At 38.6% G+C, this 248,391-nt stretch overlaps 9 protein-coding genes across 12 annotated transcripts; 4 read left to right on the top strand and 5 right to left on the bottom strand.

The window, feature by feature from the left end:
• Positions 1-4,408: 4,408 nt before the first annotated feature.
• On the top strand, positions 4,409-17,115 carry LOC114649268 (crystal protein-like). The gene is made up of 8 exons (XM_051924819.1): positions 4,409-4,739; positions 5,395-5,599; positions 9,927-10,060; positions 10,172-10,299; positions 10,429-10,547; positions 13,255-13,395; positions 15,488-15,657; positions 15,767-17,115. Exons 1-8 carry the CDS (start codon positions 4,452-4,454, stop codon positions 16,286-16,288), a joined length of 1,707 nt encoding a protein of 568 aa, XP_051780779.1. The 5' UTR covers positions 4,409-4,451; the 3' UTR covers positions 16,289-17,115.
• Positions 17,116-20,367: 3,252 nt separating this feature from the next.
• hdhd3 (haloacid dehalogenase-like hydrolase domain containing 3) lies at positions 20,368-31,240 on the bottom strand. 3 transcript variants are annotated; one of them, XM_028796637.2, is made up of 2 exons: positions 31,117-31,220; positions 20,368-21,205 (listed from the first exon to the last, which is right to left on the bottom strand). In XM_028796637.2, exons 1-2 carry the CDS (start codon positions 31,138-31,140, stop codon positions 20,477-20,479), a joined length of 753 nt encoding a protein of 250 aa, XP_028652470.1. In that variant the 5' UTR covers positions 31,141-31,220; the 3' UTR covers positions 20,368-20,476. The 3 variants fall into 3 exon arrangements, 2 of the variants coding, with proteins under 2 accessions (XP_028652470.1, XP_028652471.1); XM_028796638.2 differs by lacking the exon at positions 31,117-31,220 and adding an exon at positions 27,833-27,898; XR_007934453.1 differs by lacking the exon at positions 20,368-21,205 and adding an exon at positions 30,868-30,934 and having other exon boundaries at positions 31,117-31,240.
• tomm6 (translocase of outer mitochondrial membrane 6 homolog (yeast)) lies at positions 29,548-35,436 on the top strand. The gene is made up of 3 exons (XM_028796641.2): positions 29,548-29,748; positions 30,182-30,306; positions 35,331-35,436. The coding sequence occupies exons 1-2, from the start codon at positions 29,651-29,653 to the stop codon at positions 30,276-30,278; spliced, it is 195 nt and encodes a 64-aa protein (XP_028652474.1). The 5' UTR covers positions 29,548-29,650; the 3' UTR covers positions 30,279-30,306; positions 35,331-35,436.
• Positions 35,437-36,191: 755 nt separating this feature from the next.
• On the bottom strand, positions 36,192-122,393 carry usp49 (ubiquitin specific peptidase 49). 2 transcript variants are annotated; one of them, XM_028796635.2, is made up of 7 exons: positions 120,696-122,393; positions 65,399-65,486; positions 57,584-59,045; positions 57,224-57,431; positions 56,942-57,050; positions 47,005-47,210; positions 36,192-45,450 (listed from the first exon to the last, which is right to left on the bottom strand). In XM_028796635.2, the coding sequence occupies exons 3-7, from the start codon at positions 58,982-58,984 to the stop codon at positions 45,332-45,334; spliced, it is 2,043 nt and encodes a 680-aa protein (XP_028652468.1). In that variant the 5' UTR covers positions 58,985-59,045; positions 65,399-65,486; positions 120,696-122,393; the 3' UTR covers positions 36,192-45,331. The 2 variants fall into 2 exon arrangements, with proteins under 2 accessions (XP_028652468.1, XP_028652469.1); XM_028796636.2 differs by lacking the exon at positions 120,696-122,393 and adding an exon at positions 81,659-81,696.
• A 484-nt stretch (positions 122,394-122,877) lies between these two features.
• On the bottom strand, positions 122,878-136,161 carry med20 (mediator complex subunit 20). Its single transcript, XM_051924844.1, has 4 exons — positions 136,076-136,161; positions 135,514-135,668; positions 126,533-126,786; positions 122,878-123,782 (listed from the first exon to the last, which is right to left on the bottom strand). The coding sequence occupies exons 1-4, from the start codon at positions 136,087-136,089 to the stop codon at positions 123,567-123,569; spliced, it is 639 nt and encodes a 212-aa protein (XP_051780804.1). The 5' UTR covers positions 136,090-136,161; the 3' UTR covers positions 122,878-123,566.
• A 204-nt stretch (positions 136,162-136,365) lies between these two features.
• bysl (bystin-like) lies at positions 136,366-154,228 on the top strand. The gene is made up of 7 exons (XM_028796632.2): positions 136,366-136,780; positions 145,531-145,678; positions 146,098-146,236; positions 149,569-149,702; positions 150,027-150,187; positions 152,191-152,293; positions 153,627-154,228. Exons 1-7 carry the CDS (start codon positions 136,513-136,515, stop codon positions 153,976-153,978), a joined length of 1,305 nt encoding a protein of 434 aa, XP_028652465.2. The 5' UTR covers positions 136,366-136,512; the 3' UTR covers positions 153,979-154,228.
• A 6,210-nt stretch (positions 154,229-160,438) lies between these two features.
• On the bottom strand, positions 160,439-176,918 carry ccnd3 (cyclin D3). Its single transcript, XM_028796630.2, has 5 exons — positions 176,556-176,918; positions 165,222-165,437; positions 161,158-161,320; positions 160,894-161,036; positions 160,439-160,758 (listed from the first exon to the last, which is right to left on the bottom strand). Exons 1-5 carry the CDS (start codon positions 176,790-176,792, stop codon positions 160,582-160,584), a joined length of 936 nt encoding a protein of 311 aa, XP_028652463.2. The 5' UTR covers positions 176,793-176,918; the 3' UTR covers positions 160,439-160,581.
• A 17,476-nt stretch (positions 176,919-194,394) lies between these two features.
• On the top strand, positions 194,395-214,173 carry taf8 (TAF8 RNA polymerase II, TATA box binding protein (TBP)-associated factor). The gene is made up of 8 exons (XM_028796631.2): positions 194,395-194,473; positions 200,765-200,924; positions 206,911-207,009; positions 207,478-207,540; positions 207,811-207,935; positions 212,783-212,930; positions 213,028-213,170; positions 213,529-214,173. Exons 1-8 carry the CDS (start codon positions 194,426-194,428, stop codon positions 213,667-213,669), a joined length of 927 nt encoding a protein of 308 aa, XP_028652464.1. The 5' UTR covers positions 194,395-194,425; the 3' UTR covers positions 213,670-214,173.
• A 16,564-nt stretch (positions 214,174-230,737) lies between these two features.
• Positions 230,738-248,173, bottom strand: LOC114649633 (protein pitchfork-like). Its single transcript, XM_028799097.2, has 6 exons — positions 247,794-248,173; positions 238,240-238,382; positions 236,089-236,187; positions 232,535-232,668; positions 231,816-231,933; positions 230,738-231,221 (listed from the first exon to the last, which is right to left on the bottom strand). The coding sequence occupies exons 1-6, from the start codon at positions 248,026-248,028 to the stop codon at positions 231,153-231,155; spliced, it is 798 nt and encodes a 265-aa protein (XP_028654930.2). The 5' UTR covers positions 248,029-248,173; the 3' UTR covers positions 230,738-231,152.
• Between the last annotated feature and the right edge of the window lie 218 nt (positions 248,174-248,391).

Below are 248,391 nucleotides of genomic sequence, written 5' to 3'. Positions count from 1 at the left end.
TACTGTAGCTTCAATAGCAGCAGATTTTTACCATCAGCCCCAAGAGTTAATGGCCATGAATGAGCTGTGTTCCCCATGCTTTTCCATCAGCATCTATAATAAAGATGATTTATTTCTAATAGCAATCAATTCATTTTCTAAGCATTGTTTTTTTTTTTTGTAGTAGAAGTAAAGAATGACTCAAGAGAAATTACTTTATTACTAGAAGCAGTCTTTCACAGGGCACACTTAAACATACATTGGACCAATTTGGAGTTAATAATACGTCGACTTAATAATATGTCCTTGTACTGTGGAAGAAAAGCAGACTCCTCAAAAGCCTTTAAAATGAACATACTTAGAAAATGCAAACTTGATACAGAAGGTACTCAAATCAGGTGATGGTACCAAGATCCATCTGACTGCTGTTTCCTATTATTATACAGAAATGGAGTGCTTGGTTTTAAGGTAAATAGAAGTTATTAGACCTGCACTGACTTTTTCATGTTCTACTTTAAAAATTCAGACAGACTAATGAGTTTACCAAACTGAGTAATAGTTATATACATCATCTGACAATAAATATTTAACAAAATGTGACATGTCATTGTACTGTGATAAGCGTCTTCACTCACTAAATTTGTAATCTTTAATCATGTCACTAATATTACAAAAGAAAGTGCGCTTTTATATATCAAGCAAAGCAATAACCAGTGTATTTGTACTTTAGAAAAAGCTGGAGACTGTAATAAAAAATCAATTTACTGTTATGAATTTCATTTTTGAAGAAAAAGTCTATTATTTGCCCAAATTAGCATGTATAGAGTCTCAAATAATTACTACTATATGAGATCACAATTGTCATCTCAACTGTTGCTTGTTTGAGCACTTAGTTATAAGATTTCATAATTTAAAAAGTCTGCAAAGTTTAACTGCAACATTTTTTTTTAACTTTAGCAAAATTAATTTGCTACTTTACAATTTTTATCCAGCCCAGTGAAGGACTGCTTCTAGTAATAAAGTCATTGCTCTTGAGTTATGCTTTACTTCTATTATGCTAAAAACAAAACCATGATTAAAACATAAATTTATAGAAGAAATGAAGGATATTAGAAATACATACTCTGTATTATATGACCAGAGGTTAAAAGTAGCACTATTGCATGATAAGATTTCAAGCAAGTCAACTATGCACCTAATAACAGAAAATAAGCAAAACTCAATACTCTCAGCTTTTTATAGTGGAAAAAAATCACAACCCAGTTATACATGAGAATAACAAAAAAATAAAACTTATATTAGAAAAATACACTGTGGTAAAATCTGTAACATGGCAGCTAATATGAGGTTTAATCTTGTGGTTTCTTTTATTAAATTAACCCTCTTTCACTGATTGTGTACATAGTGGTTTACTTAGTACACAATTCTACTTGAATTTCCCCCTGGGATTAATAAAGTATCTATCTATCTATCTATCTATCTATCTATCTATCTATCTATCTATCTATCTATCTATCTATCTATCTATCTATCTATCTATCTATCTATCTATCTATCTATCTATCTATCTATCTATCTACTTTTTTCATCACTCCAGTTTAAAATTGCACACAATGCCCACCATTACCCCAACCTTAGATAATACAGGACACAGTTCAAAATCTTTTTTTTCTACCTGTCTACAGCAATGTCAAATTTTTGGAAGGAAAGTCCAAACTGGCACAATCGGAGGTAAGGCATCAAGTAAACTTCAATTCAAATTCAAACAATCACTGACACCAAGTTGATACACAATCACTTGGTATACACATCAGCTAGGCAAAATCCACAAACACTGAAACAATAGGTGACTAGAAACTAAAGCAGTGAAATAGCAACACTGTAAGCAAGGTGCTACCATGACATTCATACATGTCACATTATAGTCCATCAATGCTCTTTTCAAAATTTCAGCAGCTTGTGGCATTGTAAGCTTCTTTACTGATTAAACTTCATTACAATACAGTGTAATACTGAACTATATACATGGAACAAATAAAATGATTGCACATCATGTAGAAACAACAATGTATTCCTAAATGACAGCAGGAAGAAGTTAGACCTGGGTTCCTGGGTTGATGAGTTTAGGGTGATCAGTAATTAAGGACTTTCAGAAATTTTTCCATTCAACTAGTTGCAAAATGTGTGCCATTTGTATATAGTAATTTCGAATACATCAAATCCATAGGGCAAGATTAAATTTAAATTTCTTTTAATATATGTATTCATCTACCCATCATTTTTCTTAATCCACTCATTGTAATACTGTACTGATTGTAGGAAGCCGAAGCCTATAGTCCATGAGATAGCAGTCCATTGGGCATACTTGTTCACACCCATTACTCATTTTAGAGATATCTATTAACCTACCACTTTGGCGTCTGAGGAATTCAAAACACTTGGAGATACAGTAACTTATACAAATGCCAAGAGAATATATAAACTTAACATTGAAGTTGCCAGGCTGGGAATCCAAACCCAGGTCTCTGTAAATTGTAAAGCAGAAGTGTTAATCACCACATCACTTTCATGATTTGTCACATTTTTATTTTTTTGAAATGGTTCCTGAGTCTCTAAAAATGATATGTACATCATTTGGGGAGTTTCTGAGACCCATGAATCCAAAGGTCACATTTATATTTAGTTTTAATGTGTTTTTACTTATGTTCATAATTTTTTTTATTGTCCCGTAGCACCATCTTGCATTTTTATGGGTACTGCCATTACAGGACTTTTTTGTTGATGGTTGCAATACCATTGTCATTTTAAGTATGTTGCCATAGATAGGTACTTTGAGTATTGACTCAATAAAAAGAGTTTGTAGCAAAGGCTCAATTGACAATAGGAAAAAGACCTAGGTGGAGAGAGACAAGACAGTAGGGAGGTGAGAAGAGGAATGTTTGAATGTATTTATACTTGTAAGTGAATAAGCTATTCTAATAGGTAAAGTGGGGCACAACATCTAAGCACTTTGGCCCAGAACAATTCTTTTAATTTGCTCCTGTGCACTTTACACGTTTTTCTTCTATATTTTATTCTATTAGTATCCCTCTATGAGATTGCACCTTTTGTACAAGATTTACACATCATTATATAGACCAGAATAATTCACACAGAAGTAAAATGAAAATGTATACACAAAACAAAACCTATCATTTCTTGCTATTCTTTTTTCTAACTGTGATATTAACAATGCTTGCCTTAAAATCAAGTATTAATGGCAAGCAAGGATAGATTATTCATACATGAGCTGACTAGATAGGTGATTGGCATCACTAGGACATTAACTTTACTTTTTATTACATTTATACCTGCCAATATCATTTTCAGTAATGGTTACTTTACAAAGCATGTTGCTAGAACATTATATGATTCAACATATACTCCTATCAAAGGATATGATGAAAACAAGCAGAGGTGAACAAAAACAAGTTTTTACTTAAATGAGAACATGGTAAAAGTTATCAGATTCTTACAGTGAACTACTTCCTGCCTTACTCTGTTAACAGCTTCTGCCTGCTTCAATTATGATCCTGCTTTCTCTTGTAGTTATTATGCACAACATACTGCAAAGGTTTGATGCCCATGTAATACCTGAGGCTAGACTGGTAGTCTTGGTTGAATATTATCAAGAGCTGGGCCTCTCCAGGGTTGTTCCCTACTTTGCACCCGATGCTGCCAGGATGAGGTCCAGCCTCCACAACCGCATACTTGAATAAAGAGGATCAGAAAGTGGATGGATGAATGGAGTTTAAATTGAATCATGCTTTAATAAATAAATTTGAGTCAAATGTTTCATGGATGTATTATATGTCATTTTCTATTAAACTTTCCAAACCTATCACCAGAACTAATGAACAGTATCCAGGCAGACTAATCAATGCTGAACTCTTTTGGAGGCCAACAATGTCTTAACTTGCCCAGATCGCTGATACCAGATTTCATTCATGCTAATATCCAGGACTTGTTGCAGACTTTAGTAGGCTGCTACTTTCACAAAAAGTACACTTTAGCAGGATTTGCAAGATGGAGAGTATTTGTTAAAAAAAGATTATGTGAAAAAACAAAGCTATTATAATCATTGTAACTTTTATTTTTTATTTAATATCAGGCCTTGCAGAAAAGCAACAACTGCATCCAACACCTCGTCCCAGTCCAAAATTAAATCTTTAAATCCTGTCCTAGATATTTCTTTAATTTATGCAGAGTATGTGCAGACAATATTAAACTCTTTGGTAAATCATGCTAAATTTTCTGCATTTCTTCACATAAACCTCTTAAAGTGTGCCTAATGACCTAATTTTCGTACTGAAATTCCCCAGCCCCATAAATTCCTGTGAGTATTTAACTTTCTTATCCTAATCAAGTACAAAAGAAATTCTGGTATTTTCTGGAGGGATTCAGAAACTTGAAGTACATCACTAAGTGTGGAAATGTCCCTTTCTTTGCGGTTTGTGCTGATCCTTGCTGCCTGTGAATTGGGTGTCAGTCAGACTGTTGATTCCCTTCTGGTCCAAACTCCACTAGGTTTGATCAAAGGAGTTCGAACATCCCACTCTCAGAGTTTTTGGGGAATTCCCTATGCAGATGCTCCCACTGGTTGGCGTCGTTGGAAGCCACCTCAAGATCTGTCTCCCTGGCATGGAATATATGATGGAACATTTCCTCGGCCAGGGTGCCCACAGCTCTGTAAGCAGTTGGTATTTGCATGTCCTAAACAGGTAAGCAGAAGTTGAAGATGTGTGACAGGGAATCAAGGTATTAGAATAAGGGTAACATCTAATGAGTGGGAAGCTTTTTCGTAAAGGAAATTTGAATTTATGGAACTTTCAGGAGAATTTCTTTAAAGAACAAAAATGTTTAAAACAGTGTCAGCAGGCCATAAGTTTGCTTTTTTAATTACACTTTAATTCATTTTATAAGAGCTTTCAGCCTCAGCCACTCAGTCCCTTGTCAGAGTGTTTGGGTTATCCCTATATATTCCTATAACAGGCATTTTAAGGTTCCTCAAACCAGGCAAGCTGAGACAGAGTTGGGTTAAATGCTTAGTGGCAGGTGGAAGAAACCTGAGTCAAGAGAAAGAAAAGAAGATGAGTAAGAAGTGTTTGGTGAAATCACTAGTGTCAGTAGATCATTAACAATTATACAATATATATATAAATATATATTCATACTGTATAAAAAAAATCTATATACAGTATATATATATATATATATATATATATATATAAAGGCAAATTTGTAGCAGTCATTAAGCAGACCGGGATTAGCATCAAAGACTCTGGACAACAGTTCTAACCACTGTTCTACAGTCTTTTATTACTACCTGTTTTTTTGTAAATTCTTCAATACTGATAACATATTATCTTTTTGTAGATAAGTGAAGACTGCCTCTACTTGAATGTTTTTGTTCCATTGACTGCAAGTCTCACTCCTGCACCCAAATACTCTTCTCTGCCTGTCATGGTGTGGATTCATGGGGGTAACTTCCGTGATGGTACTGGCTCAGCACTACTATATGATGGATGCTTCCTTGCAAACTCCACAAATACTGTTGTAGTGACCATCAACTATCGCCTGGGTAGGTCCCGGAGGGTTAAATGAGGCATATGCTATGTTAAAAAAAAAAAAAAAGTGAAACAAGAGTTAAGAATGGGCAGCATGTTGACACAGTTATTACAGCTCATGGTACATGGTTCCAGCAACCTTTATTTAAAATCCTGTCATTGTTTGTGTGTAGTTTGCACATTTCCTCCATGTCTTGTTGAGAATTGTGGTTTTCCCCTCAACTTCTGAAATGGTGCAAATATTATATTAATTTGTGAACCTAAACATGGGTAAGAGTGGGTATGTGAGAATAATCCCTGTGATGGACTGGCATCTTGTACAGACTCACTCCACACCTTGCTCACAATGCTATTGGGATAGGCACTGGTGCCATCAGTCCTGAATTGGATTAAATGTGTTTGACAATATTATGTTATGTTATTGTATGTTATGTGATGTTATGTTACTAGGCTTAGGAAGTCAACAGTGAAGTGTTAACAATGATATGGCTTGCAGGGATCAGAGTGCTTGTTTATTACAACTTACTAAATATGCATACATTTGTGTATATGTGAAATTTGAATTGTTGTATTTTTATGTATGTGCTTCACTGGCCTCATTAGTTAATGTACAGTAGTTGCTGATGCTGTAAACTACAGTAGGTAGCCATTGGCTGAGTAAGAGTGCCTGTGTTCAAATTAATATGATTGTTTATTTAAAATGAACACACGCACCCCACCTTGGTATTATTTCTGGAATCAGTAATATCCTTTTCAAGTCCTGCAGTTATCCAATCAGGTTACCTTAGGTGTTCCAGTGTACCTAGGCCAATATTTCATGGTGATTTACTGTTTATGCTGCATACCCTTCATTAAAGACAGCAGACTCTTATATGTTACACATCAAAACCCTCTGCTGCTACTGACAGATTGGGGTAAAATGCCAATATGCCCATTACCCCCTTTCAGCTTTTTTTTGCTGTGTCTTATTTCACTACTGCACTTGAAAGACATCCTTTAAATAAATATGTTAACTCATGTGCCCAACCAAGAGGTGTTTAGTTACACTGGCACATATATATACACACTAAATTATATATAATATGTGTGTGTGCGAATATAGTCACACCCAAAGAATAACATGTCTTTTCTTGGTCCTGACTACAGGAATACACTAGGTAAGCTACTGACAGTATCACAACAGTTTTCCGTTTCTGGCTACAGCCTTGGTAATTTTGACTAACCAGAAACACTACAAAGCTTCCTAGTCCTGACTTTACTCCCACCTCTTCTGGTCATGTTGCAGTATAAAACTCAAGCTGTAGAGCCACACAGTTAGTTGTGACCAGTCAAAGAGTGATATGCATCTGACAAAATCATACCACAATTAAACAAGGTTTGCTGTGACACCCCAATTATTTCTGATGCCTTATCTTGTCTTCAGTACTACCTGAGAGTGATTTATGGCAGATAAATGATTAAGGGACCTGGAAATAACCATGGTTAAACAAACAAACAAAAAGTCATTAAAGTGTGAGATCAAAAAAGCTAAAATGACTAAGTTAAATCTCTGTAAAAAGTCTAAAGCAAGAGAATCAAAAAACAGAAACAGAATAGAAAGCATGCTGAAGAGTTTTGATAGTATGTATTCACAATTTTAAGAACGCACACAACCTTAACATTTGACTTGTTGTTTTGGTGACATCACACGCTGTCCACCTTCACATAGAAAGGTGCAACAACCATAAACAAATGGACCTCAAAATGACAACACCTATAAAAGCAAATATAAATAAGTAAAACAATAAAATGGCCCACCCATAGATGTAAAAATAATTTATAATTTTTTAAACAAAAACAAACTTGAAAATAAGAAATAAAAATTGATTATATGATCCCAAGAAACCCAATGGGCAATAAAGCACATAAAATGGACCTTCAACAAGCTCAGAAAAAAATTCAAAGCAAAAGCAGATCATGACACTCCATTAGCAACCTGGCACTATCATCCCATCACAGAAGGGATGCATACTGTAAGTGACCTAAGAGGCTGAACTATGAAGTCCATGGCCTGAATAGATACCATCATTTCTATCTGCAACTGTTAACCTTGTTATCTCTAATGTTGTATTAGATCAATAAATAGGTAGAATATTACGCTATAAGTGCATTTTAATTTAGCAGATGCAAGTAAGAATTTCACTGTACCCTGTACATGTGTCAATAATGGCCTGAAAAACCATCTGTATGTTGCCATTTTCAGGTCTCTCAAAACATATTATTTGTGGCTTAAGTCTGGACTTTTGCTGAACCAGTCAAGGACAGCAAGAGACTTGTCCCAAAGCCACCAGCCACATATACCTATGCCCCAGTCTGAGGTTGCATGTACTTTGGAGCAGGTTGTTTTCAAGGACCTCTCTGTATTTGATGGCATTCATCCTTCCTTCAATCCTGATCAGTCTCTGTGTCACTGCCACTGAGAACCATCCCTGTAGCATATTGCTGCTACCACCACACTTAACCATAGGGATGGTATAGGTATTAGGCAGGTGATACACAGTGCCTGGACATTATCAGATATAGTGCTTGGAGTTCTGCCTAAATAGTTCAATTTTCATTTCATTAGACCAGAAAAACTTTCTTTTTGTGCTCTCAGAGTCTTTAAGATGCTATCTGACAAACTCCAAGCAAGCTGTCACATGCGTTTTACTTGATGGAGTGCCACTGAGATGGTCATTCTTCCCACAGGTTCTTCTATTTCAGAAGAGGACTTCTGAAGCTCTGTTATAGTGAAAATTGATTTCTTGGTCAGCTCCCTGAACAAGAAAATTCTTCATCAGCCAACTATAGGAAGAGTTCTAGTGTTTACAATCTGCTTCCATCCATCCATTATCCAACCCACTATATCCTAACTACAGGGTCACGGGGGTCTGCTTTGGAGACAATCCCAGCCAACACAGGGCGCAAGGTAGGAAACAAACCCCAGGGAGGGCGCCAGCCCACCACAGACAAACTTCTTCCATTTCTCAATTATTGAGACCATTGTGCTTCTGGAAACACTCAAAACTTTAAAAATAGTTTTGTACCCTTCAGAGAGTTCCTTGAACTTAATAGCTTGATTTTTCTCCTAGCATGCAGTGTGAGTTGTGGGACACAACTCAACACAACGTTGTCCAGGCAATTCAGTTTGCCACAAGCAGACCCCAATGAAGTTCTAGACACATCTCAAGGATTATTAAATCAAACTTGATGCAATTGATGACAATTTGGAGTTCCACAGCAAAGGGTCTGACTGTATATATAAATGAGAGATTTCAGTTTTTGATTTTTATTAAACTTGCATATCTTTTTAACACATGTTATCACTTTGTCATTATGGGTTGAGTGTAGACTGATGGGCAAAAACGGCAAAATTAACAATTTAAAAGATCTACAGCACAATAAAATGTGCAGAAAATGAAGGGGAATGAATACTATCTGAATACTATATATTAAAAACATAAAGTCATATACTTGCTGTATATTAAAGCCAAATCCTTAATCTTACTATAATAACAAGGCAACTTTAATATTCATCATGGATTAGCAGAGTACAAAGAAAGTATGGGACTTTTAAAAAAATTCATGGTAAACTGTAATTATTTAAGAGGTGAAAGAATGGTCTTTGGCTTGCATTACCCATACTTTATTGCAGCCTTGGGGTATAACATATGATCCCCATTCCCCAAATGGAGAATTACGTCACTGGCAGTTATCAGACTTAGAATAATAACTTTTGTTATGTTTTTTTGCCCAATCATGTGTCTCCAGCTTTCTGAGACCTGTTGTTTTATAACTCAGAGTGTATATCTTATTGACCTATACCATAATATCCATCCATCCATTTTCCAACCTGCTGAATCTGAACACAGGGTCACGGGGGTCTTCTGGAGCCAATGCCAGCCAACACAGGGCACAAGGCAGGAACCAATCCCGGGCAGGGTGCCAACCCACCGCAGGACACACACAAACACACTAACCCACACACCAAGCACACACTAGGGACAATGTAGAATCACCAATCCACCTAACCTGCATGTCTTTGGAGTGTGGGAGGAAACCGGAGTGCCCGGAGGAAACCCACGCAGACACGGGGAGAACATGCAAACTCCACGTAGGGAGGACCCGGGAAGCGAACCCAGGTCCCCAGGTCTCCCAACTGCGAGGCAGCAGTGCTACCCACTGCGCCACCGTGCCGCCCATACCATAATATATTAATATAATTATTAATGTACACAAAATTTCAGTATGCATTATTAATATATTTGTTATTATTATGCAATACTGTATAATTTTTCAAAAATACAAGATGGTCTCTTTCAGGGGCACTTGGTTTTCTTGTGACTGGTATGAACTCAAGTAAGGATATTTCTGGAAACCTTGGCTTCCTGGACCAACAGAAGGCACTGACCTGGGTGCAAATGAACATTGCTAGCTTTGGTGGAGATCCCAGAAAGGTATGATTCAGCTGACATCTCAACCCTGATGGCACTTATAATCTGCTTACAAAGCAAAAGACATGAGCTGCAGATGGTAAGGCACACCTTGTCTTTCTCCTTTATTTCTAGGTCACTCTCTTTGGCCAGAGTGCTGGAGCACAGTCTGTGGGTCTTCATCTGACTGTTAGAAGCAGTGAAAGCCTCTTCAAGCAAGCAATCATACACAGTCTGCCCTTCTCTCTGCCACTTAAAACCAAGTAAGAATTACTCTTTCATCTTGTTTTGTTAAAAAGAAACAATCCCCAAGGATGCAGTACTAAACAGGGCATGAAACTACAGAAGCATGTTTCCTGTGGTCTGACTGTTTTACTTTATTCTGCATGCAGGAAGCAAGCTACTGTCATTGGGATACGATTTCTAAAAATTGCCGGATGCCTGTTTGAGGATATGAAGTGCATGTCGTCGCTGACAACTGAAAAGATTCTTGATGCCCAGATAAAAGCAGGTTGGTCTGAGCACTTTGAATATCTGACATATGAGAAGCAAATTGAAAGGGCATCTTTTCAAGCTCTTGCTCTTATTGCAAGGTTGCAGGTTAACTTGTAACTTACTTATAACAATGTAACTTTTCATTTTTCTTTTTCTTAAATACTGAAAAGCACCTTTAGTTAGAATTGGTTTGATTAATTATTTGGCATACAAAGAAAATAAATGTTTTTGTTCTAATGAATAAAGGTAACAATAAACCATCCATCTATTTATTCATTTTTGAATCTAATTAGTTGAATTTAGGGTTACAAGGACTCGAGTCTGTCCTGGCAGAATCAGGAAAATGAAGAAACTAGTGATGCTCCAATAAGATTTTTCAGATTAAAGATTGTTATTGTCACATACACTGCAAAAGCATAGTGAAACTGTTTTGCTAGAGTTGTGGTGCTGTATAAATAAATACTATAAGGGCCAATCTAAGAAAGTTAATAAAAGTGTTTTCTTAATTTTTATAAAACATCAGTTTCTTATATCTGCCTAGAATATGGCATAGCCTTTTACCCCATGTAAGTTAAAATGAACTTTCTTGGCTATATCTGTAGAACAGAGTGTTAATTAACCCAGTGAGTAAATAACCCTATTGCTAGCATGGAATGTTAGATATAACTGCAAATAGAACAGGAAATGGCATACAAATTTCTGACCATGTTTAATGAGTCTAATGTATTAACCTGCCTAATGTGCCTCAAGCATGACTGTATGACCAATCTTAAGAATGAAACAAGATATATCAGCCTTAAATAGAACTTTACTTTAATACCATTTTTTATTTGTTTTTGTGTGAACTGTTTTGAACACTCATCACACTGGTGTTTGAATCATCCTGTGAAGCAAACTAAAGGCCTCGGAACTTTGGCAAATTTAGAAAAACGCAGCTACAAATACAGTAAATAAAAGAGAGTAGCAGAAGATAATTAAACGAATAAATAAATGAAATCAGTGAATACGATAAGAGTTAAAAAAAAATAACAAGAACAGCACAATTACATATAAACCAGCAGATGGGTACAGTACACAGCAGGTAGGTTCAGGCTACTGAGAGTTTAGTGAGCTTTTGGCCTGGGGAAAAAGCTGTCCCTGAAGTGGTTGGAGCAAGTAGTGAGGGTCCAATAGCATTCTGCAGATTGCAAAAGTGAAAACAGACGATGAGCTAGATAGCTGTCATTAGAGATGACGGATTCAGCTCTCTTCTAACATCTGCCCGAATGATTTTAGAAGCTGTATGGACAGTCCTTTAAAGGAGTTTGCGACCCTGGCAAGTCAGGTTACCAAACTGGACCATGATGCATTCATTCAAGATTATTTCAATAGTGCAGTGGTAAAGGTTAACTAATTTCTTGTTACTAAAATTGGCTGGTTACAATTTTGCTTCTTTATCCTGTTAAAAGTTCCTATGCAACCAGACATGTAGAAACCTTATTTTCTATATTAAAGTGTTTTTTCTAATTAAACTGCAGACCACAGTTTTATCTGTTCATTTTTATTAACAAAATTAAATGATATAGGATTATAGTTTAGTGACCATAAGAAAACAGTAAAATAAATAGAAATCCTCTTAAAATACAAACTTTAAGTAATAAAACATGTACACAAAACATTTAGCTATTATGCATATGGCATAAGAGAAAACAATATGTTTGTCATAAAGTTCATAAGATGTTTATCAAGAAGACACAAAGTTAACATGTTTAACAGGTTTATACATAAAATAGACACATTTGGCTGTTAATCTAACAAGCCAATTGTTTACTAAGCAATGAAGGCAAATTCTTCTTAATCTGCTGTTTTTTTTTAATTTAAAATGTGAGCTGCTATTCTAAACACAAGCTCACTCAGCATCCACACTCAGATAAGGAGTTTCCATTTTACTTAAAGGATACAAAGAAAAGGTCTTAACTCATTAAAGCAGATTCTTTTTTAATTTCCTCCAAGATGCCCCTCTCTTTTCTTCAACTTCAGTATGGCAACATATATTTCTGTCTCCATGCACACAACTCCTCCTCCAATGTATTTTTCTCAGTTAACTTTTACACTTTCTTTAATATAAAAGACAATATTCCAGTCTTCTCTCTCTTATAACTTCTGTCTGGCTGCAAAATTACACAGACTTCTTCAGGTACTGCAACACTTTAATTAAAGGAACACAACAACTAAAATACCATAAAGCTTAGAAAATCACTTTTTGAAATAGGACACTTTACTAATCACTGATTGAGTCATTTGGAGTGACAATCAGCTGATTTAGATCAGTGGCCAATTGGAGCATCACTAGTAGGAATCAGTTGTGGCTGTTGTGGCTGTTGTGCCAGTCTATCACAGGGCACTCTCAACCACACGCACTCTTTTATATGGTGATAATTTAGAGTCACCACTTCTTCTAATATAAACCATTTTTGGATATTAAAGGAAAAATGGAAAATTAGAGAACCCTCAGAAAAGCTATCACCAACAAAGAGAGAATGGTCAAACACTATACCAACACTGACTAGGCGAGGATTTCAGCTCAGTGTCTCAGGACCATGAAGCAACAGTGTTGTACCAGTCAGACTGACAATAATATCTTTAAATTATCCAGGATAATAACCTCTATTAAAGATCCCCAAAGATTTTTAAAAGGTTGGCTGTTTTGCTGCTCATGTTTTTCTCTATGTAAATTTTCCTAGATAAAGAAATCCACACTCCATTAAGTATGCTAGAAACCTTTCAGCCATGGGGACCAGTTATCGATGGAGAAGTTATCGAAGAGCAGACATTTAATGCCTTTGCAAAGGGCATGTGGCAGAAGCACAAACCTGTCATGGCTGGTAGGTCAAAACTTCAGATACTGGTTTGTGAATGTAAAGTCTCCATCTCTGCTCTGTGATGTAACAAGGCAATCTTCATATTGCACTGGTGACCAAGTGTATCTGTCTGTCCACTCTCTTTAGTTGAATCAAGCATCTTAATGCAAATTGGCTTACATGTTCTATAACATTTTGTCAGATCGGGATTACATTTACACAGAGTACCAAACAAAGCAATGGAACTATCCAGAGTTGTACTTTAAAAAAAATTAATCCATCTGTTACAGAAAATTTGGTAATCTGGTCTAAAACAGTAGAATTTGTATTGTCTATTTTTCATTAAAATTAATACAGAAATGATGTGCCATATGAAACACAGTAGAAGAATGGACTATGTTAAAGCCATTTGGACAATAACTGAAGTAGGGATGCCAATAAGATTCATTAAAAATGAACCTGACAAAAGATGAAAGATGTACTGCAGATTTAAATGGAAGAAGTTCTTAAAAGATATTTATTATTAAGTAAATGAGGAGAAGCTAAAAGGGGTCTTATAAAAGTGCATTTGCAGAGGGTTAAGTCACTTTCATAGGGTTCATGTGGAACAAACTAGAATAAGGGTATTAGGAGGAAGTGAAAAAAGGAGCTTGCAAGGATTAGACAAAGAGCAGGTCAAGCAGTCTAGACAAGGAGTGGAATCATTTCAAGGGTCAAGTGGAATGTATTTAAAGAGACAATACAAGATGAATATAGACTGGAAAAGATAAATATAATCTAGTGTGGTGTAAATAAAATATATACACTGGATGAAAGGTACTTGGAATGAGATAGATAAACAGATAGATACTGTGCAGCTTTTTTTCATAATGGCGTCAGTTTCGTATTCATTCTCTTAAGCTCAAGCACCTTCAAGCAATATGAGCCATGCTCTGAGCTTGTCACAAGCCAACTTTGGGTCAGACGGTTTGTCGGTAGTTTGGAACCAAAGATAAAGTGTGAAGTAGAAGAAATTGTCACAGCAGTGACGGCTGATGTCAAAATATAAATGGTCAATTTTATTCAACAACGGGTCAGTTAAAAAAGGAACATTTCTTAAAGTGATGAATAGTTACATTGTAAAATAGGTGTACAGTATTCAAAAATGTGGCTCAATTCACAAGTGGGCAAGTACCACCCACTGCGTCGCTCTCAAAAATAACGATAAATAAAGGGAAACTTTCCAATGCACAAGGGCTATTACCCAGCTATACAACATAAACAGTAAAATTATATCGCATAATAAAAAGGAAAAATAATGGCTTATTTTGGCCCATTATCCAGTTAGTAAAGCTGGTCCACAAATTAATCAGAAGCCAACCCTGTTTAATAGAAGTCTCAGCTCTTTAGCCCCTTTTTTTTTTTTGCAGCTGATCGCTGAGCCACCACACTCACGCCTTATCGTGCATGACAGAAGCTACGCTGGAAACGGCTTGGGCGCACAGAGATTGCCTAGGAGTTTCCCTGCACAGTAAATCAAACTCTGCAATTTAAAAATCGTTTTTACCGACAAGGATGCACAAGTGCATAACGGCAAGAGCTGCTCCGCGTTTCTTTAAACAAAACAAATAAGCAATTCCGACTGTAAGTAGGTTTTTTGCCCTCGGCATCACAAGCCTGCCTTCTGTCGGCTTGTTGATTTGATGGGCCTTTCTTGAAGTGATGTTACTTGCCCAGCACACCACAGTGTAGAAAATCACGCTGTTCATCACAGAGTTGCAGAACACGTAAAAGATAGAGTACTCATTTTAAAGGAAAAAAAGTCTGCTCTGCTCTCTCTTATTTAGTTCCTTTGTGTTATTAGACCAGTTAAGCTTGTCACTGATGTGGACCTCCAAGTACTTGTAGCAGTGCATCTCCTCCTCAACCAGTCAAGTTTACAAGTTGTGACAAAAGAAAACTTAAAACAGATAAACACAAATCATGGCCATGCTGCCCATATTATTGTCTATGCAATTGGTCCATATATTCCAAAATAGGTAGTGTTAGTGGTGAGCAGTGTTTAAGAGGAGGTGCTCGTATAGGAAAGCATATTAAATATTTACGCTAACACAATATTATATTGTGTCTTTTTCAGGCATTACATCTGAAGAAGCTAACCTGTTTGTATATGAACTGCTGTCAGAGCCACTTTCTAGAGGATTGTATGTTGCTTACCTTTTAGCTGCTTTCAACATTCACACTCCATTGGTTCTACTTCGTTACCCACCTCAGAAAGGTCAGGACCAGCGCCTTCTCCTTTCACAGGTATGAAGGGTTCTCGCAGATATATAAAAATGTCTTTTGCATCACCAAAATCCAGAAATGGACAGTGTGCTCCAACTCTTCTTTTTCTGGTTAATTTTCTGTCTCACAGGTAGTCTCAGACTATGCACTTACTTGCCCAAATCGTCGAGCCATGAGGGACATGGCTGAATCTGGAGCCTCTTCCTGGCTTTACATTTTTAGCCAAGTGGCATCTATAGCAAGTGCCTGGGGAAATAAGACCTACTGCTACCAACATGCCTGCCATGGCTCAGACATGCCTTTCCTTTGGAATACTTGCAGCCTGATAAATCTTACTTTCACTTCTGAGGAGAGGACACTAGCAGACAGCATGGCCTGTTTCTGGGGTAATTTTGCACATTATGGCCAGCCCAATCCACAATCCAGCAATATTGTAATTAAACGTCCTGCATCATCAAGGGGAGATCTATCCCATTCTACAAATTACAGCAACAAACTACCTGTTTGCTCAAAGCTAAACCAATCAGTCTATTGGCCACAATACTCATTGCAAAATGCATGGCTTTTTATGAACCTCACAGTCAACTTAAATGTAACAAAGGAATTCCGTAAGAAATTTTGCACCTTCTGGGATGCTTTTGTGCCATACTGAATCCCAAATGTTAGAGCATTTGTAAAAGTTTCATCTTTTTCATAGCAAATAAGATTTAGATATATACATGGTAGCATAGTCTTCTTTAAATTTCTTTTTACTGTTATTACATGCCATTATCAATTCAGAAAGTGTTTAGACCCATTTACTTTTCCACATTTTGCTCTGTTACAGCCTTGTGATAAAAATGATTTAATTATTTTAATTTCAAATGTACCTGATAATTTTTACAAATTTCATATTAAAAAAAAAATGTGCATCCCACTGTAAGACTACATGCCTACCAATGCACTGGTGTCCTGCCCAGGGTTCTCTGCTTCTTGCAATCAATGCTGCAGATTCTTCAGTACCCTGGAAGGATTAAGACTAGTACTGGTGGAAGAGTAGTCTACACCGGCATACTGTAGCTGACTTCAAAATGGATTAATTAAATTTGTGGCACTACCAAAGTGTACTTGTGCTTTTTATTGTTTTCAGCATCACCTGTTCCAAGAAGGCGACACCTGTACAATCAGATCATATTTGCAGTTATGCCACTGCACAGGCATCATTTTTCATGATCATGCAGAAGGAAGGCGTTAAACCACAGTTTTCCATGTAAATTGCCAGTGTGGATACAATAATGCACTGTGCTTGCCAAAATGCAGTAGGTGTAGTCTTTTTTCATTGTGAGTAATAAAATGGCAGATAATGGCGTACCATTCCTGGCCTGTGAAATAGTAGAGACTGTGTATTGTAATCCCATGCAACAATTTGAAGTACTGTACATGATAATAAAGGATGTCAGGTTAAAAGCACTTATAGGATCAACAACATTTGCATATATAAGTCTATCAGTCTATAAGTCTATATAAGTTTCTTGAAGTTAATTATGTGTGCCATTAACTCAGAAGACCCACAGACTTTAACATGATGTATTAGGCACTAATACACAGAGAACATATTGGGCAATCAAAAGTTATGCATGCCTGTGTAAAGTACTGAACTTGAACTGGAAAACTTGCAGTTGAAATCCTTACCTTAGACATACTGTGTGACCCTGATCTAATCGCTAAACTTATCTGTGCTACATGTGTAAAATATATGTGGTACTCTCCATAATGTTTAGAACAAAGACACATTTTCCTTGGATGTGCTCCTCTGTACATAATGGCTTCTTTGACTTTCATTGGCACAGCTCTTGGGCCTCATGTATAATGCCATACATAGAATTCACACTAAAACATGGCTTACAAACAAAAACAAAATGTTCTTACGCACAAAAAAATTCAGATGTATAAAACTGCATAAGCAAATTTCCACTCACTTCCCTTTTATAAATCCTGTGGACGAAAAAGGCACACTGAAAAGCAGGCAGATAATAGCTTCTAAATTCTTCTGTTTATTATTTTTGGAGTCACAGTAAGTAGAGATTCAAAAGAGTATAACTTATTGCCGCAAAGCTCAATTGAACCCTGATCAAAAGCCAGGAGGGGTTTTTTATACTTCAGCATCTCATGATTAATAAGACAGAAAGAACATCCTTATCAAAACAGTAAAGTTAAACAATATGTCTGTTGAGCTAAGCATTATCTGTGTTTTGGAAGCTAAGCACAGGAGAGACGCCTTTGCATAAGCTACATGTACAGTTCTGCAGCCTTGTGACCTTGTCCCTGAAACATTCACTCTGAGAAAGGGAAAACAAGAAACAGCTTACATTTTATTCATGTGGACACTATTTCTCCTGAACCCTGGAATAACATATTTTTGTTAGTTCATAAGCCAAAGCGTCTCTCACTGGCAAGTTGGAAAAATAGTTATTATAAAAATTCTAATTTACTAAACACACAAAATACATGGTGCTGAGGAGAACATTCTTCTTCTACAATCCCAACCAACGTCAATTTTAACACACATGCATGCGCCTACAGCCTTACCCTGACTCCTCCCATAATTTCACATATTTGAATATGAAAATCAATATAAATGGCCTTTTCCATTCAGTGTTTTGCTAAAAGACAATAGCAAAAGCACATGTAAAAAAAAAAAATAAGAATTTCACCGAATGTGAAGTGGAGGTCCTACTCAGTGAAGTGAAGGCAAGGAAAAACATACAATTTGGTGGCTTAGGCATGGGTATGACTGAGCAAGTGGTCAGATGTCAAAGACGATGTGAAAGGGTGAGTGTCTGAGTGTCATAAGCAAGTGTATTAGGACCACAGAGAGAAAAAAAAGGGACAAAGTAAGAAAAAGGTCTATGTCAAGATTAAAGTCAAAATGTCAACTTTAATCTTGAGATTTCCACTTTAATCTCCTAGTTTATTTTGTCGTTAAAGAAGAGCGTTGTAAACTTGATCTTTAAAACCGATGTTTAATTTGCTAGGGTTTCTCAAATCCCATCACAACTATAGTAGCACGTTAAGTTCTTCATATTCCATGTGTTCCCTGACCCAGTCTTTAATCACTTTAATGCTTTAATGCTTCTTAAATGGGCTTTCCACCGACAGGAGTGCGCAGGCAGTGCGCCACACAGAATACATTACATTCATGATATTAAAGCTCTCTGGAAATTTTAGAATACTAACATGTATACTAAGAATACGAAGATGTACAACTACAGACTCCAAGCGTGGAAGCAAGCCTAGGTATCTTATGGCTTCACTAATGAAACACACTTCTGATGCCAATTGTCCAAAAACATGCTGACCTGAAATGGGGGAACCATGTACAGAACGTATTGTTATTTCTACATGGTATTACCAAAATATATGCAAATACTCTTAAAGGAAAGTCTGCAATTTGCAATTTAATCACATCTGAATTGTTTTATTTATAATTTTAAACTGGAGGACAGAAGGGTAAATCAAGGAAAACGTACCTTTGTCCCAAACACTATGGAGAGTACTGTATACAGTATCTATAAAAAGTGAGAGTTGAACAGAAAATGAATGCAGCAAAGTACAGGGAAATCCTGGAGAGAAACCTGCAACTTGGGAAAAGATGTGTTCTTCAGCAACACAATCTCAAGCATAACTCCAAAGCGACACAGGAATGACTTAAAAACAATGTTAATGCCCTGGAAAGGCCAAAACAGAATCTACTGTATATCTCAATCTAATTGAGAATTTGTGGCTGGACTTGATAAAGACTATTCACTCATAATTCCCATGCAACTTGTCAGAGTTTGAGAAGTTTTGCAAAGAAGAAGGGGGAGAAATGGCAGTGTGCAGATGTGCAAAACTGATAGAGAGAGAGACCTGTACACACAGACTCAAGGCTGTCAAAACATGCATCTGCTAAACACTGAATACTTACTTTTTGTAATTAATTTAGACCACTTTGCAAAGATCTGTTTTTACTTTGAAGTTAAAGAGTCTTTTTCTGTTGATCAACCCTCAAGCCAAATTTCCCCCCGGGGACAAACAGTTCTATCTGATCTAAAAAGTCAAATTAAATCCACTATGACTGAAAGTTGTATAACAAATGAATGTGAAAACTTTCAAGGAGTGAAAGCTTTTTATAGGAACTATAGTTCACCAGTAAATCAAACACATTTACGAAGGACTGTAATTCCAAATGACTTGTGGACCCCAGATAATCCTCCAATATCCAGTAATTTGGATAGTGAAATTGGTTGAGCCTGATATAAATGAAAGTGCACCAGGTAAAGAATGAAAATAGATAGATAAAGGTTTTTATTCAGACAGAATTTTTTAAATTTCAGTTTCAAATGATTTTTTTTTCAACTTGATAAAACCAACTACTAAGGAGATGAGAATACAAAAAGCAACACTGATGCACAAAGACTCTTCCATTTCTGATCTCAATGTGGCTGCTGGTAAAACATTTCCAGTTGTGAAATTCCACTGCATTTTGAAAAACTAGATAGAGGGAAAGTACTGAATTTACAAAGATGGCATTTAATAGATAGATGGATCTATGTGGAAAAATGTTTGGTCTAATGTATGGCGACACTAGTATTGGATGGTGCAGAACCAAGCAGACTTCAGTTGTCCTGCTGTAGATGAATGAGAATAATATAAAAAATAAACATGAAATCAAAGAGAAGAATAGGGAGAACAAATTGTATGTACACCTGATTGTTCTTTGTCTTATATTTTAATATGTTTCTAAGTATTACACTTCTGCTGTAAGAATTACACGGGGGTCAAGGTGCCTGCTATGGAGCTCAATGCCCAGAGTCCACTCTCACACCTGCAGACGAGCAACAAGTTGATCCAAAGAGGTGAGAATGTGCTCTTGTGGCACGTTCTCATCAGGACTCCTTTCTTGACCAGACCTGTTTAACAGTAGGCTCTGCATGCCCACCTCACGAGCTGCCTTGTAATCATTCCAGTAGTGATCTCCTATGTGACTTACAAGTCCAGGCTGTGGAGTCCCAGTATGAGCGAGTGCCACTTGGAAGATCCTTTTATCTGGCTTAGCTGCCCCAGCACTTTCAGAAGTGACCACAAATTTGAAGAACCTCCGCAGCCCACAGTTCACCAGTATTTGTTCTAAACGACAGTCAAAGTTGGAGAGCACTCCCATGGGCAGTCCCATGCGGCTGCATTCAGAAAGAGCCAGCTCCACATCGGAGAACACTTCCCAGTTACGGGCCCCACAGAAGCCCAAATAAAGCCTGTCTGCTAAGGGGCCCAAGGTTTTCTCCTCGTGCACATCACACTGATTAAAAGTTTCACGTACCATTTGCTCCCACCATTTCCTTGAAGACAGTCCTTGAGCAAGCCCATAGTTTGGAAAGAGTGCATTTTGCTTTTTGTAGGCAACCCGGAAAGCGGCATCTACAACTTTGGGGTCCAACCGGATTCCAAAGAGGCGAGCCTCACTGCAGTATTGCTCGCCAACAGTGTGGCGCACTCGAATCAAAGTGTCCTTGACGTCCCAGGTCAGCCATTTTAGGAGCATTTCGCCAATCTAAATAGAGAGACAGAGAGGGAATAAAACAGCATGTTAAAGCAGTTTAATATATGTTTATAGAGCAATCCACAACAGTTTGGAGAAGACTTGTGTTGGCCATTACTGTGAGTACACTTATGGGAATTAAAAATAAAGAGAGTGCAAAAGGCAATGGAGGAGAAGGAAGAGTCAGGCCTCCAGAGAAATAAGTTAGATTTTCAAAAGATAATACCACTTAAGAAAAGCTGTGCTTTAAATCTGTTCATCCATGACATAAATCTTATCTTATGGTGGTCTCACACCATTTTCACCATGTTTTTGACTCCATATTACAACAGATGTCACTTCTATTATTATTAGAAGTTGAAGTAATGGCAGTCAATTTACTAAGTAAAAAAGAAAGATCAGCCAGATAGAGCTAGGAAAAGAGTAAGAGGTAGTAATTAACCTGTCAACGAGTTTGTTGTAACTTTCATTAACATTACATACAGTCATATGAAAAAGTCTGGAAACCCCTCTCAGCCTGCATAATAATCAACTCTACTTTCAACACAAAAGATATCAGTGGTATGTCTTTCATTTCCTAGGAACCTCCGAGTCCTGGGGTGTTTTCCGAACAAAGATTTTTAGTGATGCAGTATTTAGTTGTATGAAATTAAATCAAATGTGAAAAACTGGCTGTGCAAAAATTTGGGTTCCCTTGTAATTTTGCTGATTTGAATGCCTGTCACTGCTCAATGCTGATTACTTGCAACACCAAATTGGCTGGATTAGCTCATTAAGCCTTGAACTTCATAGACAGGTGTGTCCAATCATGAGATATAAAGGTATTTAAGGTGGTCAATTAGAAGTTGTGCTTCCCTTTGACTCTCCTCTGAAGAGTGACAGCATGGGATCCTCAAAACAACTCTCAAAAGATCTGAAAACAAAGATTGTTCAGTATCATGGTTTAGGGGAAGGCTACAGAAAAGCTATCTCAGAGGTTTAAACTGTCAGTTTCAACTGTAAGAATGGAATCAGGAAATGGAAGGCCACAGGCACAGTTGCTGTTAAACCCAGCAGGTCTGGCAGGCCAAGAAAAATACAGGAGCGGCATATGAGCAGGATTGTGAGAATGGTTACAGACAACCCACAGATCACCTCCAAAGACCTGCAAGAACATCTTGCTGCAGATGGTGTATCTGTACATCGTTCTACAATTCAGCGCAATTTTCACAAAGAACATCTGTATGGCAGGGTGATGAGAAAGAAGCCCTTTCTGCACTCATGCCACAAACAGAGTCGCTGGTTGTATGCAAATACTCATTTAGACAAGCCAGATTCATTTTGGAACAAAATGCTTTGGACTGATGAGACAAAAATTGAGTTATTTGGTCATAACAAAAAGTGCTTTGCATGGCGGAAGAAGAACACTGCATTCCAACAGAAACACCTGCTACCTACTGTCAAATTTGGGGGAGGTTCCATTATGCTGTGGGGCTGTGTGGCTAGTTCAGGGACTGAGGCCCTTGTTAAAATCGAGGGTCGGATGAATTCAACCCAGTATCAACAAATTCTTCAGGATAATGTTCAAGAATCAGTCACAAAGTTGAAGTTACGCAGAGGTTGGATATTCCAACAAGACAATGACCCAAAACACAGTTCAAAATCTACAAAAGCATTCATGCAGAGGGAGAAGTACAATGTTCTAGAATGGCCGTCACAGTCCCCTGACTTGAATATCATCGAAAATCTATAGGATGATTTGAAGCAGGCTGTCCATGCTTGGTAGCCATCAAATTTAACTGAACTGGAGAGATTTTGTATGGAAGAATGGTCAACAATACCTGCATCCAGAATCCAGACACTCATCAAAGGCTATAGGAGCCGTCTAGAGGCAAAAGGAGGCTCAACTAAGTATTGATGTACTGTAATATCTCTGTTGGGGTGCCCACATTTATGCACCTGTCTAATTTTGTTATGATGCATGTTGCATATTTTCCGTTAATCCACTAAACTTAATGTCCCTGCTGAAATACTACTGTTTCCATAAGGCATGTCATATATTAAAAGGAAGTTGCTACTTTGAAAGCTCAGCCAATGATAAAAAAAAATCCAAAGCATTAAGAAGTAAGAATTAACTTTTTCATATGACCGTACAATATCATTATATTTTACTACTAATGCTCACCTTGGAATGGGCACATAGGGAATGACACCCCTGACTAGACATTGTGACTGACTTTTGTATGCATTAGAACACCTCTGTTTTTCTTCAAATTTAATCAGCTGAAATGCAATGGATCACCTAAAATGGTGAAAAGGTAAGCAGTAAACTGCCCAAAGTTTAAATTTAAAGTTTAAGTTAACAAAAATGAAAAAAAAAAAGAATTATCAGAATATTACAAATGGGCCGTCTTCAGGGCACAACTAATAGGTTACAATCTACAAATGTTCTACAGAAGTTAAAGTAAATGAAGCCTTACAAGTTGAAGCAAACAATTTGCACAGGTGTCCCTACTTCTATTGATTACTTAAAAACCCTCAGTCTGTCTTAAAGCAGATTTGGAATAGACTGTGTTACTACTCCCTCTGGGGTACTACTTGGACAATATCCATCCACTATGCAACCCGCTATATCCTAACACAGGGTTATGGGGGTCTGCTGGAGCCAATCCCAGCCAACACAGGGCACAAGGCAGGAACAAATCCCAGGCAGGGCGCCAACCCACTGCAGTACTTGGACAATATTCCAGAAATAATAGCTTGAAAATGACAATTAACAAATGAAGTGAGACAGAGCTCTATTACCCTACATGTAAGCTTTTCATTTAGAAAAATTGCAAAAAAAAATGGAGGTGTCAGTGAGTACAGTAGTGTCAAGGTGCAAGTGGAAACTGGAAGAAAATCTGAAAAATCTAATCTAAGAAAATCAAGTCTCAGTGTTTACTGTGAAGAGGACACTTTGTGCTGTGGGCGAGTGGCAGTAAGAAAGCCATTCCTTACAGGACAAAATAGGGCCTTGAAATACCCGCTGTGGACTACTGCAGACTGGACAGAGTCTCCTCTTCACAGTAGACACTGAGACTTGCTTTTTTTGACCACTGTTAAGTTGTGCTTGAAGCTGTTGTGCTGTGAGGTGCCTATCATGTAAGCTGGCGACCCTCCGAAACTTGTCTTCTGAATGGGTTTGTTACTTTGAGTCTGCCAGATCTCTTCCTATCGGGTTTCTGTATGAGACAGAAATATCAAAAATGGATATGGGAAAGGGCAGCAAATGAAAATTTGCCAAATGATCTTACAGGTCAAGAGGGTAAGCAGTGCAACCTATTTTACCAGCAAATAAACTTAAAAAAATGTTTAACGTGCCCATATGGACACTGACCATTGTACTGGAGAGTGGTTGACATGTTGCATGTTGTTTAGCACATGCAAGTAAGAATTTCATTGTGCTCTGTACAAGTGACAGCAATCACCCAAATAACCTATGAAGGATGTTCTCAGACTGAAACTGGTATAAATATGCTTGATGTGAATGTATGGAGGTTGGTAAAGTATTGAAAGTAGTAAATGAAATAGTTTTATTTTGGAAAACAGTTTAGGTATTGACTTAGATTTTTAAGAGAAAAGGGAAAATCTCAGAGAACATCAATGGATTAGAATGAACTAAAGGTATTAAAGACGTGATATGGAAATTGTGATCTAATGGGGTGTATAACAAGAACAAGAAGATGACATTGTTTACTGTCAAAAGTGTTTTAGACGGCCATAGACAATACTCAGTTCTTTGAAGAAAGAGCCAGCAAGTAGATCAGAATGAGAAAAGAAATCTAGTCTATATATATATACAGTATATATCCATCCATCCATTTTCCAACGCGCTGAATCCGAACACAGGGTCACGGGGGTCTGCCGGAGCCAATCCCGGCCAACACAGGGCACAAGGCAGGAACCAATACCGGGCAGGGTGCCAACCCACCGCAGGACACACACAAACACACCCACACACCAAGCACACACACTAGGGCCAATGCACCTAACCTGCATATCTTTGGACTGTGGGAGGAAACCCACACAGACATGGGGAGAACATGCAAACTCCACGCAGGGAGGACCCAGGAAGCGAACCCAGGTCTCCTTACTGTGAGGCAGCAGCGCTACCCACTGCGCCACCATGCTGCCCATACAGTATATATATATATATATATATATATATATACATATAATCTTAAACATAAAAGGGCAAAGGTGACATTTTTAATGTCACGTTTTTTGTTACGCTTTAAATCGGGCTTATTTTAAAACCTACATATATATGTTTGGCATCATTCTTTTCAAAATTTATCGAACTTTAATGTGATGTTGTTAGATTTTCAGATTCTTGTTCCGTTTTTAAATTATAAACTAAAAAATATCAAGAACTCACGTCTTGCAAGACGGTACTTTGTGCCAAGAGATTTAACCACTCCCGGGGCCGGAAATAAAAGACAAAGAGTAGGACAGCTGCTGTACAGGCTTTTAAATGTTCGAAGCACAGCACGAGATGCAGATCATGCGGCACGGCAGCAGCAGCAAGCCAGCAGCTGATTGAGCAAAGGGGAGGTAAAAAAAAAACTATTTGTTTCCCATTGTATCACCGTTTAAGAGGGGGTTTCGGAGGAGCGACCACATCTCCTTGGGGTGCATTCACAACGCGAACGGCAGAAACGCAAAGTGGCTGGCGAGCAGGGGGGAGCCCCCTAGTGATAAAATAAAAAGAAAACTTCCAAGAAGAAAAAAGGGGCCCTTTTATTTACTGATACAATTTCCAGATGGAAATCATGTTTAAGGTACACAGAAGGAAGAGGACAATTAGAATAGAGAAGTATCCTTTTTAAATGTAATAGAGGGTACAATTATAATGACAGTGTTTTATAAGGGACAACAACAAGATGGAGAAGTTAATCTCCAGGGAGAAAAACTTGAAAGGGTGGAAAAGTTCAAGTATCTCAGATTAACAATAACAGGATGGAGAGCTAGAAATAAACCATAGAATGCACTCAAGTTGAAAAAGGTAATGGAAGTGTTATATGACCAAAGAATTAGTTCAAGAATGAAGGAGTGTATAAAACAGAGGTCAGAGCAGCATTTTTGTATGGACCAACACAGAAGACAGTTAAAAAGGTGCATGAAAGGAAACTGAATGCAACAGAAATGAGGATGTGGAGATGGATGTGTGGAGTAACAAAGCTTGATAAGACCAGGAATGCCGACTTAGAGCTGGGGAAATCTCAAATAAAATACAGGAGAGAAGGTTAAAGTCGTATGAGTAGGTTGTGAGAAGAGAGGTTAAACAGTGTGGGGTGAAGAATCGTGGACATGGCGGAGAATAGGAAGACCAAAGAGAAAGTGGGATGGACCCTGTGATGGGGATCTAAGGGAGAAAAGGGAGTCAGGTGAGGAAGTGTACAACACAAGGTGGTCCAGATCTAATTATGCAACTGTTCGACTGACACCCGTCTCCCATTTTGGAATGCAGGGCAGGTGCTGCCATCTATCGGCAACAAAAAGAATTTTAAGTGAAATCTCTATGAGCAGGGCAGGTGCTGTGAATTCTCTATGTACTAAACTTAAGTTATAGCATAATGAAAATTGCATAATTAGATCTGGACCACCCTATAGACAAGAATGGAGGAGGCTGGACTAATATAGTGACCATACATGAATGTGAGAAAAGCATAATTACAATTAAGATTAGGAAAAAAACAAAACGTGCGATTATCAAACCACTAATTCTGCAATAAAAACATTCTCAAACCTACTAAATCAAGCTGGGGGAATCTATCAGCACAGGCTCAAGTCAGGTAACAGCCCTGAACAGGATGCCAGTCCATGGCTGGACGCATAAATTACATACAGTACACCACACTCTTGGTAGAAAGTCAAACCGAACATCTTTGAGAGAAATAGAAGGAAAAGCCGTGCAGACACCCGAAGAGCATACAAAATCCACTTTGACCATAACAGCTGGCACAAGTGCCTGGCGCTACATGTCGGAGGCAACACTACTCAGACATCGGGCTGCTCTGCTTAAGAAACAGGTACACAGTAAATGTATTTTTATATTGACTAGGTGTTTTTACTCATATTATATGAACTTCTTTCCAGCTTTAGTATATGTAAAACAATGAACAAATTAATGTGGCGATAAGCCCCTGATCAGAATGACAGTATGAATGTGTGGTGCCGGCCCGTGTAACTCATTTAATTTCAATAACCCTGGACATAACGAGAATTTCAGTGTTCTTTCAGCAGTGTTTCTGGCCGGACCGTAAAACGCAACACACTTGATGTCGAACTGCACAGTCTTGTGTCACTCGTTTACAGGCGGACGTGATTAATTGCAGCTCCGAGTTCTTCACCACCGATATCGTCTTCGGAGAGTCGAGCTGTGCGTTACGTTTCCACGTTACCTTGAACTGGAGAGGCGATCAATGGTGACGATATTGTTCGTGGAAATGTGTGACGTTGGTCTTGACAACAGTAGACCCTGGAAGCGAAGTGCCTCTGTTTTTTTTTAAATGACTAATTTTTTTTTACAGGCCATCTATTTGTATGTTTACAGCGCGATAATAGCTGTCAGTTGCCATCGGGGTAAATTTGGTCTCATTATAAGCTGCCGCTTACCTGGCGCCAATGAACATGACACTGTGACGAAGGCGGGACGAAAAAAAAAAATCTCGTCCTGAGTCACGTGACAGGGATGACGACACGGATTGCTTTAACCCGCTAGACGGGCTCAGTTAGTTTATTTACCAGGCCAGCTTTAGTTGAGCGGGTTCACATCCATTTAGGATCTTTTGGAAGTTGTGCGTGAAAAAATGGCTTGGGTATGACTCCTTGGTTATTTTTTTTCTTGAAATTATGCGCAACTGCGTAAAGAATAAAAATGTCTCAAGTGCATTTCAAAGGCACTATGAAACTACGCTTTTTGTCTCCAACCTAATGATAGTGAAATGTACCCACAACCTCCTTCATTTAAAATTTAAAACCTGGTAATTTAATAAACCAATGACATGCCAGTCACAGCTACTGATACCCAGTGATTAATACAATTGGACATTGCAGTTATAGCTGATTAATCAGTCAGTCTGAAAAAGAAAAGCACAAGTGGGAGTCGAAGACAGGAATGCAACTGTGGGGTAGCTGCAGTAGAGAAAGAGCTTCACTGCTGTTGGACCAAGTGTTCTAAACATGGAGGAAAAATATTTTTGAAAATAAAAAAACAACAACAATGTATTAGAATGTATGGATAAAACAATTGATCGTTTCTGTTCTTTGTGATGATACATAGGTGATTGTCCATAATCCTGGCCAGGGGGTTTTCTTGCTTTGAGTCAATAAGCACACAGTGTTGATGAACGGACAGAGGACGCCTGTGCGGAACAACCTGCTGTAGTCGCTGGATTGATCTTCTCTGAATAGAATAGAATGCCTTTTATTGTCACTATACACATGTACAATGAGATTAAAAGCAGCTCCTCCAGTGCAAACATATATGTAAAACACAACAAATAAAAAACAAATGGTGCAAAAAGTTACAAAAAAAAAGTTCTGCGACGCTATACACATAAGGAAAGAATAAATAACAATTGCACTATTGGGTTATTGCACATTATTTAAATATTGGAAAGAATAAATAACTATTTATTTATTATTTACTATTGGGTTATTATGTCCTGCGGTGGGTTGGCACCCTGCCCGGGATTGGTTCCTGCCTTGTGCCCTGTGTTGGCTGGGATTGGCTCCAGCAGACCCCCGTGACCCTGTGTTCGGATTCAGCGGGTTGGAAAATGGATGGATGGATGGATTGGGTTATTACACATTATTTAAATATTGCACAATAATAATGATCATGTGCACTGAGTAGTGGATGTTGGACCCTGAAAGTAATGATATTGTACAGTATACAGATATTGCACAATTATTATCAATACCACTTAGATATTGGATACTGCACAGTTGATGAATAGAAGGAAGTCCAGGGATTAGGGGGTTAGACTGTGTAGTCAGTGCATGTGTGAGTTTAGAATGGTTATGGCTTTTGGGAAAAAAACCGTTGTTGAGTCTGTTTGTCCTTGTTGTGATGCACCTGTAGCGCCTCCCTGAGGGCAGCAGGTCAAACAGATCAGAGCCAGGGTGGGAGCTGTCCTTGATGATGCTTCACTTTAAGGATGTCACTTAATTTACATATGGTCCACTTGATAAAAATACAATTAGCAGTACCAAAAAGCGATGGTGTTTCAGTATAGAGAAGGTATCTGGAATAAGGCTTGTTCACCATTTAAAATAAATGAACGAATTAATTAATAACACTAGTTTCTGTCCGGAACTATTGAGTTGAGCGTGCGTAATTCACACGGACATATTACTCGATACACAGCCGCCGCACGTTTCTCTGACCTGATCGTCGGTGTTGCCTGTGGTGTCGTTGTCGCTTAAACTATGGGGATTGAGGGAAAGACGCCGAACCGTCCCTCTGGTGTGCTGGAATGGATTTCCACAGTCTACCATTTCGCCACAGACAGAAATGACTTCAGACGGTAAAAAAAGTCAACGTTTGTGATCGTAATTCGAGCAGGAACTGAACGCGTTAGCGGCGTTCGTTCGAGAGCGTTCATTCAGTCAAGGCTATAAGACCCGGAGTTGCACTCTGCTTATTAGTTTTCATATGTAAAAATAATATAATAGTTTTAAGGGAGGCAGGGTGGTCAGTTTTGCTATTTGTGAATACTTTGAGATTACATCGACTCTTGACTGGGCTCTGATTAGCCGCCGCTGGTAGTGGTTTATTTCATTAGGAGAGCAACTGTACCATTTTCTGGGGCGTGATATTTTAATTTGAACCTTTTATATGCATTGAAGTCTGTGCACATTTGAAAGCGCATCAAGAGTCTCCACTTGAAGTGCTGCATTAACGTTATTATATGAGGGTAATACTTCTATTTTGTTTCTTTGTATTCACCCATTTTATAGAAACCTGCTCGTAAATGTGGGTCTTTTTGCTGCTGGTGTATGGGCAGCGAGGAACTTATCGGACTTCGACTTGACGACACCGCAGCCTATTTCATAGCAAGTGCAAGCTCAAGAGAGGACGGTTGGTAAGTTGGACTAGTGGTGAAAATCATTTTATTAAGAGCTGTTCTATGTAGTACATCTGCCATTTACGCTGTCACCAGGTATGTTGCATATTAGCAGGGGATGCTGGAAGAAATGTATACCAGAGTGCCCAAAGAAAATACTGAACATACACTGCTTAATCTTTGTGTTTTTGATAAAAATGTTTTTTTTTTAAATTAAGATGCCATTAAATAGGATTTTAAAGTATAGCCAAGAGATCGCTAATATTGCAAATGGCTATTACAGCTTTAAATGACTGATAATTTATTATTCACATGACTGCAAAGCTCCATTTTTAGCAGCCATTACTCCAGTGTCCAGATGGTAAATTCCCTTAGCTTATGCTCAATCATGTGTAAATATTAATTGGTTATTAGAGAAACCACTGTAATTATGTTAGTACAGCTGAAACCAGTTAGTCTGTTCAGTAAATAAAGCACATTAACTGTCTTTCTTTGGGGTGCAAGGAACCGATATTCCTGAAGTTCAATTCTGTCTTTAAAAATCCCCAAAATGAAGAAATACACAAATCTATTGTTGTCTAGCAAAGTAAAGGTTACTTACATGCAACAGATCGCCAGTTTAGTTTTCATACAAAGGTGTCCATTACTATCGTGAGAAAAGACAAACAACAGAAGTTAACCAGGAAAGAGAAAGTAGGAGAAGGCCCAGATGGACAGCTGCATAAGAGGATAATGACATCAGATAGTGTGTAGTTTGAGAAACAACACCTTACAAGTCCTTCTTTCTTAAAGGAATATTCTACCCAAATGTTTTTAAATGTTACTTACTTTGGCTTTCACATTGTTAGCCATTGTCCAGAATTGGTCATCGCTGGGTCCCGTTCAGTTTGAATTTTTATGTCCTTTATCTGCAAAATCATGAAATTAAATATTCTTCTTGATCACCACTATAAAAATACATGGGATAAGTAACATATATTAAAAATATTTTTGAACCGAGTATTCCTTTAAATACACACCAAATACCAGTGTCATCTGCAACAGTGAAATGATGATTCCAGGATGGTGGCATTAGAGGTAGAATTTTGAAGAAAGGCCTTATCTGAAAGACAGGACAGAAGTGTGGAATCATCCAGAAATCCACTGCTTTAAAGTTTGTGTTCTTTTGATCATTTTAGCCTAATTCTTTCCAGTGTTGCAGATGACACAGGTATTTAGCCCATGGAAAAATAATTTACTTGTTCTGCTGAAAAGAATACCAGGTTTCCACTAAGCTAACACAATTACAAAGATTTCTCTGTAAACCACTTGGAATTTAAACAGGCCTAATTAAGAATGAGCTTAAGATAATTTACAATTAGGACACTGGAGTAATGGCTGCTGAAAATGGGGTTTTGCAGTCATATGTGAATAATATGTTTTTAAAAAATCAGTCTTATTTCAAGCAGCAACAAGCAGTTGCAGTATAGTAATAACTTAGCTATATTTTAAAATCAGTTTAATGTTGCCTTGAAATAAAAAAAAATAAATCTGTCAAAAAGCGATTCCAAACTTTTGAACACTAGTGTTAAGTACATGAAAACCGATATGGTAGACAGACTGGAAAAATAGATCAACTGAAGATCTCCAAGATTCTCTGATTCAAATCGGGCAGTTCCAACAAGTATATATTGTGTGTGTGAGTGTATTATTTATATATATATATATATATATATATATATATATATATATATATATATATATATATAATATACGCACACACACTGCACTTAAGTTACCCTTTGTTAACAACAACTGGATAAGTTTGGTCAAAATTATTTACTACATTGACTTTTTGAAACAAAGAAATATTTTAGGTTTCTTCCATGACATTCTTGCTATGGAAGCATGCACTCTTACAAAAGACTTGTCATTTTGCCAGAACGCTTGTTATTGTAGAGTGGCTGAGTTGCTTCTCCAAAAGTGGATGAGGTCAAATTGTTCTTTTTACTTTTGCTGGTCAAATCCAGAAACTTGAGGAATTTCATGTTTTCATCAACTGGGTTATTTAAAAGTAGTAGCAGAACTTTACTTTTAATGTATAAGCTGTTCTACAGGATTATGGAAACAGCCAGTAACGTAACTTGAAAGTGCAGTTTAATTTAAAGTCTATTTTAGGCTATGTGGATAAACCTAAACTTCTCTGACCCTGCTGCAGGATCTGCACTGGCAATCGGAAGGTTGCTGGTTCGAATCCCGTAAATGCCAGTAGGGACTCTGCTCTGTTGGGCCCTTGAGCAAGGCCCTTAACCTGCAATTGCTGAGCGCTTCGAGTAGTGAGAAAAGCGCTATATAAATGCAAAGAATTATTAAGAAGCAAGTGAAATAGCAGGCTTTAATTATTCTGCTTATTGGAATATATGAATTGTGGTACACAGAAGGTAAAATATTTAGATTTTGTTGTAAACTGTAACCTTTCAGTTTCAATTTGGTTTGATCTTCCAGAAAAGGTGTGTTACTCTGTATAATGCAAAGTACTTTCACTGATTGGTGTGTTTTAGTGGTATTTGGGGTTCAGAAGACAAGGTAGAATATGCTGATGGTTACTTCACTTTCCCCAAAACACTAGTTTTGTGTAGTACTCTTAAATTGAATTCCCTAAAAGCTGCACTAATAGCAGGCTTACAAAAAATCCTGTCAATGATTTGGTTTGCTTTACCCCAACAGATTTTTTTCTTCTTGGTAACAAATTGCACAGTCTTTGTGTAGTTTGCACGTTTTGGCCAAAATTCACATGGTTTTCACTTTATAATCCACTCTTTCTAACTCTTAGAACTTGAAGGTTAGGCTGGCCATGACCTTTGATGAACTGGCACTCTGTCCACTGCAGAGAGCAACACATTCAAGGCATCACCTCGCCTGTTCTAACAGGAGTTCCCAATTCATGTTTGCATACAAGACTGTGGGTTGCTTTTTATATGTCACTCCAGCACTGGAGACAAGTGCTAGAATTTAGTGGAAAGGTGATGAAAAGGTTCATGTGCATGTTAAAATGTTATTAGCTTTAAGTTTTGTACCGTGTGATAGCAAGCTTTGAAAAGCTTGTGGATAACTTGCCCTCCAGAGTTCGATGTGTCCAAGTGAATGGCTGCCTGTGACGGTTTACATTGATTCTGTATATGAGTAGGTGTTGCTTTTGGGCATTTTTTGTAAGGGGTTGCATATCATATTGCACATTACGGTTACCCTTTTTCATGTTTTCTGTTTGTCCTCATTAAGTTCTGCCAATTTATTTCACTTTTGTTTTTTATTTCCAGGTAATTGTCAGTGGTAACATCTCAATTAACAAGAGGCTCCTGTATCATTATTGAAAGTATACAGTAGTTAGATGTGTATCATATACTGTATGTAATAGAAAAATTACTAAAGACAGTGGGGGAGTTTGCCCTAAATGTTTAAAGGATGAAGTTTGGTATTTTTCAAGTTGATGATATTTCTTCACCAACATGATATATATGCATTTGACATACAAAACTATGCTCCAAAGTCCAGCATTTTCTATAAATTAAAAAATAAAATCTTTGAGTGTACTGGCGATTTACATTGGAACAAACGGCATGGTCAAAACTGGAAAACAAGCTTCAAAACTTGCAGAATATGTCCATCTTTCAAGTGAAGACAGTTGTCGAGTATTGGTCTGTGTCTTACACATACATTTTAAAACAGCTTATACGTGTAATTTTTGAACAAAAACACACCAGTGTTGTAGGATTCAGCTATTTTACAAGAAAAGCAGCTATGCACACTCCCTCAGTGTTTGGCGTCTTCAGTAGTTAACCCATCAATCTCAAAAGATAAAATCACAAATTTGCCATGCCAGGTGGTTGGTTTTGTTTTGATTTATTTAACATATTTTATGTCAAAACTCACACAAGCAAAAACTTACCTTGAGAAAAATGGTACCAGGAGTATGTGATAAAATGATTATTTCCAGATCCTTGTTGTTGTCACAAACTGTAAAAACATGTTTTCCTTTATTGAAACTCCAAAAACATATTCAGTAAGTTTTAGGCTTTTATTTTCCAATTGAGTTTTGTGCCCCACTGTAAAGTGCAAGTGCTGGGAATATATCTTTTAATTTCTAGAGAACACTGAACTTTGGAACACAGTTTGGCAAATGAATATATACTATGTTTGTAAAGAAATAACCAACAATAAATTATGGAACTTGTTGGCTCCTCAGTGGTGGAACGAACTTCCTCTTGCTGTACGAACAGCGGAGACCCTCACTGTCTTCAAACGTCGTCTGAAGACCCACTTCTTTAAACAGCACTTGGGGGACTAAAGTCCCCATACTTTTTTCTACCCTTTTCTCAAAAAAAAAAAAAAAAAATTGTACTAACTTCTTATTTTCTTCTAGCATGGTTTTGTGTACAACTTGGTCAGCGGTAACTTGTTTAATGACAGTAGATTTAATCCTAGCCTTAAAGCCTGAAGAACAGTCGTAGACTACTAAGCACTGTTGTAAGTCGCTCTGGATAAGAGCGTCTGCTAAATGATGTAAATGTAAATTAGCACATTTGTCACTGTGGTGTAGTATTAATAGCAAATAGTAGAGCCAACATATCTCCAAGTCCAACATTCCTTTAAACAGTAAGAATTTGCTCCTAAGAAACTAAACATAGTGTAGTGGTGCAGGAGCAGCATGTGAATGCCATGATCTGAGCAAATTGTTGTGCGTAACCTTTACAGTTTGCACAAATCTTGTCAGTCAAGTGATTTGTTCCACTGTCTAAAATGAAAGCCTTTTCAAAAGAACTTCATTTTAGCAAATTAAAAAAACTGCACTAAACCCTGTTTTATAGTGAGATTGCACTAACTTCTACCCACAGGTATAAAAAAATGTTTTAAAATAATTTTTTTTTTTTTTTTAATTGTTCCAGAATACTTGTTAGCTTATACGAGTATTATATTGATGTAGTTATGTATTTTAGAAATGTAGTATTGAGTAAGGCATCAGACTACTTAAAAAGAGTAATTCACCTTAGCGGTTTCTTTTCTAGGTGTCTTCTAATGCAGAGAGGAGTACCTGGATGAAACAGAAGCTCAAAATGTAACTGTTCTGCTTATTTAATGTTGCAATTCAAAAATAAACAAGTGAACACTTTTGCTGAGCTGAAATTGTGTTTTGGACAAATTACAGTATTCCCCACACCTAAACGTGCCAGCTATGCCTACTCCACTGCTCTGTAAGTTTTGGACTTGGATGTCACTGTGCTGACTGAGTGAAATGGGGAAGATGGCTTTGGGGGGTCAGCTTATTTTGATTCAAATTCTCATTTTTCACGTTTCATGAAACTCTATAAATCATTTTCACTTTATCATTGCATGGGCAAAGTAATAGCCCTGAGTACTTTTTGAGAAATTATTCAAATGTTTAATAAAATAAAAAAAAAAAAAAACATTTGCTCAGCATTGCTAAAGTGGTTTGGTTCAAAATTAATATAAAAATGCTGAGAACTGGTTTGTCAAAAGACCATCCCAATCATACTAAACAAGGAACCCACACAGCAGGAGATTGATTTACAGGTCCAGGCTATTGCTTGATTAGCATTGTGGCTGTCAAAGCTGCGATCTTCCACGGCCAAGCTTATTTATCCTTGTTTAATTATGCGGTGTACCATGTGCTTCTTAGAGTCTCAGAAATGTGTGGACTGGTACAGGTGCTCTAGATGAAATGTTCAGACTCTCCAAAAAAAGAAAAGACGATTTGGTTTTTCCTTTTACTGCGCCAGTCATCTCAGAGGAGTGTTGTGTTTCTCATGATTTAAAATTCCACGATGACAAAAGAGTTGGGGGGGAAAATACTGATCTGAAGATGGAAAGCTTGAGAAAACCTAGTTTAAAAACAAACAGCAAAATTTAAGAAACACATCTTTATGTAAAACAAATGTGTTCAGTATATTACAAAACTTCCAGAGTAGATTTTTAACTTGCTGGTAAAAGACATTCTGTATTCATGTACAGATATTTTTTGGGGGAAAAAAAAGAAAATTACAACATTAACACACCTGTCAAAAGACTCAAAAAAACAGGATGTATTGATAATGGATTGGTCCATTTGTAACTTCACGCTTCCTCTAGTGAAATATAGTTAACAAGGCACCAAATGGAAGCCGTCAGCCAGCCGGCCGGCCACCCACCCAGCTGTGACACAGATAGACAAGGCAAACCCATCCAGATACAGTGCTTTGGTCCATACCACAGATACAGTTTAAAAATGTCTTAGACCAGGAGCCATCTCTGCAGTCTCCCCCGCTCATTTATAAGTCGGCATGAGACTTGTTCTACCAACAATACCAAGTATGTTTAGCAGTTTCTGTGACTTTAGGTTTGCTGTCTTAGGAAGATTGTAGAAAGCAGTTTAGAAAGATCTTCCTGTGTTTGTTGAACATTTTGATAAAGTCCAGACATGGCCACTTTAAGCAGCTAAATGGCAACACTGGACAGTAGAGTGAGGGCAACACTGCAACAGTACATGAGTAAGAAAGAAAAGTAAATGCCCAGTGACCCAGCATTCAAGTATTTTAAGAGTCTTGAAATAAATATAAACGAACAATGAGAAAAAAAGGCTGTGTTCCAAGCACCCACTTCAGCCATTCATACATTATACATTGTTTCTGCCTTGGCCTGAATCTTCTTGTGCAATGTGAAGAATTGAGCTAGATCAGACTTGTGTCCTCTTGTCATAACTTGCACACACAGTTTAGGATGTCAAATGAATTGTGCTTTGTTTTGTGCTATTGTTGAAGTACACATTTCAACATCCTTGTCTACACCCACCTATTTATATATATATATATATATATATATATATATATATATATATAAAATTTTACACACATACAGTGTATATATATACTTTCTGCAAGACAAAGCAGAATGATAAAATGCAGTGTAGTTGGAAAAATCGAACACCAAGACAGATGACAAACCCGTAATCCCCATTTGTTATTCTAGTCCTATGCTTTACCTTCTTTGTGTAGGAAAGACGGGAATTATAGCCTTATGAATAATGGCAGTTCTGCAGTGGTTTACCATGTTCCAAATACTAAGAAATGAAATATTTTTTGTAGAGAATATTTACAATCACATTTTAGTTCTATCACTTGCTGGTTTCTTCTGACTATTGAAGGCCTAAACTAAAATGTATTGAGTATATATGCGAGGCAGTGCAAGTAGGCCAGTTGTCTAGAGGAACTTCACAAGACGGTTATTAACTGGTGACAGTATCTGCATTTGTGTAACAGCCTGGATATGTAGGGCTGGTGCAGGTTTTTGCTTTAACCAGTCTCCACTTTATAAACCAGTTCATAATGTTAAAGAAACCAACTATTTGCTTCTGTGCTATGTCAGCTCTTGCTCATCTTACATTGTCGGGTATTTCTGATATTGCAGATTTTCTTTTTCTGAGGTGGCCATTAAGGTAGGGATACTCAGTCTTGATCCTGAAAGCTCACATTGTTTGACAATTTTTATTCCAGTCAAGATTCTCTCCCATGAGAAGCCAATTAGTACTGCTAATGCAAAAATAGTTTTGGCTTAATTTTAGTTCAAATAAGATCCACAATCCTTTATTGCTTCTTCAATTCTTAAAACTGATGCTTTCATATTTTGAATTGCTTTTTGTTTGCTTAACCTGTTACCAAACATCTTAAGGCCATGGTAAATAACACAACTTTTCAGACAGAGACTTCATTTGCATATAGTTAGCAAATTGGAGTCAGTTGGCGGTGCCCTCCCCTGAAGCCAGTCATGTACTGTAACATGCCCAGCAACTTAAAATTAAACAGGTGGGATTGTGTCTTTAGTCACAGAGGTGGCCTCTGAGAGCTTGGGAGCTGAAAAAACAATGAAATAAAAAGCACAGAATGCAGAAACGAGGAATGTATTTTAAAACTCACAAACAGGAGAGAAGTTTGTCTGTCTGAGGTGTCGTTTTACATACTACGACACAATGGAAAAGGAATAAGGGGCAGACAGTGTGGCTAAACTCAGATGTTCCTGTTAACACTTTGGACAGCACCGGCTCCACCACGCAACATGTTGTTGACTGTTCCCAAAAAAAAAAAAAGGTGAGCATGACTGGGCTGGAAGGTCCGCACTCAGTCAGTGAAGTAGACATGCCCAGCAATTTTATGTCATTTAAGCCAACATGTTCTGGTGATGACATACGCCACAACTAGAAGTCACATTTTGTGACACTGGCTTTACTAGATAAGTAGGTCCCTTTTGTACCTTTGTATTCATTTTGAAATTTTCATTAAAACACTTGCAAAAAAAAGTGAAGGAGCAGGAAAGAGGTACTGATCTGCTTTGGTCCATGATACATCTTAATGATATCCCTTAGAAAAGCAAAATCAACATCATCAGAGAGAATAGTGCAGAAATGAGGCACAGAATTAAACAACTTGTTTACAAAAGTCTTAATTTCCCCTTTGGAACAAATAAATTACAGTACAGTATATCTAACCAACAATAGGAACGGTCTTCTAAAGTGCAGATTCCATGTAGCAAAGACCTAAAAGCACTGTGGTCATCCAGGACTGAAAATGGTATAGGTCAATGAGCTGCCAGTTTTTGTTTTTTTTAATGGAATATGTACAATTTATGTGGCGTAAAAAAAGAAGACGTTAAAATTATCACAAATATTGCCCCAGTATGGGCTTTAGAGGCCTTTTCAATAGGATGTATTGTGAGATCAAACAAAGCTTGTATTAACTGGCTTTGCTATAACATTTTGTGAATATATACAGTATATATCTGTATGTATGCAACAGTTTTATTTATCTACTTTGTTTTCGCCATACAAAATTAGCTGCCATGATTATTTAAAGTGTAATATCATGTACTTGCCTTTCATATTTAAAAAATATTGCTGCAGCACTGCATGGTTTAAGACTTTCCCTTCTTTTTCACGTTTTTGGAAGAACGTTCTCTTATGCCTGAATGTTTAGTTGGCTTAAAATTAAACTTTTATGGTAAAAGGAATGAGTTACTGTAAACCTGGTTAAGAGTTAACTACGTCACCGAATCCAGGGGATTGCTTAAGCAATCAAAAGATTGGGAAGGAGCAAATACAGTGCATATAAGAAGAAGTAGTATTCACCTCTTTGGAAGTTTTCACATTGTATTGTGACACAACACTGCAGTCACAGTGGATTTAATTTGACATTTTTACACCGATCAACAGAAAAAGACTACTTAATGTCAAAGTGAAAACAAATCTCTGAAAAGCAGCCAATTATTTAGAAATATTAAACACAAATAATTGATTGTATAAGTGTTAATAGGACACACCTAAATAATCACTGGTGCAACCAGCTAGTTTTAGAAGTCATAGAAATAGTTCAATAAGAGGCCACCTGTCTGGGATTTCAATTGATTTTAGTCTATGTGCCCCTAGAAGACAAAAACGAGACTCCAAACAACATCATGAAAAAGTGATTTAAAGTGCAGGGGAGGGGACAGAGACAAAATGTCCATGTCACTGAATGTCTAGTTAAATTGGTCCTTAGGAAATGGAAAGAGTATTGCACAGCTGTAAATCTGCCTTGAGCAGACCATTCACAAAAACTTCAGTGATCATACAAGAAGATGAAGATTAGTAAGGAGGCCACCAAGAGACCTATGAGAACTCTGAAGGAGTTACAAGATACAGTGGCTAAGATTGGAGCATGGCAAAGAGAAAGCTACGGTGAAGGAGGAAAAAAAAAACATGCACAACATCTCAGCAAGAGTTTGTGAGAAGGCACACAAAAAACTCTGAAGTCAGCTCACTACGGTCTGATAGAGCAGACTCTGATGGCCAAAAAGCTCAGAGTCTGGCTAGCCCTGCAAGGCTCGTGAAAGAAAAATAAATGCAGCAAAACACTGGGAAATCCTGAAGGAAAACATGACACAGTCTGCAAGAAACCTGCTTATTGGACGGTCCATTTTCCATCAAGACAAGAACCCCAAACAAAGCCAAAACTACACAGGAATGTCTTAAAAACAACAACGACAATATAATGGAATGGCCAATTCAAAGTCCAGATCCAACAATAACAACAGATCTAAGAGGATGAGAACAGATAAATGGCCTCTGTCTGCATTTACCCGCAAGTCATTTACTACTTTAACGAGTGCAGTTTCTGTGCTGTGATTTGTTCTAAAACCTGACTGAAATTTATCAAGAATAGCATGTTTATTGAGGTGCTCATTTAACTGCATAATGACTGCCTTCTCTAGAATTTTACTTAAGAAAGGCAGGTTAGAGATGGGTCTATAATTTTCAAGAGCAGAGGGGTCGAGATTATTTTTCTTAAGTAGGGGTTTAACTACCGCAGTCTTAAGACAGTCTGGGAAGACCCCCGTATCTAATGACGAATTTACTATGTCAAGAACATTATCACTAAGCACACCCGATACTTCTTTGAAAAAATTTGTTGGTATTGGGTCAAGGGCACAGGTGAATGGTTTCATTTGAGAAATTATTTTATGTAAATCAGGTAAATCTATCCTAGTGAAAGACTCTAATTTATTTATTATGGAGTACTGGGGTTTCGGAGGATCCTTAGTGTTGGGGAGATATACTATGTTATTTCTAATATCATTAATTTTTTGATTGAAAAATACAGCGATAGCCTCACAGGTTTTACTGGAAGTACTTAGGAGGCATTCCTTTGAGTTACCTGGGTTTAACAGATGATCAATTGTCGAAAATAAGACTCTGGGATTACTAGCATTGTTATTTATAATCTTAGAGAAATAGCAGCGCCTCTCAAGACGGACTGTGTTATTGTATTCTGTTATTTTAACTTTTAATATCTCATAGTCAATAGTTAGTTTAGTCTTCCTCCATTTACGCTCAGCTCTATGGCATGTTCTCTTTAAATCAGACACTCTTTGGGTCTTCCATGGTATAACAATGCTAGAAGATTTTTTAACTGTCTTTTCAGGTGCAACTAAGTCAACAGCAGCCCTCACTTTAGTATTAAATCTTTCCACCTTACTATTTACATTCTCCTCGCTATTATAGTTGGCACTATAAACGGACTGATTGGTTAGAATGTAAGTTTTAAAGTTGCTGATGAGTCAAAGAAGCGTTTTTTAACAATATGCTTCTCATGAGTGTTTTCTATCATTATTTCTATATTAAAAAGTAGAAGAAAATGGTCTGAAAGACCCGTATCAATGACCTGCTTTATATCAACTTTTAGTCCTTTAGTAATTACTAAGTCTAACGTATGACCTGCTTTATGTGTAGGCTGATTAACGATCCACATCCAGCTGAGGTTTTGTCTCTGGACTTGACAGACTGTTCACTCACAATCCTCATGCCACCTGACAAAGCTTGAGCAATTTTGCAAAGACAAATAGGGAAAAACAGCAGTGTCCAGATATGCAAATCTGGTAGAGACCAGAGGTCACAAACTCAGGACTGTCATGACTGCCAATGGTGCATCTACTAAATACTGACTACTACTACTGAATGCAGTCAATTATTTTGCTTTTTACATTTGCAATTCATTTAAATCACTTTGTAAAGATCAATTTTCACTTTGACATTAAAGATTCCTTTTTTGTTGCTCAGCATCAAAAAAGCCAAATTAAATACACTGAGATTCAGTGTCGTCTACCTTGATAAAAGGATAAATGTCTGTATCTGTGTATTCATCTGGTTGCTATGTCTTTGTCATTCCAACAGATGGAGCATCACAAACATTTGTAGTAATGCATTTTATTACTAAAAATGTTTGTGATGTGCCACCTGTTGGCAGGACAAAAGCAATGCTTTATATTGCTACATGCATTACTAAATGTTTTCTAATAGATGGTGCAATGCCAACGTGAATGCTGAATACCCTGGTTTGTATATCAATTACTTAGATCTCAATCTATTTTAAACTGGTAGCGCACATAGTGTAACAATAAAATGTGAAAACGTTCATGGGGTTGTATACTTTATAGACACTGTTTGAGCCCCCAAATCTGTATCTATGCAAGAAAAAACAAATCTTGCATTCTGTGTGTTTTTGACGATTGCTAGACATTTAATAACAGATACAAGTATCGGGTCAACATTAACAGGCCAAAATGTAAAAGCCGTGTCATACTTGGGTGACGGACACATGTCCCAAATGTGTCAAGAGAGAATTCTGTGATTTTTAATTTACCAAATAAACTTCTATAGATGTTGACATATTCCCTCTATTAAATTTGGTTACTCCTGGGTAATATTTTTATACACCGCATCACTTATTTGGTCTCAATATTTAATTTGCTTGTACTCTTTGCCTACAATTCGAGCACAGAGCAACGGACTTCACTCTACAAACAGTTTAGTTTTGGGGCGACTGGGTGTCGCTTGTGGCTTTAATATATTTCAATTGTCTTGGAAATTACAGTATCTGGATTTTATTCTACTTAAGCACTGGGCAGCAACAACATGCTTCACTGAATGAATCCCCCTTCTAGTAACTTAAATGCCTTAATGCTGCAAGGGCAACATTCCATCCAAGTTAAGGCCATGTCAGTGCCTTTTCCACTGTGTTTCCGTCGCAGACATCATTTACATAATCATAAGGAGTTGGAGCTAGTTGTGGAGTCTGACTTACCCAGTGACTCAGTCAAACTAGTCTGCAACTTGCCCCATCAAAATTAAATAAGTCATAGGAGCAAACTCTGTGTGCAGGACAACTAACAAACAGCCAATGAGTGCTCACCTGGTAGTAAAATGCATATAATGCAGCAATAAATAAGAAGGAATGTGGGTGATTGGGAGCTGACAAACAGGAGACTAAACTGTTTTAGGTACCACAACAGAACCGAAGTGGGGTGGTGGTGTTGGGATCCCGGATTGCAGATTCTCTCGCCATACCTGTAAACCCTTTGACTCTGTCAGAGAGCATATTATTGCCCCAGTGGGCTGGGCAAGCATGCAATTCTTTGGAAGTGTAAAACTGCTGGAAAATTCTCATGCACTCATGTAATTTGACATCCCTCACAACATACTCCGGTGACGAGATCAGCAACTCTGGCATACCCTCCAACTAGAAGTCATGTAATGCAACATTAGCTTTAGTTTAACTTGCTGGGTTAAGGGCACTAACTTAAATGCATGTGCCATTACAATCTCAGTAAGCCAACAATTCCCTAATCAGAGATCCCTTCCCTGCAGTAGTAGTGAGAAAGACACTTCAGTGCAGCCTCACTCATGTCTGAAGCACTGCTGAGACAGCAGAAATGCTGATTATAGCGAAGTTTGTTTTTAATGTTCAAGTTTTAAAACCAGTTATTTCTCTTCAAGTACATGAGTTATTAAGAGTTCACCTAATGCAGTCATGTTAGATGTAGGCCACTCACGACCTTGAATAGGAGTTATCAGGTTTGATAATGTCCACTTTAAAAGTTCAGCCACTCATATGTTATTCATGCCAAAGGTAATGCTCGTATTTTATTTGGGAAAACAAAGGTTTATGGCAGACTTGCGTTATTAATCTTGTGCCTTCATCGAGAGGACATAAAGTGCAATACGAGCACTCTGTTCTTAGATAGACAGGAATGTTGCTAACGGTCTACTAATAACAGCAAGGTGGTGGGGAGAAATATCTTTTGGTAATCTTTATTGGCAGATAATCCATTTAGCAACAGAATTACTATCTGCCTGCACCCATAACTCTCCTGTCATGCTCCAGATACTTGGGTGTGCAGCCTGGATTGGGAATATGTGGGTTTGGGAAATGGATGGATGGATGGAGTATATATCTTAAGATGCATCATTCTGTCTTGTAATTTTGAACCTCTTTATCCTTTGGGTGAAAGATTATTTTCTCAGTCTACATTCATATGCTATTTGTTCAGTGTTTCCATGTGTACTGATTAGAAAACACTCGGGTTCTAAACTATTTTGAGGACTTCACAAGGCATACATTCAGCCAATAAAACAAGTAAATTCCACTGACTGAGCGCATGTCAGTTCAGATTGAAACAGGCCAGCAGAGCTCTTGCCCTGAGCGGTCTTGTGCAGCAGTATTTCACAATATGCCAATGCATTTCCTATTCGCAACACAGTTATTCCCAGAGACATATTTAAAATAAAAATATAGAGAGTGAAAAAACACTGGCAAAGCCCCCAAATCGCATCAGTCCTACAAATACAATCTACATAAAAATGGCTCAAAAGTCTTTAGCAATGGCACCATTAAGAAGGTATTACTGACCTTTATTTCCTACTCTTAACATAATTCTTTATTATAGGCCACAAACACATTCTGTGGGAGTTCCTAAACCAAAACTGCATACTTTAAAGCAGGGATGGTCCCACCCCTACCCCTGTATGTTGGCTCTCTGCAAACGAGGTTAAGCGAGGAAGCACCTAAGTAAATGCACGGCTCAATCAATACTCATCAGATTTTTGTAAGGGTTCATCCAATAGGATTAAATACATTTGCTATTCTTTGAGAACAAAAGCCATCCCATAAACGAGGCCTCCCCTCCCCTCAGTAGTGAGTAAGGAGGATTTAAAAGTTTTAACACAATACGGTGAATTCGGTTCTGCCAGTAGGCAGCCAGCCAATTCAATACTGATTTTCGATTAGGGGAGTGGGAGAAGACTGACCAGCAAAGCCAGCCATATTTCAAGTGTTATCTTGGTCTGGGTTCACCTCTCAAGATGAAGAATAATGAAAAATCCAAATCTGTTGCTAAGCTTCCTCCACTCTCTCAAGCAGCTTCGTATGTCTGCTACACAAGTCTCTTCTCAATCTAGTGCACCATATCAGGCTCCCACCTCCTTCCTTAGCGTCACTCCGCCTTCAGTGTAGTTCTTCTTCTCCAGGCCACCTGTGCCTGTGTTTCCATTCCTTTTTGTCCACTTCCCTCATTTTCCCCCCTCCCATGAAAACCTGTTGCATGACATGTCCAATTCACATACTGTGGTTAGCCATTTTGAGGTGCATGGTAAGAGGAGTTCCTGTTGCAGTGCTGTCACAGCCCTGAGTTTTATGAGTTGGTTCTCAGCTCAAGCTACGCTGGTTTGTGTGCATCGCTGAGTGTAGAAGAGAATGTAAGCCTGAGTGTTGCACACTTCTTCCACGCTGCACACGCTCATCTTGGAGTCATTACAATGGACCCAGAAACCTGATTAAAAGACAAAAACAAACAAAAAAAAAACAAATCAAAAACAGAGAGATTAATACTCTAAAGACAATTTCATATCTGGTGTTTCATTGGATAAACACACAAAAGGGGTATATGAATTTTGCTATGTTGTGAAATAATTTCCAGTTCTCTACATTAGTTTCTTTTTAAAACTTAACAAACCTTTATTTATTGCATTTCTGAAATACACCTGCATAATGCCTCAGTGTAACTGTCAAGTCATAGGTTTTTTTCATCCATACATCCATTATCCAACCCGCTATATCCTAACTATAGGGTCACGGGGGTCTGCTGGAGCCAATCCCAGCCAACATGGGGTGCAAGGCAGGAAACAAACCCCAGGCAGGGCGCCATCCCACCGCAGGGCACACACACCCACACACTAGGGACGATTTAGGATCTGCAATGCACCTAACCTGCATGTCTTTGGACTGTGGGAACAAACCAGAGCACCCGGAGAAAACCCACGCAGACACAGGGAGAACATGCAAACTCCACGCAGGGAGGACTCGGGAAGCGAAATAGGTTTTCTTTCTTTTAAAAGTTTTATTCATTTTTAGTCATACTGGTATGTGTTCAGACCGCAGTGTGTGGTATATATATATATATATATATGTATATATATATATATATATATATATGTGTTTATCAATTTATGTATGTATTTATGTCTTTTTTATTTCAAGAGCTTCTGTAAAAATCCAAATTTGCCCTTGGGGACAAATAATAATTCTTTCTTTAATTCTTTACATTTATATAGTGCTTTTCTTACTACTCAAAGCGCTCTCCACACAGGGAGGACCCGGGAAGCAAACCCACAATCTCCTTACTGCAAAGCCCTGTGCCACCTGTGAGGATATGCTAACTATACTAACTTACTAACCACACAACAATGGTGATTACAATGCTGGCACTCACTCAGCAGCCAAAAACACTGGAGCTGGGGTTACCAAATACAATGATCTGATGGCTACCATGAAGCCCATGATGCTGGTCAACAAGGCTAGAAACAGCGACCCATTGTTCAGCACTGTATATGTAGTGCCTATAAAAACTATTCATCCCACTGGAAGTTTCACATTTTTTTTTGTTATACAATGAAATAGAGAGGATTAAAATTAAGCTTTTTGACATTGTTTATTAGAAAAATTAATCCTCCTTAATCTGTGCAAGGTGATCTAAATTAATTACAAATCTAAAACACAAAAGAATTGATCACTCTTCAGGTTAGGTTTACTTCTTAAACACAAAATGTGTCTTGCAGCTAAGACACTAGGCTGTAAATCACACTTCAATCCTTACCTCAAACTGCATAGCTTTAAACAAGTTTAACCTGACATTGCCTCGATTCAATTAATAAAAGAGTTGATTTTTTTTTTTTTTTTTTTTTTTTACAAAGCCCACTTTATTTTAATCTGACTAAATCCAGACAACTACATTAACCTACCATTTCTTTCAAAATATTTGAACTTATAGCAAAACTTGAACAATGCACTTCTTTGCACAAACCACTTGACCCACTGCTTTACTTACCCCCCTCAGTGTTGTAGCAGTACGCAGTGTAGTGTCCTGAGCCAAAACCCTTGCCGTGATGCATGACAACAGCAGATAGGTCGTAGGTAAAACTCTCCTTGTGGATTGAGGAGAGCGAGTCCCTGCAGCAGTAAGGCTCCATGTTCAAAACCTGGTCAAAATTCACATGTACACCAATTTTCTCTCTGTGATTACGACCAGACCACCTAAGAGCAAAACCACAATAAATCAGGTAAAAATTATAAAAAGATGTTAAAGTAAGAAAAAAGACCTGTTGCAGAATGCCATATTTCATTCTTATTCTGCTAAGGTTAATCTCTGAAAATTTTAAGCCAATCTAGCTCTCACAAAGCACACGCACATAGAACCAATACAAACACATCATTTACACTAGTGCTGGGCGGTATGACCAAAATTCTATATCACAGTATTTTTGTAAATTATCCCGGTTTCACAATATTCAACGGTATTTTTTTCCCCATGCATGAGTGGATGTTAACCACATTTTCCACTGCAATTACTGCAGTAGACAGCGGAATAGGTTATTCTTAGCCAGTCATGAGAATTGTACATTGTACAGAAAAACATTTTAATGTGCGCACAAGTATTAATACAGGTTTTCATGGCCCCATAATGTGATAGTTTTCAAGGGGGTGGCACTAATGAAGAGAAGGAATCACATTGCATGACAGTTGCAGTCAAAATATAGAACCTTTTTATTGAACAAATTTTGCAAACAACTTAAAGTATAATTTGGACAACATACAGTGCATCTGGAAAGTATTCACAGCGCATCACTTTTTCCACATTTTCTTATGTTACAGCCTTATTCCAAAATGGATTAAATTAATTTTTTTCCTCAGAATTCTACACACAACACCCCATAATGACAACGTGAAAAAAGTTTACTGGAGATTTTTGCAAATTTATTAAAAATAAAAAAATTGAGAAAGCACATGTACATAAGTATTCACAGCCTTTGCCATGAAGCTCAAAATTGAGCTCAGGTGCATCCTGTTTCCCCTGATCATCCTTGAGATGTTTCTGCAGCTTCATTGGAGTCCACCTGTGGTAAATTCAGTTGAATGGACAGGATTTGGAAAGGCACACACCTGTCTATATAAGGTCCCACAGTTGACAGTTCATTTCAGAGCACAAACCAAGCATGAAGTCAAAGGAATTGTCTGTAGACCTCCAAGACAGGATTGTCTCGAGGCACAAATCTGGGGAAGGTTACAGAAAAATTTCTGCTGCTTTGAAGGTCCCAATGAGCACAGTGGCCTCCATCATCCGTAAGTGGAAGAAGTTCGAAACCACCAGGATTCTTCCTAGAGCTGGCCGGCCATCTAAACTGAGTGATCGGGGAGAAGGGCCTTAGTCAGGGAGGTGACCAAGAACCCGATGGTCACTCTCTCAGAGCTCCAGAGCTCCTCTGTGGAGAGAGGAGAACCTTCCAGAAGGACAACCATCTCTGCAGCAATCCACCAATCAGGCCTGTATGGTAGAATGGCCAGACGGAAGCCACTCCTTAGTAAAAGGCACATGGCAGCCCGCCTGGAGTTTGCCAAAAGGCACCTGAAGGACTCCCAGACCATGAGAAAGAAAATTCTCTGGTCTGATGAGACAAAGATTGAACTCTTTGGTGTGAATGCCAGGCGTCACGTTTGGAGGAAACCAGGCACCGCTCATCACCAGGCCAATGCCATCCCTACAGTGAAGCATGGTGGTGGCAGCATCAGGCTGTGGGGATGTTTTTCAGCAGCAGGAACTGGGAGACTAGTCAGGATAAAGGGAAAGATGATTGCAGCAATGTACAGAGACATCCTGGATAAAAACCTGCTCCAGAGCGCTCTTGACCTCAGACTGGGGCGACGGTTCATCTTTCAGCAGGACAACGACCCTAAGCACACAGCCAAGATATCAAAGGAGTGGCTTCAGGACAACTCTGTGAATGTCCTTTAGTGGCCCAGCCAGAGCCTGATTGAACATCTCTGGAGAGATCTTAAAATGGCTGTGCACCGACACATCCCATCCAACCTGATGGAGCTTGAGAGGTGCTGCAAAGAGGAATGGGCAAAACTGGCCAAGCTTGTGGCGTCATTTTCAAAAAGACTTGAGGCTGTAATTGCTGCCAAAGGTGCATCGACAAAGTATTGAGCAAAGGCTGTGAATACTTATGTACATGTGATTTCTCAGTTTATTTTTAATAAATTTGCAAAAACCTCAAGTAAACTTTTTTCACATTGTCATTATGGGGTGTTGTGTGTAGAATTCTGAGGAAAAAAATAAATTTAATACATTTTGGAATTAGGCTGTAACATAACAAAATGTGGAAAAAGTGATGCGCTGTGAATACTTTCCAGATGCACTGTATTTTCAACCATCCAAAGAGGCATTTAGACTTAGTAAAATATCCAGTGGTGCTTGTCAAAAGTTGTATTGCATTGAACATGTCTTAGAAAAGGAATAAATAGTGAATATTTTTTGTAAGCCAACTACACTTTCTGTTAATGTCGATCCTCTGCTTGCTTTTTTTGTCGTAGACAGTACCTCTAGCAAACGCGTCTACAAGTGACGTCTGACTCAAGTGTCCTCTAGCTTTTTCAGTTTTACCTGAGGACATGGAGGGTGCCAATCTTAGTTCCATACATTCATGGTACTCCAAAGCATGTTTGTGGCTAAGGTGGTGCAGCAAATTGCTTGTGTTGCTGCCTTCGGCGACAACTTTAGCTCAACAGCATTTGCAGTAAATAGTTGTTTGGTCCACATCTGACCTTTTAAAACCAAAGTATCTCCAGACAACAGACACGGATCCTTTTTTCGGCAAAAGTTCTTCTGTGTCATCGTGTTCAACTTTATCGTCTGCTACAGCTTCAGTTTCAGAATGTTCTCTGTCCATTTTCACCGCTCAATACCACCACTAACATATGTACTCCGTTGCATGCATGTTTAGTGGTGTGGCAGTGAAAAAGGTCCCCTTAAACAGTTTCCCGCTGTGCCACGTTTCAAACATTGTTTAGGCTATTTAAACCGATGTTGCGGTATAAGATAAATCCATATCATAACAAAAACAAAATACGGTTTTCAGTATGAACTGGTATACCTCCCAGCACTAATTTACACCCAGAGTAACACTGTATTTCTGGTAAACTATAGTGTACACTTTTTTACTCAAACCAAGTTTCTAATCAATAATACCATTTATGCACTGATTGGGACTTAAACGATCGGGTTAAAATCTGAAACGACGACTTAAAAAGAAACATAGAGTAGTTTTTCACGATCATATTATGCATTAATTTGTTCCAGGAAATTGTATTCTTTAAATAAATTTAAAAAAATAAATACTGCGCCTGTTCTTGTACATTAAAATAGGGTCAATGGGGAACTGGTTCAAACATATAAAAGTCAAGACTCAGTGATAAATGTTAAAGCCAGGATTTATAAGGCATGCTTCTATAATTTTAGCTTACTTCTATAATTATACATATAAAGAGTAACTACTTCCCCACTTAAGTTATTAATATAGAAACACAAATGGATTAGTGATAAAAATAAAATAGACAGTCAACTCTGACACCCAAACCAAAGCAACAGTGCAAATAAAATACTGTATATGTAAATACTCCAAGTTCACATTCATAATCTGTGCAGCAAACCACAATAAATATGATACAATGCCCGAGATAGTATAAGTATAATGTCAGTTGCAATTTAGCAGATAATTTCTACTACAAGTAGGGAAGAGCAATATATTGAATTCTCAATTTGATATTTATAAAAAAATTCAATATGCAAAAGCCCATTTCAAATTGTCCAATTTGTATTTATGATTTTTTGACAACTTCTGCAGTTTCTAAATATAGCTGTGACGATTCCACCCATGTTACCTGATGGTGCTGATAAGCATGAGGAAAACAAATGGAGAAAAAAGATCAGAAGAGGAAGAGTTTAGAACAAGTAGTGTTAACTCTGCGGTTTGGAAATGGTTTGGTTTTACCTGGGATGAGAGTGCAAGAAGTACAACGAATAAATATAAAATAATTTATTACATATGGTAAGGCCCTCTATGGATGTGCGGTGCCTATAACATACCCTCTCACAAAGCAGGTCTCTGTCAAGCAAAGTTGAATAAAATGTTTTCTGTTTCATTGCTTATGTACTGTATGAGCAGATAAGCTGAAAAAATGAGATAATGGCTACAGTGACTTACCGCACTGCGAAACATACTTTCACTTGCTTTGGTTCTGGTAAGATCTCTTAATGTTATTGTAAGTTGGAGGAAGTCGAATAAACAACCATACTAGTTTGTTAGAATTTAGTAATAGGACAATGAATGAAGTAAAATGTGTTCTTTTATAATGGCAGGTTGTAATAGCAAGATGTTAGTTCAGTGTTTATTGGGCATAAAAGCAAAATTAATGTTGTCCTGGGTAGTTGCTTCATTCAAGAAAGAAAAAAAAAAATTTTCTAATTTCTCTAATTTTCCATATTATTGTGAGAAAATGTATCATGTCTTGGTCTGTGTGTGGAAAACAAACATATATGCATTTGTCTTACTAAATACTAAAAATGGCATCAGTTTACTTGTAAGTCCATATCGCTCAGATACAACAATAAATCACCATCACCATCTGTGAAACATCATACCACCGGATGTTTATGAAGTGACCTGTACAGTTATAAAGCCTAATATAATTATAACCAATAATTATTTTATCTATTCATCCATTCTCAAAGGGCAGAGTTGCATGTTTAATTACTTATATGGCTGACGCATTTATACAAGGTAACATACAACATTTCAGATACAATCAGTTACATTTCATTTGTTTTTCAAACTGGAGCATAAGCAGATGAAGAGGTTTGCTCCAGAGGTAAGTCCAAAGCCTTAACCACTATGCTACACTGTGGAAGAAACACTTCTGCATTCCCTAGGTTATTTCCACAACTATGTAACCCAGGTACTCTGCAGCACACCAGCAAACTCAATTATATTGTACAGATCCTATTCATATCAATATGGAAGAGCACAGTGCATATTAAAAAAGTGACAAGCTGCATATTTTTTTGCACACAGACACGGTACAATGCACCATTGTGCTTATTACATTTAAGACTAAAGCCAGAGGAAGCACTGCTTTACACAAAGAGCTGTGGGAGAAACAAACTGCTGAGACAGAGATTTGAAGCAGAAACCTTGACAACATTTAAAAAGTATCTGGACAACATATTGGGACAACTTACCTATTCGCTAGCCAAAGAAGGTTGATAGACTGAATGGTCTCCTCTTGCTTGTGACATTTATGTTCTTATATTTCAACAAGAAAATTTACAGCACAGGCAGCCTGCCCCTTGGTATTCCCTAGCAACTGCTTTTTATCATATCCTGCAGATTTTGACATAGCAAACGCATGCTCTAAGCAATATGGTGGAATGTATCCAATATAATTTCTGTCTTCAACACATCTTTAATATTTCAAATGCCATCACAGATGGTAAAGTGGGCATCACAACATACATCACACAGCCCAACAAACTGTTTGCATGTAACAGGAAATTATTCCAGTCCTCCCTACCCATTTGGTGACCAATGTTTAAACAAAGTGATAACCCAGCCACCGGGGATGCACAAACCAGCGTGTTTCCTCATGCCGGTCCCAAGCCCAGATAAATGGGGATGGTTACGTAATGAAGGGCATCCGGTGTAAAATATGCAGACAACAATACAAATTTCCATACCGGATCGGTCGAGCCCCGGGTTAACAACGACCGCCGAAATTGGGCTACTGTTGGCCGAAGAAGAAGGAGAAGAAGAGGGGGGGATGGTGTGTCTGGAGGCAGGAGGAGAGGAGGAAGGTAAAGAGAGTGGAACTGAGGGTAGGAACTTTGGCACTATGACTGGTAAGGGGAGAGAGTTAGCAGATATGATGGAGAGTACGAAGGTTGATATATTGTGCATGCAAGAGACTAAATGGAAGGGGAGTAAGGCCAGGGGGATCGGAGGTGGATTCAAATTGTTCTATCATAGTGTGGATAGGAGGAGAAATGGGGTAGGGGTTATTCTGAAGGAACAGTATGTCAAGAGTGTTTTGGAGGTGAAAAGAGTGTCAGGCAGAGTAATGATTATGAAGCTGGAAATTGGAGGTGTGATGATGAATGTTGTTAGTGCATATGCACAAGTTGGGTGTGCAATGGGTGAGAAAGAAGATTTTTGGAGTGAGTTGGATGAAGTGATGAACAGTGTACCCAAGGGACAGAAAGTGGTGATTGGAGTGGATATCAATGGGCATGTTGGTGAAGGGAACAGTGGAGATGAGGAGGTGATTGGTAGGTATGGTGTCAAGGAGAGGAATGAAGAAGGTCAGAGGATAGTGGATTTTGCCAAAAGGATGGACATGGCTGTGGTGAATACGTATTTTAAGAAGAGGGAGGAACATAGGGTTACGTACAAGAGTGGAGGAAGATGCACACAGGTAGATTACATCCTATGTAGAAGAGTTGATCTGAAGACTGCAAAGTGGTGGCAGGGGAAAGTGTAGTTAAGCAGCATAGGATGGTGGTCTGTAGGATGACGGAGATCAAGAAGAGGAAGAGAGTGAGGGCAGAGCCAAGGATCAAACGGTGGAAGTTGAAAAAGGAAGACTGCAAGGTTGAGTTTAGGGAGGAGGTGAGACAGGCACTGGGTGTCAGTGAAGAGTTACCAGACAGCTGGGAAACTACAGCAGATGTAGTAAGGGTGACAGCAAGAAGGGTGCTTGGCGTGACATCTGGAAAGAGGAAGGAGGAAAAGGAAACCTGGTGGTGGAATTAGGAAATACAGGAGAGTATACAGAGGAAGAGGATGGCAAAGAAGCAGTGGGATAGTCAGAGAGATGCAGAAAGTAGAGAAGAGTACAAGGAGATAAGGTGCAAGGTGAAGAGAGAGGTGGCAAAGGCTAAAGAAAAGGCGTATGATGAGTTGAATGAGAGGTTGGACAGTAAGGAGGGAGAAAAGGACCTGTACTGATTGGCTAGACAGAGGGACGAGCTGGGAAAGATGTGCAGCAGGTTAGGGTGATAAAGGATAAAGATGGAAACATACAAACGAGGAGAGTGTGTTGAGCAGATGGAAAGAGTACTTTGAGAAGCTGATGAATGAAGAGAACAAGAGAGAAAAGAAGTTGGATGATGTGGAGATAGTGAATCAGGAAGTGCAACGTATTAGCAAGGAGGAAGGAAGGACAGCTATGAAGAGGATAAAAAATGGAAAGGCCATTGGTCCAGATGACATACCTATGGAAGCATGGAGGTGTTTAGGAGAGATGGCAATGGAGTTTTTAAACCAGATTGTTTAATGGAATCTTGGAAAGTGAGAGGATGCCTGAGGAGTGGAGAAGAAGTGTACTGGTGCCGATATTTAAGAATAAGGGGGATGTGCAGGACTGCAGTAACTACAGAGGAATAAAATTGATAAGCCACAGCATGAAGTTATGGGAAAGAGTAGTGGAAGTTAGGTTAAGAAGGGAGGTGATGATTAGTGAGCAGCAGTATGGTTTCATGCCAAGAAAGAGCACCACAGATGCAATGTTTGCTCTAAGGGTGTTGATGGAGAAGTTTAGAGGAGGCCAGAAGGAGTTGCATTGTGTCTCTGTGGACCTGGAGAAAGCATATGACAGGGTACCTCGAGAGGAGCTGTGGTATTGTATGAGGAAGTCAGAAGTGGCAGAGAAGTATGTAAGGGCTCATTTATACTTCACACTCAGAACGTGTACGCACCCGGATCATGGCTGCCACGCGTTTCCAGCATTCATTTGATGCGTCCTCTGAGCAGGTCCTCAGAAATTAACACGTAGCGTGTGCGAGTTGCAGTACCAGCAAAAAGTCAGGGGGCGCAGTGTGCTAAAAGTTGGAATGTGACGTCAGAGTCTCTGTTTACAATCTACATGTGACAGAAAGCCGCTTTGCGGACCCTACAAGATCGGTGTGTGCGCTTTGATGTTTGATGAATGGTTCGAAGTGGTGAAATAAAATGCCGACATACAGATGCATTCGTAGTGCTTTTATATTCAAGCGTTGCATATTCCCGATCGTTATGACACGATACATTTTAAAAGTCTCACATACCATCTTCTGTGCCGTCTTTTTTTCTAGGGCTTCCTCCGGTACTGACAGCAGTGGCAAACAGCAATAGATCGCCACACTGAGCACATTAAATGTAGGATATTCCAACTTTCTGCACATTTAGAATCCTCAGATTTATACTTGATATCACTTTCATGATGAAATGCATTGAAGTATGTATGTTATATTTTACAGATAAATCGGTAATTTCGTTTAAATAATGAATACTGTTAATTACACACAAGGGGGTGACATGGTGGTGGAGCGTTAGCGCTGCTGTCTTGCAGGGAGTCACGTCGCTGATATTCCCTGCCTGGAGTTTACATGTTTTCCTGCTGGGTTTCCACAGTGTGCTCCGGTTTCCTTCCAAAGATATGCAGATTTGGTTACACTAAAATGACGCCAGCGTGTATGTGTGTGCTTGTATTCACCTTGCAATGAGCGGATGCCTCGTCCAGGGATTGTTTCAGCCTCGTGCCCAATGCTAGCTGAAATGGAGAAATCCCTGGACTGATGGATTTAATCATTAAACATCCTTTTCAGAGATATTGCGGTAAGGTGTCATCAGAATTTAAATGGTGTTCCAGGCAATTCACAACACAGTGAAGCCAAACCTGTTCTCACCATGATAATATCTTGCATTGCCACCTGGTGGATTCCTCCAGATTTACGTAAAGTACGTGCGCAAGTATAAACAGTACAACGCTTGCGTGGCAGGAGCGTCTGCAGCAGCATGCGTCGTGTGAAGTATAAATCCGGCCTAAGAGTTGTATGAGGGAAGTGTGACAGTGGTGAGGTCTGCGGTAGGAGTGACGGATGCATTCAACGTGGAGGTCATCAGGGATCACCTCTGAGCCCTTTCTTATTTGCAATGGTATTGGGACAGGTTGACAAATGAGATTAGATAGGAGTCCCCGTGGACTATGATGTTTGCTGATGACATTGTGATCTGTAGCGATAGTAGGGAGCAGGTTGTGGAGACCCTGGAGAGGTGGAGATATGCTCTAGAGAGGAGAGGAATGAAGGTCACTAGGAACAAGACAGAATACAGGTGTGTAAATGAGAGGGAGGTCAGTGGAATGGTGAGGATGCAGGGAGTAGAGTTGGCAATGGTGGATGAGTTTAAATATTAGGGATCAACAGTACAGAGTAATGGGGATTGTGGAAGAGAGGTGAAAATGAGAGTGCAGGCAGGGTGGAATGGGTGGAGAAGAGTGTCAGGAGTAATTTGTGACAGACAGGTATCAGCAAGTGTGAAAGGGAAGGTCTACAGGACGGTAGTGAGACCAGCTATGTTATATGGGTTGGAGATGGTGGCACTGACCACAAAGCGGGAGATAGAGCTGGAGGTAGCAGAGTTAAAGATGCTAAGATTTGCACTGGGTGCGACAAGGATGGATAGGAGTAGAAATGAGTACATTAGAGGGTCAGCTCAAGTTGGACGGTTGGGAGACAAAGTCAGAGAGGCGAGATTGCGTTGGTTTGGACATGTGCAGAGGAGAGATGCTGGGTATATTGGGAGAAGGATGCTAAGGATAGAGCTGACAGGGAAGAGGACAACAGGAAGGCCTAAGCGAAGGTTTATGCATGTGGTGAGAGAGGATATGCAGGTGATGGGTGTAACAGAACAGAACAAGATGCAGAGGACAGAAAGATATGGAAGAAGATGATCCGTTGTGGCAACCCCTAACGGGAGCAGCCGAAAGAAGAAGAAGTTTAAACAAAGTGATAAGAATAAGCATGAAGAATTAGCGCATGAAAACACACAAACCTGTATGAGTAATTCATAAGTATCCTATGGTGAAGTAAATTGTGTAATGTTAATAATACTGACCTGAATCTTTTGAGGTGAAGCCGCAAGACCTGAGGTAGTCTAAAGATCAGTAACTGTTTGCATGCTTCTGTAAGAACCAAAGGCTTTGGGGATGACTTTCTCCTTTTACCTATTTGGAAGTGATATTTAAAAAAAAAAAATAACCAGGTTACCTAAATTGTTCCTAGTTCATGTCAAAGCGTGAATTTAAAGGATTTAAAGAGATTCTGACTGCACAGAGCCACTCAGGCCACACAACCAGAATCCTCTTAAAACTACTTTTAAACACATAACACTACTGACTGTTGCAACGATCACAAGCATAGATTCTTCCTTCAAGGGCTTCAGTTTCAGTAAATTTTGCCAGCATCTCTGTCAGTGTGCAGTCATCGTGAAAGGTCATGGCAGAAGCACCTTTCTCGACACAGTGGTAGCGCTCTGGGAACTCAAGAGAAAGGTCCCAAAATGGTTCCACTGTGTTTGACTTGTAGTTGCAAGTCACACAGGTCACCTAGATAAGAAAATTAAAAGAAAATTACAACACAGGTAATTCAATGCAATCTCATTTCAATTGCCAATGCAAGTCTAATTTGTATTCTGTCTCAAGAAAAAACATTGCTATCTAGCTTACCCTTTATACCAACATTATTTTAATTTACTCACCTGGCTGAGCAGCTGCCCATGGAAAATGGTGTTGACAACTTTCAAGACTTGCTTGGTGAGTTTCCTCTGTGAGAAAGGAATAACAATCTTGCGCTTTGTTCCCTCAGATTCCAGCTCCTGCTGCACCTTGTCCAGTAGTTCACACAGAAACTCCTGAGCATCCTGCTGGTCATAGCCACGGAAGGATGGAATGAGATTCCATACAGAATGCAACATGGCAAAGGGAGACACTAAAGCCCAGCGGCCTGACCACATCACTCGAAACAGTGTGTGCAGCTCATGGCAGAGAGACATCTGCCGGGATGAGCGCAGCTCCTTTGGCTGCACCAACTCAGCAGCATTTATTTTTGGGTGCAGGCCCTGTTTGCTGCCCGTGAGGCTGGCTAGTCTTTCGTGTCGACCTGACCCCCCATTGGAGTTAGAGGTACCATTCAATATTTTCCCGGAGACACGAGACTTGCTTATTCCAGAGGTCTTGGCGAGAAGTTCTTCCGTCTCACTGAGATCTAGTGTGAGGAAGCACTCCCGAAACTTCTGCAAGTGACTTAGCACTTGCAAGATTGAGTTCATGTAACATGTGTTTCCCAGGTTCCTAAGCCCTGTAACTCCAGGAGTTATTTGCCGTTTCGGTGTGGAATAATATTGTCTCAGCTTACTGGCATTTCCCAGTGACCTACGAGACACTGAGCTTACCAATAGGGGAGTTCGATTTGCAGGTTCCCGAAACTTAGAGGGAATAATGATAGGTGCTCTTGGTGCTTGGGTAAGGAGGCGGGCACTTTTCCTTGGAGGTGAACTTGCCAGTTCCTCTAACAGTCGTCGCTTAACCTCCTGCCTTCGCTGACGCATCTCTTCTTTCTTCTTCTCAATCTCTTTCTTTCTTTGCTCTTCCTCAAATCTTTGTCTTCCCCTTGAGCTTTTCAGGAACCAGGCCCTCATTGCCTTACTAAGTAGAGCCTGACGTCGATGCCACAATGCTGTCTGCATAGCAGCCTGTCCGCCTGTCTCCTTTTGTTGATGAGAGGAGTTATCAATGGAGGCCAAAGAACGGAGGCTGCGACGAACTGGCTGAGATGGATCGCATTCTTTGCTACACACAGTACTAAGTGCTCCCCGTAGAAGTTTCAAGTCTCCTTCAGCATTGTCATTCAGTACATAGTCATCACAAAGATAGCAAAACACATTGAGTTCATGCACTTCCATGGCCAGTGGGTGCCGCGATTCTTGAAAATGTTTAAGAGCATGCTCCTCTATGTAATGCCCACATGCCACATGGGAACACTTCAGACAAGCCCACACAGACTCTGTGGTTTGGCAGTCTATGCAGTGCCACTTCTGTGGGTTTAGAATAGAGTGGTCCTGGGCTAGACGCAAGCGTCCCACGTGTTTACACCGATCCATTACTCAGCAAAGACATGCGCTCAATCAGGAATGTGACCATCTCCCAGTATAAAAGTTCATCCTGTAAAGAAAGAAAAAAAAAAGAAAGAGAGGGATCAGAGTGCCTTAAAATTGTTTACTTATGATTACATCAAATGTTTATTTTTATTAGAAAGCATGTGAAATCTAAAATTTTATTTTAAATAGTATTGCACTAACAGGTTCAAGGCAAAAAAATGAGAATATCTACCAATATGAAGTGTATAATGTCAAGTTAAATAACGGGCATAGTTATCAAGAAGGAACTAACACAAGGTCCGAGTACCTAAAATTGTAGATCTATTCATCATCAGAACAAATCTTGACAAAAAAAGGCCATTCAGCCCAATAAAGCTCATCAAACAATGCATGTCCTGGCCTCTCCCAGAATCTAAAAATTCTGTATTTGCCTGTTCATACATGTTTATATATACACATACGTGTTATACACTACATACATATATAAACATATTGTGACCAAATATCTTGCCTGGTTTGCCCAGAGAGACTTAACAATACAGCACGGGACTCCTCACGAATGACTTTTGATAATTCAGCTACTATGATGTAACATAAACATTTGCAACATTTGTATGGAGGTTTAAGCCTAACGTAAAGCCTACCCTTACTCTCCTACTGAGGCTTCTACGGACTCTAAAGCCAGGCTGTCACTGGGGAACACTTTCTGTTGTGAAGGACCAGTGCAAAGTTTGCTGCTTGAACTTATCATTTCCAACTCTGAATTTGAAATAAAGTGAAACTAAAAACATATGGGTTAAAAAAAAAAAAAAGAAAAAGTATTTTAGTGCCACAGAATCCACTCGAGCAATAATATACTTCTTTTTCCCTTTCACTCCCACACACAGAGCAAATAAATAATCTTTAGAACTCCGATACTTACTTAAATAGCTATTTAACCCAACACTCCATGATACCGGTCTACAACACCTACATTTAACACTCAACAAATTTGTGTAACTAACCAAAACTTGCTTGAGTAATTTCATTAAAAATAATAATAATACAGCTCTCAAAACATTTAGATTTATGGTTCCAACTCTTCAGAACTACTTCCTGATCTGTCTGTTTCTTGGACAATTCTCTCTGCCTGTTTAATTGCTGTGCCTAAAAGCTACATTTGCCACAATCTTTTCCTATTGGCTCTTCTAATAACTACCATTAGAAATGTATGCTAATTTTAAATTCAGCCAGTGAAAATGTTATACTAAATGTATTACTACAGTAAGCATCTTTTTCAAAATGTATCACTTACTACAGTTTTTATTTTTAATGCAACTGTTTTTGACCTCTAAATCAAATTTAAATGACATGTAAACCTCTGTTTCTGTCAGTGCTGCATTTATTGTTTGTACGAGTATGACAGTCCAAGTTAGCTCCATACTCCCTGGTGGCTTCAGGGAGCCTCTTCAACCTGAAACCATCAATACTTATAGACGCAAGACACAATCTAATGGATTTTTCAATGCTTTACAGATACTGTACCACAAATAGATACTCTCAGTGCAGAGGAATTGGATAAACCAGACACTCTCGGAATTACTAGATGCTACACTTCATACTTCAGAGTGGGAAAGCAGCAGGCCCTGCCGAATTTTACAAAAAAAATTTAATTAAGTTAGCTCCCCTTTTATTAGCAACATTTACAGAAGCCGAGACAATAAAAGTTTAACTCAAACTTTTTTTCAAGTATTAATTACCGTCTTTCCTAAAACAACCAAGGACTTATTATAATGTGCATCATACAGACCAATCTCAATTCTGACTAATGATGTTAAGATACTTTTCAAAGTTCTAGCTAGAAGGATTGAGAAAGTGCTTCCTTCAGTAATATCACGGGAGCAAACCAGATTTATTAAAGGCAGACACTTAGCTTCCAATCTTTGATGGCTGTTTAATGTAATATATTCACCCATAAAGTCTAACACCCCCAAGATCTTATTATCTCTGGATGCAGAAAAAGCTTTCGATATGGTTGAATGGGACTATCTTTTCACTAAATTGCACAAATTTGGGTTTGGCCCGAACATTTATGCATGGATCAAACTACTGTATACCAGTCCAGAAGCTTTAGTTTTTATTAACAACACTAGCGATTTGGCGCGCGCTACGCTGCGCGTTGGATGACCACAGTTGAAGGACTCCCTGTTTAAACGCGCCTGGCAGTCGTGAACTGGGTCCTTCATCGCACCGCATTTGATTTTTGCATGGGAAACAAAATTTCAAAACAAAACCCATGATTCACGAAGTGTGGGACGCAGACTAATCAGAATCGTATACATTGTGTAAATGGTTGTAAGGAAGAGGAGTGGAGACGCGTCATTGCGGTAATGTCTGTGAGTGGTGAGTGTCAGTTTGTTGCGAGCGAGAACGGCGAGAGCGTTCACTCGGAGTTTCTTGGGAGACTGTACGTTTCTGTATATTATGGTTGTTTTGCAATCGTAAGGACCTCTCGTCGGGTGTCTCATTGGCACGCTTTTGCCTCTTTCTTTCGCGATCACGGCGTAATCTGTCTTCTCTCTCTGTAGGGGTTTCAGTTGCCTTTCGTTGTGCGGCAGAGACGCGTCGTTGAGCTAATCTGTGTGAATGCTGAGTGTCCGTTTCTTGCGAGCGACTGGCACGCCTTTGCCTCTTTGCTTCGTGATCACTCTGTAATGTGTCCTCTCTCGCAGGAGCAGGTTCAGTTGCCTTTCGTTTCGGCATTGTTCGATAAGGTCTCCTCTGTACAAGTGCACATGGGTAGCTGAAGACGGAAAGGCATAGTGGGCTGGAAGGGAGAAAATAGAAAATCGCGGCTTCAAACACACGAAGTGGTGACCAGGGGAACCATCCGACTCAGACGCGGGGCTCGAAATACTCAAGTGCACATGTAGCAAAGTGTAAATGTTATTTATAATTTTATTTATTTTTTTGTTATGAACTTCCCCAAAAGACTTGATCCCTGTAAATAGTTAATAGTATATCAACAATATAATCTGTTGTAGTACGGGCGTTAATTAGTGTCACACCTCATAACCTGCATACACCACGTTTTTGGCTGTAACGCCAAAAGCGGTGGACGCTGTAAGGGTAGGTTGTGGTTTCTGTTTCTTTTGTGATTTTTTTCATTTCATTTACTTTGTGTTAATAATTTATATCGATTTCATTTATTATTTAATAGGCAGAGGGGAGAAGACGTTAATGTGACACTCTGTGTATTTTCTTTACTTTTGTTTTGAAAAAGTATGCTATATATATATATATATATATATATTTTTTTTTTCTTTAATTTTCACTTGTTGAGAATATATAATTAGGATTTTTTTTGTATAAAGTCTATGTGTATTGTAAATAGTTCTCTTTGGAAAATTGGATTCATTTTTTTTTGTAAATAGTTTTTATATGTACTGTAATGTGTTTGTATAAATAAAAACGCGAGAAGCGCGGTGGACGCTGTAGGGGCAGAGGGGAGAAGACGTTAATGTGAGGCTCTGTCTATGTCTTTACTTTTCTTTTGAAAAGATTTTTGGGAACAGGAAAAATAAAAGCAAAGGGGAAAGAACGGAGGGGGGTAAGCAGGAATTCTGAGAGGGGAAGGACTGGGGCTTTTCTACGGGGTGGCTATACAGCCAAAAGGAACCCAGACCCGGACACGGACACCGCGCTGGGCTTTTATTATACAGATTATTTCAGACTACTTCAAACTAGAACGTGGTACTAGACAAGGATGCCCCCTGTCACCACTAATATTTGCAATCACCATTGAGCCATTGGCTATTTACTTTCAAAATGCTTCTGAGATGAAGGAGATTATCAGTGAGATTTTCTGTTCAAGTCCTTCTCTATATATAGATGATATGGTACTATATATATCAGATCCACAAAATACTGTGCCTGTAGTCCTAATAGCACTAGCAGAATTTCAAAAGATATCTGGATTCAAAATTAATTTGAATAAAAGTGTGCTTTTCCCAGTGAAATGTATAGTACAAAACATTAGATTGGACACCCTCCCTTTTATCATCTCACATAACTTTAAATACCTAGGGGTAAACATCACAAGTAAATATAAAGCTCTTTTTCAACAAAATGTTGCTGTCTGCATGGAAAAACTTAAACAAGATGTGCACAGATGGTCTACTTTCCACCTCAGTTTACCAGGGAGAATCAACACTGTCAAGATGAACATCCTTCTTAAGTTTCTCTTTCAAAGCATTCCCTTATACATTAACAAATCATTTTTTAAGAAAATAGATTCAATAATAACCTCAATAATTTGAAATTCAAACCTCCATGCATCCATAGGGCGACCATACAACAACCTAAAGCAGAAGGTGGCATGGCTCTACCTAACTTTCAATTTTATTATTGGGCAGCAAATATACAAGCTATAAAAAACCTGGACATTGCCACAAACAGAAGAACACACAAAGGCTTGGTCTGCAATAGAAATAAAATCCTGCAGTACTTCTTTATATTCCTTGCTTTGTGCCCCAGTAAATAAAAGTTATCAATATACTAACAACCCAATTGTCCTTCATTCACTCAAAAGATGGACCCAATGTTGGAAACACTTCAAGATAGAGAAGCTTTTATCTGTGGCACCTCTACACGATAACCACCTTTTTCAACCCCCTCAAACTTACAGTTTTTAATGTCTGGGAAATGTATGGGATTAAATTCCTTGGATATTTGTACACAGATAATGTCTTTGAACCCTACGAACAATTACACTCCAAATTTTGCTTCCCATCAACACACTTTTTCCACTATCTCCAAATCAGAAACTTTTCTAAACAAAATCTGCCCAACTTACCTCATCTCCCACCTATTTCTATTCCAGAAGAAATACTGATCACTCTTGAGAACTCAGACAGCATCTCTATAACATCTAAAACCATTTTAATTTTCCTTCCTTTCAAAGATCCCAGAGCACAGTGTGAAAAGAATCTCTTACTCAACATTTCAGAAAAGGAGGGGAAGGCAGCCAACCATGCACAGAATTCACTCTACCTCCATATGCGCAAAGCATACAATTATTCAACTTAAAATCTTTTATCAAGCACATCCACCCTGTTTAAAACTGTCCAAAACATTTTCAGTGCAAGATCCATCCTGCGAATATTGTAATCAAGCTCCAGCCTTGTTGAGCCACATGTTTTGGCATGCACCAAATTAACACCATTCTGAACCAAAACTTTTTAATGCATATCAGACTTGGCGTCACAATCACTCTTATTACATTAACAGCTGTGTCTGGTGTACTCCCAGATGGGCTTAAAGTGGAGAAAGACAAAGAAACTGCAATTGCCTTTATTATACTACTAGCACATAGACTTATTTTGCTCAACTGGAAGAATCCTATCCCACCTCTTTTAAGTCAGTGGGTAACTGATGTTAAATACTATTTGAAACTGGGAAAAGAAAAAATCAAACTCTCACTTAGTCGATCTGTTCAAAACGTTTTTAAAACCTGGCAGGATCTAATCAATAACATTTTAGAATAAGTTTTAATATTGGGGAATAGGACAGTTCATAATGTATTGTAGTCTTGTTTACTCAGTAAAGCTATTGATGGCATTTGATAAAGTCTAATATTTTACTGTAATATATATATATATATACATACAGTATATATATATATATATACATACAGTATATATATATATATATATATATATATATATATATATATATATATATATATATATCGGTTTTTACCACAAAAGTTAGAATTTTAGACACAGAAATCTTGTTCTTTAATAGAATGTAAGTTGGACTACATTCATATGCTATTAGAGAGATGGGACAGAAGGAACGTCCTATTGGGAAGTAGCATATGTGTACTACCAAGCGGTAGGTACAGCTCATAGAATTTTGAAAGAAACTCTTCACCTGATCTGGTTGCATTATAATGCAACTCAAACCACTACTTTCATTTCATTATATAAAATAGGTGGATTTTTTTACCTTCTTTACAAATTCTGAGCAATTCTTTTTTTGTAAAAAGAATTCTGCTTTTTTGTAAAAATCTGAGCAGCAAGCAGAAGGTGTAGCATCACAAATGTTAATTTAGAAAGCTCCCACAGCATGTAAACACAGTAGTTTGGTGACCACACTTGATTATTCTTATTATTGTTGTGTAGCAGATACACCTGACATATGGTTAATTTGTATGTTCATGTGAAAGAATTGATACATCAAATCCTAGCTTGGCTGATGGTGATTAAAAGATCTAATACTAAATTATCATACACTGGGTTATTTAAAGACAGTAAATCCTATTGCAAATCGTAGCTTTCAACAGGAATAGCAAGGTACAAGTATGGTACAGGTAAAGTGACACTACAAAACCTACTTTAAATACAGATTCCATAGACTTCTTCCTCCTGCACTTACCTAGTACTCACTAAGGATGTGGACTGGAATATTAACATCTCAGACATATTGATGTGCAGGTTTGTTCATGCTTCACAGGCAATTCAGTCTGGAAGATGAAAATAAGAAATTATGATCATTGAAGGGAAAATAGACAAAAACTACAGATTACAGCAGTGCATTCAAGTATACAGTTAGGAAAAGTAGAGATGCCAATCTAGATGGAAAATACACGTGTCTGTTCAAGGATATGGACCATCTAAAACATATCAAAGATATATCTGAACTTCTAGACTAACCACTCCATAATTTAGTTGAAGATTATGCATACGAATAAATGAACAAAGATAACCTTCTTTTATAAGGCCTCAGGGGGATCATTCATTTAAACATATTTTTATTCCACACTAAGTCAACAGAATAAGGAAAACACAAAAGGTGTGTGCTTTACTTTAAAGTAAGAAGAAACATTAACAAGTTTTAAAACAAGGAAGCACAACAGCTCTTATGAATTTACTGGAGATTTAGCTTAGAGCAGCACATATAATCATGACATGGATAGGTTTAAACAGCTAACTCTCAAACATTTGACACCATACACGTTGGTTATGTTGACCACAGGAATTTAGATAATGCCATTTCTAAAGAGAAGCAAATCTGCTTGCAGCTCCTCTATTCACAGTCACCGGAAAACCTTTCTATTCTTCTTTCGGCTGCTCCCATTAGGGGTTACTACAGTGGATCATCTTGTTCCATATCTTTCTGTGCTCTGCATCTTGCTCTGTCACCCCCATCACCTGTATGTCCTCTCTCACCACATCCATAAACATCCTCTTAGGCCATCCTCTTTTCCTCTTACCTGGCAGCTCTATCTTTAATATCCTTCTCCCAATATACTCAGCATCTCTCCTCTGCATGTCCAAACCAGTGCAATCTCGCCTCTCTGACTTTGTCCCCCAACCGTCCAACCTGAGCTGACCCTCTAATGCAGTGTTTCCCAACCTCGGTCCTGGGGGCACACTGTGGCTCCAGGTTTTTGTTTTAACCAGCTTCTGTTTTTAATTGGACTCCTGGGCTAATTAAGTGATGTGTTATTTTCCAAGTTCTGTGTTTTGTTAAAATGTACCAAGCAGTTATATGTGAGTAATGTATTTTTTTTTCTTTTTAACAATATTTTCATCTTGATTTTCATTCTACTTTTCTAGGTGTTCTAATTGTTTAATTAATCCATTATTTACTAATAAATGGGTCTGATGCTAAAGTACTTGCAGCCTTTGATTATTCAGTGTTGTTTGCCAGCGTGTCTGCTCTGCTCATTTTTAATTGTCATTAATAAGATACAATGAAGGGGAAAAACTGCACAGAGTAAGGACAAAATATAATGAAATCAACAAAAGAGAGTTAAGCATTTAAATCTATGGCAAAAGCAGAAATATTTCTAAATGTCTTATAAATGTAAAAATCATACTGCTGTGCTTTTTTGAATATAGAATAAAAGAAAATAATACCAGCTAATTAAATGAGATCAGTGCTATCAGGTGTTGTCACTGATTAGGAATCTGGTTGGAACAAAAACCTGCAGCCACACTGTGCCCCCAGGACCGAGTTTCGGAAACACTGGTTTAATGTCCTCATTTCTAATCCTATTCATCCTCAACACACCCAGTGCAAATCTTAGCATCTTTAACTCTGCCACCTCCAGCTTTCTGGTCAGAAACAGAAAAAATAAATTCAACTGTTGAAGCCCAATTCTACAGGCATTATTTATACAAGGACCTAACACTTCTATTACGGACTTTTTGCAACCTTTTTTTTTTTTTTTTTTTTTAAAAAGACCACATTTTTTGCACTTTACACATTTTTGAAATAAAAATACTTGTGCTTATTTCTAAAATTTTACTTAGCAAAATCTAGATTCCCCATTATTCTGCTAAACAGGTTATTAGCTTTAAAAAGAATACATAGTTTATTGTTTCACAACAGAACTTTTTAAAATTGTCTTAGTGTATGATATTAAGTTTTTCCATCACTGAGTAATTTCTTTTGTGTGGATGTATGACCAATATCCAAATATGTGTGAAAAAATGTTTTTTAATCTGCACTTTTTTTAAACCTACCCTTTTTTTCCATTTGCAAGTTTTTTGGGGGGGGGGGGGTAAAACTGACTTATGTTAAACAATGATATTAAAGAATCATAAACCAAACTGTAATGAAAAAAAAAAGGACTTGGAAGTTTAAGAAATATATATATATATAAATAAATAAATTACATGCTAGAGAAGTATTGTATTCCTAGAAAAATGTGTGATTTATACAACTGATGCAGAGATTATTTTACCTGCCAAAAAACAGGTGCAAATATCGCTTCCACAATTTAATTTTTCTTTTTCTGAGTACTTCTGATGACCACCATAATGGAATTCTTTTTATACAAAGAAACGAAAATCTTGCAAGGTAGCATTCCAGTGGAATATTGTGTATACAGAAATTGAGCTGTTCATTGTTCACTTCATTAGATCATTTAAAAATTATTGAAACATTTACAGAATTGGGGAAACATGCCAACTTATCAATAACTGAGCAAGTAAAAAATTGTGACATCACAGCTGTCTGAAGTAGAAAGAGTAAGAATCACTATTCCAAAAGAAACCAGCAGATGGTGCCATAGAGTAAAAAATGTGCATTTTCAAAATGTCAAGACATTTTACAAAACACAACTACTTTTTTGGGAAATTATTTGATCATTTTGTCTTTTTCAATAAATAAGTCCTGAAACACACAACAAAGATTCTACAGTCTGAAAAAAAAATTTTCAAGCCAGTTAAATAGCTAAATGTAAATGCCTTCAACAACATAATATGCATATATATCCTAAGGAAGAGGAGGACTATCAGCAGTCGCCAACTCCAGTCCTGGAGGACCAACGTGGCTGCAGGTTTTCATTCTAACCCTTTTCTTAATGAGTGCCCTTTTTTGCTGCTAGTTAACTTCTTCTGAACTAATTTTAATTGACTTGCTCTTGAAGACTCAGATCCCTTAATTGTTTCTTTTTCCTTATTTAGCAGCCAAAAAATAATGATACAAAATGAGCCAAAACAACTGGTGTCCATCATACAATATATGAAAATAAAGAAAGATGAAGGTCTCAGGAATGTTGATCTGCTCAGGTCCTCAAAACATTTTATCATTGCTCTTAGAAAGAGAAAAGCAACAATTTTGGAAATGTCTGTTAATGCACCACGAAAGCTGCAAAAAGCCTTGGAATTGAAGAACGGGTTTAATTAACAACAAGAATCGACATCTCATTAAGCAGCTGGTTGGGGTGAAAGTGGTTGGAGTTTGAGGCCCTAACTTAGTTGGTCTTTTGTTGTCTCACTCACTTTACATTTCATTTCTGTTTGGGTGCCATTTAAGGAAAGAAATGAAGCAATTCAGAGGAACGATGAAGAAATTCAGGGGAAGAAATCTTAAGAAAGCAATTCAATTAAAGTGAATTCACAAGAATTTAATTAGCAGCACAAACAGGGCACTCATTAAAAAAAGGGTTAGAATGAAAACCTGCAGCCACTGTGGTCCTCCAGGACTGGAGTTGGCGACCCCCCAGACTATATGATAAACTAAACAGTAAATGAAGCAAATCTATAACTGATTCACTGCCTTAGCTATGCAACTGAAAAAAACATTTCAATTCAGAATTACATTTCACTGGGAAGTAAGAATCTGATAAATGAAGAGCCAGAAAGTAAAACATTGAGCTAAATACTAGCTAAAGTGAAGCTATCAACAAGCAGTAATAATGACATACCAGGAACACACAATGACAGCTTGAATTTAGACACACATAAAAAATAAAGCACTGTTTAACAACTTCTTAAAACAATGAAAATTTATTGATTACCTTTAAATAAAATGTATAAAAAAAAAGAAGAAAAAATCTTTGGAAAGACTTTATGCAGTCTGGTTCCTGGCCGTTAAGTGGCAGACATACTGGAATGTCTGAAGAAATGCACTCCAGAGGAGACTATCGGTCCTGGCATATGACAGTTATTTGATTTAGTGATATTTACTGAGTCCCATTGCTTCTCTGTTTATGTTGTGGAATAAAACTATGTAACTAAAAAAATATCCTGCACATCACTTGTGAACATTTACTGCATATAAGTCATTGTCCCAGTTTTTCAGCCAGCATAATCTTAGGACCAACACTCCATCCACTCTTAAGTGGAATTGTGCTCTCACACTCAATGCTTCTTTATTGTTGTTAGAATTTCCTGTTTGAGACAGCACATGAAATAATGGAGGCGGCTACTGAATAGGTTAGAGGTCGCACATAAGGTGGACAATGTATGAACAGTCCTGATAAATTTGACACAAAAAAAATCTTAAGTTTAACAAGAGTCAGAAGAAAGCAAAATATGAGGAAGCAAAGTTAGTGGAAACTGAAGAACTGACAGTTACAGAAAAACAAAATAATGACAATGACCAACTGGGAAAATCCTGGGTTGCTACTGGAATTATGGCCAACAGGGGGCGCTTACGCTGTGGTCTGAATGTGGATCCCAATGCCCTGCTGCTGTAACGGGTACACAGTGCTATAAAAATAGCACCATCCTTTGGATGAGATTTAAAACTGAAGTACTGAATCTCTGTGGTCCTTAAAGATCCCTGGGCATGCGTTGTAATGATTAGGCTATATCCTGATGTCCTGGCTAAACTGCCCACTCTGGCCTGGTCATTTTTGCCCCCTAACCATCCCCGGTTTCTAATTGGCTAAAACTATCTCTCACCCCTTAACCACCGAACAGCTAATGTGTGGCGAGTGTACTGGCAAAAAATGGCTTCCTTTGTATCATCCAGGTGAATGCTGCACATTAGTAGTGGTTGAAGTGGCTCCTTACTCTCAAAATAAAGCACTTTGAGTAGTGAAAAAAACTCTATATAAATGTAAAGAATTATTATTATTATTATTTAAAACAACAGAAATGAAGGTGAATGGAGGAAAAAACAAAAAAAACAACAAAAAAAAAGCAAAAGGAATTCAAAAACAATTGTAACATTATTAGAATGCACATTTTACATCCTGAGGGATTATTTACTGTTGCTGGGGACCTTAACATGGCAAACTTCAGGAATGTTCACCCTAAATATCACCAGCATGTCACCTACCACACAAGGGGTGCTAATACCAAGAATCACTACTATACTTCAATAAAAGATGTTCATTACCAGGTACTGTGCACTGCCACGGATTACTTTTCAATACTCCTACTGTCAGCTTATAAACAGGGATTGAAACATGAAAAGCCAACAAAAAAGTACTTCAGTCCTCAACTAAAGAAGTTGAAGAAAAACAGCAGTACTACTTTGATTGCGTAAGCTGGGGCCTGTTTAGAGACTCCTCATCCAGATATGGCCGAGTATGCAGTGTACGGGGATCCATCAATAAACTTGTTCTTTGCTATGTACCTACAAAAACAAATCGTGTATTTTCTAATAAGAAATCATTGATCACCAGAAATATACTGAAAGCACATACAGTAATACATTTTGAAACAACGATTTGTAAACATACAAGAAATGCAGATACAACATCAAAAACACCATCAAAGTGGCTAAATATCAGTATGAAGGTAAGCAAAAGACTAAGTATAGCAGCTGACCAATGGCAGGGGCTAAAGATGCCTCTTGGGAATTACAGTATATTGATGAACTTTCCTGGGATTATTTACCCAGTTTTGTTCACACATGTGAACATTAACTAGTAAATTCTTCAGGCTGCCTAAATACAACATATAGGCCCTTTCGTACTTTCAATTTAGGAAATGTTCAGAGAAAAGTCAAGCAAAATAACACCCTTTATTGGCTAACTAAAAAGATTCCAATATGCAAGCTTTGGCCTCGAAAGCTTGCATATTGTAATCTTTTTAGTTAGCCAATAGAAGGTGTCATTTTGCTTGACTTCTCACTACATCCAAAATGGCTAACACAGTACAACACCCTAGTACTACAGAAATGTTCAGAGAAATTCACTGGGATTTGCTTGTTCATAAATACCAGGGCAACCCAGCAGTTTTATCAGTCAACAGGAAAGTCACATCCCAAGAAAGGAAACAGGAATCTTAAGTTCAGTGGGTGTTTGCATATCACTGGCACGTATCTTGTTTCTTAAAAAAAAGAAAAAAAAAATACACATGAATGGTAATGCTCAAGTGCCTCATATATTTATTTTCTTATGTTGCACTATACAACAAAATGCCTTTGAAATATAAAAACAGAAAGAACGTAAAAGTGAAAAACAAGCAGGCAAAATACAAAGCCTTCAATGAACAATGCACCCTGTAGGCACCATAGCACAGACTGAAATTCTTGTAGTAGAATCTTCCTCGTATGTTAAGAACATGATCACATATAATGCGATACAAAGTGGTTTATGCAGTACATAGAATGCCACGTGTTACAGTGTACTAACATAAATACAGGGTGTAACCTCCTGAGGCTACAACACAGGCCTGCATTCTAGTTTGCAAATGATCATACAAATGTCCTCCTGTGGAATATCAGTCCATGCCTTTTCGACCTGGGGTGTAGGAGACATGCTACTCAATATGCACTTGATCAGGGAGTGGTCTGTGATGAAGAGCCTTCTAGAACACTGTTGAATTGCTTGGGCACAATGGCGATGTACATTACACTGCACAACAATTTTTTTTGAAAAGTCTTTGCTGATCATGACAGTATGCACAAATATACTTTTGGTTTTATTGCATCACGTAGGAACTCTGAGAAACAGACATTTATATGTTTACTGACAATAACATATTTAGTTGCATTTATGTTTCGCATAAGCTAATTAAATTCAACAGAATTAAAAGCGTTTTGCTCTCAGTGTCTGGTGCACCACGTTGCAGTGTCCAACAGCAGTCAGCAAGCATTGATGGATTCCAGTTGCCCTGGTATCGTTTGTCCATCGTAGCAATGTCCTGGTGAAACCTTTCACCGTGTTCGTCACTGACAGCAGAGAGATTTGCGGGGAAGAAATCCAAGTGTGAGTGGAGGAAATGAACCTTGAGTGACATGTTGCACTTCATTGTCTTGTATGCTTTGAGAAGTTTGTCTACCAGCTGAATATAGTTTGGGGCTCTGTAATTGCCCAGAAAATTGTCAACAACGTCTTTGAAGGCTTTCCAGGCAATTTTTTCCGGCCCAACTAACAGACCTTCAAACCGCTTGTCACTCATAACATATCTGATCTGGGGGCCAACAAAAATGCCCTCTTTGATCTTGGCGTCAGTTATTCTTGGGAACATCTGTCTTAAATAACGAAAACCTTTGCCTTCCTTGTTCAGTGCTTTCATGAAATTCTTCATGAGTCCCAGTTTTATGTGAAGAGGAGGCAAAAATATCTTTGCCGGGTTGACAAGTGATTCATGTGCCACACTTTTCTGTCCTGGAACAAACTTGTTACAGAGTGGCCAGTTCTGTCGAGAACAGTGCAACTCTTTGGCACGGCTGTCCCATTCACAGATGAAACAACAGTACTTTGTATAGCCAAGCTGCAGTCCTAGTAACAGAGCAACGACTTTAAGATCTCCACAGATATTCCAGTTGTACCTGCTATACTGGATGTGCTTCAGCAACAGTTCCATATTCTCAAAAGTTTCTTTCATATGTGCTGCATAGCCAACAGGTACTGAAGGATAAACATTGCCATTGTGTAGCAGGACAGCTTTCAGGTTTAACATTGACGAATCAATGAAGAGACACCACTCTTCCGGGTTGTGATCACAACCCAAGGCCGAGAACAATCCTTCAATGTCACAACAGAAACAGAGACTGTCAACTTTTGCAAAAAATTTGGTTATATCAGGATGTCGGCCTCGAAACACAGAAATTTTCGTACCTGGTGACAACAAACACCATTCCTGCAGTCTTGAACCCAGCAGCTCAGCTTTTGCTTTTGACAGACCCAAATCTCTGACCAAATCGTTCAATTTGGACTGTTATCAGATGTGGATCGCCTGATGAGCACGGTTCAAAATCCGGGTCAATGTCACCGTCAGTACCCTGCATTGCAGTTTCTTCATCTGGTTCGTCTAAGGTCCAATCCTCTGGTGGTTTCAGAATTGGAAGACTGTCGTCATGTGGCACGGGTCTCATTGCTGAAGGCAGATTAGAATATTCAATTGACTTCTTGTTTTTGGTAGAGAAACCAGACATTAGTCAAACAGAAGTAACAGTTTGTCACATGGTCTTTCTGTTCTCGCCATATCATCGGAACAGCAAACTGCATCGTCTTTCGAGTGCCTCTGAGCCAGGCTCTCAGACTGACAGCACATGTCGCACAGCAAATGTGAGGTGCCCATTCCTTGTCTTGATCACCAATTTTGCAGCCGAAATACAGATGATAAGCTTTCTTCACAAGAGCAGTCACCCATCGTCTCTGTGGCGCAAGTGTATATTCGCCACAGATATAGCAGAATGTATCGTGGCTGTTACGACATTGACAAGACTTATTGCTCAACACCAAAACGTCTATAGCATCAAGCTTGCTTACTGTTATATTGCTATAGATACTATACTTTACTATACTGATACTATACATACACAGTCACTATCTATATTAACCAAATGAGCAGGATCGGTGTATGCAAGCCACTCTTATAGCATGCTGAGACAGCGTCAAGCTCGTTCAGACCTGCCCAGGATGTCAACTTCCACAGAACAGCTTCCAACCTGGCCTGATTCCATGCCTGGACATGCTCAGGCTGCGCAAACCGTTGTTGATAAGTCACTTACGGGAGCGAAAATGTTTGGATACAAGTATAAGAAAAAATCATGACAAAACTGAAGATTTCTCTGAAATGGTATGTGATGGGTAAATTTTGATGGGATATTCAAATCTAAAAGAAATAACCAACAGTGTTCACAAAGCAAAATTTTTGTTGTGCAGTGATTATTCTACTGGAAAAATATCTTCCATTTCACATAGGAAAAGTATCAGGACCAGCTGGATTATGTCCTCCCCTCAAACTCCAAATACAAATGAGCACTATAGTGAAGAGCATCTCACATCATGATGTCCAGCCTGTGTACTGTATTTCACAGGTGTACACATGATAGATGTAGCTATTCACCAGGTCTCCATTGGACTCAATAATTACTGCATCACGAAGGAATACAGAATACCATTCTTCCCTTCAAAATCAGCCCATTCAAGAACCACCACAGGCTAAGTAGCGATGATGATAAGTGAGTGGCAGTCATTCCAGGGAAAGTTTGTGGCTGCACTCCTCTTCAAAACTATGATTACATATTGTCTGGAGTGGATACTTCTGTGACATTAGCATGGCATTAGTTCCAGTATAGGCAGCTATGGCTGTTGCATCTGTCTCAACCTCCTTTCTGATGCCACAGTCCTGACATACATCTGAACAGGCTGTTACTGGGCTGAATTTGTGACAAATGAATGAGAGAGGGAGGCTGGTCTACAATAAGACAATCGGACTCAATGTCGCTATTTGAAAATAATTCAAATTTTATTTAAAAAAAGGCTAAAGCAAACATTTGATTGTCAAACAACAGTCTGTTTTTTACCTGCGGCAATTTTGGCATTGTGTTACTTCAGACGCACTATGCAAAGCTGCAGTATTTTACTGATCTGCTTTTGTGCCTCACTTCCACAATAAGCCTTATCATAATTTTAAATGGTTAGCTTGTTATCTTCATTAGTAAAAATGTACAGTCAGACCCCTTTATATAAGTTTTTTTTTTTTTTTTGCATTTCCATTCCCACTGCTCTGCACTTTGATCTACAAGTGTGCTAGAGCAGATTTTTTAAAAACTTCTACAGTGTCCTAAAATAGTTTCTTGGCACCTGATTCTGTAAAATTCACTCTTAAACTTGAAATCCCTGTTTAATGATAAGAACTTATATACCAAATGAAAAATAACTGTCATAATTCTGATTTTCCTTTTATTATTCTGCTTTAAAACAACTTTCATGAGCATCATCAGCAAACATGTGATGTCCCACAATTAGTCTGTCCTGTGTTGCTGCTGGCTTAACTCATTATGACTAAAACAATATTCAGGCCACCTTTACTAAAGTATTGCTGCATCTCTATTGAAGAAAAAAAGTAGACCCACACTTGAAACTGTGACAATCTTGCTTTTCCAGGTGAGTCTAGAGAGACCAACTAACATTTTATTATGAATGCCCCGATATAAATTATACCCTGCCACCGCTCATTGAACACCTCCAAAACACTAAAACAAGTCCGCAATCAACCTGTCTCACTCTTATCTCCTCTTTTACTGTGCTCACTATTCTCACCTTATTGCTGTCTTACTAACTAACCAGTATTCCTCCTGATCCTAAGCTGCTCTAGCTGTGCCTGTTTGGCACCGAGACATGTTACAATACATTTGCACCACAGGACTCCAGCGTTTTACAAGTGTGACTCAAGCAAAAGTGCAGATGCCTAAGAAAAAAAAAAGTTAAATTGTTAATAATTATGTAGTGAAATACAGTACTAGCACACGTAACTTGTTTCAGATTTCAGTTGCATTTTTGTGTCTGCTTTTATGGCTCACTGTCCCAAAAAGGACCTTTGCACCCAACTGTCAAGTACTAGAGTGGAGGAGAAAAAAAAAAAAAAAAAGAGAGAGAGAGAGAGGTGCAGATACTTGGGATTTTGATGGCTCTTATATTTAAATGACAGTTGCAAGGATTTTTTTCCCTGTTAGTGTTAATTCTTGCTGTAGTCACTACTGCAGCCATTATCATAATAATAAAATGTTAAAAAAGCATGTACAAACATATATATTCATGTCCAGAATTGATAACCGAAGTTTGAATATATTCAAATATGGACTTATTTTTTATTTGAATATTTGAACCTTATTTTTTGGCTAATTTGACAGCCTTAGTCTACATACTAGGGTTCTATTTTAATTTCCAAAAGTGTTTTCCAAGAAGTTACTTATTTAACAGTATTTTAGTAAAAAAATACATGTGCTTGGGGATGTTGTGAGCATACATGCACACATGTGGATGACTTCACATGTGAATTATGCAATGTGAGATTTATTCATGATATTGTTTGCTGTTGTCCAACATTACTCACTATAGACTTGTATTGTATTAGAAACTTTTTTTTTTTTTTTTTAATCTCTTATCTGTATGAAAACATGATAAAAAATGTCTTACCTATCAACTACAAACTACATAGGCAAGGAACATATAACAAAAATAAAAGTAAATAAATAAATTTTAAAAAAATTTTTGGGTGGAGTATTCCTTTAAAATAGAAAAGAAAGAAAAAAAAGATAAAAGGGCAGGACTTTAGTGGTCTCTGTCACAGCTTTATTTAACAAATCAATAGATTCAAGCACAGGCAGCAAAGAGGTTTGGACAAAACTGGAGGGACGTTAATAATGGTAGTTTGTCTGCCTATTTACTGAAAGCCTTCCCTTAAAATCTGTATCCTCATCTCAACTTTGGCCAGTTTGACCGTTTCAGCCCATACTGAACTGCATCCAGCAGGTTTCTCACTCTTCTTTTTCTAGTCTGTTTTTTTGTGACATTCTGTAATAATAACTAAACAAGTTATATGATAAAAGTTATTACATATGTTTTCCATCAGATGTGCTGCCAAAAATATACATTATATATGTAATGTCACACACGCACAGATGGGATGATGGGCTTAATTAAGAGAATGGTAAGTTGGAACTGGGGTGGATGATAAGCACTAATGCCTCTGCAGACCCTTAGAAGAAAAGTCCTCATGACATCCTCACTCCAGCCTCCAGTACTGACCTCACTTCCGTTTCCTACCCTAAAAGCACACCCCTTCCTGTCATCCCTCTATAAAGCCGACATTCTGCCTATACAGTTCAGGTGTAGACTCAGTCTATTGATACTACTCGTGGTGTTTTTTATTCTTGCATTATCATTCAAGTATATGGGGTGGCTACCTCAAACCTTTTTCTTGGTTTTGTCCCTTTCTTAAAATATGTTTTCAAAATCCATTGATAAGAAATATTCCAAAAAAATACAAATGTAAAGAGCTACTCATATAATGCTACAATAAAAATCTAAAAGTTTTCTTGAATCAAAGATCCCTCATATAAACATGCCACCTATTGTATATAAATGTACATTAAAAACAAAGACCTTTGTGTCAGATTTATCACAAAAATCTCTCATTATTCCAAGACAGCTTGCTTAATGTTTTAATTAATTTGTGTACACAATTTGTTGAGTTGTTCTACATTCAAACTAAATACAAAAAGACTGGTTAGTCTACCTTTTCTATTAAGACATTTAAAAAAAAATGATGGCCAGGAATATAAATTCACATTCTAACATAAAAACAGCAGGAAACAAGGTGCCTTTCTTAATCTCATACATTAAAACAGCAGTCCCTGGCATGGTTGAATGGTTTAACCTATAGAAAAAAAAAAAACACATTGCATTCAATAGAACTTCAAATTAAAAGACTCAAAAAATAAAAAAGGACAAAAATGGGTAGAAATTCCAAGGATCTCACTAACACCACAACAGCTCAAGATAAAAGATGTGATCAAATAAATATAAGCATTTTTTCCTGTATAGCTACAGTTGGCAAGTATTCAAATATGTGACTGTGTCTAATAGAAGATGTCGAAGTAAAAATATAAATAAAAATAAAAAAGACAGCTAAAGACAGCTAAAATATTAACATAAAAGAACACTAGCTATATCTTTTTCTTAATTTTCACACAACTGAAAATGAAAAAAAAGTATATGTAAAAATTACTAATAAAATACTAGAGTATGGCAATAGGCATATAATTTATGATTTTGTTCATACTGTTTTAGCACAGTCAAATTATACAAAAACTTGCTGTGCTACCAGTCTAAGATGGAGTGAGACCTAAGTAATCAGTATACACCTCAGCAAATTCATCATTAACATTTGCAGTGCACCACCTATTGGAAAGAATTTTGTAATGCATGTAGTAAGAAAATGTACTTGATTTTTCATTCCAACAGACGGCGCATCATAAACATTAGCACTTTCATGAATCCCATATCAAATGATATATAACACTGACATAGTCCCAGGCACACAGATACACAGACACTTGTTCTTTTATTAGTTTAGATTAGGGTTTGAATACTCATTAAAAATAATACTTAGGTTAAATGTTCTATGCTCAAATACATCTAAGTGCTAATTAATACATGGAAATATGCACATAACGTTCCTTCATATGTTTCATTATTATTTATATTTTTGCTTGCGGTGCATCTGCAAAGCATGCAACACTTATGACTCATGCACTTATGACTCAGCCTTCAATCAGAAAATATAGCCTACATAAAAAGTGGAATTTCTATGCATGGAAAGTCAAAAAGAAGAGTGGAACCAGGATACTTCAAATGTCTGTAATACTTATATGAAACCCATACAAAATTGCTCATGATTACTTACACATTCATGCACTTGTTACTTTAGTCCCCAACATCCTTCCCCCTCCTCCATTCCTTCACTCTGCTATTTTCTGTTTTGCTCCAAAACACAAAGTCAGTGCCCTTCTATATTCTACAGTATACATAGTAAGTCAAAGTATACTGAATCTGTTACTGACAAATTGAGCTACTGAATGTACTACATGTTGCACTGTAATGAACTTAAGTACTTCCTTTACATTACACTTCCATTAACAGCAACTTTTTTTATTTAGTAGCAAAATTAACAGTAACGATTTAAAACAAATCGTACGAATCATAGGTTATAGTGAAAAACGCAGCTTGGCAAAGGTAGATCAAGTGTACAGAGCAGTCCAGTTTGGCAAAGGCATAGGTCAAGTGCTAGAGCAGGGTCCAGTGATCAAAGAATAATGTACAGTATTACACAATATGGGATTCTTTCCCCCTTTATAGATTCAGCAAAACCATATGTAACCTTAATACTTCCTTTTTACGTTTGTTTTAAGGAATTACAGGAAGCCCCACATATTCATGGTGAATACATTCCATGTATTGCTGCTGTGTGTTAAGGCTTGTCAGCATTTTTATTCTATTGTGCATGGTCGTAAATAGGCACAAGCAGGCTGTGGGTCCGGATAGCAAGGTTTTATGGTATTAAGAAAGAAAAAAAAAAAAAGTTATATTTATGGTGAAGCCGTGAGCGTGAATGACGTTTATACTGTGAATGCTATAGCGTGACTAACCGTGAGAGCAGGGCTGGCTGGGTACCTAGAGCAGGTGTAGAGAAAGACAGTGGACAACGGGGTCACTCATGCTGAGTTTGGTTTAAAAGTGGGTGCTTGGTTAATTTTATTCATTTTTAGATTGTTTCAATTTATCATTTTAAAACAGCAGATAGCTCAAACTATGAATAGAGAATTCATGGTTGAGTGGGGGACACTGTATATATTAAACCAATAGCCTCCAAAATACATTCGTTTGTTGAGGTATTTCTCCTGACACTGAAAGTGCTCTTTAAAATGGCTACTTTAAAGTAGTTGCAATAATAAAAGAAAAAAAAAATTAAAATGTCAGTTATTTTCCATTATGTTTAATGAGGAAGAAACACTGCTCTGGTTTGATATGATAAATGCTTAACAGGTTTAATACAAAATTATGGCAAAACCAGGGATCTCAGGTTTAAGAGTGAAAAGGAACAGGATCAGGAGCAAAACAATACTTTTACAGTGCTGGAGAAATGTTTAAAATCTGTTTTGGTACACCTGTAAACCAAAAAGCAGAGCAGTGTGGTAGAAAAAAAATATGTCCATTTTATACATGACAATGCAAAGTAACAATTAAAAATTATAAAAACTGTGATAATGCAAGTGATGTACAAAACACACATGACATACAGAGATATTGCAACATAATGCTGTTCTTAGTGCGAGGTTAAATAAAGGACCATTCATTCACAATCAAATGTCAGTGTGAATAACACTTTCAAATAAGAAACTACTAGTATAGATTCAAATTCTAATCAAATGGTGATGTTAGACAGTCCTATACCACTACTTGATATCCGACAGGAAAAGAAAAAGACAAAAGAATTGAGTGAACTTATCCAAGTAAAAATGCAAACTGCAGCAGTGCAAAACCAGAATAGGGCAAAATTGAGAAACTGCAAAAATTATACAAAAGAAGATATGCAAGATAAAAAGAAAAATGATAACTTAAATTGACTATTGTATATTCCTGTAAACCTTACAGATGTTAGGGCCGTATGTCATACACTGTGATCTCAGGATGTTAGCATCTTTAAATTGCAGAAAATGAATAAAACCAGCATAAGAATCAGCAAATTTTGATGTAGGGCACACAGACTATGGAATGATCCACCCACATAATGTATATCAGGGAAACCACATTTGTCTCAACGTTTAAATGAAGGCTGAAGACCATTTATTTTAGCGTAGTGTATATCCTGTGTTGTTTTATATTGCTCTCAAATTTCTTCACAACTATATAAAATAGAACTTTTTCTTTCTATTCTTGACATCAATTCTGCCAATTGGTCAACATGTGCTCTAATACAGTATATGATGAACATGTACTTGGACATCTTCAAATCAAACTGATTTTTTTTTGTTTTTTTTTCAGAATCTGGTGGAGTTGGAACTGCTGACATTTGGAATTCAGTCCACATTTGTATGGGTTCACAAGTGGAAACTGAGTAGAACAGATCATAACCTTGTCAGGTCATTTCTGAATTCAATTATCAAATGTTACCTATTAATATTTTATTCACTGTCTTGTAGGATGCAATACTTCCAAAACATCCAGACACCGCCTTAGCCCCCACCCCCCAGTTTAATCTGATTATTTTGATTCTTATTCATAATAATTTGTCAGATTAGATATCTGCTAGAGGTACTATTACTCTGTCGTCTATATAAAAATTGTATTGTCCTTTGAAAGCAGGCTTACACTATTTTTGGATACTGATTAAATGCCTCAGAATCAGATTGTTTGTCTTTACTGTATAACCTGATGCACGTCCAACATAAGTAAGACTGAAAGCTTTGAGCTATTAATGCTGCATAACTCAGCACACACTGCAACATTACAGGCCTTTAATTTAACTTTCTTCATATTTTATTCCAGCCAAATTATCATTTTCTAAGCTTGTTTAATGGAAGCATGAAAGCAAAACAACACTGACTCTTTGAGACATTTACAGTAACTTTTGAGGAGAAAATTTGTCTCCGATTTGGTCATTTACACTACAGTCACAGCATTTCTATTTTTTTAGCATAGTATACGTTTATAAACAGCTATGGCTGTTTGTGATTAGTTGCAACACACACACACACGCACACACACACTAGGGGGGCCAAGCCCCCGGCGCCTTTGGCCCCAACCCCTAGTTGCAGCTAGAATATTAGTAAAATCTGTAAATGTACAAAAGAAAAATTATTATTTATTGGAGTCAAAATCACGAAATTCTATAAATATGTGAAAGAAAAATTAATTAATATTATTTAACGGTAGTGCTGGGCGGTATACCGGTTCATACCGAAAACTGTTTTTTATTTTTGTTATGATATGGATTTTTCTTATACCGCAACACCAGTTTAAATAGCCTAAACAACGTTCAGAACGTGGCGCAGCGGGAAACTGTTCAAGGGGGGACCTTTTATACTGCTACACCGCTAAACACATACAACGGAGTACATGCATTAGTGGAGGTGTTGCGCGGGGGCTCTTTTTCACTGCTACACCACTAAATAGGCATGCAACGGAGTACATGTGATAGTGTAGGTATTGCACGGTGAAAATGGATAGAGAACATTCCGAAACTGAAGAGGACGATAAAGTTGAACATGATGACACAGAAGAACTTTTGCCGAAAAAAAGGAGTCACATCCGTTGCCTGGAGATCCACCGATCCGCCTGTCGATCTCACGCTCCATTCTTCCCTCACTCGTGAACAAGACCCCGAGATACTTGAACTCCTCCACTTGGGGCAGGATCTCGCTACCAACCCTGAGAGGGCACTCCACCCTTTTCCGGCTGAGGACCATGGTCTCGGATTTGGAGGTGCTGATTCTCATCCCAGCCGCTTCACACTCGGCTGCGAACCGATCCAGAGAGAGCTGAAGATCACGGCCTGATGAAGCAAACAGAACAACATCATCTGCAAAAAGCAGTGACTCAATCCTGAGCCCACCAAACCGGACCCCCTCAACGCCCTGGCTGCACCTAGAAATTCTGTCCATAAAAGTTATGAACAGAATAGGTGACAAAGGGCAGCCCTGGCAGAGTCCAACTCTCACTGGAAACGGGTTCGACTTACTGCCGGCAATGCGGACCAAGCTCTGGCACCGATCGTACAGGGACTGAACAGCCCTTATCAGGGGGGCCGGTACCCCATACTCTCGGAGTACCCCCCACAGGATTCCCCGAGGGACACGGTCGAATGCCTTTTCCAAGCCCACAAAACACATGTAGACTGGTTGGGCAAACTCCCATGCACCCTCCAGGACCCTGCTAAGGGTATAGAGCTGGTCCACTGTTCCGCGACCAGGACGAAAACCACACTGTTCCTCCTGAATCCGAGGCTCGACTATCTGATGGACCCTCCTCTCCAGGACCCCTGAATAGACTTTTCCAGGGAGGCTGAGGAGTGTGATCCCTCTGTAGTTGGAACACACCCTCCGATCCCCCTTCTTAAAGAGGGGGACCACCACCCCGGTCTGCCAATCCAGAGGCACTGTCCCTGATGTCCATGCGATGTTGCAGAGGCGTGTCAGCCAAGACAGTCCTACAACATCCAGAGCCTTGAGGAACTCCGGGTGTATCTCATCCACCCCTGGGGCCCTGCCACCAAGGAGTTTTTTGACCACCTCGGTGACCTCAGTCCCAGAGATGGGGGAGCCCACCTCTGAGTCCCCAGGCTCTGCTTCCTCATTGGAAGGCATGTTAATGGGATTGAGGAGGTCTTCGAAGTACTCCCCCCCACCGACCCACAACGTCCCGAGTCGAGGTCAGCAGCGCACCATCCCCACCATATACAGTGTTGACACTGCACTGCTTCCCCTTCCTGAGACGCCGGATGGTGGACCAGAATCTCCTCGAAGCCGTCCAAAAGTTAAAATTAAATAGTATAAATAAAAATAAATAATAAACAACACAAATATCCCTTTACGTGCAATTAACCATAATTAGTGTAACTATCAAAGTAGTGCTGTCTTAAAACTCAGAGTGCAAAACAATGAACAAAATTTTCTTAAGCATGGAAAAAGAGCTAAGACCTACGTAATGAGGTAATGACCTATACAGAACAGCCTAAGATATGGTCATGTTCTTTTTTAAGAATATAAGCACGTCTACATTTTTTCACAAGAAATTCGGCATTGACAATGTCGCAGGTATCCAGTGTGTCAATGTTTCGGGCATTTTGTCTTATTTCTGGGCTGGTGAGCGCTGCTGCTATAGCAGCCTGCTGCTCCAGGTAACGAACCAGCATATCCAATGATGAATTCCATTGCGTGGTGACATCCATTATTAATTTGTGCGGTGGCAGTTGTAGCAGCTTCTGCTTAGACGTCAATACTGCAGCAGCTGTCGGACTCCGGTGAAAAAAAGCAGTTACACGTCTCACCCGCCTGAGCAAACGAGCGACACGCGCAACACCGAGGCCAGCCTGTGTAGCGAGATTTATTGTGTGCGCGAAGCATTTGATGTGCGGCTCAAATCCTGCCTCGCACACAGCCACATCCATATTACGCGCATTGTCTGTTACAATAGCGATGCAATGGTTTGGCTTTTTAAGACCCCACTGTGTGACAGCTTCTTGTAAAACTTCAGCGACGTTTGCCCCTGTGTGTGATTCAAAAAGTGGGCGCATCTTCAGTACAAAATGTACCATTTCCCAATTACTGTTGATAATGTGGGCTGTAATTGTGATATAGCTCTGTGTACACCTAGAAGTCCAACCGTCAGTAGTTATGGCGATGGTTTCTGCCTCTTTCAGAGCCTGTACAACGTTTACCTTGCACTCCCTGTAGAGGGTTGGGACCACCGTGCGAGTAAAATGTGCGCGTGACGGGATGGCATACTTTGGTTCCAGTGTGTGGATGAGTCGCCGAAATCCCAGATTTTCCACCACAGAAAATGGTCTCATATCGGCTGCAATGAAAATGCCGATGTCTCTTGTTATTGCCGTGGCTCTTGCATGGGATGGTGGAAGTTTAGCTGCAAAGGCATTTGTTATGGTTGTTTGCCCTTTCATGCGAACTGAATTGCTTTCCGTTTTCTTCACAGGCGCAGCTTTTAGTAACGAGCTGTGGTTGTTTTCTAAATGCTTTTGCATAGTGCTTGTGTTAGCAGAGGTGTACGGTATTAATTTCTTACAGTGTTTGCAAATTGTCTTTGTCTTGTCTGTCATTTTTTTGCCGTTTCCTATTTCCACAAGGAATCCAAAATGTTGCCACACCAACGATTTAAATGTCGCGTGCGCATTTTCTATCCTTACTTCTCCCTCACACTCCATCATGCCAATAACGCAAGGATATCGTCACGTTCTCGCGAGACCAGACGCATCTCACAAGACAAATCTGATCTCGCGAGATCTCGTACCACGAGATCTCATCACACTACTACAAATGACTCATTTAAATAACAGGAAAAATCACGTGAAAACTAAAGTGGTATGAAATGGGTCATCGTAACTCGACCTTCAGCTAACTAAGTCACCTAAATACAAACATTAGTGTTATGAATAGATTTTTTTTTTTTTTTTAATAGTTTGTTCCTGTGAAAGTTAGTTTACGACTTTCTAAGAACATCACATTAAAGTTCGATACATTCTGAAAAGAATGATACCAAACATATATATTTAGGCTTTAAAATAAGCCCGATTTAAAGCATAACAAAAAATGTCACATAAAATCGTTGCACAAAATCGTTGCACTTTTAGGCTTAGGATTTTATAATTTTATTAATTTTAGCACTTTTAAAAACCAGTCATATTAAAAAAAATCCTAGAAATATATTTGTATATTTCAATGCACAAATGTTTTGGTGTTTTTTTGTGTTTATTTTTATGTGCTGGATTGTGTAATTTTGTATATTAAATTAACCCTCAGAAGTCTGTAAATATTTCACTGAAAACTATCAAGCTTTTTATCCATCAAATGGACAGTGTGTGGCACAGCGGTTAAGCCTTTGGACTTCAAACTTGGGGTTCTGGGCTCAAATTCCACTACTGACAGTGTGTGACCATGTGCAAGTCACTCCTACCATGTTAACTGCACTGTAACCAGTGATGAGATATCACTCTTGATTTAATTATTTTCAAAGAAATCGCATGTTATGCTACACTTCATTTTGCATGGCTCTGATCTGTTAATATACCTGTAAAGTACAACTAATTTATCAAATCATGGCCCTTTTTAAATTCAATTTCTGGGGTCACATTCTACCTCTTTTTGACCAGAAGCACTGATTAGTAGCCACAGTACTTAGTAAGGATATGACCTGAAATCTTTGTTGTTTTCACACATATTTGGGGAAATTCCTGTAATTAGCACCCTGATTCTAAACAAAGACCGTCTATGAATTTGATGTCGCTTTAGCCTTATCCACAGACATTGTAATGACTGCAGAATTTGCAAGAAGAGTAAACTACAGACTGACCAACGCATTTTGGCCTGTCTGTTTCCAAATGACCACAGACATCAAGGGGATATATCTCTGCAAAAGGATTTGAATTTTATTTCCCTCTCCATCAGCTGACCTTAGTTTAACCTCTTTGGCATGAACACAGAGCCTCTCTAGGGTTCAGAATTCTGTGTAAAAAAAAGTTAAGCCCAAATGGCTTTCTGGTAAGGCTGTTAGGATCCAATGTACAGCATTAAGCTTGAAAAACACATGTGGCAGTATCCTCTTGCTATCTAGTGGATAACATAATATTATGCTGCAAAAATATTATGAATATAAACTACTTCAGTACAATGGTGTCCTCACAATCCAAAGGCAATTGGAAACTGGAAGAAACTCTGATAGAAAGAGATCTGGCAGACTCAAAGTCACAACCCAATCAGAAGACAAGTTTCTGACGGCCAACAGCTTGAGGGAAGGCGCCTCACAGCACAACAGCTTCAAGCGCAGCTTAATAGTGGTTGAAAAAAGCAATTATCTGTTTCTACTGTGAAGAGGATAATTTGCACTGCAGGTTTGACAAGGTAAGGGCAGTAAGAAAGACATTCTTTAAAGGACAAAATAGAAAATAACGGTTGTAGACTACTACAAACTGGAAAAAGTCTTATGGACCGATGAATCAAAATTTGAAATCCTAAGTTCATCGCACATGGTGTCTGTACGCCATTGAGTGGGTTAAAGGATGGTTCATCAGTATGTGACACCAACTGTCAAACATGGAGGAGGAAGTGTGATGGTAAGTAATCAACAGAAGTAGGGGCACCGGTACAACCTGTTTGCTTGAACTTGCAAGGCTTAATTTACTTTAAATTTCTGCATAACATCTGCAGGTTGTAACCTATTAGTTGTTCCCTGAAGTATGCCAATTTCAAATATTCTGAAATTAACTTTTTTTCAGTTTTTGCTAATCTAAACTTTAAATTTAAACCCATGGCAGTTTACACAGTTTCATGATTTTAGGTAATTCATAACATTTTATCAGTTGAAATGCAAAGAAAAACTGAGGCAATGTTAAACTTTTAACCAGTAGTGTATTTCTATGCATTTTGTCACTTTGTAGTAACTCATTAATATTCATGAATGTGGCAGAGCCTTCACTAACAACACACAAAGGCGTGGAAATGAAAAGCTGTAAAACAACAAACAAAAACTGGATCATTAGTTGAATGAAGCAGCAGTGATGACAATTAGATGTTGACACGGACCGAACCACCACGATATGCCTGGTGACTCCAGTTGTGTAATGTTGCAATGGATTGCAGTAGCTATGAGGCAAAATGGTTGTGATCAAATGGAAGGAGAAGAAAGATGTTAGCCCCCTGAGCTCAGTTCACAATGCAGCAACTGTCACTAAGCTTTGCACTGTGCTGGCCTACAATAACACAAGGAGCAAGTCGATTATACAGATGAATCACTGAACTTCTACCCTCTCATGCACAAGCAACAGAAGAAACATAACAAAAGTGTGCAAAGAAATATGCTTCTGCTGTCCCAACTGAGATGTCGGACTGTGTGTTGGGGACCATTTTAAAATGTATCACATGAAAGATGTACTAAATCTACATTAGTACAATAGTGGACACAAAAGACATGCCTCTCCTACTGTATTTATGTTGATGTTTTGGTATTTACATGTTTCCGTCACCAAAAGTTTATTTTTGTAAAATAAAATAAATAAATAAATGCAACTTTTTTGCAAAATTTTTATGGTCATAAAACATTGCACTAAGGAGGTTAATAGTCACATGTTATAAAATTAAGTTTTAATAATCTACTTTAAAAAAGAAAGAAATAAAAATAACACCACAATTTAAATGAACTGCACAGTGGCATAATAATTAGCCCTGCTGTCTTACAGCATCAGAAGATGATTTAAAGCCCAGACCAGTCTTTAGAGTTTGTAAATTATCGAGGTAGAATTTCTTCTACTTCCCAATGAAGTGCATGTTAGAAAGAGTGTGAACTTTAAATTATCCCAGTTTGAGCAATGAAGGGTGTGTGTAAGAATATGCCATGCAATAAATTTATTCACAGTCCTCCACTGCACTCAGTGCTGCCAGAATAAATATTTTTTGGTATTATATTTTATATTAAGAACAGCCAAACTGAACTGGTTATACTGGTTTCATTTTGGGTATTATTCAAGTTTGTTTAAAACAGTTAATAGAACTGATTCAAATTCAGTCTCTCCAAACTCTAGTAGCATAAGTCTGTATCACTAGGGTGGCAAAAGATTAACTGGTTAAATTCCAGATAAGGGCATACAAATCAAAAAGATTAGACCTTTAAGACCCAAAGCAAATCCACTGAGGCTCAAAATAAAATTATCATTGCAGATTCTTTCAGTCAAAATATTTGAACTCTATGCAGCATAAAAATTCATTACAAACACAATGCCTCCTTTGGGAACTTATCAAATAACTTTAAATCTACTGCGGACAATGGAGTCACCAAGCAGATATTGTATTTTGGCACTCATTTTAGTTTTCAATAATCCAAGGCGGAGAAGGAACTACATATCAGTGTGCACAAAATAAAAAAAAAAAAGGTAAACAGATCATTAGATCTTGCTTTTCACAGAGATTACACAGATATATAGATTATAATAGCAATGTGCATTAACTCACATGCTGATTACTCAATAAATAATAATACATTTTATTTATATAGCTCCTTTCCCATGCTTAAGGTGCTTCAGAGTCTTGGAAAAAACAGCAGGGTATATGTAACATTGGATACAAATGTTTTCCCTGAATAGAACAATGAAACAGATTACAAAGCATTAAATAGAATAAAGAACAATAGACCAGAGTAAAATACTAAATTCAATACTAAAAGAAAAACCTAACAAATAACCTAATTTGTGATACAACATACACACAAATTATCCAGAGCACCTGGACAGAGAGATAAACTGAAAGAAATGGCAGAATGTTAAGTTAAGTTAAAAGCCTTCCTAAATAGATGAGTTTTAAGTTGTTTTTTAAAAGAATGAATGGAGTCAGTTGATCTAATTAATTTCGGGATGTCATTCCAAAGTCTGGGTGCTATGGAGCTGAAGGCCATGTCACCCATAGAGTGCAGGTTAGTGTGAGGCACAACAAGATTACCAGAATGAGAGGACCTTAGTAGGCGAACAGGGGCATAGTGATTTAGATGGTCACTGATGTAGTCCGGTGCAAGGCCATTTAAAGCTTTGTAGGTTATTAATAGAATTTATTTTCAATCCTGTAAGACACAGGGAGCCAATGAAGGCGAAGCAGGATGGGTGTGATGTGCTCACTGTTGCTGGTTCGAGTAAGGACTCTTTCAGCAGAGTTTTGAATCAACTGGAGCTGTGATAGAAGATTAGAAGGGGCACCTGCCAGCAGCGAGTTACAATAATCGATGCGGGATGTGATAAAAGCATGGACAAGTTTCTCAGCATTGGCTGTTGCCAAGACTAACAAACTCTTGCCGATCAGTCAGATACGACTTGAACCACTGGAGGGCAGTGCCAGAGATATCCAGCATGTTCTCCATTCTGATCAGTAGAATGTCATGTCTGACAGTGTCAAATGCTGCACTGAGGTCTAATAGAATTAACTAGGGGGCTTCGCTCGCCAACCCCTGGTGTTGGGAAATGACAAAGAGCGTGATGTATGAATGAGATATAGAATAGTGTGAAGGTGTAGATGATGCAAATAGAAAGCAAACAATAAAGTGTGTGGCATAGTGTAAAGGTTTATTGGAGAATTTCTTTGTACACGCCGTTTAAGTGTAAAAGGTAATTCAAGGTCAGAACTTGTAAGGTCAATGAAGATGGTCATTGTCGTGATCAGAGTCAAGTTTGTCAGAGCTTAGAAAGAGTTGTGTCTCTCCAGGAAGTAATGCAATGACTTGGGTATTTATGTTTTCCACATTAATATTTTTTGGACATAATATAGTGCGTTGTGTTAAAAGGGGCATTTGGTCTAATGAGATTGCTTCTCTGTAACTAAGTCGTCGCAGATAAAGGCTTGAGGAATTGTAATAATATCTGGGTGAAGTCTATCTGTATTGGTGAGTGTACCATCTCCCAGTTGTAATAACCAATTGTTATGATCTGGATGTGGACATCGCATGTTTTGTACTAACTGTATCTTTTGAAAGCAATGCCAATTGTCTGCGTATTTTAAGGTGCACTGAACAATAGCTGAGCGCATGGCATGTGGAACGATAGCTAAGCACTGTCTAAAATCTCCTTATAATAAAAGTACCTTTCCTCCAAAGGGAATATTATTATTCATCAACGTTTGTAGAAGTTTATGAATGGTGTTGAGTAAGTGACTGGATGACATTGTACATTCATCAATAATTAACAGTTTTGCAAGACGGATGTCACGTGCAGTGCTACTGTTTCTGTTCATAGTGGATAGCGATTTGTAGGATCTAATGCAGTTCATAAAGTTTTTACTTTCAGGTACATCGTTAGTTAGAAGGTTCTGTGGATATTCAGGATATGAATGTAAAGGAGGCAGTCTAATTTGACCCATTTGAGAACAACGTGTAAATTCATTACTTGTATTGCTAGTTGTTTCTTCAGGGAAGTTAAGTGAATGACAATGATTGCAAATGACATTCATTAATCCCAATGAATTTTCCTGAATAGTGGACTCATTACTGAACGCGTTGTCAGCTAACGCAAGCGTTTAGCAGGTGTCTGTCGTTGATGTCCGTGACGTGTATGTTTTGCTTGTGCCGTTTGAGAGGCGCGTCGTTGTATGTCCAGTATTTGGGACGTGTTGTTTTGGAGCTGTAATCGATTTGCCTGTGCTGTGTGAGAAGCCTGTTGTAGTTTACGGCGTGCATTGTTTGTATTGAGCCTTGCCCGTTTTTGTATGTCGGTCAGTTGAGCTTTCTCTTTTTGGAGCCTTGCCTGCTTGTTTTCCGGCATTTGAGATGCGCGGTGTAGACGTCTGCGTTTATGTATTTTGTCCCCTCGCTGCCGTTTCTGTATGTCTGAGACGGGAGGTGTTTCGTTTTGAAGCCGTGCCTGTTTCGATGCAGCACTGTGAGACGCGCCCTGCATGCGTCTACGTTCAGTGTGTCTGTCCATTTGGGTTCGTTTCTGTAACTGTGTTAGTTGAGCTTTGCGTTTTTGGAGCCGAGACATTTTTTCTTCTAGAAATATGGATAAGTAATAAGGAGGATCGCATTCACTGTTAATATGGAGCCTTTTCTGCGGTTGAACGGTTAATAGTGCCTCATTGTAATGAGATCCACCTATGCTGCATAGTGTGAATTGTGTTTGGTCCCGTTATCCAAGCGGTATCGTTTTGTACCCGTGATCGTGAATTCATAACTTGTTTGTTCTTGAGCGTGAGAAATATGGATAAGTAATAAGGAGGATCGCACTCACTGTTAATATGGAGCCTTTTCTGCGGTTGAACGGTTAATAGTGCCTCATTGTAATGAGATCTACCTATGCTGCATAGTGTGAACGTGTTGAGATGACGTATGTTTAATACGGATGGTTCATTTAGAAATGGGGCTTTGTGTGTCATTTGTTATTTATGTTACTGTGGTCATGGGTCTGAATCGTCGTTTTTGTGTACGTTTCGTGTGCTATGTCCGTAGTCTGTCCCGTTTCGTGTCCAATGGGCTTTGTGTGGTGCTCGCGGCTTCTTTTTTTTGTGTGCTAGGGGATTGTTGAATCCTCCTCTTTGTGTGTGTCCCGTTTCGTGTGCAATGGGTTTCGTGCTCCTTTTTTCTGTGGTCTGACTCCTTTTTTCTGTGCGCGACGCCTCATTTTTTATTTTACGTTGCATTCCATCCGGTTCCCGTTGCTTGCGGGGTTGGGATTTGTGGGGCGCCTGCGCAGTACGTCTTTTGCGTCCACGGCCCATTGCCGGATACCCCTGCGTCCATCCGGTTTAGCATTCTCGGTTAGTAATGTGGATATGCTGGTATGTCCAGAGTCTGCTGTCATAAGCAAATCATTGGTTACCCGAAGAAGAGCAGTTTCACAGCTGTGCTGCACCCTGGAACCAGACTGGAAGGGTTCCATCAAATTACTAGAGGTTAAGTAATTGGTGAGCAGTTCAATTTCCATTCAATGACTTATCACAATACACTGGTTCAATATAATGAAATTAATTTTTGCAAGCCCCACTGGAGTAGAAACAAACTTGGGATGACATTATGATACACGGTAGAACAAAAGACTGTAGACTACAAAAATTAAATACAAAACATATGTTTAATAATAAATATAATTAAATCACCATAAATATAAATATGCAAAGGTCTACTAAAAATCAAGATTAAGCACCTTTGTTTTGCAGATGATGACAGACAGATTGTTATTTTCCAATTACGGAGTAAAGAGTTTTATCTCTCATCATTGTGGATAATCAAACTCATCAGTGTTGTATCAACAACAAAACCTAACAGAGTTCTGGTCATACTTCTACAGCACAATTGCGAATGAATACAAAGAAGAGCAGTGTGTTCAGGTTAAGAGTTGTATGTGTTCTCTGTTGCTTGTATATGTTGTTGCTTTCTGGACATCAGTCTGTGAGTGGCACCATGGAATGAAAACTTCCACACTTCATCACTCTTAAGTTGTGATGAGAATGTGCACAACCAAATGGAAGGTGATGGTGCTCTTCCGGGTAAATGATGAGAAGCTGACCCAAGAGTTCAAGTTCCTTTGGGTCTTGTTCATGAGTGCGGTAGAGGCGATTGTGTGATAAACCAAAGAATCAGTGTATTGGAACATTTTTTTTTTTTTTTTTAAAACCATTGCTCAAAAACTTGGTCGTGAAACAGGAGCTAAAACCTTATTTATGAGTTATTTATCTCTTTTGATCTGGTACATACTAGGATTCTTCCTTTTATTTTTATAAATACCGAAAAATACCATAAAAAAACAATTTTGTTACTGATAAAACTGTTATTGGACTTTTAATATCTTTTTCCAAATGGGGAAGTGCTGTGTTTCTAATTGGACTGTGCCTTTAAAGTAACTTGCGAAATTTAAAATCTGCAAATATCTAATCAGCAGTTAATAACCACTTCTTCTCTATTTCTTCACAGTGCTGTATACAGTTGTGGCATTTGGTGCCTTTGTCACCTTTACCAAATTAGTCTTAATAATAATAATAATACATTTTATTTATATAGCGCCTTTCCCATGCTCAAGGCACTGTCAAAACTTGATTATACCTCTATTAAGGAAACAAGCAAGTGCCGCACCATAGCGAAGGAAGCCCCGGAGGGATGGGTGTCTAGCTGGTGTAAGTTGAACAGATTTTTCTCTGGTAGATATAAAGGACCAAAAAGCTTTTCCAGATTTATATTCTCTCCAAGTCCATTGTCAATGAGAATTTTTGCTTTCCTTTTAATATGCTGCAAACTTGAAACATATACCTGTATCTTAATATTTTTTAGACTAATGAACTTTCTTTTAGCAAAAATGAAATTTTCTACATACCACTGTTCAAAGAAACCAATACAAAATATATAGATATTTTATTACTGCATATTTTAAAAAGATATTCAGCTTTAGGTATGTAAATGCTGCATAGTTTTATGTTTTAATCTTGTTATGTCTGTAAATCTTTAAGCACCTGTGTCAGCACTTTGGAAAGAGTGATACACAAGAATAAAAAACACCCATACTGATTTTGGACAGCACATCGTTTAGCACTAATGCCTTGTAGATCCAGGAACTTGAGATTAGAGTATTCCCCAGTCACTCTGTATTTGAAATTGACATCTGTGCCACATGTCTACATTGTTTATCTTTAGGTACCATGGTTTCTAAACATGTATCAGAAATGCATTGTGAAGTGATTGCGAACTGTAAGCTCACAACATGTATAACTGAAAATGTTTGAGGTTTTACTCTTTTTTTCCCCCAGAGGCTGCTTGTATAGGATTCCAGAAACCCTCAAACTCTTAAATAAGGTGCATGTATGGATAAATGAATTGCTTAACACCCATTCTTTTTTTAAACTGAATAGTACAATTGTCATGCTTACCCTTTGTGGTTTGCACACTGAAGAGTTCAAATCAGCAGACTGTAAAATATATAATTGAGTGTTTATAATGCCATATCAGTCACATAATCTAGTAGGTTTAACACACCAAAACACTTATTACAAATAAGTAAATACTCAATCCCAGTATTACTTTAATCTCTTCATTAGAGCCACACTATCATTTCCTTGCCATCAGTGCATATTTGCAGTCTTTAGTAAGGTGACCGATGCATGTGTCGCAGCCATTGTGCTCCTTGTGAAAGCTCTGTTGCTAAGCAGATTTGAATTTAGCTCCTCCCTGTTATTGGCTATTCAGCTCTGTTGTATGGGGTGAACAGAAAGCAAAGTAGTGCTAAGGGGAGACACAGCCAATTGTGAAGGTCTGTGCTTCCCTCCATCACTCCCTTTCTCTCCTTCTCTTTGCAGCTGTGCATACTTCCCCCCCTTATAAATCCTCCCTCTACTACAAATTAACAGCAGCTGGTTACTGGGGATGCCGATTGGTGGATAGGTCAGAATCAAAGAGAACAAGCACCATGGCAACATTCTGATGGACTGATTTTGCATAAAACGGTTAATTATGTGGCATCATTAGCATCTGGAATTCAGCATCCCAGCTATGATGTGCATTAACCTTTCAAATGCTGCCAGAGGAAGGGTGGGGTTTAAGTGGAAATCAGAACATACATGTTCCCTCATATAATATGTCACACACACACACAGCTGAAATGCTAAGAATTTACTTCCTTGCACAATGAGGAATGAAGCACATTTCAACTCTGATCTATTCACTTCAGAAAACCTAGTTTTGATAGATTAGATGGTATTACATATAAATATATTACTGGAAGCTGAAAATGTTGATTATGTACTGTATTTTATATAATTTTTCAAAAACGTTTCATTTTTTTTACTCTCTGATAATGGTCTCACTTTGAGTGTTTCAATGATCATTTTCATTACCGACAGAAATGCCTTAAAATTTCACCACCTAACCCAAAAGGCCTCAAACCACAAGATCATAACCAGGACTATATCAACTTACAGGTGCTAAACCCCATTCAACAAAATTCAGTATGCAACACTTTACAAAGTTCTTTTACTCAGGCTGCAAAATGTTGCAACTGGCAGCAATGAAACTGCTGCTCAACCATGTATTTGCTGCATAAAAATTGAGAGAATATAAGCCTGAAAGGAAATAAGATGGCAACAACAAGTGTGTTATAGATTGTAATTGATATAAAAAAATAAATAAATAAAAAACAGGGACATATTCCTGTTACAGCAGGAATAATAAGTATGTCAGTAGCTTGTAGAAAAAAAAATGCGCTAGTAACAAAGACTATCATTGGTCTGCACTGTAAAACTTTTAGAGATTAAAGGAGTGAGAAACTGGGGTGATGAAACTTTCCATAGTAGCTGAAAACCACTATACAGTAGTCTATAAAAGCTGCCTGTACACACCAGATAATAAATATATATGCTCCTTATGTTTATGACCACTTCTTTACGTTATCAATCCACAAGCTCCAGGAACATTCTTTGACCATCAAAAAACAAATTTTATCAGTACCTTTTGTTTATTGCTTTTAAAATAAAGAATTATGCATTAGGACATTCACTTTATTTTACCAGATAACTGTCTTTCATCACGGCACACTTGTTGACCACTTTACACCAGTAAATGACAAAAACTATTGAATCATGTTAAAGGTCCAAAGCTGACAATCTCTCACCACCATCATAACCAATTAGGCATGTTTCTGCCCTACCAATAAAACCAATGTCTGACCAAGTAAACACAAAGTATCTTTCAAAAGAAGGCAAACATTCCTCTTTCATAAATCAATTCAAAGTATGTGATACTTTGTCTTCTAAACTATTATATTGATTTTAAAATCTTTTACTTTGTGAACAACGATTCTGAGATATCCATGATTCCCAATTTTGTTTCAGAAGAAGTCCATCATTAATAATAAGCACTGGGTGAAACAAGGTGAGTTAATTCTACCTAACAACATTTATAACATTACTTTTATTATGAAAAATTGTGCATTTTTGACCACGTAAGGGAATGTGAAACAGGGCAATTTGGCATAGCAACTGTAATCAGTATTGGTAAATCCACATAATAGCCGCTAAACTGAGAATGGCTCTAAAATGGTTCTGGATGTGAAAGCAGGAACAAGGATGCATTGTTTTGAAAATTGCTATAAGGCCACAACTGATTTAGGGCTGTCAAATTAATCAAATTATTCAGATTTGAATATTTATTTAAAAATATTGGTTTTTATTCACTCAAATATTTTGAGATGCAAGTCAAAAATGAGGACTGCTACTTGTACTTGCTCATGTATACAAGGTGTGACAATTTAATTCCTAAACCTCTAGAAAAAATGTGCATCTGCACACTATCTGCACATTCTTTTGTGGCAGTCAAAAATCACAAGGGGCTATTTACAAGTCAGATGAACAAGGTGGATGATCCAATTTGGTAACAGATTTCTTAACTAGTAAGTCGCCAACACTGAGTGCATCAATGCTTGGGGCACTGTCATGATGGATGATCCAATTTTGGTGTCATCTTTCACATCATTTTGCCCCTCCTTAAGTCTCTTATGCCACTTGGACACTTTTTCATAGTATCCTTACCATACCCCACTTTCAACAGCTCTAACGTTGCAGTGGCACTTTGTAGAATATGCAATGCTACACGGTCATTCCAGGAAGAAATGATCATACCTCATTTTTAAAAGATATACTTATTTATATTTATATAATATAAAAATTATGATGAGGTGTGTACTGGCAGCCTTTTCTTTTGCCTGTAGAGCCTCCGTAAAAGATAGTGTTTAAGATTTAAGTACTGCTCATTAAAAATATGAAAACTGTAGCATTCAATTAAAAGTACTGCACTTCTTTATAAATTTAAATCTCAGATTCTTCATAGGCTCAAAGTGATGCAATCAAAGAAAAGGCAGAGAAGAACACACTTAGTGCTTTCTCCTTTCACTAGTAATGTAAGCAAGAAATGTAGGCAAAAAACTTGATTGCTCAAACATGTTAAAAATATTTATTAATTTTCGTTGTCCAACATGCATTTCTTTGTGATGTCACTGGCTAGAAGGCATAATACTAATGTCTCATAGATAGATAGATAGATAGATAGATAGATAGATAGATAGATAGATAGATAGATAGATACTTTATTAATCCCAAGGGGAAATTCACATACTTCAGCAGCAGCATACTGATACAATATTAAAGATTGATAATAATGAAGGTAAAAAACAGACAATAACTTTGTATGATGTTAATGTTTACCCCCCCGGGTGGAATTGAAGAGTCGCATAGTTTGGGGGAGGAACGATCTCCTCAGTCTGTCAGTGAAGCAGGACATTGACAGCAGTCAGTCGCTGAAGCTGCTCTTCTGTCTGGAGATGACACTGTTTAGTGGATGTAGTGGATTCTCCATAATTGATAGGAGCCTGCTTAGCACCCGTCGCTCTGCCACAGATGTCAAACTGTCTAGCTCTATGCCAACAATAGAGCCTGCCTTCCTCACCAGTTTGTCCAGGCGTGAGGCGTCTTTCTTCTTAATGCTGCCTCCCCAACACACCACCGCAATATATAAAACCATTATATATAGAAGTAGTCTGAGAATATTTATATGATAAATAATTGAAAGAGCGGCATGGTGGCGCAGTGGTAGCGCTGCTGCCTCGCAGTTAGGAGATCCGGGCTTGCTTCCCGGGTCCACCCTGCGTGGAGTTTGCATGTTCTCCCCGTGTCTGCGTGGGTTTCCTCCCACAGTCCAAAGACATGCAGGTTAGGTGGATTGGAGATTCTAAATTGGCCTTGGTGTGTGGGTGTGTTTGTGTGTGTCCTGCGGTGGGTTGGCACCCTGCCCGGGTTTGGTTCCCTGCCTTGTGCCCTGTGTTGGCTGGGATTGGCTCCAGCAAACCCCCGTGACCCTGTGTTCGGATTCAGCGGGTTGGAAAATGGATGGATGGGTGGATAATTGAAAGAACCGAATATACTATATGTATTGCAATCGTCATTTACTGATTGAGCAGACACCTTTATCAAAAGTAACAAAAAAAAAAACACCACAACTTAGAACCCTCCTGATAAACACTTTGACGTAAACATAGACCAATAATTTTCCATATTTGTTGCTGAGAAAGAAAGTCAGCTGTTTGATTGTTGTAATAGAAAATTTAATAGCTCTAGCATACAATAGCTAGAGCTATAGTCAGACATCTCAAGTTTAAGAGTAAACAAGATTGGGGAAAAAGCATAGACAAATACCTCCCTTAAATCCTAAAAGTATTAAAAAACAATTGAAATAAATCAGCCCCATAAAGCACCTGTAGTTGCTAGAACTATAGATTCAGGTTGGGGGTTGGGGGGAGTGGTGGTTTCAAGAAGCAGAAGGTTTTCACTAAAACTGATAGAAGCCAACCAATTTAACATTAAAAAAAGCCAATTCTGAAAGTAATGTTCAAAAATGAGTATAGACTTTCTGGAGCTGAAATATCATATGGTAAAGTACAACCATGCAACTGCCAGGTTTTGCCTTTGAACTTTGAATAAAGTTTCCATTGTTTCTAATTACAGCATATTCTAATAATGAAATCCCCATGATACAGCCCTAAGCTGGTTAAGTGTAATTAAACATGGAAGGAAAGGTTTATTGTGTCTTAATGGAATGTCAGATCTGTAGGTGATCAGTTTTAAATATATCTTGCAGTCTTAGTCTATTTCCCCAACCACAAACTGAATGTTAACAAGTTGCTAGTATGAAAGACTATGATTGTTTTTACATTCCAAAAGTCAATGGAGATCCATAAACCATTACGGAATTTAACCTAATTGGTATCTTTGAGACAATAGTGGTTACTACAATTTATAGCTTAAACTGCAAACATTAAATGAATCTTAAAAATCCAGTCATTTCTTGCCACTAAATGAAACAAAAACTTGATCCCATCAGTCTAAACTCTTCTACCACAACGGTATGCCTCCACCCATGCATTGATGCCAAAACACCAATGCAAACAGGACTCATAATCCAGTAGTCATATTTAGCTAGCAAACAATGATAAAAAGAACTCTTACTCACTAGACTGTGCATATTTCCAGAGGAGATTTATATTCTTGTGACTACTGGGCATCATCAGACATGTCACTCTACTTACTAAATACTCCACACATCAGTGCAAACACTTTGTAATGCATGTCTCTTAAATATGCAAACAAACACATTTCAGCAGATAAAATTAAGGATTGCATTAGATTGCAATATTTAGAAAAAAAAGTAAAAAAATGTATGAATAGGAAAATTAGAGCAATTTAAATCCAAATATTCTGATCAGAAAAAAGTTAAGTCCACATCTTTAATTAAGGTTTCACTTTAGTCCAATTCAAATCCACGCAGACAAAACTACAGTTTATAAAAATGAAAGCACACAGTTCAGTCAGAGAGGATGAAAACTGCACTCAAGGACGGCTTAGAATATCTGTAGACAACATGGCCATGCACCACTTGTGATAAAAAAAACAGTGATCTATAAGTAGCATTTGGTGATATGTTGCAAAGTAATAGCAGCAATATTTGGTTATTACAGAATATAACAGGTCATCAGTCATTAGGTAAATAATGCACTTGCTAATGAAAGGTGCACAGTGCACTGTGGTGGTGGCTAGATTGATTTTTGCACAATTGTTATTTTTTCCTTATTTTTTATTTTTAGTATTGCACACTGCTACAATGGTAGCAATGTCAATCAGCATCTTGCGATAATGCCTGTATTAATACCAGGAAAAAAAATGCAACAACAAAGAATGGCAAAAGTTTTACATGAGGAAGACTGAAAACATAAACATTGTAGTAGTCCTATAAAAATAATCAGACATCCAATAAAAGTCAATTTAAAATATAAAGAACTTTAAAATAAGCACAATACATATGATATGGAGTTTAAACAGTGTTTTTTTACTGCTTTAGCAAAATTAGAACATGTTGAAATATGCCATCACATTCATTAATTGATTCATTCATTCATTAATTAATTGCAGAATGGAGGCCCTGTCCATCTATTGAGATTGCAGGACCAGATTTCTGTTAGAAAAACATAAAACGTGGACTACAGCTATACAAGTAAGAATGCACCAATCTACTCTCCATCAGTCGGAACTTTATAATTAGGTAATCAGAATTAAGAAATTACAGATGTGAGTCCGGTGTGTGTACAACACTGAAAGTCACAATTTTGCTGAATGAAAACAAGGCAAGTAGATTTTCATTATCTGGTATGTTAAAAGACATATTTGCTATCCTAATAGCAACAATGAAAAAGTTCTTATTGCGGAATAAAGTGAAGATGTTTAGATTAGCCAACACATGTAAGAGCATATCAGCCTCCTGAACAAATCATTAATATACACGCAAACACAATACAACACAAGAAGCAAAACTACAAAAAAAGAAACCGCTGAGACATATGTATATGCAGGATCTGAATTTGACTTGTGACAACAGGGAGATTTTCTCCAATGTAGCAGCAAATTAGGGGATTTCAGTGGAGGGTTTATATAAAGTTACATGAGCATCATTGACTACTTGATTTATCTTACCATGTGCACATACTGAATATATTCATTGGTATTTTTTTTCAATAAGTGAAAATAAAAAATACTGCTAAAAATCAACACAAAAATGAATTTCTAATATTAAAATAGTGCCACATGAATTAGTGAAGAACAAGATTATCTAGGATATTTTCATTTACATAAATTCTTAAAAGCTACTTTCATAACAGACTTTTAAAATCAGATTTGATAGCTGGCCACTTTGTCAGGTTTGTGACATTAGTTATTTTGAAATCCATGTTTCCATCATTAAATGTAGAAGACATCAGATGGTTAGAAACACTCAAAAAGAGAAATTCCCTCTCTCACTCTTTTTCAATGCAGCAGTTCCATCTTTCAGGCTACCCTTATGGAAATCAAACCTGTCAATTGAAGATTAATCCTGTTAATAACTCTTCTACACAGGCCTTTTTTTTTTGTTTTTTTCAAGGATGCACATACAATTGGTCAGACATTGTTATTGCTTTTGTCTGTGCATATTGAGTTGTATTGATCTTAACAGCCATAATTACTCATAACTGGAGACTGCATTTCGTTTGCTCCTGGGCCATTAAAAATTAGCAGTATGTGCTTTCACTACATTTGTCAAACTTTAGCTGTTATGCTAATGAACATTATTTTGGCTTCAAAAATCAAACTAGCAACACAAATTTAGTGTTGCTGATATGTTTTCAGCAATGAAGTATAAAGTTTTAGCAGCCCCACTAACTGCATATTTCTGAAATTATGTGCTTCTGGTAACACATTACATGTCACACCATTAGAGAGAATTGTCTTGCGGTTCAATTATGAGCTGAGCTACATGAATATCTGGCTAATGTGGAAATTTTGCAGAACTAAATAAATTGTATTTTAAAATTAACATATGGAGCAGTTTGTTACCATAGTAGCCTTGTCACTTGTTTTGATCCTTGCCTCATTTTTTTTCTTTCTACAAAAGGTAGCTTACATAGTCTGCATTGCGTTTCTTCTCATTTCCCTTACATATCCCAATGACATGCAGGTTAGATTACCTGAATATCTCACATGAGCATGCATGAATGGATGTGTGTGTGTATGTGTGTGTGTGTGTGTGCATGGCACCGCTGTCCAAGGTTGGACCCTGACCTTTGTCAACATGAACCTACGACAGGCACCTGCTCAACACGATTGTTAACTGTATAAGGCAGTCAGAAAATTGATGAGAAGTTGGAAAGAAAACTAGGCATGTTCATGAAATTAAGATGATAAATGTGCATTTATTCTTTCTAGCTTTTCTAACTCCTTCATTCAAATGCATGGCAATTTTAAATGACTACAACTCTTTGCTGAACTGTCATATCATTACACATTCAAAGCACCTACAAATAGTGTTTTTTTTTACTTCTTAACTAATTGCACAATAATATACAATGGAATAACAACAGTTTTTTTTTTTGCCTTGATAGGGCAATGGGATTTTTACACTGTATTTCAAATTAAGTAAAGTTATGCAGGATTTTAAAATAAAAGGTGCAATTCCTACAATCCTGGGTTGAATCCAGGGTTTGGCGAGGTATCTACCAAGGTTGTAAATGAATCAGAACAAAAAAAGTGCAGAGATGCACCAATCTGGATTTTTATTGCCAATTCCGATTTCCATTACGCCTTGAACAGGATTTGTCCTGCAACAAAATTTTGTTAACCACATTTTTAACATGACATTGTTTTTGTTTAACAAAATACAACAGCTAACAATATATTAAATAAATAACAACTGCCTAATGAGGACACAACTGAGGAAATCATTAAAGTAACGGTCACTTTTTCCAGATAAAAACCCCACATACTTAAAAAATGAAGACTAAATAAAACACCAAAAAACATTAGAAATAAAATAACACAAATGGATAAATTAGAAAAAATGATAAAACATAATATGCAAGTGTTTGGACGTCCCAGTTGGCTGTGCTGGTTTAATTATAAGGAAGTGGAAGTTTTATTAAGCCACCCAGAGCTCTGTATAACAGTGTCTGTATGGGAGGGTAGTACAAAAGAAGCCACTACTCAAAAAACAATTTCAGGCACCTCAGTACTTTGCCAAAACCATGAGACTAGCCCAGATGTGATACTGGAAAAGGTTCTGGGGTCAGATGAGACAGGAAATAGCTTTTTGGCCAAGGTGCAAGAGATGTGTAGGGTATGAAGAAAGAAGTAAAAAGTATGGTGGTTAGCAAGGACTAGGCATCTGGGTAAAACAGAAGGAAGACTGGATGATGGAAAATAAAAGAAAATACTGCAAGGGAACCTGTTTGTTAGGATATTAAAACTTGGACAAAAGTTAATCTTTCAACAGGTCAATGATCCCTAACACAAGGTCAAAGTAACCTTCCAGTGGCTCAAGGTCATAAAGGTAAACATCCTACAATAGCCCAGACAAAACTCTGATCTATCAAAATATCGTTGCACAAAAGTCACCATCTAATCTGAACAACTTGAAGCACACTGTCGAGGAGAACTGGCTAAAATCACTTTCCAAAAAATTACCAAAAGTTGGTTCCACAAAATATTACAGTGTGGGGATGGCATTTTTATTAGGTTATTTTGTTAACTAATATAAAATTCACATTAAAAACATTTTATTTGAAATCACTGAAATATTGAATGATCACAGAAAACAAAGTTTCAGTTTAGGGAATAGGGATGTCACAATGGCAGAATTTCTGTAATCAATGCCAATACCAGTGTAATCTCATAATACTTTCTGCCTACTCTATACCACAGCAAAAACAGAAATCCTGGTCATTTTAGTAAGAGTATATCCATTATTAAAGTGAACAATATTGTGCATTTGTCTGTAATGCAATATAAAATATACAAAAAATAACAGCAGCATTAAAATTGTGGTTACCTGACTATCTCATTTAAAACTAGTAAACTAGTATTGACATTCATAAATATCAAAATACAATGTAGGGCCTAAATTCAGATTATGATAGATGCATGGATTCCCCCAGTGTAACAACAAGTAAGGATGAGTTAGTGAATTCCAAGGAAATTCAGGATATTTTAATTTAAACAAACCTTTTAAAGCTGTTTTTGTAAAAACATGCTTTTAAAATGTGGTGTATCAGAGAATAATTCTTGTAACATTTGCTATTGTAAGATTTATTTTTGCAACAATATCTGGTTAAAAACCTATTAAAAAAAGAATAATATTTAATGAATGGGTAAAAATAATTGAATTTTCAAATGTTATAAATGTTCATATATGCCCTTCCTTTTTTTACATTTGTTCCAATTGTAAGGCTTCCCTTTAGAAATCAAATGCATCACTTTTCCACTAATCCATTATTTCAAAACTATTCTCTAGGTGTCGTACATAAATTATATTGTTATTGCTTATCTCTGTGTACAAATCTGGAGTTAGAAAATTAACTCAATGACTTTGCTTGTATTCAATTAGTCCTGACTGAGAAACTGCATCTCATTCAAAGTATCATTCTAATATACAATATATGTGCTTTTTCACAAAAGTTGTCACATTTTAGGGATTATACTCGTGAAAATTAGTTTGCCTTCAAAAACCAAAAGAATGGAAAAATTTACCATTTACAGATTACAGATTTACATATTCAGCCATGAAGTATGCTGCTTTGGCAGTCCTGCTAACTGTGTGTATTTCTCTGTGATTAGGCATTACTACAGTACATGTACTAATAGTGAGTTGTACCTTGTCTTTCAATGCATTGAAACACTGAATTTCATTTTGGTATTAACAAATGGAACAGCTCATTTTATCACCAGTGTAAATAAGCCAAATAGCCAGCCTGTGGATTCCTCCCATATTCCATGGTCCTGTATACACAATTCTGGATGCACGTGGAGTTTCCCCTGCGATTCTGAATTCTATATGACAGTAAGAAAAAGGATGGATGCCTAGATCCACATCTGTAGATGTGCACATCACAATCTGAAATTAAATACAAAGCCTCTGTTCCTTTATCGAGAAATGCGGTTAATCGTGCAATCATTTAATCGCCTTTTAGAGATTCATGACGTCATAAATTAAACGATTACATATTTTCAAGCACATCACTGTCCTCTGAACGCATATGCAAATCTATTTCTGAAATAACTACATAATGAGGTGAATGTGGCAATAATGAAAACCTGTGTGTGTGTGTTAGAATTGCTGCAGTTAGTTCAAGCTCAAGGCAAGGGAATTTCAGTGCTCATTTCCAGACATGACTGCATTTTTTTTTCTTTTCAACACATGTTAATACAGTGCTGTAGTATCACCACTTTGAGCTATTTTAATACGTAATTTTTACTTGTGTTTTTCTTACATATGCTTATGCCTTTTAAAGTAGTTTCCAGTCAGGCCTGAGTACAGTACCAACTTTCACTTGTTATTGCCAATACTGGAGAAAAAAGGTACTGCCGATACGTTTTCAGAATTATCTAATTATTATAAATTATCAAATTATCAGTTCTTTTGACATCCCTAGTAGGGATTGCTACCCAGTAAAAAAAAAGATGATTGGTTAAGAGTCTGGCTGCTGTTGCAAGGCACAGAATATAAACACACCTTTGAGGTCAAGTTACATATCCAGTCCCACGCTATTCTTCCAGCTTGACTAGTCTAGTTATTATAGACTATCCTTCTCCAAAGTTATTAATCTGATGCATAATTTTGCTTATCTATATGTCTACAATGTCAGATGTTGGTCATACTGGAGCCTAATGATATAGGCAAAAAGGATACATATTAACAATAACATTTTAAAAATAGTACCTTATAGTGTAAATATGGCACTACTGTACTGTCTGTTAAGCAATTCAGCAAGTTGGAGTCCAATCTATGGCTTGTTTAAATGCCCTAGAATTTCTGAATGGCATGAATACCTTATTTATTTTATTTCAAACATTAGCAGAGGCTGTGTTAACAGTTTTGTCATTTTCAGTAAATTGTACGTAACCTGCAAGTTCACATAGTGATTCAAATGTAATCTAGAAACGGCAAGTAAATCAAAACCAAAGCATTTGCCAAATTCAAATTCTCTCTTCCACCAAACAGATGCTACAATGAAGCCAAGGAATTAACCTTTTTATGTAGTTGTTTTTTCAATATAACTACCAAAAAACACATCATAAACCATTCCGTTAATTATTAAAAAGAAAAAAACAACACAACACAAGTACACGTGTTTCTGTTCTGAGTATAATCCAGAATGTGAAGCAGAAACTGACTGGGATACAAGAAAAAATTGCCAAAATTAAAAGAGGATTTTTAAATTGCAGTTTCCTAAACCCTAAATCTATCATTATGTAGTTTAGTGTCTCCCCTAGCGCACATTCACTAGAAATGTCTGACTAAACTTCCAAAATTACTATTCAAATAAGAAGGCAATGGCTTGGATGTGAATGTGATTTCTTGTAAACCCTTGACTAGAACTTAATTCATTAAAAGGTAGACTTTGTCAATATGATAAATTCTCAAAGACAATAAACCAGTCAGAATCAACCCTAGAGAGTGGATGTTAGTGCAATTATGCCAGTAAGTGATCAGAATCTTAACACATTCATTCATGAACAAACCAAACAAATAATACATTATGTTAAAAATGTAATGTTGAATGTATGAGTTGTACTAAAACAATATTTTACCAACTGGAAGCAAGTTATGAAAATATTTGCTGTAATATTTGCAGCAACTTTTGAAAGAAATAGCAATATCACCTATAATTTTATTATATACGGTGGTTTAAGAAAAGGAACGGAAAACGGTGAGAAAGGAATTCAGAAATCAAGAAGAAATAAATACTTCTTGAAAGACGCAGTTGTGAATAGGTGTTTTGGTGGAGACGACAGATAATGAGTCGAAAGATCTAACCCTAGAAAAAGCCACGTACAACTGACCGTGGCTGAAGACTGGTTGTTGTAGATTAACGCAAATCTTTGCAAACGTTTGTCCTTGGGACTTGTTGATAGTCATGGAGAAGGCGAGTCTGAGTGGGAATTGTGTGCGTTTAAATTTAAAAGGGAGATTGGTGTCGGAAGGAAGGAGAGAGATTCTGGGAATGAAGATTGTTTCAGAATTTTGGATAGCGATTAGTTTGCACTCAATAATAACCCACTGATAGGAACAGGCAGTAGCCAGATCCCGGAATAGAGATGACGTTGTACAAAAACCTGTGGACAGAGAAGATACTGTTGTTCATTTTATAACAAAGGCTTAGGAAACAACCGTCACAGTATAACGAAAATACGAAGGAGCGAAACCAATGCCTATGGTCAACAGAGTACCTTTCTGTAGCAGGCTACGGAAAAGACTCCCAGGAACACACATGACTGAAGTGAAAGGTCACACGGTCAGGCTAGATATAGGGTGGTGACGTGACACCAATGGGGTCATGAGAGAGGAGCGGGGAACGCAGTAGTCCAAAGGAGGAATAGGAATCGAGAAAAGCGGCGTGAGGGTGTATGGGAGGCCTCAGACAACGTGGAGAAGGGTTTGGAAGAGCAGGAATAGGAATCGAGAAATGCCGTGTCGGCTGCATGTGGGCGGGGCTGGTTTTGAAGTGGAGCCGCAGGCAGCGTGGGGAAGGGCTTGGAAGAGGATGAATAGCAAATAGAGAAATGCCATGTCGGCTGCGTGTGGGCGGGACTGCTTTTGAACAGGAAGCAGGACGAACCAGAAGAGAAATATTTATAAGAGATATGGTAAACGAAAATGTTACGTAATATATGCGTACAAAAAACATTTTTATATTTTCTTGTAGGAGATTGATAAATTCTGTGCTGTCTGCCATCTAATGGTTAATAGACAAAGAACATTTATTGGTATTGAGGAACAAAATGTGCATTAAATGCTTGTTTAAGATCAAGTTTTTTACTTAGAGAAATGTATGAAGTAAGTTTAAGAATGTACTGAGAAAAGCAGCACATTAAAGATGTCTTTTCAAACTGCACACACCTCATATGGGAACATATACATACTGTAGCTCTAAGATTATCTAATCCACATTTGAATATATTAAAACAAATACATATTTTTAATATAAAATATTTATCTCTCACTCATGTGCTTTTATTAGACTAAGTTTTTTTGCCTACACTTAAGAATAGCTCTATTATTAGTAATACAATTTCTTGTACTTATTTTTATGCAGATTTGCAGCAGAATGTATGATTTTACTGAAGGATTCTTGGGATAAAGGTAATCTGCTGATTTATAACCTATCACTTACTGATCATTGCAGTAATACATTTAATACATTCATTTATTTAATTTGAGAAAGCAGTGCCCGTTTATATAATCATGGTTGGCATCATGTGTTCTAACTCCTAGCAGTACCCTGAAAGAGTCAACTATGTGTAATCTGCCTGTCCAATCAAGGGCAATTTGAGAAAAATTTCCACCACCCAATGTGTATGAGGTGTTTTGTGCCCACTTTCTCTTTGACTATATCAGGTTCTGTAAGCAGATAATCTGAAATTTCACCTCACATCAAGTATTAAAATTCAACTGCTCCTTACAGCAGAAGTCTAAAGAGCCATGAGCGAAAGACTATTTCCTCTAATTGAAGGGAAAAGTTCTGCAAAGTGTGTGTTTTAAACTTGTGAAGAGGCATTTCCAACTTTTTATATTATGTGAAGCAAAGACAAAGTTATAATAATCTACATATACTGTAAGTTCTGTCAATACTGGTTGGTCAGAACACACTTTAAAATAACTCAGAACTAAAAGTATCTACAATTTATATTTTTATTTACAGTAAGTGCACTATAAGTAAAAAGTTTTGTTTATCCTCCACCTCAGTGAAAGGAGTCCTGTCACCTACATTACTGTAATAAAATTACAACTTAATTAAGTCTTTCAAAACCCTTTCATATAGTCCCACAGTGAATAAGAAATTCTAAAACTAGAAGCTGTTGGCCTAAGAGGTAACCTAACAAAACTGGATCTCAATTTGGTTAACTGATGGGAAACAGAGTATAAATAATAGGAGAATGTTCCACGTGGAGTGAGGTCATCAGTAGGGTCCCTCAGGAGTCTGTCCTGGGTCTGTTACTTTTTATGGTTCACTTTAATGACAGGCGGCACGGTGGCGCAGTGGGTAGCGCTGCTGCCTCGCAGTTGGGAGACCTGGGGACCCGGGTTCGCTTCCCGGGTCCTCCCTGCGTGGAGTTTGCATGTTCTCCCCGTGTCTGCGTGGGTTTCCTCCGGGCGCTCCGGTTTCCTCCCACAGTCCAAAGACATGCAGGTTAGGTGGATTGGCGATTCTAAATTGGCCCTAGTGTGTGCTTGGTGTGTGGGTGTGTTTGTGTGTGACCTGCGGTGGGTTGGCACCCTGCCCAGGATTGTTTCCTGCCTTGTGCCCTGTGTTGGCTGGGATTGGCTCCAGCAGACCCCCGTGACCCTGTGTTCGGATTCAGCGGGTTGGACAATGGATGGATGGATGGATGGACTTTAATGACACCGATTTCTGTATAGTTAGTGGACTTAGAAGTTTGCAGATGATAATAAAATCGGAGCAATGGCAAACACAGAGGAGGTGGCAAAAACAATTCAGGAAGACTTAGACAAGCTTCACAACTGGGTGAACACTTGGAAAATTAAGTTAATTGTAGAAAAGTGCAAAATGCTTTTGTGGGAATCTGGAACAAACTAACGAGACATGTAGTTGAAGCAGAAACCTTGACAACATTTAAAAAGTATCTGGATGATTAGACAGCTTAGCTATAAGTTAAACAAACAAGCCTGAGGATTGAATCCTCTCCTCTCATTCAACAAATTTCTTATGTGCAGAGTTCTTATGGTGCCAAATTAATATTTCTTTAAAATACTTAGTATAATACAATACACACATAATACAATCCTGCATATGACAAACATTGGATTAAGCAGGTGTAAAAATGTACAAGACTAAAAAATCCACTTGCTTCATGAATTACACACTGCACTATTGCTGTAACAAAACAGAAATGACATGCTAAAATTCAGTTACTTTGCCCAAACTGAACGCATTTAAGGACAAGAAAGTGTGTTCATATTTGCTTTACCATTGTTAACAGGCAGTTTGACAGGTTCAGTTACTATAAAATAACTATAGCAAATTTTATGATATGTCATGGTTTGAAAAAACAATCACTTACTGTTTACTTTAACTGTCAGCTTTAATTATTGGAAAAAGGCAAGTCCATCCATCCATCCATTTTCCAACCCGCTGAATCCGAACACAGGGTCACGGGGGTCTGCTGGAGCCAATCCCAGCCAACACAGGGCACAAGGCAGGAACCAATCCTGGGCAGGGTGCCAACCCACCGCAGGACACACACAAACACACCCACACACCAAGCACACACTAGGGCCAATTTAGAATCGCCACAATTCATCTAAATGTGATTAACAATGAGAAGATTTAGAATGTATATGGAATGTTTCATCAGCCAGGTAACAGATAAAAATGTCAGAACAGAAACAGTTTTGAATGAAGAAATTAATTATCCATGGTAATATGATCAGCAGCTGAGCCATCAAAAGAGAGCCACTAGGTCAAACGGGCTGCTAAAACTCATGTAAATTGCTTATGTATTCTTTCCTAAATAATGAAGTGACTTTAATCAAGTGAAGTTTAATTTTAGACACCTTCCACTGTCTTACTGTTTATATGGAAAACATTAGTGCAATCCTGCAAACTACTGTTAGTAAACTTAAACATATTTAACATGTCCTTGCTTGAAACTATAATTTACAAATGTAACCACAAAGCAAACTCTTCATGTGCTTCAAATGATGCTAATTTAAGTCACAAGGACTAATAGTATGAAGGCTTTATAAGATACTATGTTAAAAGTCTAAAAATCAAGAGGTAGCAAAAGTCAATTTGTAGATATTTTTTAAAATAAATTCCTTCGATTAGCTTTCTCATATGATAAAGCACACATCCATTCTTAACCACAAAATTTTGTGTTTAATTCGTTAAAACTATTTTATATTAGGCTATCACCTTATTATTATGTAAATGTGTGCAAGTTACATTAAAAACTGGGATAGGCACCCCAAAAACCTTTGCTAGGCTAAGCAGATCAGAATCAATGAATGAATACATTTTACTAAGCTATACTGTGCAAAATTTTAAAAACATCAGACCTGTTGTTACTTTTAATAGAAAGACAGACTACTATATAAACAAATTGTCACCAGTGAAATGATCAATGCAATTAGAACACAATAAATTACTAAATTTTACGGTTTGGGATATTCCTCTCTCTGACACAACAAAAAATAAACATAAGTTTAGTAATAAGTAAATGTAATGTAATAATATTTTACAATGCAACGAGACACTACCTGTGGTTCACATAAAATAGTCTTATGCAACAAGATAATGACAAAAGACAGGGACTCACATACTGTACAAGAATTAAAAAATGGACAACAAACAAGTCCTCAAGTAAATTACAAACACAAAGCTTATAAAATAATTTTACACAACTCGTAGCATGACAAAAGTGGAAATCAACTTAGTATTTTACTAAGCTAATTAGGAATCGAAGAGAAGATTGGCAAAATCCAAAAATATTGTTTCTCTTGTCTTTGCCAAAAATAAAAAAAATATATCTGGCATTATAATTTTCAAATAAATATACAGACACATACAACAGCAACACACTTTGTGCCAGAATTCAGAAATTTTTTGTACTACATATTACAGCAATAGTAAAGACATTGCCTTTTCTCACACTGCCGATAACATCCAACCATGAAACCCAAAACCTTGCTTTTTCCAAAGTCATTTTAGTAAATATGAATTTAAACTCTCCATTTTAATTTTCATATTAATATGTTACATAATACTCACATTAATATATAAATAGTTCTGTGCCTAGTAAACATAGACTGTATAACTGACAATTTGAATTGAGTATTCACCTAACCAAAGGCAAACTCTTATTCAACACAACCTTCCTTAGATCACAGTTGGATGTGCATTCTATGGAACGTTTGAATTTTCTCTTCGTTTTTGTATGGATTTAAGTCCAACTCTAAATTGCCCACATGCAGTACAGTAAATATCCCTTGCAATAGGAAGGCATCCAGTCTGCAAAGGTTCCTGTTATCCATATTTTGCTCTAGCTCATAATGACACTGTTCTAGAAAAAAGCAGGCTCTTTCAAATGTATGAATTGACAGACTATTACAAATTTTTAAAATGTGCTGCAATTATTTGTGTTTAACCATTTATACAGCACAACTCTAAAAAAATAAAAATTAGGTTAAATATACAATATAAAAAAATAAAAATTAGGTTAAATATACAATATTATTCAACATTTCATAAATGTGAAAAAAGTGGAAACCATTGAGCAACACCATAAAAATACCAGCATCTCAAATAATACAGAAATTAGTGCAGGGCTATAGACATTCTAGTCTTTAAACTCCAGTTTCTCTTGTGCTTGTCCAATTTAAACATATCGTGGAATACCACTTTTAAAAATACAGCATTCGTACCCAAAAAATCAAATTATCCGCAAACCCAGTTTCAAATTGTGCATCAATTATACATCACCCCCTCGAAGCATTCTGTTATGAGCCTTTCTCCAGATAGTTTTTATACATCATGGATCTCCAAAGTTCCTGAATCTATGAAATTCCTCCTTTTATAAACTTTTGCTTCTTGAATTATTAAGACTTTAGAGTTAATGGCATATCAGAACAAATATTCAGTCTGGTCCTCTACCATATCTCATATCAGGAATAAAATGACCTCATAGCATCACCTAGATACCTAGATCACAATATGGCTACACTCACATGGTTTTTGGAAGGGATGGGATTAGGTGGTTTTGGGTTTTCTTTGGTTAGGGTATTACTATAGTGACTGAAAATTGTTGATGTAACTTTGCATGTTCTGCTTTTTCATCTTTATAATAAAAATTGAAAAGGAAGACAAAAAATGGTAAATAAGGCTGAGTTACTATAAGCATTACCAAAACAACTTTGCTGAATGAAGTATTCTTAAGAGAGGCTATTGCATTGAAGTAATTAAGCCTAAATAGGTTGTACGGCCTTACCAAAATACATTCCCTAATCACCACTGCATGATCAATGTCATGATGCAGTGCTTAGTCTACATCCATTTAAAGCTAATCCCCAGACAGATGATGAAATCCGCTTACAGCTCTGTCAAATCTCACCAAACAGCCATGCAAACCACAGGACACCAAATGCCAAAAACATCTTCATCGAGACATTCAGATGAAAACAACCCAACAAAAATCAGTAAGTAAAGGCAAATGGCTCAAAAGGGGTTTAGTTAACATAAAACTCAAGTGCAGTGAACTTTATATAGCTGATTACAAATGCTTATGCACCTCTTTTTAAGTTCTATTCTCAGCTATATCTATGAGAAAATTTAAATATAGGAGCGGCACGGTGGCGGAGTGGGTAGTGATGCTGCCTCACAGTTAGGAGACCCAGGTTCACTTCCCAGGTCCTCCCTGCGTGGACTTTGCATGTTCTCCCCGCGTCTGTGTGGGTTTCCTCCGGGTACTCCGGTTTCCTCCCACAGTCCACAGACATGCAGGTTAGGTGCATTGGCAATTCTAAATTGTCCCTAGTGCTTGGTGTGTGTGTGTGTGTGTGTGTATGTGCACCCTGTGGTGGGCTGGCACCCTGCCTGGGGTTGGTTTGTTTCCTGCCTTGCGCCCTGTGTTGGCTGGGAATGGCTCCAGCAGACAACCCAACAAACCAACCCCTAACCCCCCCCCCCCCCCCGTGACCCTGTAGCTAGGATATAGTGGGTTGGATAATGGATGAATTTAAATATATATACACATCTGAAGGGAGCAGAATCAAAATAAGACACATCTGTGCATCATTTTAAATACATGATTACTATTTATTTGCTGAATTTACCCGATTGATATTACAACAGACAATGTTGCATGTGTATTTGTTTTTTTTCCCTCAGCCTTCAAACTTGATTCGCCCATTAACCATTACAATGAGCTACACTAAGACGTGTCCAAGACTTGAATTGTCTAACCTTTGAAACATCTTAGCCACCAGGTGCTTCTCTAAACAGTTATAAATTAAGATACCGTTTACACACACAGGCGAAGAATGTTATAGAATATCTCAATGTTTAAAGAGTAGAAATCCCGGTTTCAAAAATATTAATAAAAGTAGAAAATGATGGAAATTTCCATTCTGGAAGACCCAGAAAAATCTAATGCAACTGCTTGTAAACTGGACAAATGCAAATAAGAAGCCTTATATAACTTTAAAGAACCAGCAAAAGCATTTATTCAGCAGTGGTGTAAAACACTCCAGTGGTCCACAGTCCAGTGTTGCTTACAAAATAATACTATACAATTAAAAGACAGTGCCTGAATTATGCAAAAACAGAAAATTGAGAAAATAAAAATTGAACGGTTTTGCCTCAACCACTAAAGATACATTAAGTGAAAAACAGGTAAAGCATTTAAAGAAAATAACACCATACCAACTGCTACTCATGAGAGTGGTTCTACTAAATGATGCTTTGTGACTGGCTTTCTGTGGCACAGGAAATGCTATGCAGATGGAAGGAATTACAAATTCAACCAAGTATCAACAAATCCTAGAAGCAAATACCCCAGAGTAAAAAAATAAAGAAAGATGAAGAGACACCCAGACAAAGACTCAAAATATACCTCACAATCAACAATGAAGTACTTAACAGAAATAAAAGAAAGGTTCTGGAATTGCCTTCACAGCCCCTAGGCTGTAATGTAACTGAAGATCTGTGGGTAGCTCTCAAACATGCAGTGTGTCAAGAAGACCTACGAATATTTCTGAGTTAAAAAAGTGTTTAGCTAGTAAAGGAAAGAAAAAAAATCCTAAGGCAATAATAGAAAAGACTTGTCTGGCTACAAGCTGCTAAAATTTCTGCCAAAGATGGTGTTACCAAGTGCACCAATCTTAGACTGACATGGTGCCCCAACTTCTGTACATATATCACATACACCTTTTTTCCAATCTATTAAATGCAGACAAATAGTAAACATGTAAACAAAAAATGTGCAGAAATATGTAGTGCTTAATTCAGAAGCCTGCAGAGATTGTGTTAACATTTTTTACTAAAAAATTCAAGGAAAATCATACAACTTGATCACGGTACCAAAACTAAAATGCACAAATGTGAATCAAAGTAAGACATGTTAAAACTACAACACACAGTGAGAACATTTAACTGTTATGTGTATGAAGAAGATGACCCAGGAAATCTTTTGGGGAATTTAAACGGAAAATGTATTGTTTTTGTTTGTTCATTCAAAAGTGTCTCACCTTTCACTCAATGTACACATTTGCAAAGGGGAAAAAAAACACACAGGCACAATGGTACAATTCCCTTTCGATCACATACACCAAAAAAAAAAATAAATTTTTTTTTGCTTACATTGATCCTTAGCATCAGAGTAGTTTTGTACCTGCACTTCCCAATGAACTGTTTCAAAGATTTCAAAACAGTTAAAACACAAATACAAATTCTTCCATAACTGCTAAAACAAGCAAGACAGACCCAGATTTTGTCCATTTTAAATTAAAAAAAAAAAAAAAAACTTGATCTACAGTTATAAACTCATGCACACATTATAAACATACAGATATAGATATATACACACATACAGTATATATTTTATATATATATAAGCACACACACAAACTGAATAACCAAAACTCTTAACACAACTAATACTTTTGCACGAGGCCGCAATCCATTTTCTTAAGATTGCAGCTTTCCACCGATCTAATGGCATTCCTTTTCAAGGATTCCACACTGGAATAAACTTGTTAAACTACACTGAGAAAGCATTTTTGAAGACCATCATGTGGCATATATCAAGGAGTTCAGTAACAAAGGGCATGCCACAGCAGGTCCAAGATCAACCAGACATTCATTGTTGCAATGAAAATAAAAACATACCCACAGACCACCAGTAAGGCCAAGCCCCCAGAATAGTTCATTTAATAAGAAACAACTTTGAAAACAGTTGATTCAACCAGATCCGGCCAACATTATTTACATGGGCACCCTCTTATTGATAAGCTATACTACAACCAATTGGAGTAAACAGGTTATGGAAAGAACAAAGTGAAGGTTCCACTAAAGAAGCATAAGGCAGAATTTCAAAGAGTTCATCGAAAAGTTAAAAATGCCACTACTGAACCTCATTAAAATTAGTGCCATACCTAAGTAGTACTACAATATACAGTATACTGTATTTGATAAAAATACAGTCCATTAGAACAAAATACTATACAGCCCTGAAGAACCAATGTTTAATTAAAACCCAGGCAGGTCTGGATTCAGAATTCCTAACAAGGTTTCCTGTATGCTATCATCTTCACTTGAAGCCTAGAACAACTAAGATATATCCCCATCATACACTGACACCTGAATAGAAAAAAACAGAACACATACAAAAATGAATGCACCCCGGAAATAGAGTTATGGAATTTATTGACTACAGTCAAATCCTTTCAATGTCAGCTTCTATTATTACAATTTTTAAATAGCCAAACACCAAAGCTAATTTTTCACAAAATTTCAAAGTGGAGCTAAATTTAGGGTAAGCAAAGTTCATTCATTGCAAGCAATTACCGCTTCCCAAATTTGCTTATATATCTATGACTGCCAAATTTTTGCGCCAGCCACCATTTGTTAATCTGGGTCCAATTACTGCCTTTAGTTGAACTCAAGTGAAAATTGTGTTATTTCTATATTTGATATGACCATACCGAAGGATAATTCTGTATTTTTAAAGGTACTTTAGAAAAATGTTCAGTTAACATTAACAGATTTGTTTGCTTAAAGTTCCTTTTGAAAGATTTCTCTTTTCTATTTCAAAATGTCTAGTATTAAAGCAGCTGTTTGATAATGAACATAAATGTGTGAAAAGAAGCAAATTAACAGTTCCCATTTAGGACACATTGCCAATTTGGCCTGGCACCTGCTGTCTGTTAATTGTCAATTTTAAAGGAACCTATTCAGAAGATATTAAAGAACATAATGTTAAGAAGTGAAGATTTTAAATGAAAAAAGTATGAAGGGTGCCCTGTACGCTAAAACTAGAACACCTGTACACCGATTTAACAAGCAGTGTGGGAGTAGTGGCTAATGAATACAACACTAAACCATAATGCTGACAGGGTTCAATTCCCACCTTTAACTCACTGTGTTAAGCTGAGCAAGTCACTTAATGTGTCTATGCTCCAACTGTGAAAAAAACAGTGGAACTATGTACGTGTCTTCTTAAGTTTGTTGGGATGGTGCACTACAGAGAAGTGCTACATAAAATAAGAGTGGTTTTTTGTACATATTCAGAGCAGCAAAGCAAAAACAGCATTCTAAGTTTCCTACAAAAGTGAATTGTACATTTGGAAGGAAAAAAATGATGTCATCAAATAAATTACTACATTAAATGCCAAAACCAGCTACAATTAATTGATTGTTTGGAACAAAAAACTAACAATCACTTAATCTCCAACACTACAGAGTACCATGATAGTATAAACATGCTCTGGAGGTACTAAAATAATATTCAGTTATACATTAACTACCCTTGTTTAAATAAAAAGTAAGCAACAAGAGAAAGGACAACTAAAATAAAATCAACTTATAAAATGCTTGGGACCAATTTTAGTTAGATATGGGAAATGTTGAATCAGAAAATGTAAACTGAAGTCTTCAGAAACTTAAGCAACAGTTCCAAAGCAACACAGGACAGCATGTGACATGTCACATGATATCTAACCAAGACCTTGGTTTGGGGCCAAGAATTCATATGTGGACAGCTTCTCAAAGGTTTTCCATATGTCTTTGCCTGCCAGTCCCTGTAGCTACAAGGTCTGTTTCACCAAGGGGGTTCATGAAGAAACTGAAAAAAATATCAAACAAAATTTGGGAATCGAATGGGTGGAATATGGTCCGTCATATAGCCTGCCCTAAACCACCCCCTACCAGAGTACTTTAATCCCCCCTGCCTTGCTCTTATAAAATTTATAGGACAGCAAAACCTCATATATTTGCACAAGGGCAGACTTCAACAGAACAGAGCTTTTCATGGTTTTTTTTTTTTTTTCTGCCTCAGAATTGTCAGTTTATTTTAATGAATGACAAAGAGATGCTTTTCCCTTTATTCCTTTATTACAAAGACTACAAAAGATTTAAATGACTACACTAAAACACACATCTTGATGCTTAAAAGAAAGCAGCTCCAACAGGGGGTGCTTTTCACGAGTCAAGACAAACTACCTCTAATTGCCAGCCTGAGAAGAAAAACACCACTGGTATGTCTTTTTACATTTGAAAAATGGGAGGTACAAAAGAAATTGCATTTTTAGCAAAATAGGCTTTTGCTTCTCTTAGAAATTACAGCCATAACTGGATTTTTTCTTTATACGGCAAAAGCCTGTGAGAGTATAATAAGTGGTCATCAGAATTCTTTAACTGATGGAAAATGTGCACTATAGATCAAAAAAAAAAAAAAAAGGATTACAGAATCGGATTGAATTCCTCATTATTACAAAGTACATTTTTGATCTCTGCACAAATTGTATATCAAAGCTACTTTACAGGAAACCTACTCATTCTGTTTGATACAGCAAAACATGCATGAAAATTCATACAAACTTATGGTAAAACAATACATCCACTGTTTACCATTTCACATCCTAGACAGAAAACTTCTTTAACTGAGATACACAGGATAGTCTGCACAAATAAGGCAAACTAGATCAAGTTCACTGGTGTTGTTATCACTCTGTCTCTCCAAAAAAAAAAAAAACAAACTACTGAAGTCCTAAATAGTTACAGGATTTTAGTAATTCAAAATCATTAACAAATTTGTTATCTCTAGAATAAAGTAAGACATATACTGATTTCTACGAAGCAAACAATGTGGGCCAGCAACTAAAGCACTGGACTATAAAAACCACAAAGTTCCCACTTGAATCCTGACTAATGATTCACTGTCTGTGACTGAGCAAATCACTTAATGTGCCTGTGCTTCAACATTGAAAAAATATACAGCTTGAAAACAATTACACTACTTTTTTGCAAAGCACCATGAAAAGGAATTTACTATAGAAAAGTGTGCTGTTGTTTAATTACAATTACAATTGCTGTTTTGTTAATATAATGTACTTATCCTAAAAATGCTGACCAATACTTAATCAAAAAGAGACTTAAACGTATGCATATTAAACAGACAAATATAGGCAGAAATGTATAAAACATATTGTAGTTTCTTTGTTTTGCTGTCATTGGACATACTCCTGCTGCCAATCTGGAATCAGCTTTAAATGTGTACTACTGCATTCTTATTTTCTTTGCAAAGCAACTTTAACAGAAAATTAGAAAGTGATTGTTAAAAGGGATTGATTGTAAAGAGCAGTCTGTAAAAAGGAATGAAATGTACACTTCATAGCATTTTCACGCTCTTTTCAATGAAATACCTATATCAAACACTGTTTAAACAGATGCAATTAATAGCAGTACTGTTTTCTTTTCTACATCTCAAGAATATGCTCACCACAAGATTTTTCTAAGAAGAAAAAAAAAAAAATCACACACACACACACACAGTGTTTTAATGTATTTATAACTCACCACAAGTTACTATACCATGTATACTGACAAATAAGTGTTACATTTTCAAAAACTAATCATTAAGCAAGTTATCACTCTATACACTATACCTGTTTAATGTGAAAAGACTGGACAGCACATCAGCTTCATAGCTGACCAAATTTCTTTTATTGTCCATTGGGATTTTTTGATAATCAGGTTTGGCTAAAAATTCTGTTTTCAAAATACAAATCAAAGAACACGTGGGCTTCCAGCTAAAGTTTCTTTTAAATAAAACTTCAACGTGTGGCATAATGCATCATCACTAGCGAAGATAGTTATTCTGTAGTGTGAATATTTGAAAATAAAGAAGGTGGGTAACGACAAAACACTTTATAGTACATATGATGCTCTTTGCAGAAAAATATAAACTTTGATTGTCTTAATCATTGTGCTTCTACATAGCATTTGCATAGGCTATGCAAAGCTGTGCCTTATGCCACGCTATGATCAAGAAATACTGCTTCGTGGACTGCTCCAATATTATTTTCAGAACAAAACGGAAAGTTAAGACTTACATGTCCCAACTTTAAAATGGAAATTTACTTTAGTAAAATGATACTCTGATTTTTCCACCCTGAAATAAAAAGTCTGACAATCCACCAACGGACAAAGCACTCCTAAGCCGCTCTTCACCCTTACCCACAGCCAGCGATACGTGGGGAGGGGGTTGCACACTGGACTTGATGGTAAGCCGACTTGCATTCGGATATATAGGCAAACTTTAGCATAAACGGAGGAAGGCTCAATTCTTCACGTGAGAATGTTGCCTCTGCAACCGGGTAACCACGGACACAAACAACAGATGGCCAAAGGCAACATATGAACTGTACTTGCAGGAGTACAGTCTTTCTTAGATAGCTCAGTTACTAGTCTAAGTATAAACAAAGGGGAAACCAAAACACAACTTCTTACACCAAAAAACGGAAACCTTATAGCAGATTCTAATTTAAACAAACACACATGCTCACTCCCGGTAGCAGCAAAAGGTCAGGAAGGGCTGAAGTTCAGCAATTAAGTAACATACATTTAAGTTCAGTGATAGATACTGAGGAATCAATGTTTTACCACACATAGTGAATATTACGGTAATCCAGTACTGTCTCTGTACTCAAAAAATGTAATGACTTTCGGGATAAAATAATTTCATGAGTAAAGGTCCTGAGTGACATGACTACCATTTAAACCGAGGTGTCTTTCATTGCGGCGCAAAATATGACTTGCTACTCAGTTTCAACACGGGCCGCTCTAATTCAGAGACGTGGTTCCCCTTTCTCGTTGGGGCCCCTCCTTCAATTCCCCTTTCCCCATGCTGTTTCCCCGCTTACCTGCAGAACAAAGAGTGTGACTGAAGGAAACTCCGCGAGAACCGCCAGCGTAACTTTAATCCAACAGCCGGCCGAAGAAGGAACAGAATAGCAGACAGTCGCTGAGATTTAAAAGCGCCAAATTGAGCGCACACTCAATCCACAGGGTCGGTTATTCTTCTGGATAAACTTTGTAAAATACACCATAGATAGTAGATTGCAAAAAAATAAAAAATCTCTTGACTCTTGAAAAACGGTGGGGGCGAAAAACAAAAACATGCACAAAAACCGCCACAAACTTTTACTGGCTGTAAACTCGTGTTATAAAGGCAAGCGCGATTCGGTGTCTTGCGTTTCCCCTTAATCTTGATGGCCGCGACAGTTTGTACAATAGGCACTTTTGCTTAATTTTTAAAAGGAAAAAAGCGTGTTTTTTATCTCAAGGCTTTTATTTACCGCCATCATCAGCACGCGAAAGCTGTCACCGACCGCGAGACAACCGAACCGCAAAGATCCCTCCTCCGCGCGACGCTCTGATTGGTCCCGAGGTCAGCCGGTGTTGACCAGATTGGCCTGTCTATTGGTGAAGCTGTCCGTCACTTTAGCATCCCTGAAAGCTGGAGAAGTGATGGAGATTCTCGCATCTGCCTGCGCGCCGGTTCGCCGAGCAGCACCCCCTATATTGGGGGGCAGCTACGCTAACCACGTATCCTTGCGTCCAGACACCACCTTCATAACAGAGGAAGAAAATTCACCAATATCTGCGCAATGCGCCTATCACACTAACTAGTTCAGCTACGCTATTTACGTAGCGTAAAAGAACAAGTTAGGTTGGATCGAAAGGGTAAATAAGGTACTCGCCAGACAAAGACATCTTAAAGACACAGTACTGATTTTTTATACTAGGGACTCACATCCTATCAGCATAACGATTTACTGTTCTACTGCCATCCCATTACAATCCCAATCCAAAATCCATCAATCTTCCTGCATGGGATTGGAGAAGAAATTCAGCACATAACTCTAAAAAGGAACATGAAAAACGAGGATACTTCTTCACAACTACAAAGGGTGAAACGTTCTTTTTTATGTATTGCTAACATTTAAAACACTGACAGCATATTTTGGGGGAACTGGTCGAAGCGTTTTCATCTAGAAAAAAATCTTAATTAGCAATGAGAACTACTCGTTAATTTTTGCTTTACTTATAACTGGTGGAGTTATATACATCACAAAGTTTTCACTAAGGTTCTTGTTAACATTGATGGTCTGATTACGATTCAGGGCTCGTCTCAGTCTTGTCCACAGTCGCAACAGTGAGAGGCTCTGGGTCACCTTGGCCCTCTGATGTAAAATTAGGGTTCAGGAAATAGATAGCTGTATACATTTTGTTTAAACAGCATCTTTGTCACCTGTCATGCAATGTTTTGGTAAGTTTGAAGAGGGAGTTAGGAGTTAAAGAATTAAAAAATCGAGTGAAACTTAAAGAAAATCTAAAACAGATTGATAAAGCTAAAAGAAAGAATGCATTTTCAGTAAAATTCCAGAGAGCAAGCATAACTGATTTTACATGATCACCTGATTAAGTAAGTTTAGTTAGACAACTTGCCAACCAGTTATAAAAATGATTGAAATTAAATATACAACACAAATGTGATTCTTAATAAAGAACAAACATGGATGTAATAATAAATGTTCTGCATTTAGAAACTGTCCGGATATGAATTCACTATAGTAGATATCAAGAGCAGTAAGCTATGGGGTAAAAAAAGGAAAAGGTACACTAGCTTGAATAATGCTTTTAAGTATTAAACAGATATATATTACTTAATACAGTTTTTTATTATCAATAAACTGAAAGTGTGCAGAAACCGGTGATCTACACCTCTACAACACTATTGTTTTTCCTATATATTTTACTACCAGTCTTTAATGAAAGATGACAAATTCTAAAAAGTCAGTATATTGTTTTGTGCAGTATATTTTCCCCAAGAAATATATTCAAAAAATGCACCTTCTACTAGCTTTAGTAAGCAGTGTTTTAGGTTTTTTTTTTATTTTTTTTTTATAAATCTTACTTAATATTTCTACTCTTTACATTAATTTCAGTATTTCCACACTAATCAAAAATATATTTGTAATAAGCATGATTGATGGATGGTGTGAATTCAAATCAACTTGATTACATATGTGCAGACCTACATTTAAAATACTAGGCTAAAGAATATTTTATTTAAAATCTTTGCAAGTTCGCTATATTCTGTCGTACAAATATAAGTATAAAATCATACACTTTAGTTGCATGAATGTAAAATCTCTCACTCCATATTCATAATCAAAACATCACACACTAGGATTGAATGCTGCTTCTATTAGTTGTATGTTTTAAAGGCTAAAAATTACAAATAAAAAAGCTTAGGTTAGTCCCAAATATTAAATTCACATTGTAAATCAATCCTCTACCTGCCCATTGTTTTATGACTTGGCAGAACTATTCAGAGAACATCGGTGTTTTCATGATAATTAAAATTTTCATGCCACTAATTTGCAGAGACTGTACTTGGCAACTTATCTCATCATTTATAAAGGTAACAAAATATAATGTAACTTGCAAAAAATATGTACAAATGGTGCAGTACAGATTTAACAGTAATGTCTCCTTACACAGGACACAAACACCAGCAAATGTCCAGAACACTGTAACGATACTGTGCAGCTGCAGATAGGTTTTACTATCATATTTTTCCATGTTTTCCCATTTGTAGCTTAACAAACAAACAGTTGAAATGTTTTATTTCAATATCAGTAACCAAAATGCCTCCTTTGAGCTCCATCCTAAAGTTTTCTTCAGGAAGTAAAATGAATAAATGAAGACAGATCAAGAGAGATAGTTCAACGCATCCCAGTGCTTGGTGTGGCCTGTTGTTTGCGAACTTTGTTAAACAGCTCCAAATATTGCACCATAGTGTCAGATGGAGAATAGATTCCATCAGGCTTAACCCCAAAAACAGCAGGTGCACCTGGGACATGGGAACTCAGAAAGCTTTGCATAAACTCCATCATAAGGTTCCAGCTGTCATTAGCCACAATGCAGGGGCAGTATTCAACCTGTAAACAAAATAAAAGGGCAATTAATGAAGGATATTAGTTATTTTTAGCCATTAGTCTAGGGTAATCATCTTCAATGACTACTTATCACAAGCATTGCCTCATAGTTATCACCTGTAAAAGCAGCAGTAATTGGCCTAAATATTAGTCTATTGTGGTTTCCAAGCCAAGCAGAATTCCAGCTGTGTTAAAAAATTAATCAAACTTTCTTATTTCATCCTTAATTGCAGTTGACAGAGTGGACGACAACTTAATGAAAGCACTTAGGTTACATATTTGAATAGCACAGGAACAACTGGAAAACAGCCTTCAATTCTTAGTACATTTATGGATGATGTAATTATTGTAGTTAAGTCCAGTCCTGTTCTTGGTCAAATTCCACAGATGTAAGTAATAGGAAATGTCTATTTACGTATGCGAGAAATCTTTATATAAAATAAAGACGGTTTTACAAGTATTCTGAAATAAGGAATGAGAAGAGACCATTTTTTAATAAGAGTTACTAACCAGATAATGTATTTTCAGTGTACAAATATAATCTTACTACAGCAAATGTCAGATACAGGACAAACTGACTGGCAGACACCTTTGATTTAGAAAATCTTATAATAAAAATAAATAAAGTAAGAACTGTTGCAAAGTATCCTGAATAATGTCATTGTTTACCAAGGCATATGGCACATAAAACATATATTATCTCTCTATTATATTAAAAAAGTCTTCCGTCGTGTCTGCATTATTCTGTCTTGACCACCCCCCTCCACACCACTCGCCCAATCATTACTCCTACTGCGTACATCCTTTCTCCATACCACCCCATGACACTCTGTGTTGAAGGGCGAGTTACCACTGAGTCAATTACAATAGCAAAGCAGAAAAGCAAATTATCTATTCAAGAATATTGAATTTTATATGGCAATAGAAAAAGAGCAGCAAGAGCTGATAATGAACATCAAAAAAAAAGGAACAAGAAAGAGCAGCATATAATAAAAGTCAAGAACAAAGAGAATTGGTCAGTAAATGAAAAAGAGAAAAATATCCCAAACAACATGTGAATAGAAATGCAAAAAGCAACGTTTATAGAATGCAAGTTAGAGGATAAACTAATTCATAATATTGCTTTTGATGGTGTTAATGTAATTAAATTTTTTATTTACTTATTACATTTTACTTTACTTGCACTTTTACTTTTTACTATGTTTCATTATTCATTGGTATTTAAAATAGACAGTTGTAGTAAAATACTCAAATAACTGATTTTCTATTTATAACTTAGGACCAAACCATCTTCCTCACATGCCCAGCATACTTTTCCATATACCATCTCTTTAAATACAATCGCTTTCTCTAACGGAGGAGCACCCTGACGTCCTTCAAGTAGCTTAGCCACAAGACAGAGAGCGCCCAGAACGTGTCCCCAGAGGTTGGCAAGCAAAGTGAGCATGGGGCGCAGACCCCTAGTTAAGGATTGATTAAGGATTATATTTCAATCAGCAATAGCAATATACAAACACATTTTACCATATACTATTAATCTATGAAGATTATTATATAGGCCCAAATTCTATAAAATCCTTCTCATTTGTTGTCCATCTACCAAAAATTAAAATTCAGACTGTAACTTAAGGGATGCTTAACATTGGAGAGCAAGTACTTACTTGCTTGTGAAAAAGCTATTACATCATAATAAGCACAACTGAACACACAGACAAAAAGTAAACAAAAAAACAGTATTTGAGTTAAATAAGTGTTTTCTTTGGCCTCTCTTAAAATGCAAAATTAAAACAATTTGCTTTGGAACACTGCTGCATAATTTTATCTGTCTTTAAGACTCCTTCACAAAACACAATTGTATCCCTTAAGGAAGTGATTTTTCAGGTCTGCTCATCAGATACAGATGAATGTTGGGTGTTCCCCTGTGTTTTCTGTCTTCAACTTGCCTACCTTCTTCATAATTTTATTTAATGAAAGCTTGCACATCAATTCTTGAAAATCTGTTTGATATGTTATTTCTTTCTAATTACAGCATCACTGATACAAAATTGTCATTTTATGTCTGTCAAAGTGGGTTAGCAAAAAAAAAAAAAAAAAAAAAAAAAACTCTCCCAGGGGCACCTCTGTATTTATGGTTGTCATGCAATGCACCCATTAATTTGTTACTCTGCACTGTACCTGTTCAGTACAACATTAATCTGAATCAAATATACGATATACTTTTGTTTTACTAGTAAAAAATCAAATACTGCTCAGATGCCTGCTGTGGGCTGGCGCCCTGCCCGGGGTTTGTTTCCTGCTTTGCACCCTGTGTTGGCTGGGATTAGCTCCAGCAGACCCCCGTGCCCTGTAGTTAGGATATAACAGGTTGGATAATGGATGGATGGATGCCCAGATGAGTAGCTTTAAAAACGATTTTCTTGGGCAGTTTAAGACTAAGACACTGTATAAAAATAATTTTCCATCCTTGTCAAGTATACAGTAATGTTTAAACATTCTATCCATCCATCCATTTTCCAACCCACTGAATCCGAACACAGGGTCACGGGGGTCTGCTGGAGCCAATCCCAGCCAACACAGGGCACAAGGCAGGAACCAATCCCGGGCAGGGTGCCAACCCACCGCAGGTTTAAACATTCTAACTGAATCCAATTAAAACTATAAACATTCTAACGGAAAAAAGTTTTTACAAAAGGTCTTGAAAGGAAGGCAAGGATGTTTCAAGAATATTAATCAAAATAATCAGTTCAATTTACCTCCACAGAAATGCCACGGGCACTGGATCCCATTGTGATTGTTCCCAATTTCACCAAAAAGTCACAGTACTGATAGCGTGCTCCTCTGCTCTCCACTTTGTTGCCTTTGGCATTCTGAAAATAACTCTTTAACTTGACCATGAGCACATCAAAGTTGGGATCAGCTACCAAGCAGGGGCCATTTTCAAAAAGTGCAAAGCAGCTGAGTGGTGCCTCCGAATTGTGCATTACATATAGGAACTTTTGACTCTGACCTATGGAAAGAAAAATCATTCTCACAAAATATGCTTTGTTTTCAAAATAACCTGAATATAAACATACCTTTAATTAGTAACATAAGGAGGCATGTAATCATACAAACACTACATATGTGTGAATATACATTTTCAAAGCTGTGAAACCACCCGACTTATTTTAACAAGAATGATCCACCATTGTATTATCACTATTACATGAGCACAGCAGTAGAGAAATTAATTTTAACATAACTACTTTTTTTTACCAGCTTCTAATTAATGCGTTTTAGACTGCAGCATATCATATATGGAAAAATAAAAAAAAAGACTGCGATTTGTTTTAAAATAATTTTAATTTGACATTGTAGTTTCTCAACGAGAGTAAAATATTTCTTTTCAGACGTAATTTCCAGAGGAAGCAATTTTAGAAACTAGCATTTTCGTGATGCTACACCCTCTTACCAAATTTCATACATCTTTATTAAGATAGTGCAGAGAGTGTAAAGATTGATAACTTGGACTGACAACAGTATGATGGAAAAAGATGATGTGATGAGGGTGAAGAAAAAGAAAAAGTTATATTCTGTGTACAGGAATGAAGACATAATGAAAAGAATGATTCAAGAGAAATTGCTGTGTACACAACAACTTATTTATAAAGTAAATAGATCAATAACATTTGAAGCTGGAGGTAGCAAGATTAAGATTGTCTTATATTAATAAAGCATGGTAATTGCTAGAGAAAGGTAATAGTATGAAAATATTTTAGTCAGAGGCATTTGAAAGAAAAAAAAAGAATGCAAGGTATGTGGATGGCCATAGGAGCTCTTGAATACAGATTGTGTTCAACATAGAAGAAAAAAAAAAATGTTTCAATTAATATTCTACCTCATATTATACAGAAGTTAAATGTTCTATTGTAGTTTTCAGACACCCACTACAACCTTTATTGTCACAAATGTCTAAACAGAGTGACAGAGGTTGATGTACATTAAAAGATAAGTGAATTAAGTGCCAAAAAAAAAGTGTGGTTCTGATACTTAGGGCAATGAATGAAAACTGTGGAATAGAGAAAGAGTGGGTGAAGAAGTACTCTGTGATAATGGACACAAACCAATAAAGATGTTGAAAGAAAAAGAAGCAGGTGACATCAGAAGAACATATCTATACGGTTTACACATTTGTAATTAGAGATCCACAAAGGGAGAAAATGAGTCACTTTTGATGTTGTGTCATTATATACCACAATCCCAACTCATCTGGCCACAAAGACTTTACTGATAAAACTACACAACGATCCCAATATAATGGCACAAACGAAGCTGACCACTAAGGACATAATGCATCTAATATCACTTTGCCAAAAAATACACTTCCATTTTAATGGAAAATACTACAGACAGAAAGAAAGCATGTCAATGGCGTCTCCATTATCAGGACTCGTGGCGTGGCTTTAACTCAGTTCAAATTTAATCTCTGGATATGCTACATCGATGACACATTCATTATATTAAAACACTAAATATTTGAGTCAATTCTACAGCCACATCAACTCAGTATTCCCTGCAATCCAATTCACAATGGAAAAAGAAATGAATGGACACATCAATTTCCTTCACATTTCCATTGAAAGAGGTAACCACGTTGTTTTAATTACGAGTGTTTATCACAAGGAATGTTATGCAGATAAAATACTACACTTTTCCAGCAACCACCCTTCACCGCATAAATGAAGTTGTGTTAGGACTTGGACATATAACAAGAATGAAAGATGTTATCATTTTCATCTGTTCACATCAAACGGCTACCCCAAGACATTTATTAAACAATGCCTATATAGGAGATGCCCCAGACATCAGCAAACAGTCGACTCTAACTTGGTTCCAAACCGCACTTACCACACCCTCCCTTATCATTGTAGTGTGTTACAAAGTACAGCACACGTCCTGTCCAGATCTGGGATCAAGATAACGCACAAACCGGCAAATACTTTAAGGACTGTCCCTTTTCAATGCCAAAAGCAAAATTATCGATCACAGAGACAAGAAATGCAGTTTACAGCATTCATGCCCAGGGTGATATGCAAGACAAATGTCTAAAACACTTGCAACACGTATACAGGAACATTGCAATGTTGTCAAAAGGAAGGACCCAGGTCTCTGACATACACACATACAAGTTCCACTGGACACATGTTTAACTGGGACACTGTGAAAGTAAAATTCAGGGCCAATGCTAAGATTGCAAGAGAGCAGGCTGAATCATGACTCTCTAATGAAAACAGCATTAACAGACACTTGGACTTGAACCCAGCATATGCAGCCTTAAAAAGAAGAACATCCAAATATTAAAAAACTTTATGACCAACACCTTCTGAACCCCTTCTTATTAAACCCCCACCCCCACTTTCTATATATTGCCTTTGATTCCTGTATGTCTAATCATTCTCCTCAGATGAGAACTCCTGGTAGGTTGTCAAAAGCTTAGTAATAAAAAACTATAACTCATTTTCTCCCTTTGTAGATCTCTAGCTACAAACATGCATACACACACATATATACACAGTCATATGAAAAAATGTGGGAACCCCTCTCAGCCTGCATAATAATTTACTGTACTTTCAACAAAAAAGATAACAGTGGTATGTCTTTCATTTCCTAGGAACATCCGAGTCCTGGGGTGTTTTCCTAACAAAGATTTTTAGTGAAGCAGTATTTAGTTGTATGAAATTTAATCAAATGTGAAAAACTGGCTGTGCAAAAATTTGGGTACCCTTGTAATTTTGCTGATTTGAATGCATGTAACTGCTCAATACTGATTACTTGTAACACCAAATTGGTTGGATTAGCTCGTTAAGCTTTGAACTTCATTGACAGGTGTGTCCAATCATGAGAAAAGGTATTTCATGTTGTCAATTGCAAGTTGTGCTTCCCTTTGACTTTCCTGTGAAGAGTGACAGCATGGGAATCCTCAAAGCAACTCTCAAAAGATCTGAAAACAAAGATTGATGTTCAGTATCATGGTTTAGAGGAAGGCTACAAAAAGCTATCTCAGAGGTTTAAACTGTCAGTTTCAACTGTAAGGAATGTAATCAGGAAATGGAAGGCCACAGGCACAGTTGCTGTTAAACCCAGAGCTGGCAGGCCAAGGAAAATACAGGAGCGGCATATGCGCAGGATTGTGAGAATGGTTACAGACAACCCACAGATCACCTCCAAAGACCTGCAAGAACATCTTGCAGCAGATGGTGTATCTGTACATCGTTCTACAATTCAGCACAATTTGCACAAAGAACATTTGTATGGCAGAGTGATGAGAAAGAAGCCCTTTCTGCACTCACGCCACAAACAGAGTCGCTTGTTGTATGCAAATGATCATTTAGACAAGCCAGATTTATTTTGGATCAAAGTGCTTTGGACTGATGAGACAAAAATTGAGTTATTTGGTCATAACAAAAAGCGCTCTGCATGGCAGAACACCGCATTCCAAAAAAATACCTGCTACCTACTGTCAAATTTGGTGGACGTTCCATCATGCTGTGAGGCAGTGGGACTAGTTCAGGGACTGGGGCCCTTGTTAAAGTCGAAGGTCAGATGAATTCAACCCAATATCAACAAATATTTCAGGATAATGTTCAAGCATCAGCCACAAAGTTGCAGTTACGCAGGAGTTGGATATTCCAACAAGACAATGACCCAAAACACAGTTCGAAATCTACAAAGGCATTCATGCAGATGGAGAAGTACAATGTTCTGGAATAGCCATCACAGACCCCTGACTTGAAAATTATCAAAAATCTATGGGATGATTTGAAGCAGGATGTCCATGCTCGGCAGCCATCAAATTTAACTGAACTGGAGAGATTTTGTATGAAAGCATGGTCAAAAATACCTCCATCCAGACACTCATCAAAGGCTATAGGAGGCATCTAGAGGCTGTTATATTTGCAAAAGGAGGCTCAACTAAGTATTGATGTAATATCTCTGTTGGGGTGCCCAAATTTATGCACCTGTCTAATTTTGTTATGATGCATATTGCATATTTTCTGTTAATCCAATAAACTTAATGTCACGGCTGAAATACCACTGTTTCCATAAGGCATGTCATGTATTAAAAGGAAGTTGCTACTTTGAAAGCTCAGCCAATGATAAACAAAAATCCAAAGAATTAAGAGGGGTTCCCAAACTTTTTCATATGACTGTATATTATATTATATAGATATAGATAAATAGAAGAGAAGGTCTGTAATACGGTTTGCATATTTGCGGCTGGAGATCCACAAAGGGAGAAAATGAATCATGTATCATAAAGTAGTTTTTATTCCTGAGCTTTCAGCCCCTACCAGGGGCCTTCATCAGAGGATAATGCTAAGACTTACAAGAATCAAAGGCAATATATAACAAAAATTATTCAGTGGAAGGGGGGGGGGGGGGGGGGGGGGGGGGGGGGGGGGGGGGGGGGGGGGGGGGGGGTTATTGGTTGTAAAGATTTTATTTATTATGAACATGTTCTTCTTAAGTTTGCATACGCTGGATTTATGTCCAAATGTCTGTTGATGGCGTTCTCATTTGATAGCCAAGATTCGGCCTGCTCTCTGGCACTTTTGGTACTGGCCTTGAATCTTACTTGTACATTGTCCCAGTTAAATGTATGTCCTGTTGATTTGGTATGCGTGTAGATCACAAACCACAAACTGACCACAAACAATCTGCGCAGGGTCCTTTTTAATGCTAAAAACAAGAAATCGACAGCAGAAACACAAAATGCAGTTTATAGCATTCCATGCAGTACTTGCCCAGTGGTATACATAGGACAAATATCAAAAAGAATCGTAACACGAATACATGAACTTCGCAACGCCGTCAGAAAAAAGGACTCACGATCACTGATTTACACGCATACCAAATCAACAGGACATATATATATATATACACATATACACACACACACATTTTAATGAATGTTCTAATATACTTTATGTACATTACCAAAAATAAAATTTTGCATTCTGCACCAATTGGCAATTCACAATTGATCTTAAAACATACATTAACAGTTTACTGTTATCTTTGTCAGTGGTTCTCAAGCTCAGTCCTGGGACCCCCCTGTGGCTGCAGATTTTTCTTCCAAACAATTATGCCTTTAATTGAACTCTCTCCTTAACAAAGAAGCCAGGATTTCCCAGTTTCTCTGTTTTGGTGGCAATCCAAGTTACAAAACTGGGTCTGATAAATTTGAATTGGTATTTAGCAAGCATTAATATATGTTAAATTGACTTCATTTTATTCTGTGTATTTAAAAGATTTTCATCACCATCCTTCTGATTTTGTTTCCCCTTTTCCAGGTGTTCTGATTATTAAAGCTGGTACGTACTAATGATATCACTAATGGGTCTGCCACCGAAGTAACTGCAGCCAGTCAGCATTCACTTATGTTTGCCATTGTGTCTATGTCACTCCTTGTTAATTGTAATTATATTAGGAAACAAAAAGAGCAAAATCCATAGCAAAAACATTAAAATAATAGGAAACCAAAAATGAGTGTTAAGCATTTAAAGTGATGGCAAAACACTGACATTTCTGAATTTCTTATAAATGTTAATCTGACATTACTGTGATTTTTTATGCAAAGTAACAGAAGAAAAAAAAGATAAGCATTGTGATCAATTAGAGGTAAAAGGACTCACGGAGTGTGAATCTGCCTGGTACAAACACCTATCATCACAGGGAACCCCCAACACCAAAAAGTGTGTAGCACTGATATGTAAAAGTACATAGTCAGTTTTATTTCAGAAATCAGTAGTCAAAATTTGCAAAATAGAAGAATATGACTTCTGAATTATGACACGACTGTCATTTGTCCACATAACAGGTTTTGTTGTGTCTAGTCTTATCAAATCTCCTTGACACTTTTACAGCTGTGGTGAACTTTATGTAAATTTTAACAAAATGGAGCAAAATGACAAAAGTAAATAATTTAAATAATAAGCCATCCATTAATAATCAACATGTGCAGAGTTTGAACATCTAGCAAAAAGGAAACCAAGCTATAAATAGGTACGCTGGAAAGTTTTTGTAACATATCAAAAAAAGGTCTCCGTTTTGTCTCTTTTGATTTCAACAGTACATCCCCTTTTATCCTCAACAGCTGAAAATGACAATTGTGACCCACAGCCCACTTGCACTACAGAATAATTAATCTACCTGAAGCTAAACATGTTTGGGCCTGGCTAGTACTTGGATCGGAGTTCATCCAGGATAAGCTTGGGTTGCTGCTGGAAGAGGTTTTAGGGAGGCCATCAGGGGTGCTTATGTTGTAGTCTGTGTGTGGATCCCAGTGCAGTGATGGGGGCAGTGCTGTAAAAATTGATACTATACAACCAGGCCCTGACTGTGTGTGGTCACAGAAGATCCCTGGAAAAACAGTAACTTTTATAGTAACGTCCTGGCTAATCTGCCCACCACAGCCTGGTCACTGTGGCCTCCTAATTATCCCCTGTCTCTTAATGGGTAACTATCTCGGTCACTCCACCACCGAATAGCAAATGTGTAGTGAGCCTACTGGCGCAAGAATGACTGCTGTCACATCCTCCAGGAGGATAGTACTTGAGGTGGTTCTCCTCTGACTACGTAAAGTGCTTTTAGAAGGTTAGATCATTATGATGATTAAAAGATAACATGCCAAATTTGACTTTGGTAACATACTGATACTGCTTATTTTATAATGTCATGAACAGTAAAGTTTTACAGAATCTAAACATCTAAACATTCATTAGCTGTACCTGCTTGATTTACTACTGGGTTACAGGAAACACAACCCAGTCCTGGCAATTATAAGCACAAGACAGAAACAAATCATAGATGGGAGAGAATTCCATTATATAGCATTTGCCTACACACACACACACACACAAACTAACACATCCATATTTAATTATAACAGACCAATGTAGACTTGGCTGTTAACACTAACTGTTTTTTGCCAAATGTGAAATAAAAGAAAAATATAATTGTAGCTAGACAAATGTTAAATAATGGTAAGGTTAGTGATCGAAAATGCATGTTAAGTCACTGTCTGTAGACGACCAGTGAACTTAAACCATTATGTGCATAAGGTGACATTGTGAGTTTTGTGTACAAAGGTTTACAGATCAGAAAATGACACACAGTAATAGAGAAAGCCTTACAATTAGCTACAAGAATTATACCACATCACAGACTAAAGAAACTCTGACAAACTCACTAAACAAATTATTAGGAACACCTGAAAAACCTTATTCATGCAATTATCCAATCATGTGGCAGTGACACAATGCATAAAATCATGTAGGTACAAGTCAGGAGCTTCAGTTAATGTTCACATCAAACACTACAGGATTTCGACCATGACATTGATTGTTGGTGCTAGATGGGCTGGTATTTCTGGAACTGCTGATCTCCTGGTATTTCCACACACAACAGTCTCTTGAGATTATTCAGAATGATGAAAAAACATCCAGAGAATGGCGGCTCTGCAGAAATGAACAGCTTGATGAGAGAGGTCAGAAGAGAATCGCCAGGAAAGGCCACTGCAAAGGCTACTATAACTCTGATAACCATTTAACTGTGGTGAGCAGAAAAGCAGCTCAGAATGCACAACACGTTAAAAATGATGAGGTGAATGGGCTACAATAGCAGAAGACAAACTGGAAAGACGTAGCCTGGTCTGATGAAGCTTGATTTCTGCTGAGGCACTCAAATGGCAGGGTCAGAATTTGGCAGCAACTGCATGAATCCATGCAGCCAACTAGCCTTGCATCACAGTCCAGGCTGTTGGTTGTGGCGTAATGTGGAGAATGTATTCTTGGCACACTTTGGGCGCATTAATACCAATCAATTGTCACTTGATTGCCACAATCTATTTATTGTTAGTGACCATGCGTAATTTACTTACTTTCTAATGGTTATTTTAAGTATGATAATGCACCATGTCAAAAAGCAAAAGTTATCTCAAACTGGTTTCATGAACAAGTCAAAGTTCACTGTTCTTCAGGGGCTTTCCCAATCACCAGATCTGAATCCAACAGAACATCTCTATGATGTGGTGGAACAGCAAATCTGAAGCATGAATGTGCAGCTGACAAATCTGCAGAAATTATGTGATGCACTCATGTCAGCATGAGCCAGAATCTCAAAGGATTGTGCCAGCATTCTAATGGAATCCATGGCACAAAAAATTGAAGCTGTTTAGAGAGCAGAAGAAAGCCCTACCCTTGTATTAGCAGTGTGTGTTCCTGATAATTTGGTCAGTGAATGTATAAGGAACAAGAAAAGGGAATTTTAAAGAACAAAAGCAGATCTGATAGAACTTATGAAGACAACGATTTATTTAATGTAAATATTTTTAGCAAGAATACAAAATGACAAAACCGAACGCTTGTCAAGGGTATATCTCACCACACCATACCATTTTCTAAGCCCTTATAAAATGGTATATTTGAACCAAAGGATTACTTGTTCTCACCGAGACCTTCAACAGGAAAAGCAGATAGGTGGATGGCATTACTTGTTCCTCACTGAGAAAAATGAGTGCAGCCGTACAGTGGAAAATAACATTCTAAGAATGACATTTAAACCTCAGTTTAGTATTTGTTTTAACCTTGTAGACAGAAAATGGTGTGCTGTGGAGGGCTGAAGTCCGTCCTTACCGGTGACCTTAATGACACAGACTTCCATATCTTAATCATTTTCCACTCATAGGCCATACCTGAATTGGCTATGGCAGGTGCGCCCGCGTGGTAGGTCTCGCAATCCACATAGAAATTACCCTGCTTCACTGCTCCCAGTTGCTCTAATTTTTTGTTTAACATCTCCACCGTTTGTTGAACACTTTTTCCTTCAGCCACGGGCACCTGTGACACACTGCAGCCATTTAAAAATTGGGAAAAACAGAAACGTAAGCAGCATTTAATCAATAGGGTGCGAATACTGTAAAGTGGATCTTAGTTTTCTAAACCCCTTTTCAAAGAGTTTACAGAATAACGATTATTTTGGAAAGCATAATATTATTTGCAATTTATCATAGCTACTGTTTATGTAAAGTGAGCGCAATCTACTCTCACAGTATTAATGTATCCTTTAATATAAAATGAAACAGTGTGCCGATTTAAAATAAACTACCGGTAACTGTTGTATACAACAAAAGTTTGCTTTCCCAAATGTTTTACATCAAAGCCCTCCTTCATTTCTCGGATTGAAAGAAATTAAAAGTATCGACACAAATTAATTAAATTAAACTAAACAAAAAAATGTAACTAACTCTAGCTTACCAAGTTACCCCCATGACTTCTGTCTCTCTGCCAATTAGCAGCTTTCAAAATAAGCACTTCCGGAGGCGCAGGAAGTTACGTCATCATGTTACTAAACTATAACATAAGTAATTAAATACAATCCTTTTTTGTAATCCACATTATTGTATGCATATGCTCATAAACGTTTACACTTATAAGTGAATTAAAATGGTAAAATTTATAAAACATTAGACATATTTGTGAAGGGCGGAAGTAAAAATTTCAATTTTCCACGTTGCCTCATTTTAAGGTGTTATTCCGCCATTTTTGTAATGGGCAAAAACAGTGAATTACAGTCCCATGCTGGATCGCATGTGCTGTGGAGTTGAACCGATCATGCAAGCGAGTTGAACTGTGGACTGCTTCCGCCGAATATAATAGTTAACATACATCAACGGGAAAAAACATTTAAAGATATGCCTAAAGTAAAAAAGGCCAAAGGAATTGGCAGTGAAAGGGAAAAACACGTTGCACTTGCCGACCAGATTTTGCAAGATGACTCGGTAAGGCCCAGCGTCCGGCTGAAGAGCCGTGATCGACGAGAGGAGGTTGATGAACAATATGTAGACGAAAAGTTGTCTCGTAAAATCCTCAAACAAGCTCGCATTCAGCAGGAAGAGTTAGAAACAGAATATGGACTGGGATCCAAGGGAAAACAGAAGAAGACTCAGACTACAGTTCTGGGTAAGCGACTTAAGATCATCTATGTTTTTCATATCTGATCACAGTTATAACAGTAACACATTAGTTTACAAATTTAAAATGTTTATTTATTTATTGCTTTTTACACGCTACATCCACGCAATTTGTAGGCTTCAAACCCCACAACTCCTGTCCTATATGATTTGCACTGGTTACCAGTTTCTTCAGGAATCAAATATAAAATTATTCTTCTCACCTTTAAAGCCCTTCATGGTTTAGCCCCTCATTATCTGTCTGAGCTGCTGCTTCCTTACACTCCTGCCCGTGCATTACGATCATCAGACGCTAACTTACTCACTGTACCTATATACAGGTTAATAACTATGGGTGGCAGAGCTTTCAGTGTGATAGCCCCAAAAATTTGGAATACTCTTCCTTTAAGCCTTCGCGAGGAAAAATCCATTATTCATTTCTAACTCCCGTTAAAAACACATCTTTTCAATGAGTATTATTCAATTTCTTGTATGTGATTTCTATTGTTTAGTTAATGTGTTTATTGAATTGTAAAGTGTCATTGAGTGTATGAAAGTAAATAATGTAAATTGTAAATAATCAGTATGTAGCCACAAAGTATGTTTGTATAAGCCCATCCGTATTCTTTACTACAGAGAATATGGTGTTATTTGCATTATTTGTTTAGACAGTTTTCTGGCAGGTTCAGTCGACATAATGGTGTCCTATTATTTACAAATATATAATGCATTTAGCACAAAAGGTTTTTTCCTACAGTAAAACACAAACTCCTGCCTATGGAGTTGGCTCCGTTTTGATGCGCATGCCTTTATGAGAACATACGAAATAAGTTCCTTGGTTTAACGGGTTCCGTTTAAATGGCAGGTTCTGTGGTGAACGCTCCACACAAACTTAGATGCATCCTGAACAACAGAATTCAGTGTATGCGTGTCAGCTTAACAGATTTTAGAAAATGTTGCCGACTGACCATCTTCGATTTTCTTCATACTCGCTGAAAATAATTCTGGTCACTTATACTGTAAAGTATAGGGGGGATGCTGTAATGTTACTCTAAAAACGAGTGTTACTAAAATGACAATGTTCCTTACGCCATAACTTTTAAACTGTTAATGCTAGATGCTTGAAATTTTAAGGGATTACTGTTAGTCCACAGTTGCGTGTTTGCCAATTTATGGCTTGCTGATATCGTGTTTAAAAAAAATAAATAAATAAAAACTTTCCTGCTTTGAACAACTTTAGCCCACTATAGCTCCATACTAAACTACATCTGATCTTGGTCTGATCATTCACCAGAATGACAAAAAAAAAGGCAAATTTAAAAAGAAAGGAAAATGTCTGACTTGATAGTTCCAGTCAGTGAAGTACTGTAAAGGTGTATTGCCGTTGGTGTAAAGGAGTCCAGGTACCGTTTCATGACACACCTCTGCTGAGCAATTAGTTGGCTGAAAGACTTCAGTGTTAGTGGTTTAGAAAGATGATGTGCAGCATTGTTCACAATGACACTGTGGTTTGTTTTCATTTTCTCCTCCTCTTACAGGATGTGTCTTACTACTTACAGGGTGTCCAGAGTGCGTTCCATAACTGAGCCTGCCTTTTTAATTAGTTTGTTTATTTGGTCCGCTCCTTGAACTGCCACCTTATCGTGGTGGAGGGGTTTGCATGTCCCAATGATCTTAGGAGCTCTGTTGTCCAGGGCTTTATGCCCCTGGTAGGGCCACCCAAGGCATACTGGTCCTAGGTGAGGGATAAGACAAGGAGCGGTTCAACAAACCTCCAATGATGAATCAAACCTTTGGACAACATTTTCCCTTGCCCCGACGTGGGTCACTGGGGCCCCCCTCCGGAGCCAGGCCTGGAGGTGGGGCTCGATGGCGAGTGCCTGGTGGCCGGGCCTGCACCCATGTGGCTCGGCCGGGCACAGCCCGAAGAGGCAACGTGGGTCCCCCTTCCCATGGGCTCACCACCTATGGGAGCGGCCAAGGAGGTCGGGTGCAGTGTGAGTTGGGTGGTGGCTGAAGACGGGGACCTTGGCAGTCTGATCCTCGGCTACAGAACTGGCTCTTGGGACATGGAATGTCACCTCTCTGAATGGGAAGGAGCCTGAGCTAGTGCGTGAGGTCGAGAGGTTCTGGCTAGATATAGTCGGGCTCACCTCGACGCACAGCTTGGACTCTGGAACCAATCTCCTTGAGAGGGGCTGGACTCTCTACCACTCTAGAGTTATCCCCGGTGAGAGGCGCCGAGTGGGTGTGGGCATACTTATTGCCCCCCAACTTGGAGCCTGTTCATTGGGGTTTACCCCGGTGGACGAGAGGGTAGCCTCCCTCCACTTTCAGGTGGGGGGGATGGGTCCTAACTGTTGTTTGTGCGTATGCGCCGAACAGCAGTTCGGAGTACCCACCCTTTTTGGAGTCCCTGGAGGAGGTGCTAGAGGGCATACTGTACCTTCTGGGGACTCCCTCGTACTGCTGAGAGACTTAAATGCTCACGTGGGCAATGACAGTGAGACCTGGAAAGGCATGATTGGGAGGAATGCCCCCCCCCCGATCTGAACCCGAGTGGTGTTTTGTTATTGGTGCTCGTCACGGATTGTCCATAACGAACACCATGTTCAAGCATAGGGGTGTTCATATGTGCACTTGGCACCAGGACACCCTAGGCCTCAGTTCGATGATCAACTTTGTGGTCGTGTTGTTGGACCTGCGGCCACATGTCTTGGACACTCGGGTGAAGAGAGGGGCAGAGCTGTCAACTGATCACAACCTGGTGGTGAGTGGGCTTCGATGGTGGGGGAGGATACCGGTCAGGCCTGGTAGGCCCAAACTTGTTGTGAGGGTCTGCTAGGAACGTCTGGCAGAGTCCCCTGTCAGAAGTAGCTTCAACTCCCACCTCCAGCAGAACTTCGACAACATCCCGAGGGAGGTGGGGGACATTGAGTCCGAATGGGCCATGTTCCGGGCCTCTATTGTTGAGGCGGCTGACCGGAGCTGTGGCCGTAAGGTGGTCGGTGCCTGTTGTGGCGGCAATCCCCAAACCCTAAGGTGGACACCGATGGTGAGGGATGCCATCAAGCTGAAGGAGGAGTCCTACAGGACCTTTTTGTCCTGTGGGACTCTGGAGGCAGCTGATAGGTACCGGCAGGCCAAGCGGAATGCGGCTTTGGTGGTTGCTGAAGCAAAAACTTGGGGAGGCCATGGAGAACAACTTTCGGACAGCTTCGGACAGGTCACCAAGGTGGTCAAAAAACTCCTTGGTGGCAGGGCCCCGGGGGTGGATGAGATATGTCCAGAGTTCTCAAGGCTCTGGATGTTGTAGGACTCTCCTTGTTGACACGCCTCTGCAACATCGCATGGACATCAGGGACAGTGCCTCTGGATTGGCAGACTGGGGTGGTGGTCCCCCTCTTTAAGAAGGGGGACCGGAGGGTGTGTTCCAACTACAGAGGGATCACACTTCTCAGCCTCCCTGGAAAAGTCTATTCGGGGAAACTGGAGAGGAGGTCTGTCGGATAGTCAAACCGCGGATTCAGGAGGAACAGTGTGGTTTTCGTCCTGGTCGTGGAACAGTGGACCAGCTCTACACCCATAGTAGGATCTCGGAGGGTGCATGGGAGTTTGCCCAACCAGTCTACATGTGTTTTGTGGACTTGGAAAAGGCGTTCGACTGTGTCCCTCGGGGAATCCTGTTGGGGGTACTCCGAGAGTATGGGGTACCAGACCCCCTTATAAGGGCTGTTGGGTCCCTGTATGATCAGTGTCAGAGCTTGGTCCACATTGCCGGCAGTAAGTCAAACCCATTTCCAATGAGAGTTGGACTCCGCCAGGACTGCCCTTTGTCACCGATTCTGTTCATAACTTTTATGGACAGAATTTGTAGGTGCAGCCAGGGCGTTGAAGGGGTCCGGTTTGGTGGACTCAGGATTGGGTCACTGCTTTTTGCAGATGATGTTGTCCTGTTTGTTTCATCAGGCCGTGATCTTCAGCTCTCTCTAGATCGGTTCACAGCTGAGTGTGAAGCGGCTGGGATGGGAATCAGCACCTCCAAATCCGAGACCATTGTCTTCAGCCGAAAAAGGGTGGAGTGCCCTCTCAGGGTTGGGAGCGAGATCCTACCCCAAGTGGAGGAGTTCAAGTATCTCAGGATCTTGTTCACGAGTGAGGGAAGAATAGAGCGGGAGATCGACAGGCGGATCGGTGCGGCATCCGCAGTGATGCGGGCTCTGCATCGGTCTGTTGTGGTGAAAAAGGAGCTGAGCCGCAAGGCAAAGCTCTCAATTTACCAGTCGATCTGCGTTGCTACCCTCGCATATGGTCATGAGCTATGGGTAGTGACCGAAAGAACGAGATCGCGAATACAAGCGGATGAAATGAGTTTCCTCCGTATGGTGTCTGGTCTTTCCCTTAAAGATAGGGTGAGAAGCTCAGTCAACCGGGAGGGTCTCAGAGTAGAGCCGCTGCTCCTCCGCATCGAGAGGAGTCAGATGAGGTGGCTCGGGCATCTGATCAGGATGACTGCAGGACGCCTCCCTGGTGAGGTGTTCCGGGCACGTCTAACAGGGAGGAGGCCCCGGGGAAGACCCAGGACACGCTGGAGGGACTATGTCTCTCGACTGGCCTGGGAACGCCTTGGGATTCTCCCGGAAGAGCTAGAAGAAGTGGCCGGGGAGAGGGAAGTCTGGGCATCTCTGCTCAAGCTGCTGCCCCCGCGACCCGATCTCGGATAAGCGGAAGAGGATGGATGGATGAATGTTTATTTGGTGAGTGCCTCGAACTGATGTTACCAGCCCAGTACTTCACATCGCATAAAAATTGAACCGGTCGTCACAGAGTTGTAGAGTATTTGAAGGATGTCACTACCCACAGTCTCCTAAGAAGAAAGTGTCTGCGCTGCCCTTTCTTATATAGTTCCATTGTGGTACGAAACCAGTCAAGTCTGTCTTTGATGTGGACCCCCCAAGTACAATACTTGTATGAATGGACCTCCTCTACATCCACTTTCTAAACAATGACGGGGCATAGTGGCTCTTTGGCGCAATAAAAGTCAATAACCAATTCCTTGGTTTTGCTAATGTTAACTTGCGGACAATTCTTTCCACACCAAGAAACAAAGTTCTCCACTTGATTGCTAAACTGTCTCGTTCTCCTTATTGATACATCCATTAAGGGCAGAATCATCCAAGAATTTCTGCATGTGACATGACCTGCCCTTATATTTATAGGTTGAGTAGTACAGAGTAAAGGAGATGGGTTTGTTCCTTGTGGTGCTGCAGTGTTGCTTACATCCGTAATAGAAACACAGTCCTTGACCCACACAAACTATGGTCTGCCAGACAGACATAGTCTGTCTGTCCATTATCCAGGACACCACAAGCTCATCTGCCTGCATATCCCCAAGCTTATCCTTTAACAGTTATGGCTGGGTGGTATGGAAGACACTGGATAATTAAAAAACGTAATCCTCGCTATGCACTCTGCTTTGTCCAAATAAGAGAAAGCCTTGTGAAGCAGATCGATAATTGCATTCTCCACTTCATCCTTTCTCCAATATGCAAACTGCAGTGGGTCCAGACTCCATCTGGTCCTGCAACTTTTCCTTTGTATAGCTTCATCAGTTGTCTCCTCACTTGGTCTTCCCCAAGGGTTTCTTCCATTTTTCCCCTACAAGGGTTTTTTGGGAGTTTTTCCTTGTCTTCTTAGAGAGTCAAGGCTGGGGGGCTGTCAAGAGGCAGGGCCTGTTAAAGCCCATTGTGGCACTTCGTGTGATTTTTGGGCTATACAAAAATAAATTGTATTCTATTTTTGCTGTCAGATAGCTGAACAAGTTCACACAATGGCTTTTTTAGTGGACATTATTTTTATACCTCCTTACTTGCTTTGATGCGTTAATCAGGATTGTTGTACCTTGCAGAAATGACTTTATTGCATACTTGTTGCAGATCTGATGGCTGCACGGTTCTCCTGTCACTAGTAGCTCTTTGCCTTTCACACCATTCTTGTTAAACCCTTAAAACAGCTGTGTGTAAAAAGCCCATAACAACATCTGTTTGGGAGATCCCAAAAAATGACACATCGAGTGATAAGTAAACATGTTCAAAGTCATTAAGGCTACTCTGTTTTCCATACCAGTGCTTAATTGAACATTAGTGGCTATAACCGCTGATCTACATAATTTATTCCACACACCACTTTAATGTGATATACAGACATGTGAAAACAGGTATTCCCCATTAAATGTTTTTTCTTTTATAGCAAAACTGTGATATACCAAGATTTGATCTTTGTTTATTTTTTAAATATTTTTATTGATTTTAATTAGAAATGGGTAACATTCCATACAGTCAAGTCAAATTTAACAAATCAATGCAAAATTGATTTGATCTTCATTAAAATAAAATCTATAGATAAAGATGATTCCATATAACATGCATTATGCCACTTTTACATTTTATAGTCATTTGTGTAATTTAAATAATCAAAAATGCAAATTTCACATGTGTTAAAGTAAGTACATTTTTTAGTACTTTAAATACCTAAAATTAGAATTGGGCGCATCAGATGAGATGATTAGAAAATTATTAGAGAGAATTTTTTCTGAACCTGACTTATTTGAACCTCCGACATTTTGTTTGGTTTGCTGTTTATTGTTCAAGTATATTATCACCATGCAAAGATCGAAAGAACTTCCTGTGGCCTTCAGAAAGAAGGTTACATATGTCTGTAAGTCTGGAAAAGAATTTACAAGGATTTCCATACAAATGGAAATCAACCAATTCACTGTCCAGAAGATCATCTACAATTAGAGAAGATTTCAAGCAAATGCCAGCTTTTCCTGGCTAGGCCACCCCAGCAAGTTCAGCTAGATAGATAGATAAATAGATACTTTATTAATCCCAAGGGGAAATTCACATACTCCAGCAGCACCTTACTGATACAAAAAACAATATTAAATTAAAGATTGATAATAATGCAGGTAAAAACAGACAATAACTTTGTATAATGTTAATGTTTACACCCCCGGGTGGAATTGAAGAGTCACATAGTTTGGGGGAGGAACGATCTTCTCAGTCTGTCAGTGGAGCAGGACAGTGACAGCAGTCTGTCGCTGAAGCTGCACCTCTGTCTGGAGATGACATTGTTTAGTGGATGCAGTGGGTTTTCCATAATTGATAGGAGCCTGCTGAGCGCCCGTCGCTCTGCCACAGATGTCAAACTGTCCAGCTCCATGCCAACAATAGAGCCTGCCTTCCTCACCAGTTTGTCCAGGCGTGAGGCGTCTTTTTTTCTTAATGCTGCCTCCCCAGCACACCACCGCGTTGAAGAGGGCGCTCGCCACAATCATCTGATAGAACATCTGCAGCACCTTATTGCAGATGTTGAAGGACGCCAGCCTTCTAAGGAAGTATAACCGGCTCTGTCCTTTCTTACACAGAGCATCAGTATTGGCAGTCCAGTCTAATTTATCATCCAGCTGCACTCCCAGGTATTTATAGGTCTGCACCATCTGCACACAGTCACCTCTGATGATCACGGGGTCCATGAGGGGTCTGATAGTACAAAGGAAAATGGAAGAAGAAGTCTCCAAGAACCCTAGTACTTTATTGCAGGTCTGACAGATAACTCTTGCCACTGTTGTTGTGATAGTGCATGAGTCTAGTATGAGAAAGTGACTACACAAATTAGGTCCATATGGGAAGTATGTCAGTAGAAAACCTTTCCTGACCAGAAAGAACATCAGGGCGAGACCGAAGTTTCCTTATGAACACCTAGAGAAAGGCCAGGGCTTCTGGAACAGTGTGCTGTGGCCAGACAAGGCAAAGATAGTTATTTGGCCACAGTAAAAGAAGGCATATTTGGCAAAAGCCAAAGATAGCATTTGATGAGAAGAAACTGATACCAGCTATAAAGCATGGTTGTGGAAATTTTATGGTTTGGGACTGCTTTGCAGCCATCAGGATGTGGCTGCTCACCATCACACATAATTTGCTCTCAAACCCACTTAATCCAATTCAGGGTCAGACAGCCAAATTCCGGACAAGTGCCATGAGCATGGGAAAGGTAATATATAAATAAAATTGATTATTATTATTATTATTATTAAGGTGGCAGTCTAACGAGTGACCCACTCATTCACATACCGCGGCCAATTATGAATCATAATGAATTCTTCATTATAGTTTGAGGATAAGGTGAGACCATCTGTCAAAAGAAAGAAATAGTGGGTTCTCAAATGTGAAGTCAAAGCCCAGCTCTAAATCCCATCGAAATGATATGTAGGGATTTGAAACAGCCAAAGTGCATGCAAGACACCCCTCAAACATCACACAGCTGAAACAATTCTGCATGGAGTGGGAAGAACTGTCTCCCAGTTGATGTCAGAGACTGGAATACAGTTATAGGATATGACTACTTTAGGTTGTTTCTTCCAAAGGGGGTAATATTTTCCATAGACTGAAATGGCATATCTGCTCATTTTTTCATTAAACAAATTATTGCAAAATCAAATTTTCATTTTTTTTCAATTCACCTTTACCTATTTAAACTGTTTTAAATTAAGGTTAAATATTGGTATGACTTTAACATGTTGAAATGTAGAATTTATGTGAAGGTGGAGGTTGCACTTAACAAACTGGCAGCTCGGTGTCCATCTTTGATAATGATATTATTTACTCTGCAAATTTAATGCATTAGGTACATTTGTTGGTATTTCCATTGTTTCTCTCTCTCAGATCTATGTTTTCAACAAGGATATTTTTTTCCCAGGATCTGCTTCTAAGGACTCTGATTCAGAAGATGAGTGGCCATCACTGGAGCAAAAAGAAGAAGAAATGGATGGAATTGGAGAGGTTGAAGTTAATGCAGAAGATGAAAAAGCCATTGAGATGTTTATGAACAAGAACGCCCCTGTCGGGTACAGATTTTCTTATGGCTGTCTATTATGTTCTTTCACTATTGATCTGTCTGTCATATGTGTGTCTAAAAAAAATACATGTTTGCAGAACATCTTGAAGTGAAAGGGGGTTTAGGCTCAAAATAGAGTCGTTGTGTAATACTTACCTGTTAGAATTCTGCTTGTCTGGATGGGTTTCTTGCTGCCCCATCTTGTAAAGTAACCAGTCCATGAAGATCTTCAGTTGAGTGCATGCTTGTCATAGCCCAGTAGCATTTTAACAATTAGCTATGAAAGATAATTTGAATTACACTGCATGAACCAACAAGGGCAATATATGAATTAAATTGGGTATACTTTTGTGTGTTGTTTTATTTTGTTTTTTTATTTTCATATACAGTATTTCATTGATCAAAGTTTCTGTCCTAAACTCCGTTTAGGCGGACATTGGCTGATATTATAATGGAGAAAATCACAGAGAAGAAGACAGAGGTAGAAACTGTAATGTCTGAAGTGTCTGGAGTACCCATGGCCCAGCTGGATCCCAGGGTTGTCGAAGTGTATAGAGGTGTAAAAGAGGTGAGAAGAGACCTTTACTAACATCTGCATAAATAGTTATAGGGCTTAGAAAGTATTAAGTGATATATGGAGAGTTGTGACAAGACAAAGTATAAAACTATACATTTCTATTACAATAACAAGTAAGTGTGTGGAACTTGCATTTTCACATTTTTACTTTTGAAACTCTAGCAGATTAAGTGACTTGTCCACTGTTGCATAGTGAGTTAGTAGTGAAGACTGAACTATAACTCTAGTTTAAAGTCAGTCGTCTGCCTTGGCCTCGTATCACAATAACAGCCTGTATTGTATTTAAATCAAATATGCATAATTCAGGATTCTATATCAAAAAAGTTTATCTTAACACTGGTGGCCAGTAATTTATCTGTGCTAATAAAGATTCAAATTTAAGGGTTTAAATGAATCCCTTAGACTCCTTAACAGCATTTAGGCCAGGCAGAAAAATGATTATTGTTGCTGCTCATTGCCTGTACGCTGGTATTGTGAGTGCTGTACAGAGTGGAGGCAGAACATCTGTTTTTCCCAGTTGATTTTGGGGTTCATCAGGGGTGTGTTCCTTCTCCTACTCTGTTCAATGCTTGCAAGGATTGGGTGTGGGGGCAGGATAATGGGGTCCAGCAGGTGTGGGGCATCTGTTGGTGAAGAAAGATTCACTGATCTTGATTTTGCTGACGATGCTGTGATCTTCAGAGTCAGTGGAGGCGCTGATTGGGTCTCTCGAGAGACTGAGTGAGGTGTCTGGGCTTGCAAATGTCCTGGATAAAAAACAACATCCAGGCCTTAAATGACCACCTAGGCACAGCCATCAGCAGTGTGTCTGTCTGTGGAGAGAGTGTCAACCTTGTCCAGAGGTTTACTTATCTCGGCAGTGACATTCATGTCTCTGGTGACTCTTCCTGTGAAGTCAGTAAACAGATTGGGAGAGCATGGGGGGTCATGAGGACACTGGAAAGGGGTGTGTGGCTCTCCCGATATCTATGCAAAAGGACGAAGGTCCAAGTCTTTAGAATCCTTGTGCTTCCTGTTTTGTTATATGGTTGCGAGACATGGACGCTATCCAGTGACCTGAGACGAAGACTGGACTCCTTTGGTACTGTGTCTCCTCAGAGACTCCTTGGGTACCACTGGTTTGACTTTGTGTCATATGAGTGGTTGCTCATGGAGTCCCGAATGTGGCACATTACCTGCATTGACAGTGAGCGTCAGTTACTGCTCTACGGCCATGTGGTGCGATTCCCCACTCATTGTTGAGGACCCAAATGGCTGCATCAGGCCAAGGGGATGCCCACGTAACACCTGGCTGCAGCAGACAGAGGGTGAGGGACTGGACCACGTGTGTGCCTGAGGGGTTGCCAACCAGGATCCAGAATTGTTTCATTGTGTGTTGGGTGCAGCAATGCGCTGTACCAGTGCATGCTCCCCATCCGGACCTGACCTGCTGGTTATTGCCTCAGGAACCTGATTTTCGACTTCTGACTCGGTCTCTGTATTGAATTAGCATGTTTTTCTTGTTTTTGCAGTGAGTGTGAGTGTACCCCGAAAGCTAAACTGTTTGTTTTAAAGAAATAGTGAAAAAGGAATAGTTGGCTGTGGTCAATGTGTGTCTTAGGTATAGAGAAGAGCAATGAGGGCTGCAAAAATGAAAAAAGTTGTAAAGAAGACTGCATAAAATTTAACGAAAGGTCCCTTTAAGTGATGTGAAAAGAATGTGAAGGCCATAGGGAAGAACAAGGGCTGTAAATGTAAAAACAAATTATTAAAAAAAGCACAGAAAATTATGCATATTGACATTAGAAATGTATTTGTTTTTGTATTACTAGGTAGAAAAAAGTTGTATTTTCAATTTGTAAAATAAGGAGAACCTTTTTTTTATGTGTTAAAATATGATCTATTTTATTTACTTTGTTTTTCTATAGTCTGCCCATATACCTCCACATAAATTAGATGTTTTAGATGAATATGATAAAACATTAGATGGGTAAATATTATCATATGGAAGAAGTAACTCACTAAAACGTGTACATTATTCTTGTAGCTGCCAGTCTACTTGATGGCTTTACATAGCAGGATATAACTAACAATCATGTACTTCTCACCAAGCCCTAAAATTAAGTAACTCTAACCTTGAGTTACAAACATATAACAGATGTTATTAGTTATTCAATAAAAAATAAATCTAGCCATGTGTGAAAACTAAATGTGTATATCTTCCCAGCTTCCATTAAAGATTTTGAAGATAATTCATGTCGGGTGCTCCTGATCAAATATTCCATAATAGTGAATCAAAGAGTATCATTCCTCATATAAAAGTAGAACATTTGGCAGTAATGTCTGGAGCATTCAGGACAAGAATAAAATGCATTAAAAGTGTCCTCAGTCTGGTACTTGTAAGTCTTTAGTCTGGATAGGGTTATAAGGTAATGTCCTTACAGTATTAAGTCTATCACTGTGCAGATGAAAAACATTATGGAAAGTTCCCAGTTTTCTCCAGGATGAATGTCCCAGAAAATTCACTCAATGATAATACAATATAATGGTCTAAGAAATTGTAAAAATAAGCCAAAAGCTATACCCAGGGATCTACAGTGTTATTATCTGTATAGTAAATTGTACAGTTCACAATTCTCCACTCAGAAAGAGATTAATCATGTATGGCATTCATGGAAATGTATATAGAAAAAAGCTGTTTTGCTCCATAATGGACATGGCAGCACAGCTAATGTTTTCAGAGTTGTGTCTGAACAAACCATAAGGCTTCTGGAGTAATGTCCTCTGAAAAGACAAAACAAAAATGGAGTTGTATGAATTCTATACCACTGCCAGTGTTGACTCAAATTTAATTTCTAGGCTAATCACAGTATGTATGTTCTTCCTGTTTCCTCTCGGTTTTCTCTCACCTTGCAAAAAAAGAATGAAAAACATTGATTGGCAGATAGTGTGGCAAAGGCATTGAACTTAAATTTCTCTGTGTGACCCTGAGCAAGTCATTTACTCTGCCTGTGCTCCAGCTGTAAAATACACATAATTACTTGAAATATATAGCACTATACTTGCAGTGTATCTTGGGATGGCATTCACTATGCAAATGACTCTATATAAAATTAAGGTTGTATTCATTTAAAATAAACCCTTTTTGAGGGAGTGCTAGGGTGTACATGTTTCTGACATGCAGTGCCTTCTTTTAATAATGTTTTTACCATTGGACGTTTTAGACAGCATTAGAAGCACCAAAGCATGTTAGCAATTCAGAATAGTGTTGAACCTTGATATACATGATGCTGTCACTGATGGAGCCGTCTGGTTACAGTCATTTTCTTTGTTTCTTCACCCAGGTGCTGTCTAAATACAGAAGTGGAAAGTTACCAAAAGCTTTCAAGGTCATCCCAGCACTCTCTAACTGGGAGCAAGTGCTGTACATTACAGAACCAGACTCCTGGACTGCAGCTGCTGTGTACCAGGCAACACGGTGACCAGCATTTCTGAAGTTTTTTTGTAGGGGGATAGGGTCATTATGAGCTGCTACATGTAATTTGGGCCTTACTTTGAGTGAGACGTTAGTTGGAGTCAGGCCTTAAACAGTATTTGTCATTGTTTTGCCATATTGATTTTCTCTATAATGTTTTTTTAACTTTCCTCTTCTACTATGGGTTCTACATCAAAAACAATGACACACATGAGAAGTCAGATGTGCTGTTTGACCTGCCAGCTGCATGTCCTACTTGTATCCTTATGTGCTTATAACCTGTTTTTGATTCCTCGTTGTAAATGTCTGCTTTTCTCTTAATGGCAGAATCTTCACTTCCAGTCTGAAGGAACGAATGGCCCAGCGTTTCTTCAACTTGGTGTTGTTACCACGAATTCGGGATGACATTATGGAGTACAAGAAGCTCAACTTTCACTTATACAGTGCCCTGAAAAAAGCCCTCTTTAAGCCTGGTGCTTGGTTCAAAGGTGAGGACATGTTTAACTTGCTTAGATTTGAGTAATATTTAAAATCTTTTTAAGACTTTTCCCCCTAGCCTTATGCAGTTTCCCTTAAGTCCAGCTTTAGTTTGCCACGGTCAGTGCCGCCAATCTGTCCACTAGGTACTGATGAAAGTGAAACGTCCATCATCACTTCAAGGCCTGCAACTGAAAAACTATAATAATAATAGATATTTTAATAAATCTGCTTGTTTTTAAAACCGGTTACTTTCATTATCTAGTGTCCAGCACACATTTAAGAGAAAAAAGTAAATTGTGTCTGCCTTGGCAAAAAAAAAGATAAATGGGCACAGGATTTAGTGTGTTTTAAAATTATGATGGGAACATGAAAACCTCATTTCAACTGTTATTTTAATTTTTAATAGCAAGTACACTTTGACAAACCTGGAAGCTATAAATCAATTAATCTAAACCACACATAGGAAAACATTTCAAGTATTTTTTTATTTTAGGAATTGTATTACAATAAGTAAATTACCTGTCAGTACGGAAAACTATACCAAATATTCAAAACAGAACAGCAAAATATTTAGTGATCCCTCGTCTATCGCGGAAATTACGTTTCAGACCCATCAACGATAGGTGAAAATTCGCAATATAGAAAGACCATATAAATAAACATTTTTTTATAGTTTAAGCCTTAAAATACCCCTCCCACACGCTTTAAACACATGTAAACTTGTAATGGCAAGCGACCTCCACGTAACGCTTTCCTTCCCAAAGCATATCCAGGAGTTTTACCTTCTCCTGAATGGTCAAGGTCTTCCTCTGGTGCTTAGACTTACTACTACCAGAAGGCTTAGAAGGTGCAGGATGCTTGGGAACCATCGTAGGGCTTAAAACAAAACGAAAAGTTCGCAAAAAGGACCACAAGCAAGGTACGCAATACGCAGAGACCTGAGATGCGTCGGGGACCCACGCTCGCTGTTCTTGCGAAATTACACCACATTAGCAGCAGCCAATCGGAGCCCAACAGAATGAAAATCCCGCTCTGATTGGTTGAGTCTCCTCTTTCAGCCAATAACGGGCCTTGTAAGAAATCATCTGGGTACTGTAACACAAAACTCTTTGTCTGCCATAGTGTACAATGTACGTGTAAAATTAGATATGTTCCAAAGAAAAATCTGCGATACCGCGGGAGCGCGATAGCTGAACCATGATATAGCGGGGGATCACTGTTTTCTTGTAATCTACAGAAATGATACCCTTACAGTCCCGGAGCTCGCAGTAAGTGAGTCATTTTACTTCTTAGTGATGTTATTGATTAATTTGTTGTTCCTTTTATGTATAAAAAATGTAAAAATACTTAGGGACAGAGATTTAGAAATATATTGCCATTTTTCTGTTAATTTGACTTTTTTTCTGTGTTTTTTTCCCTTTATTGCATCATGTTAATTACAGTGAAGAATGTTGTAGACACCTGGGCAAATGACACTGAAAACTGAAGGCTATGGCTAATTAAGTGTTAGACCCACTAGCATGCCTACACCATTAATAACAGCTTAAATAACCAAAATATTTGGAAAAGCAAATGGAGAATAATGAAGATGGTTAAAATCTTGAAAACAGAAAATAAGCAACACTAAATTATGCACATGTAATATAAACCACTCTTGCTTTCCACATTCCAATAAAAAAATTGGCAAACCTAGTTCTGTAATTTCTTGATCTTTAATTTGAAGAAGTAAAGATGCTATACTTAAAAGACACTAAGACACGCAAACTAAAATAACCATGTTCTTAATTAAAGTAGACTCTAGTTAAAAAGAGAATTTGGTTGGGATGAAAATCTGCATTTATAAAGGACACCCAGGACTGAACTTGAGAACTGCTGATATACAACACTAGTTGCACAGACCATAAATCAGAATTTCAATCACTTTTAAAATTTTTATATGAGTCATCCCTGACAGCATTAATCTGGCTAATTACTGAACTCTTTTCAACTCACATTGTATGTTGTTATGCAGGAATTCTGATCCCTCTCTCTGAATCTTGTACTTGCTCCTTACGTGAAGCTATCATCATTGGCAGCATTCTGACAAAGTGTTCAATCCCAGTTCTACACTCCAGGTAATCGAAATAACCAAATGGATTCTCAAACAGTTATCTGTAAAAACATGTCTTTAAGAAATGAGTCAGTTTTTTTAAGATGCAGTAGTGGTGTACCAAAATTTTGTAACCCATCCATTTTCTTGTTTTTTTTTTCCTTCAATAGAAGGAGTCAAAGTCTGTCATAAAGTTTAATTATTAATCAAAATGTGCTAATGGTTTAACCTTTTCACTGGTTGTAATGAGCTTGTTTTGCTGAAATACAGTGACACACTACCTTGTTGAAACCTTTTTAAAAGATTCCTATCAGTTTTGACAACTGAAGCTTGTGTACACAAAGCCGGTATATTTTTAAATACCGGAACACCATTTCTAATTTATTGGAATATTTAAATTATATAAATATTATATGAAATGACTGGTAATTAGTCACTGACTGCTTTACCTCAGAACCTGACAATAGAGTGATTAGTGTGCTTGTGTGCCACAGTTAGCAGGTGCCCATGGCTCCTTACAAATAAAAAAAAAAAAAAATTTGGACTTAAGCGTCAGTAGGCTCCCAAGTTACCCAAACTATTGTCTATTATTTACCTTTCTGATATACTGATCTTTCTGATCTATCATAAAATAGGTCATTACAATAGCAACTGACAAGAAGAACTGATAATTAATTGCAGAATTACGGTATTTAAGGGTTCCCCTAGAGTGCCTCTTTCTCTTGCACAATTTGGCTCAAAATATAATTGTGATATCACCATCTCATGACAAACTTAAGTTTCGAGTTTGGTATTTTTCCGTCCAGCCATTTTAGCTCTAGACTGACTGTCCTCAAGAAACTGTAACACACAGACAGACACACGCCCATCATTGAGATATCGATGTTTTTCGGTATCGGGGACCCTAAAATTTTGAGATCCTTCAAAAAACGAAGATTTAAATTTTTGGCAAATCTAATGCTTTTCACCCCCCAAACCACAGACTATATTGTATGGTCAGGGAGGGTGCAAAACAATAATAGGGAATAGTTGGTTTATCCTTGGCAGTGCCAAGACTGGTGGTAAATCCTCCGCCTACTTCATGGCAGCAGAATAATCCCCAATGCACCACTTACAGACTTTTAACATTCTGGCAGTAATATTATTCAAACTGCTATGAAGATATACCTGGCAGGTACTGTTGATGTGCAGGTGTGTAGGTTTGGCTATGTACAAAAAATTTTGAATAGTAGTTGACTATGGGCATTTCAGGATATATTTTTGTGGGAAAAACCTGCAGCTCACCCTTCAACAATTGTTGGAGATGAATTTTAGGAAATACTGTAAAACCAAAATTTGCTGTCTTCTTCATTTCACAGTGCAGCAATGCTGAAGTTGGCCGAGATGGAGTACAATGGCGCCAACAGCATCTTCCTGCGTCTTCTTATTGATAAGAAATATGCCCTCCCTTTCCGAGTCATTGATGCCTTGGTTTATCACTTCCTGCGCTTCAGAACTGACCAGAGGACTCTGCCAGTGCTCTGGCACCAGTGCCTTCTCACGTTTGTGCAACGCTACAAAGAAGATCTGGCTTCTGAGCAGAAGGCTGCACTGCTGGACCTTCTTAAGGTGCACGTCCACCCACAGATCTCCACTGAAATACGCAGAGAGTTGGCCAACTCCAAGTCTCGGGATCAGGAGACGGTTGAACCTGTTATGGCCATGGAGTAAGCAGCATAACATTGTGGGGCAGGTGATTGTTATTTGACAGAGACAAAGCACACAAATGCATTACATCTGTCAAGTATTGCTTCTGGTCATGTGTAACCTTGAAGTGGTGCAGAAGTTCTCAGCAACTGAAGGACTGATGGTTGAAATTGACTGCTGCTAAACTGTGCAACCTAGCAGATACCTACCTGAGTAGGGTTCTGTGTAGTTATCTCACTTGTAATATAAAATAAATTGGCAGATTTTCTTTTAATTAGGAGCTGTATTTTGTTAACTGTTTCCAAGAAATGTTTAAGTAAGATCAACACAAAGTGCTTGCTGTGTTGTATAAAGTACTCAACAGTCATACTTTAGTAAAAGTATAGATATTTCTGAAAAGTTACTCAAGTAAAAGAAAAAATTTCCCCATGAACAAACTACTCAAGTAAATGTTTTGAAATGCTAGGATATCATGTGTACTTAAGAAATTATGTCAATTTGAGAACTCGTCCCATTTTATATCATTGCATCCATCCATTTTCGAAACCTGCTTATGGAGCAGGACTGTGTGGAAGGTGGTGCAAATCCCAGCAACCATTAGATACAAGGAAAGAACAAGGCCTGGATATGGCTCCTGCCCATCACAGGGTAAACACAAACACACATATTGGGCTAATTTAACATCTATCTATCACCAGCTTACAGAACCTGCATGTCTTTGAACTGTGGGAGGAAACCCACGCAGAGATGCGGAAAAAAATGTAAAGTTTAAAAAGGAAGCATCTGGGACTTCAACCCAGTCTCCGTGTTGCAAGGCTACCCCATTTTATATATAGTCTAAAACCGGGATTGGGCAAAGTCAGTCCTGGTGGGCCACAGTGGCTGCAGGTTTTTGTTCCAACCCAGTTGCTTAATTAGAAAACAATTCTTGCCAATAATTTAATTTCATTGCTTGTTAGTGCTTTATCTTTGACATGTCATATTGTTCTCATATCCTAGATTTTTTTATCCTATCTAAGGATGTCATCCAAATAAGTTGAAGTTTTAAATGAATGAGTAATTCTCAGTACTTCACCTTTTTTCTTTGATATCCTTCTAAGTATTTAATTAAATACTGTGTGATAAATACACACAAGTATAAATGGAAACAAGCTAAGTGGATAACTACTGGTTTATTTTGTCATTTCCATCTTATTGCTAGTAAGGAGTAATTAAAAACCAAGAATACATCTCTTTAAGACTAAAATAAGCAATAAGTGGTCAAAATCTTAATGAGCGAGACGACTAAAATGAAGCAGAAAAGTGTTACTTGAGCAATAAGTGCTACTTATTAAGCAACTGGGTTGGAACAAAAACCTGCCACCGCTGTGACTCTCCAGGAACAACTTTGCCCAACCCTGGTCTAAAAAGAAATTCTTAAAATAATTCAAGCTACCTTATTTTTGCACGTGATTTTTGTATTACAATCACTAAAGTATGAGCCAAGTAACTACAACCTGAAGAAGTGACATCTAGTGAGCAGACATCTTAATGATAGTATCCCAAGTCACCTGGGGCCTCATGTATAAACAATGCATACGCACAGAAATGTTGCGTAAGAACGTTTCCACATTCAAATCGCGATGTATAAAACCTACACTTGGCGTAAAGCCACGCACTTTTCCACGGTACCTCATACCCTGTCATACGCAAGTTCTCCGCTCGGTTTTGCAGACTGGCGGCACCCAGTGTCAAAGCAGTGCTGTTATTCCTGTGTGGTTACCCTTTCTTAGATCCACATCCACGACAGCAGCTTTATCAAATACACTGAAATTAACCGCATATAGTTCATAAATTTAATGCATGTGATTGTAATTAACCTGTAACAATATAATGGTCCACAGAATGGCCAAACTATTCTAAATACCATAACTGCTTTAGCCGCCGCCTTCTTCTGTCAGCTGCTCCCGTTAGGGGTTGCCACAGCAGATCATCTTTTTCCATATTACTCTCACTGCACCACTCGGAGTATTTATATCACTGTATCTGAGTGTGAATCACAGATCTACAGCGATCGGAAAGAGAATTATCGGTATACAGCATCAAGCACTTGCTGCCTCAGCCTTTCGCTATTTGAACTGCTCTCATCTGACCAACGCTTCACAACCTTTCCTGTTCGGACCTTGCGGTTCACAAACAGTTTCATCCCAAGAACTCTAAACACACTCAATCAGTCCATCAAGTGTTCCTTGTAAAACTGTTTGTACTTGCAAGTTACCGTGAGGTAATTGTACTTATGATACAGTTATAATATTGCACAACCTGAGCCACTTTATAAAGCGCATATTTACATATGATGACGATATCATTTTTAAGATGAAATGCAGCAAAATATGTTGATTATATTATACAGATAAAACTAACTTTAACTACATGGTGCCGCAGCACTAGCGAGCTTGAGTTTCGTTCACGGTTTGTTCCTGCCTCACGCTGTATTCATGCTGTGGCTGGTGTGACACTGGAAGGACAGATGGATAGAATAATTAAACATTACGAAGATATTTCGATGTTCCTAAAAAGTTTTGACGAATCGACGTTCTAAGCTTACAGATGGCTTAACGTCTATTACAGAGCTGATTGTGTGGCGATTGGGTAATTGGAGAAAGAAAAGTAAGGACAGGAATTGAGGGTTAGTACGTTTGAAAAAGACAGTACTCCTGTAATAAAGCATTTCATTGAAGCAAGCATCTTGCTGTAAGACATGAACAATCACTGCACCACCGTGTTCCCATGTTTAATGACATGCTTTAACTCATATCATCATGAAAATGATATCACGTATATTTCTCAGTATTTTAATTATTCAGACAGCTGTAATATTACGAACGTAATGGATTCTGTGTCCTGTTGGAGGAAGAGCACGTAGTGATTCAGGCACATAGAGCACATATAAGATCAAATACAGAACAAAGCATTTAACGTGCTACTTTAGTTACGATGGGATTTGAGAAACTAGTAAATTAAATGATTTTAAGATTAAGTTTATGACATTCTACTTTAATGACAAAATAAACTACATGATTAAAGTGGAAATTTCGAGATTAAAGTTGACATTTCGTGCTTTTTTTCACTGTACCCTAATAAGCTTTCATATGACACTCAGACGGTGGGCTACAAGTTGCCTTTTCACGCCGACTTTGATATGTGACAAATTCTTTTTCATTTCGGGCACTGTGCGACTTTGTGAACTTGAGGTTTAGAATTTCTCTGACACGCTCTGTCACTCGATCAACTTCCTTTTGTTTATTATATTACTGTTTAAACCAACAAATAGTACATTTTTCTTTGCCTCCATTTGGTATTCGCTGAAATTCTTCTATTTTTCCTCGTACTTTTGCCATTGCCTTTTCACAGAACGCTGGGCATAATTGCTATTTATATTGATTTGCATATTCAAAGAGGCGTAATTCTGGGAGGAGTTGGGGCGGGACAGCAGGCTCGTGCACGTGCGTTTATTTCCACGCTGAGCGGGATTTATGTAGCGGAAGAACGCGGAAGTTGGCGAACGCACAGATTCCTGCATCTGGAATTTTCTGTGCGTAAGCACATTTCGGCTTTTGTGCTTACATCATATTATAGTGCGAATTCTACGCACGGTGTTATGCATGAAGCCCCTGGAGTTGATTTTAGTAGGAGAGATGTAAAGGCAACCTGCGCAACCTTCCCCGTTTTTTAAAAAGGAGTTGATCCATTCGTAAAAAACACTTTGTAAAGTGAATTTTTCATAATGTAAACTAATTACAATTCATTTAAATAGAAAACTTAAGCATTCCCTGGCTTGAAAAACTAGCCATATTTTTGTTCAAATAACACCGAACTATATGAAAATTGACAGAATGTGTTTAATACTGGACCTTAACATTTCTAGTTGCTCATTCAAAGGAATGAGCTTCAGGTTTTTCTTGTACTTTTACAACTACTTCATGACCTGTTTTGAAGATGTGATCCCCAAGATAACCATGTTAGCAACACATGTAACAAGGTGAGTAACAGACAAGTACACCTCCTTGCAGCCTGACGATCAGCTCCACCCCGTTTGGCTGGCAGCAGTGAGGAGGGCATCTGAATTTAGAGGCATCAGCTGTGGAAATAACTGAGACCAGCACTTAGCCCTACAACATTCTGCAAACTGCAGCAAGGTGTACTTGGAATAACTACATAGAAGATCATGTGTTAGCACAGGCAGCGTTCATTTGAAAATCCTTCCAAAGATTCTTCATATAGATGAATTTCCTTAAAGCAGGGTAACACCATGTTTTGGATAGCTGAGTAAAACTTTGTGCATTTTTGCATAGCCCTTGTTTTCTGGTTTAATATTGTACTAATGAAGATGTCCTACAAGATATATCTCAGTAAAAGTATTCATTTGCATTTGAAAATTATGGTATGTAATTTTTTTCCCGCTTAATCCAGACCAAGGTTGCGGTTTGGAGGATGGGGCCTATCCCAACCAGCATAGGACACAAGGCCATTACAGGACAAACACACAATAAGGCCAATTTAGAGTCGCTAACTCGCCTAACCTGCATGTCTTTGGACAGTGGGAGGAAACTGGAGCACCCGGAGGAAACCCACACAGACACAGGGAAAATGTCCAACTCCACATAGGGAGGACCCGGGACATGAACCCTGGTCTTCTTACTGTAAGTTAGCAGTGTTACTACTGTGCTGCATTGTTTGAAAATGTAGTGAAGTAAAAGTAAATAAAATTTTGTACTCCAGTATAAATATTTTAAAAACTAGGGTGCTTCACTCGCCGTGACCCCCTCCACAACGCCTGCGCTTTGTCGTAGCACAATCATGTCTCTGTTGCTTGCGTTTGTGGATTTCACTTTCACCAAAGAACAAAACTTTTAATTCTCGCGGCTAGGCCTCTTCATTGGGAAGAAACACTACTTTTCCCTGATGGCATCAAGAATTTGTCGATCTACAAGTCTACAACTTAAAGTTTAAAGCCAAACAATATCTACATACTTCTTTCATATCACCTATGCCCATATATTCGATCTCTTTTCGTCAATATCGCATTCAATTGTGATCCCGTGTTTGGAATTACATCGTGACAACGCAACATATAACTGCCTGTGAGTGAATATTGTTTCTCTCTACAAGAAATGTGTCTGGCAATAGCATTTACACAAATGAAAATGATTGAACCGTGTGCATGGTTATGTGGGGAGGATTTTTTCAAAGGGCGGCACAGTGGCGCAGTGGGTAGCGCTGCTGCCTCGCAGTTGGGAGATCTGGGGACCTGGATTCACTTCCCGGGTCCTCCCTGCGTGGAGTTTGCATGTTCTCCCCGTGTCTGTGTGGGTTTCCTCTGGGCGCTCCGGTTTCCTCCCACAGTCCAAAGACATGCAGGTTAGGTGGATTGGCGATTCTAAATTGGCCCTAGTGTGTGCTTGGTGTGTTTGTGTGTGTCCTGCGGTGGGTTGGCACCCTGCCCAGGATTGGCTCCTGCCTTGTGCCCTGTGTTGGCTGGGATTGGCTCCAGCAGACCCCCGTGACCCTGTGTTCGGATTCAGCGGGTTGGAAAATGGATGGATGGATGGATGGATTTTTTCAAATCTCTTTGCATAAGCTCTTGTCTTGTGGGGTTTGAAATTTTCTCTCGTGGGATTTCACTTTCACCAAACAACAAATCTTGTAATTCTCGCTACTTTTTTTTTTCCCTGAAGGCAACATGAATTACGATCTACAAGTCTCCGACTTAAAGTTTAAATCCGAACAATATATTCAATCTTTTTTCGCTGTTCCATTATTTATTTCCAGCCCCAGGCGTGGTTAAATTCTTGGCACAAAGACTCGTCTCGCGGGACATGTAAGTGTCTCTCCAAGAAAATCATATCTCATCTCCTTCCAAGATTTTTTTTTATGCCGCAAACACGTCTATATGCACTCGTACAGCTTTTTGGATCACCTACTCTGGCCATCTTACATCAATAGTATTGACCAAACTTGGTAAGCCCACTCCCAGCATGCAAATAGCCTTTCACGTTGCATATGAGTTACAACCAGGATTGGAATGCTACTCTGAAGAGGCGTTCATTAATACCTGTAAATGAATCGCTTGATTAAAACAGATTTGTTATTTATAAGAATGTTTCCACTTTAATAAATATTATAAAATGACTTGCATTGGCTGATTTTTTTTTTATAATAGACATACTCAAGTACAGTAACAAACTATGCAACACTGACTGTGTCCAAGACATTTGTTGCTTTTACAGTTATGCACAAGTTTTCAGTTGTAACAGCAGCATCAAGTGCTTTTCACTTTTACTTAACCAAAAATATGTTTGAAGCTGCAAGCTCAAGTGACTTAACTGACCTCTTGCTCTGTTTTATTCAAGGAGGCATCATTTAGTCCAGACTTTTATTAAACTTGCAAACAGATGGAGCATGTTCAAAGGTTCTTTTTTTAAAAAAAAAAAAAGAACTTGCACAATTTTGAACCAAATTTATTGCAAGGAGGTAGATGGCCTCTTCAGTACAAGACTGTACATATTCAAAACCGACAAAGGCAGGCATTTAATTAATCCTGACAGTAAACAGCACCGCCCCACCAATGTGCAAACAAAATATATATTATAAATGTTTTCTTGGTGTAGTGTGAGCAACTAACTCCACAAAATGTGGTGAGAGCCGCACATCCAATATGTTGGTTGGCGTACAGGAGTTGCTATCCTCGGGACAGTATGTTTTACTTGGCAAGTACATCTCCAGTGTGAGCTCCAGTTGCTCCAAGCATGAGCGCAGACAATCCTACATCAAGACAAAATCAAAAGATAGTTAACATTTTATTTTACTTTTAATGAGTTAACTCCCCACAGCCCTGTCCTGGCTAAGCAGGTTAGGAAGACGGATGGATGATTAAACTTCTACAAGATTAAAACCTACCACATCAGCTGCAGTTATCTTTGCAAGATGTTCTGTCATTTCATCACTACCAAGACATTTATCTATTGATTCTAATCCACGGATTGCAGCTGCAATGCTAGCACAGGCAATCATAGATGGCGGCGTCATAAAGAATTTCAGTTCTGGAAATAGAGCAAGTGAGAACAGTGTAAGAGAGGCCTAATAAGATCTGCCAGGGTTTTAGAACACATATAAAAGAACCAAATAAAACCCTTATCCCAGAAAGTGTTTACCAGTTAGTACCTGTAATGCATAATGCTATGAAGATCTTTGCGTGCTTGTGGATAAGGTCCAGTTTCTCCTCAGGGATTTCAGGTAGTCTCTGAAGGATGTGCTCAAGGAAATCGTTGGGCAGGACAGCCAGCAGGTCCCACTTCAACCTCTCCACCACCATCCGTTCCCATTCCTGTCAGCACACCCATCAGCAATGTCAACAGATACTACAAGGGCCAGTACTCTAACTACCAAGATTCTCTCTGTATCAACTAATATTAGGAATTTAGTTTAATACTAGCACTTTGAATTAAATAAACTACTTCCAGTATTGGTAATAACCTGACCCGGAGTGCTGCTCACCTTTTTATTCTGACAGTTAAGCTGCATAGAAAATCAGAACCAGGCTTCCAAAACAGAGTGCTCTTAAGCTGAATTATGCTCTGGATCTCTTGAATGCACTTAAGCACATTATTTTGTCAGCTCTCAAGTGAGTAAAACAGATTTCAGTGATAAATATGGAACACTGATATTTTCAATAGGACGATTTAAAAATTTTAGCAAAAGACTGGGCAAATGCCTATTTACCTGCCTATAAGCAATTTAGGATGCACCATTCTCAATGTTATTGCATCACTTCTTAGATTCTGCTAGAGTGACGTGAGAATGATGATTATCTGATAACAGGCATCAAAAGATTGAGCTACATAATAATGATTAAAATGACCTATACTACAAATAATAGTGTACAGCACCAACAACATATTAGTTATATTTTTTCATGTACCAGGCATTCTGAACTTATGTAGATTGTTACTAAAGTAGGCAGACGATAGAAATAAATAATAAAAACTAAAACATGAGCAAGGAAAAGATTAACTATCCATCTCTTTATTGGATTAATTTCCCTGAAGGGGTGAATAAAGTATCTATCTATCTATCTATAGCACCTTCATTATCTCTCTATCAAAACTGGTAAATTGGTGTTAATTGGCATTTGTTAAAACATAACCCCCTTCCAATCCAGCTTGTTTTAATCACAAGGGCTTAGATTCAAGTAAAAGGCTCTTTTTTGAACCTACTACATTATAAGAACCCATGAAATGTAAAAAAAAAACAAAACATAGGCAAAACACAATAATGGCTACATGTACTGAAGATGGATGTGTCACTTGGGATACCATAGTTAGCCAAACTAGTCAGTAACAAAAGGAGTCAAACCCAGCATCCTCAAGCTTGGAGTCAGGAGTGCCAACTACTGCACCACATCTCTTCTGAAATTCAAATATTTCCCAAATTACAGAGGTGGGCGTCTACATAGTTCTTTTGACGTTATATGACTTGCTTTTTAAAGTTCAGAACCCTCAATAGATTATTTTTTTCCTTGACCATCAACCAAATGATGAGCTGAAATGCAAACAAACAATTGTGTCCACTATATTTATAATTTTATAGTACTAGGGTGTTGTACCGTGTTAGCCATTATGAATGTAGCGACAAGTCAAGTAAAATAACACCTTTTATTGGCTAAGTAAAAAAGATTACAATATGCAAGCTTTCGAGGCAACTCAGGCCCCTTCTTCAGGCAAGATGTAATTTTATATGAGTCTAACATAAATCGGTTTTCCTGATGCCCATATTCTTTTTGTTAAAATGTGTCAACACTTCTTAGTAAGATCACTAGAGTTTAACTTCAAAAGACAACATTGTATTGTCTTGGCAGTGAAGTGAGGCAAAACAATTAAAAAGTCTGCTTAGTCAAATTTGAAATTACAGTGAGCCAAAGACTTCTCAGGTAGCATTAGGTGCAATGCAGAAAGCCCATAATGGAGGTGGAATAATCAATTACTGGGCTCACTCTTAAAATATAGAAGGAAAACCCAAAAATAATTGTAAAGACGAGCGTGCAGGCGTCAGTCCCAAGGTGCTGGATTTAGGAAGCAGCAGAGCTAACCACTGTGCCAAGCCTCTCACTTGGTTTGTAATTCACTTATCAAACACTACTAACCCAAAAGGGTAAGAGCATTACTGTTGGGCTGATGATCGTCAGTATGGTGCGCTCTGGGAAGGCTGTAGCATACAATGCAGTGCTTCTGGATTTTTGTTGTATTGTGTCTTGTTGAGTTGGCCAAATGTGTGTTGCCCTGTTAACTCTCTGAACATTATCATTTTGGAAAACATTTGATTGCCTGCTTAATAGTCATCATAAGTGGCACTTACAAAATTATCTGGTTGTTCCAGCTACAAAAAAATGAACATTTTAGCATCCATAAAAATACACTATTAAGGTGGTGGCCCTGTCTGTTTAGAAGGACTTATATCACAGCTGAACTATTGAGTTAAACCCCAAGAAAGGCCTAGATGGAATGTGAGCTAAAAAAGTAGAGAGTCTGACTGCGGAAGGGATGTCTTAGTAAAACAGCAAATGAGAAAAAAATGGTTTTGTCTTTATACACAGTCAATTTAGAAGGTATTCAGATTGCTTCACTTTCTGTACACTTTTGCTATAGATTTCATTAGAATAAATTTGCACTCACTAACCCATAATATGAAGAAACGTTTCCAGAAAGGTTTCCAAAATCATTAAAAAATTTTAAAAAATAAATAAATCTCTTATTCATGCAAGTATTCAAATGCGTACTTTGTAGAACATCCTTTAGCAGAAGTTATGACTTGGGAATGTTCTTGGGTAAGTCTCTACAAGTTGTGCACACCTGGATTTGGGCAGTTTGTGTAATTCTTCCTGGGAGATCCCATTAAGCTTAGTTAGACTGGATAAGAAATGTCTATAAACTGCCAATTTCAGGTCTTTCCACAGTTGTTCTACAGGGTTTAAGATTGGGCTTTGGCTGAGCCATTCAAGGAAATGTCCAGAAGCTGCTACAGCTTTGTTTTGGGCTGCATGCTTTGGGTCGCTGTTGTATTAAAGGTAAGCCTTTGCCCCAGTCTGTGGCCGTGTGCACTCTGGAGCAAGTTTTCTTTGAGGACAATTCTGACCAGTCTGCCTGTCCATGTCACTGAGAAGCACCCACATAGCATGATGCTGCCACCGCCATACTTAATAATAGTGATGGTATTATGCAGGCAATGAGCAATGCCTGCTGATCGCCAGACATAGTGCTTGGAGTTCTGCTGAAAGAATTAATTTTTTGTCTCATCAGACCAGAGTATCTTTTTCCTCATGCTGTCAGAGTTCCTTAAACTGTCATATGTCTTTTACTTATGACTGGCTTCTGTCTAGCCACTCTACAAAAGTGCCTGATTGATGTAGTGCTGCTGAGACAGCCATCCTTCCGACAGGATCTTCCATCTCAGCAGAAGATTTCTGAAGTTCCAGTAAAGTAACCACAGGGTTGTTGGTCACCTTTCTGACCAAGGCTCTAGTTTCCTGGTTTGGCCGGATGACTAACTTTAGGATGATTCCTGGAGGTTTTAAACTTTTTCTGTTTCAAAATTATTGACACAACTGTACTTTTGGGAAAACTCAAAGCGTTATAAGTTGTTTGATCTATGCCTCACCTCAGTTTGACCGTGAAGGTCTGCAGCGAGTTCCTTGGACTTCATGGTTGCTTTTTCTCCTAACGTGCAGAGCGAATGGTAGCACCTTGTATACAGAGTCTTTCTAAATGATGTCCAATCAATTCAATATGCCACAGATGGACACCAATCAAGGTCTACACAGGATGCACCTAACCACATTTTGGAGCGCCACAGCAAAGTCTGAGTATTTTTATGAATGATAGATTTCAATTTTTGATATGCAATAAATTTGCAAACCTTTCTGAAAGCATGTTTTCACTTCGTCATTATGGATTATTGACTGAAGACTGATGGGCAAAAATGGAAAATTGTTCCATTTAAAATTAAATCTAGAGCATAACTGAAATGTACAGAGAGTGATGTTATCTCAGTATCTTCTGAACCCTTTGTATATTCTAAGAAGAAGCAGTCATCAAATCAAGTAGGAGCTGGCAGATAGATACCTTACAAATTAAGTACACGTCCTATTCTACCAAAATTGAAGATATAAAGGAAACTAGGGGAATCAAAATATATTCAAACAATATCAGTATTTAGATGCAAGAACCACTAACCAGCAGTTCGTTCACAGTGATGGAGTTGTCAGTGTAAATGCAAATTTTTGTAGCTTTCAGAGGGACTGTGTCCAGCAGTTTAGAAGCAAGTAGCATGCAGACAGATCCCAGAAGTTGTAAGTGGCTTTTCTTTAAAATGAAGCAAGAAAGATATCGGTCTAGGTAGTCCATGGCCAAAGGAAACACCTGCTCTTCACAATTCTCATCTTCACATACCTATGCAAAACCAAAAATAAATTAAAAAAAACTGTGAATTATTTAAAGATAAGAGACTGTCTAATGTTCACATTTATCTTCAATCCAAAGTCATTAGAAAATAATTAATGAAACTGCTAAGCATGGCACCCATCTAGATTTTGACTGTAAAAAGATACCAAAAGAGTATGAAAAGGCTAACTATACGTATTAATTATTTTTAAAAGTACTTCTCCAACATAGGCTACTCTTTAGCCCATGGCTGGCTTCTATCTTGACTTTATTTCTACAAAAATAAGCCCCTTATTCTGATTTTGAACAGCAGGGTTTAGCATAATGCAAGTCTGGACAGAGAGATGATTACTATATTAATGAGATGATGTTATTCAGGATAACCCAATAATCCTAAGTCTTCTTTTAACAGATCCTTTTCAATTTGGCAGTACACTAGTTCAGTGGTTAAAGGTGTCATCTATGGGGGTGGGCATAGAAGCAACTGTCCTCCAATCCAGGATTGATGCTAGAGAGAATTTGCCATGGCAAAAATAAGTTGAAAAGTCTGTATCAGCTGTGTTTTAGTTGAATATGTTGCTACAGACTACATAGGCTACAGTGAGACTGCAGTTAAAAGTGGCTCAGTTCTGATTTTTGGCTCACTTTGTATCAAATCTGATATCACTGTGTACCGATACCTATCACAAATGTGCTAAATTATTCAAAATTAATTCATCAGGCACATGGGACCTAAAAGAAACCATGAATACTAGCTACATTTGGACTGCTGACATGCTAACTGCTCACATGCTGACTTCAGTCTGTTTACAGTATAGGAGCTCTTGAAATTAATCAGCCCAAGATGACAAATGCTCAAAGGTGCTTTTACTGGAATCATCAGTGCCAGATGTATATGTTGAAACCTATAGACATGAGACAGGAGCCATGAGAACAAGATGTGGAGGGGTTTGCGTTTGAAAGGTTAGAATGTCACCAGGGATATTCAGTTACTTATGGAAAAACAAATGTGACACTTCAGAAGGCACATAGTCACTACACTGTATTGCCAGGCTTTGTCTGCCTCTCTCTCTCTCTCTCTCTCTCTCTCTTTTGTATTTCACATTTCTCAAAAAAAAAAAAAGCGTCACATGAGTGAAAAAAAATCCACTAAGCGGCAGTATAAACTATTCTCTTCATCCATCTTTTAAACCCAGTTATCCAGAGCAGGGTCACAGGGAAGCTGCAGCCTATCCAAGCAAACAATCAGATGCAAGGATGGAACAGTTCCTGGAGAGGGCACTAGCCCATTGCAGGGTGAACACACAAACACACACACATACACAAAAGGAACCAACGTAGCACTGCCAATCCACTTAATCTGAATGTTTTTGGATGGTAAGAAGAATCCCACCTGAACATGGGGAGAACATGCAAACTCCACACACAGAGCACCCTGGGTGCACACCCTGGTCAATTTAATGCAGGCAGTAGTGCTACTACTGTACCTCCAGTATCAACAAATAGCCTAACATTTAACTTATGCTGATGATGACAACACAGTCATATTCTTATCAGCTCCATAAACGATAAACACTTATATTAAAGGAATACTTCATTCAAAAGTAATATTTTTTAATATGTTACTTACCCCATTTAGTTTGTAGTGATGGCTAAGAAAAATTTTTAGTCTGTTATTTTCATGGAGAATAGAGATAACAACCTTTCTGACTGAATGGGAACCTGTGATGACTAACATTGGACAACAGCAAACAATATCAAAAAGTCCATGAAAAAAAAAAATCCTCAAGGTACTCAAGTCATCCAGCAGTATGCACATAACGTTCAAAAAGAATGCATTTTTTTGCTAAAATATTGTTAAAATACATAACTCTGGAAAATAAAAGTATTCCACAAACAGGAAGTCTGTTTACATGGGATTGAGCTTTTGTATTAAACACTCACCTCTTCCCCTATTTCAATGGTCAACAGTCCTGATTGTGTAGAGCTTGCATGGTCTTTTTCAAAATAAAATACAATATTTCAGACGTTTATTGTCCATTTTCTCTAACCTGTAAAATATCTTGCAGCCTGCCTCTCATTTTATACTGGCTTCCCTGCCTAGTCTGCAGTCCTACATTACCTTAAAACAGAAAAAACGTTAATAAATCACTGATTATTGTCCTCTCTAGTGCAGAGACAAATATAACATGCACAGTGATGTACTGTATATACACACACATAACAAAGCACAACCTTAAATTAAAAGAGTAAAAAATAAAAACACATCTCAAGACTGTGGGTGTAAGCCAACAATAACTCTGTAGTTAGCAAGCACTTCAACTACACAATTCATAAAAGGAAGCAATGAAAGACAAAAATGTTCTCACCAGCCACACCTAGTTTATAGCTAAGATGACTGAATTCTATGTTCCACCACATAGTACCCTACTCTCCTCTACAAGATTGACCAAAAAAGGTGAACTTTTTAAATTTAATGATGCTCAGAGAGAAAAGCCAAGCAAAATGACACCTTTTATTGGCTAACTAAAAAGATTACAATATGCAAGCTTTTGAGGCAACTCAGGCCCCTTCTTCAGGCAAGATGTAACACCCTAGTACTACTGATGCTCAGAGAATAAGAAATGTTCAACATTACATTTTAGCACCAATAAATTATGCACACAAAGCTTACCTCACCCTATTTATCTTTAATGGTGATTAAGGGTGTCTAATAGTGGATAGTGGAGTTTTCCTTTGGCTCAGCTTGAGTGAGTGCAGGTAAGTGTTTAAATATTCCCTGGCATCTCATCCAGGGTTGATTCTTGTCTTATTTCCAGTTAGATAACAAATGGCATCCTGTGACCTTGGGTAAGTGTGTTAGAGCAGGGGTGGGCAATGTTGATCCTAGAGATCCACACTGGCTACAGGTTTTCATTCCAACCCAATTCCTTAATTAGAAACCAATCCTTGTCAATCTCAGACCTTATTTAATTGTATGGCTTGTTAGTCTGTGCACTGTAAGGCTCTTATATTGTAGATTTTTCCTTTCCAAGGATATCATCCAAATGATTTGAAGCCTAAAATTGATCATTTTCAGTCTGTCACATTTTTCTATTAAGTGTTTTATTAAATCAAACAGTGCATGATGAATACACACAGATGTAATTGGAAAAAAACCTAGATGGAGAATTGCTGGCACTTTTGTCTTTTACATCTTATTGTTAATAAGGAGCCAATAAAACACCAATTGCAGCAGTTTAAGATTGAAATAAGCAATTAAGGGCAGAGAACCTTAACAAGTGAGACCACTAAAATGAAGCATCAAAATGTCACTTAAGCAATAAGTTCTTCATCAGCAATAATTGACTTCTCATTAAGTAACTGGGCTGGAACAAAAACCTGCAGCCACTGTGGCAATCCAGGACCGACATTACCCACCCCTCTGTTAGATAGATAGATAGATAGATAGATAGATAGATAGATAGATAGATAGATAGATAGATAGATAGATAGATAGATAGATAGATAGATAGATAGATGGATCTTTATTTGTTCCAAGGGGAGAATGTGGCTTTTTACAAAAGCTGAATAAATAAATATATAAATATTATAACAAAAAATAAAAACAAGAATTACTAAAAAGGAAAGAAAACTTCTGACTTGGCTAAAGATAAAAAGGAGAAGTCGCAGTCACATTATATGTATTTCTTACTAATAATTCATTGGCTGAAAGTCTTCAGTGTTAGTGTGTCAGGGAGAGGATGTGTAGCACTGTTCATAATGCCACTCAGTTTTGTCTTCATTCCCTTCTCTTATGTCAACTCCAGGGGGTTGGGAGTGTGTCCCACAAGTCAGCTTATTGATTTTTCTCTTGAAGTGATGTTACCAGCCCAGCACACCAGAGCCTGGAAAATCAGACTGGCCATCACAAAGTTGTAGAACATGAAAAATATGTCACTACTCACATTAAACGTATGCAGTATCCTAAAGAAAAGACCCTGCTCTGCCATTTCTTATATAGTTCCTCTGTGTAGCAAGACTACTCCAGCCCGTCATTGATGTGGACCTCCAAGTACTTGTAGAAGTGTACCAACTCCACATCAATCTATACTAATAAAAGGCAAAGCCCTCACTGACTCACTCACTCACTCACTCACTCACTGACTGACTGACTCACTCATCACTAATTCTCCAACTTCCCGTGTAGGTGGAAGGCTGAAATTTGGCAGGCTCATTCCTTACAGCTTACTTACAAAAGTTAGGCAGGTTTCATTTCGAAATTCAAAGCGTAATGGTCATAACTGGAACATATTTTTTGTCCATACACTGTAATGGAGGAGGCGGAGTCACGTATCGCGTCATCACGCCTCCTACGTAATCACGTGAACTAAAAACAAGGAAGAGATTTACAGCACGAGTCACACGCGGGAACGAAGGTAAATGACGTTAATTTTTGACTGTCTTTTAATACTGTGTAAGCATACATATTAACACGTGCAATTAAACGTGTGCATTTACGGGGTGATTTCTCAGGCTTAAAAGCTCACCTTTTATCAAACGCGGGAACAAAGGTAACTGACGTTGTTCACTGTCTTTTAATACTGTGTAAGCATACATATTAACACATGTGCAATTAAACGTGTGCATTTACGGGGTGATTTCTCAGGCTTAAAAGCTCGCCTTTTACTAAAAAGGTAAATGCAAAACTATTTTCAGTTTATTGAAACGCTCCCGTTAAGGATTGCAATAACATATTCGTGAGATAAAACAACGAAGTAGGGGGAAATGGAGGAAGAGCCGCAAACAGCGAAGAGCAAAAAATTAATTAAACAATTGAGAACGGAGCGAGTGAAGCATACAAGCATGTTCATAAGGGAAACAAAGCACGGTGTAAAACGTAACTTTAAATTAAGTTTATAGAAACGCTCCCGCTGCGGATTGCAATAACATATTCGCGAGATAAAAGTTTAATGAGAACACACAAGGTATAAACGAACCACACGCTGTGGCGCAACGTTAGGGGCAACAGTTTCAACCATTCTATGATCTGCTTCTCGCAACTGAAAGACGGCACATGGCGGATGTTAGCCGACTTGCTGACCGCAACGTTAGGGGCTTCAACTATGGCGCTGACGCCACATCTCAGTGCCAACACTTTGCAGACTCTACTTAAAAGACACGCCCTCCTCACTGGACAGTTAAAAAGACCAATGAAACTAACGATGACATCAAGTATTACCCAATCAAAAGTAGGAAAGGAGGCATCTTCATAAAATGCGTGTGGGATGATTTGCATGACACGCTGCTTTAAAAAAAAAATGATAAAAAAAATACGGGATAAATCCCGTCCAGTATTGATTCAAAACGGGACGCGCAATTTCATTCTCAAACGCGGCACGATTCCGTATTTTAAAGGACGGGTGGCAACCCTACAGTGCCAGGTAACCACCCATACAATCAGATTGTGATTCACACTAGGAATGCAATGAATGTAATTACCCCGATCTACATACAAGGCGAAAGTCTTGCAACATTCAAAGATGATGGTTTGGGATAATTAGTACTTATTAAGTACACCATGGAACATAAAAGAGCTTATGAAGCCTTGAACCGAAAAAAGCAACATCTCACAGATCGTAAAAAAAAAAAAGGAGGTAATGTCGTTTTACTCGCTGTAGATTTTAGTCAAACATTACCAGTTATTCCACGAGGGAGACCAGCAGATGAACTCAACGCGTGTTTAAAATCCATGCTTCTCCCACGGTTGGTTATATGTCGCGTGTTCTCGGGTAGGTACACCAAAAAATGTATACATTTAAGCATGTAATGGGCAAAGAAAAAATGAGGTATACCCGAAGGCACTGCAGTAGTACTCAATGTAACTTTACTTCTTAAATGTTAATGTTTTACTGTTTAATAATTTATACGCTTCTTATATATTGTTCAAATTCTTTTATCAAAATACCACTGACAGCGCAATGCACGATAACATGGAGTGAATACACCATACGCATCTGCCCACGGCCGCCCTGGTGTGCGCAGATAGGAGTTGATTCTAAAATAAAATAAACATAAAAAAAGTAATACAATCATCACCCATAAAGCGGATAGCAGACGTGACGTATTATATGTGTACCAGATTTCAAGTCAATAGGTGAAACGGTTTGCAAGCTACAGGTGATTTAAAATCCTGGACAGACCAACGAAAAGCCACGGTAGCAAATTATAGAAGAAGATTTTACTGTTTAATAATTTATATTTATATGAAATGTGCTTCTTATATATTACTTCATATTCTCATATGATAATGATGTTAATGTTGTTTATATTGATTTCTATGTTATTGTAAGTGCATCTATGTGTGTATATGTATGTATGTATGTATGTGTATATATATATATATATATATATATAAAAAATATATATATAAAAAATATGTGTATATGTATATATAATATATCTGTATATGTGTGTATATGTGTGTGTATATGTGTATATGTATATATATATGACGGCAACACTCATAACAATGACAACACAATTACATTGACAATCATGTTACGTTATTTTTAAAATGTTTCCTTTACTTTTTCATAACCTCTTTAACACACTACTTCTCCGCTGCGAAGCGCGGGTATTTTGCTATATATAATATATGTGTATATGTATGTATATATATATATATATATGACAGCAACACTCATAACAATGACATCACAATTACATTGACAATCATGTTACGTTATTTTTAAAATGTTTCCTTTACTTTTTCATAACCTCTTTAACACACTACTTCTCCGCTGCGAAGCGCGGGTATTTTGCTAGTTCTCTATAAAAGTGGCCAGATATTAAAGGCTCTTTGGTGTGGCAAAAGTCCATAACCAGTTCCTTGCTTTTGCTCATGTTAAGTTGTAAACAATTCTCTTTCCACCAAGAAACAAACTTCTCCACCTGACTCCTCTACTCTGTCTCATCCCCCTTGTCAATTGACTCCATCAGTGAGAATTTCTGCAAGTGACATGAACAGATGTTCTACTTATAGACCAATGTGCACAGGCATGCATGGGAAGACATGTTTCAAATTTGCCGATATCTGGCTACGGTGTTGTTGAAAGTGGAATTTATGAAGACTCTCTCAAAGAAAATTCATGCGGACCACGTATGTGTTTGATTCAAGCCCCACATCTTGTAGTGGCACTAAGAGTGTATGTGTGCATGTGTGTGTGTAAGGTAAGCTTGTACAGAACTTGATATTGTCTAATAGCTGTGGTATTGGACCGTGGGGCATTACTTTATGACAGTTAATCATTAAGTTAATTTAATATCTAAAAAGACTAGACTTAAAGGATGAAGATATAGACCTTGACTAGTTTTCAGACATTTAAATCATGGATGTTGTTTTTCCATTTGGTACTTACTTCATGTTGTTTGTAGTGATGGCTAAGAAAAATTATTAATCTCATGTTTTCAGGTGGAACAGATATAAGAGTTTATGATACATGAAGTTTTAATGGCCAACTCCGTGGTGCCAATATTGAACAACAGCCAAAAGTATATAAGTATCCATCAAATAAATCTGAAGTTAGTGATATCCCATACTTCTGTTATGTGATGATGACTCTGGCACACACCAGCAAATTAGGTGACAATCATTACATTTCCAACATTAAAGACCAAAGGTAACCCAAATTAGTGTTACAATTACCACCCAATCATCTCCTATTGCACATGATGATGCTTTTTGAGCAAATATTTGCCCAGCTTCTAAGTAACATTGTCAAAATAAGCATTAACCAACTATGGCTATGTCTAAGGTTGTTGTATTGCTGATGCAGTTTTTGCAGACTGATTGCTTATGGAGAAGCATCAAGAGAAAAGTAAGCCACTGCAACTAGCTTTTCTTGACCTTCAGAAAGCCATTGATCGTGTTCCATAAAAGATGATCTACTAGGCACATTGTGATCATGGCATTCCTGAGCTCCTTGTCATGTGGGTCCAGATACTACAGTATATGTGAATACCAGCAGGTGGGTGAGATACACCACGTAAACAGCAGAAGTGACTCTACTCCGTTTAGCCCTAGAGCAAAGCCCTTAACCTGCAATTGCTTTGCCCTGGGTATGATGTTAATCTGCATCCAGCCCTGGAAGCAGGTCTTCCAACTTGCAGGGAAAACCTGGGGTCTGGTGGCTGGATTGGACCATGTGGTGCTTAGGTGTCACCCATTGCATTGCTGTACTCGGGACCCAATTCAGGTGGTTTGTTGTGTGGTGGATGTCGCAACGTGCTGTATCAGCGTATGCTCTGAACCTTTCCTGTGATGGTGGGTGTGCACTAAGGCTCAAAATTGTTGCCACTTCAATTAAGCTTGGTCATGGATACTATTACACAAGCCCTACAACCTGATGCACCATGGGCTCTACTCTGTGCTGATGACATTATGCTCACAACCACCAACAGAGAACTGTTGCAAGACCAAGTCCAGATATGGAGTGTTCATCAATCAATTTGGCCTTCCCCTCAACATTAAGAAGTCTGAATACCTGCAAACGTTCTCAGAAGTTGGTACCATCCAAGTTAGTGGTGTGGACCTAATTTAGACCAAAACAACTTTTCGATACCTAGGTTTCTACCTGCAAAGTGATAACAGTAACAGTAATGAAATGCCACCTAGAATAAATGCAGCCTCACTGTGGTGGAGAGAGGTTACTGGAATACTCTGTCAGATGAATGACAACTCGCCTCATATCTAAAATACATTGAACAGTAAAATGCCTAGTCACATTATATGGAACAGAATGCTGGCCAGCCTCGAAATGAGTTCAGAATGAGTTACATGTCATAGAGATGTGCAAGCTCCATCGGACAATAGAAATATCTTGTGTTGACCATATTTGCAATTACTCTATTAGACAAGTGATGGTTGTTGCACCCGTCCCAGGTAAAATGCGGGAAACATGACTGCAGTGGTATGGCCATGTTTGATGAGCAGCGCCTGACACTATTGCCAGTACTGCCAACCACTTTCAAACTGACAGCTAACGGTATCATAGAATGCCAAAACAATTATGGCAAGACACAATAAAAGGAGATATGAAAATTGTCAGTATAAGCCCATAAAATACATTCAATTGTTGAAAATGGCATTCATTCTCAAATCTGAAAAGTTGTCCCTGCACTAGAAAAACACTAAGTTAATGTCTCAAATTCTAAATTTCAGTTATTCAGGCTGCATATTCACAACTTCCAAAGTGCACACATTTTTTACTAAAATATTGTTAAATAAACAAGAAACACCTTCAAATAGGATCAGGCTTTAGAATTGAAGACAGGACTCTAGCTCGATGAATGAGGGGGAAAGTACGATGTTGAGTAAAGCTTAAAACCTGAAAACTATACACTGATCAGCCAACGCATTAAAAATCACCTGCCTAATATTGTGTAGTTCCCTGTCGTTCCACCAAAACTCTGACCCATCAAGGGATAGACACCAAAAGACCTCTCTAGGTGTCCTGTATCTGGAACCTAGACATTGGCAGCTGATATTTTAAGTCCTGCAAGTTGTGTGGTGGAGCTACCACAGATTGAACTTCTTTATCCAGCACATCCAACAAATGCCCGATTGGATTGAGATTTGAGGATTTTGGAGGCCAAGTCAATACTTGAACTCTTCATCATGTTCCTCAAACCATTCCTGAGTAATTTTTGCAGTGTGGCAAGGCACATTCCCCTGATGAAAGAGTCCACTGCCAACAGTTAATACCATGAATAGATCTATGTGATCTACAGCAATCTTTAGTTAAATGGTATGTATCAAAGTAACATCCACATGAATGCCAAGACCCAAGGTTTCCCAGTAGAATATTGCTCAGAGCATCACACTGCCTCCCCTGGCTTGTCTTCTTCCCTTAGTGCATTCTGCTACCATCTCTTCCCAAGGTAAATGACGCATATACTTCCAGCTGTCCATATGATCTAAAAAAATGTGATTCATCAGACCCAACCACCTTTTTCCATTTCTCCATGGTCCAGTCCTTATGCTCATATGCCTATTGTAGGAGCTTTCAATCGTGAACCAGGGTCAACATTTGCACTCTGATCAGTCTGTGGCTATGCTGCCTCATATGCAGTAACTACAATACACTGTGTGTTCTGACACGTTTCTCTTATGGCCAGCATTGGTTTTTCAGCAATTTGTGCTACAATAGTCCTTCTGTCGGGCTGCACCAGACGGGCTAGCCTTAACCTCCCACACACATCAGTGAGCCATGGACACTCATGACCCTGTCCCCTGTTCACTGGTTGTCCTTCCTTGGACTACTTTTGGTAGGTACTAACCACTGCAAACTGGGCACACTCAGACCTGCTGTTTTGGATAAGATCTGACCCAGTCGTCCAGCCATCACAATTCGGCCTTTGTCACTCATCTCCTTATGCTTGTCCAATAGTACTGCTTCTGGCATTGTAATGTGATAATCAATGTTATTCGATTCAGCTGTCAGTGGTTTGAATGTTGTGGCTGATCAGTGTATTGCATGTATAAATCACATGATTTCCAGTTAAATGCCCACCCCGGACTCCCTGTTGGAACATGTGTGAATTTATACATCCACAAAGCGCTCCATTGTTAAGACAGTTGTATCATTTTCATTTTAAGAATTTTGGATAAAGGCAAACCATAAAAATATACAGTACAGTATGTTATAATGCAAGTGGGTGGTAGTGATGCTGGGGAAAGGAAGTGCCTTCTAACACACTAGCACTCTCTTTGTTGTATGCCAGGTTTCTCCTGCGTTCTTGTCTCTGCCACTTCAGTTTAAAAATATTTTTATACAATTTATTTGATCTCGCTATGTCTGGTGGGCCTCTCTTACCGGGTTACTCAGATATCAGTAACTTTGTCTTTCAGAGACCCCTTTTACGAGTCGATTTTGGGACGGGGTGGGGTGGTTTCGTTGCTTACGGTCATTGCTATTTTCTTTTATTTTTCATTGCTGCTCTTATTGAAGTCGAATAGAAAATGCTCACAATGTAGTGCGTTACACTATTTTTTAAAAATGTATGCTGTATACTGTATATACCTCCGCTTTTCAAAGCGTTTCATAAGGAAATTTTACTGACAGCGCGCACCGGTCGCTCACCCACCTGTAGCATCCACTCCGCCAGCACCCGTCGCATACTGGGCTGTAAGTCACTCTGCACGGTGTCGAAATAGTTGAGTCGGGGTGGGTGCTTCTCCTCCATGGCCAGGAGGTTGCGCAAAGTTCGCTCGTCCTCCAGCTGGCTAGAATCGATGGTTGCCCTCAATGTTCCTGAGTTAGGGCCGAAACTCCTCGAGTCATCTTGGCGGTGGTTCTCCAAGCACAAAAAATTTGTTGCCATTATTCCAATTAACGTATTATTCGTATTTCGATAGATAGGGCTGGACAGGAACGTACAAGTCTAAAGATGCACCTGCCACTTACTTAGTTCTGCAGCCTCAGCCCTGTGCTTTACCGGCGCCTACCGGAAGAGGCCGCTAAAGTAGCCATATGGAGGCAGTGACGTCACGCCACACACCACAAGGGGCGGACTCAAATGTCAGAGCGTTAAAGTGTGACCTGCCTTTCCTGCTTATAGTAAAGGAGAAGATAATATAGTGTTGGACTGAATTTTGGCTTGGTTTATTTTACTAGTGAGACGAGATAAAACTTAATTGATTTTAAGGTTAAATTGGGGAAAAACATAAATAAGTGACAAGGCGTGTGACCAAATCTGGGCGGACGTTCTTTATGAACTTGCCACGTACTGTACGAGAGAGAGAGGTTAGGAGCACACACTGATACAGCACATTGCCACACCCACCACATGACCAACCAACTCAGGATCCCAGATTAGGACCCGAGTGCAGCCATGCAACGGGTGACACCTCAGCACCACGCTAGTTAAGATGGAATGGAACCAGTGTGAAGTTTTTTGTGGTGGCTGGAGTGCCAATTCTGCCACCAACCCCCAGGTTTGTCCCTGCTGGTTGGAGAGCCTACATGCAGGGCTGGATGCAGATAACGTCATACCCAGGGCGGAGTAATTGCAGGTTAAGGGCCTTGCTCAAGGGCCCAACGAAGTAGTCACTTTTGGCGTGTACGGGATTCGAACCGGCAACCTTCTGATTGCATGTGCAAATCCTTAGCCTCAGAGAAAAAAAAACAATACCGTCGTTTACATGTGTAATCTCTTGCCGAATTCTAAACTATAACTCGGGTTTTTGTGCTTATCTATTTTACCATAAGAGTGCGAAACCAAGGCTCGGCGTTTACGCCGCTAAATGTACATCGAAACGTGGCTTAAGTAATTATACTGAAGTTTTCGTAGCACGTAAGCTTCAGTCTTAACTGCAATCAGTTGGACCGATTTGCTTGAAAGCTTCTTTCAGCCAAGTTGGCGAATTCGAACCTAGAAAAGTTCGCCGTTGATCTGCTGTATAGCATAGTGCCTCTCAAACTCGATTCTAGGGACCCACTGTGGCTAAAGGTTTTTGTTCTGTTTTGAATTGGTCTCCTAAGTAAACTGTTACCTCCCAGTTCCTGTGTTTTGGAGTTAATTTAGAACTTATAAAACTAAGTTTTATTAAAATGTTACAGTTACAGTATAGGGGGATAATGGGTTGATCAACCATCCATCCATTTTTCCAACCCGGTGAATTTGAACACAGGGGTCTGCTGAAGCCAATCCCAGCCAACACAGGGCTCAAGGCAGGAACCCATCCCGGGCAGGGCGCCAACCCACCGCAGGACACACACACACACCAAGCACACAGTAGGGCCAATTTAGAATCGCCAATCCACCTAACCTGCATGTCTTTGGACTGTGGGAGGAAACCGGCGCACCCAGAGGAACCCCATGCAGACATGGGGAGAACATGCAAACTCCACATAAAGAGGACCCAGGAAGTGAACTTGAGTCTCCTAACTGCAAGGCAGCAGCGCTACCACTGCGCCGCCCAGGTTGATCATTCTTTTTTATTTTTAAACAATATTTTCATCTGGATTTTCAGTGTTTCTAGTTGTTATGGTTCTTTAATCCATTATTTACTAATTAGTAGGTCTGACACTGTGTATAAGGTTCTTTACTGGGTTGTGTGGTTCCTCATAAAACTATTTCTTGACAAAACACCATTGCTCATGCAGTTGGTTCAAATTGTGCCAAAAGCAAAATCTTAAATGTATGGTAGGCTACCAAGTAGCACACTAACAGATTAAGAAAGCCCAGATTTAGCATGTGTTACTGTATTAAAATCAGGAGCCATTGGTATTTCACATATGTGTTAACCTTATATCTGTGATCATTCACTGTATGGAACCTTTTATGGATATAAATAAGTGCAAGTTCTTTCTGGAACCTTTACTTGAATGAGATTTTTGGGAACTAAAAAGGATTTGATTATGTATCACTCTGAAGAACCGTTTTGGCACTTTAATTTTTAAGAGTGTAGTTGCAGCCTTTCAGTATTCACTGTTATCTGGTCTGCTTGTTTTTAATTGTCATCATTAGGATATAATGAAGGTGGCAAATTATACAGAAAAAGGCCAATATAATAGGAAAACAAGAGAGTTAAGCATCTAAGCTATAGTAATCATAGAGATATTTCTAAATATCTTATGAATTTAAAATTCATACTGCTGTGTTTTTCTGAATGTAGAATGAGAGAAGAAAAAAGACCAGCTAATTAATGAGGTTAAGTATTATCACCAATTGTGAATGTGGTAGAACAAAAACCTGCAACCACAGTGGATCCCCGAGAGCATGTTTGGCACCCATTGGTATAGCAGTTTTAAACAGAAATTGAAATGTTCTCTGCCATAAATAGCTTTTATTTGGAATGTAAACTTCACTTGCTTGTTTGCTACTGTTTAAAAATTTCTGTTACCATTTAGAACTTTCAAGTGTATATGGCAGTATATGAATTATTGTACAGTTTCAATGCCCATCCTCCTGTCCGTCACATTTGTCAACCTTATTTACACCCCTTCTAGGCACCCCATCCATGTCTAGTAGACAGTGGCTGTAAAAAGTATTAGCCCCCTTGGAAGCTTTCACATTTTATTAATAAACAACATTGATTCAAAGCAGATTTCATTTGGCTTTTTCGACACTGATCAACAGAAAAAGTAAAAACAGACCTCTGCATAATGGTCTCTCCAATCTTAGCTACTGCATCTTGTAACTTCTTTAGAGTTTTCAGAAGTCTCTTGATGCCTCCGTCACTAGTCTTCTTATGTGATCGATCAGGTTTTGTGGCTGGCCTGCTCTAGAAGATTTACACCTGTGCCATGCACTTTCCATTTCCTAATAACTTTGATTTAACGGGACTCCAAGCAATATTCAGTGACTTGGATGTTTTCTTGTCTCCATCCCCTGACTTGTGATTTTCAATCCCCTCTTCATGGAGTTGCCTGGGCCACCTTACTTTCATATAAGGTACATTTAGACTACAATGAATTGAAACCTCTTAACTACAGGTGGGTGATCTCCTTTTAACTAATTCTGTGACTTCTCAAACCAACTGGCAATATCAGTGATGATTTAGAAATGTCATATTAAAAGGGGTGCATACTTAAGCGATCAACTGTATTGCATTTTATTTTTATAATTAATTTAGACCACTTCACAGAGATCTGTTTTCACTTGGATGTTAAAGAATCTTTCTGTTGATCACTGTGAAAAGAGTTAAATTTAATCCACTTTGATTTAATGTTGTGTAACAATAAAATGTGAAAACTTCCAAGGAAATGAATACTTTTTATATACACTATATATCCTTCCAGTAAGTGTCCTTGCCAAAGGATAGACAGACATATTTGACGAGAGTGTCTGTCATTTGAATGCAGGCTCAGCCATTTTTTCAACTGTAACTTCCTCAGCCGTTTAATGATAGATGAAAAAGTAATTGCACACGAAACTGAAAAACAAAACAAGCAAATCTGACAGCTAGCCCAGGTGACAAGTTTGCAACAATCTTTTTTTGTCTTGGCTATATTGTGTGTGTTGCAAAATGAATTATTGTGGTAACAGCATTGAGTAACCTTTTTACAAAAGAATGATTTCCAGTGATACGGTAGATGAGAAAACTCAGCTCCGGGATTACCCCTCATTCATATACACTTCCTGTTCTCATATACTCACTCAAGAGCTTTCCACCCACCTGCTTGAGGGCTCACAAATATAAGCTGCTCAGGATACATTGCTATAGAAAGGTTATTGTGTTATGTTTGCTTCAGTGGGTGGTATGGTATATGACTGATATGTAGTACATTTTGCTGAAGAGCACAGATTCATTGTCACAAATGTATGCAGTAAGTAACAGAAGGCATAATTAACATACAATGAATTTTACAGACAATATAATAAACTGTAATTTACATTTTAAGTAGTATGAAATATAATCATACTACGCATGAAACATGCAGTACAAGTAATTAAGTCAGGCTGTGAAACAGGCAATGACAGCTTCTAAATTGTTTTAGCAGAAAGGTTCTGCGTCACCATAAATAGTAAACTTACAATACATGGTGCAAGTGCGGTCTTTGACATGTACTGTAGCTCACACGTAAAATAAAATATTCTACCCCTTGTGTGGGCTGACAATCACTATGATGTGGGAGTGAGAGCTTATAAAGACCTCTTCTTTTTCCCATGATTTACTACAAATTACTGAGGCTAGCTCAGGTCCAAGATTTATCGTAGAGTTGTGTGTATAACTGTGTATTGTTCTTTCTTTCTTTCTTTCTTTCTTTCTTTCTTTCTTTCTTTCTTTCTTTCTTTCTTTCTTTCTTTCTTTCTTTCTTTCTTTCTTAACAGTATCGATTTCATTGGTAAATGAAACAATAGTTAAAGCAGTTTTACATTCTGCATATTTAGGGGTATGACTGTTGTTTCTTTTTGAATGGAGTCCAGTATATGTTAACTTGTGATAGTGAAAACTGGAAAAATGCTGTAGAAGATCTTTCTTTCAAGTGTCCAATGATAACATGAGCAGATTGGAAAACCAAGAAATGATTTGAGATCCAAAAGATGTTGACAGAAATTGGCTGACGGTTAAAACCAGAAAGATAATCAGAACTAAGCAAGTAAAACCAGAAGGCAATGACAAATACAGAGGTCAGAAAAAAGTCATACTCACTACAAGAATCCTAACACTAGGACATACTTGATAAAGAAGCTAAGTATTGCTGTGTTTTTAAGTACTCGGTAGTGACATGACTGGTGACAGACAGACAAAATGACATCAAGCAAATAAAACACAAGACAATAATGTAAATAATGTAAAGCAATGGCCAACAAAGCATAAACAAAAGTCAGAAATTAAATATTCATGTGCAAAAAAAAAAAACCCAAACCACAGTCCAAAACACACATATAAAAATGACTAAAGACTACAATACATTGTCTTTGATGAAGTGAATAAACAAAAATTAAAAATACTCCTAATTTCAATACAGTTAACTAAGTTCCAGATTGCACCTGAATGTAATGCCTTGCCTACATTTTCTGACTCGGTTTATCCTGTTTTTAGAACTCTGTCTAACTAAATAAATAGTTTTTAACTATGTTATATTCTTGTGAAGAGCTCTCAGATGTCATTTACTTAAGTGGAATATTCTACATAAGTGAAATGTTTACTACTATTATTAGGAATTGTCAGGAACCCCCTCAATCCATTATTATCACACTGCTTGGGCTATGATACAATATTAAGGAATTTCAAGTATCTCAACAACCTCAGATATGATTGAAAACACATAATTCAGTAGATCATCTATATTAGGCTCTTGGTAAGAACAGTCCTTATATATGTAATTTTTTAGATGTTAAATACACCAAATATTAATAAAATTACCAAGGCACCCTTTTCCATCTTAAGCAAATGTAAATGTTGAGTCCTTTTCTTTCTTTTAGATACTGCAGCGGAGATGCTAATCCATGCTTTTGTCACATTGCAATGCAGTGTTGTGTGGTATCCCTGCACAGAGCCTTACCAGACTAAGTATGTCCAAAATTCAGCAGCAAGTGTTTTTACACATTTAAAACCTTGGCAGCATATTACTCCTACACTTCAAAAATTATATTGGTTACCTTTCCTTTTTCACATACAATATAAACTTCTCCTCCTATTCTTTAAGGCCCCACCTTATCTGTTTTCCTTACTGAACCCATATGTTTCATCACACTCACTTCACTGTTTCGATTCTATGCTGTTAACCGTCCCACTGTGCAGATTGCATACGATGGGTGTTAGAGCTTTTAGTATATTGGACCAACAAATAACGAATGCTCTACCTTTGGAGGTTCATATTTGTACCTCATTCTCTGTTTTTAAATCTAAACTTAAAACTTACCTTTTAACTGTTGCTTTTTGTTGATTTTGTTAACTATGTATACACATTGGACTGTTTAATATGTTTTAATACTGTGTCCATGGGTATTTTGAAAGTTGCTTTTAAATATATCCATCCATCCATTATCCAACCCACTATATCCTAACTACAGAGTCACGGGGGTCTGCTGGCGCCAAAACCCGGCCAACACAGGGCGCAAGGCAGGAAACAAACCCCGGGCAGGGCGCCAGCCCACCGTAGCTTTTAAATATAACGTATTATTATTATTATTAAAACAAAATTTACTTGGATATATTTGAATATGATTTAAAATGTGTCTGGGAATTGTATGCGTGTACTTGTATGAGATACAGTAAATTGACCATTAACTTGCTGTTTTCAAAATAATTTATTACACTTTTATGTGGAAAGTAATGGAAAATAAGTACAATATATTGAACACTGTTCATTCCTTTTATAACAATAACAGTTCTATGTTCTTTCTTTCTTTTTATAAAAAATGCAAGTTAGATGCAATCATTGATCTACTCACATTTAGAATCTGCTTTTTGCCTTGTGATATTCCTATGGAGCTAGATGGGATTGCAGTCCATTTCAAGGCAAACTAACCCACATTCATTCACAATGGGTCAGTTTAGAGTCTCCAAAAATTTGCCAGACACGGAATGCTTCAACAATCCATATACCCAGATGAAACCTACATAGACAGTGAGCGACCTTTATGAAAAAATGAATTAAAATTAAAATGTGAATTAAAAGCTGCCTCATCCTATAGTGGCCAGCTGAATCTTTACCCAAAGTAAGCCAACAGCGTCTTGCCTGGCCACTGGTCATGACTACATTTTAAAATCTACTGCAGGGTTACTTCCACCCAAGTCTTGAAATTACTTTCAAGTCGAGAAGGCAGGAAAAGTGTGAATCTAATCAATCTGTAAACTTTTTAAGCTGGAACATAAAAGCTCTTAATCATGAACATCAAAGAAAAAAGCACTGTGACAGCTTGAAATACTGAGATGGTATTTTTGCAGGAGAGCCACATAATAAGTAAGAATCAGTTTCAGTTGAAAGGATACTGGGTTGGTCTAATTTATTTCATTCTAACTTTGATAAGAAAACCAGTGGAGTGGGAATTTTAATGCACTAAAGAATTTCAGGTGATATATTATGGTGGTGGGAAATCTAGTGAATATGAATTTAAACTAATTATGATTAATATATACACACTGAATATGGACAACATAAACTTCATACTTAATCTATTTGCATTAATTCCCAGTATGAGCACTTCTAAACTAATAATCACTGGAGATTTTAATTGTGTATTAAATCTTGAAGTACTGAGTCACCCATTAGGCACCCATTCTTCTTGCTCCATTTAAACTCTTATATACTTTAGCAGAAGTGAAATGAACAAGCCTGAACATAAGTTAAAAAAATGATTTGGTTCCTTTCATACCATGTTTCCTGGTCTGTATAGTTACCACATCTGCAAACTAAGACATGTAACCATTCTCATATCTGTGCTGTCATTTATGAGCTGGCGTCTCAGCTAGGGTGGCAGGTGTTCTCTTACCAGGTAAAGGAGGCCACAAGGGCGGATGAGGCAAGTAGATGGAAGAGCATTCTAAGGAAGAGATGTAGTATTTCTTCCCACAGCCAGGAGGCTGGCATGAAAGGACAATATAATGTATGGACAGACATCTAAAATGGCTTATACAGTATTCCTTTAACTGGCCATGAGGTCATATCAAAGGCAGCTCAATGGGAATAATGGATGGACGTCCGGATTTGGATGGGTGTTGCTGTCTCTGCCTCGATTGAGAGGCAGAAGTAGTGGACAAACAGAAGTAGGCAGCTTCCCAAGGAAAGCTGTTCCCCCCCATATGTTAGGTGGCAGTGCTCCTCAGGTGTGATTCTGCTTTGGCTGCACTAGGGTTGTATGGGACTTGTAGCCTGGGAGGATAGCACTTTTGGGTTCCTCAAGTACAACCAGAGGGCACTGCCAAGATAGGATTCTCTTACTTTATGAGAGTAATGCATGACCAGGAAGTACTTCAGGATGCAACGTTCTGGTGCTGGAAATACTGTTTACTCAAAGGGATGCTTTGAACCTGGGGCTGGCACCTGTGTAGGTGTATCTGTTCCATCCCTTGGTGACCACAGCACATTTTATTAAAACTTCAATAAAGAAATTGGTACTACCTGTGTGTAGTGTTAATGTTCTTTTATACACTGCAACGCACCTTTTCACTATCAGGAATAGAACTTGGCATAGTTGTTGGTTGTGGCTGAGTGCCTTTGACATGCCTGTTTTAGCATAGCCATTGTAAAGAGTTATTAGTTAATTAGTTCCTCTCTTACTTGAACAAGCAGTCACAGCTTTTTTGGCTCAGTTCATAAGTACTCTATTTCCTTGTGGCTGGATGACATTTGCTTGGTGGACCACTCTCAGTACATTTGTCTTCTTGTTTTGTGTGAAAATATCATCTGTTTTGCTATCCCAGGTGCACTCTTGACAATTCCTCAACATTTTAATGTTTAGTCTTGCTTATTCTTCCACTGAACTGATTGCACATACACTCTGTTGCTACCTACTTGCCACCTTTAAACACTAAGTAGCTTTGTTACCTGTCAAAGACAGGTAATAGAATACATTTAAAAATATTTGATATCTCTTGCTTTACTGTTACCCTCAGTGTTTCTCCAACACCTTTCTACATTATTCTCATGTGTCACAACCTGTCTTGCGTGGTAGTTTCTCTCTCTATCGTGTTCCTGTAATGCTTACTTCTCAGACTGTCATTTTGAGCCACATTGCTCACTTCCTCTCCGGTTTTTGATTACCACCAATTGTTGACAGGCCACTCTCACCTGCAGTGAAAACTTCATTCATATTCTTTGAATACTTCCCAAGTTTAAAGGTGACTCTCACCATTCATTCTACACCTTTCCTCGGTGTCCTTGTGCATTTCTTGCCTGGTGCTTCCTGTCTCGATCGCATTTGGCCGAGCTGCCTCAGTGAATCTGACCAATCAAATTGCTCGGAGGGACCGGACACACACACATGCATTACTATTTTCTGATATAGATGGACATCTGCATCTATGATTTGGTTACAGAATAAGCAAGGAAGGGCAGTTGAAACTAAAAAAGTGGCAATTTGCTGCATATGTTGCATATTCAGAGGGTCTTCAACAGCATAACTACAGAACAAATGGTGTTTTGATTTTCCTGTCAAAAAAAGATTTAAGACAACTTCATCCAATAGAAAGAGACATTTTCTATATAAAAAGAGAAGGGTGTCTTTTGAATCATGAGCATGCATGATGTTATATCATCATCTAAAAGAGATGAAAGATTTATGTGAGATAAAAAACAAATCATCTGTAATTTACAGGAGAGCATTGAATTTTGTATTTAGTTCTGGTGTGTTCAGTGGTAAAATATTAAAATAACATTAAAAAATGATTATGCATGTGTATTATTATCTGTGTCATCAGATAGACTACAGGATGAAAATGCTTGTGTCAGCATTTGTGCCACCTTGCAGCATCATCAGATTTCACAAGCTAAATGTAGGGCAGCAAACATTTTGAAAATACAGCATTGAAACAGGGTGGCACAGTAGCACAAGGGTTAATGCTGCCAAGGTTACTCTGTGTGCATGTATGTGTGCATGTATGTGTGTGTGCGTGTGTGTGTGTGTGTGTATGTAAAGCTTTGATGAACTCCCATTCCTGTGCAGAGATTGTGGTACTTTGATTTTTTTCCATATAACATAAAATGAAAATGGCCATAAATTGGCCTGGTATGGGTGAGTGTGCCTTGAGACTGATTACAGTTTCAGAGATGGCACCTGCCTTGTGCCCAGTGTTGTATAATAATGAAGTAGAAATACTTAAGCACTGTACAGTACTTCGGTATGTTTAGAGAATATTCCACCCTCATATCAGTACTGTATAACATTTTCTGACTACTTTCTCTTTTCCTTCACTACATTTTCAAACATAAATGGCTACTTTTATTCTGACATATTTAGCTGCACACATTCTTTACCCAGAAAAAGAGCTACATAAATGCACACAACGCTTTACTCAGCCAATCATCTAAAATATGGGCTTCTTCATGTATATAAAGAAGGTGGGGCAATTTTCAAATGTACGTCAATGGTGCTAATATCTGTTCATCTACGCAGACATGCCAAGTACACCTCACTGTAGGCTTAAAAATGGGGCAGGGCTGTTGGTTTGGGGCGGGGCTGGAGGCTGTTGATGCGCAATCCCACTTTCAGGTATTACAACAGCTGATTCTGCTGTGTTCAGATGCCCCCCTTATGACAGCCTGCCCAGCGGGACGGGGCTGATTGACAGGCTGCAGTGTGGTGTATGTGTGTGTTCATGTGCTGTAGTTTGCTCACCTTGACACGTGTGTTGTTTACATGTCTTCTCTTCTCACGTTATCCCAGGTATCTCAGCTCCAAAACACTTTATGAACTAGTTGGAAAAACTGAAAAACAAAAAGGCCGTTTATTGGAATGTTTCACATAGAAGTGATAAAGTCCAGGTAAAGCGCTTTATTAAAGATTATTTAATGAAGCACAAAGCCTTATCAGTGTTTGTTGTAATGGTAAAGGTAATTATTAAACTGATTCTGCCATGTAGTTTGTTGTTATTTGAATAAAAATTGAGGTATTTTTTAGGAAATGGAATTTGGGAATACACCCCATTAGTACAGAATGATATGAGAATTTCTGCAAGTGACATGACCTGGTGTTATATTTGTAGTCAGAGGTGTACAGAATGAAAATAAAAAGAGACAAACCTGTCCCTTGTGGTGCTCTAGTGTTGCTCATATCAGAAACACAGTCCTTGAGTCTCACAAACTGTGGTCTATCTGACAGACAGTCCTTTATTCAGGACACCATAGGCTAATCCACCTGCATATCTATGAGCTTACCCCAATAACAGGGATGGATGGATGGATGGTATTGAAGGCACTGGAGAAATCAAAAAACATAATCCTCACAGTGCTGCCTGCTTTGTTCAGACAAGAATAAGCCCGTGGAGCGAATAGATAATTGAATCCTGCACTTAATCTTTGTCCAATAGACAAACTACAGTGGGTGCAGGTAGTTTACCACAAGAGGACTCAAATAGTCCAGGAGCAGCTTCTCAAAGGTCTTTATGATGTAAGACATAAGGGCCACTGGTCTATAGTCATTAGGTGAAGAAATGCCTTCAATCCTTGAAACAGGAACAATGTCGGGTATTTTCCACAGCAGCGGAACTTTCTGGAGCCTTAAAGACAGACTGAACAGGAGACAGAACACACCACAAGGCTGGTTAGCATAGACCTTAATAACTTGAGAACTGACTCCTTCTGGTCCTGCATATTTTAAAGTAAATACTGCATTTTCGTGAAACACCATAATCTAATTTTTTAGTTACAGGGCCAATTTAGAGCCACCAATAAGCCTGGATATGTTTAAATTGTGAATAAAACTGTAGCATCCACATAGACAGTGATAGGGAAAGGATTCAAGCCTAACCTCCTGGAGCTTTGAGGCTACCACACTAATTGTTATGCCACTAAGCTGCACTTTTATGTTTAAGTAAGTATCAAAAAGTTAAAAAGATGCATGAATTTATTGGACCATATGTGAATTTTTAAAAAGGAAAATGTTAGCTTAGAAGAAAATGAGTTTTATTGGAAACCATAAGGACCAAGATTCACATGTGATATGTGCTCACGTTAAACATAAGTATATGTTTGGTTTTGCTATGACCTGACCTAAAATGTGTTGCAGAAGAATCCTATACTGTGCTGCATCTACCTATCAGTTCTATCTGTCACTGAATTCACATGCAGGCAGTGTGCATTAATGGCTAAGATGTTAAGACTGCAAACCACATGGTTACTGTGCCAGTTTAATCTCCACCTAGAGTTGTTTTTTGGCAATGAGCGAGTCATTCAACATGTAAGTGCTCCTGTTACAGAAATAATTGTACTATGTATCATTTAGATTTTTGGCTGGTCTCTTAGTTATGGAAGTAAAGATCTTTGATCTTCCTAGGCCATCATGATAATGTGGTATAGAAACCAAAAGAATTTTATACATCTTGCATTCTAGTCATGCACTGTTCAATGATTAAGTGCCTCCCATTTCCTGGATGAACTGAAAGTTTGATTTTTGTCTAGACTCAAAGGAACACTCTGGGTGACTTTTTTCTTACTCTACATTTATAATTCTGTCTGGGAGCGGATGTGATATACAGTGTCAGTTTTGATCAGTTCACAGCAATACGCAATTTGGCCAAAAGTATGTGGGCACCACTTCAAATGATTGAGTTCAGATGTTTCATTGTTAACAGCTGCATTAACTTAAGACCATAGGCATACAATCTCTAATGACAAATACTGATAGTAGAATGGTTTATACTGAAGAGCCTTTAAATGTGGTACTGTCATAGGATGTCACCTTTGTCACAAGTCAGTACATGAAATTTATGGTCTGCTAGATCTTCCCGGTTAACTGTAAGTGCTATTATTGTGAGGTGGAAGCATCAAGGAGAAACAACAACTTAACCACAAAGTGGTAGACCTTGCAAACTCACAGAGCACAGCCACTGAGTGCTGGAGCACATTGCACATAAAAATCACTAATCCTCTGTTGCATCACTCACAGCAGAGTTCCAAATTACCTCTGGAAGCAACTTCAGTGCAAGAACTGTGTGTTGGGGTCTTCATGAGATGGTTTTCCATGTGCAAGTGGCTACACACAAGCCTAAGATCACTATGTGCAATGTCAAGCGTTGGATGGAGTGGAATAAAGTATGCTGCCATTGGCCTCTAGAGCAGTGGAAATGTGTTCTCTGGAATGATGAATCATCTATATTACTAAACCACAGTTTAATTTATGCACGGCGGATGCACCAAAGCACATGCACACTGCGCGGCGGCTTCCCAGAGTCAGTAGGTGGTGCCCAAACAACACAACCTGTAAACTAAACTTGCTCTAATCCACTGTGCCAGCGATCTGTGTCAGCAGAGGCAAAGGAGTCACGGCTCCAAATGGAAAGAGCTCAACGATTTGTAATACAAAACCGAGCCCGTAGTTCCCAGAGTCAGTGTGTGGCGCCCAAACAACACAACCTGTAAACTACACCTGCTCTAATCCACTGTGCCAGCAGTCAGTGTGTGTAAGTTGGAATATGCTTCCTAACAGTAAACGACTTCTACCTAACGACACAGCCACAGAACAACAAAGACGAGACCGCATGGATAAAAACAATACACGGAGGCTCCTACAACACGCTTCAGACACACCAGAAGCAAACACATCACGGGTTCACAATGAAAGAGCTCAACTAACGGAAATACAAAATGAGCCTGTATGGATAAACACAATGAACGAGCGCGCCCACAACGCGCTTCTGACACAGCAGAGGCAAAAGAGGCACGGCTCCAAATGGAAGGAGCTCAACGATTAGTAGTACAAACACGAGCCCATATGGCTACGACCTGTAAACGAGCCCGTATGGATAAAAACAATGAACGAAGGCGCCCACACAAAGAAACCGCTTTAGTACAAATAGGTTTATTTAATTAAATGAAAACTCTACCATGGCTACGACCTGTGAACTAAACCTGAGGTAAAGCGTGCACGACAGGTTGTACAGCCGCCCGAACGCAACCACCCACACCACCGCATATACGACGATACAGCCATAGAAAAACAAAAAAGAGACTGCATGAATAAAAACAATAAAAGAAGCGCGTTGCAATGAACTTTCCCAGGACGCACCCACCGTCCATGATATTTCATCCCTCCAAATATCGGAGGGAACAGAAAGTGATTGCCATTCTTGGATTTGCGATTCTTTTGTGAATCGCGGGCTTGCTAGTACTTCACTATCTGGCAGTGTGACGTCCAAATGTGAGTTTGGTGGATGTCAGGGGAATGCTACCATCTGCACTGCATAGTGCCCAGTCTAAAGCTTGGTGGAAGAGAGATAATGGCCTGGGGCTGTTTTTCAGGGTTTGTACTAGGCCTTTGGACCAGTGAAAGGTTCTGTTAATGCCACAGAATACAAAGACATTTTAGACAATTATGCTCTTCCAACTTTGTGGGTACAGTTTGGGGAAAGCCCTTTCCTGTTCCAGCATGACTGTTCCCCTGTGCACAAAGCCAGGTCAATAAAGACATGGAGGAACTTGAGTGGCTTGCAAAGAACTCTGAACTAAACCCTATTGAAATCCTTTGGAGTGATTGGAATGCTGAGTTTGAGCCAACATCCAATCCTTGACATCACAAGTGCTCTTTGGGCCAAATGAGCAGAAATTCCCACAGATACACTACAAAACTTGTAGAAGCCTTCCCAGAAGGCCAGAATGGGCAGTCGGGGGAACTCACTATTAATACTTAGGGTTTTAGAAAGGGATGCCCAACAAGCTCATATAGATGTAAATGATCAGGTGTCCACAAACGTTTGTTTATACTGTGTACATAGAAGCAAGACTGTTAGAGTCAAGCTGCAAAAGAATCTGTGCTCCTTTATGCCATTAAAGATCTTAGCTGCCATACTCATTCCCAGTTCAAGATCTTTTAAATGATATCAAGAAATGTAACAGCACAGCGGTGTAGTAGGCTGCATCCTGAGTTTGAATCCTGTGCTATTACATTGTATGTGAAGAGTTTTCATGTTCAATTTGTGTTTAATTGGTTTTTCATCCCATTTGCATGTTAGGTTAATTGATAATTCCAAGATGGCAGTTAGTGTATGTAAGCATGTGTGTGTGTGTGTGTGTGTGTGTGTTGACAAGATTGCATTACACAATTTCTGCAGATTTGTTAGCTGCATGGTAATGCTGCGAATCTCCCATTCTACCACATCTCAAAGGTATTCTATTGGACTCAGATCTGATGACTGGAGAACACTGAAGAACACCAAACTCATTGTCATGTTCATGAAACCAGTCTGAGATGACTTTTTCCTTTGTGACATGATGCATTATCATGCTGGAAGCAGTCATCAGAATACGGGTAAATTGTGGCCATGAAGGGATACACATGATCAGCAACAATACTCATATAGGCTGCAGCATTCAAGTGATAATTGATTGTTATTAACGGGACCGAGTGTACTGACAAAACTTTCTCTGTACATTTCACCACTATCACTAGCCTGGACTATTGACACAAGGCAGGTTAAGTGCTTGCATTCATGCTGTTGGCATGAGGTTCTGTGTGTCTTTGAAATTGAGATTCATCAGACTACACTACAATTGTCCAGTTTTGGCAATCCTATGCCCACTGCAGGTACAGCATTTCTGTTCTTGGCTGACAGGAATGGAACCTGACGTGGTCTTCTGCTGTTTTAGTCCATCTGCCTCAATGATTGATGTATTGTGCACACAGAGATGCTTTTTCTGCTTACCATAACTGTACAGGGTGGCTGTCTGAGTTACCGTAGCCTTTCTGTCACCTCAAACCAGTCTGGCCATTCTCCTCTGACTTCTCTCATCAACAAGGCATTTCTGTCTGCATAACTGACACTCACTGCATGTTTCTTTTTTTCAAACTATTCTAAAGGAAACTCCAGAGATTGCCCCCCCCCCCCCCCCCCCCCAGGATACCAGCACTTAGAGAAATACTCAGACCAGCCTGTCTGCCACCAATAGTCATGCCTTGGTCAAAGTCACTGAGATCACATTTTTTTTTTCTAATTTGGGTGTTTGATGTGAATATTAACTGAAGCTCCTGACCTGTATCTGTGTGATTTTATGCAATGAGCTCCTGACACATTTAGAGAACTGCATTGATAAGCAGGTGTCTAGGTGCTCCTAATAATTTGCTCATTAAATGTATGGATACTACCACTGCACATGATTTTCCGTAAGTGGCCACATAATCCAAGCTTATGATGAATATGTCACATAGCTTGTTATATAGCCCAACATCCTATTATCCTTTTTTTAATTGCTTTGGAACACTATCTGATGGGCGGCACGGTGGCGCAGTGGGTAGTGCTGCTGCCTCGCAGTTAGGAGACCCGGGTTCGCTTCCCTGGTCCTCCCTGCGTGGAGTTTGCATGTTCTCCCCATGTCTGCATGGGTTTCCTCTGGGTACTCCAGTTTCCTCCCACAGTCCAAAGACATGCAGGTTAGGTGCTTTGGCGAATCTAAATTGTCCCTAGTGTGTGCTTGGTGTGTGGGTGTGTGTGCCCTGTAGTGGGCTGGCGCTCTGCCCGGGGTTTGTTTCCTGCCTTGCGTCCTGTGTTGGCTGGGATTGGCTCCAGCAGACCCCCGTGACCCTGTAGTTAGGATATAGCGGATTGGATAATGGATGGATGGACACTATCTGATGTTGTAAGTTGATGAGTCCAATAAAACTACCAAATCTTTTTATAAGTTTGCAGTTCAGTACAACACCCACTCCTCATCCCCACATATGTTTAGCTAATATTTACTGCAGTGTGTAGAAGTCAGTCAGTTAGTCATTGTCCAACCCGCTATATCCTAACACAGGGTCACAGGGTCTGCTGGAGCCAATCCCTGCCAGTACAGGGCGCACTTTATGTAAATTTAATTTTTCATGTATCCAAAATTAAAATTATCATTCCCCTATTCTTAGTTTATTTAGTTAAGCCAATCTGAAAAATGTTTCTTGCTCTGTAAAGTAATGGCTGCTTAATGATTTACAGCATCTGTCTTCCATCAATTTTCTGCACTGGCTTTTTCCACTAAAGGGTCAGTAGAGCCTATTCTAGCAGCAACACACACAAAACAAAGTGGGACACAGTGGTTAAGGCTTTGGACATCAAAACTTGAGGTTCAAACCCTGCTACTGTCACTGTGTGACCATGAGCAAGTCACTTCACTTGCCTGTGCTCCAACTGGAAAAACAAAAGAAGTGTAACAAATTGTATGTCAAATGTTGTAAGTCGCCCTTAATAAATACAGCAGCCAAATTAGTAAATGTAAATCTAAGCAGGAAGCTTCCAAGGGTGAGATTCCAATCCACCTGCACAGCTCCATCAACTCACTCCATGACTGTTTACAGGAAATAATTAAATTAACAGCATTACTTACTTGAACATAGATAGAACATTCATCTGCCATACAGAAGATAGGCATGAATCTAATCAGGCTCAAATGCTTTCAGACAACAAGGCTACCTGCTTCACCAGCCATAAATATTTCAATTATAACCAGAAATTAAATTATTTAATTAAATAATTAATATCTAACAGGACACAACAGATTCTACTAATGTTATTGTGTTGATCCTCCACATCTCCAATGCATTCGTGGTGTGTGCGAGTATGTGTGGGTGTGTTGGCAAGTGATCCTTATATCCATCCAAGGCTGGAACTCCCATTGAGACTAATGATGCTGAAACAGGCTTAGGCTTTCTATAATACTGAATCAAAATAATAGAACCAGTTAACGGATGGAATAATGATGAATGAATAATCTTCAGATAAAAAGAAATAATTATTCAAAGATTCTATATAGTAAGCAGAAATGAACTGAAGGACGATGAGCTTCTAAACCCCGCCCAATTTAAACATAAAACTATACAGCACTACAATTCCCGACGTGCTTTGGGCGCATGAGCATGCGTGTCGATAGAACACAATGGCGGACCCTGCAGTTGTGGGGAGCGGGTTGATCGGCTCTGGAACGGTGAGGTTGCATATATGCTTTCTTCCTTTGCAATGGGGTACTAGCGATGATAGTTCATATTACAGCGATTCGATTTTAGGTAAGAGTTTACATATTGGAAAGCAAGGTGCCTGTACCTTTTTAACCCTTTCAATGCATGATTCGGACACCTCGAGGTAAAATGATGACTGGAATCCCACCTCTACCGATTCATTTATTGGCTGGAAGCATAAAGAAGCGTTTCCAATTGGTTGACGTGGCAGCCAATCTAAAGATGGATATGGCAGTGTTTCTTTTTTAGCGGAGGAGTGGCATTGGGTTTCCGATAAAAAAACAAAGCGTTTAAAGTCTTAAAATAAAATAAAACTAATAATAAAAGCATAACGCCGATGTTTAGTAATTTTAAAATGTTTGCACAAAAACGCTAAAATATCTCTTTTAAGTACTAAAACATTGATTGATAAAACCGAAACTTCACTTACACGAGCAAAAATGTACAAAACAATTCTAAACAAACGAACATGTGGTGTGTACACAATATTTGAAACCAATTTTCCATTAAAGATAAGTGACATAGCGTCCTGTTATTACTTACAGGGGAACTCCTCGACGTCTGAAACTACGAATAAGCCTGTCATTGTAGCAAAATGTATAATCGAAATCAAATACTACAATCATTAAACAGACGGGGTGCCTGACACCATTTTATTCGTTTTTAATTGGACAGAAAACGTATTCAAAATGTAGATTAGTGTAAACTTGTGTGGGCAAAAGAATCAACGTAAAAATCACTAGGTTTAATAGTATTTGGTTACCACTTGCACAAATCAAGGTACTTTTTTTTTTTCTTCAATCATTTCGTAGCGAGATTGATTTTGTTCAGATTAAGTATAGCTAATGTCTACCTTCAATCTAACTTCAGAATGAAAGTTGTGCCTGGAGTGCGTCCTATGCTCTCAGCTGCTTTTTTCTCAATCCAATCCCCGGAACCGTTTCTGTCCCCTATTGCCACTCCTGTGAAATCCGTCTGCTTGCATATGTTTGGGGTTTTCGCATGGCATGTATAAGGACAAGCGAACTTGTAAATCATGTAAGTAGCATTAAAGTGTGACCCAATCAGAGCTCTGAAATCCAGTGCTCTAACTGGTTGAGATATTATCATAGGTGAAAAAATGTAACTTGGTTACAGTTTTCCAGTTTCTTTAGCTGGTTACGAGTATCTGAAATAGCACCATCTTACAGTTTTACTGATTCAGCAGACGCTTCTCTCTCTGAGTTTCCAAATAATTTACCGTCTAAATGTTCATTGTTCTATACAGTATGAGATGCCTTAGTCTTATGTGGCTTCTATTCCTTTGTGTAAATAAAAGAAAATGAAGCCAATACAAGACTGTTTTCCTGTGACTGGCAGTTGGTCCCAGTTTAAGGCCAGTGCCACCATGAACTCTGTATGGCAGAATATTAAAACCAGAAATCTATTCTTTTGACACACAAGTGAAGCTTTGCCACAGGATGTCTTTAAGGGATTATAATGACCTAAAGTACATCTTAAAAATTAAAAAAATAAAGGGCTGACAGGAAGAAAAATGTTTTTGTCTCAAGAATTCAACCTGATTGAACACATTTGGTCTGAGTTGAGGAGGGCAGTCGGTTAAGCATAGACATAAATGAGCTGTAAAATTTTTGAATTGACCCAACATCTTCTCCAACCTTATGAAGAATTCAGAGAAAAAGAAAAAGCTTTATGGTGTTACATGTACTAGTGAAGGCTGCACCAGGTAAACTAAACTGATTTGTTTTCTCATAATCATTTATCCTTATTAAGGGCACATCCACCTACGAACCCAGCATGTTATTACAAACATAATATGAAACGTTAAATTTGACAATGGCTATATTAACAATAACTTATTCATTTGAAAGATTTAGTTTGAAATGTTTGTAGTAAAGTAACAACACAGTCAAGAATGCAAATAATTTGTAGTTTATTTGCTCAAAGCACCATGAGGTGGTCTTGACATAGCAAAAACATGATTGAAAACCTTTTGTAAAAAGTAATTCAGACTTCATTCATTCTTATGCTGGAGAACACCAGGCTGATTTACAAATACAGTCTTAAATTTTCTATTTAAATTTTCATTAATATTCCTTAGTTGCCTGTTTAACCAAATAATGGCCATGAAGCAGTAACTATAACTCAGCATTTTCACAATTAACAACCATTTATTGAAATTTGACATTGTTGAATAATATTAGTTATAACTAATTACATGGCCTTGAATTATTAGTGTGCACTAAAATTTTTCATTGCATGTTGTAAAAGATATGAGGGGTTTGTGGAGTGATTCTTAACCTTGCACATCACAGCATCAGAGCTAAAAAGATATAATTAGACATCAGAGTCCTCCAGCTGTATCACTTTTTATAGGTCTGTCATCATATTCCTTAATGGACTTGTGTCCCCTTCCTGATAATGTAATTGCTCATTTAGTGGTTTGCAGTTTTCATTAACGTGTTAAGTGTTAGATTTTATTTTAGGTTTTATTTACCTGCTTATATCCACCCATATTTTTTTTTTTTTTTTTTTTGCTGTGTGGGTTTTGCACTTTTGTTATAGATTGAGTACTATAATGTGTACAGAGTACAATGAAATTCTTCTTGCATTTGTGCTAATCGACTTGCAAAACAGTGCCACTTTCCAACAGCTTGACCAGTGAGTATTAGTAAGTACCCGGAAACTTTTTTGTCTTTTAAACCTTGAAACCTACGTTTTACTAGATAATGTCATGAGTGATCTACTCAAGATGAAACATCCGAGGGCAGCAGAGGGAGATAGCAGCAGTGTCCTTGAAGGATAGGAACACAAGTCTGTAGGGACACTAGAAACCAGTTAACATGCAAAGGGTTACATTGCCCTCCACTAGTACTGACAAAAAAAGCTGTGAAATAAAGTTTTTGTTATTTATCTCTTGATTTTTTTCATTTACAATATTAATAAAGATGTAACATATAATTGCAAAAGAAATTCCTATCACAAATAAATATTTTTCCTCACAGTTTTTACAGTTATCGTCACCCATACAAAGTCATATGCGTAAAATCTAACTGAAATATATACTCATTCATATTTTATGTTTTTAAGTTCTAAGTGAGTAGGAACAATTAAGTGGTCAGTCCTGACTTCCATTTTCACTGGGGCATAAATATGAAGTGACATATAGGCCAACGTCCTTTAGTCATCCATTGCAATGAGAACGACTGAAGAGAACACAGTGAAGATATGTGACAAAATGTTACTGAGTTGCACTAATCAGGAAATGAATATGTGAAAATAGTTAAGTGGTTGAAAATGTCCATTTTCACCATCAGGGAAGTAAAACGTTTAAAGCAAAAGGGAATGTTAAGAATGGTCTTGGAAGAGAACTTGTATTTATATTAACCCCACACCTCCCCAATGAGGAGGATTGATCAAGGGGCCAAAGAATCTCCAAGGATCACAGCTGGGGATTTGCAGATGTTATTTGGGTCTTGTGGTAAGAGTCTTTCAATCTACCATCAGGTGCCACCTAGATAAGCAAAAGCTATATGGGAAGGTTGCCAGAAAAAGTTCTCTGCTGTCAACAAACAGACTCAATCAATAGCAGTTTTCCAGATGTTATGGAAACTTTCAAAGGGACCAAGTTTTATGGTCAGATAAGACGAAACTAGAGCTTTTTACCAACAGACACCAGAGGTAGGTTTGCCATAGAGGCAATGATAGACATGCAGAAGAGTGCCTCATCCCGACTGTGAAGTATAGTGATGGATCTTTGATTTGTCAGTCTGTTTTTATGTCAAAGACACTGGACAACTTTTTATAAATATCGGCAGATATTAAATCACAACCTGACTGCCTCTACCAGGGAAAGTTAAATTGCTCCATGGTTAGATATTCTAGCAGGACAGTGATCCAAATTCAACACAAAAATGATTTATTGACCATAAAATCAAGATTTTACTATGACCATCCCAATCTCTTGACTTAAACTCCATTGAAACATGTTGAATAAGCTGAAGAGGGGAGACTTCGCAAAGGAGGGCTGTACACGGTATTAAATTAAGTGGTGTCAATAATGGTGGCTTGCGCATATTTCAGAAAAATATTTGCGATAAGAATTTTTTTCCTTTCAATCGTTTTACTTCAATTAAAAGTTCTATTTTTGTTAATGTTTTTAATAAAATAAAATAAACAATACATAAATTGTTTTACAGCCCATTTTGCCCATTTTACTTGTATTTACCAAAGATGCCAGTAGTCATGGAGGGCACTGTATATGTGTGCCTAACACTCTGGATGGAGGAACAAACATTATGGAAGGCTGGCAAGAAACTACAGAGTTTCCTGGTTAGCAGATGGCAGCACATTGTCCCTTGCTGAGTAAGATGGGACTAAGTTTCTGTATAAGGGCAGACTGCCCCTGTAGTCAAAGAGGGCTACCTTAGCCCCCAGATGTAACCCCAGGACTTGAATGAAAGTAAGTTTTAAATGAATGGCGTAATATGTAAAGCCGCTTCAGGTCAGAGATGTAATAAAATCTAAAGCTGATGTTTTAGGTGTTGATATTATGGTAAAGAAAGGCAGGCATTATGTGAAAGATAGTATTCTTTGATGGTACCTTTTATAAGTTTTTCAACTTTATTTGGGGGGAATATAGCTGGTTAGAGGCGTTCTGTTTAGCGTGTTTTTTGCTTGTCTTTATGAAGAGTGTTTCATTTTTCTGAAGTCCACTGTACATGGCACATGTTCATTTACTCCTGCAGTTGTCTTCTGATCATATAGAGGAGCATACTAGTAAGATATTATCCATTGTGAAATCCATTACTTCTTCAGTGTAAAAAGTCGTAAATGTATTTGATTAAACTGGATCAAGTGAGTCAAAAGGTACTGGCACCTTTTGATCAGGGATGGAAAGTAGTGTAAATGCTTGTAATCTGGATCCAAATGCTGCTTCTCGTAAGGTAATACAAATGCAGGTTGTTGCAATTCTTTTGCAATTGATCCATGTCTAGAATTATTGCTAATACAGACTGATTTGGTTAATTAAAAAGACTGGGGGCTTTGCCCCCTGCTTGCCCCTGCGCTACACGCTAGCCTCTATGCGGTTCTATTGCTCACGTATGGGGATGCAGTTGTACAATTTAAACAGATTTTTATTTTCATGGGAATTGTTACATATGCATAATAGACCTAACTATTTTACATTACAGCTAGTAATTAACCATATTAAAAAATATTAAAACATAATAATTTGAAAGTAAATTGTTTCATGTTGCGTTAGTTATTCGTTGCGTTATACAATTTCGTTCTGTTTAGCTTTGAAATTAACATGCAAATACTTTTTAAACTTACACTTTTACTGTAAAACTTCAGTAAAAATAATTTTTTGAATTAAATTTTTGTCAATATTGCATTGAATTTTGATTCTGTGTTTAGACTGTCATCATGGCAACGCAACGTATAACTGCCTGTGATTTAATTTCGGTTCTTTCTCTCTATTCAATAAAAGGACTTTTTTGAATGTTTGGCTCTGAAATTTGTTAATTGTCTTTGCAAAAGCTATTCTAATGGGAAACCATTAATGTTTTAATACGAATGGCATATCAAGATCGACTTTGTTGTGTAATGTTATCTGCGGAAGATGTACTACATTTCCCCTCTTGAATACATCCTTCTTTCTACAGTAATTCGTGTGGTGGAAGACCGGACGGAGTTAACGGTTGTAGATATTCTTCGTGATATTGTAAGTTGATGTTTTCATCTTCCGCACGATCAACACCAACTGTTTCAGTATAGTCTACTGATACGCATTTAACCAATTTGCTGTGTAACCGATCAACATTTTAGCCGTTAATTCATTTGACTTCATCGTTTCTTGGTGCTAGGATTGCCCGTGTACTCATTTCTTCTGTTGATAACCCTTTGTGATGAAATTCTTCCATAAGATTTAGACATAATACGTCTTCTTTAATTGGGAACTTAAAGTGAGGAAAACATTAAAATTTATAAGAGCTGAGAATACAGAAACTGTGTCTGTCAAAAGCTTTCACTCGAATGAGAGGTGAGATTACCATGTGCGTGGTGGAATATGGTTGAGAGGAGGGTGTGACTTGAAAAAATCTCATGGCCAAAGTCACGACTCACGGGACTTGAAAAAATCTTCCAAAAAGTCTCGTCTTGTCGTAGGATTTTTATATATAATCAAGAGATAAGCTCTGCTTTTGTGTTTGAACTCCTTGAATATCTATGTCACTCCATTTTGTTTCTTTCTTCAGAGGTCATCAGGAACCAAGTCTTCTTCCAGCCCTTCAGAGAATTACCAGCTTGCTCGTCGGCGTACTTTGCAAGTGGTTGTCAGCTCTCTGTTGACAGAAGCTGGGTTTGACTCTGCAGAGAAAGCTGCTGTGGAGTCGTTGACTGAGATGATTCAGAGTTGTAAGTAACCGTAAATACAGAAGACTAGAAATCTGTAAACCTTGGTTTAATTCTGAGCCTGTTTCCTGTATAAGTGTAATTTGTTTTTTGGCAAGTGAGTTGTGTGGATTTTCTCATACACCCCAGAGATGTGTTTGGTGTTTTTGAGGTAGGCTGACATCCAGTCCAAGGCTGGCTCCTAACATTGTCGTCTAGATCTGACTCCCCCACCCCCTAAACCACTAATGAAGAAAGGGGGTTTAGAACATAAATGGGTGGATTATCATCTGTGACAGCATGTTCAGTTTTTGGTTGTAAATCACATAAGTGTTTTAATAAAGTGAGCACTTCTACAGACCACTTGTAAAGCATTTATATTACACATGTACTTTTACCCATTAAATAACGTAATTACCATATGAAGTTTATTAATCATCTTTATTAAAAGACAAATATTTATTCCCTTCTTGTGATTCGTAATCCTGCTGTGCTGTCTTGTCTGGTGTGTCTGATGCGTCCTGCTTGTGACCTACAGGCTGTTTTTGGTTGTGTTTTCTGAACAATTTTGTACATTTCATTCATGTCAGATCCACAAAAATATAATTTAGCACGCAACTCTAGACACGTTGGGCAAAATTTTGTAGTCGTGTGCTTTGCCACATGTCATTTTCCACATTATTTAAGGGTAGTTTTAACTTTGATATAATCTTGTTTTGCATGTGCTTGGTACTTGACTTTACAATTGCCATTTTGCATCTTGTCATTCAGAAAGTATTCAGACCAATTCACTGCACACTTTATTGTGTTGTAAATTTAATTTTAAATGGATACATTTACCATTTTGGTCCATTGGTCTACGCTCAGTTACCCATAATAGCAAAGTGAAAACCTGTTTTCAGAAGGGTTTGCCATATAATTCAAAATCAAAAACTGAAATCTGTCATTCATATAAATATTCAGACTTTTTGTTATGGCACTCCAAATTGTGATCATGTGTATCTAGTTTTCTTTAAATTATCCCTGTGATTTTGTCTAGAAACAGATTGGTGTTAACTTGTGGCAAACTGAATTGATTGGACATTGTTTAGAAAGGCACAGACTTGTGTATAGAAGGTCCCACAATTCACACTGCATGTCAGAACGAAAATGAACTTGTGAAGCCTAAGGAACTCTCTGTAGACCTCTGCAATCAAATTGTGGTGAGGCATAAATCAGGACAAGGGTATAAAAGCATTTCTAAAGCTTCGAATGTTCCCAGAGGCACAGTGGCCTTGAGAATTGTGAAATGGAAGATGTTTGGTGTCATCATGACTCATCCTGCAGTTTGTCATTTGGCCAAACTGAGCAGCTGAACAGGGAGGTTGACCAAGAATCCAATAATCATTTTAAAAGAGCTTTAGAAGTCCTCTGCTGAGATGAAAGACCCTGTCAGAAGGAAGACCATCACAGCAGCACTCCATCAATATGTAGTTTTATTGTGGCAGCATCATGCTTTGGGGTTGCTTCTTAGTGGCAGGAACAGAGAGACTGGTCAAAATTGAGGGAAGGATGAATGTAATCAAGTACAGAGATGTCTTTGAGGAAAACCTGCACCAGAGTGCATAACATCTCGGACTGGGGTGACTTTCAGCATGACAGTGACCCAAAGCACACAGCCAACACAATGATGGAGTGGCTTCGGGAAGAGTCTTTGACTGTCTTTGTATGGCCCAGCCAGAGTCCAAACTTAAACCCTATAGAACATCTGTGGACAGACACTTTTCATCCAATCTAACAGAGCTTGAGTGGATTTGCCGGAAAGATTGGGATAAACTGCTTAAATCCAGGTGAGCAAAGTTTGTTGAGACTTACCCAATAAGACTGGAAGCTGAAATTGCTTCCAAAGTGGCTATGACAAAGTACTGAATTAAGGGTCTGAATACTTCTATGGACAAGTTACTTTGATTTTTAATAAATTTGCAAACCTTTCTAAAAACATGTATTCACTTTGTCATTATGTGTTATTGGGTGCAGATTAATGGGTAAATATGGCAAATGTATCCATTTAAAATTAAATCTACAATGCAATAAAGTGTGCAGAACGTGAAGGTATTGACATACAGTCATATGAAAAAGTTTGGGAACCCCTCTCAGCCTGCATAATAATTTACTTTCAACAAAAAAGAACAGTGGTATGTCTTTCATTTCCTAGGAACATCTGAGTCCTGGGGTGTTTTCCGAACAAAGATTTTTAGTAAAGCAGTATTTAGTTGTATGAAATTAAATCCATCCATCCATCCATCCATTTTCCAATCCGCTGAATCCGAACACAGGGTCACGGGGGTCTGCTGGAGCCAATCCCAGCCAACACAGGGCACAAGGCAGGAACCAATCCCGGGCAGGGTGCCAACCCACCGCAGTGAAATTAAATCAAATGTGAAAAACTGGCTGTGCAAAAATGTGGGTCCCCTTGTAATTTTGCTGATTTGAATGCATGTTACTGCTCAATGCTGATTACTTGCAACACCAATTGGTTGGATTAGCTCGTCAAGCCTTGAACTTCATAGACAGGTATGTCCAATAATGAGAAAAGGTATTTAAGGTGGTCAGTTGCAAGTTGTGCTTCCCTTTGACTCTCCTCTGAGGAGTGACAGCATGGGATCCTCAAAGCAACTCTCAAAAGATCTGAAAACAAAGATTGTTCAGTCTCATGGTTTAGGGGAAGGCTACACAAAGCTATCTCAGAGGTTTAAACTGTCAGTTTCAACTGTAAGGAATGGAATCAGGAAATGGAAGGCCACAGGCACAGTTGCTTTTAAACCCAGCAGGTCTGGCAGGCCAAGAAAAATACAGGAGTGGCATATGCACAGAATTGTGAGAATGGTTACAGACAACCCACAGATCACCTCCAAAGACCTGCAACTACATCTTGCTGCAGATGGTGTATCTGTACATCGTTCTACAATTCAGTGCAATTTGCACAAAGAACATCTGTATGGCAGGGTGATGAGAAAGAAGCCCTTCTCTGCTCTCACGCCACAAACCGAGTTGCTTGTTGTATGCAAATGCTCATTTAGACAAGACAGATTCATTTTGGAACAAAGTGCTTTGGACTGATGAGACAAAAATTGAGTTATTTGGTCATAACAAAAAGCGCTTTGCATGGCAGAAGAAGAACACCGCATTCCAAGAAAAACACCTGCTACCTACTGTCAAATTTGGTGGAGGTTCCATTATGCTGTGTATCTAGTTCAGGGACTGAGGCCCTTGTTAAAGTCGAGGGTCGGATGAATTCAACCCAATATCAACAAATTCTCCAGAATAATGTTCAAGCATCAGTCACAGTGTTGAAGTTATGCAGGGGTTGGATATTCCAACAAGACAATGGACACAAAACACAGTTCGAAATCTACAAAGGCATTCATGCAGAGGGAGAAGTACATCTAAAATCTATGGGATGATTTGAAGCAGGCTGTCCATGCTTGGCAGCCATCAAATTTAACTGAACTGGAGAGATTTTGTATGGAAGAATGGTGAAAAATACCTCCATCCAGAATCCAGACACTCATCAAAGGCTATAGGAGGCGTCTAGAGGCTGTTAGATTTGTAAAAGGAGGCTCAACTAAGTATTGATGTCATATCTCTGTTGGGGTGCCCAAATTTATGCTCCTGTCTAATTTTGTTATAATGCATATTGCATATTTTCTGTTAATTCAATAAACTTAATGTCACTGCTGAAATACTACTGTTTCCATAAGGCATGTCCTATATTAAAAGGAAGTTACTACTTTGAAAGCTCAGCCAATGTTAAACAAAAATCCAAAGACGTAAGAGGGGTTCCCAAACTTTTTCATATGACTGTACTTTCTGAATCCATGGTAGAAGAGGTTATTAATGCTAGCTTCCCCTCAATCTTGCTCAGAATAAGCAAGTGGCGAACATGGATGGATAAATGGAACTAGAATAAGTTATCAGCAAACAGTAATTTGCAATAGTAAATGAAGAAATGGTCCTCATTCTACTCCACAAATATTGATTCCATTCTATTGATTTTTTTTTAAATACAAGCTCATTTTGTGATTATGTTGCACTGTATGATTTCATGTCCTTACTTAAAACAAGCATAAAAGTCCACTGTTTCATTAAGTATTATCATGTCTCATTTCAGAGAAGAAAATCACTCTGGCTTTTGAAAAACCGAAAAGGGTTTTTGGCATTAACCAAAAAAGAAGCATAGCATTTACTCTATAGGCATTCATTTAATTGTGACTAGAAAGTGAACATAGAAATTGTGCATTTAGTAGCCAAATGGTGACTGAAATTGAAAAACAGGAAGTCCTGATGCTGTGATTGAGTTTATGCTTTATAGTGTGTGGAATTTAAAACAAAATAAAAATAGGGCAATAGCATTATAGAATTGAAAGATTCCCTACAAGTTAATTTGTATACACTTTAGTAATGAGAGACTAGTTTGACACTTAGAATTTGAATTCTCTTTTATTGTTCTCAGTTTGTTGATTTGTGACTCAAATATGAAGCAGTACACCGTCTCCACCAGTGTCGTCTTAAGGCTGTAACTCTTGTCTTTGGTCCACAATGAGTTACTCCACCCTCAGTGTTTTGCAGGATCTTGTGGCTGCTTCAAGCGAATAAGGAAATTCAGGCAAGCTCCCTGCTACAGCTGGATCAGGAAGAACATCTCCATTTAATTTTTGGAAATTTTGAACAAAGTCAGATAATATGTCTCAAAAAAGAAAGCACATCTTACTGTTGGAGGAACGCTACCATGCCACCTGGCAGAGCGGAGTCCTGCAAATCTGATTTCTTCACAACAAACACCTGCAGCTAGTTGGTTGGTCAGAGTTAGTTATGTTAGAGTGTGGAGATGTGCTCACCTTTTGGATATTTAATAACAAAAATGGGATGAAAAAACATAACCAGTGAGGAGAGAGCAAAAAGAAGGACATTGCTATCTTAAAATGGTGATGCTTTTTGTACTGTGCAGCTCTGGTTCACAAAAGCAGCTATTCATTCCTTTTTAAGAGCAGAGGCACACTGCCTTCTGCTCACCCAGAAGAGGAGCATAGAATGTAGAATTGAGGAATAAGGAACATATGTGTTTTGAATCTCCCAAACAGAAGAGAAGCTCGCATGTCTGATGCCTCGTATTTTACATACCGTAGCAGAATGGAAAAAAGAATTAAAAGGGCAGAGACTGCGGCTAAACTTACTGCAGTTGTTACCCTTTCGTAAAGTTCAGCTCCATCAGGCAACATGCTGTTGGCAATCAGGAAAGGGGTCGACCACAACTGCGCTGGATAATTAATACTCAAGTCAGTAAATATAATAATAATAATAATTCATTACATGTATATAGCGCTTTTCTCAGTACTCAAAGCGCTATACACACAGGGAGGAACCGGGAAGCGAACCCACAATCTTCCACAGTCTCCTTACTGCAAAGCAGCAGCACTACCACTGCGCCACCTGTGAGGACAAATATGATGTGAGCTGTAATTTTCAGTCTTGTAATTTGACCTGGGGCAGCGACGAGATCAGCAAATCTAACGTGACCCATGACAAAAAATTGTGTAATGTGACATTGGCTTTATCCTCTCCATATGTTTAGTTTTTTTTTTTTGTTTGTTTTTTTTGAACATTAGAACAATCATGACAAGAAAAGGCCATTCAGCCCAACAAGGCTCGCCAGTCCTATCCACTTAATTCTCCCTAAATAAAATCAAGTCTAGTTTTGAAGGTGCCTATAGTCCTACTGTCTACCACACTACGTGGTAACTTTTAACGTGTTTATAGTTCTCTGTGTGAAGAAAAACTTCCTAATGTTTACCCTTTACGAATGGGGAAACAGTTGGAAAGTTTTTAAATATTTTTGTAATACTTTAAGAATTAGGACACAGTTGCATTGTTAATTTGAAATGTTCCTGACTTGGATGTTTAAAAAAAAAAAAAAAAAAAAAATTTCTTTCATCCTGGGAAGTGAAAATCGGGCTACTTTCATTTTTGGCAGATATTACAGAAATTGGACGCTATGCTAAGAACTACTGTGAGCACACAGCCCGAACACAGCCCACACTTTCAGATGTGATGGTCACTCTTGTGGAAATGGGTGAGTAATAATGATGTAGAAGCTTGTTGAGGATTACCTGCTGATTGATGTGAACTTATGCATGAAAAGCAGAATTTTACAATGGATGGCATGAGTGCACAATTGTCACACTAGCTCCATTTTTTTTTTTCTATTAACAGTATTACTACCCGCATAACTTTTTATTTTCAGTATTTGGTTAATCAGACATTCCTAAAGATGTTAAGAATACTCCTCATTTTTTTTTTTTTTTGGAAATTGTTTGGAATGTGGATTTTTAATTAGGAGTTAGGACAAACTGTTACACTGCATTTCTTTAAATTTGTTCCCTTATTGTTTGTTAACTTCATATTTTCTGATCACTCAGTTGGTGTATATAATGATTTACTTTTGAAAGCTACATTAAACAAATGATTCTGCTTAGTAAAAATAGTAAAATAGTGTTGTGTGCATTAATATTTTCATATTTCTTCTCTTCTGATTATTCAGGTTTCAATGTGGATACCCTGCCAGTTTATGCCAAGCGCTCCCAAAGAATGGTCATAACTGCCCGTAGGTAACATGCATTTCAGTCAAAAGCATGAGTTATATGAAGTTCTGGGAAAACATTTTATTTTAGACAAGGATCATACAGACTTTCAGGATTAGGTTTTTTATGTTTAAATTTGGGATTTCAAGTTAATAATCTTGTTTAAAATTTCCTTTGCAGTGAAATCCCAAGATTTAGCCAGTTTTGTTTAATTTTGTTTGTTCTGTTGTATTCAGAGTTTCTTTATAATGCACATAACTGAGTGACCATTTTACTTAATTTCGAATTGCTAGCTCCAGTAACAAATCCTCCGGTCACCCCCAAGGCTCTTGTGGCCGGCATGAAGAGGACCCACCCTTCACATATCCCTACACACTTTCCAGAATTTCCGGACCCTCATACTTACATCAAAACCCCGGTAAGGGCTTTTATAATGGCCACCAATTTTAAACTATTAGTAGGTTTTATTCAGGCAGGTTTAGATATTAAAGCATGTTGCACTTGAAACAAATTGCATTTCCTTTGTTTAGAGGATCACCTCCATTTTTTTTTTTAAACTTGTGACTTCTTTGTTCAAGACTCAAATGGAATGTAGAATTTGCCATAGGTAGGAAAGACATCAATTATTAAGTTATGAACAATGTTTAGACTTCTTTTCTACATACTTTTTTAGTTGGTTGGTACAGATATGAAGAAAAAAATGAATTCTCTATAAGCTACACTTTTAAGTAATCACTTCATTAGTCAACTGAATTATAAGTCTGTGTACAAAAAGTATAGTGCTGTATTTGAAATCTGCGATTCTCAACCTTTGTTCCTCCAAGGTCCCCCAGAAAACCGTAAGAATTTGATGATATTTCCCTTATAGTTTTGCTGCAGTCTTGGCAGACATGCTTGTTTTTGAACTTATTTAATTAATAAAATCATATTTGCTGCTAGTGCTATTACAGTACCTGTATTGTTTGAAGTGTAATACAAAACTATGAAGCCATGTCAAAAACTGCCTGTGTATTTTTAAGTAAAATGTGTTTTTAGTGCCTGAATTTTTTAATCATACCATAAATAAGTAGGTGTTTTTTAGGGATTATATAATAATTAGTAATTTTCAAAACAGAGAATTTGTTACTGCAGATGGTTTTTGATAGTAACAAAAGTTGCTTCCTACTCACTTGGCTCAAGTATTATTTGCTAAAGTATGTATAACAATTATATATTTTTGAGAAAAACAAAAATAAAAGTAATTTTAAAGTGCAGAATTAGTTGCTGCAGACATTTTTTCACACCTTTATTACAAAGACTACTTTGTTATCCTATCGATTCATAACTTCAGCATTTCCATCAGCGTTAGCCACATTTAACTTAAATGGAAATGCAAATGTGTTGCCTCTCCACATACAACAATGAAACCAGCGGAAAGATGAAAGCATCGTGTAGGGCGGTGGCAGGAAGGGAAGCCAGTCCTGATACCTGAGCAGTTTTAAAAAGCGAGCGGAGCGATAGCAGTAGCGCAAGTCAAGCTGCATCTCCTTTATAAGACTGTCATGTCTTTGAATTTCTTGATAGCAGTGTGGCATGTCACTGTTTTTTCACTTTTTCTTGTTGGGTCATTGCGAGCAGCTCATTCCCACTCTTAACTATAGTTAAATAGCTGCTATGTGGCACAGATGAGCATGAGCAGACTCTGGAGATACATTTTAATGCCAGGTGTAAATGTGATTGTACAATCTATACATGAAACAAACATTAAAAGAGGGGCTTTGAGAAAACTAACAATTTTGAGTAATGATGAAGCCGTCCAATTTAAAAAATACATTTGACACCTCTGCTGTCGTTTGAATTTTAGAGGTTTGTGTATCTTGTTGTCATGACTGCCAAAGATGCATCTACCAAATACTGACTTGAAGGGTGAATACCAGGGATGTTAAATTAGTTAAAAACTAAGTTTTGAATATTCAATTTAAAAATAAGAAAATACGTGAATATATTCAAACTTAGATTAACTATTCTGAATGTTACATGTACGTTTGTACATGCTTTTTTTAAAATACTTTATTATTATGGTAACAGCCTCAAACTGTTTAAATATAAGAGCTGTCAAAATCCCCAGCATCTGTTCTGCCTTCATTTTTACCTTCTCATATACGAAGTATAGGGAAAGTATTGTAATCGTCCAAAGATTTGATGTTGAGATTTTGATGAATCTCAACGTTTTAGACCCCTCTGAGTCCGAAAATACCATTTTTGGAATTATGTATGTGTGTGTGTGTGTGTAAACACGATAACTTGAGTACGCTTTCACTTTAGGTCAACCAAATTTTGCATACAACTATTAGGTACAAAACATAGATTTCCATTAACTTTTGGGCTATTTCCGTTAATGGAAGTAGTACCTTACCTTTTTTTCATGCAGCTGCAGAGTCTGATTTATTAATCTTTACTTTTATAATAATTGTTCAATATATTATTATTTTGATTTGTTGTTGATGGGTCTTTAATGTACATACTATAAAAATATAAATTGTCTTGCGGTTTACTCCTCAAATATCCATCCCCATATCTGAGTATACGAGAAAGTCTAGGGGAGACCACTCCTGATTTTTTTCAGTATAGTACTGATGCCTGGGTGTGAAAATCCTTCATGAGTCAGTGTGCTTTAAAAGCAGCCATGAAAAGGAACTCAAATCCATACGAGTCACACATGCAGACACCGTGCTTTGCTCTACATTACTATTAATGCTTTTTACTTTCGCATCTGCAAATCGTGACACACTTATGACAATGTTGTGTGGGTCCTGCTTGTAGCACACAGCTGGAGTACTGTGGTGCAAATTTATTGTGACATGTCCTGCTCCTAAACAGGCACAGGCAGAGCAGTTTAAGGTCAAAAGGAATACTGGTTAGTTAGTTAGACAGTGACCAGGTGAAAATAGTGAGCAAAGTAAAAAAGGCAGGCAGGTTGAATGCAGACTTGTTCTATTATTTTTTCATTTGTCCAATCGGCAGCGGAAGGGTACCATTTATATTGCAGCAATCAGAATAAAAAGCCAGTCAGCACCTATGGACTGACCCAGAAAAACCAGATTGTCACAATGTCAAGTCCGGGTTCTCGTTTACATATGCAGCAATATTTTAACAAAGGTGGCCTGAATATTTGTAGTTACACTTCATTGTTTTAGGCATTATGTGTCAAACCTGCAGCCATGTAAGATGGAGATTCATTGTGGGACATGGTGTGTTGGATGACAAGGCTCTTTACAGTTGGGGTTTGAAAGCATTGTAATGAAAGAAAAATCAGAACTTGTACAGGTATTTTCCATTTGCTTTCATGAGAAGGTGTTAGCATTAAACAACATTGAGGCGTCTCAGGTTTAAGAGTGGATGGGACAGAATCAGATGCAAAATTACACTTTTAGGGCACAGGAAAGTGTTTAAAAAAAAAACAAAAAAAAAAAAAAACACTGCCCTGGTTATACTTGTAGTTAAAAGTGCAGAGTAATGGGATAGAAAATAAAACTTGAAAGGGTGTGAGTGTGAGTTTAGCTAATGAAGATAATAAGTTAGCCATTCAAAATTATGAAAAGGCTGATTTTGGAAGTGAAGCATAAAAACACCAGTAAAATACAAAGGTTTTGCATAGCGCGTCTGGAGTAACACAATGTCAAAGTTAGTGCTGGTAAAACAAACAACCGCTCTTTGACAATCGAATGTCAGCTTTTGCCTTCGAACAAGACCTTTTTTTTAAATATATCTGAAACTAGGGGGCTCTGCCCCCTGCTCTCTTCACTCGCCAACTCCTGTGCGGGCGCTACACACTAGCCTCTTTGCGGCTGTGCCGCTCACGTATAGAGAAGCGGATGTACAATTTAAACAGATTGTTATTTTCATAGGAATTGTTACATATGCATAATAGACCTAACTATTTTACATTACAGTGAGTAATTAACCATAGTAAAAAAATAGTAAAACGTAATAAATTGCAAGAAAATTGTTTCATGCTGCATTAGAGGTATACATTGCGTTATTTGTTTTTGTTCTGTTTGGCTTTGAAATTAACACGCAGATACTTTTTAAAATTACACTTTTACTGTAAAACTTCAGTAAAAACAATATTTGGAATTAACTTTTCGTCAATATCGCTTTGAATTTTGATTCCGTGTTTGGCGTTGCATCGTAACAATGCAACGTACAACTGCCTGTGAGTGTATATTGTTTCTTTCTCTCTAATAAATAAACGGACTTTTTCAAATGTTTGTCCCTGTGATTTGTTAATTATCATAGCAAAAGCTACTCTAACAGGAAACTGTTAACGTTTTAATACGAATGGCATATCAAGATCTCCTTTGGTGTCTGTTATCAGTGGAAGATGTACTACATTACCTTTCTTGTCGCCTGTTAAACTTTTACATGTCAGAATTGTTTGGCCAATTTTCAATACAACTAATCCCGTCCCATAGCCCATCACTCAGACATAAATTACACAATAACATTACGATACATCCTTCTTTCAACAGTAATTCGGCCAGTGGAAGACCAGACGGTGTTAATGGTTGTAGGTATTCTACGGAATATTATAAGCTGATGTTTTCATGTTCCACACCATCACCACCAACTGTTTCAGCAGAGTCTACAGATACGCATTTAACCGATTTGCCATGTAACCGATCAACAATTTTCTCGTTATTTCGTTTGACTTCATCGTTCATCTGTGCTAGGATTGCCCGTGTACTCATTTCTTCTGTTGATAACCCTTCGGGATGAAATTCTTCAATAAGATTTAGACATAAGTCTTCTTTTATTGGGAACTTAAAGTGAGGAAAATGTAAACATTTATAAGAGCCAATAGCGCAGGAACTGTGTCTGGGAAAACCATTCACACGAATGAAAGGTGAGAGGACCGTGTGATTGGGCCATTAACCATAAATGGTTGAGAGGAGGGCAGGACTTGAAAAAATCTCTTGGAAATAGTCTTGTCTCGCCTGAAGATTTTCTTTTTTAATAGAGAGATATACTGAAATAGTGATGTTCAATCTGACAGCCCTAGTGAATACTTTTCTGATAAATGTGTTTGTGTTTTATATCTTTAATTAACTTTGCATATATCTTTTTTTTCACTTTGACATTAAAGAATCATTCTCTATTCATCATTGTCAAAAAAAGCCACACTAAATCCACTGCGAAATGTGAAAACTTCCAATGAGATGGATACTTTTATTTTTAAGCACTGGATTTACCTCTTTCCCTCCTTACTGTCGTATTTGCCTGTAGACTTACCGTGAACCCATCTTGGAGTACCAGATTGTACGTGAGAAAGCAGCTTCCCAGCGCAGAGACGTGGAGCGTGCTCTGACTCGGTTCATGGCCAAGACTGGAGAGACACAAAGCCTCTTCAAAGATGACATTACCGCCTTCCCATGTAAGCCTTAGTTCACAGGATACTGGAATTCAGTTTTTCTGCATGTGTGAAACTCAATAATGTAATTCCTCACAGCCTGTCGGCTTTCTTTATGCAGTGATTGCAGCAAGACCCAGTGCCATTCCTTATTTGAATGCGTTGTTGCCCTCTGAACTCGAGCTACAGCAGCTGGAAGAGACAGATTCATCTGAGCAGGATGACCAGACAGACAATGAGAACATCTCTATGAACATTAGTAATGTGAGTAGCCTTGTATTAAGTGTGATGAGCTTTCTCATTACATGCTGTGTAAATTATTAACTGCTTTGTTGTAAGGTAATAAAATTGTTTAGATTCAAGTACACAATTATCACAGAAAAAGTAAGCAAAATTAAAAAAAAAAAAAAAAGTATATGTGACAACAGCAAACATATGCTATATGAAGGTCATGTGAAAAGATTATTTCCCCTCAGGTATTAATAAAGTATATCGTATCAAATCAAAGAAGGGAATTTTTCCCTTGAATGTACTGCGGACGTTTCACACAATACTTGGCGTTCAGTGCAGTGCTGTTTAAGTCTGCTATCAGAATGCTTAACCGTACACTTCTTTCACTTAGGATGAGACAGGAGCTGATAAAGAGAACAATGTCTTACCCCAAGGTGGCTCCCTCGCTTCTGCAAAAGCCAACGAAGAAAATATGATTGACAACCCTTACCTGCGGCCTGTTAAGAAGCCAAAAGTGCGCCGGAAGAAATGAATCCTGGTCAGTAGTTTGAGGCTATAGCAACTTAAGATGGTCCTGACGCAGATTAGACCCTTATTAGACATTCACAGTTTGCTTATGAACTTTCCAGGAAAGCAGAGAGTTAAGTTGCCGTAATGTGTTTCATGACAGAGGCTGTTCTACTCCAAGGTTCCATTTTCTAGTTAAAGTTCAAGACATTTTTTCTCTTTCATTTACAGGTTACTCTCGAGGAAAAAATGTTTGATGTATTTTTTTTTTATTTCTGTAAATTATATATATTTTTTTGCTTTTGTACAGTAAATGCTTGTCCTGACATTCAAGAAACTGGTAATAAGTTTAAACTGTTAATGTAACATATTATTTTGTAATTAAAATAGGTTTATCTGTTAAAGTTTTTTGCTTTATTTTCCATTGTACATTTAATAAGTATTGTTTCTACTGTTTTATGTTCATAGATTGAGTTTTAAAAATGTGCAGTTATTTTATTTTGTAATTAAACTAAATGACAGGCAAATTGAGTATTTTTTGCAGCCTGCATTTAATTTCGTTTATTATTCACATCTCTTAGCCTATCTAACTTAACTCCATTAGTTTATCAAAGCATGAAAAAAAAATCTCTTTAGCTGTTTTTTTATTTTGGTTGATCTTTCCTGCTGTTTTAGAAATACAAATCCATGTTCGCTTGATTATCTGCCAGAGAGAGTGTTCACATGCCATTGAGAAAGCTACTGGAATGTTAGGTCATATAGCGCCCTGCTGTGTGGAGTGCAAGTCACAGGAGGTTCTGCTCAACCTTTATAATGCTCTGGTGAGGCCTCATCTGGGAGGGGCCAAGGAGGTCGGGTGCAGTGTGAGTTGGGTGGTGGCCGAAGGCGGGGACCTTGGCGGTCCGATCCTCGGGTACAGAAGCTGGCTCTTGGGACATGGAATGTCACCTCTCTGAAGGGGAAGGAGCCTGAGCTTGTGCACGAGGTTGAGAGGTTCCGGCTAGATATAGTCGGGCTCACCTCGACGCACAGCTTGGACTCTGGAACCAATCTCCTTGAGAGGGGCTGGACTCTCTACCACTCTGGAGTTGCCCCCGATGAGAGGCGCCGAGCAGGTGTGGATATACTTATTGCCCCCGACTTGGAGCCTGTACATTGGGGTTTACCCCGGTGGACGAGAGGGTAGCCTCTCTCCTCCTTTGGGTGGGGGGACGGGTCCTAACTGTTGTTTGTGTGTATGCACCGAACAGCAGTTCGGAGTACCCACCCTTTTTGGAGTCCCTGGAGGAGATGCTAGAGGGCATACCTTCTGGAGACTCTTGTTCTGCTGGGAGACTTCAATGCTCACGTGGGCAAGGACAGTGAGATCTGGAAGGACGTGATTGGGAGGAATGGCCCCCCCGATCTGAACCCAAGCGGTGTTTTGTTATTGGACTTATGTGCTCGTCACGGATTGTTCATAACGAACACCATGTTCAAGCATAGGGGTGTTCATATGTGCACTTGGCACCAGGACACCCTAGGCCTCAGTTCGATGATCGACTTTGTGATCGTGTCGTCGGACTTGCAGCCACATGTCTTGGATACTCAGGTGAAGAGAGGGGCAGAGCTGTCAACTGATCACCACCTGGTGGTGAGTGGGCTTCGATGGTGGGGGAGGATGCCGGTCAGGCCTGGTAGGCCCACACGTGTTGTGAGGGTCTGCTGGGAACGTCTGGCACAGTCCCCTGTCAGAAGTAGCTTCAACTCCCACCTCCGGCAGAACTTCGACCACATCCTGAGGGAGGTGGGGGACATTGAGTCTGAAGGGGCCATGTTCTGTGCCTATATTGTTGAGGTGGCTGACCGGAGCTGTGGCCGTAAGGTGGTCGGTGCCTGTCGTGGCAGCAATCCCCGAACCCATTGGTGGACACCGGCGGTGAGGGATGCTGTCAAGCTGAAGAAGGAGTCCTACAGGACCTTTTTGTCCTGTGGGACTCTGGAGGCAGCTGATAGGTACCGGCAGGCCAAGCTGAATGTGGCTTTGGTGGTTGCTGAGGCAAAAACTCGGGCATGGGAGGAGTTTGGGGAGGCCATGGAGAACGACTTTTGGACGGCTTCGAGGAGACTCTGTTCCACCATCCGGCGTCTCAGGAAGGGGAAGCAGTGCAGTGTCAACACTGTATATGGTGGGGATGGTGCGCTGCTGACCTCGACTCGGGACGTTGTGGGTCAGTGAGGGGAGTACTTTCGAAGACCTTCTCAATCCCACTAACATGCCTTCCAATGAGGAAGCAGAGCCTGGGGACTTGGAGGTGGGCTCCCCCACCGAGGTGGTCAAAAAACTCCTTGGTGGCAGGGCCCTAGGGGTGGATGAGATACACCCGGAGTTCCTCAAGGCTCTGGATGTTATAGGACTGTCCTGGTTGACACACCTCTGCAACATCGCATGGACATCAGGGACAGTGCCTCTGGATTGGCAGAGTGGGGTGGTGGTCCCCCTCTTTAAGAAGGGGGACTGGAGGGTGTGTTCCAACTACAGAGGGATCACCTCCCCACCTCCCTCGGGACGTGGTCAAAGTTCTGCTGGAGGTGGGAGGTGCAGCTACTTCTGACAGGGGACTCTGTCAGATGTTCCCAGCAGACCCTCACAACATGTTTGGGCCTACCAGGCCTGACCAGCATCCTCCCCCACCATTGAAGCCAACTCACCACCAGGTGGTGATCAGTTGACAGCTCCACCCCTCTCTTCACCCGAGTGTCCAAGACATGTGGCTGCAAGTCTGATGACACGACCACAAAGGCGATCATCGAACTGAGGCCTAGGGTGTCCTGGTGCCAAGTGCACACATGAACACCGCTATGCTTGAACATGGTGTAGAACATGGCACAGAAGTCCAATAAAAAAACAGCGCTCAGGTTCAGATCGGGGGGCCATTCCTCCCAATCACGCCATTCCAGGTCTCACTGTCATTGCCCATGTGAGCATTGAAGTCTCCCAGCAGAACGAGGGAGTCCCCAGAAGGTATGCCCTCTAGCACCCCCTCCAGGGACTCCAAAAAGGGTGGGTACTCCAAACTGCTGTTCGGCGCATACGCACAAAGAGTTAGGACCCGCCCCCCCCGAAGGCGGAGGGAGGCTACCCTCTCGTCCACCGGCGTAAACCCCAATGAACAGGTTGCAAGTCGGGGGGCAATAAGTATGCCCACACCTGATCGGCGCCTCTCACCGGGGGCAACTCCAGAGTGGTACAGAGTCCAGCCCCTCTCAAGGAAATTGGTTCCAGAGTCCAAGCTGTGCGTCGAGGTGAACCCGACTATATCTAGCCAGAACCTCTCCACCTCGCGCACTAGCTCAGGCTCCTTCCCCTTCAGAGAGGTGACATTCCGCATCCCAAGAGCCAGCTTCTGTAGCCGAGGATCGGACCGCCAAGGTCTCACACTGCACCCGACCTCCTTGGCCCCTCCCATAGGTGGTGAGCCCATGGGAAGGGAGACCCACGTTGCCTCTTTGGGCTGTGCCCGGCCGAGCCACATGGGTACCCCATGGTACTGTGTCTCTGTGGAAAATCCTTGGGTACCGTTGATTTGATTTTGTGTTGAATGAGCGGTTGCTCATGGAGTCCCGAATGAGGCACATTACCTGCATTGTGAGGGAGTGTCAGCTATGGCACTATGGCCATGTGGCTCGTTTCCCCGAGGGTGATCCAGCTTGTAAGATCCTCATTGTTTGGAACCCGAGTGGCTGGACCAGGCCAAGGGGTCGCCCATGTAACACCTGGCTGCAGCAGATAGATGATCATTTCCGAGGGTGGGACTGGACCGCGTGTCTGCCTGGGGGGTTGCCAACTGGGATCCTGAGTTGTTTTGTCGTGTAGTGGGTGCTGCAACGCACTGTACCAGTGCATGCTCCCCAACTTGACTTGATTTGACTTGTTCATTATTGAAACAAAATTAATGATTTATCTGTAAAATGTAACATACATACTTTATTGCAGTTCATCATGAAGTGATTTCAAGTATAAATCTGAGGATTCTAAATGTGCAGAGAGTTGGAATATCATACATTTAATGTGTTCTGTGTGGTGATCTATTGCTGTCAGGTCAGGAGGAAGCCCCAGAAAAAAAAAAAGACGGCACAGAAGACGTTGTGTGAGACTTTTAAAATGTATCATGTCATTATGATCGGGAATATGCAACACTTGAATATAAAAGCACCACGAATGCATTTGTATGTCGGCATTTTGCTTCACCACATTGAACCATTCATCAAACATTGAAGCGCGCACATCAATCTCGTAGGATCCGCAAAGTGGCTTCTGTCACACGTAGATAGTAACCAGAGACTCTGACGTCACATTCCAACTTTTAGAACACAGCGCCCCCCGACTTTTTGCTGGTACTGCAACTCGCACACTCGTCGTGTTAATTTTAGAGGACGCGTCAAATGAACGCTGGGAATGATGCGGGCGCGTACGCATTCTGAGCGTGAAGTATAAACGAGCCCTTTCTGTTATTTTAGAAGAATTAAGTGAATAGGACTGGAGAGCCTTGTTGGGCTGAATGGCCTGTTCTCGTCCAGATTGTTCTAATGGTCTGAAAGAAAGCAAAGTAACCAGATTCCACTGAGATAATGAGTATCCTTCCTCATAAAACAAATTTTCACGTAAGGTGTTATCACATAATGTGATTCCGAGTCGTTGGGTATGACATACTTAGTGATTGCAGCTACTGATCTCATCACAGGACCATGTCAGTTTGAACAACTGAAGACTGCTGGGCATGTCCAATGTAGCAGTTGTGTGCTGGCCTTCCAGGTCAGTCGTATTTACCCCATTTTGTGACCGACAATAACGTGCTGCCTGACAGAGGTAGTGTTGTAAGAAGGGTTTACAATCTCACGCAACACCTGGCTGCGGCAGATAGAGGGTCATTTCTGGAGGGTGGGACTGGACCGCGTGTCTGCCTGTGATTCAGTGTTATATAATAATAAAATGTGAAAACATCCAAGGGAGTGAATACTTTTTATTAAAACACTTTATTTAATTAGTTAATGGGTTTAGGTTTGGTTCATTTTGACTTTAATTAGAACATTAAAATACCCATTAGATTATCTGGCAATGTTTAATTTTCAAAATCCTCAATAACACAAGTGTTTTTATTAAGAAAACAAAACACAAATATCAAATCAGTACGGTAACAGAGATATTGTCTTCCAAAATATTTTATCAAAATGTCCACTTGGCTTATTCACTACTCCTTACATTACATTTACTTATTTGGCTGACCCCTTTATCCAAAGGCAGAGTACAACATTTATGACACAATTTCTTACATTTCTTTTGGTTTTCCAATTGGAGCACAGACAGGTCAGGTGACTTGCTCAGGGTCACACAGTGTTAGTAGCAGGAGTTAAAAACACAACCTCAGGGACTGAAGTCCAAAGCCTTAACCACTACATGACACAGCACAGCCCAGTCGTTAATACAGTGCCCTCCATAATGTTTGAGACAACGACACATTCTTCCTTGGTTTCCCCCTCTGCTCCACAGTTAAAAATTAGAAATCAAATAATTCAGACATTGTGATTAAAGTGCACATTGCACACCTATCCATCCATCCATCCATCCATCCTCTTCCGCTTATCTGAGGTCGGGTCGCGGGGGCAGCAGCTTGAGCAGAGATGCCCAGACTTCCCTCTCCCCGGCCACTTCTTCTAGCTCTTCCGGGAGAATCCCGAGGCGTTCCCAGGCCAGCCAGGAGACATAGTCCCTCCAGCGTGTCCTGGGTCTTCCCCGGGGCCTCCTCCCGGTTAGACGTGGCCGGAACACCTCACCAGGGAGGCATCCTGATCAGATGCCCGAGCCACCTCATCTGACTCCTCTCGATGCGGAGGAGCAGCGGCTCTACTCTGAGCCCCTCCCGGATGACTGAGCTTCTCACCTTATCTTTAAGGGAGAGCCCAGACATCCTGCGGAGGAAACTCATTTCAGCCGCTTGTATTCGCGATCTCATTCTTTCGGTCACTACCCACAGCTCATGACCATAGGTGAGATAGATCAACTGGTAAATTGAGAGCTTCGCCTTGCGGCTCAGCTCCTTTTCCACCATGACAGACCAATGCAGAGCCCGCATCACTGGGGACGCCACACCAATCCGCCTGTTGATCTCACGCTCCATTCTTCCCTCACTCGTGAACAAGACCCCAAGATACTTGAACTCCTCCACTTGGGGCAGGATCTCGCTCCCAACCCTGAGAGGGCACTCCACCCTTTTACGGCTGAGGACCATGGTCTCGGATTTGGAGGTGCCGATTCCCATCCCAGCCGCTTCACACTCAGCTGCGAACCGATCCAGAGAGAGCTGAAGATCACGGCCTGATGAAGCAAACAGGACAACATCATCTGCAAAAAGCAGTGACCCAATCCTGAGTCCACCAAACCGGACCCCCTCAACACCCTCAACACCAATGAACATACATTGCACACCTACCTTTGTTTAAAGGGATTTTCATACATTTTGGTCACAGCATGTAGAAATGACATTTTTTTCATGTGTTCACCCATTTCAGGGCACCATAATGTTTGGGACAATTGGTGTCACAAGTGTTTGTGATTCCTCAAGTGGGTTTTATTGCTTCAGAAGATACCTCAGCTTGCTTTTCTACCCTTTAGAGTCTGTAGTAGCCATTGTTCAACATGAATACAAGTACTGTGCCAATAAAAGTCAACAAAGCCATTATTGAGACAAAAACAAAATGAGAATAAAACCATTCGAGACATCAGTAAAAGCTTACGATGACTGAAATCAACTGTCTGGAATATCATGAAGAAGAAAGAACGTGCTGGTGAGCTCAGTAATTGCAACAGGACTAGTATGCCAAAGAAGACCTCCACTGCTGATGACAGAAGAAGTCTCACTATGGTGAAGGTAAAGCCCCAAACACCTGTCTGACAGATCAGAGATAGTCTTCAGGGGGCACATGTGGACGTGTCGGAGATGACTATCAGCAGAAGGCTTCATGAGACCACACTCCAAGATGCAGACCACTAGTTAGCCACAAAAACAGGATGGCCTGGTTACAGTTTGTGAAAAAGGACTTCTGGAAAAAAAAGTCTTGTAGACAGACGAGTCAAATATGAACCTGATCAGAGTGATGGCAAGGGTGGAGACCGAAAGGAACTGCTTGAGATCCAAAGCAGACCACCTTATCTGTTAAACATGGGTGGGGGGGGGGGTGGGGGGGGGGGGGGGGGGGGGGGGGGGGGGGGGGGGGGGGGGGGGGGGTTATGGCTTGGGCATGTATGGCATCCACAGGTCCTGGCACACTTCATTTATGGTGGAACTGCTGACAGCAGTGGCACAATGAATTCTGAGGTGTATAGAAACCATCTTATCTGCTCAAATTCTAGTACATTCCTCCAAACTCACTGGATGGAGCTTCATCCTTCAATAAGCTAATGATCCAAACATGCTGCCAAGGCAAAACGTTTTCTCAGTGCTTAAAAAATGGAAAATTCTTGAATGGTCAATCCAACTACCTGATTTGAAATCAAGTGAGCAGGCCTTCCATATGCTGACAAAAAAATGTAAGGGGACAAGGCCCCCGAAACAAGCAGGAGCTGAAGATGGCTGCATTAGAAGCTTGGTAGAGCATCACCGGAGAAGATCCTCAGCACCTGCTGATGTTTATGAATTGTAGACTTCAAGCAGTCATTGCATGCAAGGGTTGTGTGACAAAGAATGAAATATGATGGCTTTAACAGACCTGCCATTGCTATATCCCAGACATTATGGTGCCCTGAAATGGGGGGACCACATAGAAAAAGTGTTCTCATTTCTACATGATGTGACTGAAATGTATGCAAATCCCCTTAAATTGCACTTTCTTCACGTCTGACTTGTTTAAAACGTGTAGCTGAGGGGTAAATCAATAGAAAATGTGTCTTTGTCCCAAACTTTATGGGCACCATATGTAGCCCCTCACATGCATAATGACAACTGAAATGGTTATGATAGACGCTGCATACTTATTAGCATTCATGAATTCTTGCCAAACGCTGTCAAGAGATTTATTTTTTTAATACTTAAATAAAAATAATAAATTGTTTTTGCTGCTCAAAATCTAACCGCGAGTATTACTATTCAAGTGATTATTTTCCTTTGAGAAGCCCTAGTAACACTGATGCAGAAGTGTCTGATCATTTTACATTGAAATAAATTAAGGAATTGGAGTAACCCTTATTTTTTAATCTGTACTTGCACTATGTGAAGAGCGTTATACAAAAATATAAACTGTATTGCATATTGACAAAAACAGCATATAATCTACTCTCTATATATACAGTAAAATCCTATGCCTAAAAGTGCAACGATTTTATGTGACGTTTTTATGTGAATTTTCCTTTGGGATTAATAAAGTATCTATCTATCTATCTATCTATCTATCTATCTATCTATCTATCTATCTATCTATCTATCTATCTATCTATCTATCTATCTATGTAACGCTTTAATTCGGGTTTATTTTAAAACCTACATATATATGTTTGGTATCATTCTTTTCAGAATTTATCGAACTTTAACGCGACGTTGTTAGATTTTCAGATCCTTATTCCGTTTTTAAATGATGAACTAAAATATCAAGAAAGTCGTGTTTTTTAATTTTTGATCGAGTAAACATTCTTTCACATGAACAAACTATAAAAAAAAATATCTATTCATAACACCAATGTTTGTATTAAGGTGATTTAGTTAGCTGAAGGTCGAGTTACGATGACCCATTGCATACCACTTTAGCTTTCACGTGGTTTTTCCCGAGTCATTTTTTTAAAAAAAAAGTTTTTTTATCTATAAGAATGTCAGTTAAAACGAATGGATCGTGTATTTAGTCTCTTATAAATATTCTTCTAGCATAGCGGACCTCAGTTTAACGCGAATAGTCCAATCGGTAAGTGAGTAAATATTTTATTAATTTTAAATAATAATTCATTTTTCTTTTACACATTTATGCAACTGTTGTGGGCTGGCACCCTGCCCGTGATTTGTTCCTGCCTTGCGCCCTGTGTTGGCTGGGATTGGCTCCAGCAGACCCCCGTGACCCTGTGTTGGGATGTGGCGGGTTGGAAAATGGCTGACTGATATTTATAGAATTTCGGGATTTTTACCCCAATAAATAATAATTTTTCTTTTGAACATTTACAGATTTTACTAATATTCTGGCCGCAACTGGGGGTTGGGCGCTGAAGGCGCCAGGAGGGGGTTTGTCCCCCTAGCACATACATAAAATTAACTCTATAGTCTCTAATCTTAATATCCATCCATTATCAAACCTGCTTATGCCAGTTTAGGGAGCAACAGACAAGCAACCGCTTGGTGGCGCTGGAGTCCATTAAGTTGGCTCATTCGGACTCAAAGAGCGGCTGACTTGGGGATGGCAGTGACTGGGCCAGCAGCAGCAGAAGCACTAACTGCTGTGCCACCGGGCCTCCTGACCTCAAATATAATTATGCAGTTGCCATTTTGAATACACCGTAATAAATAAAAAATGTTAGCTCTGTATGTGGAACACGTGACTGAAATGAATCGTTTAATATATCGCCCACAACTTGAAATTCTGACTAACGTACTGTGACATCTTTAGTCGCAACAACTTCAAAACTTCTTATGGATTATTTTTTATCGTTTTAAGGCAATGCTTCTCCAAGAAACATGTTGCCATATATTGGTCTTATCATTTTCTGTGCACTTGCTGATAGACAATGTAAAATAATTTTAACAAAAATAATGTCGTGAATGTTAGAGTAAATTAATGTACAGGGAACGTTTACAACGCCAAAAACAAGTTTGACAATGTCCGCATGGATTAACATTCAGGTCCGTTTGGCAACTGGCATGAAACATCGAGCATTTTACATTTTTATTTACTTCATCCACGAGTCAGTTATTACATTGGTGTTTATTAAATTGTTTTGTAATAATGAATCGTATTCAAAAGTAATAGGGGCAACAGACTGCAATTCCGTGTGTCAGTAGATATGTGCTTTTCAACAGCACTTTACAATGGAGTTTACAATGGAGGGCTGGGTGCCAGGGATCTGGGATTTAAGCCACTGAAGCCTCCCACCTCCTGTTTGTAAACCTGTCCTGTTTTTATATCAGTTATTAAAGAGTTCAAACACCGTTTATCTGCAGGCTGATAACGTCGGTTCTTTATAATAATAATCCGCAGATAATATTAGTTCGTTCAGTTCAGTCTTATATATACTTAGGTAATTACCCCCCCCCCCCCCCCCCCCCCCCCCCCCCACTTCCATTTATTTCTAAAGTAGTGACTTTTTTGTCCTGTTAGTTAATTACCTTAAGCAGCGGCCTTACTGTACTTATTATCTAAAGCAGCAGACGAACTCACGGCTGTGCCAGCTGTTTGCGCCTGCGCGCTGTGCCCGGCGTCCAGCTCGCCTGCATTGGACATCCAAGCGACTATCGGACAAGTAAAACACGAAATATACAAAATATGACAGTTCAATCAACCGCTCTCAAAGCAAAACTGAAGCAGTAAACGAATTCCTAGCCGAAATCGCACTGAACGTTTCTATTTTAAGATGGATGAGTTCGCAAATTCACCGATGCTTTTTAATGAGATTTGGAAAATGTACAGCTTCGTACAGCGCAGTCGAGATATCGCAACCAAACATCGAACAGTCTGAACAAATGTCTTTTAAAGGATCAGTGTGCCTCATCTCAACAAAATTAGTCCACGGGACTTGGGCGAGTTGGTTAATACAGACTTTCGCTATTGGTTCTTCCCGCATTAAATGCCAACGCACCTAAAAAGTGAAAACCGATATGCTCCAAAGGTTACATGGAGTTTAGCTTAAAGTTAATATTTAAACAGTTATAATGAGAGAAAGTGCCAGCCAATAAAATGATAACAATGTTTAATAGATGGCAGGTTATTACTGCGCTCTAGATGACATTTCGAATCTTTGATTGCTACTGTGCCTTCACAAAGCATTCAAACCCCTTCACTATTTACTAATCTTGTCATGTTGCAGCCTTACGCTCAAAGCTTTGAAATTATTTTTTCTTCACATTATGCGAAACCTAACACCCCAGAATGATAATGCACAAACATCATTTTATAAGTTTTTGCAAAGCGCCTTGAGCTTTGCATAAAATGTATTATTAAATATATTTAAAAACAAAAAGTTGAAATATCACATTGACCCAAGTATTCAGACCCTCTGCTTTGACTCATGAAATTTGACTCAGGTGCATCCCATTCTATTGATCATGACTGAGACGGTTCTGCACCTTTTCTGGGGGTCCGTCTGTGGTCAAGTCAATTAATTGGACCTGATTAGGAAAAGCACATGCCTGTCTATAGACTGTCCCCCAGTTGATAATGTGAATCAGAGCAACAGCTAAGCCACGAGGTCGAAAGAATTGCCTGCAGAGCTCAGAGACAGGATTGTGTCAAGCCACAGGTCTAAAGACTACTATAAATTTTGTGAAACATTGAAGATTTCCAAGAGTACAGTGGCCTTCATAATTCTTAAATGGAAGAGGTTTGGGACAACCATGACTTTTCCATGTGCTGGCTACCCGATCAAACGGCAATTATGGGAGAATGGATTTGGTAAGAGAGGTGATCAAGAACCTGATGGTCACTCTGAGTTCCAGAGAACCGGTGTGGAGATGAGAGAAATGTCCTGAATGACAACCACCACTAAACACCCTGCTGATCTGGACTTAATGATAGAGTGGCCAGACAAAAACATCTCCTCAGTTAAACAGACATGGAAGCCGGCTTGGAATCTGTAAAAAAATAATCTAAAGCAGGGCTCTCAAACTCCAGTCCTGGAGGGCCGCAATGGCTGCAGATTTTCATTCTAACCCTTCTCTTAATTAGTGACCTATTTTTTTTTGCTGCTAATTAACTTCACTTGAATTAATTTTAATTGACTTGCTCTTGAAGATTCAGACCTAATAATTGTTTCTTTTACCTTAATTAGCAGCCAGACAATAATGAGATACAAAATGAACCAAAACATGACCAGCAAACTGTGACCATCATTCAATATCTGAAAATAAAAAGGGTGGAAGTCTCAGGAATGTTGATTTGCTCAGGTCCCCAAAACAATTTAACAGTGCTTTTAGAAAAGTGAAGACAATTTTGAAAATGTCTGCTATTGCACAATGAGAGCACCAGCAAGCCATGGAATTAAAGAACAGGTTTAATTAACAAGACTTGGCGTCTAATTAAGCATCTAGTTGGAGTGAAACTGGTTGGAGTTTCAGGCCCTGACTTAGCTGGTCTTCTGTCAACTCACTGACTTCACATTTCATTTCTGTTTAAGGAAAGAAATGAAGCAAGTCAGAGGAACAATGAAGACATTCTGGGGAACAAATCTTAAAAAAAAGTGAATTAAAATTAATTCAAAAGAAGTTAATTAGCAGCAAAAACAGGTCACTAATTAAGAAAAGGGTTAGAATGAAAACCTGCAGCCACTGCGGCCCTCCAGGACTGGAGTTTGGGAACCCCGATCTAAAATATTCTCAGACTGTGAGAAGCAAAACTTTCTGTTCGGATGAAACCAGGATTGAACCTTTTGGCCTCAATTCTAAGCATCATGTATGTAGGAAACCAGGCAGCTCTCATCACCTATGCAATGCCAGTGAAGCATGGTGGTAGCAGCATCATGCTCTGGGGTTGTTTTTCAGCAACAGGGACTGGGAGGCTAGACAGGTTTGAGGGAAAGCTGAATGGAGCAAAGTATAGAGATATCCTTAATAAAAACCTGCTCTAAAGTGCTGTGGACCTCAGGTCTGCCTTCTACAAGGACAATGACCCTAAACACAAAGCAAAGACAACACAGGAGTGGCTTAGGGACAACTCTGGGAATGTCCTCAAGTGATCCAGCCAGGGCCCAGACTTGGACCCAATTGAACATCTTTGTACAGACCTGAAAATACCTGTCCGCGGACCACAGATCGTCTCCATCCAACCTAACAGAGCCTGAGAGGATCTACAGGGGAGAATGGCAGAAAATCCTCAAATCAAGGTGTGTGAAGCTTGTCCATGGAGGACAAGTTGTACTGGGGGAAAAAGGGCAATGATTACCCAGAGCCCAATGAGTTGGGGTGCCCTAGAAGCTGGGAATGAAAAGGACATGTAACAGACATGGATTGAGAGGAAGGGGCTAACAGAGATGGCTTATGTATAGGGCCCAGAGTTCTGTGGGTGTAAAATTTAATTTAAACAATTTTAGAAGAAGGCTGTAACACTGCAGAATTTGAAAAATGTAAAGTGGCCTGAATACTTTCTGAAAACACTGCATTTATCATCACTACAAAACTCCAGATACCCATCTTTGGTAGATTTACATTGATCTGCAAAGGTGAGCTCTGCTTCTTCACTGCTCCTGGCCCGTATGCTGTGTATGTGCTGTTTGGATGTTCTCCTCATGCCTCTGTGGGTTTTTTATCACTCGCCATATCTGTGCAATTTCGGTTAACTGCTGACTGTAAATTGGCTAAATACACCAATTAGCCACAACATTAAAACCAGTGACAGGTGAAGTGAATGACACAGATTACCTTGTTACAAAGACACCTGTCAAGGGTGGGGTATATTAGGCAGCAAGTGAACAGTTAATTCTTGAAGGTGACATGTTGAAAGCAGGAAAAAAAATGGGCAAGTGTAAGGATACGAGTGATTCTGACAAGGACCAAATTGTAATAGCCAGACAACTGGGTCAGAGCATCTCCAACACAGAAGGTCTTGTGGAGAGTTTCCATTAATCCATGGTTAATACCTACCAAAAGTGGATCAAGGAAGGGCAACCGGTGAACCAGCAACATGGTCAAGAGTGTCAATCTGGTCCAACCCCACAAAAAGGCTACTGTAGCACAAATTGCTGAAAAACTGAAAGCAGGCCATAAGAGAAAATTGTCAGAATACACAGTGCATCTCAGTTTGCTGCATACTGTATGGGGCTGAGTAGCTGCAGACCAGTCAGAGTGTCCATTCACTTAGAGGATCTGTTCAAAACGTTAAAATATCACAGGATCTAATCAACAACATTTTAGAATAAACTTCCATTTCAGGGAAAAGGACACCCTTCCTTTCTTGTTCCTTTTATACAGTAGCTTTTTTGCTTTGTTATTGTATGGAATGTGACCGCTTCTAAATCAATAAAAGAGTGTCCATGTTGACCCCCGTTTACTGCTGAAGGCACCTACAATGGGTACATTGAGTGTCAGAATTAGACCATGTAGCAATTAAAGAAGGTGGCCTGGTCTGATGAATCATATTGTCTTTCAGACCATGTGGGTGTTTACCTGGGGAAGAGATAGCACCAAGACTTGCTATGGGAAGAAGGCAAGCTGGCACAGGCACAGACAGAATGATGTTCTGGATAAAGTTCAGCTAGGAAACCTTGGATCCTGGCATTCATGTGGATGTGGATGTACCATCTACCTAAAAATTGTTGCAGATTCAGCATACTCTTATGGTAGTGGCATCTTTCAGCAGGATAATGTGCCCTACCACACTGCAAAAACTGCTCAGGAATGGTTTGAGGAACATGAGAAAAGAGTTCAAAGTATTGAACTAGCCACCAAATTCCCCCGATCTCTGTGGAATTTGCTGAAAAAATAAAGTCTGATCCATAGAAGCCCCATCTTGCAACTTACTTAAAGCATTTGCTGCTAACATCTTGGTACCAGATACCATAGGACACCTTTGGAGGTCTTGTGGGGCCCATGCCTCAAGGGGTCAGAGCTGTTTTGGTGGCACAAGGCAGACCTGCAAAATATTAGGCAAGTGGATTTAGTGTTGTGGCGAATTGGTGTGAGTGCAGTACTCTCTGCAAAGGACTGGTACCCAGTTTTGCCAGGACAGACATCAGCTCAATAACACCCTGGAAAATGCATAGATAATAGATGGAAAATTATACCTTTAGGAAGAAATATGGCTGTTGAAATGATTTATGAATGTTAAACAACAAACGTGCTCAGTGGTGATGAGGAGGCATATGTGAACGAAAACAGTCTGTGCTGGTGACTGAAATATGCCAATGACTTTACATATCATTCTCAACTCAGGGCCTGTCGGTATGGGAGCCTATCCTTGCAGCTGATATATCACTCATTGATTCTTTCGAGTTCAAACTGATTCCTTACCCGCAAATGATTCACACGATTCATGAACTGAATCATTACTTGAGATCGTGGCACAGGATTCTTGTTAGTTTGATTCACAAATTGAATTATTGCCAGAGAATGAGGCACATTGATTCTTGTTCATTTGATTTGCACATCGAATTACTACCCATGGATGAGTTGCACAATTCTGGTGTACTCATGATGTGTGTGCTTTCAAACAGGATAGTTTGATATATAATAATTTATTATTTTTCTGATTATTTATTTTCCGGTAGTTTTATTATTGCCAGCAGCCCTGCATCTTATTAATGAATCAAATCAGAAAGAATTGATTCATTTAAATGGGTACTTTGAAAGGACTGAATCAGTATAATGAATTGCAATAGCCATCACTAATATACACCTTCTATAACTTTCACCAAATGTCCAATGTGTGCAACGAAGATGGGTGATGCTCACCCTCCAACTGATTCCATCATTTCTATAGTTCTGGGTGTTTCATTTTTCTGGTCAGTTGAATTACATGACTGTGATACTCAAGTCCACCATAATCCTTCAAAAGCAAATTCAGTCAGTCAGTCAGTGTCCAACCCACTATACTATCCTAACACAGGGTCACAGAGGTCTGCTGAAGCCAATCCCAGCCAACACAGGGCACAAGGCAGGAACAAACCCCGGGCAGGGAGCCAAAAGCAAATTCATTCATTCATTAATAAACTCATGTTGCAACCCTTCTAATTCCAATTTAGCCCTAGAAGTATGAGATGCAGGATATTAACCAAACTTGGGTTGCTACCTTCTCACATACCCACATTCACAATTCTAAACATAAAGGATGAAGCACAGTCACTGGGATAGCAATTTAATTTCTAAAGGTTGATGTCCAAAAAATGACTATTTGAGCTGATGAACTGCAACCTTTACCTTGAACTTTTGTGTGAGAAGGGAGACATAGACTGACCAGTAACTTCAAGGGACTAAGCTCTCACTTTGACACAACTATCCAGTATAATGACCAAAAAAGAAAAAAGACTCTCATGATGGTTATAAATAGATTCAAGTGAACCTTGCTGAAAACAGAAATACTGGGTGCCCATTTTTGGAGGCATGTGTCATGTAGGTCAGCCTAAAAAAGCCTCATACTGTGAGGTTTGGGTATACTAACAGTTATGTGAATGGTAAGACTCTGACAGATTCCACCAAAACAGACTTTGGCAAGATAATATCTTAAAAAAAATATTTTTTGAGGTATACAAGCTGAGTTATACTCCAGCATCAAGCCTACACTGCGAAAAACCAGTTTATTCTTTTGTGTTGTGCCCCACTGCAGGCACGTGCCTAAACACAAGTCGGTGGTGTTTGCACAATGCAAGAAAAGTGAATGATCCAATAAAATGCAGGTAGTTTATGCCTTCCAGGACCATCCCTCTTCTTGTTGCACATTTCGTTCCTTAGGCAAATGTATTTGTCCCCCACATTTTTCCACTTTTTCATACATTTGCCAACTTCCAAACTGATAGTAGCTGATACGTCACACCACAAATTGGCTGCCATCCGATTGTGTTTGTAGTGTTGTGATGAGGTATCATATAAACATGCAAATTTGATAACTTCTTCGTCAAGCCTTTTCTTGACCTGCTCCAGGTTTACTTCAGAATAATGGAACATGTTTCAGTAAACACATAGTTACCAAACTGGCCAATCAGAGTCATCGGGGTTTGCGTATTGTCCACATCGACATGACACTTAGTCACATTTTTAAGGAGGTGTGTGTCAGGCTGCCTACAGTACAGGCTATTTAGGCTATGGCAGTATAAATCAGCATTAAAGGTAGCCATTATGGAGAAGAATATTAAGGCTATGGATTAATTTGTTGTTTCCATCCCATATCCACTTGTTTAGGAGGACGTTTTAAGTGTTTGATTTGAACTGGGTGTACTTGACTTTAATTAATGCACATATTAATTAAAAAGACAGGATAAGCAATCCTTCTCACCTGAAGTGTAAGAGATAATGACAAGAGTCCTTTCTGAAGAGTGTGAACACTTAATGTCTTGAGCAGCAGGAACAGACATCATAGAGTTGATGCAAACAAAGATTATTAATTGGTCTTCGAAAAGGGAAAAAAAATATATGTAACATGGTGTGACAATAAGTTGTTAGGAGCTGAATGTTCATGATCAATCAAAGTCAGTTCATTATCAAACAGACACTACCATTGCATAATTAGTGAAAGGGATATGTTTTCAAAGACAAATAATGTGTAGATGTTCTTTTCAAAAGGTGTGGGCTCTGAGGTAGAGGTGTTTTCTATTCAGAATAGGCACACAGCAGGGAGTTACTGTTCCCTGGTATTTAGCTAGCTGTAGTATAGACTGAGGTAGGCAATCCGATTCCGGTGTTTTCTGAATTGGGTAGCAGATATAAACTGTAAAGAAAGAAAGAAAAAACAAACAAACAAAAAAGTCAATAATGCACAAAAATGTGTAATTCATGTATTTTGGTTATGTAGTCAAGATTAACTTCAATGGTTCTTCTGGGTGCCATCAATCAAATATTATATTATGCATCTCTTTGGCAGTGAGAATGTTTCCTCAAATGCTGTTCAGTAGATAAAAAATCTTCATGTAGCACCCATCACGGTGTTACCGCAGTGTAATTATTAAGTAAAGCACAACCTATTTTTTATTTTTATTTTTTTTAAACAGTTGTTCGATTTGCTTAAAGCAGTCTAACCTATGCTGGTTTAATCTCTGCTGGTCACTCAAAGTGTTTGTCTGATGTGGCTCCAGGGCAGAAATTCTAAAAGCATGCACCCAATTACATAAGATGTGCAAAGTGTCTGGGATTGTGTAGATAACTAAAATGTCCTAAATACACAAGAACACAGGTATCTATGGGGGGCACCATAGAGCCCATGGTAGAGTTGGCACTGAAGTCTGTTGATTTTTAATCTAGCTTCTTAAACTCTAAGCCCCCAAATGCAAAATATATCTTAGTACAGACTAGGGCAGGAACTCACCTCAGGTTTCAGAGTCCTCTGCTCTGGAGTTGGAATTTGCATCCAATCAGGGGACCCAAACCTCATAGGCCAGGATACTTTCCGGGTACGAGAGACATCATGCTCATACGCCCCAGGGCTAAACAAATCATGAAATGTCAGTGTCTGGTAATCCAACCAAATCTCCTTAAATTATGCTAAACAAAAAAATCTTTACTTTTTATTCATCACCACAGTTCTGACAAATGCCATTAATCCACAAGGTATGATTGGAAATATGTTGACAGAATGGTTAATGCTGTGACCTAACAGATCCAGCATCCCACAAGTTTTCTCAATGTGGAGTTTCTACGCATAACCATATTTTCTTCGGGAACACCAATTTTCTTCCCACATACCCAAAGACATGCAGTTCAAATTGACTGGCAATTCCAAATTGGCTCTGGATGAGTGTATGTGTGGGCGTGTGTGTGCAGATGTAGAATAATTGTAAAATAATGTATATGTATACTATTTTCTTATTTATCTTTCTTCTCTAAAATAATTAAAATAAATAAAGGAGGTTTAGAAATTAAATTAAAGGAAATGACATTTACCAGTCCATGCCCAGTTGTGTTTATGCTTGTTATGTGGGACACACTTTTTGGAAAAACCCAACACCATTCTACACAAGCTTTGAAAATGGGTTTAAATAATCCCAAATTTATCTGTGGCAGAAACCTTCCCAAATTCTTTCTTACCCTGGATTGCAGTACTTTCTCTGGTCTGATATGCTGATTCGTCGGGATTTGATGTTGAAAGGAGCAAAAGCTGGTGTGAAGGTGCGCTCTCGAAGTAGATCACCCTGGTAATCCACTGGAGACACAGTTGTTGTCTGTGTAAAACATTATGGAGCATAATTTAGAGTCACTTAGCAAAATAATTGTTTGTATAGTTCTGCATCTTATACTTCTGTATAAGCCTGAACATGCTGTATACTACAGGATGTCTGTGTATGTTATATGCTGCTGCTGGAGCATATGAATTTCTTCTTGCATATAAATAAAGTACATATTTATCATCTAGCCATCTGTCTATCAAATATGTAATGTCTTTTCAAATCTTTCTATCAATTAACATTTACCTGTATTTTATATAATGACATCTAATCTATCTATTGATATGCCTATCTGAGTGCCTTGTACCCATGTTTCATATAATGCCATTCCTAATTATTTGCCTAAAACAAGACAAAATCTGTACCTATTAACTCTTGCAATTTCCATTTACTGTGGAGTAATTGTGGGTATTAAATGTAGTTATCATTGCTACTTCTCAGCTCCTGCTAGACCAGTATGTGTATAGAGATGGTAGTTTCTCTTTGTACTTGCATATTGTTTCTCAATGTACCGACTGACTGGAGATGCTAAATCTGTCTGATGCCATATAACGCCCCACATTTTTTCTAGGCTTGATTCTCACCTAACTGTTGATGCTAAGTGGATAGAGTGATCTCTACAGCCCTTTAGGAAATTAAGTGGGTTCATAAAATGGAAATGTAGACGGAAAGATTATTACTACTAAAAGGCATAGAAAAGCTTCAGTACTCACAATTTATTTACTCACCTTGGTGAGTTAAACAAACTAAAAAAACAGGCTTTTGGGGTACTTTCACTTATCTCGCATGTCTCACTATTGCATCTGTCAATTTTCTCTTTTTCCTTTTTCACTGCTGCTGCCTCCTGCCTTTTGAGGTGTTCCTCTATAAAGGCAATGTCCCTACTTTTACTCCACTTTGGCCCTAATTTGGCTCAACCTCTCACATGTCAGTCATAAGTGCCTAACGATTATCAAACCCATTTGAGGCTATTTCAGTACTATGATAGAATGTTCCAAAAGTAGCAATGATACTGAAAGTAGCAAGAAATGCATGACAATAGTGAAATATGCAATATCAAAATTAGTAGTTTCATCTGTTGAATGAAAATGGTCTTACTGGCTTCAGATCCACTTGCCTAGCTCAGTGTAACAATATGCAGTGAGTCAGTTTCTGAAAAAGGAGGAAATGCCTATGGCTGACATTCAGAAAGCACTTTAAAATGCAAATGAGGACACCTGCATGGGCATCAGTTATGTCAAATAATAGATAATAAAGCACTTCAAAGACACAGACATTACCAATCAGCCGAGAAGTGGTCTGGTCACCCAGGAGCTGCCTCTACTGAGACTAATAAATGAAAAAGATAATTAAAGGGTGGTAAGTGACAGTGGAATAAGAACAGGGCACCAAGAAGCCCAGTTGTTTATGAACTATTGTAAGTGGACATTTAACATTCTAGTAGGGTGGAAACAACTGATATGCAGTGTATCCATTAAGCGTCTTGGGATGTTGTTCTTTTAGTCATTATGGTCTGCTGGTTTATAACCATAAACCAGGTGGTTACATGTTCGGACCTCACTATTGACTTATTACGTAATTCTGAGAGTTATATTTTAACCTGCTACTCCTTACATTGAAAAAATATGTGCTGAATAATAATGTATGCTCTTAATATATCTCATCACCCAAATGAATGCTAAAGAGGCTAAACAATGTAAACTGGAAAATGAGAAACCACATTATTACAATGGGCCTATCCGTGCTACACTGTGATCAATATGAGGCTGCTGGTCCATTTGTCCACACACATGAAAAGTGCCCCCTCTCCCTATTACTAACACTCCTTTTCTACACCCTGCCTTTTTTTTCCCTCCTGCTAGCTAGTCCTTTTAAAAGTCTCACCTCCCATATCCAAGCTCACTTAATTAGGGCGGCTTTATTTCCCTAGTTTGTTTCACCTTCTGAATCAACCCAGTAACTATTTCAGGGGTCACAATGATCAGCCCATGGACTACCTGGCTAGAACTCCCTCTGGTGACACTGCACTTCATAGCTCCAACTATCACATAAAGAGACAGGCACAGTCTAGCCTTCCCAATATCCCGTAGGAGTCCATGAATCAAAACAAGGGACTCTTAATTGTGCCTGTCCACCCAACTGGAAGCCCCTTACTACCTTTCAGTTGCTCATGTGCCCCTAGGTAAGAGACTAGCACCCCTTGTTAGTAGTGCAACATAGTGAATCTTTTAATTGTTTGTGCATATTTTTGTTCTCCTAGGATCTTGTAAGGTCCTTTGTCTGTCCTTACTTGGTCATAATATGTTACTACTAGGGAATCCATTCCCAGACGGGTTTATCCATTCCTGGGAATTCGGGAATGACACAGTGCACGGGCATCACACATGTGAACGGTTTTAGATTGAGCCACACTTATTTTTAATAAAACTACTGCAATATGTTAACACCAATAAAAGACTAACCTTAACTACAAGCAGTTCATGCTGTCATAGAAGTACATGTATCTAGTTAGTTGCGGAAGAGCACAATGTGTTGAGCGTACGGTCATCCAGGCGAGAGCGCACCTTCATGCAGAGTACGCCAGCCGCTGAGAAAGCACGCTCTGCATCCACTGAAGTAGGCAGCACAGTCATCAGATACTGATACACTTGTTCTAAACAACGTCCGTGCTTGCCGTTGCTCTGAAACACCGCTATTTCAGCTTTTACTGATGCATCCAGTTTCTTGTCATCATTCTGTGATGGCAAGTTTCTTGGCACAGATAATGCGGATGCAACAGACTGACACATTGCAATTTCAAGTTGCTGTTCAAAGCTGTCAACAGCACAGACGTCAATGAACTCTGCTCCATCCCGGCATTCGTAAGCTGCAGAGTGCAGACACCTCCCAGTCCACTGTGCTCAGTCTTAGTGGGAGCCGGGAGACTGACTGCTGCTGGTCTGTTGTTGACTGAATTAATGAGCGATACACTACACCGTGGGCCAAAAAACCGTACAACTTAATTATTTTCAACTATAACTCTGTTATTTCTTGATCGATTTTTACACTTTTAAATGCTATATATGCGAGCTTGGCCGTTCCCGTTCAGCCGGGAATTCCAGCAGTTTCATTCCCGGGAATGCGGGAATGGGAAACGTCTGGGAATCCTGGGCTCCCGGTAATAAGGAGCCCGGGAATGGATTCCCTAGTTACTACCTGTCCAATTTTTATAAATGATACAAATATGCTGTGCACTTATATTTTGAAAATCAGCTTGAATGATTATATAAAAAAGAGTTACTTCTTGCCTTAAAGTAAATTGCACTGTCAGAAGTTAGGCATGGAAGATCTTTTAGTTGGATACACTGGCTCAGATTTTCCATTTAAAAAGTCAAATATTCTAAATAACTACAATGTCATCATGTCATTTGGGTTTACCTGGATAGTGGGGAGAAAGCGACTTGCAGTTCGAGCTCCAATGACGTAGCCCTTCTTGCTCTCTGGTCTCTTCTGTAGCTCATGAATAAATGAAGTGATCTTCAGGAGACAAAAAGGTAGGGATGACTTTTAAATGGTAGGCAGAGAAAATTAATTTATGTACTAATAATGACAAGGCATGACAACTGCCACATTGTCTTCAATTCAGTAGATCACTGGCATTATTTAGTTTATTTAACAAGTACATTAATCTTTGTATTATAAAGTGCCTTTCATGGAGTATGCATCACAAGGACCTTTACAAAGCACTAACAGGTAGTTATAACTTCCTATCCATCTATCTATTTTATATACCAGCTTTATCCTGAGCAGGGTCATGGATAAGCTGGGGCCTATTTCTGCAAGCACAAGACAGGGTGCTGCCATCCATCGCAGGGTGAAAACACACATGTGTGCACACACACACTAGGGCCAATTTAGCATTGCCAATCAACCTAATCTGCATGTCTTTTTACTGTGGGAGGAAACCTGAGCTCCCGGAGGAATTCCACACATACACAGGGAGAATGTGCAAACTCAATGCAGGAAAACCCAAAAATCCACCCATTTTAAGAACTAAGTATGGAGTGTCATTAAAGTGCTCTGAAACACACATCTGTTCTTTATCCTTCTAGACACAACTCTTTCCAGCCTATGAGCCTTTATCGCAGCTCAACTTTCAAGATTCTGCTAATGGAAGCTTTGTGATCTGCTCACCCAAAATGCTCACATAATTAGCTCTGTAACCCATTGAATGAGATATTAAATGGGAAAGCCCACATAATGTATGATACTACCATTTAGGATTTCATGGCACTGCTAGACACCATAGGTGAATGAAAACCTCTTTCTGTGGCTAAACTGTACTAATGCAAACAAAGATGGCAGTGAGGTGTAAAGGTTAAGGCTTTTGACTTCAATCTCTGAGGTTGTGGGTTCAAATCCTGCTACTGACACCATATAAACAAATCACGCAAAAGAAATGTAACCAATTGTATTTAAAGTTTTGTAAGTCACTATGGATAAAGGCATCAGACAAAAAAGTAAATAATGAGACACCTGGGAGCATTCCTTTCGATGCTCCAGGTGCATACAGAAATGAGGAGTAACCTAATATTGCTGCTGCTTCCTATGGTGCACTCCAAACTCCAGTAATGCTAATATTGGAGAAAATACAGGGAGCAATTAGGCTGCCGCCCCCAAATGGCAAATTAATTTCTTGAGATCACTACTCTTGATCAGGTCAGGTCAGGTCAGGTCACATCAGGTTGGGGAGCATGCACTGGTACAGTGCGTTGCCACAATCACCACACGATAAAAACAGCTCAGGATCCTGGTTGGCAACCCCCCCAGGTAGATACGCGGTCCCGTTTCCCAAACCCCCCCCAGAAATGACCAGGTGTTATGTGGACTTCCCCTTGGCCTAGTCCAGCTGCTGGGGTCCCCAACAGTGAGGATCCTGCGAGTTGGATCACCCTTGGGGAACCGCAACACATGGCTGTAGTGTCGTAACTGACGCTCCCTCACAATGCAGGTAATGTGCCTCATTCGGGGCTTCATGAGCAACCACTCATATGACACAAAGTCAAACCAGCGGTACCCTGGGATTCTCCAAAGAGACAGAGTACAGAAGGAGTCTAGTCTTTGTCTCAGGACATTGGAAAGCATCCATGTTTTGCAACCATAGAGCAAAACAGGAAGTACCATGACTCTAAAGACTTGGACCTTTATCCTTTTGCAAAGATGTCGGGAGTGCCACAAACCACTTTCCATTGACCTCATGACTCCCCATGCTCTCCCAATCTGTCTACTGACTTCATAGGAAGAGTCACCATGTCCTATGAAAAGTCATATGAAGTCTGCTCTTGTAAGTGTGGTTTAATTCAATTCAATTTATTTTTAAAAGTGTTCATATATGAGAAAAGGCTGAGAATTCAAGCTGTGATGTATAAATCCAACCAGACATTGAACTTGCAGGGAAGTATTTGTTAAGTAATTAGAAGTTTCCATCTGAAATGTAAGCCATCAGCCATGTAATCATTTCAAGCTTCCAAAAGGGTACTTTGTGCTATAAGCCAGCACACTCAGCAAAACCTGGCCCCAAATACTCACAATATCATTATTGTAGGTGCCAGGCCCAACCTCTGGTTTACCCCTTATGGGAGGCCGTTCATTTCCCATGAAGTCGGGGGAACTGAAAATAGGGAAAATCTTCTTTTCCTGGGTTGTACCAAAGGACAGGATCTTTGCAGGTGCTGTGTGGAGAGAAGAGGAAATGAAGCAAATTCAGTGGTGCTCTAATCTGTTCAAACTGGACACAACAATAAATCAGTCTTCAGTTTTATATACTGTAGTGCACAATCACATGGCAGGTTACAAGGCAAACAAGGGCACCATGGAAAAGCAGGGGTCCACAACTCCTGTCCTGGTGGGCCACAGTAGCTGTAGGTTTTCATTCTAAACCTTTTCTTAATTAGTGACCTGTTTTTTCTGCTAATTAACTTCTTCTGAATTAATTTTTTGAAGACTCAGACCCCTGAACTGTTTCATTTTTCTTAATTAGCAGCCAAACAATAACGAGATACAAAATGAACCAAAACATGACCAGCAAACTGGGTCCATCATACGATATCTGAAAGTAAAGAAAGATGAAAATCTCAGCAACGTTGATCTGCTCAGTTTCCCAAAACATTTTGATTGTGTTCTTAGAAATAAGAAAACCTACAGTTTCGGAAATGCCTGCTATTGCACAGTGACAGCAGCAGCAAGCCATGGAATTAAAGAAACACTTTAATTAACAACAAGCACTGGCGCCTAATTAAGCAACTGGTTGGAGTGAAATTGGTTGGAGTTTGAGGCTTTGACTTGGCTGGTCTTTTGCTGGTGCACTCACTTTATATTTCATTTCTATGTGGGTGCCATTTAAGGAAATAAATGAAACAATTCAGAGGAATGATGAAAAACTTCAGGGGAACAAATCTTAAAAAAAAAGCCAATTAAAATGAAAAGAAAACTAGTTATCAATTAAGAAGAGGGTTAGAATGAAAATCTGTAGCCACTGCGGCCCTCCAGAAAAGGAGTTGGTAGACCACTGATGTAATGTAACAAGAAGATAAACTGCACAATTATTCAACAGGTTATAAACAACAAGGAAGCAGACTATATGAGTAATCATGAACTGATAGTAGATGGGAATAGATTGACAGTATGAGATGACAGACCAGTAGGATTAGGAGGATAAGGTAAGAGAATATAAAATTGATGTACCAAAAGAAATTCATATATTGGAATTAGAAAGAAACATCTGACAATATGAAATGTGCAGTATTGTAACTATAATAATACTTTTTATCTATTGTCTAACACTTTAATAAAAAAAATGATGTCACCAGCATCAGTCATGAATTCATATTTCAGTGTGAGAAAATGTCTGGTCTCAATAGCATATGAGGATTGAATTTTCAGTGAATGAGCCAATTCCTGTAGTTGATAGTCACACACAACATCACCGTGCGTATGGAGATGCATGAATGGATGCTAGCAGAGTCATACATTGTGTTTAGTCATTTAAAGACAGGAACACATACATTGCCACTCAGATCTTCAGTGACTATTTAAATGTTTCTTCCAAAGAATGCTTAAATGATCATCCATTAACTTTTAATACCAAATTCCTGAATGGATGCTAGCAGTAGTACACAATGGGGAAAGCTCTACATAATAAGAACACAAACATCACTCATTAGACAGATAGGGGTTACTCCCAACTGTTCTCTATTGAAAGTAACAAAAAATCAATAAGCTTATCAGAGAGAATCAAATCATTACAGTCAGAGTTGTGACAGCGGAGATGTGAACAGGACATCATGCAGTCAAGATGTTCACACATTGCCAATTAAAGTAGATCTTCACACTTCTAGAAAGGAGACAAATGTGTGAATTAGGATGAGGATTGTAAAAAGACGTAAATAAAGGTTTAAATATTTGATAGACTTGTAGTGATTTTCTATCTTTATTGAACAGTCAAACCCATATGCTCATTAGTTTTGGAATGAGTAAAGTTAAATCACAATGCTCATGGACAGACCTATAGGAAGAAATTCAGAGAATTGAAGCCATAAGGCTAAAAGAGTGCTTACCAAGAGAATCATAACAGGGCTTTGCAATAGTGTGAAGGCTGATATCCATGAGTCCTGGGTGGTCTGGTAGGTTGATTTTAAGCAAGCAGCAATGACAATCAGTTTTGGGTGTTTTGAAAATGATACCATATTACAATGGAAACCACTGTAATCAATCCAGCTGAGGGGTGATACAGTAGTCCATCATATCAGAATACTGAAATTAGATTTTTTTTTATCTTGCTGTACGTCTTTAATGCTGTGTACAAGAACAATATTGGACTTGGGGTGGCACGGTGGCACAATGGTAGCGTTGCTGCCTCGCAATTCAGAAATCAGGGTTTGCGTTCTGGGTCCTCCCGGCATGGGGTTTGCATGTTTTCCACGTGTCTAAGTGGGCTTCCTCCAGGTGCTCTGGTTCCCTCCCGCAGTCCAAAGACATGCAGGTTAGATGGATTGGTGATACTAAATTGTGCTTGGGATGGATGTGTGTGTGTGTGAGTGTGTATCTGTGTCTGTGTCCATGCAATGGACCTGCGCTCTGTCCAGGATCTGTTCCTGCCTTGTGCCCTATTCTAGCTGGGATAGGCTCCAGCACCCCCCTCTCTTATGGTCTCTGCCATAAATCTAAATTTGCCAGGATAGGCTTTGGACCCCATAACAATGTAATGGAATATGCAGGTTCATAAAATGAATAGATGGATGAATAATGCTTAAATTACGCTTAAATCACAGGTTCACTGACTTTATAACAAAGGTTCCGGCAGGATGGCAAAACTTTGTTGATTCACTGCCTGGCAACATGTGCCTTATTATATTATGTAATTAAAACAGTTTGTTACAGTAATCAAGGTCTCTGTTTACCTATATATTTGTTTGCGACTTTTTTATGACATCATCTTTTGCTTACATGCAAGCAGACTCGGGTTACGTGCATGTAAGGTTCAGGTCACACTTCAGGTCACAAATGCGTCTTTCACACATTTGTGACCTGAAGTGAAAACAGACTACTTGGCGACAGTTGCCACCTTGACTACCTTATATATACACTATCCAAACACACATAGACTGTACACACACACACATACACAAATGTCTGTCATATAATATGTACAGTGTGTGTGTGTGTGTGTGTACACATACATATATATAAGAAATACAGCAAAAGTTAGACCTCTTATAACATTGCAAGATGCTGAAAAATTAGTTTACGCTTTTGTTTTCAGTCAGCTAGATTACTGTAATGCACTCCTCTCAGGACTATCCAAAAAAGACATCAATCGATTGCAATAAGTGCAGAATGCAACTTCTAGAATCTTAACTCGGAAACGAAAATCTGAGCACATCACCCCAGTTTTGATGTCACTACACTGGTTACCTGTGTCATTTAGAATTGACTTTAAAATACTGCTTATGGTTTACAAAGCCTTAAATAATCTCGCTCCATCTTATATTTCAGAATGTCTCACACTCCAAATCGTAATCTTAGATCTTCAAATGAGTGTCTACTTAGAATTCCAAGAGCTAACGGCCTTCTGCTGTTATGCACCTAAAATCTGGAATAGCTTGCCAATAGGCATTCGCCAGGCTAATACAGTGGAGCACTTTAAAACACTGCTAAAAACACATTACTTTAACATGGCTTTCTCATAGCTTAATCTTAGTTAAATCCTGATGCTCTGCATATTCAATTAATTATCATTATTATTCATGGTGGCTCCAAAATCCATATTAACCCCTACTTTCTCTTCTGTTCTTTTTCCGGTTTTCTGTGGTGGCGATCTGCGCCACCACCACCTACTCAAAGCACCGTGATGTCCTTACATTGATGGATTAAAGGCCAGAAGTCCACATGACCATCATCATCAAATTCTTCCATGAGAACCCAGAATACAATGAGGACTAATTGAGGTCATTGATGTTAGGTAGAAAGCCTAGAGGGGGTTGGGTGGTCTCATGGCCTGGAACCCCTGCAGATTTTATTTTTTTCTCCAGCCATCTGGAGTTTTTTTTTTTTTGTTTGTTTTTTCTGTCCTTTCTGGCCATCAGACCATTACTTTTATTCTATGTTAATTAGTGTTCCCTAATTTTAATTATTTATTTGTCTTTTTTCTCTTTCTTCATCATATAAAGCCCTTTGAGCTACATTGATTGTATGAAAATGTGCTATACTGTATAAATAAATGTCTGCATCAACAACAACAATTCCTGCAGGTGTCCCAACTTTGGTCGATTACTTACAAACCATCTGTCTGTACAAAAGTAGAATTGGAACATTCTGTGTTTCAACAGCCTCTGAAGTAATATTTAGACAATACTGCACTGTATTTTGCATTCATAATTGTGAGAAAAAGGAAATTAACATAACATAATTAACACAGACCATTATAACTCTTAAACGTGTAGATCTTTCATTTAGAGAAATTGCAAAAAAGTCAAGGGGTCAGTGAAAACAGTGTCCTACGCCATCAAAAAGTATTGGGAAACTGGAGGAAACTCTCACAGTAACAGGTCTAGCTGATCCAAAGCCAAAACACAATCAAAAGAGAAGATTTCAGGTTTCACACAGAAGTGCTAGCTAACACCCTAAACAAGACTTAAGCTCAAAAAGAGGCTGTAATTGGACCTCTAACCATGTACTAATTTTCTACTATTTAATAGAGGTGTCATGAGATCAGACTTATTCCAACAAAACCAAGACTGAGATAGGAATCGAGATTCCACCAGTCCACCATGGGGAATATGTTTAAATTCAATTATATTCATTTTGCAATTGCAAATTGAGGTGACTGGGAAACTAGGAAATGGATCTGTGTAGTAGTGAGAGTCTTGTGAACCTTTTCCCACACTGTAGCAGTATAGAAGGAAAGAATGAGACCATGATACAAGTGCCTTAAATGACATTCCTGCAGCAGGGTAGATGCCTTGCTCTGAGTGAAAAAGGGAAGCAATAATGAGGGTCCTTGGGGGGAGGCACTGTTTGTTCAGAGAGAGAGAACCCAGTTTAAATTATTTGGCCATATAAAAAGTTCTAGTACCAGCTCATTGGGAGAAGACACAGTACACACTTAAGGGATTAAATGTTGATTTACCAGGGTTTTCCCATAAAATTTGTGAAAACTGGATTAGGTGGCCTCATCTGTCTAGCTTACCTTGTGTTGCCATCTGAGCAAACACCAGGACGGTAAATGATAAAGTGATTGAGTTAAAGTGTTAACATTAAACTCACAAACCTGTAATGGAATAAGTGGATTTAGAAAACGGTTGTAGGGATGTATGGGTGTTAGTATTTATGTACTTTGTTTATTGATGCTGGTGGGTCCTCAGCTTGATTCACAGCAGGAAATGAGTATGCAAGTTCTCCTTGTGCTTGAATGAGATTTCTCCTGAAATTCCAGTTAACTTCTACATCTTGAACACATGCTGTTATCCTAACAGCCAGATCTGAATTGAAATGGTACGGGTGTGCGAATAAGTGTGCCCTGTGATGACTGCCATCAAAAATGGTGTAGATTAAAGAATTCGTTTTATAATAAAACATTTAAAAAAACAGTAATCCATCCATCCATTATCCAACCCGCTGAATCCAAACACAGGGTCACGGGGGTCTGCTGGAGCCAATCCCAGCCAACACAGGGCACAAGGCAGGGAACCAATCCTGGGCAGGGTGCCAACCCACCGCAGGACACACACAAACACACCCACACACCAAGCACACACTAGGGCCAATTTAGAATCGCCAATCCACCTAACCTGCATGTCTTTGGAACTGTGGGAGGAAACCGGAGCGCCCGGAGGAAACCCACGCAGACACGGGGAGAACATGCAAACTCCACGCAGGGAGGACCTGGGAAGTGAACCCAGGTCCCCAGGTCTCCCAACTGCGAGGCAGCAGCGCTACCCACTGCGCCACCGTGCCGAAAAAAACAGTAATGAAACTGTTAATTCAATGCAAACGTTTCAAATCCTTAATAATGTAACATTTTATATGGTAGTGTAACCTGCAATCAGATCAAAGTACATGTAATATCAAAATTAATGTAAATAGCTAAAGGCCAGTGGCATGATCACCCAAGGGTTGGTGTTGCTACCATGCAGATCCTGTAATCATGTCTCCCATAGATGTCAGCTCTTTAATTAGACAATACAAAGGCACACTTTGGATTCATTGATAGTTCTCCTTTGGCCAAGTATATATGAAACAACTGGTATATCTGTGTTCTTGTGCAACCTGCAATGCAATGGCATCCCATAAAGGGCAAGCTTGTGCCTGGCAACTGATGAGACCAAGTTAGCTTCTAGGCCGCACTCCACCCTGAAATGAGTCAACAACCTGGAAACCTGAAAAACAGTAGGGGGATACCACAGTAAAAAATGAGTGCTGCTAGGAAGTGACGGGTAGTGCAGATACCCTGAAAACTGCTGTGAAGAGAGCACCAGGTTAGGGTCATTTGAGATGGCCACCAGTCTTGAGTGTCCTCATGCCACACATAGCTCTGTCTTGAGTGTACAGTGGTTCCCTGAATTGGCCTGGGGGCCTCAAACATAAAGCAGGCCATTTTGAAAATGAAACCAGCCGAGTTTTCGAAGCTGAATCCAGTGCACTGCTAAAGGTTTTGAACCCCCTGAAAAGGTCAGATTTTTAGGTAAAACAGAGCCTCTGTACATTAGGATAACTGATTTATTAATTATTATTCTATAGCCTCTCTAGTTTTGTTTTTTATGTTTTCTACTGTATTTACAGCTGGTGACAAATGTTGGCCTGCATTGGTTGGTGTGGATATTACACAAAAATTATATTGATGACTATAGCATTACTGGTTTTTTTTTGTTATTTTTATTAATTATAACAAATTTTACAAAGCTTTACATAAACACACAAACAAATGAGAACCAAACAACATAAATATAGAGAATCTATATCTATTACTTACAGAAGTAACAAATTAAACATTTATGTAACCAAAATTTTCTTTTTTTTATACAATTCAAATGGCTTATTTGCATCAGCTTTTTTCAGCCTTTTATAAAATGTAAACAATATTTGAAATCCACCTCAAAAGGTACTGAAAGAGGGAATATTTTTGGACCAGCTTTAGCGAGCACAGCAAAATACTGACTGGGACCTTTGTAATAGTTTGTGGGAAGGAAAGGAAGCCACATTTGTGCTGTTAAAGGGCATATTATTGCAAGGTTTCACTGTACTTGTGTTTTATTTTTGAATGCAAAGCGTGTATAAGGCTTTCCTCAGAAAGCAAGCTAATCACAATGCAAATTTTTGCAATCTAAATTACACAATGTGTTCTGTGCACTCATCTAGCATAATGAAGTTGCTAGATTGTGTTTGATGCCCTATAAATACAAGTACACATCAGCATTTGAATGAATAACTTTAATTTGACATGCCAGAAGGTTTGTTTTGGTTGGTGGAAGGGTTTTCGGGATGGGACAGGATGGGGAGGGGAACACTGAGGTCTTGTTAGACTCAGGGGCCTGTGGACTTGGGATCCATCCCAGCTTGTGTGATGAAATCAGACCAGAAAGTAAGGAGGCTAACAAATATCTTTCAGGCACTGACTTTTCAACTTTTACTTACCACCACAATTGCAATATTAATCAGAGCATTCATCCATTTCCTAAACCCACTAATCCTGAGCAAGGTTGCAGATGAGCTGGAGTCCATCCTGGCACGCATAGGACACAAGGCAGGAACAATCACTGGACAGGACACAAGTCTATCACAGGATGTACACAAACACAAGCACATACACACACACAATTTAGCACAGCCAATCCACCTAACCTGCATGTCTTTGGACTATGGAACAAAATCATACACCCATATGGACACAGGGTGAACATACAAACTCTACACTGGGATATGAACTCTGGTCTCTTTACTGTGAGGCATTGGTGCTACCACTACACTACCATGCCACCTCATCAGTGAATATTAAAAAAATAAATAAATAACAATGAATGAAAGCAGTGGAGTGTGAAATTTTATATTAACTGTGGGACTTTTTTGCAAAGTGTCCAAATTATTGCACAAACTGGGCATTCTTTGAATTTAATACACATAAGGTAAAACTGATGACAAAAACTGAACAGACAGTGCTAGTGCTCCAATAGAAGCTTGAATTGTGTGCTTTGGATTGCATTCTCTTGTGTTTTATTAAGTGTCCTTTGATAGAGTGCAACATCAAAATGCTGTATTAAATAAAAAAATGATTCAGTGATCTAATTCAGGGAGGAACCGTAATAGACATGTGCCTGTCTGCAAGGATGGATGTTGGTTGTCAGCGCAGCAACTTAGCAATGTGTCTTCATAAGAAGCTATCCCAGATAGGTGCCTAAAAGTCTAATTTCTTGTTCTTAAACATCAATCCAGCTATTTTTAAACCATTTAAACCAAGTCAGGTTTGCAGGGGCCAGACCCTATCTTATTACCAGGGGACAAAATCTAGAAACCAAAGTTGGAAGCTTCACCAGCCCATTGCATGTCCAGAGAAAAACCCATCTTTACACAGAGAAAACAGTCAAACTCCAGACAGAGGCAATTAGCAGGCCAGTGAATCAAACCTCACATCTCAGGAATATTAAGGAAGATGTGCTAAGCACTGCTCCACTACACCTTCCAAAATAATGCACCCGACTTTTAAAAATGTGGAACAACTGATTTGTGTTTGTTAACTAACACAGTTAAGTGCATTTGGAGTAATCTGGCTAATATAATGTTTACAGTTAAATGTAATAATGTAATGTGTGTCTTATTTAGGGTCATTTCAGGCCTGGTGACCAATGCTGTTGGGATAGCCTCCATCCCACTCTGATACTAAATTGGATAAATCTGGGTTTGAGCATGTTAAATAATAAAATGGGTTTAGAAAATGTATGGATGCTGAAATGGTCTGTACAATGGATTGGCGACCTTTTGAGAGATTACTTCAGACTTTTGTCCATTGCTGAGAAGACAGGCATTAGCCCTTATGATACTAAATATCTGGGTCCTTTCCACATTTTTGCATGAACTATCTAAATATCAGGATGAACGTTAAGAGGAAAGCTGCTTTAAAGCACTGGAAGAAAAGAGAAACGCGTAGGAGCACAACGCATCATTCCAAAACTACAGCTAACACGGAGCTCGTAATTCTACATAAATACGGATATTTCCTCAGCCCTCTTCTTCCAGCAGATGATGGCGGGTGAACAAAAGAATACCGCTACATCATCAGAATGCACGAAATAGCCTTGGACAGGAACCAAATTCATCCCATATAGCGCTTAGGCACACACGTTGTGTCAACGGTGTATCGCCGATCGATCAAACAGGGAGGTTTTGGTCAGCATTTCAATCAAGCTATGTTTGTTTGAAATAACGCTGTACACGACTTAATGCTGCGAACAATACAATATTTTGGACTGGGATGTGACCCCGTCAACATAGAGGTTCACTTTCATCCCCTTCGCCAATCTATGTGCCCAAACTATATGCACAATTCCTACACTTGCTGTCACAATTCTGCCAACTTTTATCAAATCACTTACCCGACTCTTCTTCCTCCATGCTGTCTCCTGTAAATGCCGTGTTTACAAGTTTGTTGCCTTGGAGATGACCCTCCATGACCTCGTCGGGCAGTTGTTCGTCTGTTGCTTGAGCTGTCACGGCGTCCGCACCAAGAGACGGCGGTGGGTCTTTTGCATGTTTACCGTCATGTTTTGGATGAGAAACAGCTTGGGACGTCGTAGCTGATTTCCGCGCATTAGGCGAACGTGGCATCATTAAACGTAATTTTAAACAAAACACGGATCGTAGGTGAGAAGTATTTGTATAAATTGTCCGTAGCTGCTGCTAATGGTTCATCAAGTACCTACCATTTATTTTCTATTTTAAATGCCTAAAATACTTCCCGTTTAATTGAATATATAAACTATATATAAACTATCGTCTTTAAAGTAAATACACAGTGCGTTTTATTGCAGCTTATGTACCATCCTCCAATAATAAAAGCATTCTGGGAAATGGATAGTATGTTAATAGACAAGTTTATTTGCATTTCTTTTCCTTGTACGGTATTACCTACACAGCAAGGCAATATGGAATACCATTTGTGCCAAACTTAATAAGCAAAAAGATAATGATGAA

The sequence above is a fragment of the Erpetoichthys calabaricus genome, chromosome 3 (genome assembly GCF_900747795.2).
Source record: "Erpetoichthys calabaricus chromosome 3, fErpCal1.3, whole genome shotgun sequence".
NCBI lineage: Eukaryota > Metazoa > Chordata > Cladistia > Polypteriformes > Polypteridae > Erpetoichthys > Erpetoichthys calabaricus.
Note: the sequence above shows the minus strand (reverse complement) of the source record. Positions and strands in the feature narration are given on the sequence as shown.

Coding starts and splice junctions, on each gene's coding strand:
- tomm6 (XM_028796641.2), top strand. CDS start 29,651: ATGGGGATTGAGGGAAAGACGCCGAACCGTCCCTCTGGTGTGCTGGAA. Junction 29,749..30,181: donor GACAGAAATGACTTCAGACG/GTAAAAAAAGTC, acceptor CCCATTTTATAG/AAACCTGCTCGTAAATGTGG.
- hdhd3 (XM_028796637.2), bottom strand. CDS start 31,140: ATGGCTAACAATGTGAAAGCCAAA. Junction 21,206..31,116: donor CTAACAATGTGAAAGCCAAA/GTAAGTAACATT, acceptor CTCTCTATTTAG/ATTGGCGAAATGCTCCTAAA.
- LOC114649633 (XM_028799097.2), bottom strand. CDS start 248,028: ATGATGCCACGTTCGCCTAATGCGCGGAAATCAGCTACGACGTCCCAA. Junction 236,188..238,239: donor GCACCTACAATAATGATATT/GTGAGTATTTGG, acceptor TGTCTCCTGAAG/ATCACTTCATTTATTCATGA. Junction 231,222..231,815: donor AGAGGACTCTGAAACCTGAG/GTGAGTTCCTGC, acceptor CTTTCTTTACAG/TTTATATCTGCTACCCAATT.
- bysl (XM_028796632.2), top strand. CDS start 136,513: ATGCCTAAAGTAAAAAAGGCCAAAGGAATTGGCAGTGAAAGGGAAAAA. Junction 136,781..145,530: donor GACTCAGACTACAGTTCTGG/GTAAGCGACTTA, acceptor TTTTTTTCCCAG/GATCTGCTTCTAAGGACTCT. Junction 145,679..146,097: donor AACAAGAACGCCCCTGTCGG/GTACAGATTTTC, acceptor AACTCCGTTTAG/GCGGACATTGGCTGATATTA.
- LOC114649268 (XM_051924819.1), top strand. CDS start 4,452: ATGTCCCTTTCTTTGCGGTTTGTGCTGATCCTTGCTGCCTGTGAATTG. Junction 4,740..5,394: donor TATTTGCATGTCCTAAACAG/GTAAGCAGAAGT, acceptor ATCTTTTTGTAG/ATAAGTGAAGACTGCCTCTA. Junction 10,300..10,428: donor TCTCTGCCACTTAAAACCAA/GTAAGAATTACT, acceptor TTCTGCATGCAG/GAAGCAAGCTACTGTCATTG.
- usp49 (XM_028796635.2), bottom strand. CDS start 58,984: ATGGATCGGTGTAAACACGTGGGACGCTTGCGTCTAGCCCAGGACCAC. Junction 57,432..57,583: donor ATGGGCAGCTGCTCAGCCAG/GTGAGTAAATTA, acceptor TTTCTTATCTAG/GTGACCTGTGTGACTTGCAA. Junction 57,051..57,223: donor TGCTTGTGATCGTTGCAACA/GTCAGTAGTGTT, acceptor ACTTCCAAATAG/GTAAAAGGAGAAAGTCATCC.
- ccnd3 (XM_028796630.2), bottom strand. CDS start 176,792: ATGGCAACAAATTTTTTGTGCTTGGAGAACCACCGCCAAGATGACTCG. Junction 165,438..176,555: donor TGGCGGAGTGGATGCTACAG/GTGGGTGAGCGA, acceptor GGTTTTGCATAG/GTATGTGAAGATGAGAATTG. Junction 161,321..165,221: donor TCACTGTGAACGAACTGCTG/GTTAGTGGTTCT, acceptor GTGTGCTGACAG/GAATGGGAACGGATGGTGGT.
- taf8 (XM_028796631.2), top strand. CDS start 194,426: ATGGCGGACCCTGCAGTTGTGGGGAGCGGGTTGATCGGCTCTGGAACG. Junction 200,925..206,910: donor GACTGAGATGATTCAGAGTT/GTAAGTAACCGT, acceptor CATTTTTGGCAG/ATATTACAGAAATTGGACGC. Junction 207,541..207,810: donor AAGAATGGTCATAACTGCCC/GTAGGTAACATG, acceptor TCGAATTGCTAG/CTCCAGTAACAAATCCTCCG.
- med20 (XM_051924844.1), bottom strand. Junction 126,787..135,513: donor ACCTGCCATAGCCAATTCAG/GTATGGCCTATG, acceptor TTCTTTCCATAG/GTCAGAGTCAAAAGTTCCTA. Junction 123,783..126,532: donor CCCGTGGCATTTCTGTGGAG/GTAAATTGAACT, acceptor TTTTGTTTACAG/GTTGAATACTGCCCCTGCAT.